The 277,953-nt window shown below is 51.0% G+C and overlaps 11 protein-coding genes, 1 long non-coding RNA gene and 1 other non-coding gene across 22 annotated transcripts in view; 7 read left to right on the forward strand and 6 right to left on the reverse strand.

The window, feature by feature from the left end:
* Nucleotides 1-30,466: 30,466 nt before the first annotated feature.
* PRR35 (proline rich 35) lies at nt 30,467-48,768 on the forward strand. 2 transcript variants are annotated; one of them, XM_062611993.1, is made up of 4 exons: nt 30,467-31,019; nt 40,587-40,656; nt 42,504-44,212; nt 45,214-48,768. In XM_062611993.1, the coding sequence occupies exons 3-4, from the start codon at nt 42,594-42,596 to the stop codon at nt 46,142-46,144; spliced, it is 2,550 nt and encodes an 849-aa protein (XP_062467977.1). In that variant the 5' UTR covers nt 30,467-31,019; nt 40,587-40,656; nt 42,504-42,593; the 3' UTR covers nt 46,145-48,768. The 2 variants fall into 2 exon arrangements, with proteins under 2 accessions (XP_062467977.1, XP_062467978.1); XM_062611994.1 differs by lacking the exon at nt 40,587-40,656.
* Nucleotides 48,769-55,460: 6,692 nt separating this feature from the next.
* Nucleotides 55,461-58,967, forward strand: NHLRC4 (NHL repeat containing 4). Its single transcript, XM_062612009.1, has 2 exons — nt 55,461-55,508; nt 57,576-58,967. Exon 2 carries the CDS (start codon nt 57,585-57,587, stop codon nt 58,677-58,679), a length of 1,095 nt encoding a protein of 364 aa, XP_062467993.1. The 5' UTR covers nt 55,461-55,508; nt 57,576-57,584; the 3' UTR covers nt 58,680-58,967.
* A 1,554-nt stretch (nt 58,968-60,521) lies between these two features.
* On the forward strand, nt 60,522-95,881 carry PIGQ (phosphatidylinositol glycan anchor biosynthesis class Q). 5 transcript variants are annotated; one of them, XM_062612006.1, is made up of 12 exons: nt 60,738-60,754; nt 66,857-66,886; nt 67,016-67,557; nt 73,226-73,357; nt 74,526-74,646; nt 80,093-80,219; nt 81,408-81,561; nt 83,580-83,691; nt 86,419-86,499; nt 87,825-87,939; nt 91,300-91,361; nt 95,372-95,881. In XM_062612006.1, exons 2-12 carry the CDS (start codon nt 66,884-66,886, stop codon nt 95,522-95,524), a joined length of 1,602 nt encoding a protein of 533 aa, XP_062467990.1. In that variant the 5' UTR covers nt 60,738-60,754; nt 66,857-66,883; the 3' UTR covers nt 95,525-95,881. The 5 variants fall into 5 exon arrangements, 4 of the variants coding, with proteins under 4 accessions (XP_062467989.1, XP_062467987.1, XP_062467988.1 ...); XM_062612003.1 differs by lacking the exon at nt 60,738-60,754 and adding an exon at nt 60,526-60,586 and having other exon boundaries at nt 66,857-67,557; XM_062612004.1 differs by having other exon boundaries at nt 60,685-60,754; nt 66,857-67,557.
* Nucleotides 95,882-100,567: 4,686 nt separating this feature from the next.
* RAB40C (RAB40C, member RAS oncogene family) lies at nt 100,568-138,424 on the forward strand. 2 transcript variants are annotated; one of them, XM_062611996.1, is made up of 7 exons: nt 100,568-100,640; nt 100,864-101,157; nt 120,911-120,971; nt 123,376-123,436; nt 132,692-132,769; nt 133,174-133,396; nt 135,384-138,424. In XM_062611996.1, exons 2-7 carry the CDS (start codon nt 101,004-101,006, stop codon nt 135,662-135,664), a joined length of 858 nt encoding a protein of 285 aa, XP_062467980.1. In that variant the 5' UTR covers nt 100,568-100,640; nt 100,864-101,003; the 3' UTR covers nt 135,665-138,424. The 2 variants fall into 2 exon arrangements, with proteins under 2 accessions (XP_062467980.1, XP_062467979.1); XM_062611995.1 differs by lacking the exon at nt 100,568-100,640 and having other exon boundaries at nt 100,720-101,157.
* A 2,800-nt stretch (nt 138,425-141,224) lies between these two features.
* On the forward strand, nt 141,225-144,824 carry WFIKKN1 (WAP, follistatin/kazal, immunoglobulin, kunitz and netrin domain containing 1). Its single transcript, XM_062611997.1, has 3 exons — nt 141,225-142,007; nt 142,092-142,302; nt 143,125-144,824. Exons 1-3 carry the CDS (start codon nt 141,955-141,957, stop codon nt 144,607-144,609), a joined length of 1,749 nt encoding a protein of 582 aa, XP_062467981.1. The 5' UTR covers nt 141,225-141,954; the 3' UTR covers nt 144,610-144,824.
* A 379-nt stretch (nt 144,825-145,203) lies between these two features.
* METTL26 (methyltransferase like 26) lies at nt 145,204-148,131 on the reverse strand. Of its 2 annotated transcripts, XM_062611999.1 has the most exons (6): nt 147,874-148,131; nt 146,353-146,515; nt 146,188-146,247; nt 145,744-145,811; nt 145,401-145,479; nt 145,210-145,324 (listed from the first exon to the last, which is right to left on the reverse strand). In XM_062611999.1, the coding sequence occupies exons 1-6, from the start codon at nt 148,068-148,070 to the stop codon at nt 145,277-145,279; spliced, it is 615 nt and encodes a 204-aa protein (XP_062467983.1). In that variant the 5' UTR covers nt 148,071-148,131; the 3' UTR covers nt 145,210-145,276. The 2 variants fall into 2 exon arrangements, with proteins under 2 accessions (XP_062467982.1, XP_062467983.1); XM_062611998.1 differs by having other exon boundaries at nt 145,204-145,324; nt 146,188-146,515.
* Nucleotides 148,132-148,200: 69 nt separating this feature from the next.
* On the reverse strand, nt 148,201-148,271 carry TRNAG-CCC (transfer RNA glycine (anticodon CCC)). Its single transcript has one exon. It is a non-coding gene; the product is annotated as a tRNA-Gly (tRNA).
* Nucleotides 148,272-150,019: 1,748 nt separating this feature from the next.
* Nucleotides 150,020-153,344, forward strand: MCRIP2 (MAPK regulated corepressor interacting protein 2). 2 transcript variants are annotated; one of them, XM_062612010.1, is made up of 5 exons: nt 150,020-150,182; nt 150,316-150,397; nt 151,894-152,021; nt 152,241-152,342; nt 152,922-153,344. In XM_062612010.1, exons 1-5 carry the CDS (start codon nt 150,131-150,133, stop codon nt 152,990-152,992), a joined length of 435 nt encoding a protein of 144 aa, XP_062467994.1. In that variant the 5' UTR covers nt 150,020-150,130; the 3' UTR covers nt 152,993-153,344. The 2 variants fall into 2 exon arrangements, with proteins under 2 accessions (XP_062467994.1, XP_062467995.1); XM_062612011.1 differs by lacking the exon at nt 152,241-152,342.
* A 1,383-nt stretch (nt 153,345-154,727) lies between these two features.
* On the reverse strand, nt 154,728-180,524 carry ABCA3 (ATP binding cassette subfamily A member 3). The gene is made up of 30 exons (XM_062612012.1): nt 180,432-180,524; nt 177,204-177,468; nt 176,148-176,275; nt 175,880-176,045; nt 174,093-174,352; nt 173,278-173,394; nt 172,619-172,739; nt 171,885-172,058; nt 170,764-170,945; nt 169,443-169,589; nt 168,919-169,048; nt 168,107-168,261; nt 167,118-167,273; nt 166,571-166,781; nt 166,125-166,275; nt 165,508-165,606; nt 165,099-165,291; nt 163,982-164,285; nt 162,793-163,066; nt 162,051-162,255; nt 161,393-161,612; nt 160,985-161,143; nt 160,316-160,488; nt 159,895-160,029; nt 159,569-159,763; nt 158,452-158,639; nt 158,183-158,353; nt 157,588-157,775; nt 157,408-157,481; nt 154,728-156,447 (listed from the first exon to the last, which is right to left on the reverse strand). Exons 1-30 carry the CDS (start codon nt 180,483-180,485, stop codon nt 156,316-156,318), a joined length of 5,127 nt encoding a protein of 1,708 aa, XP_062467996.1. The 5' UTR covers nt 180,486-180,524; the 3' UTR covers nt 154,728-156,315.
* Nucleotides 180,525-191,260: 10,736 nt separating this feature from the next.
* Nucleotides 191,261-200,135, forward strand: VRK3 (VRK serine/threonine kinase 3). Its single transcript, XM_062612002.1, has 12 exons — nt 191,261-191,391; nt 191,474-191,814; nt 193,121-193,173; nt 195,330-195,396; nt 196,128-196,212; nt 196,654-196,756; nt 197,113-197,205; nt 197,388-197,520; nt 198,224-198,344; nt 198,647-198,705; nt 199,007-199,155; nt 199,845-200,135. The coding sequence occupies exons 1-11, from the start codon at nt 191,261-191,263 to the stop codon at nt 199,153-199,155; spliced, it is 1,335 nt and encodes a 444-aa protein (XP_062467986.1). The 3' UTR covers nt 199,845-200,135.
* Nucleotides 200,136-200,362: 227 nt separating this feature from the next.
* CCNF (cyclin F) lies at nt 200,363-214,084 on the reverse strand. 2 transcript variants are annotated; one of them, XM_062612000.1, is made up of 17 exons: nt 214,023-214,084; nt 212,261-212,415; nt 211,002-211,108; nt 210,025-210,092; nt 209,095-209,288; nt 208,696-208,749; nt 208,061-208,165; nt 207,442-207,519; nt 206,903-207,054; nt 206,103-206,267; nt 205,334-205,457; nt 204,801-204,981; nt 204,295-204,382; nt 203,653-203,752; nt 203,223-203,353; nt 202,874-203,043; nt 200,363-202,032 (listed from the first exon to the last, which is right to left on the reverse strand). In XM_062612000.1, the coding sequence occupies exons 1-17, from the start codon at nt 214,033-214,035 to the stop codon at nt 201,569-201,571; spliced, it is 2,349 nt and encodes a 782-aa protein (XP_062467984.1). In that variant the 5' UTR covers nt 214,036-214,084; the 3' UTR covers nt 200,363-201,568. The 2 variants fall into 2 exon arrangements, with proteins under 2 accessions (XP_062467984.1, XP_062467985.1); XM_062612001.1 differs by lacking the exon at nt 214,023-214,084 and adding an exon at nt 213,588-213,722.
* A 45,314-nt stretch (nt 214,085-259,398) lies between these two features.
* Nucleotides 259,399-264,102, reverse strand: LOC134160211 (uncharacterized). Its single transcript, XR_009963481.1, has 2 exons — nt 260,875-264,102; nt 259,399-260,286 (listed from the first exon to the last, which is right to left on the reverse strand). It is a non-coding gene; the product is annotated as an uncharacterized LOC134160211 (long non-coding RNA).
* Nucleotides 264,103-268,627: 4,525 nt separating this feature from the next.
* The window catches only part of TEDC2 (tubulin epsilon and delta complex 2), a 9,586-nt gene continuing 260 nt past the window's right edge, over nt 268,628-277,953 (reverse strand). The window contains exons 3-10 of the mRNA XM_062612008.1: nt 277,759-277,814; nt 276,599-277,280; nt 275,127-275,180; nt 272,608-272,692; nt 272,126-272,234; nt 271,792-271,893; nt 271,161-271,372; nt 268,628-269,265 (exon numbers count right to left, since the gene is read on the reverse strand). Of these exons, the coding sequence (XP_062467992.1) occupies nt 269,119-269,265; nt 271,161-271,372; nt 271,792-271,893; nt 272,126-272,234; nt 272,608-272,692; nt 275,127-275,180; nt 276,599-277,280; nt 277,759-277,814 (1,447 nt within the window). The 3' untranslated portion in view covers nt 268,628-269,118. The remainder of the gene's footprint in view (nt 269,266-271,160; nt 271,373-271,791; nt 271,894-272,125; nt 272,235-272,607; nt 272,693-275,126; nt 275,181-276,598; nt 277,281-277,758; nt 277,815-277,953) is intronic.

The raw sequence follows: 277,953 nt of genomic DNA on the forward strand, positions 1-277,953 counted from the left end.
GGATGCTGCTCCTGGCCCTGAGCCACCAGGGCACCATGGAGAGCCCTCAGGACACCCTCTGGGTGGTGGTGTGGCCATGGGAGGAGTGGAGGTGGAATCAAGCTGTAGTTGTGCATCATTCACAAGGGTTGAGCCAGCATGAGCTCTTCTGCAAGTCCCTGTAATTGTGTGTCAGAGGATGGGATGTATTTGACACATCAGCTTTGGATCAGCGTGTGGCTTTCACAGTACATTTGTTGTCCCTTGACACTGTCATGTCTTGAGCCTGAGGTGTGAGAGGGGAAATGGGGAAGGGCAGTGAGAGAGGTGGGTCTGAAGGGAAGGATGGATGGAAGGACAGAGAGCAGGACATGGTGGGAGAGAATGGAGGAAAAGTGCTGTTGTACTGACCCATATGAACACACTGTGTGTGACAGCAAGGGCAGCAAGGGGTCTGTCCCACCCGGCCTTGGCATGGTGCATGACCCCATCAAGGGGCTGTGGCTACAAAAAGCAAAGTGATGGCACAAGTCACCCCGAGGACATCAGGTTAACTGCTGACCATCGTGTGGGTCCCTTCCACACATGGGTTTGACACTGCTCCCCCCAGGTGGCTGTGAGGATGCTTGGGTATGTGGAGGTGTTTGACATCCCATCAGCATGGTCACCCCCGCTTAACCTACAGAGCCCAGAGTGTCTCCCAGGGCTGGAGGTGGAAGTGTGGGTCCCTGCTGTGGGGTGCATGACAGGCGCTGGACCGGGCTGCATGGGGAGGAGGCATGTTGAGGAGCAAGGACTTGAGCGCTCTCCGTGATTCACTCTGACTATAATGGGAGCTGCTGGTGAATATTTTATGGTTCCCACAGGGCAGATAGAACATATTGTGCATTTTACGCCACAAATCTCCGCCTAGAGACAAAGGGAGGCTTAAAAACAGAGCAGCACCATTGCTGTGCAGGGCTGCAGAGCCGCAGCACCGGTGCAATGGCATCACTGCCCACCCGTGCCACCCTCCCAGGCGTGCTCAGGGGTGCCCTCAGCCCAGCACCGTCCCACCGGGGCTGTTCGGCAGCCGCAGGACCAGGAGCTGCGGCGGCTGCGGGGCCAGGGCCCGCCTGCTCCGCGGCTCTGCGGCACAGGCAAAGTGCTTTGCCCGGGGCTGAGCGCTGCCGGAGGGGCCCCGCCTGCTCCGCCGCTGCCTGCGCAGGGCGCTGCCGTCCCCCTCGTCAATAATGCAGCCCCTGCCCCGGCCGCCCGCCTCCACTGCCCGCGATAATGGATAAGGGACGGGAACAATCGCCCCGGCTCTGCACCCCCGCGCACCCCACACCCTCCTCACCCTCCGCTGAGGCCAATGCTCTGCGATGGAGGAGCCTTCACGTTCGCATGCAGCATCCGCTGCTCAGCTTGAGCACACCAGAATGGCGGTTTTGGGGCGCTGCCTGCAAGGAAACCCCATTCCCTGTCCAGAGCTCCTGGCTGGTCCTGCTCAGCAGGGACACGTAGCCTGGTTGGCTCCATCGCCATGTGCCAGGACAGTGGCTCAGGCTGGGGGGTCCCAGCCCTGCTGCAGTGGCATGTTTGCACAGATGAGCTCTGGGTGCTGGGGGGCTCATCCCACTCCACTCCAGCACACCCTGGTCCTGGCAGGCAGAGATCCATTAGAGACATTGCCTGCAGCTGCCTGCACGGACCGAATCTGGGCTGGAGCTGTGGAGGCAGCAGGCAGGGATGAGAGGAGGAGGAGAATGATGCGGGCACATGCACCAGTGGGTCAAGTCAAGCCCATGGGTGCTACTATGGGTGCTGAGCAGCCTTTTACTCCCCACCCCAGAGAACTGCCCCAGCTCTCCACACGTATCACCCAGTGGATGAGGACATGATGCTTGGGGGCAGTTGGGCATTCAGAAAGGGATGACACCCCCTCCCCGAGGTGTGAGTCAGCCCTGGGAATCCCCCATGGCCCTGGGTGCAGCTCCCCAATATGGTCATGCAGTGGGGGACACACACAGCCACCAGCAAGGGCCAGCCTGGCCCCCTGCTGCATCATGGCCCCCCATTAGCTGTATGGGAGAGCAAAGCCCCCTGGCATCTCTCCCCCCTCCAAATGGGCACCAAATTGGGGCAGAGCAGAGCTGCACCCTGAGGGGAAGGGGCATTCTGTGGGGTCACAGTGACACATACCCAGGTGCATTCACAGCAGGGATGCAATGGCATCCTGGGGGGCTGTGACCCCCTGGCTGGGTTTCCCCAGCTCAGGGGGTGACACCAGCACGTGCCCCATGACCATGAACACAGACAAGCCCTGGAGAAGACTTTGCTGGGATGGAATTGTTGGTGATCTTAAATGGTCTTTTCCAACCTGGTTGATTCTGTGGTTCCGTGAAAGGGAAGCCCCAGCCCAGGCAGCTCCTCTCCTTGCCCTGGCCAGCCACTGCACGGGCGTGGGGCTGAGCAGGGGGCTGGCATGGCAGGGCCGCAGTGGCCACAGCTCCTGGGCTGTCACTGGCTGGGCTATGGAATCTGAAAGCAATTAAAGCCATCACCAGCGCTAGCTCGGGGCTGGCTCCAGGCTGCAGGGAACCTGCCACAACACATCATGTGCTCGATGCTGCTGGCCCGAGGACCTGGCTCAGCCCCGCACCCCAGCACACACTGGCGCAGGGCAGGACAGGGTGCAAGGCCATGGTGAGGGGCACGCGGTGTCCCCAGCCGGCAGCCACTTGGTTTTGGTGCACCATCAGTGGTCTCCTACTTTCCGGGGACTCAGCAGAGGCACTTGGCCACCAGCTTTGGCCACCACTGGGATTGCCATACATGCTGTGACAAGTGTGCTGGGCAGGAGGACAGGCTGGCTCAGGGGTGTTCCTATGGGTCCTGCACCCTGGTGCTCTCCCATGGGACACTGGGGCTGGCTTGGGCCCATCTGGGAGCTGCCTGTGTCCATCACGGTGTCTGGAGCCCCCGGCTAACTTCTTGTCCCATGTGGTGATTATGGGCACAGCCCCAGCAGGTCAGACCCTAGGGTGGGGGGCAAGAAGGAGCACACTCAGGGAGCTACTGAGAGGGGGGTGGGCAATGGAGGGGTGCTGCAAAGGGTCCATGTCAGGGTGAGGAGGGAGCTGTCACTAAGCCCCTTCTACCCCAACTGCTGATGGGGAGTGGGACCAGGAGCTGCTGCCCCCCCATTTTAGCAGAGGGCCTGATCCAGCCACTCCAGGAGCAGCTCCTGTGGCTAAATCCACGGCTGTGCCTCGGCTGGGGCACGCAGGTCCCCCCTCCTCGGGCAGCGCACAGTTAAGCAGAAGCTGCTGGTACGGAAGTTGCACATTGTCTTGAGGCACATTTTCTGTTTTTTCACTTGTGAAATATTTCTGTCAGAAGCAGTTAATGTACAAATTAGCAGCGGTGGGCTCTCGAACGGCTCCTGACTCACTAATTTGACAGGGGGGGTTTGGTGCCCGAGCTTGCTCTTGACAGGCAAATGGGAGGTCAGAGACCCGCAGGGGGAGGAGGCACCAAGCAGGGCTTCCCAGGGGTATTCTCCTTAAAGTCCACTCCACTGCTCCCATCCAATCATCCCTGGCTGCAACACTTGTGCTTGGGTTGGGGTTTTTCCCTCCCAAATCAATGATTTTTCCCCTAAAAAGGCTCCTGTGCTGAGTAGGGAACTGGGACGGGAACCCAGGGGTGGGGGTTACACTTTTGGGGTCCTGCAGGCAAACCTGAAGTGCACGGCAGGAGACATGGGGATGGAGAAGGCTCCCTGCCCTCCTTCACCTCTCAGGCCACTCCAGCTTTGCACTTGCAAGATGATTCCCCCCTGCTGCCAACAGCTCCCGTCCTCCTCCTGCTATTAGAGAGAAACATTGATGCTCACGTTATCTGTGCACATCTTCCCTCCATCCCAAGCTATCCGTGAGCCAAAGGGCTGCACAGCAGCCTTTTGTTTCTCTACCTGCATAACTGGGATGGGAGGATAGCTGGTGGTTGGAGACAGTGGTGGGGATGTCCAGAGCTGGCCATGCCCAGGAGACACGGCCCCAGTGTTGAGCAATGCTCAGGACCATGTCAGCAATCTGTCCCTGGGCTACAGGCTCACAGAGCAGATGGACCTTGCGCTGTGCTGGGAGGCCAGCAGCTCTTTGGGCTGTGGCGGGATGTGTGCTAAAACCACCAGCTCACATCACCCTCCTCTCCTGTCCAGGGACTAGCAGTGAGCTGTCCCAGGATGGAGCTGGACAAACACAGGCACCTCCTGACCATGGAGCTTGGTGACTGCTCTCTCTGACTCTGGTCTTCTGGCCACATGGCTGCCAGGGGCTGGAAATGAACGCAGGGAGGTGACCACTACTGTGGGGAGGGCAGCTCCAGAGCACACTTGGCCAGCCCCATTTTCCTCATTTCTACTTAATTCCTCCTGCTACTGATGTTTGCCAAGGGCTTTGTTGAGGGATGAGCTCTCCAAACTCATCAAGTTTACTCCTAAAGACATAACCCACACCCAGACAGATGCTGGTGTTGCATCCTGCAGCTAGCACCCACCCGTGTGCAGCAGACCCCTGCAAAATCCCCCCTTTTTGGGTCAGACAGTGTGCCTGGGTGACCACATCTGGTATCTCACATCAGGGCAGCACCCAAAAGAGCTTTGATCTGTTGCGTCCTGCAAGGGTCTCAAAGCAGCCAGGCCGCTTGGTCCTTACCTCCTCTGGGAGTCAACTCTGTTTTCAGACATTTTATGCCAAAACTGTACACTCAAGATGATGATGCCCTGTGAGAGTGAGGCATCCAGCTCTAAAAGCAACAGTCAAGAAAACCATTTCGATATCATCCTGCACAGAAACAGTGGCTCAGCCCAGCCGCTTCCAGGAACCCCTTGGCAGCAGCATCGAGTCTGGAAAGGAACTGGGAGCTCCCAGTTTCCTTTTCTGAATGCAAAACGGAAGTTTGCTTTCCAGGGATGAGCGTGTGCCCAGTTGGCAGGAGCAGCCAGGCTCTGGTGATGCTGGCGAAGATGCTCAGGCTGCTCTCACAGCCCCACACCATGGCTCATAGCTGGTCACTGCCCTTGAAGGAACTGCTGCAGCATCAGCACCCTCCTTTCCCTGACACAGCCAATCATCTCACCACAAACCTGCCCATGCCAAATGGCACAGCACCACCCCAGCACCTCCTGGCAGCTTCACAGAGACCAAAGAATCCCAGCCCAGTCTGGGTTGGAAGGGACCTTAAAGCTCATCCAGTCCCAACCCCCTGCCACAGGCAGGGACAACTTCCACCAGACCAGGTTGCTCCAAGCCCCATCCAACCTGGCCTTGAACACTGCCAGGGATGGGGCAGCCACAGCTTCTCTGGGCACCCTGTGCCAGCACCTCAGCACCCTCACAGGGAAGAGCTTCTGCCTAAGAGCTCATCTCAGCCTCCCCTCTGTCAGGTTAAAGCCATTCCCCCTTGTCCTGTCCCTACAGGCCCTTGTCCAAAGCCCCTCTCCAGGTTTCTTCTAGCCCCTTTGGGCACTGGGAGCTGATCTAAGGTCTCCCCTTAAGGAGCCTTCTCTTCTCCACACTGAACTTCTCCCCATACCTGAGAACTCCTTCTGGTAGTGGAGCTGGCATGAGACCCACCATGCTTAAATCAAGGAAAACTGCCTGATACATCTACCATTTCCTAGCTTGCTTTTGGCAAGAGTATTTGGCCAAGTGAATGGAAGAGTGCTCTGGATTAACATGGCATCAATCCCTCTCAGCCAGATCCAGGCTTCCCTGAGGCCACCTGAGATGTCACATCAAGGCAGGTATCAGTGCAGTGGGGAGAACCTGACGAATTCCTGCCCGTGCATCAGCGCAAGGAGGGCTCTGGGGGGCTTTCAGGAGCTGCAGGGGAGCTCCAGTGAGGAGCAACCCACCTGCAGAAGGGCCTGGCATGGTTGGAAAGTAGAGATAGCTCAGAGCTGACGGATACCATCTTGTAATGTGAGGTGTCCCTGCCCACGGCAGGGGTTGGAACTGGCTGACCTTAAGGTCCTTTCCAACCCAAACCAGTCTGGTCAGACGATACTCCAGGGCTAGAGGAGATATCTCCCCAAAGCCAGCCAGCATGGGTGCAAGGGTCCATCCAGGGGTCCTCTACACCCCAGGGTGCCCCAGAGGCACCCATCATACCACTCCACACATGGTCCAGCTCCCACTGCCCAATCACCATTCTGGCTGCGTCCCACCACAAGCAGGGAGCAGGACCTTGGCAAGAGGGGCTGCGGGAGCAGCGAGAGCCGAGCCCCAGAAGGGGAGGGAGCTGTGGATGCAGCGGTGGCCAGGGTGGAACAGCTCAGGCAGCACAAATCGACTGTGACAGCCCCAGAAAGGCTGAGCCCGGGGGCGCGGAAAACTACAAGTGAGTTTCCTTTTCCCTACCATATGGTCCCCTTCAGCTGAGGGCGGCAGGGTAATTACTGCCAGCACCACGCTGCGCTGGCTTGTCACACGCTGCCGGGTGCTCCACAGCCACCGAGCCCACAGGCACAGCCTGCCCCAGCCCCACGCATGGGGGAGAGTGGGATTTGGGTTTCTGGTCCTCAGGTTGGGTCCTTCCCAGCACCAGGGGCATCAGCCTGAAGGCAGCAGAGGTGAGGAGTGAGCTGCAGCCCCTCGCTCCCTGGCAGTGCCTCCTGGGGGTGTTGTTGCTACCTCGCTGTTCACTTTGGTGTAGGTGCTACTTCACCAGCCATCCCCACCTGCATTGTAGCAGGGTGTGAACATCTCTGCCTGCCCCAGCAGGATGCTCCATGGAGGTCCAGTGCTTGCTCCCACTCCTGGCTGCCGGGAGACTCCCTGGGGCCAGCCTCTGCTTGGGCAGGTTTGGAGACAAGCTCTGCAGATTACCCTAAAGATCAGGGAAGGGGTAGGCTTTGAGCAAGGGTTGGACCAGACCATCTCCAGACACTCATCATGGGTTTAAACTTAAACAGAGGAAGTTCAGGTTAGATATAAGGAAGTAGCTCTTCCCTGTGAGGGTGCTGAGGCGCTGGCACAGGGTGCCCAGAGAAGCTGTGGCTGCCCCATCCCTGGCAGTGTTCAAGGCTAGGCTGGATGGAGGTTGGAGCAGCCTGCTCTAGCGGAAGGTGTCCCTGCCTGTGGCAGGGGATTGGAACTGATTGAGCTTTAAGGTCCCTTCCAAACTCAAACCAGTCTGTGACCCTATCCAGTGCCAGGTGTGCTGCATCTCTGTAAGGATGCAGTTGGTGTCACGCAGGGAGGAGCACCATGCCCCAGAGAATGTGCAGTTACCCCAGTGTGCACAAGGTGCAAGCCAGGGAACTGCTCTCCAAGGCAGGAGCAGCCTGGAAGCTGGCAGGGACAACCCCAGGACCACAAGGTCCTTATAAACCCTACAGCTCTCTCCAAAACACAAGGACTTTTCAGACCTTCCTGTGCTCCACCAGTGCCAACTCTATAACAAACACCATGCTGGTGTTCTCCAGGACTGTGTAGACCAGAAAGACTGAGGCATGACTGGTTCTCATTCCTTTCAGACATGTCCTGCTGGGGCAGGGACAGGTTTGTCTTGGTCAACCCACAAGTTGCCCTCCCTGTGCATGGGTCAAAGTGGGTCTTCAGTTCCCTGATTATGCCTGGCATGAACACAAGCTTCTTCAGTCCCTTCATTTAGGAAGGGAAGGATCACAGACTGGTGTGAGTTGGAAGGGACCTTAAAGCCCATCCAGTTCCAATCCCCTGCCACAGGCAGGGACACCTTCCGCTAGACCGGGTTGCTCAGTTTGGATGATCCCAATGGCCTGTTGCTTTTGTACCAGAGGTGGACCATGAGCCCAGTACAGATGGTTACTGGTGGTGAAGGAATTGGTTTGTCACCAGATCAGTCCCTCTTTCTCCAGTCTTCACCAGACATGACTCCTAGGTGTAAGGTGCAAAAAGGTCCTTGGCACACACTCCCAGGTCACTACTTGCTCCTCACTACGGACCATGGCAGTGGGATGAGGGACACAGTACCACAGACTGGTGCAGATCTCCCAGACTGTCACAGCAGCGTGTGTCCAGCCATGGGCTGTACTGCCCATTGCCACAGCAGCTCCTTCTGCAGCTCCTCTGGTGGCAACAAAGCCAACAGCTTCATGACAGTTCTAAAACCTGTCCCTCATGACTTTGCATAACACACATGCTCAAGGATCTGGCCCCTGCCTTAGTTTCCCCATCACATCAGAGCACTTTCTCTGGCCTCAGCACACTTTCTCTGGCCTCAGCAGCATCCTGCAGTCATGGGATGCAGAGGGGACAACTGCAGCTGCAACACTGCAAGCTGAAAATAAGACAAAATGATCCAGAGTCTGAATCCAGAGTCTGGATCTCTGGTAGCTTCCCTGGGATCCTCTTGGAGGCTGGAGAGAGGAATGGACCCACTCTGGCTGAGCTATCCTTCCCCAGCCCTGCCCCGAGGGCTCAGCATTGCAGTGCACACACATGGTAAAGCAAAGCTCAGGAGACTGAGATGCCACAGGCTCAGCACCACCTCGAGGGGGTATTTGGAAGATGAACTTTCCCACACATCAAGCAGGAATATTGCTTTCCTTTATCACTTCAAAGGGCAAAACACCCCCTAAACCAAATCTCTCCTCCAACCCATACCTGGGAGGCCTCAGTGCCTGGAGGTGGCCCTGTCACCCCAGGCTTTGCCACCCCAGGCTCTCACCAGCTGGTTGAGTAAATCCCTGGCTCTTTAACCGGGTCTGCAGCGAAGGACCTTAATCGAGTGATGGCACTGGGATGCTGATGTGATGTGACAGCCACCCTGCACACCTCCCGCATGCGGTTCCTGGGGCCATGGCCAGCGTGGCACCCAGCACCAGGGCACTGGTGGCACTGGGGCTGTCAGCAGCACCGGGGTAGGGAGCACCCACCCACAGAGGGCTGGGGGGCTTGGGAATCCTTCACCGTCACCCAAGTGACCCCTGACGTCACCAGGAGGGGGTTTAATACCCATGGGTGGCACGGAGGCGGCTTGTTTGGCTGCAGAGCCCTCCTCCCCCTGTCCTAGTTTGAAGGGCTCATTTTCCCAGCGCTAATGAAAGTGACAGCCGTGCAGGGCTGGTATTTGGGGTGATCACTGAGAATATTAATGGCTGGTGCTCAGATTTAACTCTTTGAGAGGACAGAGCTGGGCTGCCTCCACTGCAGCGGTGTCTGGCCTCCCCAGCACTGTGTCGGGACAGGGGTGGGATGGTGACCATGCTTCCAGGAAGTTCTAACTGCTCATTTGCAGCCCCAAGGGAAGCACTGAAGAGAAGGGAAGCAGAGGTGGAGGCTGCAGCTGTGGTGGTGGGTGCTGCTAGCTGGTGCAGCAGCAATGCGAGGGCTTAGGGCAGCAGGGAGGATGGATGTCTCCAAGGGACCTCCTCAGGGACCTGGGGGGAAGGCAGGTGCCAGAGGTGACCTGTCATAGCCAGGATGTGGGTAAGGAGAAGGGATGAACTCACCTTGTAGCCAGGAAGGCTCTGGCAGTCTGAGCACATTCATGTTTGGCTGGAGATGTTCATGGTTGATGGGGATGCAGAGCTCTCCACAAGGGCTCTGCAAGCACCTGCATACATCTGTTGAACAAACACATCTCAGAGCCCATCCTGCAGCACTCCTGGGTTTCATCTCCCTTGCTCCACCATTGGCATCTCACTTGGTTTCAAGATAACTTGGGTTGCTCCAACGTCAATGTAATTGTGCGTGTGAAGTCACCCAGTCAGGGTGCCTTCCAGTTGTTGGTGCTGTAGGGCATGGGCTTGTTGCAGTGGTGAGGGGGTGCTTGAGGTGGACACCCCCCTGCGCAAAGGACATTCACGTGTGATGGCTCCTCAGGGAGAAAGTATCTCCTTGGCTGCATCTCAGCAACAGATAATTGTCATGAAGACACCATCTGAGAAGTCACATCAGCCTGGCATCACACAGGCAAATCCTACCAAGGAAGAAGGGACAGGAGAGTTTGGAGATCTGAGACTGGTGCAAAGGGGACAGAGAAAACACAGACTGGTGTTACATCAACATCTATCCAAGCTTTGAGTACAACAGGATCAGCTTGCACTTTTCTTGGCTCTGCCATCAGTTGTGCTGGTTTAAAATGAAGCATGACACCAGGAACACCAGCAGAACAACAGCAGTGACAGGTCGCGCTGAAGGAGCATTGTGTTTATCAGGGGAAGAGCAACTCAGCATCATCACATTTCTGTTTGGACATGAGGTTTTATGGCAGGGGTCCCTGTGTGTTTAGGAGCTGAATGCTCATCTCTAAAGCTCCCTCTAATTGGATGCATTTAAAGATGCCTCCTGAGCTGTCTGTTTCCCTGCAGCCAGCAGGACACAGCCCTAAAATGAGACCGGCTAATTAAGGCCGTGGAAACCCAAGAACTCTTCTGTGCCTTTTTTGTTACCCAAGAGCCTGAGGCAACGCTGAGGCCAGTAGGACCCTGACAGGCAGCTGGGGAAGCCTGGTAATGACAGGGCCACCAAACCAGTCAGAGGGAAAGAGGCGGAAGAGTACAGAAATCAGCAAGGACAATAACAACCAGCCACTCTAATGGTGCTGAAGTGCCTACTGTGCCTTGGAGAGATGGGATCAATGAACCAGAGAGCTTCCTCCCTGCTCCTCACCTTTTTCCAGGTACCTCCAGGCTAAATGGGAAGGAGGGTGGAGATGGCAGGGGCAGGGAACTGGGGATGGAGTCTGCAGCATGAAGGTTAAGAGATGAGTCTCTTATCAGGCTGTTTTCATGCTTGCTGGGAAAACACTGCAGCATCTCCCTGGCTTGGCTAGAGAACTGTCCCACTCACCTGCTGCCTGGGATGCTCATTGGCAACCCCTTCTTATTTGCCTGCAGGAACTAGAAGCCAGGGCAGAAGGTGTGTGCTTAATATGCACATATATAAGTCTGGACCTAGGAGGAAATCACCTTCTACCCTTAATTTGAGCATGTCCTCCTGCTGTTCTCCACCCTCTCCTTTTGCCTTCCAAGAAGAAATACCCTCCTGCAGCATCCCTGAGCCCATTCCCACCTCCCTCACTCTGTGCTGTTTGCAAGTCCTCAAGAGCTGCCTCTGCAGCTCTTCAGTGTGGTGGGACACACATGAATGCTCTTCACAAAGGCCACACTGCTGGGAGCCCCCTGTCTATGGGGAAAGGAGAAGGCAACTGACATCCAGAGGCACTGAAGTACATGCAGTACCACCAGAATACTCCTCACTGAGTTCTGGGACAACAGGTCCCACCTCCCCCAGGCCCTCAGAGCCCCCACCCAGACCACCCTTCACTATCATGCTTCCTTTAACAGTGTACCAATCAGAGACCTCCATCCCAGCAGCACCCATCCACAGCCTTATCCCCAAAAGCATGGTCCTGCCCTGCTGTCAGCTCTCCAGCCTCCAGAGCAGAGATAGAGCCACCTGAACAGATGGAGCATGTCCTGTTGCTGAGTTTACACTGACTTTCCGAGGTGGAAACCCTTGAGAATTGATGAACCACACCAATTCATCAGCTGAGAGACATCAGTTCTTTCATCTCCATTGACTCACTGTAGACATGCACCTGCTGGAAATCTTCTTCCCACTATGTGCATCCAGTCTGTCATTCTGTTTTTGCCTGACAACACCATATCAGAGAGAAAACTAGATGGTTTGTGTGTCTTCTGCCATGGCTGTACCATCTGAGCAAATACTGGCAGTACAATAGCACATCACGGTTAGCGGCTGTCACGTTCTGTTTGTCACTTTGGCCATGCTCTGGTGAGACAGGAGCTGCTGGGGAGTTTCTAGATTTTGGTTTGAATTACTCTGAAACAAAGTCAAGGAGAGGTGTCTGGAGAGGTGAGGGCATTCAGGCTGTCTCAGAAGGTTTCCCCAGCAATGTCTCATGGTCAAGAGAAGCTGGTCCTGCAGAGACATAGGGCCCTATGTCAGCCCTCCACTGACCACTGTAGCTCCACATTTAGGTCTCATACAGGCTGGATGTGATGGTGGGTGATATGGTGGTCTGTTGCTGACACTGGTGGAATGAAGGCACCTAGTGAGCTCCTTGGGGGACAAAACAGCTTCGTGTCTGAAGGTGGAAGGAGGTGCAGAGATCTGTGTTTAGTCAGCATTTTCCCCCATCTATGGCCAGTGCGAGGAGCATCCCTGCACTTGGGGTTGCCCTCTAGAACTGTTTTCAGGTGGTTGTCTGTCCAAGTTTCACTGGTGTGAATTGTTATCTGTAACCCAAGCGGGGGACCCGTTAAACTTGCCAGAGCAAGGTCCTAGAAATACCCAGATTGTATCCAATTGAGTGACTTGAGAATAAAGAAGAGAGACAAGGATGGGAGAGGGGTAAACAGGGTTTTCACCAGCACATACAGGCATCTTCCCCTCATGTCCTTACTCTTTCAGCAGAGACCTCACCGCTGGCCTGTGCCACCCCATTGTACCTTGCTTGGCAAAGGTGCCAGGCTGATCCAAGTGGCCAGAGCAGACCAATGGACACCAGGGGATCAGGATCTGTCACAGCTGCTTTGCCATGAAATCCATTCATTATAATGAAAACAAAAAGCCACACAATTTTCGCTATTAATCGTGACTTTTTCTTCCCAGCAATGAGCTAGGAGAACCTGATGTGCTCAGGAGAAGCAGCTGAAGAAGGGTCGGTGCTGCAGCAGGGGGTTGTCTCAGCTCTGCATGTGAGTGCCGTGGTCCTGGAGATGTTCTGGGAGGCCTGCAGCTCTCCTAGGGACCACATTACATTTTGCCTTTCTTCTTCCACTTATATATGATTCTCTGAGCATCCAAAGCCTGGAGTTTACATTATATGACAGAACAAAAATGTTTTATGGGCAAGGGTCAGGAAATCACACGAACAGCAATTTACTAATTTCATGCTGCCCATAGAAACCCTCAAGGGTTTGGGATGGGACACAGAGCTTTTCTCTTTTGGGGCAATTAGTTTCAATCCAGCCTTTCTAATGACTGAAGGTTCTTGCTCGCCTGAAGGCACTTCAGTGGCCTGCAGGACAAGGGCCAGGGTCTCTGTGTCACACAGGTCTCTGTATCAGCCAACACACCTCTACGAGTTGGGCTGTCATGGGCAACTCAACCGGGTTTCACCCTTTAAGCCAGTGAAAAGATTCATGATAAAGGCAAAGCAGGTAGACAAAGGTATGGAGAAGCCTCAGCATTGAATATTCACATGGAAAATGTGGTCCCAGGTGAGGTTGTACAGGCTTGGCTGCAGGGTCTCTACAAATAGTTCTTATTCAGGCTTGGCCAGACACAACCAGAACCCACAGCCCATCGAGCAACCCCAGCAACAGGGATTCACTCAAATAAATGAAGATATTTCTGTTCTGAGCTGGTGTTCCCAAGATGCTGAGATTCCCTGGCAGGAGGCTCAGAGCAGAAGTCTTCAGTCTGTTTTCCCTGCATGGAGCAGGACCTTGGTGCTTCCCTGGATTACCAGGCCTGTTTTGCTGAGTAGGACAAGTAGCAGGACTCAGCGTGCCATTTATTTTGTTCTCGCAGAGGCGACATTCATGGGGCATCATTTGGAGCGATTTCCTCAGGTGGCAGCAAGGATTGAGTGAAGGCACAATAAAGGATTCCAGAATCCTCAGAGAAGATGTGGAGGCCTTTTCGGGGGTTGTTGAACATGTGTGTGACCTGGGACTTTCGACCAGCCCTGTCTGGGAAACATCACCATGTGAAGCTGAGAACAGACCCTTGACAGAGTCAATTGGGAGGGGTAAGCAGATGCTTTTACAGAGAAGAGATAGGGTGGAAAGGGTGGACTTCCTTTCCCTTTTCCCTCAACACCTTCCTGAGCAGCAGCTCTTGTTCTGTGGCAGGGGGTTGGAACTGGATGAGCTTTCAGGTCCCTTCCCTCCCAAACCAGTCTGGTGATTCGATTCAGCTCAGCGTGAGCAGAGCTGTTGGCACGGCACGCTGCAGGAAACACGAACCCAGGACACATCCCTTGCACCGAGGTCCCTCTCCCATCCCCACGCGTTAAGGGGCCACCACGGTCCCGCTCCAGCCCTGCTCCTGCACTCACAGCCGCACGTCTCCGGCCGCCCCGGCTCCCGCGCTGCCGCTTCCTGCGCTCGTCAGCACCAGGGGGGCTGATGGGCCCTGACAGCGCTGCTCTTTTTCTCGCGGCCCGCGGGAGGTCGCGTTGCATGGAGCAGATGTTCCACATCACATCGCGTTGTGCCGCTCGTGCCGATGGGGCCGCGAGCCTGGCAGGATCAGGATGTTCCTGGGGAGCATGGTGATGGATCTGGCTGCTGGAGACCCAGGGCATGAAGGTGCTGCAGGAGTGACAGGAGCACCCGCACGTGGCATGGCAGCCCTCACCCCTGCTGGGTTGGACCAACACACTGGTTCCAGCCTCCCTGCCAACCCTCCTCCGTGCCTGCAAACCTCTGCCTCTATCCTCTCCCTTTCATCCCCACCTCCAGAGCTGCACCCAGGCACAATGTACCTTTTCTTTGCTATTCTTGGCTCATCCGGCCTACAGCCAGTTGTGGCCTGCAGCATCTTGCTGCTGAAGGTGGATGGTGTCCAGTGCCCTTCCACTTTGCATCCAAATCTGCTCCTTTTTCTGCATGCCAGCTGCCTCCCCTGCAGCTTTGCGGAGCCAGCAGCAGGTTCACCCTGGATGAAGTAGCCCCTCAAGATGGGTAGGACATGAGACTTGTGTCAGGAGCTTCTCCAGCTCCTGGAGGAAGAGTTACCCTTTCCATCCAGACACTGAATGAAGGTAAAGCACTGTAATGGAGGGAGCCCAGGTCCCACAGCCCACTAGGGCTGCACAGACATAAGGACACAACGTGTGTGCTGCTTCTCCAGCACAGGCTCACTCATCCTGGCCTTCCTTGGGCAGCAAAGCTTTGCGTCCTTGGCTCTTGCGGTAGTTCTGCAGTCTCACTGCACAGCTTATCCATTTTTAAAGAGCACACCTCATAAATACTTTGTAAAGCACCTTTAGCCAATGTGCTCTTTTTGATTGTTTTTTCCCTGGCTATGTGGGAGGGATGCTCATGCTCCCATTCCTCTCTGGTCTGCAGCTCTTGCCGGTATCTTGTATATGTTTGCTGCTTTGAAGTTACCAGAGCTTTGCCTTCAACACTCAGGGAGAGCTCTGTGCAGGGCAGCACAGAATCATGGAAACCCAGACTGGTTTAGGTTGGAAGGGACCTTAAAGCTCATCCAGTTCCAACCCCCTGCCATGGGCAGGGACACCTTCCACTAGACCAGGTTGCTCCAAGCCCCGTCCAAATTGGCCTTGAACACTGCCAGGGATGGGGCAGCCACAGCTTCTCTGGGCATGTTGTCCCCCATGGTAGGTCACAGTGAAGGATGGCAGCTCTCCCTGCACCCTGCCAGCATCCTGCAGACTCTGTTGGGCCTCCATTGCTGAGCACAGCCCAGGTGAGTAGGTGCAGGTTCCTCTGGACCTTCACCCGGACCTTCGTCACCCTTCCCCTCCCAAAGGACCTCCTTCCCGTGCAGTATTAGGAGAGCAGGACCTGCTCAAGCCAGGGTTTGGCTTGTTTGATGTGCAGCAGATAATACTTTTTCCCTCTTTAGTGAATCAGCATGTTGCGTGGTACCAGACCAGGTACTTCCACAGCAGTTCGCCATGGAGCTGTCATCACTGGCCAAACTTCATCCTCTCCAAAAATGTTGCAGATGAGCTGGAGGAAGCCTGTTCTCCCCAGATCATGTCAACTGGCATGGCTTTTCTCTAATTTCTCATTGTGCAGCTCCAGCAACCCTTGACTTCACCATGTGCTGATATCCTATGAATAGCCCAGCAGCTCCTGCCAGCTCAGTCCTGTTCTGTTCCCAGCTTCTGCTTATCCACTCTTCCAGTTTAAATGTAGTGCTGTGCTTTTATCTTGCTGCCATAAAGGAGCAAGGTTCACATGGTCATGCTGGCTGCCCCAGGCTTCAGCTTCCCATTTCAACCAAATGGGATAAAACAGTCAAAATCTCTAAAGTGGTAAGAAAGAGCTTTGGTAAAGCTTCTTGGCTTAGTCAGAGAAACAGACACAAAGTGCTGCCCCATATGCCCAAAGAAATGCTGATACATGAAGTCATCCATATTTTGCAGGACCACCACTGAGCCAACCAGTATGTGCATGGCCAGTCAACCAGCATCAGTACAACAGGAGATGCTGCCTCAGGTCCCATGGACAGAGGATCCGACAGGGGATAAGGATGGAAGGTCCTGCTAAGAGCTGGGGGAGACAGAACAGATAGAGCTGGAGGACAGGAGTGTGTCCTCCACAAGGGAACAGAGGCAGAGGAGCCAAAGTGATGTGGGAGAAGAGTGGGATGTGAAACCTGGATGTGAACACCACAGCTCATTCCATCTTTTATACCACCTTTGCTGGTCTCTGAGGTTGGTTTCTTTTTCTCACCTGGGTGGTAAAACCAATCCAGGCAGGTTCCAGAGGGTTTTGCCATTTTTCTACTTCTGATAATTTATTTTTCCTAATTTTTCAGCTGGGAAAGTCTCACTCTTGTGCAGAGCCTCTGCAGGCTTTGGCACCCCCAGTCCAGAGTGGTGAGCCTTTCCCAGGCATGAAACGGACATCTCCAGAGCTTTTTGTTGCTGCTTTCTCCCTGTCTTGGTGTTAATGGCTGTTGAAGGCAGCCTGACTCCATAAGGCAGCACAGAGTAACCTGTGCATTGAATGGACACCCCCGCCCTGGGGCAGGACCCGTCTGCGTGCAGGGTCGGCCCTGCTGCTGTCACTGCAAGGCATCACAAGGGTCTGTCCTGATGAGCAAGCAGCAGGAAAGCTGGGAAGGATGGGGTCTGTGGTGGGTGCATGGGGCTTGGAGCTTTGTTCCTGCCTTGCTGTTGGCCAAGGACCCATCTGCTGTGCTCTAGGATGGGTTGTTGAGTTTTGGCTGGAGATCCTGCATCTGGCATGTGCATCCCCAGAAAATTGCGCGTGGGCAGCAGACAGGAGTGAGGGCACACACCTGAGACTGCAGCTCACAGATATTGCAGAGCTTCCTGACTAGGGTGGAGGAAAGCAGCTTTGGGAGGGGATGCAGAAGTGCAAGCCGTCATTTTGCTCCTCTCTTGGCTTTGGGACTGTCAGGGTGACCCATGGAAGAAGGGGCTGTAAATGAGCACGTGGAATACGTCCCTGCCACGCCTCTCTAAAACACAGCCAGAGATGTCACCCAGCAAGGACACTTCTTTGCAAGAAAGTGGGGTGAGAGCCCAGCTTGGTCCCTTGTTAGAAAACCGAGCTGTGTGAGATCCATGCACTCAGAGAGGGAAGGCAGGGAGAAAGAGACCATGCTTGGCCAAGCACTCAGTCTTGGAAGGAGTCTGGCTATTTTCTGGGCTAGTGCAAAGCACCTCCCCAAAAAGCAAGTGTGGTGGGATCCAGAAGGCAGAAGTGTGCCAGGGAATGCTTCACTGTAAGTGGTGGGAGCATCCCAACAGGCAGGATCAGGTCCGTCTGCAGCCAGAGTCCTGCAGAGCTGTGTCTTCATCTCTCCCAGCTGCCAAGCAATGGCCAGGCCATGCAGCACAGACCAAAGTTCAGTCCTGGCAGAGTTTTGAGGAGGAAGGAAGAGCAAGCAGTTAAAAACCTGCCAGTAGGAGCATGATTGATATGCAAGTCACATGCCTCCTTGAAACCCTGCCAGCCAAAGACCTGTGGAGAGCAGGACATCTGTGAAAGCATTTAACAGCAATGAAACAGGAGATCAGATGAGTAAAAATCCTTCAAGACCTCTCTGTCTAGCCTCATCTTTTGAAAGAGGTGGTACAAGTGGTGAGCTAAACTGGGAAGGTGCAGACTGGGTCTTGTGCAAAGCTTCTCACAGCTCCTGTACCCCTGGAGGTGTTTGAAGAGAGCAACCCCTGAACAGAAAATCACAACCAACAGTTCCTGAGCTCTGAGCTGCGGAGCATGTCTGCACCCACTGTTCACGTGCTTCCTGGGAAGTACATATTCCCTGCTGGTGTTGGTTGCGCAGATTTTATTCTAAAATCATTGGCTACATGTTTGCTATAGGCACAAGACAGAGCAACATCACATAGACAGAATGAAGGCTTCCACTGCCAATTTTATATTACTCAGATCATTTGCTACGCCACCTTTGCTCAATTTGGTGTCCCAAACATCTTTGGTCAGAGCAGCTCTTACATTGTTGAATCAATCGCATGCTTTCCTCTTAAATGTTGCTACGCTGCCCTTGTTCTTCCACTCTGTTCTTCAGGTTTCCATACCCAAATTAACGTGCTGTTTTGGGAGCCCTCAAATGTCTGCCTATCTGTTATTTGAATCATCTCTGGGAGCCGACTGAAGAGTGAGCAGCATCCCATGGATCCTAGCCAGCCTGACTCTCCTGTGTTTTGTCCCTAACAGGATCATTTGCACGTGTACAAAACGAATACAGGATGGGGATGAAGCACTCTGGCATCTGATTGTCAGCAGGGCAATCAGGGAAGCTGCAATTTTAATGATATGGAAGAAGTCACTTGTGTAGACTCTGATTTATGACGCTCTATTACCTGTGACAGCTTAAGCTGGGACTATATTTGCTTCTGCTCTCACCTTCCCATGTTTCCTTGGATAATTTTTATTCCACAGCTGTCTTTAACTCATCTGCCCTGATTTCCAGCTGTTCCCTTCTACAAATTATTTTGCTTTTTCACTGCATTTGTCCTCTCCATTCTTAAGGAGAAACTCATCTCTGCCAGACAAACATGCCTTTTAGTAGCTCAGTCACTGAACTTAATGATTTATCTCCCTCCAACCACCTGGGTGTTGGAAGACAGCTGGGAATTACCTGAGGTGTCTTTGCTGTGTTTTCCCTATAACACCTTTTCCTGGGTTTATTGGTTGACAGGTTCTTGTCTCCTAGACAAGTGGTTGTAGCTATATTTACTGATCGGTTTGGTGTCAAGCAATGTCAGAAACAAGCACTGCTAGAGTGATTATTGTTCAAATCCATACCTTGCTTATTCTGGTATTTAAGTTGAACCATACGAGCTGCAATTAGCTCCAACTGCATTGAGTTTTTAACATCTCATCTGACTTTGCACAATCCTTTGGGATCATCGATCTTCATCTCCCTTTTCCCAGCTGGTGGGATCCTCTCCCCAGGCATCCCAGCACCCTCCTCACTGCTCCTCTGCTACTGTGAGCATCCCCAGCCCTCTGCATGGGGCTGCCAACATGGAAATGTCACTGCCTGTGCTTTGGGGGCTTCCTTGCCAGTGCTGTAGTGGTGAGGAAGATGTCCAGCTTGTCCTAACTGGTACCAGGGATTTTATGCCTCCTTTGTTAGAAAGCTTTCCCTGAAACTCCAGTGAATTCAGAGGAAAAAGGAGCTTTGACTTGCTGTAATTCTCAGCTCCTGGCATTGAGCATTTGAAAGGACTGCATTTGGACTAGATGGTCGTTGTCACTCCCTTCCAATCAGTCTAGTTTAGTCTGTGCTGTACTATGCTCTGCTGTTCTGTTCCATTTTGTCCTGTCCCATCCCATCCCATCCCATCCCATCCCATCCTATACTACCCCATCCTGTTCAATCCTGTCCTATCCTATACTATCCTACCCTATCCTATTCCATCCTATCCTATCCTGTCCTGTCCTGTCCTGTCCTATCCCATCCCATCCCATCCCAACCCATTCCATCCCATCCCATCACATCCCATCCCATCCCATCCTACCCTGCCCTATCTTGGAGAATGAACAAAGTACTTTATTGCCATTGTGACAGCACTCAGAGCCAGGAATTCCCCCCAGGTTTGAGGAGATGCCTGGCCCAGGTTTGGCCCCTAGGGTAGGACACTGTTATTTTGATCATTACAGAACCATAGCCTGGTGTTGGCAGGTTCTGCAGCGTGCATGTCATGCTGGAAAACAAGGCTGGAAATGTGCCCCCATCCATGACCAGGAACAACCCAGTTACCATTGTCAACTGAAATCTGGTGTCCATAGCTGAGACCATAACATAGAGTTATCGACAAAGACCCATTGCTTGAGCTATGCCCCCTTCTTCTAATTCTGTCCTCCAACTTCCACCAGAAAGAAGTTAAGTCTTCTGCCCCCTTCTAAACAGCCCTGAAGGTGCCTACACATAGTTTTTGTCCAGAAATGAAGACTGGGCTTTCAACAGCAGAAAGGCTCAGATTGTTGCTGATTCTCAAGGCTGAGCTGGTGATGAGATGTGTGTGTCTGCTAGGGTAGCTGTGGGTGGTGACCGGGGGCTTCCAGTTCCTTGGTTTCTGGGATTACATGGGAAATACTCCAAGGAGGTTTACATTAGGAAGACTCCAGAACATGCATAATTTAGTAGTTAGCTCCCCAAAGTTGGTACAACAATCCCAAGGTTGTTTTACGCCCATGGTAAATTTGTGATCTCAATCTCAGCGATTTCAAAGTATTACTGGAAAAAAAGCATCAAAACCACATGCCAGGTGAGGCAAACTGACATGCTTAAGATCATCTAAAGAGTAAATGAGGGGTCTGTAAGTACCAAGTTTCTTCCAGCCTAAGAAATCACCTCATGGGATGAATGGAGAAAGTCAAGGGAAGCCATGACTTATCTCTGTTAACCACATGGTAGTACCTGCTTCAGAAGAACAGTAAAAGCACAGCAGTTTGATACCTGTGATTTCCCAACAGTACCAAATTCACCCGGGGTGAAGAATTCAGTGTGACGGTAAGGACAAGAGAGGAGAGGAGAAGAGAGGAAGATGATATCCATAGGAGGAGAAGAGGGAACACCTATGCTGTTTTGCTGTGTCCTCAGTGCTGGACCCATCTCTTGGCCCTTAACAGCAGCATCAAGTAGCTGGGGTGGTGCTGGGACCACTGTATCCTCCTCCCAGGTCTTCTGGAGGCCTTGGAGAAGTCCATTTGTCCTCCTCCCTCCACTGTGGGACCGTTACTGACAATATCCCCTTTTAGGACAGCTTTAATGTTTATGGACACCTTTGACGTTCTAGGATAGGGTGGGCAAAAGGGCTTTTATTTAGTGTGTATCTCCGTGGAGCAGTAGAGGTGCCCACAGCACACCAGCCCTTTGCCTCTCTCTTCCAAGACATTTAACTTAACGTGTTACTGCTCTTCACCCCTGTTGTTTCTGGTTTTTCTCCCCTCTCTCCCCCCTTTGCTCTCTGCTCCCTCTCCTCTCCCAGCTCCGTAGCAGTTTCCTCGGGAGTGTTCAGCTAGCTGACACATTTGCCACAGATGGATGGTGCACACGGAGACAGCTGTCACTCCCGATTTGTGGTCCACTGCGTGACAGCAGGACTGATGCCTTCTGAAGGGCCATCTCACGGAGCACATGCACTCTGACATTCTTCGAGATGAGCCCTACAGACACCTCTCGGTGGACCTCGGGAGAAGCTGGCAAGCTAAACCTTCCCGCTCCCCCTCCCCGCAGCAGCCCGCAGGCTGGAGAAAGCAAACACACACACACACATACACAGACATGGTCAACCTCCTTGGGTAGTTCTGTGCCACTACTGGCCTGCCAGGTCCCAGCCCGGCTGTTTGCTCCTGATGCTGGTGTCTGAAGTGAAGCGGGTTGAGATTTGCGAGATGGAAAGGTCACCAGCGAAGTTGCTCTTTTCTCCTCTTCCGCCTTTTTAATTGCAGGAGGGAGGGATACAGGCTTCAGTTTCATTCTGTCAGAGTAGCTGCCTCCATCCTCTGGAGTTCCTCTAGCACAGCAAAATCTGATAGACTGCAGCAACAGCCCCTTCAGGCCTCTCTGTCTTCTCCATCACGGATGGCAGCCTCCATCTCCAGTGATGGTTTCCATCACCTACGATGGTCCCCGTCTCTATCACCAATGACCCACAAAGCAGTATGGACGCTCTAGCCCTCCGGCAAGTGGTTCCCCCCACCTCTCCACCCCAGCAGTGCACACTGCAGTGGGGCAGGCTGCCCTAACAGCACTCTGATGCTTCCTATAGAGATTCTTCTTGCCAGCTTGGGGCCAGCTGCAAAGGGAAGGCTGACTTAGTCAAGGCTGGCTCCTATGAGAACAAAGTCCTCTGCCCTCAACCAGGCTGAGGCTCATCGTTTCAGCTCCCAGCCACCTATACTTGTCCTATACTTTGACATGTAGGTACATGAGTATTCAACTCTGAGGCCTTCAACAAAACCCTTCTGGTGAGACTTTCTGTTGGACAAACAAAGCAAAACAGAAGAAACACTCCAGCTCTGTCCAGAAGAATGAAGTCTTCCAGATGCTAGACTCCATAGGAATGGGATTTGGTCCTGCCTTTGGTGCTTAGAGAAAGAACATCCTTCCAAAAACAGATATGCACAGCTGTAATTGTCCATCTGACTTGCAGAAGGTTGTGGTCAAGGGAATAGATCTTCCCAACAGGGAAACAGAAAGTTTGAATTATTGAAAGTTTGAAATATTCCCTAGATCTAGGGAATATCAGCTGAGCCCTTCTGGAGCTGACCTGAGACTTTCCTATCTTGCTCAGTGTCTGAGCCACGTTACACAAGAACCTGATGGCTCATCAAGGTCATACCAAAAGCCCTTCTCTTAAGGTCTCTGGGTGGTGTTCAACAGCAGAAACCCAGGGGACAGGACAAAAGCAGAGACAATTTACATAAGACTTCTCTTGATACTCTCCATGCTTTTGGCCAGTCATAGCTGAGGGACTTTTTGAACCAGGCATGATTCTTCTTGGTTGAGTTCCCATCCCCGCAGTCCCTGGCTATGTCTGCTCGCCCATCCTCTTCCAAAGTCTTTATGAGCCATTCGTAAATACAGGAAGATTAAAAGCACTGCAAGGACATCAGTTACCCTGATTGCTTTGATCCCTTGTCTCCTGCCCCCAGCCCATCAGAGCAGGCTGAGTCTGTTAAGTAGGAGCATGCACAAGACATAGAAAAAGTATGAATATGCACCAGGACTCAGCTTTATAGAATCACAGAATCCCGGACTGGTTTGGGCTGGAAGGGACCTTAAAGCTCATCCAGTTCCAACCCCCTGCCACGGGCAGGGACACCTTTCACCAGACCAGGTTGCCCCAAGCCCCATCCAACCTGGCCCTGAACGCTGCAGGGATGGGGCAGCCACAGCTTCTCTGGGCACCCTGTGCCAGCTCCTCAGGACCCTCACAGGGAAGAACTTCTTCCCTGTATCCAGTCTGAATCTCCCCTGTTTTAGTTTAAACCCATCACCCCTTGTCCTGTCACTATAGTTGCTGATGAAGAGTCCCTCTCTGATATCCTTGCTGGCTCCTTTAGGCACTGGAGCCTTTACCTCCAAAACTTTACCTCGAGAACTTTACTTTATCCTCAGACAGATGAGAGCTGCTGAGGCTGGGCTGCTTAAGGAAGAGCTCTCAGAGCTTTAGCACGTGCTCTGAAGTAGGAGCTCTCAACCCAGTCCAGCTCTGATGAACCAAAGACACAACCCCTGCCAGGTGCCTTCTGCCCATACAGGCCCTTCCAAGGACCCTTGGCCCTTCAGCTCCTCAGATGATTATAAGGAAATCTTTGCTCACAGACTCACAGGTCCCTCTCCCGTGTTCAGCTGTGAGCGTATCCAAGGTTCCAGAATTGTTTCCATTAAGTAGTGTGGCACAACGCTATTTTTTTCCCCAAATAGTTTTGGAGGAGGTGGAAATGGTCACAAAAAGATACAGGTTTGTGGGCATGGTCCCCATGTGAACCCAATGTCAGCCCAGCCAATCCAGGCTGGAATGTTTTCAGAAGGGAGCAAAATATGTTTTTCATAGAATCATAGAATCATAGACTGGTTTTGGTTGAAAGGGACCTTAAACCGGGACTCATGCAGTTCCAATCTTCCAACCCCCTGCCACGGGCAGGGACACCTTCCACTAGACCAGGTTGCTCCAAGCCCCGTCCATCCTGGCCTTGAACACTGCCAGGGATGGGGCATTTACCACTTCTTTGGGCAATCTGTGCCAGTGAAAAATTCCTAGGTTTTGAAACTTAATGAAATACAAACAAAAAGAAGAAGAAAAAAACCCCACCACAAAACACTTGAAAAAGGAACCACCACATTCCTAAAAAAAACAGCATCCATAATTATGGACCAAGGGCCAAAAAGCCACCATTTGGTGGGGAAGGTGGTGAAAGAGAGATTTCAGTCCCTGCTCAGCAGAACTGGGTGTGCAGCTGGCTGCTAGTGAGGCTGGAAATGGAGAAAAGGGAGAAAGCTTCTCTGCTCCAGGTGGAAAATGTCCTCAAAGCATCGGGGACATCTTGCAGGACAGCAGCCTCCTGCCTGCCCTTACTGTCCCCACTGTGGTGGTTGGGACACCCTGACTATGTGCCTGGACACGCAAAGGGGGCTGTCCTGGACCATGCACCATGCAAGAGCTCCTCTTGGCCAGCACCCCACCCCAGGAAATGCCATCGCAGCAGCTTTGCACCAGTGTGGTGGCTCAGATGCCCCCGAACCTGGTGTCCAGGCATGTTCAGGGTTGGAAAGCCCTGGGAATGCCCCATCCCTGCACATCCTGGCAGCACCAGGGGCATTACTGGGGAAGGATAAATGTTTTGCACTGGGAGCTGGAGGTGGTTGCTGGGTTCAGGAGCAAAGCCGGAGCCCTTCACCTGCTTGCAGAGAGGCAGGAGCAGGATCAAGGTGAAGGAACCTTCACATCTCACTGGCCTTGAACTGCAGATGAAAGGGGGGCACTGGGAGCCAGGGATAACAAAAGGAGAGTGGGGAAAGTTCAGGCCAGGCAGGGATTTCTGGCTGGTGGGTTTTCCACTGAGAAATCCTCTCTGCATCTTTCATCACGATGAAGATCCTTTTTATTTCTTTATTTTTCTTTCTTCCCCCTTTCTCCTCTCCTTGTTCTTTTCCTCTTTCACCAGGCTGATAGCTGGGAGCCGTGGAGCATGTGATGCATCTTCCATATAGGGGCAGGAGCAAAGCAAGACCAACTGATGGACGCCCTAGGGCCAGACTTGCAGACAATATATAACCTACTGCATGATCTCAAACGCTTCCCACTTCCACAGAGTGAACATCAGGCAGCGCAGAGCTGCAGCGAGGGCAGCCGAGTCCCGTGTGCAGGTAAGTCCTTGGCACCTCCTGCCCCAAGAGGCTGTTCTGGGGATGGGAAAGGTGCAAGGGACCCGCTCTGTGCCTGGCTGTGGGGCAGGAGGGTGGGATGGGATGTTCCTACTGTTATTAGTGGGGATTTTTGAACCCTTTTCAGTGCCTGTGTGGGATTCAGGACAGTGATGGGGTGTGTGGGAGATGGGGTCTGGCAGAGCCCAGCCTCAGCCTCTTCCCTTACAAACACTGACCCTGTGATGCTGCAGAGCATCTCGAGCCTGCCGCACATTCCTTTGCTCCTGTTCTTGCTGTCGAGGTGTGCGCGGGCTGCAGGGAGCATGCAGCTCCCGAGTCAGTTCCCACCCGCCCCGGCCTCCAAAAGGAGCAAAAAGAATGCTCCAAAAACTTTAAAAAACACTTCTTTTGCTCAGCCCACTGCCTCCAGCGCTGCCTGACTGCCTTCACCCTCCTGTGCTGGAATTCACTTTGCAGAGGGAACTGTTCCCAGCAGGGGCTGCACGGGGAAAGTGGGATGGAAGCAAAATGTAAAGCAAAGAGAGACGAGTCCCTTTCTCTGTGACTGTGTCTGTGTGTCTGTGTCTGTGTGTGTAAGAGGGGGTCTATACAGCCCACCTGCTCCAGCTTTCCCTGTACCATACACCCATCCTGATGGAGGGGGAACAGGCTTTTGCCTGGGGTGTTTTTTGTCCTGCTGAATGGAAAATAATCCTAGCAACATCCATGAGCTCTCCACGGCCATGCAGAGTTTTGTACTATTTCGGGGTTTGAGTTGGGTTGGTTTTTTCCTGGTGTTCTTTGGGGTATCAACTGTGTCTGATGCTGCTGGGGGACTGAGGACCCCCATAGGAGCTGGGAACCTCTGTGAACTCCCAGACACTTGGCCAAGCCCCCACAGTACCAGGCTTTGATTGTAAACGGGTTAAAGAAGGACAAACTCATTGAAATGAATGTTTTGGGGCATTTCTGCTTATACACCCCCAGTGAGAGCACTGGTGATAAAACTGCTGTGAGCACACAAGGGGAGGCTGGGCTGGGGGGGGGGGGGGGGTGTCCTTTGTTCTGTGCCTCAGTTTCCCTGTCTGTGCACTTCACTCTCCCCGACTCCTGCTCTTCTCTGCAGTCCCTCTGTGCACAGACAAAGGCATCAGCCCAGGGGATCAGCTTTTCATTAGGGCACCAGAATCCAGACACAGATTGTCATTAAGCTCTAATTAGATGAGGGGACTCAGGTTAAGACAGAGGCACCTCTCTCACCGCTGCTGTGAGCTTATGCCAGGAGAGAGGGGGAAAGTGACTGCTCTCCATAGCTCAGTGTCCCTGGGACAGCAGGAGACATCAGCCAACAGCTGATGGCAAATTTGCCACCTTCATGGTGGCAAATGCTTTCAGATTTGCCTCACTGAAATGAGGGAAGAGCAAACATCCCCTCCTCTCCTCCAGCTTTTTTAAGCTACCTCCAAGCTGGCTGCACTCAGCTTCCCTACTGCAAAATCAGCACAGGGGTGGCAAAGCTGATGCCACCCAGTGCCTGGGTGCCTGCTGGTAAAGCAGTAGGTGCCCAGCACACAGCCAGAGGGAGAAGCAAAGGTGTCAGGGATCTTTTCCCCTCCTTGTGGGATCAGCTTGTCCCCATCTCCCACTGCTTTTCTCTTCTGCTAACCCTCCCAGATTTCAAATTTGGGATAATTTTCAGGGCACTTTCAGACAATCTGAATCTTAAAGTCAGCCCTGACCCTTCTCCCCACCCCAGACTGGTTTCACTGAGCAGTGTTGGCTTTGGTGATGGTGACATCAAGAGTACAAAGCATCCACTTCAGCCCCATCCTGCCCTGGATGAGCACCATCTGGAGAAGGTTTCACCCCTGCAGTGCCTTGCCCTACTGCAGGATCATGCCCTGGGTTTCCCGGTGGCACCTGCATTCTCACAAAGCAGCAAGCGCACTGCCTGCATGAGATCAGCCCTGCAGGGGCCAGGGACCAAGTGCCGCCCCAGGGCAGAGAGCAGGACCTGCGTCCTTGTCTCCAGCCAGCACCAGTGCTTGCTGGACCCGGAGATGCCCCATCTTGTTCTCCTCATGCTTGGAGGTGGGCTTGGTGGCTAACCTTGGCACTTGGGCTGCTCCCTGTCTTTGCATCAGGCTTGCACTCACTATTCGCACCCCAGTCTGCTGGAGCAGAGCAGTACTGAGGTGGGCGGCTGAGGGCAGAGCCATTGCTATTCCACAGAGACTCATCATGGTCATGCAGAGACTGGGAGAAGCATCCTTCAGATCTGATGAAAAAAGGCACCGACCCATTCCCGACGTGCCACATTGCAACGAGGGAGCTGAAAGTGGGGCTGGAGGGAGCCGCAAACAGGGCAGGGATTGCAGAGGCACTGGAGAGCTCCCCAGGATGTGGGCTCCTCTCCAGGATTGCAGGGCAGTTTCCCGGGCACACCAAACCTGGGGCAGTCACCGATCCCACTGCTGGGAGCTCCGGGAAGGGCTGGCAGAGGCAGCGGGGCTGGCACAGCTGTGTGGCTTTCAGAGATACTTGATCGATAGCTTCTTCTTCACCACCCCCATTCCCCCAATCCCCACATGCATTTTTCATGCTAGCCCCTCCTGGGCAAAGGCTGTCTATGCAGGAAGAGAAAAAGAGAAAAAATATACAAAACACAACAAACCACAGCCCAAATCTACTTCTGTTTCGCTGGTCCCTGGAGGCTGCTTTAGTTTAAGGGCCAATCTATAGATCCAAGGTAGGAAATATCTTTGCTCTTTGAACAAATAGGCATGAAAAAGCTCCCTGGGGCTTTTCTTCAGCTCTTCAGGTTGGCCCAGAGCTGGGAAAGGCCAGGTGTGATTGTACAACATAGTGTGGGCAAGCTGGGGAGGCTGAGATCAGAGCTGGGTGCTAGGGAGCAGTGGGGAGCAGTGGGGAGCAGTGGAGAGCAGTGGGAAGCAGCAGGAGCAGTGGGGAACAGGAGGGGGTCCACAGCTGCCCTCTCCCTGGTGCAAAGGGGTTTTGGGGTGCCTCGTCCAGCTCTGAGTCCATCCATATGTGCAGAGCTGGGTCTGGGGTGATCCCAGGAAGCCAGTAGATCCATGGGCTTGTCCTGCCTGGCCCCCCAGGACTGAAGAGCTCAGGTGAAGGTTTGGTATTTCCTCGAACTAGGAGCAAAACTGCAGGGTTTGAGCAAAGGGCAATTTTCAGGGTGAATCCCCTTTTCCTGTCTTTGTTGTCTGGGAGGCGTATTCCTTTTTTGCTCCCCATTTTTGGGGGACACCAGTAAGACCCAGGAGCATCCCACAGCCCATGCTTTGCCAGCACTCCCATAACTCTCCCTCCTATCACTAGAGCCAGCCCAGGCTGTGCAGGGATGCTGAGAGCCCCGGGCAGATGCCTGCCTGTGTGTGTGTGCTGAAGGACTGATCCCATGGGCAGGGCTTGGCTCTTCCCAGGGTCCCCCATTCCCATGCTCCCCACTGCACCCCTGTCACCCCACACCAGGCACGGGCTGCTTCATCCCCATCAGCTTGGGAGCATGTCTGTGCCCATGACACCCAGGGCCAGACTCCTCTCTCACAGAGGAGACTCCAGCAGCATCGTGCACACTGCCTACATCCCAAAATTCCCATTATTTCCCAGCGTTGGGGCTGAAGGTGACAGCACCAAGCTCTCATTGCCCCGCAGCAGGTGTCCTGGTCTACAGGGATCCCAGCCAGCATGGGCAGCTGGACAGCATCTCCCTGCAGCATTCCCACGCACAGCCAGGACCGAGGGTCAGGCGTGCGGCTGCAGCGAGATGCCATGTCCGGGTCCAGCTTTCCTGGCTCTGATGGTGAAAGGGCACAGGCCAGGAATAGAAGTGGAGAGGAGGACACGGTGACCTTTCCAGTGACAAACAGAACTTTCTGGCTACCTGCAGGAAGGTGCAGGGCAGGCTTCCTGACCGAGCAGGGCAGCGAGTGCTGCAGTGCCTGTGGGGAACCCTGGAATGAACCTGCCAGTGCCTGGCTCCGGTGGTTGTACAGCTCCAGCTTCAGATGCATGGTGGGCTCTGGCCATGGCTGGGAGTCCTCAGGACGCTTCTGGAGGTGAGCAGGGAGGGAAGAGGGGATGGTGCTGCCACCAGCATGACGGGTCAGAGCCACCTCCAGCCCCATCTCCTAACAGGCTTCTGGGGCTGCTGCCTTTGTGACACCTCTCCAATACAAAGATGCTCCCCAGCTACAAGCCACCTTTGCTCATCAGAGCAGCAGGGAGTGTGACAGTGCAGCCCCCCAGGGGGAATGCGGTGCATCCTGGCTCCCCACCAAAGGGGACCCCACCAAAGGGGACCCCAGGATTAATCAGTGTGGGAGCTGCATCCATCCCCTCCTTTTCCTCCTGCTAGCTGTCACCACCCTCAGTGGAGAGAGGCAGCCATGCTTCTGCCCATCATCCCCCCCCCCCCCCCCCGACTGTCCCCTGCTTGGTGGGTGGGTGGGGGACAGCAGCCACCTTCCCCTGGCAGATGGCATGGGCAGCCAGCACACGTGGCCCTGTGCCACAGCAGATTGGGGCCGGCTGCCTGCAAAGTGCCCACAAAGGGAGGGATGTGTCCCCAACACAGCTCAGGGACAAGAGCAAAGCCAGGGCACCCCCCCGTGGTGCAGAGCCACTCAAGGGGCGGGGGGGGGGGCAGTGGGGACAGATCCCTCCACTGATGTGCCCAGAACACTGTGAAATACCAAACACAGGATTCACCCAGACGACATGGAGATGTCAACAGTGAGGGGGGACACAGGGTCCCCTTGCTTGGCCCCAAAGAGATGAGCCAGGCCAGGCCAGGCCATCAGGCAGTTGGGGAGGGTCTGATTTTAGGTCTGACCATGCCATGCAGGTCAGCCCAACACGGATGTCTGGAATGGATCCAGCATCTTGCGAGGGGTTTCTCAGGCTACAGCTGCCCCTGGTCTCTCCAGATAGGGCCATCAGTTAGGTGGGTACCAGACACCAAAACTGTGTGTCCTGGAGATCACTGTTGCAGGAGAAAGGGACCTGCAACGGGAGAAGGGGGCACCCAAGGTCTGAATCACCCCCGGGGTGAGGGGCTTCTATCTCTCTCCATGATGCTCAGCCCCACACAGGGATCCCAGGGCATGAGCTCCATGATGGGCACAGGGTGGGGATGACGGTGGAGATGTCCCAGCTTGAGGGGACATATTGCATTGTGCAAAGGGGGTGCATCTTGTGCTGGAGATGTGGTGCAGGAGCTGTCAGGGCAAGGGCTGGAGCAGGTAAATTATTAATACTGGAGAAAACCAGGCTGGCGCCCTGCCCGCCACCCGTCCAGAGGAAAAGCTGAGGGTGGGAGCGGAGTTTTCACGTCCAACCTTCCCCTCTCTGCTGGGGGGCTGAGGGCTGGAGCAAGGAGCCAGCCCTGAGCCACACACGCACCCAGCCCCAAACCAGCCTCTTGCCGAGCACGCTCTCCTCCAGCCCAGCTGGTTTCGCTCCCAGCCTGCTCCGTCTGTGCGCATTAAAGCGTTTTCTAGGTCTGAACTGCTTTTGGCAAGCCGGGCTTCTCTTGGCCTGTCCCTCTCCCCACCACCCTCCCCATGGTTGGCTCCCCCCATCCGCTCCCGTCTGGCTCCCGCTCCCCCTCCCTGGTCGAAGCCCTGCCAGGGCCATGGCAAATCAGCGAGAAGCCTGCGGGGCAAATCGGTACAAATGAGACCAAGCAAGAGGGTGGGGAGGGACGGTGAGGGAGGGGGGATGGCTCCTGGGCTGGCTCTTCTGTTCCCGAGTTTGATGTTTCCTGCAAACAACCCTGTAAATGCTGAGGAGCGGCTTCAGACGTGACCGGCCCCCAGCCTCGGTGGGGCTTGGGTTCCAGCCCGGGGGAAACCCCTCACCCCGCAGCCTCCTGGCCCCAAGCAGGGATCCAGCCGGGACGGGAAAGGGGGACAAGCTGTAAGTCCTGACATTTCAATCTAGTTTGGTGCAGGAATGGGGCGGGCAGCGGGTGGAAGCTGCTGACGGCAGCTGGGGTCTCACCGCAGGTCTGGGCTGGGGAATAGAAGCCCACTAAGGACCTGGAGGTGGGAATATTCCACCTGCTCAAAACTGTCTTCTCCCATTGATTTTGCACTCTCACCATTCATCCCATGGTGCCTGGGTATGCCGTGCTGCAGCCAGGGGGGCAGGAGCTGATGCCCGAACATGGGATGTGCAGACTGTGGGAATGGGCTGAGACATCACCGTGTGCAGGGACATGATCATTTGCAAGGGATGCTCCTTGCTCCAACTCAGCAGGCTCTTTGCAAAGCTTATTAAAGGCGCTCAGCACCAGGGAGGTCATATGGGGCCCTTCTGCTTGGGTTGCTCTCCTAATGACATGTCCCATTGCCTGCACTGTGAATTTGCTCACGTGAGTCTCTGACAATAGGAAGTTTGGGGCAGATTTTGGATGCTTTTCCCACAACCGTGTGGTGGGTTAGAGAGGTCTGACTTTTCTTTCTGCTGGAAAATGAAGTGATGTGTCAGGAGCCTGGGCAGGTGCAGAGCATGGGTTAGTTTTAATGTATCATCTCTGTGTTGGTACAAGAATCACAGAATGATTAGGGTCGGAAAGGATCTTAAGATCATAGTCAAGAAAAGCAACGGAGACATGATAAGTATTTGCCATTGTGAAAAAGAAATAAATGGAGGGGAAGGGGTAAATTTAGCAGTAAGACAATATTTTCCACAATTTTTTTCCCCTCTAAACCCCTCTTAGTGGAAGTGAAAAATAAACTGAGTAGCTGAATTAATTGTTGCAGATTAGTTACTGAAACGCTTAACGGTGCCAACCAGGAATAAAACTCCTCACACCAGAGAATGCGTGTTTACAGATATTTGGGTAATTAAAGCAAGAGGTCATGTAATGAGGAGCAGCTCACAGCAGTCAGGGCCTTCTTAAAAACAAAAAGGCAAGGAAATGGGGTCAGAAAGTCACAGATATGCAACGTGGTGTTAGCAAATCCTGGGACAGACATGGGGAGAGGTTTTCAGTGTCTGTTGTGTGCTGCCTGCATCCAGCTCTCATCCTGTCCTGCTTTCCCACCTCCACTGGGAGGATTTACTTCCCCTCTGTCAAATCTGGGATGGGAGGTGGTGGGTGCGTCAACCCCCATCCCCTTGGGTCTTCTCACCCTTTCCTGGAGCCCCCCTGGTGTTCCAGAGCCTTGCTGGACCTGCAGGCAGTGGGGTAACCCCAGTTTGAAAGGGGAGCAGACAGAAAGTCACAGCCTTCCTGCACATGCATCCCGGGCACTTCCACAGTGGCTGCTCCCGATATCCCTGGCCTGGCACATTCCAGTGCTGCCAACTGCAGTGCCATGCAGCCCGGGACTCGCAGGACCTGTGGCACAGCAGAGGTTAATGAGCTGCATTCCCACTTTATCCACCAGCTAACAGCATTCCTGTCTGAAGTACCAGTGGCTTTGCCTCAGGTTGTTCTTACTCCTGCTGGTCATTCCTTGGCTAGTACAGACCTCACTGGGTGATTTTGTGTCCAAGTGCTCCCTGCTCTGCTCAGCCTCTGTGGCATCCCTCGGCTCCCATCACCATCCTGCAGAACAAACGGTGCCCATGGTGAGGGACCAGGGGCTGAGATGCTCTCCCATTTTTGGGGCAGTGAAGGAGCTGGCAAGACAGGGATCAAGACCAGTGGGCAGCATCACTCTGGGAGCCACCTTGATCTGCATTAAGAAAAAACAACCAAACACCCTCATCAAGCACCAGGCAGAAGGCAGAGAAGTGTCTGCTGCCTGCAGGGGAGCCTGCAGCATCACAAATGTTCCTGCCTGAGACTAAATACATCTTCTGGGGAGAAATCTGCCTGCAAAGGAGGGGATGCAAAGAGAAGCACTGGTCCCTGTGGGCCAGACTCCTCCCAGGGCTATGTCCCTCCTGCTTCCCTCCTCTGCTGGGAGCATGTTATCGTAGAATCCCAGACTGGTTTGGGTTGAAAAGGACCTTAATGCCCATCCAGTTCCAGCCCACTGCCACCGGCAGGGACACCTTCCACTAGACCAGGTTGCTCCAAGCCCCATCCAACCTGGCCTTAAACACTGACAAGGATGGGGCATCCCTTATCCTCCAGGAATAATCAGAGTCTCTCTCCCTGACTGCTGGCCCAGAGCCAGGGTGGTCCCATTCCTGTGAGAGGGGTTCTGGTTGGTTCAGCTCCTGCACCTTCACTGGAGTCAATACCAACCACCTCTTCTGCTCTGCAATTCCCCTGTTGTTTCCTAGCTCTCCCAATCAGCAGCAAACCATCTCCCCTTGAGGATTTTATTTAGCAAGTGGAGTTGCTTGTGCTCACCTAAGGATGGAAAGGAAGAGGTTCCTAATTGGGGTTATTTTGGAATGCATTTTACAATGGGCTGGATTTCCTGGATGTGGTCACCAAACGGCACCAGTGCTGGATTACTGCATTGACCTCACCCGCAGTTTATTGTCTTGCACCTTAAATATACCCCATCCTTTGCAGTTCCTTGGTGGCCGGTGTTTGTGATGATTTAAACATCTCCCTCACTGCTGCATCCTAAAATCTCTGGCTGCAGCCAGTGCCTGGAGCTGGCAGGAGGGAGCAGGGATGAGCCTGCATCCCCCCGGGTGTGGCCACAGCACTGCAACAGCCTCCTTTTGCAGGGGTGGTTGAAATCCTGCTCTATCTCAGCCATGTTTTGGCTAAAGAGAGACTTGTTCTTTAACAGGGGAGGGGGAACTTTTGGTGATTGCCCTGGGAGAGCCAGGATCCCAGCCAAGAAGAAGGAGGGGTGTGCTCTGTGTGTCTCCTACAACCTGCAGTCCCCTTCTCTGCCCACCCCTGCCCACCCCTGTCCTTCTGGGTGGGCAGGAGGGAGGAAGTGGTGATGAGTGCAACTGCTTGTGGGCCTGTGTCCTGAGGATGCACTAAGGCTCTTGGGCTGCAAGGAGCGATCCCAAGGGAGGGCTGGGTGGCTGCCACTCTGCTTGGGAAGTCCCCGGGGACACTGATCCATCTCAGAAAGTCCCAGTGCAGCCAAGCCATACCCCGGGCACTGCTTGCTTCACCCCACGCTCTACTGGGATGCACAGAGGTCCCTGCAGGAATAGGACGGCCGCTGTCTTGAGGTGTCCTGTGGCACAAGCAGCTCAGACACATCAGGGAGCATGCAGGGTGGGCCAGGCTCATTGCAGTCTCTGGAAGGCTGTGAAGCAAGTCCTTGCAATCCTTTCCAGCCTTGTGGATGATGAGAAGGTGCCAGGGTGAATTTACCAGGGGCAAATCGTGCCAGAGCAGCGTGACTGCCTTCTGTGAGGAGATGACTGACTTTCTGCCTGGATAAGGGAGGAGGAAAGGGATGTTGTTTACGTGACCTTAGCAGGGCTCTTGAGAAGATTTTCTGCAGTATCCTCATGGCCAAATGGGGTAAATAAGGACAAGGTGGGTCAAAAAGTGGCTGGACTTCCAGGCTTGGTGGGTTGTGCAACACCTGGTGGGAGAAATGGGCTGATGGTGACCTGCAGGAGCTCAGCAATGGGAAGTGCAAAGTCCTGCATCTGGGATGGAGTCACCCCATGCAGCAGGACATGTCTGGGGCTGACAGGATAAAAATCAGCCTTGCAGGAAAGGAGCCACATACATCACATGAGCAGAGCCATAATGTGGTCAGCCAGGAGCTGGAGCAAGAGGGGAGAGGATGGGAAAGACCCTGAAGAAACCAGGAAGGGTTGAATGGGGACATGAAGACATGGACAGGGAGGGCATTTAAGGAGTGTGAAGTGTCCAAGGATAAATGGAAAGTGAAAAGGAGAATGCTTGTAAGTATTGGTACTGAGGAACTTGACTGCAGTGGCTTGGGAAGGTCTTGGAGCCTTCTGGTGGGATGAGAGGTCACTAAATGTATGGGAGGTGACAGGGCTGGGTGGAAAGGAGAATGTGCCACCATCCCCAGAGGTCTGCCAGATGGAAGGCTGAGAGGGGATCATAGAATCCCAGACTGGTTTGGGTTGAAACGGACATTAAAGCTTACCCAGTTCCAAGCCCCTGCCACAGGCAGGGACACCTTCCACCAGACCAGGTTGCTCCAAGCCCTGTCCAACCTGGCCTTGAACACTGCCAGGGATGGGGCAGCCACAGCTTCTCTGGGATCCCAAAGTCCCAAGATCTCCCATCCCTGGATCTCCGAGGGCAAGCTGGCCACAAACAGTGGGATGCCAGCCTGATGTCAGATCAGCAAGAGCAGGAGAAACCTCTGAAGGGAAGAAACTTCAGAGGTCAAGGAAACTGGAAGAGGTTATGGAAATTTTTCATGTGCAGCGTATCATGTCCAGCATGAAGATGACTGCACCAAGCACCTTCCAGCCCCTGGAACAGGAAAGACGACAGTTTGGACCTCCAGGAACCCTGCACATCACAGGCATGACACAGACTTTATCATGTAGGAGAGCTGGGCCACGCCTTCCTATTCCACCTGCATGCACTTCTTAAGCCCCACCCCCAGCTGTGTCCAGAAGTTCCTTTGTTCCTCCTGCTCCCCATGCCAGCCTTGGACACCATCTTCTCTGCGTCCCTTTGGGTGCCATGCAGCCATGCTGCTGACCCTCCTGGCTTGCACACAGCCACTTTCCCCTCTATCCAGAAGAACATTTCATTTGGAGACTGATGTTGTCCTCATAGATTGAGAGGTCTGATTGCCTTTGAGCCACTGACTCCAAGGCTGCGAGCCTCTGGTCTCCTGGGGCTCCATTAGCAGGTAGAAAAGGAGGTGGAAGAAGACATAGGAAACTCCTCTAGTGGAGCCTAGGCACAAGCTTGTGTGGGTGGTTGATATAATGTGGAGAGACAGTCTTACATCTCACCAGGACCTGCCTCTGCCCTGAAGGGCTTGCAGCAGGAAAGGCTGTGGGAGGAAAGTCTTCTGCAGTGGAAGACCCTGGTGTCTCTGGAGAGTAGCCTGGAGGCTGTGACGGCCTGATCTCATCTCTCAAGGAGCCTGTGAGTTGTGCTGTGTGTGTCACAGGCAGAAGACAATGACTCCAACCCATTGTCATTTGGTTGAACGCTTGCTTCCATGCGTGCTTCTCATAGGGTTGCCCCAGGGAGTCTTCAGGCTGACTGCGATTCAGGGATAGAGAGCTGCTTTCCGGGGGTGGAGGCTGGAGGCAGAGGAACTCAGGAGAGGCCAGAGACATAGAAACAACTCTTGAACAAGTGCACAAAAGGGTGAATATTTTGACCCAAAATTAGGGAAGACTTGTATGTGTGAACTGGGTCCGGCACACAGCAGGAGTGAGTTCAGCTGGTCTGAAGGGCACTCCAAAGCTGGGCAGGGATCCCAGGAAGCCTGCACCTCAAAAGGCAGCAGTACTCATGAAGATGGAGCCACCTCACATCTGGGCTGGTGTTTAGAAAGAGCTACAGAGTGGCTTTGGTTCTGCAGGTGGCCCTCACCAAAAGCTCTCCATGAAGGAAATGTAAACTTTCCCAACCTGAAACTCCAGATCATTCCAAATGCTGAAAAACTTAAGGATGGGAATCCAAATGCTTTCAGATTTGTAGACATGACTCTAACTGCCTTGGCCAGAGATGTGAAGCACGTGGTTTGGTGACCCCACACACGGAGACATTCAACTGGTGATGAAGAACCTGCCAAGCAGCTGAGCCATTCTGAGCTATGAGTGCTGGGTGGGCAGAGGTGGAAGGATTGGCAGTATGGGGCAGATGGGAAGCCCCAGGCCTTTCTGGAGACATTATGTGGCTCAGAAGAGAAGAGATTTTGGTGCAACTGTTGACTGAACCAGAGGAAGGCATATCTCGAGGTGGAAACAGCTTCAAAGCCGCTGAGGCAGAGGGATCTGGGTGGCCTCACACAGTCACTTTACAAGAGCAGTTCAGTACAGAGCTGTTGTGTGGGGTGAGGCTTAGGATAGCTCCCACACCTGGGAGCCAGGCCTCCCTCCCCTTGTTCAGTGCCTGCTGCTTTGCCGTGGCCAATTGCCCTCATCCCAGACGCCAATAAAACGCTTAAAAGCTCAAATCACAGCACCCCAGGCTAAGAAATCAAAAAGGGACCCGATAGCTGCTAATAGCCAAGCGGCCCCTGCGGCAAAGCATGTAAAGTGGAAAAGTGGTTTGCATTGATCAGCGCCTCTCTGCCTATTCCAGCAGGGATAAATACCAGGGGAAGCACCAGAATGGAAAAGTCCGGGTAATGGCAGGAAAGGGATGACTTTGTGTGAGATCCCATGGAAAAGGTATCCTCCTCCTGCTTCCCACTGGACCATCCTGGCTAGTTGGGTGATGGGGGCAGCATGCTCCCTGCCATGGCAATGCCAGGACCTGGTGTAATACTGAGCTCCAAAGCAACCTTGACAGCCCAGAAGGAAGTAGCTGGATGGACATAGGTACAGAAGAGTTGCCCCTGCAGTTGGTTCTGGGTGTGCTGGGGACTGCAAATGAATTCCCACCCATGCAGGGTAGGACCAGCTCACAGGAGCCCTCTGTGGCAAGACAAGGTATGAGGCAGGAGGTTCATCCCAGCATCACTGAGTGAAGAACTTCAGCGCCTTTCTTGAGCCCCTTCCTCCATGCCATGTCCTACAGCCATCTGGGAAAGGTGAGGGCAGCCAATTTCCATGGGAGCGTTGCAGCTTCCTGGCAGCCTAAAGGCAGTACTGGAGGACTCGGAGGACAGCAGCAAAGGAAAGAAATTGGTTTGAGAGATGGGGTCTTTGCTGCAGCCAGAAAAGCTCTTGGGGGTCTGCAAAAGCAGACCAGGGCAAGTTCACAGTAGCAGAGCTGCTCTGATGGACACACACGCTGCAGGAGACCTGTCTTTGAACCAGACTGCTGCACTTCAAGAGTGTTTTTGTCTCTCCTCCCCTGAAAGGTGGGTGCTGGCATGCCTATCTATGGGTGCAGAGGGCTGCAGGGTGGGTTGGGCGTTGACAAAGGAACCCACCAGACCAAGCCCCTTCCTCCAAATGGCTGCTGCAGACCAGGAAGAGGCTCAGGGAAGGGGAAGAGGTCTGGAAGGGTTTGGCCCTATGTCCAGCTCCAGCCTGGAAAGGAGAGGGTGAAGCAGGGGTGTGATGGTGAACTGTGTGCCTGAAGGGTGGACATGGACTGTGGCTGCTGCTTCCTCCAGCCAAAGACTGGGGACCAACAAGCCCAGGAAGCTGGAGGATGAAGCTCTGTGGTATGCTGAGAGGATGCTTTGGGGGCTGAACATCTCCACAGCTTCAACTGAAACATGCTGCATATAGCGACACCCATCCTGCTGTAGGGATGTGCTGTGAAGGGTATGAGGTTAGGAAAACTGGAGCAGCACCATAGATGCTTGCCATACATCGTGGGGATCTGCTTTTGACTATTAGAGACATGAGCTAGATTGTTCAGCCTGGAGAAGAGAAGGCTCTGAGAACACCTTAGAGCAGTTGCCAGTGCCTAAAGGGGCTACAAGAAAGCTGGAGAGGGGCTTTGAGCAAGGGCCTGTAGGGACAGGACAAGAGGGAATTGCTTTAACCTGATGGAGGGGAGACTGGGATGAGGTCTTAGGCAGAAGCTCTTCCCTGTGAGGGTGCTGAGGCGCTGGCACAGGGTGCCCAGAGAAGCTGTGGCTGCCCCATCCCTGGCAGTGCTCAAGACCAGGTTGGACGGGGCTTGGCACAACCTGCTCTAGTGGAAGGTGTCCCTGCCTGTGGCAGGGGCTGGAAGTGGATGAGCTTTAAGGTCCCTTCCAGCCCAAACCAGTCTGGGATTTTATGATTCTAAAACTGAAGCAGCACCATAGATGCTTGCTGCAAATCCTGGGAATCTGTTTTTGACTATTAGAGACATGAATGGACATTTGATGCATTGAAGTTCAGTTGCCTCACTGGTTGTGTGCATTTCCCTACAACCCTGTAACTGGAGCTCAGGCTGGGGCTGGGATTTAAGTAGTGGAGCACTGGGGAGTAAGTTCTCTTTCCTGGGCACCTCTCCCTTCTTCCTTCCCTTTGTCTCTCCCTCTCTTTCTTCTCCCCTTGTCTGCTCCCTCCATATGACCATGCCTGCTCCCCACGGCATTCCCGGGTTGGAGAGCAGGGATGCTGCAATTCCCAGGCACAGGTGCTGTGTCCCGAGTGTACACTGCCCGCAGGCACGGCCTCGCCGCCGCGGCTGACAGCCCACTGGAAATAATGTGTTATGGCAGAGAGAGACTCAGCAGACCACAAAGATCTGCTGGTGCGGGAACTGCTCAGCAACCAGGAGCCGCTGCGCCTGGCTCCCAGCTCCGGGGATGCCTCCGCTCCGGCACATCTTGCCTGGCTCACGCTTCCCACTTGTTCCCTTTCCTTTTCTTTGCTTTTTCCTATTCTCTTCCCTTTCTGTTCCTTTCCACAGAGTTAGGGAGGTGGGGTCACTCTCTTCTCCCAAAGAACAAGTGACAGGACAAGAGGAAACAGCCTCAAGCTGCGCCACGGGAGGTTTTCACTGGATATTAGGAACAGTGTCTTCCCCAAAGGGTGCTCAGGCATTGGAACAGGCTGTCCGGGGCAGTGGTGGAGTCTCTGTCCCTGGAAGCGTTCACAAACCGTGTAGATGAGGCCCTCAGTGATACGGTTTAGTGATGGCCTTGGCAGCTCTGGGGAACTGTTGGACATGATGATCTTAAAGGTCTTTTCCACCCTGGTTGATTCTATGATTCCATGAAGCAAACTGCCTGTCCCCATGTCGGACGTCTCAATGGCACCACCGGGCACAGGAGGGGAACAAACACCTTTCACAGAAGCACTGGAGGAGGAGGATCGGGTGTGCAGGAATGGAACAACCAGTTCCAGTCTCCCAGCAAAGATTTAATCTGCCTCTGGCGTATAAACAGCAAATGATGTTTGTTCAACTGACCTGCAAACAGGCGCCATGCATCACAGCAGAGCCGAGGCACCCAACTCCTGGCTCAGCCCTTCTTTGTTTCTTGTCCTTTAGTGGGGGGGGGGGGGGGGGGCGGGCAGAAGGGGCAAGGGATCAGGGCACGGGGCAGGATGCTCGGGGCACCACAGGCTCGGTGGCTGGAGCCAGGGAATGATGCTTGCTTCCACCCCACTGCATCCTTTCTGCTGTCCTGAGAGCCGCAGAGTGTGTGCAGAGCACTCCCAGCTCAGAGGCCTGACGCACACAAAAGTCAAGGACAAGCGTGTCCCTCCAGGCAGGCTGTCACTCACTGGGAGAACCTGCAGGCAGGAGGCCCTGAGCCAAGGGAGAGATTAGCCCTGGCTGGTGCAGGTCAGATCTGCACCCCTGGAGCTCCTGCAGCATCCCAGGGGACACGGGTTCATTACAAGGGGACATTTTTGCCTATTTTCTGCAAGAGCAGATCTTAGCAGCAGGGTCAGATTCCAGTTCAAGTGACATGTGGGCATGCAGTGGGCTGTCTCCAAACACTGCCTGCAGCTCAGCCTCCCCTGCAGCCTCCTGCACTGCACCGGGGAAGCCACAGCACAGCTTGTTCCTTTTCCCTGTCACAGGCAGGAGAAAGTCTCTGCTGTTTGATGACAAACAAGACCTCAGAAAGAAAGTGGAAAAGGTCCTACATAGGTAATTCCCTCACCACCCTCCCAGAGAAAGGTGATGCTCTTGGTGCTGGTGGTGAGGAGGGTGGGTAGCAGAGCATGGACCATCCTTCAGCCCAGCACAGCCATCTCCTGGGCATGGGGCTGGTGGGACTGTCTCCAGGGCTACTGCTCCTTTGGGGTACATGGCATTCCAGGCTGTGGCCAGAGCAAACATGTGTACCGAGAGTGGGATACTCAGGGGAGGAAATCTGGGGCTCTGGGGCTGTGGGGTGATCAGCCAGCCCCAAGGACATGGGATCATGCAGCAGGTGTGCACCCAGCCTTGGGAGGTGGAGAGCATCATGGGGCTGCATGGCAATAGTCCCTTCCCTGCCCATCCCTCTCTGATCCCAGCTTTTCAGCCCTGCTGTGCCTGTCCCTGTTGGGAGCTGCATGTGCCTCCCAGATTACATGCAGCAGGATGCAGGCTATGGCTGGGCTGAGCACACTCCATTCTGGGGGGGAGCAATGACCATGGTCAGGTCCTTGAGCCACTGCCTGGACTGATCTCTGGGCAGCTCCTGGTCCTGGTGCCCAAAGCTGCAGCATGCCCCATTGTGTGCCTTTCCCACCCCTCACAGTGTGTCTCCTCCCCAGAAGCTGGGAAGCTGAATGGCTCCGGCTGGAGATGGAGATGCTGCTACTCCTTCCCCTTTCCTGGGCTGTGAAACCCGACCAGCTATCGGGTCTCCTGTGGCAGAGCTCTGCCCTGGGAACTGCCACATGGGGGAATTATTTTGTCTGTGAGAAACGAGCCCCACCACACAGAATGAGCCCTCAAATCCGCTGCCTTCCCCAGGAGGAATGCAGGTTTTGTTCTAATAAGGAAGAAGCTGGCAGGTTCCTTCAGGGCAGAGCAGTGTCTGGAGGGGTGACACAGGCATATGCATCCATGTTGGTGCTCTGTGACTCCAGGAGATGCTGCTTGGCCATCTGTGAAGAAGCCCAGTTCCATAAGTGTGGATCCTATGGAGATCTGGGTCCTCTGGGAGGCAAGGAGCTGGGGTGCTGTGTTTCCCTGCCTGCTCCAGCAGGGACAGGCTGCAAGACCAGCACAACCCACAAGGACCAACATTGTCAGATGCCTGGATGTGCTCCAGACATTTCATCCCTGGGGAAGACTGAAATTGGAATTGGGAACCCGGAATTGGGAGGGGTGTTTTATCCCAGGATGTATTCCCAGGCTGGATTATGCCTGTCCTGCCACAGGACAGGGCCAGCCCTCTGCTGCCAGGGAGGCAGGACTGCCCTTCTAGCTTCAATGCCAGGTTAAAGTCAGTCAGTCAGTTAGCAGCTTCTCCCCATCCAGTGTGTCCATCTGACTGTCCTTTTTGCACTACGACTGCACATTGAGGGCTTCAGGTATCCTCACTGAGCCCAGCTCTGTGCTACTTTTGGAACATTCTGAGTTTTGGAACATCTCTGTTGGCTCCGGCACTGAGGCACCCCAGGGGATGCCAAAGCTGCATAGCTCAGTGTCCAGCTCAGTGTCCAGGGCTGCTGATGGGTTTCTTCTGTTGTTCCCTGTCCTCAGCAGGGAAATGGTCTCTGGGCTGGAGCAAGTCCCTGAGTGCTTCTGTGTCACCTCGAGGAGGTTTAGCTCCAATGCCTTTAATAGTGTTTGTTTTCCTTTCCCTTGGGGTGATTTGACAGAAGAGGGTTAATAACGGGCCCAGCAATGGGGTTTGGGCAAAAGTTCCACCACTGGCCTGGGTTTAAATCCCAACCACAGGAGCTCCAGAATGAGGTGCCAGCAGCTCCACTTCTGGGGCCAGGAGGTGCCCACGGAGCTCCAGGCGCAGCTCACAGCTCATGCTGTCCTTCTTCCAGAGTACACAGTGGTTCCCAGAGAGGTGTGGGAAGATCAACGCACTGTGCCCCTCTGTTCCCACCAGGAGCCATCTCCAGGCACCCACCGCCATGTCTAAGGACGATGTGGGCTGCAAGTTGACCTCGGTCTACAAGCACAAGGAGAGGAAGCCGAAAAAGCCTCACTATATCCCGAGGCCATGGGGCAAGCCATACAACTACAAATGCTTCCAGTGCCCCTTCACCTGCATGGAGAAGTCCCACCTCTACAACCACATGAAGTACAGCCTGTGCAAGAACTCCCTCTCCCTCCTCATCGAGTCTGACTGGCCCTACAAGAAGGGCAACCTGCTGCACCCGGAGCTGCGGTTGCTGCACGCAGCGGAGACCTCCCGCCTGCGTGGGGACGAGCAGGAGACCTGCGACTCCTCGGCCACGTCGGGAGGGCCAGTGAGGACCAAGCAGAACATCAGGGACAGCCACGAGGACCAGCCAATTTCAGGGGTGGACATCCTGCCTGCTGGTGAGGGAGCTGGTGAAGAAGGTGAAGGCCAGTTCCAGGAGAAGGAGGATGATGTTGCTGGCCTCTTGAGGGAGATGGATGCAGGGGAGAAGAAGGAGAAAACGGCGGAGGCAGGTTGCCAAGGTGACCCAACTGAACCAGAAGTGAGTACTTTGGTCTTGGGTTTCAAGAACAAGAGGGACAAGCCTTGCAAGGAGGTGGAGCCCGACTTCATCATCACAGATGTCTTCTCCCTCAAGAACCACGTCATGAAAAGCAGGGAAATGGCCTCCCCAGACCTAGATACAAAGCCAAAGCATTGCAAAGTGCCAAAGAAATGCCTGACCAGCAGTGGCATCCTCATGGAGCAGTGGAAACTGGTGGCAAATGGGCAAAGGAGGAACACACCTGAGGTCTCCTCACCTTGTACCGACAGCAACATCATCCCATGCTACCCCCCTCCGGCCTACAGCGACTATCACGAACCTCAGGGCCTCAACCTCTCACTGCTGGGTATTAACTACCCATTAAACCCCAGCCTCTTCTCCTACCTGAGCCCCACCATGGCCAACAGTACTACAACACACCAACACTTGGCTCAGCTGCCCTTTCTGGCCTCCACAGCCCAGCTGATGCACCCACATGCTTCCCAGTTCCAGCCTCTGCAGAGCCCTGAGCGCTCAGCCTTCCTGCCCCGCTTCTACTACCCCTTGCTCTTCGAGCACACCTTTGGCTCCACTGAAAGCAAGATGCCCTCCAGCAAGCCAGAAGCCCAGCAGCTGATGGGCTCTGTCATGCCCACACCATCCCAAGCCAAACCTCCCAGTGAGCCAACCAAACCAGGGCTGCTGAAGGTCCCAGTTCTGAAGACGGGTTTTCCTTGGTCCAAAGGTGTCAGAGAGGAGCCGGCCTCTGAGCTCAGCCACCCTGCCATGCTGGGGCAGGAGGAAGAGGAGAAATGGTTGTGCCAGGAGAAGGAGAGCAACCCTGCACTGGGCCTCAGCAGCCTACGCAAAAAGCCATCTGCTGACATCTACCAAAACATGGCAGGAATAAAGGATGGTCCTTTTGCCCCCAGCAGCATCCGGAAGACAGAGCTACCAGTGGTGACCTGTCTGGAGAACACCAGCCCTCCGGGCAACTCCCTGAAGAGGAAGTTCTCTGCCAGTGGGCTGGATTTGATAGGACCTGAAAGGCTGATGCCTGGAAAACTCGGCTACCAGAGCAGGTAAATTGCCTGTGATCTCTCTGACTCCTCCTCACATCTTCATACCCTATCATATTACTGATTCCCCCACTTGGCTCCATGAGAGGAGTCTCCAAGGGCAGGGCACACACCAAGCTCATGGGTCCATACCACACCTGAGCAGGGCTTTCTGCCCTTCTGGATCAAAGGATCTGGATGATGCCACCACTTGCTGTCCTTCACTGTCCCCTGTTTCATATGGAGCCAGCAATGGTGTGGTGTCAGTGTGGTGTGGACCTGTGCTCTCCAGGCACCAGGGAACCTCCTCTTGGGTTTCCAGCTATCCCAGGGTTGCTGGAACAGTCATTGCCTATTTTTAAACACAGGCTTTTGCATTCCTTTGATTTGCCTTCTGGTTCCAAAGCCCAGAGGGAGGGTCACGTTTCCAAACATCTCCTTTTACCTGGGGCTAGAAATGTGCAATGCTCTTTTGAACAGTTTCAGTTCCTCTCTTGGCTGTGCACGTCCAGCTGTACCTCCAAGAAGATGTCACTGTAAAACCTTTTGGGTTGGCCCCTGGCACCTGGAAGAGCTTTCTTAGGAGAAGCTCTCAATGTTTTTTTATCTCCACCTGCCTCTTCCCTGATCTCAGGCTGGCTGGAGACATCCTCTCCAACTGGGCTTTCAGGACTCTAGGGTGGTCATTTCCATCACTGTTCTCCAGCGGCCCAAGAAGACAGAGAACCCAGGACTGGCCAGCTGAGCTGGGGTCACATCAACACCATCTCCCCAGGCTGGCCTCTCCCTTTGTTGGTGGGTGTCATGAAATAGTCTGTGTCAGGGTCTATGGGAAGTTCCTGGGAGAACAATGCCAGGAGCAGGTCCAGTCAGGGCTCTGCATGTTCAGACCAAAGCCCTTCCTGGAAGGGCCTCAGCAGGTAGTGTTGCAGCCCTGGCTGAACCCGGTGATGCTGGCCCTGCACATAGGCCCAAGGATTTTCCTATCTCTTTCCCTACTGACTGTATCCATTTCCTCTCTGCAGTGTTTCAAGGGACAACCCTGGGCACATCCCCAAAGCCTTGAGCCACTGGCACATGGAGGTCTTTGCAGGACAACCTGAGGAACTAGAGAGGGCCAACAACACTGAAGTTCTTCCCTTTGTGAGTGATGGCCTGGACCATGGCTCCTGCAAGCAGAGCAGACCACAAGAGACTTCTGCCACCATGACAGACTCTGAGGCCACAAATGTGCTTATAGGGGAGCTGTCCAAAACCTTAGAGGAGTATCAAGAGGTGGAGAAGAAACTCTCTGATCTGGCGAAGGAGGACACCCCTGGGCAAAAGGAGCTGAGGGACCAGCTGGTCAAAATCCGAAGGGAGCTCTACCACATCCACCAGGCAATGGAGAAAGCCACCAAACCCCATGAGGGACCTCTGGACCTCTCGGTGAAGAGATCTTCAGAAGGCCTGGAGAAGGTCCAGCAGGCCAAGAAGGAGCCCTGCAACATGAGCTTGGGAAGTGAGAAGCTCCACATCAAAGACCAAGGGGCCCTCAAATGTACAGCCCCTGGGGAGGCTGAAGACGGGGGGGAGCTGCCAAAGTGCCTCCTTGAGGCTGAGAACAAAACCATCGATCTGCTGATAAAGATGAGCCGCTCCGAGAGCCTGCGGGCATCCTCCTCGGAAGCACACCTGGGTGCTGTCATCAAAGCTGAGGTCCTGCCCCTCACCATGCCCCTGGAGCTCCGGAGCGTGATGGAGCCCTACTACAGTCGTACCACCAAGTGCGAGGCTGACTCCAGCGTCCTGCTGTGCTCCGATGGCAGGTCCAGCACCAGCCAGGGCCCTCAGCTCCCGGTCCCCACTGAGGACATGCCGCTGGGCTGCCGGGCCATGCAGCGCTCCCTGTCCTGCAGCCTTCCCAGTGAGACAGACGCAGGCTGTGTCCACAGCCCTCTGCATGCTGACCCCTAAGTCCACCTCGCTCAAAAGCCCCTGGATCTCACTGACCACCTCATGCTTCACCTTCCCAGTCTCCCACCTCTCCACTCTCCCTCTCCCCCATGGATAAAAGCTTAACCACTGCCTGGCTGGGGACACGTTGCTTGGGGTCCCAGCCAGCTCCCCAAGATGACCCCACAAAGTGTAAAAAGCCAGTCCCTGTCCTACTCCACTGTCAAAGACGGTGCTGCTGGCTCTGCATGCTCCACAGCCTCAGCTCCCTGGTCCTGGAGCTCCCTTGGAAAGGGAAGTCACTGGCAGGCAAAATAAGAAAGGCGCTGAAAGCACCGAGCTTCCAGAAGAAGGGTCATCCAGCCCTCTCATCAGAGACACTCAGGGAGTTCTGCAGCCCACCTGCCATGGGTAGATACCAGACAGGGTATATGGAAGGCCAAGCCTCAATCCAGCCATGGTTGCGCTGAAGCAGACTGTCCCTGTCACCTTGTACAGAGCAAAGACACAATGGCTTCAACCCATGGTGGCTTGAGGGTCACAGCAGGGAATCGGATGTGCAGCTGGACTGACCCAGAGTCCACGTACTTCTCACACTGTGAAGACAAGAACATCCTCCCAGCCACAATGACAAGATGACACAGAAACCACTTTGCCACAGCTCCACACCTGGGTCTGAGCTCTCCTGTCACGTGTCGGGGGCCGCTGGGTTGTAGGAACTTCTCCTTTCCATCAGTCCCCCAGTGTCTGGCTTCTTCTTTTGCCTTTCCACAGAAGGGACCTTCCCTGCCTCTGCACCAATGGCCTTTCCCATGCAGACGTAATGCATGTTCCTTACAAAGGCCCCAGTCCTGCAGAGCTCCCATGAGCTCTTGCCCACTAGTCCTAATCTCCAAATGATGACACATGGGACAGCAAAATGGGTGAGATGATGCTGCCATGAACCTCACAGCTCAAGGGACAAAAACCCTAAAGTCAGCTGTGAAGGGACAAAGCTAGACCAATGCTGAGTGGCCACCCCTCAGCCAGAGCACTGGAGAGCAACCACCCGGGGCAGATGCCTGCTCCTTGTAGGACCCATTGCTGTCCCAAAAGGCCACCTTCTCCCTATGCTCACTGCGGGCTCTTGCCTCCGATAGGCAAACTGGTACCCACCGCAGGGCAGTGACACCTCCTGTCCCCTGCCACCCTGCTGAGCAGCATCTGCTCTGGCTCAGGATGTCCCCATGCTTGGGCCAGCATATCTTGGGCTCCCTCCCACTGTGTCAGGTATAATCGGCTTGCCTCAGCTTGGAAAAGCTGGGCATCCTCTCTTCTCCCATCCACTCTCCTGTTCAGGAGGTGGTGGGGTCTCCTGTTAGCACCAAAGGTCTTCACTGACTTGACCTGGTGGCAATGAGAAGAGCCAGGATGGAGACAGGAGGGCAGGACAAAGAGGACAGCAAGCAAAGGCACAAATAAGGGACCTACACAGTACAGCAAGGGAGCTTTAGACATTGGCTTTTCTCTGGATATAAAGTGGAGAATCCTACTTTGGATGCCTAAGAAGGCAAACCCACATGTCAGACCTAGGATCCACAAGTACTTTGATGGACCCAGGCACAGAAGAGCCGGCTCTTCTCATGTGATTGCTCTCTGGACAAAGCTTCCACTTCATCGGAAGGGTTTATTTCTCACTCAAGGACTTTGCTTAGGGCACACAGGGAGATGGTGCTGGGCCTTTCTTTCTGGGTATGAACAGTGCTGTCATCTTTGGATGGTGTAAGACCATCAGCAGAGCAGTCCTCTCCACATCAAGCACCTTGCTCACATCACCCACTCCCAACAGCCTGCCAGTCTTTGAAACCTCTTCTGCCACTCTCTGCCCCCCGCGTCACCCTGTGCCCCCCTGTCACCCTGTGGCCCCCTGTCACTCACCCCTCTGCAGCTCACTTGCTCACACAGCTGCTGTCCCCCATGCCAGCACATCCCTGTTCCTGTATCTCAGGGCTCCCTACTGTCCCCACACCACCTTCTTTGTGCATCTTTCATGCCAGGACCATCATCCAGTACACAGAAAAGCACCCACAGGCACAGCAAAGAAGCTGGAGCCCCATTTTCCCATGACATCCTTCCTTGCCCACCCAGCCTTTACCTCCTCTGAGGAACAACCAGATGTGTAGGTCCCTCACACACCCAGGAACCCCATCTTATCCCAGCCCCAAGCATCACACTGTTTTTCTTAGCAGATCCCCATCTGAACGTGGGAACCTCAAAGGTCTAAGGCACCAGAGGGGTAGCTGAAATCTGACCAGCAGCCCTGGGCTTCAGCAGTGCCCAAACCACTAGGCAGTGCTGCCTTTCACCCCTCTTAAGCTGAGATGTTGCCTGCACATGAGCCACCTCTCCCTCCCCAGCCCTTGACTCCATCCTGCCACCCTGAGCTGGGATGCTTGGAAGCTGCCCTGCTCCGTGGTGCCCATGGCTGAGAGCTGGGCACCTCTCCCATGAACGGAGCCAGCACCAGCATCCCACATCATTCTCCACGTCACTCCTGGAAGCCGGGGGGTGAGTTGAAGGTGGGGGCTGATCACACAGTATTTATTGTTCACAGTTTTACGAATGTACAAAACAAAAACCAAACCATTAAAGAGAAAAACCTTCGAGTGGGAGTTGCTGCTGTCTGCTCTTTTCTGCCATTCAGGGAGCTCTGCCTGCTCTGGTGGGTACTGCAGCAGTCCCATAAAGCCAAGAGTGTCCTAATTCCTCCTGCAGAATCCCTGCATACACTCACAGCCTTTTGCTTTGGCAAGAAGCATCCAACTCCATGGGGCTGCAGCACCTGCGTCCTGGTGGAGGGAAGAGCAGAAAAGAGAGTGGGAGGCCAAGTTCCACATTCCCCGCGCCACCCTGCCACCTGCCTGTGCATCCTGTCCCTGGGGTGCTGGTGGCACCTCCTCTCTGCCCTGCCATGGACTGCCAAGGGCAGTCCCCAGCCCAGGTGACTCCTGCCTGTAGGCCACCAGGGTGGAACCTTCAGGAGGTGGCTGAGCTGGTGGCACAATTGCAGTTGAAAAGATGGAAGCATTTACCTTTGCATTTAAATAATGGATGGGAGTTGAACTACCGGGGTGGCTTATCCAGCCTGCAATCTGCACCCCCAGGGCCCTCAGGCCACTCCAGTGCAGGGCCCATTACACGGCTATTTGGTCACCCTAAGGCATCTGATAGCGAGCCATTACCTGCCCTTTATGGCAGACCCACCTGATAGACATCTTTCTTGGCCATGGTTGACCAAAATCACCCTATTTGCATGTCCCCTCGACTTCCCTGCCAAGCCAAGCCCCTTCCCATTGGCAGCTGGAGGATCCAGCCAAGTCCCTGCCCTGATGGAGCCAGCAGCCCCCCTTCTCCCAGGCTTGGAGGACGTGGGGTCACAGCAGGTCCCCAGCACAGCTCCTGGTCAATGGAGCTGCAAAACTTTTATGGGTTTCTAACCCCAGGTGGGTACAGCTGCTCCTGCTCAAGTATTCCTTGTCCTCCGGGTTCAGGAGCAAAGGAACGCTCAGGGATTGGGAGGAGGGCAAGTTTCCTACTAAACAAACCCTCAGGGAAGGCTTATCTTGGGTAAGGCAGTGGAAGGAACAATTTCAAGGTTCCTTGTTGCTCTCCCTGTCCCCTTGGCACAAGGACGTGGCCCCAGGGAAGCTGAGAGCAGAGGACACTGAGGGTGGGTTTGTTGTTTTCCAGCCACACTGGTGTGGCTGTGAGCTTAGCTCCCTGTGCTGCTGGGGTCAACATCAAGGGGAGACAGCACAGGGACAGCCCAGGCACCTGGGGACACAGGGATGGGGCCACAGGTTGTGGTGAAGGATGTCACGTCAGGCTGCTTCTCATGAGCAGGGCAGCCCCAAGCATGAAGTAAGAGCATCCCAGAAACCCCATAAAAATGCTGTGTCCCCCAGAATCCCTGGCTTGGTGGCTAAAGGCCAGCAGCAAGTTTCAGGGATGGATCCGGTGCTGGAACAGGACAGCTGCTGCAGAGCCACAGCCCCTGTGCTGCAGAGAGATGTTGCCTCCTCCGCTGCACCCCAGCCAGGCAGGGGAAACCATGGTCCCAAGGGATGGAACTGCAAACACTCTTGATTTGCCCACAAGTAATAGATGGGGTAGACCCAATCCCATGTTCAGGGGAAGAGGGTGCTGCCATACACTGGCAGGGTGCTCACTATGGCACCAAGAAACGGGGACACATTTGATGCCAGGGTGAGTTAACCCCTTGCACACACCAGTCTGGCTGAGGACTTGGGACCACACAAATTTGGAGACCATAGCTGACATCATAGAATCAACCAGGCTGGAAAATACCTATAAGCTCATCAAGTCCAACTGTTCCCCAGGACTTCCAAGGCCACCACTAAACCATGTCACTGAGGGCCTCATCTACACGGTTTGTGAACACTTACAGGGTTGGTGACTCCACCACTGCCCTCAGCAGCCTGTCCAAAACCTGACAAGCCTTTTGATGAAGGAATTGTCCCTGATATCCACTGTAAACCTCCCCGGTACAGCTTGAAGCAGTTTCCTCTTGTCCTAAATGACTTGGGGAATGCAAGTGCTGATGTGCCCTGACTGTGTGTCTTGCCTATCCATGTGTTGGTGCATCCTCAAGCCACCTGCGGCAGGGCCAGGGAGCCAGGCACTCACTCGTAACAAGGAGCTACCATGTGGAACCAGCTGGGGACCAGAAGTGGTTCCTGCCCAGCACAACCAGTTTTCTCTTACCCCAGCGTGGGTAGGCCAGAGCTGGCAGCAGTGGAAACTTACCAAAGTTGGACTAAAGAAGGGCCAAGGTCAGCCAGGAGATTCCTGAGCAGACGTGTGAAGCTGCAAAGAGAACCTGGAGCAGAGTTGCCCTGTCTCAGGCAGGAGGGAGGAAATGAACTGGCTTTGCAGCACGCTCTTTAACTGCAAGCCAAGGGTAGGCGGAGGTACCAGGCTGGAGCTGGGAAGACAAACTGGGAATTGCCCCCAGAGGGTCCCCATCATCCCAGGGAGTGCACAGGATGGCAGCTCCAGAGCTACTCAGGCAGTGTTGTGTCCTCCATGTATTCTTCATCCCCTCATGGTGTGCAGCCAGAGTGAGCGAGCATGGAGGAGCAGCAATCCCATCTTCTCAGCTTTGAGTGAGGAAAACAAGAGTACAAAAACCCTACACAATTTCTCTGCTGCGTTTTCCTCCTACCTGTTATTGCAATTGGAGGTTTCCTTTCCCTGCTCTTGGATGAACCAAATGGATTGTTTCCCTGAGTATTTGCCCTGGGCAGAACCATTCTGGCTTTGGAATTGGATCAAAAACCCACAGAGGGAAGCACTGAGGGTTTAAGTACTTAAAAGAGCTGGGGCTGGTGAGAACAGAGCTCTGGCTCTCATGCAGGTTGATGCTCCCCGAAGGCAGACAAGCGGAGCTGGGAGGAGGTTTCCCTCAGGCACCACAGGCTGAGGATGCTGTTTGCTGAGTCCTTCCTGGGGGGTGGGTGCAAGTGGGCTGCACTTGCTGGTGCCAGGGCAATGTGGGAGGCATCAGGCTGGGAGCTCCCCACTGCTGCACCCTTCGGTGCAGGGGTAAAGGGTTGGGAGGGAAGGAGGAGATGTTCCTGCAAGGCAGAAGCTGCCTGAAGAGCCAGGAACACTGCACACCCAGGCATGGTGGATGGGCAGCCCTGGCTCCCCCATCCTGGGCAGCGGCCGCTGCAAAGCCAAAACACCCTCATCATTGTCCCAGATCTAGAGCTGCAGAGGCTTAAACCCCCAGAGCCACTGTTATTTCCTCCCTTATTTCAGGTGAGGAGTAACCAAGGATGTCAACAGTTTGTGGTTTGGGTGGGAAGGGGGAGCAGAAAAGGCAGCTGTTTCCTTAATAGCGCCCACCAGCACAGCAGCCTGCAAAATTCCTCACCAAGAGCTGAAGCAACCCTTCCTGGAGGATCAAATGGCCCAGTACAGTTTATAAGGGAATGTTTACACACAAATATCTGCTCCAGTAATACCCATTACTGGGTAATACCCCCCTGCTGGGGTTCAGCCGTGCCCTTGGACCTCCAGAGCCTTCCCCACCACCATGAGGCTGTGTTTGCAGAAAGCTTCTGTTCATCTCCCATGTGCTATATGGCCTCGTGATGTTCTCCTGTGCCAGTACATGTGGACACTTCACTTTCCTCCCTGGAACCAGTGTGGAGAGGCTGCAGGAGCCAGGCCAGGGTGGGATGGAGGGAGCCAGCTGGTGGGATGACTGCCATGGGCCTGGGGACAGGCTGGTGCCTGGGGTGGGTGGGGAGAGGGGTGGCAATGGGGACACTGCCACCAGGGCTGGCTGAGGCTCACCCATGGGAATGCTCCAAGCAGGAAAGTGGCTCCATGCCAGTGCCCTGCTGTGCTTCACAGCTTTTAGACCTTCCAGTCCTGCTCAACAGGGAGCTTGATGTCTCAAAGAGGATTAACTTCCCAATCCTCTTGTGAGCCTTGTGGGAGTGGGAAGCTGTGGAGGAGAAACCAAGCAAGGAAGAAGTCGTGTCAGCTCAGCCCTTATCAAACCCTAGAAAACCTCTATAGAATCATAAAATCTCAGGCTGGTTTTGGTTGGAAGGAACCTTACAGCTCATCCAGCTCCAACTCCCTGACACAGGCAGGGACACCTTCCACTCCAAGTTTCTCCAAGCCTTGCCCAGCCTGGCCTTGGGGTTAGCTCCATGGGCTAGCTAACTGGCAGCAGGGGTTCTGGGGTGCCCATGACCCCCTAACAGACAGTGCCAGGGCAGTTCTGGGGATAAGAGTAGTTAAAACTTTCCTTCCTGAGGGGATTTCTGTGATGGCTGAAAAAGAGCTGAATTCCTGCTCTCACTGTCATGTAACTGGGCTTAGGAAGCCCCAGTCCCAGCCTGCACTTGGGGATCAGGCTCCAAAAGCACTGTTCCCCAGTGTCCCCCCAAGCCCCTGTGTGTCCCCAGGGGGGCAGTGCTGGCACTCTGGGGACAGTGGGGGAGTGCAGCAGGGATGAGGGATCAGCTTGGGCTGGAAACCATGTTTCTGTGGATGGCTGAGCAGTGGATCCTCTGGCTTCCCACCAACAGCTCGCACAGTCCTGGGACACTGCTTCCTGTTCCACAGACGCACAGACATACACATACATACACAGATACACACAGACACACACAAACACAGAGTTCGTTCGTTGCAATTTGGTAATTAGTGACAATCATCCCCCCGTTGTTCGGACAGACGGAGCCACCTGGTGTCTGCTCAAAGACATGACAAGCCCGTGGCCAGCCGGACGGACACGCGACAGTCGGACACCAGACAGACAGACACCCCACAGCTGGACACCCAACAGTCGGACACCCAGTGGTTGGACACCCACCTGCCACCCTGCTTCATCCCCATGGCCACCCACCTCTGCTCCCAGCAAACAATCGGAGCCCTCAGAAAAATCTCCCCATGCTGACAGCATCCCAGAGCGCTGGAGTACCGCAGAGTCCAGCCTGGATCTGAGCTGCAGGAGGGTTTCACACTATGACCGCTAACACTCCACTGACCACTGTGGCCATCTGTGTCCCCCTGACCCTCTCTCCAGCCATGAAGGTGTGCTCTAGATGGGGAAATATTCCCCATGAATGGGTCTGGGTTGTTTCCCACAAGTCTGCGACTTGGTAGCAATGGCATCACCTTGTCCCATGGGATGTCCCACGGGATGTCCCACTGGCTGCCTGCACACATGCACAGTGCCAGGCAGGTGCTGTGTCTGTCTCAGTAGAGACACAGGGCCTTGTAGACCCTCAAGCAAGAGCTGCTGTCCCTGGGCCAGGGGAGGAAAAGCCATGAGGGGAGAAGTTCACCACTACTGCCTACAAGTGAAATGCTCCAGGAAAGCCTGAACTGGACCCAAACGCTTTTCCCCTTACTTCACCTCCATTCCCTGATCCTTTAACCCTGCAGCACCAGGAGCTGGCGTGGGCATGGGCTGTGCCTGGGCCATGCCATGACACAGGCATTTCCTGAGGACTGGGGATGGCTTTCAAACAGGTTGTGACAGAGCCACGGTCCTGGAAAGGTGAACGGGAGCCCCAGGGCCAGGCTGTGTTTATTTATCCTGGTGATGGAGCACACAACAGCGAAACAAAAGGTCAGAGCCTGTTGCCCTGGGAGATGGTTTTTGAAGCTGCCTCCGTCCTGCTGGGGCTGGGGTGGAGCGGCCCCGTGCTTGTCACGTCAAGGTAATTTTGTCAGTTTGGCTGGTAATGGGTCTGGAGCAGCCTCCCAGGCACTATGAGCTTTGGGGATACACTGATCTAGGACCAGGAGCACCCTAAACACACCGAGAGAGAAGCACCCAGCCCTGGGGCTTCCGAGGCAGATCCCACCCCTGCAGACAGCCGGACCCCAACTCGCTTCCTTCATCCAAAGGGCCAAGCACACACAGCCCCTCCAAGCACCCCAATAGGTGGGCAGTGTCTGATCCAAACTTCGTTTACCTTTGGCCCATCTGAGTAATGAACAGACACAAACTTCTTCACGCCTTGGCCAGGTTTAAGGTGTTGCTTTGTGCTTGCTGTGAGCAAGGATGGATTGAGCACTGTCAGCAGGCACTGCCAGGAAGGGAGGGCAGGATCCAACCAGCCCCAGGCAGACTGGTCCTGGATGACTTTGCTTTTACTCCTCACCCTCTTCCTTTGAGCTGAACTGATAAACACCACCATCAACTCCAAACATGGCCTTTCCCAGCTTGGGAGCCAGGGTTTAGCAGTGTGGAGATGAAGAGAAGGCTGTGCCCAGGAGCCCCAGCTGATCTGTCTCTTCTAGAGCTTCTCCATTGCTGGCCCTCAAAGCTTCACATGGCAAAATGCACCAGTCTCCTTTTTGCAAGTGGGGAGACTGAGGCATGCAACCAGGCTGGCAGCACACGGGGAGGCAGCCAAGAAGCAGTGAGACAAGGCAGGAGCCCTGAATCGAGGTATGAGTATCCCTGTCCCACACCAGGAGTGTTTCACACTAAGGGTGAGGTGTAGCAAATCAGGCCCTTTGCCTCTACGTAAAACCCCCAACTTTCCCTGCAGATGGACACCTGGGGGCTTCTCCTCCCTCTGGCAGGAGCAGGAAGGTGGGAGACAGACTGATACTGGGGGAAAGGCACTTTCTTTCTAGGCATGAGACCAGCAGGGAATAAAAGCTGCACAGATCAGCCCTTGTCTCGCTGCATCTGGTTGTCAGCACAAGGTGCTTTTGTGTTTACCCAGACTCAAGGGCAATCGTCCGTCACTAACAACACAATATCCCTCAGCCCTGAGCCCAGTGGGGAGCAGGACGGAGCTGGTGGGAGGACGGACAGCACCCAGGACATCAGGACAGAGAGGTACAGACCTATTGAGCTGGGCTCATGGTCACGCATGTGGTCATTGGCCTGGGCTGTGCTGGGGAGAGCATCAAGGCCCTCTTTCTGGGCTTAGACCCATGAATTTGGGGTCAGGTTTAGCTCAGGACACACCATCACAGGGCTGAGGGCAGTTTTGTGTGCCCTGCACCCAGGAAGCAGGAGGTGGACACTCTTTCTGGCTGGCATGTTAGCTCCCTTGTGGTGACTCAGTTTCCTCATCTGTAAAATCCAGTGTCTTGCATTTTGCACTCTGTCCAGCAGTCATGGAGGTGGTGGAGGGCTCCACTGCTGGTGACACAGAGCACAACCACTTTGGGGAAGAAGGGGGAACAGCTGTTCCCTGGCCCTGAATGCAGCAGAAATTGGATTTCCTCTTCAGTCACTCTCATCCCCATCATCACATATTTGTGTTTGATAGCTCTGCAAGTATTCAGAGGATTGTTTTTAGCAATGGTGACAATTTGCACCCAGTATGCCTCAGCCTAGCTTCCTTAGGCTGAGGCTTGGGAACCATTACTTTTGCAGGCAGTGCAGAGCACATGATACTAGGCAATCATGGGACACAGGATGATAAAGGTGGAACAGTGGCAAACTAAGAACAGCCAAGTGTGTCCATTGTGATATTAATTATAATCACAAAGGTAATTTCTGCCTCTCCAGGAACTTTAAAGAGGCCACATTTCTGTTAACATTTCTCTTACCACCTCCAGCCAGCCCTGGAAAGCACACAGCAGAGCCAGGCTATCATCTCTGTATTCTGAAGGACATTCCTTATGGCTTTAAAACAGAGGGAGAGTGGGCAAAAGAGAAACTGGGATTCTCATGGTGGCTCTCGCGTCTGAAAACACTGCGTAGGTTGACTGTGTCCTTCAGAGCAGCACCTCCCTTCTTCTTCCTGACAGGTTGTTAGCTTTCTCAGGAATAAGCTTATTTGGATGGGGAGGGACTGCCCTTACAAAGGCACGTGCTGGGCAAGTGGCGTGGTTTAAAACCACTCAGGCAGCTCGTTCACTCACTCCCCCCCTTCTTTCCCTTCCCCTACTCCTGGAGGGACAGAGAGCAGAATCGAAAGGAATGCAACTCCCACGGGTTGAGACAAGAACAGTCCAGTAACTAAGGTATAACACAAATCACTACTGCTGCCACCAGTAATAACAATGATAAAGGAAATAACAAGGGAAGAGAACACAACACCTCACCACCAGCCGACTGATAACTCATGCCCCCAGCCCGATCAAGCACCGACCGATACCTCCTCCAACCCTGCAGTCCCAGCCCTTCCAGCTAACTTTCCGTTACATCCTGGGCATGACGTGCTGTGGTATGGAATACCTCTTTGGTCAGTTGGGGTCAGGTGTCCTGTCTCTGCTTCTTCCCAGCTTCCCCTCCTCCCTGGCAGAGCATGAGGCTCAGAAAGTCCTTGGTCAGACTAAAACACCATTGTTATCAGCTCTGTTCCCAGGCTGAAAGTCAAAACACAGTGCTGCACTAGCTACCAAGAAGGAGAAAAATGACTGCTGCTGCTGAACCCAGGACAGCGTCACACCTGACCCACGCAGGGTGGAGACATCCTCATTGTCTATTGTTAGCATGGACAGAACATGGTTTGGAGAGATAAGTCTTACAGGGTTAAGAAGTTAAAAGACCTGAGAGAAGCCACTAATCTCAGGAACTGGAGAGGCAGGGATCCCATTCAGTGTGCTCACACAGGGCTTTCCTTTACACATAAATTCTCTAGCCAGATCTAGCACCAGCCAAGCTGTCCTTGAAGCCAATGGACCTTTTTGGCTGGTTCTTCCAGCTGCAGATCCAGCTTGCTGGCTCTTTGTCAGTTTTGTGCCATGGTCCCTATTTGTCTTTATATCCTGAGCACGTCATTAGCTATTATGGCTAGGATCTGGTCTCTGTCGCATCAGAGCGAATCCAGCCTAGCACCAACATCTTGACCTTGGGAAGACAGCAGGGACCTGAGATCAGAGCATGTCCCCAGAGATGGCAGCAGGCAGGACAATAATGGTCCTACTGCTTCCCCCAAACAGGGACAAGGGATTTGTCATGGACAACACTCTGGAAACCAGCCAGCAAAAGGAGAAGCTTCTGAAAACCATCTATACCCTGCAGCTAAAGTCAAACACAACACTGCAGGCAGCCAGCCCACTGCTGAGCAACCAGATTGGCATGGGCATGGTGACACAGCACCACATCCACCAGCTGGTGGATAAGGCCAAAAGCCTATGTGGAGATCTGGACAACATTAAGAACCTCCTCCACTATTGCCAGGATAACCTGGTTCGGAAGATCCCCAACCCAACTGGCAGTCGCTATGGGGGAGTATGTGGAATCCACTGCTCCTTGGATGGCTCCATCTACGTGACAGCTGAGAGTGCTCCCTGGGTCCATGTCCTCAGCAGCACAGGCCAAACACTTCAGTCCCTGCCTTGCCAACAAATGGGGAAGGAAAGTGGCACTTTCTTGCCAGAAGATGTGACTGTGACTCGCACAGGAAGGGTGGCTGTGGCTGACATGATGAATGGAGCCATCTGGGTCTTCAACCCTCACACCAGCCGCTCCAAGGGGGAATGGATAAAGATCAGAAAGGTTGGCTCCCCCAGGGGTATTGCAGTAGACTCCATGAGCAGGATCTTGGTAGCAGACTATGCACAAGGCCAAGTCCACAGCTTTGCTCTGGACCATGCCTTCAAGACACTCAACGTCCACTTGGTGTCCAATCTGCAAGGACCTCGCTACATCAGTCCAGCACCCAGTGGAGGATTTGTGGTCAGTGAGGAGTGTGGAGATGTCAAGGTCTTCACCAGCAGCTGCAAGCTCCTCTTCTCCCTCAGCAGCAAATACGGACACCGGTTTGGTAACCCAGCCGGGGTTTGCATTGATGTGGCTGGCAGCATCCTAGTGGCAGATGAGCAGCTCCGGACAGTCCACTTGTTCCCAGAACACGGAGCTCCTGTCTGCCTGGTGTCCACAAGGCTGCGGAGGCCAGCTGGTGTTGCTTGCTCTTCCTCTGGTCACCTCCTCGTGGCAGACGCAGGGGAGAACTGTGTCAAAGTCTTTAAGTACTGCGTGAGGCCCCTGTACAGGCCCACCAACCCTGGGGCAGCATGTGGTGACCCCATCCTAACACTCAGGTGCTGAGCTTTAGATCTGCTGTTGGGCAGTGAGTGAGCGGGTCCACTGCTCCCACAGCTGGGCATTATCCCCGTTCTTACAGAATCATAGAATGGTTTGGGTTGGAAGGGACCTTCAAAGCTCATCTAATCCAACCCCCTGCAATAAGTAAGGACATCTCAACCAGACCTGGTTGCCCAGAGTCACATCCAGCCTGGCCTTCAATGTCTCCAGGGATAGTGCATCTACTTGACTGCCTTATCGCCCTCCAGCTTCTCCAGATGGCAGAAGCAAGGACTAGACCGGCTGAGTTTCTTGGACCCACCAGCATACCTCGAGGAGGACTTGAGCAGGACTCATAATTGGCCAAGAGTTGGTGCCTTGGCAAACTTGTTAGCACCATGCCCTTGTGTGGATTTGCAAAGCTAATATAACTGTTTCTCTTCCCTGCACACTGGTTTTATATGGCCATGATTCCACCTTCCTGATGCCAGAGTATGAGTTGAGTGGTAAGGTCAGGCTGGAGTTGGCACCTCATGGCCTATCAGGCACACCAGGTTTTCAGCAGACTTCGGGAGAAGGGTAAGATGAAGGTAACTCATTCTGTGTTGCATTCCTGACCTCTACAGGGAAGCAACCACTACTACATGGAGTAAATGGGATTTGAGCATGAAGGGTTGCTCACACCAATCCAGGTCCTCGGGCTGAGCCTGCCCTGCGGTCCTGTTCTGACCCTGGAGGAGGGCTCAGGGAGCCTTTATCAGCAGGGGCCACGGGCACTCTGGCAGGGTGTGGTGATGGAGGGAAGGGCATTTTCCTCATCCCTTCTCCAGCCCTTGACATGCACATGGTGCTGCACAACACCACGGCCTTTACCTGTGTCTGAGACCAGGGTCCAGTCACCATCATGAATCCCATGAAGGATGCCTTCTCCTGCCTGTCCCTGGAACAAAAGAACACATTGTCTGGTGCTAAGGACAATGGACACCCTGTAGTGCCCTCCCATACCTTCCCTCTGCAGAGCGAGCCCAGCAGCAGGGAGGGTGTCTCTTGTTTGCAGAAGAGGGATAAGCCTGCACCACCAGGTGCTGAGGCTCTGGCACAGAGTGCCCAGAGAAGCTGTGGCTGCCCCATCCCTGGCAGTGCTCAAGGCCAGGTTGGACGGGGCGTGGTGCATCCTGGTCTAGTGGAAGGTGTCCCTGCCCATGGCAGGGGCTTGGAACTAAATGAGCTTTAAGGTTCCTTTCAACCCAAACCAGGCTGGAGATCTAGATCCCCTCCCTTCACATGAGCTCCCAGAAAACCCATCCTCCCCTGCCTTATTTCCAGTTCTGTGGCACCCAACAAGAAAAAAACCCAAACCTTTTCTCTAGCCTGCCCCGTAGGGTCTGCACCCCCCATCTCCACACCACCTCCCCCCTTCAATGCAGGACCCCCTGAAATTGCCCAGCATCCCCCTGATCTCCTGCCACCCTCCAGACCCCCTCTCACTGAGGGTGACGGGAGGGAACCTTCTGGGCACCAGCACCCATGGGTGAGTTCCCAGCCTTCGGTGACTGGGGGATAATGGGGTCCTGTGAAGAAAGGCGAGGCCCTGGCCTTTGGAAATGAAGGACAACGAGGTTCCACAAGAGAAGGCGAGTCCCCAGCCTCTGGGGATCAGAGACAACGGGGTCCCATAAGGAAGGCGAGTCCCCAGCCTTTCGGGATGGGGGACGATGGGGTCCCATGAGGGATGGCAAGTCCCCAGGCTTGGGGAACGGGGTACAACAGGTTCTGTGAGGGAAGGCGAGCCCATGCCGCGCCCAGGCCCGGGTGACGGCGCGTCTGCCCGGGGGCCGGGCGCTCCTTATCGGCCGGCTCAGCCGCTGCCTCGCGCCGCTCTCGGCGCCGCGGGAAGCCGTGGGGAGAGCTGCGGAGATCGGCGCTGCCGGGTGAGCCGGGGCAGAGCCGCGCCGCGGTGCCTGCAAACGCGGCGGAAACGGCAGGGAGGGCCGGGACCGAGGCACGGGGCGGAACTCGACAACCCGGACCCCGCGCCGGGCGGCCCCGCCGCAGTGCACAGCCCGGCCCCGGAAGCGGCGGGCTCGGCGGAGCGGGTGGTAGGCGCGCGGCCGGTGCGGGGAGTGGGGCTCTGCCGGCCTGGGGCTCCCCTCCAGCCGAGGCCTGCGGTCCCGCCCTTACCGGCTGCTGCGGCCCGGGGCTGGGCCCGGCGGCAGGTCGCGGTCCCGCAGGCCTCGGGGGCAGCCCAGGGCCGGGGGGGGTGGTGGCTCAGCGTGCCCTAGGCTGGGAGGAGGGTGTCGGGGGGAGGCACGGCGGTGCTGTTGTCTGTCAGCTCAGCCTGCACTAAGAGCGCGTGTGAAACCCACAGAAAGGTGGATGAGCCCGAAACTGGTGAGGTTTGTGGGCATATAGTCCTGCTCCTGCACCCCTGGGGCGGCCAAGACCAGCTTGCTGCTGCCTTCGGTATCTGCTGGCCTGATGGCCTGAACCCTGTGGGAGACCTCACGATGCTTGATAATCTTCAGGGTCTTTTCCAGTCTAGTTGATTCTATGATTCTGTGCTCAGGCATGGGTCAGTCAAAGGGCCCATACCCCTTGGCATGGTGACAGTGACACAGCAGCCCTTGTGAGGAGAACAGGGCGCATCCAGCTGTTTGTCTTTGCATCTCTGCCTAAAAAACTGAAGTGAATCAGTCCTGGGTCCTTTCTTCAGTTTGTTCATAAACCAGCAAATTAAATGCCCCATCCTTGGCAGTGTTCAAGGCCAGGTTGGAAGGGACTTGGAGCAACCTGGTCTAGTGAAAGGCGTCCCTGCCTATGGCAGGGGGGTGGAACTGGAGGAGCTTTATGGTCCCTTCCAGCCCAAACCAGTCTGGCATTCTTTGATAAATGCATTCTAGGTGGTATCCATTGTTGGTTTTGCTGTGCCCATGATTGTTGCATTGATGCTCTGTGGCATCTTGGGAAGAGGTGGGGTTTTCCAGCAGAAATGGGATGATCTGGAAGATTTTAGGCACCTTATGAGGAGGGACTAAGCATATTGGTGTAGGATATTGTGTCCCAGCCCATAGCAGGGGTTGGAACTGGGTGATCATAAAGATCCAACCCAAACCAGTCTGTGATTTTATGATATTTCTTTTAAAAGCAGCAGTGTAACAGTTGACTGTGGTGACATTTAAAATGTCAACTTTGAATTTCAAACAGTCTGTTGAAATAGATAAGGTAGGCTGGACGACCAGCTGTGGATTTGGGAATACCAACCTTGCCACCTGAACTCCCCTGTTACTGCCTTATGCCACATTAACATATGAATAGTTGATCAGCTGGTTTGCAACTATCAAGGTGTTTAGTGCAGCCTGAAAATTGTATCAAGATTCTTCTCTTCTGCCCATAATGTCCACAGCAGCCAAAGATGATGTGCTTGAGTATTATTTGACCTGAGCCATAGCCAAAGTAGCATAAAACTAAGTTAATTAAAAGGTTGGGGAAGGTGGAAGAAGAAAAACTCACAAACTAGACAAGATACGGAGGAGAAGTGTTTGTCCTTAGTGAGAAGTTTTCCCAGATATCCATGTGTCGTGGTTTAAACTCAGTCAGGTAATTCGTTCGCTCACTTCCCCCCCCTTTCTTGCCCTCCCCCTGCTCCCGGAGGGACGGAGAGGAGAATCGAAAAGAATGCAACTCCCACGGGTTGAGATAAGAACAGTTTAGTAACTAAGGTACAACACAAATCACTACTGCTACCACCAGTGATAATAATGATAAAGGAAATAACAAGGGAAGAGAATACATCATCTCACCACCAGCCGACCGATAACTCGCCCCCCCCAGTCCGACCAAGCTCTGACCGATACCTCCTCCAACCCTGCAGTCTCTCAGCCCTTCCGGCTAACTCCCAGTTCATCCTGGGCATGACGTGCTGTGGTATGGAATACCTCTTTGGTCAGTTTGGGTCAGGTGTCCTGTCTCTGCTTCCTCCTGGCTCCCCCTCCTCCCTGGCAGAGCATGAGGCTCACAAAGTCCTTGGCCAAACCAAAACATCGCTTGTTATCAGCTCTGTTCCCGAGCTGAAAGTCAAAACACTGCACTGCACCAGCTACCAAGAAGGGGAAAAATGACTGCTACTGCTGAACCCAGGACATTATCCACCCCTTATTCCATACCATTCACGTCATGCTCAGATCCCACATTTTCAATATACCATCACTCTTATCTCGGTGCACTCTTAACTTAGTGCATGGACCAGTCCCTATAAAGCTGCTGTGTCCATCTGGTCCATGATGTCAGGCTCCATCTCTTGTAACAGTCTTCCAGAGCAGGAGAGACTGTGTGCAGTGTTCACACTCGTGAATAACCTGGGCAATAGTGTCCATTGCTAAGTCCACCCCTCGATCATGAGTCCATCTCTATGTTGCATCTCTGCTCTGATGGCCTGAAGTGCCATGGGCCCACCAGGCTTAAAATAATTCACTGTCCCCTTCAGCAGTTTCTGCAACTTGTTGCTGGGGACTCCATACAGCTGCCTTCCATCTCCAATGCTTCCAAAGCACTGGAGGGGCCCAGTGGACTAGATACTTGCCCATACTGTCCCACACACCCTCCCACTCATGACTGTCCAGCTTTGGGGAAAATCTCTTGGTCACCCTATATCGTTGTCTAACCCCAGACAAGGCCCAAACCTGACTCTGCTTAACTTTTGAGATCAGACAAAATGGTTGTGGGTAAAACACAGTCTGTGTGTGTGCCAACATGCTGATCCCCATCACAATCAGCAGGCAGGTCCCAAGGACACCCAAAGGCCATTCAAAACCTTCAGAACTCTCAAACGATGCTGCTGTACTTGTCACTGGGGATGGTGTAGCTGCTGTGCTTGCCGGCTCTCCCACCACCAGCTTCTCTTTTCCTGAGTCCAGCTCTTCCTCCTCCGCCTTGCTGGGAAATGCTGCGTGGTCTCCTGCATCCTCCTGGGGCTCGGCAGGCGGCTTCCGGGGAATGCTCTCGGCCGCCGCGGGGCTCGGCTCGGCCGCCGCGGGGCTCGGCTCGGCCGCCGGGGGGCTCGGCTCGGCCGCCGCGGGGCTCGGCTCGGCCGCGGGGCTCGGCTCCTCCGCCGCCTTCTCCCGCTGCTCGGCAGCCCCTTCCTTCTTCTCCTCGACCGCCCCGACCTCCTCCACCGGCAGCCGTCCCCTCGCGGCCTCCGGCCCCGCTCCCGCCGCCGCTTGGTCCCCGGGGCCGCTCTCCCGGGCCGCTTCGGCTGCCGCCGGCTCCCGGGGCCGCTCCCCCTCGGCTCCCCGCAGCCTCACGAAGATGGAGAGTAGGGTGAGGGCCAGGACGGTGAAGAGCAGCCGGACGGCCAGGTACAAGTCCACGGCCACGTCCGTCCCGCCCTGCTGCTGGAGCCCACCCGTGTTACAAGCCATTGCCATAAAGCACAGTGAGACAAGAACCTTAGCCCAGGCCCCATACTTGATAAACACTATCACAGCAAATACCGGCTCTACGTAAGTTACAACATTCTGAAGCTGTGAGATCAAGCAAAACAACTCTGAGAGCCAATAAATCAGCATTGTGACCAGTGGCTATTAATCCAGTCAGATCTGTCGTTATCTCAACCCTTCGTGCCCCACGTTGGGCGCCAAAAAGAACTGTCGTGGTTTAAACTCAGTCAGGTAATTCGTTCGCTCACTTCCCCCCCTTTCTTGCCCTCCCCCTGCTCCCGGAGGGACGGAGAGGAGAATCGAAAAGAATGCAACTCCCACGGGTTGAGATAAGAACAGTTTAGTAACTAAGGTACAACACAAATCACTACTGCTACCACCAGTGATAATAATGATAAAGGAAATAACAAGGGAAGAGAATACATCAGCCGACCGATAACTCGCCCCCCCCAGTCCGACCAAGCTCTGACCGATACCTCCTCCAACCCTGCAGTCTCTCAGCCCTTCCGGCTAACTCCCAGTTCATCCTGGGCATGACGTGCTGTGGTATGGAATACCTCTTTGGTCAGTTTGGGTCAGGTGTCCTGTCTCTGCTTCCTCCTGGCTCCCCCTCCTCCCTGGCAGAGCATGAGGCTCACAAAGTCCTTGGCCAAACCAAAACATCGCTTGTTATCAGCTCTGTTCCCGAGCTGAAAGTCAAAACACTGCACTGCACCAGCTACCAAGAAGGGGAAAAATGACTGCTACTGCTGAACCCAGGACACCATGGCTATCTATAAAACAAAAACCTCAGTGAAAAATAAATGTTTGAATTGAGTCAGTTGATAATTCTTCTCTGGTATGTCTTATGGATGGACAGGCCTTTAAGAAGGTCAGCTGTGCAGAGACACTGGAAGTTTCTTGTATAACAGTCTCAAGCTGTGACATCTCTTGAGGAAAAAGAAGCATAAAAAAATCAGCTGTCCAATATTACTGGTCATAGGTTTGGTAATTAAAATAGAAATACTGAAAAACTCATTCAAGAACTTATTTTCCTAATTTTTCCCTAGGTTCTTTAAAATACTGAGCTCAATTTCAGTTTCTGGAATATTTAGTTATTGGTAAACTCGTAAGGTTTTGGTACTGCAATATAGCTAGAATGTTATCACTCTAGCTGAACATAGTATTTTAAATAATTTCTGAGCATATGTGTGCATGAACATGTCACATTTCACCTTTCAGAGCCCCTGTATTCATATAATTTATTTTTTTTTTCCTGAGAGTGTGTCTGTGGGTCTTAGGGGAAAAGAATGAAAAAACTTCACTATGGGGATGGTGAAAGACCTGGTCTAGTGGAAGGTGTCCGTGCCTGTGGCAGGGGGTTGGAACTGAGTGAGCTGTAAGGTCACCTCCAATGCAAACCAGTCTGGGATTCTATGAAAAGGGAAAATTCAATCCCAGGAAAAAAATCCAAACTACTGCTACTTGCAGATACTGCAACTGTGCTGCTTTTTCCCTGGGAGGAGTGAGCTGTGCACCAAGGAAGCTTCACCTTGCTGCCTGGAGGGGCTGACAACCCATCCGTGAGCAGACGTTTTCTACTGCTGTGCTTCACAGGACTGTGGAGCTAGGAGCAGGTTCATCACTCTCCTTTGCTACTTCCCCATTGCCTCCTCCACATGGAGCAAATTGCCAGGTGCTGAGACTTACTGGATCAATTGTCCTGTATTAAAAAGAGAAACCCAAACCCACCAGGGACCTTCACATTATGCATCCTCTGTGTGCGGTGTAAATACCCTCTGTGCTGCTCTTTCCAATTGACTGATCCCTCGTAGAGGAGCCAGCCCGGGGGCCTGCAGAGTTTTCACAGCTCTAACAAAGCTCTGAAGGACAGGAAAGGACAATGGGCATTGGAGTCCGACTGTTCTGCGCCAGCGCCCTCCTTACAGCGATTATATTCCTGTTAGAAACCTCCACCTTATTTAAAGAGACATTGTCAACTGCCTCAAAGCTCCTTTTTCTAAATCTTATAAAGCCATTGAGATGTGTTTTAATGACACAAAGGAAAATATTGTAGATAAAGAGCACTGATAAAGCACAGATTCTTCTCCTTTTTTAGGGTCTTGTATCTAATGAATTAAAAGAGCTACATAAACTTCAATCAGTTAATCACTATAGTCCCTTGTGACAAAATTATTTCTGTTTCCAAATGGGGGAAGTGAGATGAGATGAGATGAGATGAGATGAGATGAGATGAGATGAGATGAGTGATCTGCCCAAGGTTGTTCAGTGAGTTTGTGGCAGAGCACACAGGAGGCTCTGAAATTATCTGACTTTATAGCATAACCCAGTATTTGATTGTCAGTCGTAGGAGGAAATATTCCTGAGGCATCATGGTGCACTACAATGTAGTCCCTGCTCTAGGAAGTGCTCAAGCACATGCAGTCTCAGATCCAAGATCTGAGCCTGGATGGGATTCTGATCTTGGCTGCTCCGATGGGCTGTGCTTATCAGTGTACAGTGGTGAAGGACTGCTCCAGGACTCAGGGAAGGGCTTTGCTGAGAAACTCCAGGCTCACCACCCCTCACTTCAAAGAATGCAGATTATCAAGAACTTCCTAAATGCTTCTCTGACGTGTCTATCTGTTGGCTGTCACCAGTGTCATTGTGCAGGTGGTTGGACTTAGTGTTTTAGAACTTGGTTGCTCCCCTGAGTCCTCTAGTCAGCTCCCATTTTCCTTGTATTTAATCACCATTCTCAAGCTTTATGTCTGTGTTTCTTGCCAGGTGTTCCGTTCTTCCAGCATCACTGCCATGGTACTTAAGGTCTTCTTCCCGTCATGCTGCTCCTCAGCAGAAAGTGGCATCTTGGTCGGCCGCTGGCTCTCAGAGCAGAGCTCTGCTGTCATCCTTGCCGTGGTGCATTTCCCTTTCATTCCTTTCCAGGTGAAGCAGTATCTCAGTGAAGTCCAGCAGGTGACTAAAGTCAGGGTTTCTGTGCTCGGCTCCTGGAGCAACAGCAAGCAGGAGAAAGAAGAGAATCTCAGTAAGTTCTTGGAAGACCTTGGGACAATATTCTCCCATGAGCCGTGGATTCAGATAAGCAAAGAGGGAGACAGCAAATTCTGGAGCTGTTCTACTTTTCAGAAACACTCTAACAACCCTAAGGAGGAAGAAGTCATCTTAATATACTATGACCAGCGCAAAGTCATGCTTTCCCATCTGCATCCATCTTTGGACACAGCTACCTCCACTGACCACGAGACAGATGATGCTTCAAAGCTCTCTGCCATCTTCCACACAGTTGCAAAGAGTAAGATACTCTTCATGACAGACAGGTATGACGATGGGCCCATCAAGCTGACCCACTGGCAGTCAGATGGCGCTGAAGCCAGTATCATTGTGGAGCTGATGAAGCAGGCCTCTGTGCCTGCCTGCATGCTGCTGACATTCCTGCTTTCACTTGTCTCTGGAATCTGCAGGAGCAGGTAAGTGGTACAGCATCTGCCAGCTTACGTTTTGAATGGAAATGTGGTTCATGTTTAGGCTTTTGCAGGGCTCCTACTCAACTCTAGTGAGAAACACAGTTGGTACTAAATTGTTCTGTTGGACACAGGCTGCCACAGAGCTGCTACTAAATGTTAAATAATAGACTGCTTTGGGTTGGAGGGGACCTTAAAGCTCATCAAGTTCCAACCCCCTGCCAAGGGCAGGGACACCTTCCACTAGACCAGGTTGCTCCAAGCCCCATCCAACCTGGCCTTGAACACTGCCAGGGGTAGGGCAGCCACAGCTTCTCTGGGCACCCTGTGCCAGCACCTCAGCACCCTCACAGGGAAGAACTTCTGCCTAAGAGCTCATCTCAGTCTCCTTTCTGGTAGTGAGAAGCCCTTCTCCTCAGAGCTGCTCAATCCAGTCTCCCCGAGACTGTATTTGTGTTTGGAATTGCTCCAAACCAGGGGCAGAACCTTGCACTTGGCCTTGTCTGGAGAAGCTTCCTCAAATGTGGTAGAGCTCTTCAAGGAGCTGTGAGGCTTTCTGGGGAGGCACTGATCTTTTCCCCATTTGCAGCAGGGGTAGCTCAGCCCCATTTCAGTTTCATTGCAGCTGAAACCTTGGTTTTCCAGCTATTCCATGGCTGGCAGAACGACATGGGGATCTCCTCAATGGCTTGATAGCAAACAGGGAGTAGGGAGTCACAGCTGTGAACCCTCCACTGCTGTGAAACATCAGCAGATAGTGTGTCTAAATCCATCATCTGTCTGACAGATAGTGGTGTTGCAACCTCAGCACCTTAGAACAGGTTACAGGGAGCACTGGTCTCCAAGAATCCTTGGTGAAATCCCAGTCACAGCCATGAAACTGAATAAGAAGCTTCAGATGTAACATGTGCCAAGTGCTTGCACTAAAGAGGAGTTCCGAGCAGATTTTATGTCTAGAAGCCCCTCATTATAAAGGTCAGCCTGCCTAGAGAGGTTGTGCCAGAGAGCGGTGTTGAGGTTCCAAGCTGCAAGGGGTCACTTTGGATATGATGTTTGGATAACAGCTACTACTGTGTTCATGGATAAATCTTCTCAAGTACAGCCTAAGGGTATGGAAATGGAATCTTTTAACAGGTTTCCAGTTGTATGGTACTGTCATAAAAAAATTACAGTGAAACACTTCATAAGCAAAGATTTTCTGACACATTGGGGTACGCGTTTAGGGACACAAAGGGAAACCTGCCCATTTTTGGTTTACTGCATTGGAAGAGATTTGGGGTCAAACCCAAACCTGATCAGGGACCACTGGATCCTGGGACTGTTCAGTAGGCACTGTGCTTTAATGGTTGTTAACGGTAGATATGTCAGAACTTTGTGGGGAGCTCTGAAGGTTCTTTTTCTGGCTGTCTGTGGGCTGTGTGTGACTACCAACAAACGGGATGATCCTTTAGTTCATAGGCACTTAGTCTCGAGATCAGACTTTCCCACCTCAATCAGTGCCAGGACTCAGACCAGGCTTAGAGTGAGGTTAAGCCCAAACCTCACAGGTCTCCAGAAGGCCACAGTCTGAGCATATCTTGGAAGCTCAAGCTCAGTCTGGCAGGTTGGGCACAGACAGCTGCTACCTAGGTTATTGGGAGCTATTCTGACTTCAGAATATGCTAACATTTACTTACCTTACAGGTGTTTTAAAACATAAGTCTTGGAGAACAGAGATTAGCACCTGGCTTTGTGCCTCCTGCTTGACCTTCTCAAGTAATTAAATGTAATTTGGCTCAATTTAGCATGTGATGTGGGGTACAACCTCCTTTGTGCCAACAAATACAAGGCCGATAGGGTTCGAGATGTTACATTCAAGAGTCTTTCCAATCCCCTTCTCCCTGTGCTGGAACAGGACATCCTGTAAAGTAAGTTCTACCAGTTTTTTGCTTTTGGTCACAGAACTTCTGGTCACAGATCATCTTTCTCTCCCAGGTTTTTGTGATATTAAGGGATATTAATCTTTGAAAAGCTATGAAAAGCTAAAGAAAGAGATGAGTGATGTCCTCTCACGCTACAGAGGCTTGGGACTTTTTGGATATGCCGCTGTTGAGTATTTGCGCTGGGGAAGCAGGGCAGCAGCATTAGGAATCTCCAGAAGCAAGTACTCACATCCGTCCAAGCTGACCCAGTGCTCTCAAGTCCTGTACATCTCGAAGTAAGGCATTTCTCCGGCACCACCTTGTGCTAAGGAGTGGCCACTGCAAGGCTCTCTTCAAAGGGACTCCTGTGCAGGGTTTCCATTACCAGTGCAGGTCTCTGGTGTGCTGTTGGGGACATCATGATGATTTAGTATTGAGGCAATAAACTCTGTGTGCTCATTGTAAAAAAGAAAACCATTTACCAACACCCTAATCTCCAGTTCCTCATCTGGAAAGCAGGCACTGCTCCTGCAAGGAGCAGAAAGACAGCCAGGAGTTGTGATCAATGGAGGTTTTATATGTGCATGTGATCCAGATTTGGAAAGATTGTTTTTCATCTGATAGCTGAAAAATCCACTCACTCTTGGAACACAAAGCGAATTGGAAAATCAAGATTTACTCCTGCAGGCCGTGTTAATTTATTGCTAAAATTCCGTATATCTGGAAATACTCCAAAGATCTTCTGTTGCCTAAATAATGCAGCAATACAGTGTCACTGTTTTGGAGTTGGTTGGTTGGTTGTTTGGGTTTTATGTGGTTGGTTTTCCACTGTACTTCTGAAAGTACATAGTCATACAAGCCATTCTGTATCCTGCATGGTAAACAAGTGGGAGAATTTCTGGCAGCACACTGTCAGTGTGCACAGGGGGAAGTGACCATGCAAGAAATATTTTTGGTTTTCTTTCTCAGTACCCCTAGAGGTGAGAGCTACTGTAGCACATCTTGCAACTGTTATGCTGAGCTTTTTGCGGTATGTTTGTATATTTGGGTTATTTTATATATATATATATATATTTATATATTTACATATATGTATTGGGGTTGTTCAGCGTGGAGAAGAGAAGGCTCTGGGAACACCTTAGAGCAGTTGCCAGTGCCTAAAGGGGCTACAAGAAAGCTGGAGAGGGGCTTTGGGCAAGGGTCTGTAGGGACAGGCCAAGGGGGAATGCCTTTAACCTGACAGAGGAGAGACTGAGATGAGCTCTTAGGCAGAAGTTCTTCCCTGTGAGGGTGCTGAGGCACTGGCACAGGGTGCCCAGAGAAGCTGTGGCTGCCCCATCCCTGGCAGTGTTCAAGGCCAGGTTGGACCTGGGGCAACCTGACCTAGTGGAAGGTGTCCCATGGTAGGGGGTTGTGACTGGATGAGCTTTAAGGTCCCTTCCAACCCAAACCAGCCTGGGATTCTGTGATTCTGTATTTATTTAAATAAGTACATGTGTGTGTTTACTTTCCAAAGAGTGCATAAGTGGAATAGAGGTTGTCCTGATGTTAAGTGAGAAGAGTCAATCACAGTACAGACGAGCACAGACCTCTGCTGTGTCTGTGGGCCTGTCCTGTTCCATCTAGGAGCTGTGTTCACCCTTGGCAGGCTGCAGTGTGTGTACATGTCACTGAGTGCTGCTGGGGATGAGGCTGCTTTGGAAATCATTCTTGCTTGCACAAGACATTCTTCGGGCAGAAGAGAGCATCAGCCTGCCATTTCATTCGGGCAGGGAGTCTACTCGGTGGGTTACCCACATCTGGCTGCCTCTGTCTTGGAGAGCTGTGGAGCAGCAATGGGTGGTGAGACACACGTTGATGGGAGAGGATGGGGAGGCTTTAGCACAGGGCCCCAGAGCTGTTGCTTTCTACTTGAACTGAGGTGGTCTGACAGCTGCTGGTTTGAGCAGTCATGTTTCACCTTCAGCCATCTGGAAATAACCTCCCAGGTAGAGCATTTCTCCTTTCCCCTTCTTTGCATTTCAAGTGCAATTCTTTGCTCTAGCAAAGATTTGCCACACCAGAATCTGTAACCACTGGGCTAGGACATAATAGGAAGAGAAGACTTATCTGCACTCATGTCTTGGTGGATCTGCGACCCCAGGTCTGTGAGATCAGTGGCCAGTGCCATTCTCCCTGTGCCTCCCTCCCCCACTCCGCGCTCCTTCCTCCACCACTTTAGATATCATCTCCTGACAGGCAGCTGAAGAGCAGTGCATTCATTTTTCTCTAAGGTGGGAGGCTGTAATGAAGAGCTGGGTAACTTGGAGGTCTCAAATTAAGCAGAATGATTGAGAGCACACTGCGTGTATTTCAGAACCAATGTGTCTGGAACCTGAATGGGGAGGGCAAAGGGGGCACTTCTGGTTGGTTTTATGCTGACAAACTTTGCATGAAGGACAGTTGAAAGGGCTCAGGAGAATGTGGGGAGGACGGGGGTAGCAACTCCAGTTTAGAATGAGCCAAACCCTTTTGATTTGTGTATAAATGTGTAAAGAGCAGTCTGCCCATCTTAAGTCTTACCCTGGCCAGTCCTGAAGGCACTGTGCTGCTGGCAATCAGGTTGGTCCTCCAGGTGAAATCTGGGGAAGGCATGCACCTTTTGCTAGGGCATCACTCATGACCCGAATACCTGTACAATTCCAAAGGAAAGCAGGATATGAGGAATAATTTTAGCATTTGGAATGAATGTAAGCTGCATTTGGAACATACCAAAGTAGTAAGAGAGATGAAGAAAGTGTCTAAAAGTGAGCAGAGATTCCTGGACCCTTAACAAGAAACCGTAGAACACTGTGAAAATAGTGAAACAACCACTGGGTACAGGAAAGAAGTGATCCAAATTACATCCCCATCCATATTTATTCCCCACAAACAACATGGTGCTTTGTGTTGCTCTACCACTGCTGTGCCCTCTTAACCGGCCTGATCCAGAGGTGTCATTACACAAATCACCATCATTCCTTTCTTTATAGGTTGTGTGGTAGTAGAAGTAACTCCCCAACATAATTGAGCGTTATTTAGTACTTTTCTTCTGAGTCATAATAAGAGAACCATATGAATGTTTCCTCCCCTACAAGCCTAATGTGGATGTTAACTTTGAAACCTAATTAAGTGCTAAATGTTATGTTAGATACATAATGCTGGGCACCCCTGGCAAGGCAGTGGAGAGAGGGTAGAAGTAAAGACCCTGAGAAAGGAATTTGGAAGTAATGAAGAAAAAAAAGGATCAAGTGGAAAAAAGAGAAAAGAGGAGGGGAAAGGAACAGAAACTGCAGGAGGAGCGCAGCTTTTGTTACACCAAGCTCATGCCAGATTGGGGTTTGTGCAGCAGTTACGCTGTGTTGTTGGGTGGTTGTGCTGTACAGCCAACTGCCTTGACTCCAGTCTCCTGGAGACTCAGAGCAGTGTGCGATCCCAGGAATGTATCCAAAGCACAGGGTGGAATCAGGATTGCCTTGTGGCTTCCTTGGAAGAGCAAGGTGTGTGGGTTTACAGAATGGAAATGAGAGATTGGGTTGTCTGCGTTAGATGCCTTGGTCTGGAAAGAATTAACTGCCTTAATTCTGTTAACTTTTAAGAAAGCAGTTAACATCTAATACTCTGTAATGGTAATATGTTGACACTGTCTCTGGTTGCACAACCTTAACTTCACACTGCATGTATTGCATGGAGTTTGCATGCTGGCCAGTCTGCTGTGTGGCAACAGCAAGCACATTCCCATGCTCTTTCTGCAGGGTGCTCAAGTTTTGGCCTTTTTCTTTCTTATGGAGCAAACTCTCAACTTGTGAGCAGCTGGGACATCGCCTCCAGCACCTCCAGGTCATCAGCAGTAACAAGAAGGCTCAAACCCAGACTCAACTCATGAGGTATGGAGTACACAGAAAGACATGCACATCTTTGCTCTAGCCCTGTCCCCTCTGGGGAGCCCAAACCATGGATCCTGTGCCCACAGATCACTACAGAGTCCTCACTGCACCAGGTCATGCTACCTTCCTTGCTCTAGTCCCTGATAGTTTCAGATGTTTACACTCTGTTTACATTAATTATACCAGATATGTGCCTTTTTCTCTAGCCTGGGAAAGGCAACTAGGATATTGCCCACAGAAAGCTTATTCTGCACCACGTTTGTAGTGCTTTGCTATGGGTACTCCCACAGGCTCAGTGTTTTCACATGTGCTGCTGTTAACCAAAAACTGCAATCAGTGGCACTTCCCATAAGATTAGGAAGGTTTAAATGCTGCCCACTTCCACCCACTCTTTTGGGGAATTTTTCTTGCAGTAACTGCATAGCAGAGACTCCAACCACAGTAGCAAAGTCAGTGTAACAGAAACAGCAAACACAACACAGCAAGTGAAACAGGGAGAGGCAGAGATCTGAGGCAGATACTGAATGCCCTACAGCCATTACACAGTGAGGCTTGTTCTGTGGGGTTCTCTGATCCTGCAGTAATAGACTCCCAGGGAACACTTAAAATAGATCAGCAGATTTGAAGGCCAAAAGTAACTGTGATTGTTTAGGCTGATTTCCTGAATAATTCACATTGTGGAATTCATTCAGAACCTCTTAGCAGCAAAGGGGCAGTTCAGAAACCCTCCTGGGTCCATGCATGTACCCAGAAACACTATTTATTACATGAACTAGTCATTCCACTAAAGTATACCTCTTGGAAAGCCACCACATCTCCATGCGGATACTCCCAAGTGCTGTTGGCCCTAGTATTGGTAAATCCCCCCCATGTGTATGTATATACACACTTTGTGTGACATTCTTTTTTGTAGCTTCAATCCCACTCTTTGATGCCGTTACTAAGAAAGGGTTTGTGTCAGACCCTGAGTGGCTCCATGCTTGGCCACTAAAGTAGCAGCACACCACTGAAAGTCAAAAGATCTCTATACTGTGTCCATTCAGTGAATTGTCCTGGTGTCCCTGGGAAGTCAAAGATCCTGTGTAAGTGAACCCAACGATTATCGCTGAAGCATGAAACACTCTCCTTCCTTTTTCTCTAACACCCTTTCTCTTCACCCTGCATGCAGGAAAGCCAACATCTTTGTCTCTCTGCTGATTGATGTGGCTCTGGGGATACTGCTGATTTCCTGGCTGTATAGAAAGAACCGAATTGGTCACCTTGCTGACACTCTCATCCCTGTGGCTGATGTAAGTCTGGCGAAAACCATTCCTCTTTGACCTGCTGGGGGTACTGACAATCTCTTGCTTTCTGGGGTAGTGGTCAGGAGGCAATGCCTTAACCCCAAGGGTTTCAGAGAGAGTCCTGTCTGAAGTCATGCAAATTACATCTCCTCAAGAGCAGCGAAATCTTCAAATCAAGCCTGCTGGGGCTGCTGAAAAGAAACACAGCCCTGCTTTGCATGTGCAGTGAATAGTAATTAGATGTTTAACCAGGGCTGCTTCAGCTCCTAAAGTAACAGTTAGGGCTTGGCCAGAGATCTGCAGCTGCAGGCTGGGTGCTTATCGAGCCAGAACACTTTTATTCTGGAGTCCACAGGAAGTGTCCTCAAGTTGTTCCTATAGGGGATTTTGGAGGGTGGAAGAAAGCTGTAACCTGGGTTGAGATAAACTGCTTAAAAGTCAAACTTGATAAGCTCTGCAGCAGTGCTCATGGAAAGGAATTTTATGGGGAAATCCAAAGGCATGAGCTAGTTGGGGTACAAACACATGAAACCCTGTCTCAGAGCTCTGGTGTGCAGATGATGAAGTAGGAAAACTTGCTGTGTTCTGTGATTTTCTCAGCCATAGCTCCTCTTGCCCAGTAAGATCCCTCCACATCAGCATAAATTCATGAAGAGCAAGTCTGACTCACACTAGGCTGCTTTTCTAGTGGTTCTTTTAAGGTGCAGTACTCCAATATATCTGTTTAGTGTCAGTACAGAACATATAGTGTACTTGAGAGGCTGGGCACCAGACCACTGATCTGAAGTCAGCTCCGTTTTAAGAGCTTCTGTGTCTTGGGAATACAGTGCAGCCAGTGTTGAGTGCTGCCATGTGGCTGCACAACCTAATCCTTTCTCTGCCCACTTTCTTTTCATTTCTGGGAGCAAAAGTGGATCTTTCCATCGGTTTCTTCCTAGCAGCTGGTGAACGTTCTCTCTTTGTTCTTTCTCCAGCTTCTTGGCTGGGAGGGATTTTATTCTGATTAGAGAATTCCAGCAACAGTTTATTTTTCCTACTTATGCTATTGTTTTGTTGGTTTTTTGGGGGGGGGAAGAGCTCACATTTCCCTTGATGATGAGCTGCTTGTCTTAACCTTTTAACTGTACAAGCCATAGATAGGTCTGATAATTCTCATTCATGTTGTGCTTTTGCAAATGTGTATGTGTCCAGCTCAGCTGTGGGTCACGATTATTGCTCCTTTTATTATTTTTCATGGTGAAACTTCTAAGGATTGTATGTTTCAGGGATTGCTGCTCTTCAGCAGCAGTGGGGGGGGTAGAAAGGACCACAATTCTTGCAATACACTTACTCTTGTATTTGAACTATACACTAAAATTATTTTTCTGAGTCTTATTCCAAAGTCTTTTCCCTTACAGATATTTCAGCAGGAGAAGTTTAAGTTCTCTAGAGCTCTCCCTGTGGGATTACTGTAAGTGTCCAGCTCTCAGAAATCTGATTTCTTAACAAGTATGTGAGGAAGTGGCTTTTGGCCACGTTCCTGTTTGCACAGGTGGCTCCAGGAGGGGTTCCATCTGTCCACTGTCTCTGGCAGATGGGTGCTCTTCATGCTCAAGGTGTGTCCAATCCCAGCACCTCTCCTGGACAGGCTTCCTTGTGGGAGCTGCTTTTTCAGGTATTTAGCTCATCTGTCACTCAACTCACGCATCATGATGTCAGTTATTTTCACCATGTCTCCTGCACATTCAGACTTCATTCCCTTGCTATCTCTAGGACCTGTTTACTTATTTTCCTGGAAGTGCTAACTCCTCCCTGGTTGTCAGTCGGTGCCTTTCTGCTTCTCCAAGCTTATCAGTTCAGGCCACTTAGAACTTCTCTAACTTTCCAACCTTACTTTTTTCTTTCAAGATTGTGGACATAAAATCATTTGGAGTCCTTTTACTGCCTTTAGTGGGCATTGATTTATATGCATTATGTGCAAACCTTAAAAAAATGCAGATCTGAGTAATCCCAAAATATCCCAGTGACTTCAGCATGTGATGTGCAAGCCAGCACCGCTTCTTTTCCAGGATGACAGCAAAATCTCCCCCTAGCCATGCAGCAGTAGGTTTCCTCTTTGCTGCTGAGTGTCCATCTGGTACGCATTATTCCCATCACTTGGGCTCTCTCAAGTGCTTATGTGTTGCCAAATTCAGTAAGACAGACATTCCTATGTGTGGAATGAGTTACTTTTCCATCCCTAATGCTCCTTCATATTCTGCTTTTGATACGTGCCTGAGATCTGATGGTGGCATTGACCTTACAGCTCTGTATCTGTTAGTAAATAGAACATTATGTATATTGTAAGATCATTATACATTTTAAGGTTATGATACATAACCTTATTTTAACCTTATTGGCTTGATTGATTTTAGTATTGACAAACTAAGCTTTTATAATGTATAACCTCACTGGTTTGATTGATTTTAACATGAGCAGAATAGAATGATAGCTGTGTGGGGACTGGATGCAGTTCTTGTTTTTTTTCCTAGTAGACATCTCTCTGGAAGGAAGCAAATGCAGGTAGGTTATTTTGGCTCTCAACAACTGCCAGGGTCACAAGCTGAGCCTGCTGACGTGAGGATCAGGTCATGTTCCCTACCCAGCATTTGTCATCCCCTGGTACAATGGTTCTCAAATCAGCACTTAGCAATTGTTGCTGATGCACAAGACACCGCTGAACACAGCTCCCACTTTCACAGCTTGATGAGCTGTGCTGGGCTGACTGTAATAGCAAGTTGTTTTTGTCAGTAAATGAGGCAGATGTGATTCAGAACCACCTAGGGAGTCACTGGCAAAGGGCTGTGTGCAGTAGGAAGGACTGAATTTGGGAGCAGGCTTTCAAATCCAAGAATGGAAAATGTGCACCCTCACAACTCCTGTTCTTCTCCTTCCTCTCAATCCCACCAGGCTTCCCAATGGTTGTCCTTGGGTTTGCCTTCCACAGGACAGTCTTCCTTCGAACATACCTGATTCATAGTGCTATATTTGTCTGTTTTCAAAAGAACTGCTTATTAAAAAAATACCCTTCTGGAGAGGGGCTTTGGACAAGGGCCTGTAGGGACAGGACAAGGGGGAATGGCTTTAACCTGACAGAGGGGAGATTGAGATGAGCTCTTAGGCAGGAACTCTTCCCTGTGAGGGTGCTGAGGCACTGGCACAGGGTGCCCAGAGAAGCTTGAACCTTGGCAGTGTTCAAGGCCAGGTTGGACAGGGCTTGGAGCAACCTCATCTAGTGGAAGGTGTCCCTGCTTATGGCAGGGGGTTGGAACTGGATGAATTTTGAGGTTCCTTCCTTAGAATCGCAAGCCAGTCTGGGATTCTAGGATTCTGTGATAAACCATCTTCTTTTCTTCCTCCTTCACCTCTTTTATCCTTGCTGATGTCTCTTTTTCTTAAGCTGAATCTCTTTGAAACAGTTAAATATTTATCATAGATCCTGCCTCCAAGAGTATTACTGGGGCTTAGAGGTAATTGGATGTAGTATTTTCCTATTCCCACCTGTATCCCACTTGCAGTACACTTTGTCCTTTTCCATCCATGTCCCATCAGCATTAGACCCTCTGCATACGGAGACTAGACAGAAGAGCATGACAGTAAAGAAATTATTTCAACAGTGTTCTCATCTGTTAGCTTCAGTCTCCAGTTTGGTAATGTCCTTACATGGCTTTATGAAATGCTTCCTGTTCACTGCATCTTATTTTTTGATACTGGCTTCATGTTCATGATTGCAACAGGAGAACTGGGCTCCCAGTCACCTTTCCTGGTTCCGATTGCTATTTATCAGTCCTAAGATATCTGGCAGGAAAACAGCCTGGTTTTCCTGCAAGGTTATGCCTTTGGACTCTGTTTTGAAGTGTCTTGCCCTGCTAAACAAGATCAAGCCAGGGCACCTTCCTGTGCCCTGTCAGGATTCAGTAGCACCTCTGGGACTGGCAGCTCCAGAAGTACTCAGTGCTGAAGCCCAGCCTTGCTGCTTTCAAGCATTTAAATATTTCATTAAAATCCCCAAATGCTTTTTCTAAGTTACCAGTCCAACATGTTAAATATTAAAACCAGTCTATTTATAAAGCAGCATAAGTGGGATTTTCAGAGGTTGACGCTTTTACTCACAATCCCTGTTCATGTGGGACAGTGGGAGAGGGCACTTCTCCCAGGTATGTTCCCCAGTTGTTTGCTGGAGGTTCCCACTCTCAGCTACCCCAGTCACAGCCTGGTCAATGGACTTCACCGCTGGTTTCAGCTTAGGTGAGTAGGTTAGGTGCAAACTACCAAGGAACAGAGCTACCACATCTTCTGCCCTGTCCACTGCAAGGGGGACCTCCAGCAGAGGAGTGGGATGGAAAGAGAAAATCAGTAAATACATCAGCCTGGATGAAATCACCAGAAATTGTGAGTCTAAGCCCACAGTGATTTGGGGAAGAGGTATTTTCATCCTCAAATGAGGGATGGAGGTTTATAAGGGAAATAAGGCCTTTTTCTCAGTTATTCAGAGGGTTTCTTCCTTACTGAGATGCTGTGGGTATCTCTCTATCAAGAGACAAGGCAGTAGTAGGCAAGAGCAGTGCTATATAGCATGGTTAATCTTGCCCAGGACACAACAGGGTTTTGAGAAAGTTTGTTTACATATTAAATACATTTGTATAATTGTGTTTTCTACCCTGCTGTAAACACATAGAGGTTATGATATGGCAAGGGGGAATGGCTTTAACCTGACAGAGGGGAGAACTGAGATGAGCTCTTAGGCAGAAGCTCTTCCCTGTGAGGGTGCTGAGGCGCTGGCACAGGGTGCCCAGAGAAGCTGTGGCTGCCCCATCCCTGGCAGTGCTTAAGGCCAGGTTGGACGGGGCTTGGAGCAACCTGGTCTAGTGGAAGGTGTCCTGCCCATGGCAGGGAGGTTGGAACTGGATGATCTTTAAGGTCCCTCCCAGCCCAAAGCAGTCTGGGATTCTATTTGTTTGTAAAAAAACACTTTTTTTTTGCCCAGGAGTGCACTGCTGTCTTCCCACTCTTAAAATCCTGACAGCCTGACCCATAGGTTACCTGCTCAGTTCTGACTTTTCAGCTGACTCTCTAAACAACTTGATTTGGGCACCAGCATTTGCCATCTACTTCAAGAACTCTCATTACGCCAAGAAATCCTACTGGCCACCTACCAGAGATGGCAATAAACTAACACTAGGTTCATATTCCCAGCACTGAGACCATTTAAGCAGTTCAGCTTCCTCTCTGCTGTTACATTTGGATTCAGTAAACAAGCAATAAAGGTGCATTTCTGATTTACCTAGTTGTCTGTAAAGTAGTTGTTTGGCCTTTTATTCCCATTGGCTTGAAGGGTGTAGTAAGAACACTCTGGAGGGCAGCATGTGCAGTGCACTGGACATGTTCAGTGCAGCAGCGGTCTTTCATCTCAGTGCATTCCATGTGTTTGTAGCATGTAGCTGAAGAGCTCCAGGACCTACTTCAGTGGCTAATGGGAGCTCCAGCTGGACTGAAAATGAACCGAGCTTTGGACCAGGTTTTGGGACGCTTCTTCCTTTACCACATCCATCTTTGGATAAGTAAGTGCAGTTTAACTTTTCAGCCTCCCTTTTCATCTCTTCCCTCCCGAGTGTTTAATGTTTGCCTAGAGGTGGATAATGAATCAAAATGCACTACTGCAAGTACAGACTTGTCTATGAGTCTTCCTGCTGTGGAAACTCAAGCCAAGGTTGGATTCCCACACAAGGAAGTCATGCATATTAAGTAAAGTGCTTATACTGATGCTTTGCAAGAAGTGCACCTTACAATGGAGCTTGCTTCTCTGTGCCGTTGGTGATGAGTGTCCAAGGGAAGGCTTTCAGTCTTATTTAGGCTTTTGTGGTCTCTGCCATATAAGAGGCAGCTGATAGGACTGGGATGAGAAGTGTGCTCCCAGGATGCACATACCAACCTTTGTGCTGCCTTCAGCTTAGTGCAGTTTTCTAATTTCAAGTCCCTCCTTGAAATAATACACCCCTGTTCTCCTTGATAAGCCTCTTGATGGAGTACATTATGATGGACATGTACTTCTTAGTTATTTTACTGATTTACAGTGCTCACCAATCAAGTATCGTCTTGTTTCTATGACTATGCTCCACTTCAGTGATGAAAGAGGCTGTGCCTCCGATCTGGTTTACTTGACAAAAGCCATATGGGGTGGCTTATGTGGGAACAGCAAAAGGAGAGGGATGGTTGCAGGGAAGGTTGATGTGTGCAGTTAAAAATGTAATTAGGAACCTGAACACAAATCTAGTAGAGTAAATCACATGTGGAACAAGGTGACTCTCTTTGTTTAGCTCCTTTCAAGCTAAACATGTTCTCCCCTTCCTCACAGAGCTGCTCCCCAGAGACAAACCTGGGGTGAAAGAGAGGTTTTGTTGGCCTTCCTAAACAGAAGATGGACCTACAAGAAATATGGAGATGGGCTTTGTAGAAGGGCCTGTAGTGACAGGACAAGGAGGAATGGCTTTAACCTGACAGAGGGGAGATTGAGATGAGATCTTAGGCAGAAGCTCTTCCCTGGGAGGGTGGTGAGGCTCTGGCACAGGGTGCCCAGAGAAGCTGTGGCTATGATCTAAAGGAGTTTGCCAGTTTTACTTCCACATTTTCGTAGCTATGATTTCTGGAGCAATGTTCTAGAGCCGGGGGGGGGGAGGGTAAAGAGTCTTTTGAGAATGTTAACAGGAAGTTATCTCAGTCAAATACTGATACTCTGCAATGTTCACTAGGCTACATACACCTGATGTCCCCATTCATTGAGATGATCCTCTGGTATGTGGGTCTGTCAGCTTGTCTGGGCCTGACCATGGCTCTCTGCATTCTTTCCGACATCATTGCACTTCTGACCTTCCACATCTACTGCTTCTATGTCTATGGAGCCAGGTGAGGTGATCTCTCTGATGTGTCTTGGGCTTGTTTGAAGAGAAGTGCCACTGAAGAACCTGCTTGAGTGAGTCAGAGGAGGCCATAGAAATGCTTCCAACCCAAACCAATCTGTGGTTCTGCAAACACTCAGGCCATGTCTTTAATTTGTGGAGCATTCACTCCTGGTGCAGTTCTCTTGAATTCAGAGTTTAGCCAGCAATTAATTTATTGCATTCTTTTATGCATGTAGAAATGTGGCCACAGCTGTACAAGCAGCCTTTCAGTTCTTCTGTGTTTAAATATTTATTTGTTGTGGTAGTGACCTGGAAAAATGAAACTACATGGCAGGCAGAGGACATGAAAGCAGTTCACCCATCCCTTTGAGTCAACCTTATAGCAGTTTCATCCTGCTCAGTAGTTTCCAGGGGAGCTGGAGGAGAGGAGGAGCAAAGGGGAAGCCTTGTACTTCTGGAGAAGCCCTGAAGTCCCTGCCCCTGCCTTGCTTCAGAGGCTCTTGTCTGCATCACGGAGCAGAGATGGCAGGTTTAGTGTCATTGTCTGCTCCTAATTGTATAGAGGGAAAGCATTTTCTCAGCTGATTGCTTTTCCGTTGTGAGCAGCAGGGAGCCAGTCCACCCACCTTGGCCGGTTGTTAAAGTACAGAGCAGCTGTCTGTTACCTTGCACCAACTTGTCCATGCTGTGCCTGATGCCCGCTATGGGGAAGCAGGAGTGGACAGCAGTCACCCACACCAATGCAGCCACCACAACACGTTGTGTTCCTGCAGCTGCCAGAAGAATTTGCTGGTTCAGGTGTTGATGAAGCCTGAAATCCCCTTCTGAAACAAAGCACATAGTGAAAGGAGAGCGGGCATGTGTGTGCAGGCAGCCAGGGGGAGGTGGGGCAGGAGCTAAGGCAGGAACACTGCTTGTTGTCATGTCAGGGTGAGTGGGGAGAGTGTGGCCTTAGTCAGAGCCATGGGGCAGGTGTGTACCAGCAACCTGGAGATGTCCTGTGCACCCTCCCACCTGGGGATTAGTGCACAGAGTGGTACCTGCCAGGCTGAGGGCACCCTGCCAGTTCCTTGAAGCAGTTGGTACTCCTCAGACCAGATTCTTCTCTTGGATAAGACTCCTTGCCTCTGCTTTCACAACGCTGGCTTGAAATCTGAGAAGCCTCTGTGCCTTAACTAGCCAGGTTAACCATTGTGGCTTTAATAGCTCAGGCTTTCTCAGGTTCTGTTCTGACCCACAGATTCATAGAATCAAACAGATTGGAAAAGACCTTTAAGATCATCAATCTCCCCTCTGTCACGTTAAAGCCATTCCCCCTTGTCCTGTCCCTACAGGCCCTTGTCCAAAGCCCCTCTCCAGGTTTCTTGCTGAGCCTTCTCTTCTGCAGGCTGACCAAGCCGAGTTCTCAGCCGGTCTCCAGAGCAGAGGCGCTCCAGCCCTCAGAGCATCATTTAGCTGATCTTTTCCCACCCTTAAGGATGTTTGAAGCTGTGGTTTACTAAAGAAGTTGCAGGGGCTCCAGTCCTCAGTGCTGAGGACGCAAAATTGAATTGCATTGACTCAAGTGTGGGGCAAGACCTTCACCACTCCTGCCATGGCAGGGGTGTGAAGCAAAGGGAACAGGGCAGACCTAAACTGCAGAGACAGAGGTGACCTCAGGGGAATAAGCAGCTGCTTCCTTTGCTGTGGGGAGGTGATGACATGGGGCTGGTGATTGTTGCTGCTTGTAGGGGCCACGCTGGGGAGAGCCTTCCTGCATGGCATGGGGCATGGCATGGCCATTGCCCTCCAGTGGTCCAGGACTGTCTGCAGTAGCCTGCTCTACCCGTGCCAGGGGCAGCAAAACACAGTTGACTGAGCCGTTAGTATTTGATGTGCGTCATTCTTGGCATGATTTCTTTTACTGCCCCAAGTTCTGCAGTGCTGGTAAGCAGGTGGGCACTGGGTGCAGTGATGAGAGCTGGTTTGTGTGGAAGCTCAGTAGCTCTCAGCATTGGTGCTCAGTATCTTCTCTTTGCGCAGGCTCTACTGCCTGAAGATTTACGGCCTGTCATCGCTCTGGCGCTTGTTCCGTGGGAAGAAGTGGAATGTCCTTCGGCAGCGGGTGGATTCCTGCTCCTATGACTTGGACCAGGTACTGCTGCAGCACCACTGCAGGATGCTGCCCATGGGCAGTACAATCCTATCCTACCTCAGGTAATGGTGAGACAGGAGCCACAGGAGGCTTTGTGATGCCCAGAATAAGCATATCCCCCAGCACTCTGCATCTGTGGATCTTCATAGAATCTCAGACTGGTTTGGGTTGGAAGGGACCTTAAAGCTCATCCAGTTCCAATCCCCTGCCACAGGGAGGGACACCTTCCACTAGACCAGGTTGCTCCAAGCCCAGTCCAACCTGGCCTTGAACACTGCCAAGGATGGGGGCAGCCACAGCTTCTCTGGGCAACCTGTGCCAGTGCCTCAGCACCCTCACAGGGAAGAACTTCTGCCTAAGATCTCATCTCAGTCTCCTCTCTGGCAGGTTAAAGCCATTCCCTACAGGCCCTTGTCCAAAGCCCCTCTCCAGCTCTCTTGTAGCCCATTTAGGCACTGGAAGCTGCTCTAAGGTCTCCCCTTAAGGAGCTTTCTCTTCTCCAGGCTGAACAAGCGCAGCTCTCTCAGCCTGTCTCCACAGCAGAGCTGCTCCAGCCCTTGCAGCATCTCCGTGGCCTCCTCTGGGCTCACTCCAACAGCTCCATGTTCCTCTTCTGTGGTTGTCCCAGAGCTGAACACAGAGCTTCAGCCAAATGCTTGTGCTCTGCAGCTCTGCAGCAAGCCCTGCACTGCTCTGCCTTTTCAGGGGGCCTAATTCTAGCAGGTGCTGAGCACCTTCAGGTACCCTGGTGAGCTGTGGTGCTGCAGATGCTCACAGCTTGAGCATAGGGGGTGGTTTCTTTGGAGGGAGCAGCGTACAAGTGGAGCCCAGCAGTATTGCCACAGTAACAGACGTGCCACCGTGTCTGTTCAAAGGCCCCATTCCATTCACGTTGTGCTGGAGCCGGGCCCACACGTTCTCCCTTGAGCAGCAGATTTTGCCAAATGCTGTGAGCTCTGTTTAATTTCTGAAATTCCAAGTAAGAGTTCAGCAAAGCCTCGATTGCTCCATGCCAGCAGTTGCAAACATCACTAAAATAATACTATAATATTTGGTAACTTCCAGGGCCAAAGCCTCTTGCTCCATTCAACCTTCTCACACCACAGTGGAGGAGCTGGTTTTTTGTTTCTTTGGTGATGAAAAGCCAAACTGTGCCAGGAACACCGTTTGCGTCAGTGCTTGGTCCCTGTATTCTTTGAGGAGAATTGGTTTGGCACTTCAGGCTTCATCCTGCTGCTCTGGAGGCCAGTGGGAATGATGTTGTTGTCCTGGCTGGGAAGGGACATTCAAGGCAGACCTTTAAAAGACTTTTGGAAATGTTAATAAACTGTAGTGGAGTGACAGAGGAAGGAGGAACAACTGCTGGGAAGGGAATGGATTGGGTTGTTGGTTACGTGTGTGAAGCCGGGATGTTGATCCACCTCTGTGACATGGCTCTCTGGGTTATTTTCTTTCCTAATATACCATGAGCATGATCTGTTTGCTTGCAGTGCCCTGTGTTCCTGTGGTCTCTGTTCTGGAAGAGGTGACTGAAAACTAAAGAGTCAGATCCCTATTTGTCATAAATATGCATTTCTCCTAGTTGGAATTAGCTAGACTTATGCCAACTGGGCTGTCCCAGAGTAAATAACTCTTTCTGTGGGCAGTGGATCTCATGACACCTACTTTCCTAGGGATTTTTCTCCATCTTCAAAATGCTGCTTCCCCCACCCCAGTATCTCCAGCTTTTTTCTCTCTCCCAGTATCCATCATTGAAAGAGGCAGAAATCCTGCTGCTGACAGTATTTAGCAACCAAATTTTGTCAGCTTTTCACCAGGTATTAAAACAAGGAGGAACAAAAGTACATCTTAGTTCCCCACAAAATACCCTACCAAATTTCTGCTTCTTTGTACCCTTACACACTTGTCTGGTAAAAACTGAGCAATGGCTCTAAAACTCATGGGATAGGGAGTGGGCAAATTTAAGTCTTGTTTCCTAAGGAAGCTGGCCTGAAATAGGAAACTTTGAGTATTGTGTGTAAAGGTAAAAATCAGGATCCAGCTTATTTATCTTTCCAAATATACTCCTACAATTGGGAGCCTTCTAAATAGGCCCAGTGAGAGAAGGAGTACTAAAAATATTCTCCTCCCAGAGGAGGACCACGAGGATGATCAGGGGACTGGAGCACCTTCCATATGAAGACAGGCTGAGAAAGTTGGGGCTGTTCAGCCTGGAGAAGAGAGGGCTGTGTGGAGACCTCATAGCAGCCATCCAGTATCTGAAGGGGGCCTATAGGGATGCTGGGGAGGGACTCTTCATTAGGGACTGTAGAGATAGGAGAAGGGTTAACAGGTTAAAACTTAAACAGGGGAAGTTTAGACTGGATATAAGGAGGAAATTCTTCACTCTAAGGGTGCTGAGGCACTGGAATGGGTTGGCCAAGGAAGCTGTGAATGCTCCATCCCTGATGGTGTTCAAGGCCAGGTTGGACAGAGCCTTGGGTGACATGGTTTAGTGTGAGGTGTCCCTACCCATGGCAGCGGGGTTGGAACTGAATGATCTTAAGGTCCTTTCCAACCCTAACTATTCTATGATTCTAAGGTAACAGCATTATTCACACAGGGAGGAAAAAAAACATGTGAAGGAGCCTTGCAAACTTTTCTTACCTCAGTTTCCTATTCTTCTATTTCTCTTTTATATTATTTTGCCATTGCTCTCTAATAATTGTGTTTCTTTTTTTTCCCTAGTTATTTATTGGCACTTTGCTGTTCACAATCCTGCTGTTCCTCCTGCCTACAACTGCACTCTATTATTTGGTGTTTACCCTGGTAAGATTTAACCCTTGAAGTTAATCATATGCTGTCTTCTGAGATCTTAAAATAAGGGTTTCCTTGTCATTTATTGTCATCCACAAAGAGGATATAAATTTGTCTGGGTGTCCCAGGAAGGCTTCTCACACAGCCCACGTAGGCCAAGCAAGTGGAATTCAGGATACGCATTTCTGTTTCTACGAAGGGAATTCCCAGCAAATCCTGGTCAGTGGACAAGCTGTTCTTTCACTTGGAAATCATTAATCCTTCCCATGCCTGGGGTGATGGCCTATCTAGTTTGATCCAGAACTTTCTTTTTTCAGGGAATTAACTGGCTCTGTTAAATGCTTTCAGCCAGGCTTTGCTCAGAGGGTTGGGCTTCTTTAGTTTTCTCATCTTCCCCCAGTATGACCGCCCCTCTTTGAGGCCTGCCAGAGCAAAATTTTCCACAGACAGTGGCCATCACATGGTTTCAAAGCCCTTTTTTGGGCCCTCTCTTTTCAGATGAGCTTGGCAGCAAAAGTAAATGCAGTCTGACAAAAGGAGGTGCTTTACTTAGGGGACAGAGCACACTGAGCAGGAAGCTAATTTCTGGCTGCTGTGCTCTTGCTTAGATGCTCTACATGGGATTTCTTCAGGCAGAAATAAGCTGCTTCAGTTCAGTGTTGGAGAGAGAATTTACATTCACTGGCACACAGTGATGGAGGTGACTAGTAATAGAAGCCTGAATTCTCCCTTTCAGACTATGACCATTGGAAGCTGATTAGCTCTCCGGTCCTTGCAAGTCACAGCCTCTACAGCGATACGAGCTTTGTTCCAGTTAAACCCTTCAGCTAAGATTGTCAAGGAACCTTGTGCAGGATCTGGCTGCCCACCACTTCCAGACATCTGACCCACTTTGGGAGGCTTTTGCTTACCACAGGACATTTATCTTAGCATTCAACAATGTCAGATTGCACATCAGCTTGTGAATTTCATAGAATCATAGAATGGTTTGGGTGGGAAGGGAACTTAAATCTCATCCAGTTCCAACCCCCTGCCGTGAGCAGGGACACCTTCTACTAGACCAGGTTACTCCAAACCCCATCCAACTTGGCCTTGAATGCTGACAGGGATGGAGCAGCCACAGCTTCTCTGGGCAGCCTATACCAGCGCCTCAGCACCTTCACAGGGAAGAATTTCTTCATTATGTCTAATCTAAACTTCCCCTGTTTAAGTTTAAACCCATTACCCCTTGTCCTATCGCTATAGTCCCTGATGAAGAGTCCCTCTCCAGCATCCAATTTGCAACTGCTTCATCTTCTGTTTGTCCCAGAGTTTCTTACTAAACTGATTCTCTGCAGCTCCGTTTGCTGGTGGTGATTGTGCAAGGCCTCATCTACTTGCTGGTGAACCTGATTGACTCTCTGCCTCTTTATTCAATCCTCCTTCGGCTCTGCAGATCCTACAGGCTCGCAGGTAAGTCCTTCAGCACTGCACGTGCAGAACTTCAACATCCAAACAAGCACGGTATAAATGTGTTCATCTTTTAACTCCAATTCTAGAGTAGTGGGTCAGGTTAAAGTTCTGAGGTTAAACATGCTGTTTATCTTGGGGTTTGGGCTCTGAAACAAGCCAAATTACAAAACCACTTGGAAAATCTGCTGTTTCAGAGGGCTGAATCTACGGTGGCTGTGAATCAGTGGAACAGCTTCAGCACTGTGCTGGCTTGACTAACAGAAGTCCTGAGCTGAGGGGTTTGGATTAACTTCAGAGCTCTTTACAGATTTCAGATAATTGTTCTCTCTTTGGTTCTAATCTGTCACTGTTTTGAAACCAGTAATTTTTTTTCCACTTTTGGTAAACATCAACCATGGTTGCCACCAGAGTAAAGGGTCCTTTTTGAATGGGTTTAACTGGTTAATCTCGTGAAATTCAAGCACTGTATTATTATCTCATGTCCATTTAAAGAGGATGAAGCAAGAATTTAAAATCTGAGAGTTTGACCATCACTAAATACAGACTAGTCAGAGAAGTTCCAGGCTTGATGTTCATGGAATAGCTGAGCCATGTTACTAGTTCTGTTGCTTTTCCATGTGTGCCTTCAGCAGGTTCCTATGAATTTCCTGGCAGAAACTTCTTAACCCTTCAGGGCTGTCTTGGAGAAAAGGAAATGCTGCTGATGACAACTGTCTCATTAAGCAGCAGGTTGTAGGGTAGAAGGAGGTCTTGTTGCCACTGAGAGATGTAAGGCCGTATATTCCCATCGGTCTTAGATCAGCCAGCTGCCTACTGCAGGGTAGTAAGCCTCCAGCCAGACAAAGGATTGTCTTCTCAGTTGAGTTTGTTGCCTGACTTACTTTCTTTGTTGGTTCCTCGAGCATTTGAAGGGAGAACACTGCAGGAGGAGGAGGCATCTCTGAGAATGTCTGCAGCCTGTGTTCCTGCCCCAGAAACATGCCACTGCAGTGGTAACAGATGGAACAGTTGAATCACATTCAAAGGACTTTAGAGAGTGCACATCACTTGATGTCCTCACTGCCTAGGTTTTGCCTCCCTGTTCGGACTCAGAACTTGGATCAGTCATGCTCTGGCATATGTTATGGCAGCTGATTTTACAGGCACTGTTAAGATGGTTCTGCTGACATGAATGGATAGTTTTTCCCAGCAGCAAGGGGTTACTGCAGTGTTTAAGTTCAACTCAAGTCAGCCATGGCATGTGGCCTCCAAGTTCTTTGAGTCCGTTTCTGAATTGACAAAATTACATTGCTGAAGCCTGGGCCAGGACAGGTGAATGATCAATCCACACGCCAGAAACAAAATCCACACTTTCTTTCCACACATGTGAAGTGAAATACTTTGGACTTTAAAAAGCCTTTTGTACATATATCAAAGCTGATGTCCTCTCTGCAAGAGTTCTGAGCTGCACAGCTCAAGGGATGGCACCCTGGTTAGGATGGGTACATGGTGATGTTGATTCATAGTGTGAAGTAAGGTGTAGCAGTAAGGCTCAGGGGTTTTAAGCTCTGCCCACGCACAAGTTACCAACATGCTGTTTGATCACAGAGAGGTCAGTTCATTTTCTCTGTACTTCTCTTTCCCAATAGTCACATCACAGATTTGGGGGCCAGTTTTGTCATGGTTCTGTAGGACCTGTCCTGGTGGTGTCTCCGTGATTACTGAGTCCAAACAACCAGTGAGCTTGCGTTAGTGCACTGACAGGTGAAACAAAGCAAGTTGGTTCATGTCCTGACCTCTCCTGTGTACACAAGAAGCATAACCCTGAGCTCTGGAGTTGGATGGCGATCATGGAATAGTTCAGGACTCCTCTCTTAGCGGGATCTGCAGTAGACTGAGCTTTCCTGCTTTCTCTGTGCAGACTCCTGAGCTTTGTAGTAATCCACAGGTCATTCTAAACTAAATTTGTAGCCTTTTTGTGCATGTATTTTCTTAGACATTTAAGACTCTTGAACAATTAAATAATCTAAGAGATTGTTGGCTTGCAGATCTAGAAGGGAAGTGTGTGGCCTTGACAGAAGCAAGGTTTTCTGCTCTGATGGACCTGAAACTTCAGTGCCCACTTGTTTCTGTCTCTCATTGACACACTACCTGCCTGACGAGTAGCTGCTGGAATGAGTTAGACACTTCTTTTTAGCCAAAACTCAATGAATCACCTTCAACACTTTTTATCATCCAGCACATTTGCTGATTGAGACCCAGGGCACTCAAACATCTTTCTGAAGGCACTGTGGAAGCCCATGTTTCAATATGGTGCAGCAGAATGCAGATAAATTCTTCCTCTCTTATACAGAAAACACTTTTATGATACGGGGAGAGGGTTTAAACCAGTTCTCTCTGCTAGACAAGAGCATTCTCTCCCAGGAGTAAACTGTATGGTTTTAATTAACTCAAAGCTTGAAGAAAATGATAAGAAGTTTCGGCTTTGAATATGGAAGAGTAACATAGATACTATAACAATGGGGCTCACACAGAGTTTTGTTTCTATGTGTACTCCTGAGCCACTGTTTGATCTGGTGCAGATCACTTTATTACTCTTGCCTCATCATCTTACCTGTAGAAAGGAATAATAGGGACACATTGGCTGGTTCAGGTTTGAAGAAGATGGATTGGTTTTACTTCTATGAAGGAATTTGAGACCTTGCAAAGCAAAATGCCTCTCAAGTCTTAGTTGTTACCTTTGTTTGAAACACTGTATTAAATGTTCATGTGCTCTATATCACTGCTGGAATCCAAAGCTTTCCTATTTATCTTTACAGTGTTGGGAATATAGGAAATCCAAGAGGAAATATAAATGTGATGTTGATGGGGTTGTTAGCATGTTAAAAACATCTGAATGCTAGGATTAATAGTGATTGCTTTGTGCTGTTTTTAATGCCTCTAGGCCATTCCTTTCCTCCCTCAGTCTGAAAGAGGGAGAGATTTGCACATGTGCTGTATCTACATGAGCACAAGTTCGAGGCGAGTTCTCTGCCTTCTGTTTATGTGGAGTCCCCATTCGCATAGAAGTTCAGGAAAAGAGAAAGGTTTTTCCAGTCCCTTTGTCATCATTAGGCCTGGCTGGCTGATTTCTAGGCTTTGTTCTAGCTTTACGACTGTGTTTTCAAGCTGCTTTTAATGGAGAAACACATAATTTGTCTTGCTTAAAACCACTATAAAGAGGATCTCTGCTTCCTGCTGAAAATTGTGTAAGGGTTCACAAATCAAGAGAGGCTGAAGGCTCCATTTCTAGGAAATCAGTGCTCAGCCAGCAGAGCTGAGCAGCAAATGGCATGATCTTTCCCCCCATGGATTTGGTTTCCTTGTTTTGTTTCATTTCAGCTGGTGTGAAGTTCAGAGTCCTGGAGCAGCAGGATGGAAAACCTCTTCGCCTCCTTATGCAGGTAAGCCATGTGTACCCGTGTGCCATTCCCTGCTGCAGGCTTCACTCAGACCATCCCCAAGGTTCTTCTCCCTTCTGTAGCAGTTCTGAAACTGGCCCCACTGAAAGGCCGCACTTAAATATTTCAGCTGTAAAATGTTGAAACAAGGGAAATACATTTCATATTGCAATGACTGGCTGCTGCTTTCTAACACCCTGCTTGAGACCTTAGTTTAGAGAGTCCTGCATGATGTGAAAGGAGATCTAAATGGGAGACATGGTACTCTGTTACTGCTGGAATTAAGATTTCTTGTAGTTATCACCTTCCTTCCTGGCTCTGTGCAGTTTCATCTTAATAATTGCTGAACACTGAGAGAAGCAAAAGGCAGCAGCTAAGCCATGCAGAATAAAGGACCAGTAAAAGGTCTTCCCCTCCAGATGTGCATAAAGGCCTTAGCTGCTCTGTGATGCTGGCAGGATGAGTGCCTGGGTGAGACAAGAGAGGAAAGGGCCTCCTGTTGTTTTCCTTAGCTGCTCTGGCAAGGAGCATGGGAAAAGCTTACCTGTGCTTTTGTAACCTCCCATTTCCACGCTCTATCACCAGAGATGCTAAAGGAGAGAAATGATGTGATGGCAGCAGTGAAATTCTCATTGTGAGGTTCCATTTCCTGACTTTGTACAATACAACAGGGTCACTGTTCTTGCTCTTTGCATCCCAGGAAGAGAGGCTGCAAGGGGTGTATAGAATTTATAGCTGGGGTGTGTGTGGGAAGGAATTAACTGTTCCCAGTTCTTTATCTTTCTCCATCCCCCCGTCCAGCCCTGTTTCAGCAGAGGTCAGGTTAGCATGGAAGGAGCACACCAGCTAGCAGCAATTCAAAAGGGAATTCCTTCAACAGATGTCTTCTAGGGCAAAACGAGCATTTCCCAAGCACGTTGTCTTCCCAGTTCCTGTCTTTGGGCGGGGTAGTGGTATGAGAACCAAAATCTGCCATCCTCCATGGCCAAAAGACTCCAGAAAAAGGAAAGCAGACACCAAAGACGAGGCACAGGAGCTGCTGAGCAGAGAATTTGGCTTCTGTGTTTGTGAAATGAGGTGGGTAGCTTTTCCAGAGGAAAACGATCACAGCTTAGAGAGCAGAGCCAGTGAGTCATAGGAACATGATGAATTTCCTTTGGACCACTGCAGAAAGATCCATTTGCTATGTAGAATATAGCATAAGTCATCATCTTAAGAGGTGAAGTGCTTTAGTGGATGCCTCTCTAGGCCTTCTGTTCAAATAATAATGAGCGGAGAGTCAGTAAAGGCACTTTATTCTCTCTTTGTGCTGGTAAAAATGAAAAATGGGTTTGTGTCAGAAACGCTGCTGAACTTTCTCATGGGTCTTGTGAGAGGACAAACTAAAGAGCCTATTTTTAAATGATAGGCTAAAATTCTTATTTCTGGTACATGATGATGTTCCTCTCTAGAAGTTTTGCAGTGGCTTTGTCCCCTGCCCATATGGTGGCTCTCTGGAGCCATGCTTGATGGCAGGAAGGCTGTTTGCATGGAACTGTTTACTCACACTTGCAAAGCCCTGCAGCAACAGGTGAGGGATGAAATGGCAGATCATAAGGTGCACTGGAAGCTGCGGACCCAACCCTGCGTGCAAGCGGTTCAGGACATTGGTTGCTCGACATTGACCCAGGAGATGACAGTCTTGTTCAGAAACATCCTGAATGTCCAAGCAGCCTTTTTTCCAACCAGATTTGCCTATCCCATATTGCCCTTTTAGTCATCATCGCGCTTGTAGTAAGCATGGGTAAAGCCCTTCCCAAATCTTCGTTCACGAAGTTAAGCCATCAATGTCCCAAATGATTCAAGCTGTAGGCGACTGATACATTCACAACTGTCTTTTGGGTGTTGGTAATGGATTAGAAATCATTAATGCTTGTTTTGAGGCAGAAGATGGTATTTCCTTTCCAAGTGCTCCTTCATTTTCTCCAGGAAGTCTTCCATAGCTCAGTATTCTCAGTAGTGTTTAAAATCATTTATTTTGGTGTGCAAGAAGAAGAATGCCTGGCAATGTGTCTCAAGTGAACTGATAGCCCAGTGAGAAGACATGACGAGTTTGAGTCATCTATAATACCTTTTGCTAGATTCTTCAGCAGTTGCTTTGAAAGTGAAGGAGGAAGGGCAAAGGGAACAGCTCCATTATAGAACCAAGGATATCTATTATATCAGGGTTGTATTATGGCTTTGGACTATAGAAATGGCATAAAATAAATTGATATTGCCACTTGGCTCATAAATGGTTGCTTTTTGTGGTGCCTATTTGTTTGCATTTATAATGGGGGATGCAGACACGTACATTGTGCTGGGTATAAAACCATCTCTTGTTACTTCTCTGTCGGCAACAGTATCACCACTCTGCCTTGAGATGGTTTTCAAGGTGAAATGTTGTGCCCAAACCTTCCAGGCCACGTAGCTGATAGTTAAAGAAACACATACTGTGTATCTCCCTTGTAGAGCAGCAGTTCCTATCCTTCCCCAGCATGTTTGCACTTAAAACATCCTGGTTTGCCTACAGCTGAGGAAACAGGCAGAAATAGTTACTCAGATTTTACTGTTGTTTGGTTTAGGGACAAGTTTCTTTGGTCTTCTTCTGTTTTTTCTATTCTTATTTTTTGGTGCTACCTCTCTATGACCACAATGCATGAAGTCAATTGCAGTTACGCAGAATGTCCCATAATGACATCCATAATGTTCTAATGACATCTTTACTTCATCACCCTTCCCCAGAGCTCTGCCTTTGTGGGCTCTCTGAGTTCATCCCCCTGCTCCATGAGCACCAGATGGCTGGAGCAAGCTGGTGGCACAAGCAAACTCCCAGAAAACTGGTTTCTCTTCAGTGGACAGAAGAAATATTCAGCTATTGCCAAAGTAGTGACTGTCTGCCTGGATTTTGCTGTCTCTCTTTCCTTTTTGTGGCTGGATTTTCTACTGTGAATTATAGACTTCTTTCACGCAGCTGCTTGGTTGGGTCCAGCATAGCTGGGCCCTTTCACTAGAGGAGGATGTCCTTCGATTTCTCCTCCCTGTCCAGGCTTCCTCTAGCACTGTAAGTCTCACTTTGGCATCTCTCATGGTCTGTTTTCTGCAACCCACCATTTCTGTGTAATCTGTTTACTTTTTTGGAGACAGTCTATTGCTGTGCATCCTTTTCATGCATCAGATGTTGGCCAGACTGGCTCAATCCTCTGGACTACCCTGAAGTGCTCCACTGGAGTATTTTCCCACATCTGATGTGCTTCTGTCTCCCCTTGTCTAGGTAACACGTCTGCCTGCCTCCCCAGCTTCTGAAGGGCAATACGGCAACTTTGTGATGATAATCAGAGGCCATGGGGGTTTGTAGGCAGACATTCCAGACATAGTCATTCTTGGGATGGTGGTTGCCATCAAATTTAAGATTAACTCAGTCAAGGAGTCTTAAAGTGGCATTGCATGGTATGGATCCTGTCTGCTTGGACTCCATTCCACGGGGAGGATATATGGTGATACCAGGGGTAACTTAAAGCATAGCTGTGGGCTGAGAGCACATTGAAACCGTAGGTTCGTAAGAGCTGTGGCTTAACTGGCATGTTCTAGAGGAGTTCCTAAGAGTTGTGGTGCACCCCAGTGGAGCATTGCTGCTGGTGGGGGGAAGTCTCCATCCCTCCACCTTCTGCAATCTCCTAACTCAAAAAGTGACAGTTCTGCTCCCTCCTGTAATGAGCATCACTCCCAAATCCTGCTGCTGCTCATGCCTGCTTCTCTGCTGGAAAATTATTCCAATAATACTCCTTTGCCAAACTTTATTTGTTCATGTTTCAGGATGCTGTACAAGGCTATACAGCTTTAGTTAGAGAGGGATTCTTACACTTTGATAGTAGCAGTATTGATGTTTTAAGAGGCCAGTGCTACACAAAAGTTACACTTGCCCTCATCAGCTGCCTGTGTATCATACTACAACACATTCTCACTGCTGATACCCCTCTTCCTTCTCCTTGCAGATCAACCCTCTGTCATATGGCAGTGTGGTACAGACATACAGGCTGCCAACCTACAGCTGTTACCCCAAGGATTCCTGGACATCTCTCTGCAAGAAGCTGTTCCTTGGAGAGCTCATCTACCCTTGGAAACACAAAGGAGAGAAGCAGGACTAAAGACAGCAAAAGAGCTTGAGACACATGGTCAGACAAAGAAATTGAATCCTAATGCTTTTGGACCAAAGGCATCTCAGAGCCAGCAACTGCTACATCCCCTTAATTAGACTTTGGTAACCTGGAGGGGCTAAGGTTTTAAAGTCAGGTATTTTTAGATGTTATTTTTCAATTTTGCTTTTCTGCTACAGTGTGTTCATGTCATATGGTAATGCTTATTTTTGAAGCAAAAGGTTAACCCATCACGGAACCAGCATTCGTTGTCTTCGAGGAGGTACCTCCCGAGCAGGGTGATGATGTGTGTATTCTTCCATGTAAGCTCATGGGGCCATATTAAAACAGCTGGTTGGGTGGTTCAAAGCCACAACTCCGAAGTGCATTCTGCCAGAAGGCATTTTGGATCATTTTATACTCCAGCCTTCAAGCCCGCTAATCAAACCTGAGATGGTGGATCAGCTTGTAGAGTCACACACTGAAAACTGCACAGCAGCATTACCTGGGTTCATGGATATTTATTCTTTTCCTTTTGGGTGGGCTTGGATTCATCCCCTTTGCAGCACCAGAGGAGGTGTCAAGCATAGAAACAGCAGGGCTGGAGGCTCAGAAACAGATTCCTGTGTGTTTGTGCATGTATGGTCTCATCTACTTTTATTCAAAAGCAAATAGTGGTTTGGGGTGAGACGAATCCTGAGCTGTCACCAGAACTGAAGAGCAGAGCACACAGCCTCAGCCCCCAGGCTGCCCCGGCTTTATATGGTAGTGAGCTGTGGTATCTGGGAGCTTTGGGCTCTGGCAGGTTGCAATGTAAGGCAAACACAACTTTGCTGGGCCCAGCTCTGGCTGGTGGGTCTGCTGGAGCAGCAGCACAACCAGCTCAGGGAAGTGTGTGCTGCGCATCCTTACAGGGTCAGAACATCCCCTGCTTCTCAGATGAAAGCCTTGCCCTGTGGTGCCTCATCTTCTTCACTTTGAAGTCCAGGAGCTTTTAAAGTTATCTCAGATATGAGGCATTTGAAGGTACTTCCTTCCCTGAAACTACAGACACATTTCTCTTAGGAGAGTTTTCCTGCTTTGGATACTATCTATCACCACAATGCAGCTGGGCTCAGCTTTCCCTTGTCCCGGTCTTGTTGTGTGCTCATTTTGAGGGGAATCTTCTATTCCCTGTCCTGGGAGAGTGTGAGGTCCCACTGCATACATTGTTGTGTAGACAGTTCCATATAGTCATTACCCAAAAGTAGACTTTCACAGGTCTGCAGCTCCTCTTGTCCCAACTGAAACAACAATGTGGTATCACTGTACCTGCTGCTGCTTTGCACACCAACATGGCTGCATTAACCGGCAGGTGAGATGGGTGCTGGATCCTGCCCCCTTTCCTCTGTCTGCCCAAGGAGCCAAGGATAGAGAAAGAAGAGAAGGATGTGCTGTGGCTGCAGTGCTCAGCCCCACAGGGTGACCTGTGCAGTCCTTCGTGAGTGGGTGGAGGAGGGCAAGGAGCCACAGCAAGGTGCCCTGGGCTTTAGGAGTCAGCACTTCTACTGGCAGGATAAGAGTTTCCTACCCCATCCCCATGCCTCATCTCTGTACTTGAAGCTGTCACAGAGGAGAAAGCGTTATAGCCCAGCCGATTTTAGACATCCCTGGTTCATGTGTAGCTGCTTAAAGCCTGTCATGGTATGGCTACTGCCTCTTCAGTCTGGCTTGATCAGGAGAGAATGCAGCTCTGTAGACAGGTGCTTGGTGTTAGCAGGCAAACACACGAGCTGCAAAGATCTTGGAGTTTTCTTAAGGACATCATGAAGGAAGCAGTATTACCTGGGCACTGCTAGCCAAAGAGGATCCTAGAATCCGGGACTGGTTTAGGTTGGAAGAGATGTTAAAGCTCATCCAGTCCCAACCCCCTGCCACAAGCAGGGACACTTTCCACTAAACCAGGTTGCTCCAAGTCCTGTCCAGCCTGGCCTTGAACACTGCCAGGGATGGGGCAGCCACAGCTTCTCTGGACAACCTGTGCCAGCACCTCAGCACCTTCTGCCTCAGATCTCAGTCTCCCCTCCCATTACCCTGGTTCAGGAAAGAAGGGCACACCACTGAAAACAGCCAGGGTGGCAGAAGCTCCTTCCCCCCTCCCCATCTGCCACTGCAGGCTCTGATGGGACATCCCTGGCTGCAGAAACTGGAGAGATCTTTGTCCTTAGTGATCAAGCGCTTAAAACTCCTGTACAAATACAGTATCTTCTCTTGGAATATCAATATCCAAGTTTTTCTCTCTACTCCAGGTGTGAATAACTCCAGGTTGTGATCCATTTAGTGGAGGAATAGGCTGAATAAATGATTCTCACTGGAGCTTAAGTCAGAGCCATGGAGACCCATTCTTACCTGGCCCTCAGCAGAGCAGATTTACACTTTACCTCCCTCTCATGTTTCCTCTGGAGATACTACATGACATTCCCACTGCTTCCTCCCACACCTGCATAGTTGGATTTGTGAACTGCTGTGAGAAACACAGTCTTGTGAAAATAATGTTTCTAATATTCAGGCTTTGAAACTTTCTGAGACCAGACCCCTCACAATGGTCCTAATCATGGCTGTCCTTTGGGATCAAGTGACCTGAAAGCCCTGGGGACAGCACAGAGCCATGAGAACCAGTAAATGTGACCTTCCTATTGGGAACCTGCCAAGCGTATTTAGACATTCGGGTGTTTGGTCTATTTACTAAGGGCTTACTCTGGGGATAGTGAAATATCAAGCTGAGGAAAAACTCCTGCTCAAAGCTGAGGGCCTGAACCTTCTGCCACACCTTGAGTAGCCCAGGTGAGATGTGACAGCCCCTGTGTCATGCAGAACTAGTGCCTGAGCTGTCTCACTGCTGCTTATACTCTGCTTTCTCCTTGTCTGTGATAGTATATGAGCCTATGAGTTTCTTCTGCTGGACATTTGCCATGTCTCTCCTCTTCCTTTCCAGTCTCTGCTATGGAATAGTCTTCCTCCACCCTTTTCCGATTGTGCACAGAGACATTACAACGACTTAGCAGACATCCTGCTCAGGAACATTTGAACTTATGTCATCCCTCTAATTAGAAGTTGGGATCAGCGTCATCTTCCACAGACTGGCCTTTCCTCATGGAAGAGGCTGCTAATAAGGTGATGGCTCTAATTTATCCTCAGATCCATATTATCCGTATCAGTCCTTGAATGAGAAGTAGCTAAAGCTTTCAGCTCTTCTCTGATTCCTACCACACACCCCGTGTGGCAGACAAGCAGCCTTTGCCAAACATCAGAGACTGATCTTGCAGACCCTTTTTAATACTGCATTTCCTTATTATTATTCCTTCCACTTGCTGGTTCCTAGTGCTGGCGCAGCCTGAAATGCCTCTTCACACAGGCACAGGGCTTGGGAAGGAAAATGTGATTCATTGCATACAAAACTCCATCCTAGAGAGGAATTCTGCCTTGAGAAGCACTTTCCTAAGCAGAACAGCATGTGACAATACTGGAGGGAAATCCCAGTAATTACACTGCACTGGAGACTCTGGTTGTAGTCTGGGGAGTTTTCCCTGATCCTGTAGCTGGGCTGTCCCTTGTTCTGCTGGTACATGTGTCTGCACCATCAGGCCCACTCATACCACCCACCACTTTGGATCCAGTGGTGGACAGCAATGAGAGGAATAGACTTTCTCTCCTGAGCAATCTGGGTATGCACAGGTCCCCCCTTTCCACTTCCGTTCCTCTGTGAGAGTTTCTCCACAGGCTTTATCCTCCAAGCCCCTGCCCCCCGAGAATGAGCCTGGGGATGGCAGCAGCTCAGATAGAGTCAGCAGGACATCTGCTATTTCATTCTGCCTTTATCTGCTATTTCAGTTTGCTTTTTTCTGCTATTTCCTCTTACCTGGGTCACCCGGGCTCTTTGAGATGTGGGATGGGATGACAGAGAGGGCTGTGTTCAGTCCCTGCCATGCAGACAAACCAAACTGGACAGTGCTGAGCATGGATCCCCTTACCCGTGGGGATACAAACACCTCATGAAAAACAGCCCCCCCAGAGGAATTCACACCTTGAGGCTCCGAGGCAGCAGATGAGCCCTTGGGCTACAGGAGAGGAGATGGAGCCAGGCTGGCAGCACCAAAGTGGCTCAGATCATCACCCCCAGCCTTGCTAGATGCAGCCTGCTGTAGCACAGGAGGGTCCCTTGTCCACAGAGCCAGAGGTGGCAAGGTCCTGACACCCCATGGGGTGCTCAAAGCTTGTGTCTCAGCTGGCTGAGGACTGATGCATTCATCACTGCCTGGTCCCCAGCACTGCACATTGCCAATCCATCACCTTGAGGGTGGTGGAACCCTTGGCTGCCTGGGCAATGTGGTGGAGCCATTTGAGCTTTGCTGGCTGCCATTGCCTGGGCTTGGTCCGTGCCACTTCAGCCCATTTTAGATTCCCCTTTGCCAGCCCCACTTCTGGGGGAATTTTGGCAGAGTCGGTGATGGAAGTTACCCATGAGCCCAAGGCCTGTTAACAGAGCGATCCCCAAGGGAGGACAGTGGATGAGCCATGCGGGAAAAGACAAGTTGGGCAGCAATTAATGTTTTAGAAAAGCAAGAACTCTTGCTGCTTCTGAACTTGAAGAAGAGCAGCGGTGAGGGAGCAGAGCAGGAGGAGACAGGCGGGATGTGGAGACATCAGGCAAGGCAATTGGATTCCCCCCAGTCCTGGATGCCTTCCCCACAACTGGATTTCCTCACACCCCCAAATGCCCACCCATCTGGATGACCCCCATTCCTGGACCCCCCTCCACTCCTGGATGTCCCCCACGCCTGAGCCCCCGTCCCCGGTACCTCCCATACGCCACCGTACCCCGCCACCTCCGAGCCCCCCAGACTCGCTGCGCCCTCCCGTCCCCCTCCGCCGCGGCCGCCCCGCGCGAGGCACGCCGGGACTTGTAGTCTGCAGCGCCACCACCAGTCCCGGGAGGGACCGGCTTTGACGGACGAGAGGCTGAGCCTATAGAAGTGGCGGTCGCCTGGTGGAGGGTGGGTTTTGTGTCGTGTCTGCCTCGGCTCGAGGGGGTGCTGCGCGCTGGAGGTTGTGGTGAGGTGGTGGCGGTGCGGCCCGGTTCGGCGGTGAGGTGGGTCGGTCCGTCCGTCCGTCCGTCCGTCCGCCCGCTGGTCGGTTGGTCGGTCAGGCCGGGCGGCGGCGGGGCGGGCTCGGGTCGTGGGGCCTGGCAGGGCGGCGGCTCATTGTGCGGGCGGGAGCGGGGGCTTTGTCAGCGGCGGGGGCGCTGAGGAGCTGCGGGGCTGGGCTGCTCTCTCCTCCTCTTCCTCTTCTTCCTCCTGCTCCTCCCGCCGCAGGTCCCCAGCGCGTCCCTCGGAGGAAGATGCGCGGCGAGGGGCGCCAGCTGTGAGTGGCAGGGGGGGAAGAGGCCCCGGCGGCGTCCGCCGTACCCTCAGCCCAGCGGGAGGCGGAGGATGCGGATCGGGCCTCCTTGCCGATGAGAAGGAGGATGGGCACCCAGGGCAGCCCGGTGAAGAGCTACGATTACCTCCTCAAGTTCCTGCTGGTGGGGGACAGCGACGTGGGCAAGGGGGAGATCCTGGAGAGCTTGCAGGACGGCGCCTCCGAGTCCCCCTATGCCTACAGCAACGGTAATGGGGAGCGGGGGATGGGGGTGCTGCCCGGGAGGGGCAGCGTTGTGGCCCTAGCGGTTGTTTTGCTTTTCCCTTTGTCGGTTTGTTATTATCTGGAAGCAGAGCCTGGTTTCTCAGGGCTCAGGCACCGGGGAGGCCACGGCTGTTCCTTAAAATCCTAAAGATCCACAGGAGAATTTGTCCAGAGAGGGATCAGTGTCTAATGCAGCCCCTGGATGTGTGGATCCCACAGCACAGCTGGACCCTTCCTGAGGTCTGAGCACTCTCATATGGAGCAGAGCTGAGTCCCTGGGGGTGAACACAAGGACTCAGCTATACTGGAGGAAGCAGGGTCTGTAACAAAAGAATGTGAGCCGTGTTTCCAGGCCAGAGCTGCTCTCGCTTGGAAGCTGGTTCTGTTGGTCCGCCTCCTGCAAACATCAAGGTTCCTAATGGAGCCTATGACAGACCATTAACTACACTGTCACAAGACCATAATTAAGAGCCAAGGAGCGGCGCTGTGCTATTTCCTGCATCTCCTCACCGCAGTTAAAGCATGACACAGCCTGGCAGGGTGCAGGTTCTGAAGTAGTTTTCAATCTGTCATCCTTTCCCCCTCTGCTTCCATGCAAAACAGCATCCCAAAGGGCTTGACAGCACTGATCCAGTTCAGACCCTGTGTTATCACTGCATCAGCCCCAGGGCTGGAGCAGGTGGTGCTTAGTTTTGCCTATAAGCAGGAGTCTGAGGGCACTGGGTGCTTCTCGGTGTGCTGCGTTGAAGCTGGCTGAATTTAGAGTGCAAAGGAGTATGTGGCTCGGCTCTTGGCTGTGTGCTCGCTCCTCAGAGCTACTACTAGCTTTATAGAAGCTGATGCAAGTGAGCACCTGCTCCAGAGAGGTTTACAGGGAGGTGGTGACTCAGAATTCAAGCTGCTTGTGAAATGAGAACAGCAGATTCTGGAGCTGGCAGGTTGTGGTATCATTCATCTCCTTGGGTGTCTGGCTGAGCTGGTGTGGTTTGCCTTCGAGGAGATGCTTGTTGCTTTAAAAGATTCCCTGAAGAGAGTTTGTGTCTCTGAAGAGCCTGCCTCATCTGGGAGCTGTAGAACTGCTCCCTGCGGTGAGCATTTACCATGCAGAAGGGGATGGAGAACGTAAAGGCGTTGTCGTTTGGAGTGCTAAAGTTGGAATTGTCAGTGGTAATACCCTACTGTTTTGAAGCAGGGTAATAAGTAGGATTGCAAAACGAGTGTGTGGTGGTTTTTTGCTAGATACATAAACCCAGGCAGCAGTGACTTTCACCAATACTATAACAGCTTTGTTTCTGCATGTGATACCTTATAATAGCAAAACACCACCATCTTCTTTCTGGAAGAAGAAGTCTCAGTGAACAGATATTTTCAAAGCCTTCCCTCATGTTCTGTGGGCAATTGAACTCGTCCCTAATCAGAGAACTGGGTCACATACTGTTTTTTCACAGTGATACATGCCCTGATATTCTCTGCTTCTGTTGCTTCTGTGAAACTGCATGCCTTTTGGATGATCAGGTGGAGTAGCTTTGGAATCTGAGTGAATCTGCTGGTGCTGCTATTCTTGACAGCCTTGGCAATCAAACTCCCTGTCTGTGGTGCAGTTGTGATGTGTGTACTGACATGCAGCATGCTTCCACTCTGCCCTGACAGGGACCATCCCCTGACGTGAGGACACTTGGATTTTTGTGAACAGCTAGTGCCTGGCCTCCTTTCTTACATGTGCTGTCCCAAAGCTACAATGGTGGGATGTTACATAGAGGCTGTTTCTGTTAAATTCTTTAGTTGTGTGTCATCCTCTTCCTCATCCCCTCCCAGACCCCACATCCCAATTTGAAACAGGGGTTATATCTTCTACTGCATGTTTGATCTGTCCAGAAGACAGAACTGGCCGTTATCAGGGTGAAATGGAGTATGCTTTGGGTTGATCTTGGTCTTGGGACATCTCCTGTCAAGCTCAGGTCTCTAATGGGCAGGGCTAAAGCTGTTGTACTTTCTCTGTCTTGTTAGACAGCTGCTTTTACTGTGTTGGTGACTGTTTTGACACAGGTTATTGCAGTGCAGTGTGAAATGGATTGTCCCTTCAGCTCTGGGCAGGAATCCCTTTAAAAGTGAAGCTCTGTAAATGAAGCTGTGTTTTTCCTGCTGCTCTTCTGCTGCCCACCTGGCCTCTAGAAGAGTGTTAGAGGAATTCCTCTCTTCTCCCTGGGCTTCTGAGTGTTGGAACAGGGGCAACCAAGAGGCGAGAAAGCCTCTTTTCACGCTTTCCATCAGCGTCGCTTCTGTGAGCTATAAGCAGCCGCAGCCTCTGCTTGCTTGTGTCCAGTATCTGAAAGCCTTGTATACAGTATGAACTGTGTCTGTCTTCAAGCATTGTAGTTGCTTCTGTCCATCCTCACTCGGGATCCCTGAGTATAAGCGTCACTTCTCAGCACAGCCTTCCAGCTTGGCACCTTGTTCTAAACCCGGCACATCTTAAATTAGACACCACAGTTCCTATTGTGTATAAAACCATAGCAATGTCCTTTATTTAACTGCTGTTAGAAATAAATCTGGTCCATGTAAATGTAGGTGGTTGTTACTCCCTGGATGCCAACTGGCCTCTGCAGGAAGAGGTGTGAGTGATGCTTGTAACTATTGCTGTCCCAGAGCTGCAAGGGCCTTGGATGCAGAACTTCTGCATTTTTGAGGAGGAATTTGAGGTCCAGTGTTTCCTACTAGTTCATGCTGAAGTTACCAAATATATCAGTCTCCAGGTGCATCAGACCAAGTCTGCTCCCTGTGAAGGGCAAGTAGTGTTGTTTGTGCCTCGTGCCTGGATAGTGTTACCTCCCAACCCAGGAGTTGCACTTAGATGTTGCTTTTTTGTGGCCATCCACAAAAGGTCCTGAATTAAGCCTCAGTACTTGCATACTGGTGAAAACATGGGCTTTTGGGAGAACATGAATGGTCTTCTGGTCTCCTAGTGTTGTCCTTCCCAGCTTTCCCCCCACTCCCTAAATCTACAGTTGTGGAGACAGGGTGCCATTCTTGGAGTACTGCTGCTGCCCTTGATAGTTGAAGGACCTCACCCTGGAACCAAAATTCCTGCCGTTCCCCTGAATGCAGGGGGAATCCTCTTCACTGGGCGCTTGCTCCCTCTCCCAAGGTACTGGCTCTGGCCCCCGTGCTGTGAGGCGCAGTATTACGGCTGTCTAAAGCAAACCTGTGTGCCTTGAGCCACACATACGAGTCAACTACACAGATCACTTCTCACTTTGGTGCTTAAATTGCCTGCTTGGGGTTTGTCCTTATCCTTCCCCAAGCACTGAAGCAGGACATGAATGTCTCAGGGTGGTTTTGGACACTGAGATGTGGTGGAGCTGCGTGTGAAAGTAGGGGTGGTGTATATCCTGAAAAAGGCAGACAAGGCTTTCCCTCACCTGAAGGGCCTGTAGTTTTGTCACTCCTGTGTCATACATCCACTCTGGAATATCTAGTTATTCCTGTGCTGAAATGCTCTTGCCTGGCTGGTTTGTTGGCTTGCTGGGGCCACATCAGCACAGGGTGAGTCAGGGGAGGCTCCTGGTGGTGCCATGGCTGCTGTGTGAGATGGTGCCCCACATGCGCCAGGAATAAGGCCAGGGCTGGTCTCCCCATGCAGATGTGAGTGTGATGTGTTCCATTCTCATGTGATGGAGGGCTCTTTCTGCAGCAGCCTTCCCCCTCACCTGCTGCTGTTCCCATAGGAAAGGGGAAATGTGTCTTAGGGAAAGAGTAGAGCATGTTTCTGAGCAGATGGCTTTGATTAGAAGGGGGATGGATTCTTATTTTTGTTTTTTTCCTTGCCCTCAGCTTGTACTGAGAAAGTGATGCAGATGAAGCATTCTGTCTGCACTCTGATAGCCTTTCAAAGAGGGTGTGAAAGCTAAAGCAAAAGCATTGCCCTGCAGCAGGTTTGGTGCTGTGACCAGCCCTAATGCAGTGCCCCTGGTGCCTTATCTCAACCCAATCTCTCAGCCTTTATTTGAGCACCATCCTTAGGTGCCCTCTTATCTCACTGCTATCCCAATGGAAATGTTAGGAAAAAGGCAACTGAATGCTCATTTGCAACAGCTACCAATAGGTTTTATGGTCCAGATATGAACTGGATCTTCCCCAGAAGCTCTTCTCCTGTAGCTAAAAGTGGGAGGAATTCAGCTTTCAGTGGGAGGAATTTCAGGCAGGAGGGTGAGCCGGCCATGCCTCAGTGTCTGGGTAGGGAGGAGATTCTGGGGCAGCGTGGCTCTGTGCTCCTTTCCCTGGGTAGGAGGACAGGGAGAGACAGTGTTAATGAAGATAGGCTGAAGACACTGCACAGCCCATGGAGGTGCTCAGGACCCTACCAGCCAGTGATCTTTGCCTGGGGACCTCATGACTGCTGTTTAGTTACCAAGTTTTTGAGTGACCCACATCGTTGGCTGTCTCTTCCCTCTGGTTGTTTTTGTGCAGCTGTGTAAATCTGTAGGTCCCCAAGCTGTCCCTTCCATATCTTTCTTTACAGCAGCTACTCTCTGGGTATGTCCTGTAATGCCCTCAGTCCCCAGTGTGTTTCCAGAAACATCACCTGTAAAACTCCTCTGCTTTGTCACAGTCTTCAAGTCAGTTACTGGCCACCCTGGAGATCATGTGTACCACAGCGAAGGTAGACAGCAGTGGAGTGTGTATGAGGGGTTGCTTCTCCAAGCTTCAAGTTTCCTGGACTGACCAGGGGAGCTGGTCTCTTGCTTCTCATCCTCAGCCCCTGTGCTTGCTGACTGTTTTATCTGGAAGTGCTGCTATACTGCTGCTAACTGCACTTCGCAAGCCTTAACAGAGCGTGTGGCTGAGCAGGTCAGCTTTAAAGTTCTGTAGCTTTTGTAAGGAAAGGACCTCTCTCAGTCCCTGGCAGCGTCTAACCTCCCCTTCTTGAGCATGCAAGAAACAGTTGCAGGGTGCACCTGTATACACTAAAACCTCGGGCAGGGCCAGCACTGATGTGGTGGTACCTTCTGGGATTGGATACAGGAGCTACAGATTTTGAGCACAGATTTGGGATTGTAGCTGAGTGCTCATCCTGGTGTTGCAGTGTCAGGGCTCTCTTTGGCGTTAGTGGGGAGAGAACCATTGATCCTATGCTGCTTTGCTTTGCTTTGCTGCAGCCTCTTGTCCTCGCCTGACCATGTGTCAGCCCGGGCAGCATTGCTCCTGATGGGGACAGACACCATCCAGCTGGGCTGGGATTTGGGATGCTGCATGCAGTGGAAGCTGCTGTTTGTTTTCTGGCATGACTCTATTAACTGGAATAATGTTTTGTTTTGAGGTTTTAGTGCCCTGATGCAGGGGGATGGAGGCAGTGTGTTACAAGTGCAACCTTGCCATCACATCCATGTGGTGGCTGTCGGATTCATCTGTGGGGAATGCTTTAGCTGCACTGTTCTGCTGGTGGGCTGCTAGAAATCTCTTTTGGTGGCTTGCAGGGTGGAGAGTGGTTGTTGCAGCCATTCCCCATCTGCCAGCACTGGCATCAGTGTCCTTCAGGGATATTCGCTTCCCTGTCATCAGGGATGCAAACCTGATCTCCTCAGAGCAGCCTTTGGCTCAGAACCAACACCAGCATCTCTGATTTCTCCATTGCTTACTACATATCCCTTGTGTGAAAAATACAAACATAGGATGTTGAACCTCCATCTCTGCTTGATGTGGGACTAATGAGCCATGGCTTAGACTTAAAACAACCCCCAAATCAAAGGAAAACAACCAACCAAATCCCCATCAAAACAAGCACCAGCCCCAGGCTCAGTGCCCAGCAGGTTTCAGTGTCTTCAGCACTCTCTCAAGTCAGGATTAAGGCTGCAGAGCACCACGGGTTGTGCACACAGGATTGTTGTGGGGTTTGTGTGTGTTTCTAAAGCTGGGGGACTCATCCTGCAAGGTTCTCGATGGCATGAGGCAGCTCTCACCACCTCTAACCCCCTGTATAAAAGCTTTGCTGTTACATGGCTGTTGATGAGCTTCTGTGTGCATAGAGGTGATGTGAACTGAGCAGTACCAATCTGACATGGGTAGAGTGTTCTTAGTAACTGGGATTAGAAGTTTCTCTGTGTATTTACTTTTAAAAAGCAAGTGGGTTTTGCTGTGCCCAGATCCCGTGGTGGCAGTGTGCACTCCTCTTGCTGCAGGGGGATTTGTGTTTGGTTGTGTCAGTCTATAAGCTGCACAGGAAAGCCCATGGAAGATGCCTCCTCCTCCTCCACCCCATCTCCTTCAGCTTTTATTTCCAGCTGTTCCCTGTTTTCCAGCCTCCCTCTGTTGCAGGAGCAGAGCATCTTCCTCATGCAATCAAAAATAGCTATGGTTTTGGAGCTGAGGTTTTACACCCTTCCTTTCTCAAGTCTCTTTTTTTTTTTTTTTTCCCCTTTGCCCCTCACCTTCCTCTGGCAGCCCAAGCTCAGCTTGGAAGGAGCAGTGATACAGAAGCATTGTGTCATACTGGTTTCTATTTGGTTGCAGAGAGAGAGGAGGAGAAGGAAGGAAGATCCCATGTGAAAATCTTCATCTCCGTTTTAGCAAAGCACTACTGTGAATTGGGACTCACCTGAAAGAAAACCCCTCTCGGGTGTAGAGGGCTGTGGTTCAGGGCTAGGGCTCCATTAAAGAGATCTGTTTGCTTCTGCAGTAGCTGTAGTAATAGTAAGGTTGCAACGTCAGCTCCAGGATTGTTTCTTCCTATAGGGCCTCTGTTTGCTCATAGTGTTTTTACATAGTCAGAGCTTTTTAGATTGTCTTCCTCTTTTCTACCTTCTCTTTGTCTCATTTCCATCACCTCGTTGGGAAGCCAGCCAATATTATACCATTTTAAACCTTTGACAACTGTTCTCCTCTAAATACAGCCCTGAAGTGACTGATGCCCTGTGTGTGCTGTGCAGTGCTGCAGCCATTACAATATCAGCATCAAATCTGGACAAAAATCCTCAAGTGATTCAAACAAAATAGTTGCTGTTTAAGCCATTAGTTGTTAGGGAAGAGGCAGGCAGAAGGGAACACTGGAAGGCTGCACATAACTGGCAGCTTGCTAGAACTGGAGAATCAGGGCATGGTTTCAGTTGGAAGGGACCTTAAAGCTCATCCAGTTCCAAGCCCCTGCTGTGGACAGGGACACCTTTCACTAGAGCAGGTTGCTGCAAGCCCTGTCCAGCCTAGCCTTGAACACTGCCAGGCATGGGGCAGCCACAGCTTCTCTGGGCCCCCTGTGCCAGTGCCTCACCACCCTCACAGGGAAGAACTTCTGCCTAAGATCTAATAGAGGTGCTGTGCATCTCTGGAATATTCTCATTTGGCTTTTACTTTCTTTTTAGTGATGCCATTTTAACTTATTTCCCAGCCCAGTTTCTGAGTTCCAGGGCCTTTTTTTGGGTTTTATCAGATTGCTTTTCTTTCTTTGCAGGTGATTGCTCTCTGCACACACACACAGACGCATGTACACAAAAACTGCCCTCTGTTCTGTTCCCTTCTGTACCAGTTATAACAGCATGGGCTATAGTCCCTTTGGCCCATGGTTCTGGAGGCTGAGTGGACAAGAGACCTACTAGATGAAAAAACCTCAACCAAATAAAACACTGTTTTGCCTGTCCTGTTACTTAAATCTTCCATTGTCCCAAGAGGTGTTATTTTTCTTCTCAAACTGCTGAAGTAACTGATGATAAAATCCATAAGGACACAGTATGCAGTTCTGCACTACAGCACAAGGAGGTGAAATGCAGCAGGGTTGATCTTACCTGACGCCAGAGCTGTATCTGTGCTGCTGCTATGCTGGCAAATGTGTGTTTGCTGTGAAATGTCCCCTTCCTTTGAGGCAACCTGGTGTTCTTGTAGGTGTCATCTGTATTACAAGGTTAAAATTCAGTGCTTTTGTCCTATTTTAAAGATTATTAATGCTGCCTTCCTGCTGGTAGCAGCAACAGTTGTGCTTCAGGGTAGCTGGGGTGAGATCTTTGCCCTGCAACAGCTCTAGGGCAGGAGGAGGAGAGGATTTACACTACCTTTATAACTACCTAAAAGGAGGATGGAGCCAGGAGGTGGCTGGTCTCTTCTCCCAAGGAACAAGTGAGAGGACAAGAGGCAATAGCCTCAAGCTGCATCATGGGAGGTTTAGACTGAATATTAGGAGCAATTGCTTCCCCAAAGGGTGGTCAGGCATTGGAACAGGCTGCCCAGGGCAGTGGTGGAGTCGCCATCCCTGAAAGTGTTCAACAAACCCTGTAGATGAGGCCCTCAGTGACATGGTTTAGTGGTGGCCTTGGCAGTGCTGGGGAATGGTTGGACTTGAGGATCTTAAAGGTCTCTTCCAACCTTGTTGATTCTATGATTATATGACCTGGGAGGCTCAAATTTGGTCTGTGAGTGAGTGGAGAGTTTCCAAACACGATTTTGGGCTGTTGAGAGCTGATGTGAGCCAGCACGCTTCATACAGCTGTGCTTGCTCTGCTGTATGATCCTTTAAAGGCAAGGAGGGACTGTTGAGTGGAGGCAGCACTATCTTGTCGGTCAGGCCATGGAGATGCGGTGTTTTTGCTGAAAGCAGCACACCAAAATGGAAACCAGTGTTTAGAGCCATCCTGGTACTTCCAGTTTGGAGAGGTTTGTTTCAGACATGGGGCTTGTGGTCGGTGCAGTGAGACCAAATTCAAGAGCCAGTGAGATTCATGCTGAGTGGTGTCCCCGTAGGTGCTGCAGGAGCTCTCAAAGTACCCATGCTTGGTGGTGCTTAACCCATCTACACCCAGCTGAAGTGCTGCAGCCTTCATTCAGGGTGTTTGGATGTCTAGAGTCAGTCTGGAGACAACTCCATCATTGCTGGCCACCATGTTCCAATGTCACCCTTGAAATAGCAAAACCTGGAGATGCCAAGTGGCCTTGAGCAGCGGGTGTGGATGGCAGGAGGGGCAGAGGATGGGTGTCCCACTGATGGGAGACTGTTGCCATGTGTATCGTGAGCCTCTACAGGATCCCAAGCAGGTGTGCACCGGAGAAGGCTTCAGTGATGATGCCATGAAGATCTGATGCTCACAAAGCAATGTTTCACATGTATTAACCTGCACAGTGTTCAAAAATGTAAATGTGGAGGGTTGACGGCTGCAAGGCCAGGATATTGATGGACATGTAGGGACAGGCAAAGGGGGAATGGCTATAAGCTGCCAGAGGGGAGATTGAGATGAGATCTCAGGCAGAAGTTCTTCCCTGTGAGGGTGCTGAGGCGCTGGCACAGGTTGCCCAGAGAAGCTGTGGCTGCCCCATCCCTGGCAGTGTTCAAGGTCAGGTTGGATGGGGCTTGGAGCCATCCAGGTGTCCCTGCCTGTGGCAGGGGCGTGGTACTTGAGGGGCTTTAATGTCCCTTCCAACCCAAACCACTCTTTGTCCAAAATATCATAGAATCACATAGTTGGATTCTTTTTTTTCTTTTTTTTAAGTGTTGCTGTATTTTTTTTTCTCTCCAAGCGTATCTCACTGTTTTTATGGTGATCCAGCAACAATGAAGATTGTTATGGTGCCCTCTGATTTTCCTCACAGGCTGTCTTTGTTTCTGCGTGCAGCTGTATAGTTTTTATGGAGATCTGAACTGCGAAGTATGAAGAAACTCTTTTGTTTGCTCTCACTTGTGTGCATAAAATCATTCTTTATTTTCTTCTAAAGCACAAATCCACTTAACATCCCCCATTCTGTACTTACATTTGACTGTTTCTGTGGCTTCCTGGGTGTCTGCTGAAATTGTTCGAGCTTTAGGAACAGATTTGATTCTGGTTTCAAATGCTGTTGTCATCCTTAAATGAGTGCATAACAGAGTTCCTCTGTGTGAGCACCACGTAGCTGCCGAAACACTGCTAGGCTGTGGGGAGGCAGTAGACAAGAGAATTCTGCAAATCTGGGATTCCTAAAGGTCCCTGAATAAGTGTTTTGCTTTTGGCTGATTACAAAACCAAGCAGCAATTTATTTGTCTGAGATCCTCACCTATGAGCCCTCAGTTCTGGATTAAGATGTCTTGGGAACAAGCTGATGCAAGAAGGCTTTTTGTGACAGACTTCCAGTCTAAATCAAAAGCACTTTCAATAAGGTGATTGTGAATAGCATCATACATTCTACTTAGAGAATCCCAGCCTGGTTTGAGTTGGAAGGGACATTAAAGTTCATCCAGTTCCAAGCCCCTGCCACGGGCAGGGACTCACCACCCTCACAGAGAAGAACCTTCTGCCTAAGAGCTCATCTCAGTCTCCCCTCTGTCAGGTTAAAGCCATTCTCCCTTGTCCTGTCCCTACAGGCCCTTGTCCAAAGCCACTCTCCAGGCGTCTTGTAGTCCCTTTAGGTAGTGGAAGCTGCTCTAAGGTCTCCCCTTAAGGAGCCTTCTCTTCTCCAGGCTGAACCAGCCCAGCTCTCTCAGCCTGGCTCCAGAGCAGAGCTGCTCCAGCCCTCACAGCATCTCCATGGCCTCCTCTGGACTCACTCCAACAGCTCCACGTCCCTCTTGTGTTGTTGCCCCAGAGCTGGATCAGGACTGCAGGGGGCGTCTCCCCAGAGAGCAGCAGAGAGGACGAATCTCCTCCCTTGACCTGCTGCTCACGTAGGGTACAAGTAGGTAGAGGAGAAGATGGAGGATGTTTTTTTGGAGAAAATTACACATTTGGTAAGTTCACATCATGGAAAGGCATTTGTTCTCTCTCTGTGTCTACATCTGTCTCTGGATGAGGAGCTTGGCAGCATGTTGGATGTATTGTGCAGAGCTGCCAAGTGCCGCAGCAGCTCCCTGGAGTTGGCAGGAGCTCTCGTGATGTGCTTCATGTGGGGATGTGGGCTCCTGACTGCGTGCATGGGGCTGGACTACTTGCTTCAGACCAGCTCCAACTCATCTGCTGCACAGTTAAATAGCTGGAAGCTCATCATTCTCTTTGAGCTGAGCAGCATGAGCAGGTTTTGTGTTTGCTGCTGTGGGCCGGAGGTGATGCAGGCTTCAGCAGATAGCTTCTGTCTCCCCCCTCCTCCAGCCAGCACCCTGCAAGAGCAGCTCTGGTGTCTTACATGCCTGGTAAGAACCAAGACCTCCTGATCCTGTTCCCAAGGCTCAACTACAGCACAGGACAGGAGTGCAGTGGGAAAAACATGGGATTTCTGACCCTGAGCCCCAGCTCTGCAGGCAGGAGCTGGTGCTGTTTTGCAGCAGTGCTGTTTGGGGGAACTTTCATCACTCTAAAGAAAAAAGTAAAACTGCCAAGATAAATGTGAACAGCAAAAGACACAGTGCCAGGCTGGACCCACCTTTGTTTTAAAGCGTATGTTTTGTTGACCTTGTTGTAGATGGAGATAATTTGTTGTTTGTCTATCAAAAGAGCAGGTGATTGAATGAGTGACTCAAAGTGATGAGCTCATGTTTTGTTTGGAAGGGATTTTTTTCTTGGCTTGCAGCTCTGAGCTAAATTGCTGCTGTTCATGTGCTGCGGTCCACACTTTTTAAGGTCAGATGACTTCATCAGTTATGTGAATAGCGTGTGTTCACTTTTGTCATCAGCTGGTGTTTGTGTGCACATACCACATGTTTTCTGAGCTATTTAGTATCATTTACAGATGATGGAGAAAATAACTTCTCCTCTAAGTTATATAGTAGGAGCTGCAGTGGGAGGTAGTGCTCTGGTGGTGTCTTCTATGTACAGATACCAGTGCCTGTGTCTTAAATTAATCAGGTTTTCTTTACAAGGACAATTTGACAATGGGCAGTAGGGACAGGACAAGGGGGAATGGCTTTAACCTGACAGAGGGGAGATTGGGATGAGCTCTTAGGCAGAAGTTCTTCCCTGTGAGGGTGCTGAGGCGCTGGCACAGGGTGCCCAGAGAAGCTGTGGCTGCCCCATCCCTGGCAGTGTTCAAGGCCAGGTTGGACGGGGCTTGAAGCAACCTGGTCTAGTGGAAGGTGTCCCTGCCCGTGGAAGGTGTCCCTGCCCGTGGCAGGGGCTTGGAACTGAATGAGCTTTAAGGTTCTTTCCAACCCAAACCAGTCTGGGATTCTTTGAGTCTGTGTGACTTGGCTGGTTGTTGCTTCTTCCACACTCAGCAAGGATGGCGTCATCCCCACTCACTTCTTTTTGGGGAAACTGTGGCAGTCCAGCCCATTGGGCTCTCAGCTGTCACATGTGGGGTGGTTCTGCTGCCCCATAGGAAACTACTGTCACTTTTCTTCATTAACTTGCCCCTGTGACAGCACTGGCCAGGTTCAATTTGCCTCTGGTGCCATTGCTGGCCACCCTCCCTGTGTGCATCACATGCTGCAGATACTCTGGCTTTCCAAAGCAGCTGGGCACACAGGGGCAAGACTTTCCATTTCAAACCCAGCCATGTGAGTAATAACTGAGGAAAGTCAAGTTAACATCTGTGACACCCAGGACTTGGGGGAATCAGCACTCATCTTCGCACACTGCTTGGCTATTGCTGGCATTTGGGATAAATGAATTCCTGCACTTACAGCTTTAGGCTGAATTTACCAGAGTGCAGAAGGGCTCCAGCTGGGGAGCTGGTTGTACAGGCAGAAGCAGAGTCACTGTGCTGGGTTGTGCACAGGTTAATGAGTTGGGTTTTCCTCTTTTAGTCCAGCTGGAAGGTTTGCACAAGTCCTTTGGAGGGAGAGGGATGGACTTTCAGCAGCTCACATCTTACACACAAGCCACCTTACTTGATAACACACTTGCCTGCACATCCCCAGTAATGCATTGAGGGACCGTAGCTGGCTGGGGAGCCTGAGTGATGTCCAGACAGGCTCTGCCACCCTGCAAAAGAGGGGCTCTGAGGAGGGGACACCCTGCCCAGACCCCTCCTGAGGCTGGCTGGTAAGGGACCACCAGGCAGGTGATAGGGCTCTCATCCATAGTTTACATTCTCCAAAACAGTCGCAGTTAGTTGCAGTGTTCCCGTTGGCATCCACAGCGCTGTCTGAACTGCTGAGAAAGGTTTTCTATTAAATTTACTCATCTCTGCTCAGTCACAGCTGAGAATCACAGAATCCCAGACTGGTTTGGGTTAGGAGGGACCTTGAAGCTCACACAGTTCCAACCCCCTGCCATGGGCAGGGACACCTTCCACTAGAGCAGGTTGCTCCAGGCTGCGTCCTGCCTGGCCTTGAACACTGCCAGGGATGGGGCAGCCACAGCTTCTCTGGGCAACCCATTCTGAGCTTCACTGGAGATTCATTCTTAATGTGTTCCTTTTGCAAAAGGGCAGAAACAAAATTACTTATAATCCATTGACCCACTCTAAAGTGTTTCATGGTGTTTTTCTCCTTCTGTGGCAGTGAAAACGACCATTTGAGATCAGCTGCACACTGGATGGTTCTGGCTTCTGATTCTTCCTTCTGTATTAACTAAGGATTGCCACACTTGCGTTACAACTTCATCACAGTTTGTCTGTGAAGTCCGCCACGCTAACTGGAAGATGTTGCCAGTTAATAAAACCAGTTGGTTTGATATTTGCCTGGTTTATAATCAGTCTGCCTTTAAACTGTGCAGTTAGTTATTTGCCAGCTGCTCACAGAGCACTGCATCACTTTCTCCTGAGGATCTATTGAATGCCAGGCAGCACCTCCAGCTTCTCATAGCTGCTTACTTGAGTTCACTGTGAAATCTTGGCAAGTTTAAGATTTTATGTGTATTCTCTATTGTTATATTTTATTCCAGCCCTGTGCTCTCCCTCTTCCCGCAGCTACTGGTCAATGTGGCAAACCTTTAAGAAGACCTTTTAGGAACACCTTTTAAGAAGTTCTGGTCCTTTTTCTGGACCCAGCAGAGCTGATTATCTTTAGGAAATCAGAAGACTGGGGGAAAATCCAGCATTTTCAGTTAGACAGTTGTGGTGTGGTGGCTTTGGTTATACTAATGACAGTCACAAATGAAGGTCTGTCACTGCTCATCAGCCCTCCTGTGAGGGCTCAGATGCTGTTGATGTTACAAGAGTTGCAGCCACTCTGGCTTAATTGTGTCTACAGATGAAAGAACAAACTGCCAAAAAGCACTGTTATTCAGATAGCTAACAAAAATTGACTCGAGTTATCTTATTTTCTTATTTATATAATGAGTTAGTGAAGGATTGTCCTTGGCTCATCATCATTGTGCACTTCAGGTTGTGCCTGTTGACCTTATACGTTGCTTTGCAAATGGGTTGTTTGACTTCTTTGAATTATAAATTACTGAAGCCCAGTTTAATGTATGGCTTTTATGAAAGCTGAGGTGGCTTATCCAGACCATGTCTGTGAGCTGGGGGAGCTGGTGATATTTTGAATGAAGTTCAGATAACATGCATTGGGTTTTGTTGTGGGTGGACTAACAGAAAGTGAGGTGGTGGATTCTGAGCTCCCACAAGCACAAAACTCAGTTAAGAAATGAGGTGACAAAAGCGTCTTTGGCCAGGCTGATTCACACAAACTGTAAATGATTCTAAGTGGTAAGTGGAGTGTCTCTGGGCAGGACAGTGAGCTTGTCTTAAAACTCTAGCAATGTTTCAGTCAGGAGGTGAAAGAGGTTTTTCCTTTTGGAAGAGATTTTTGAGTGTCACCTGGAATCTCTTCTGCCCCAGACTGGGAGTAAACTATGTTCTTCTAAAAGGCTCTGCAGCTGCAAACTGGAGGTGTTGCTGCTGCAGCCCAGCCTTCAAGGAAGGTTGCAGGAAAAACCTGCTTTTAATGTGGGGTGAGTCCCTTCATTCCGCTGTCATGATATGAGCCATAGTTGTACTATTGGTATCTGTGTAGGTTCGGTGAAGTGTTAGATCATTAGAGCATCTCCAGAGAAGGACACTTGATCTTGTCCAATAACCCAAAATGTAGCATCACACGGAGAGCTGGAACCTCTCCAACCCAGATCCTAGGAGGCTGAAGGAGGAAAAAGGCTCGTAGTGCCCTTACTGCTGTGAGGTTTTGCTCAAATCAGCCTTTTTGAGGGGAGGTGACCCTTCTGTCCCTGCCCAAGCATTAGGGCAGAGTATTCTGAGGGTTGGCAACTGCAAAATTGTCTCCTTTTCTCTAAAACAAAGACCTACACAAAGCCAAGAAGCTCCTGTGCTTATAGTAGTAAATACTGGTAGAGCCTTGTTTGCTTCAGCTATTTAAAGCCATTTTCTTGAGATATTAATCTGTTTAAAGGGAGAGCCCAAGAGTAGCATGAAGTATGTATCTCCCTTGGCTTTCTCCCTTTCCAAGCCACTTCCAGGTCCCTGCCTTGGCATCCTCTGTTGTGCTTTCGTGCTGCTGCTCATGCAGATGCAGTTTGGGGGCTAGACAGAGCCGCAGATTCCTAATAGGAAGGGAGACTGATAGCCTGATGCAAAGTAGTGTCAAGTGCTGGGAGGAAATGGTCCTTTTTTTGGAGCAGTTTTACTTTTCCTGGTCACATCAGGTGTAGTGTTTGGGTGAAATTTCTAACCAAGCTAAGGTTGGGTGTGGGGTTTTACACCTCACAGTGATGCAAAGTATGATGTGCTCCCCATGAGTAATTTGGAAGAGGTCAGAGTTTCCTATGACACGTTCTCTGGATTCCCATGGGAAAATGGCTTGCTTGGTTGGTTAGGTTGGCACTGGCAAAAGAAATAAAGGTTTGGAATTCCATGGGGTGTTGCCCAGGAGTGTGAGACCCGGCTCTGCAGAGGGGAATCGGGTGTCTAACATCAGGCTTGGTGACAGCAGATCCGTTTGCAGAGCACCCTGTGCCAGGTCGAGACATGGGCTTGAGATGGCATCAGCTTGAGTAGGAGTCTAAAGCAGGGCTGGAAAACAAGCAGAGTTTTGTCGGAATGTTCAACCTGAGAGAACAGCCCAGACTTGTTTTCCAAGCCTCATTCATTTTGTTGCATCATGCCAGGTATTGGTCCAGAAAGAGATGGGTTGGTATAAAGTAAGCTTTCAGCTCGCAGCCCAGAAAGCCAACCATATCCTGAGCTGCATCAAAAGGAGCATGACCAGCAGGTCGAAGGAGATGATCCTGCCCCTCTATTTTGCTCTTGTGAGACCTCACCTGGAGTACTGTGTGCAGTTCTGGTGTCCTCAACATAAAAAGAACATGGAACTGTTGGAACAAGTCCGGAGTTGGGCCATGAGGATGATCAGGGGACTGGAGCACCTCCTGTATGAAGACAGGCTGAGAAATTTGGGGCTGTTCAGCCTGGAGAAGACAAGGCTGCGTGGAGACCTCATAGCAGCCTTCCAGTATCTGAAGGGAGCCTATAGGGATGCTGGGGAGGGACTCTTCATTCGGGACTGCAGTGATAGAACAAGGGGTAATGGGTTAAAACTTAAACAGGGAAAAGTCTAGATTGGATATAAAGAAGTTCTTTACAGTGAGGGTGCTGAGGCACTGGAATGGGTTGCCCAGGGAAGTTGTGAATGATCCATCCCTGGCAGCATTCAAGGCCAGGTTGGACAGAGCCTTGGGTGACATGGTTTAGTGTAAGGTGTCCCTGCCCCTGGCAGGGGGGGTTGGAACTAGATGATCTTAAGGTCCTTTCCAACCGTAACTATTCTATGATTAAGCCTGTTTGCTTTCCCTGCAGTACTAGATGCCCCAGGGGCCAGGCAGGGCTGTGGAAGTGACTACTGTTGGCCACTGCTTTGCTGGTGCTGCCTGCGCCCCAGGAGCATCACATGGGGTTTGTAGCAGCACATCTCTTCTGAGGGATGAAAGCACTTCCTGGCAGAGGATGAATGTCAGTCTCACAGTGTCAGTCTCGCAATTAGCTGTGCTGCCAGCAAGCAGAGGTGATGCTCAGGTGGGAGAAACCACAGGGAAAACTACAGAAATGAAATGTTACAAACTTCCCTTTACTGGTATCTGGGCTGCTTGAAGTGAGGAGGCAGAGGCACAGCCCTGATGCAGCACAGCCAGGGCTTGTTCTACCAGCACTGTCACACTGTGCAGTGGTGGCTTGTAGTGGCTGCTGTGGCCCTCTGTCCCCAGCCATGCACCTCGTGCTTCCTCCAGGTCACTTACCTACTCTTCTGAACATAAACATCATTGTGAAGAACATGAAGGCCTTCTGCTATGCCTCTTTATTTTCTCTAGGTGTCTCTGGAGTGAGGAGCAGTTGAGTAGGAGGTCAGGAAGTTTTTCTGCTGGTTGCTTGTATAGGTCATGGTGTATTGTTATGCCCAGACTACAGAGTTGCTCTGTATGTGATGTAGTTTCAGATGGGCATGGAAAAAATGGGCATTTAAAGCATTGCTGTGGTGACTGAACTGTGTATTTGTGATGGGGATGCCCTGTTCCCAATGGGGATATAGGCTTCATGCTCACTGCCCAGCCTAATGAACACATCTAAGACGCAGAAGCTAGCAGCATGTGCTTGATCCCAGAACCCGCTGTGTGCTGGGCTGCATCCCCAGAGCGTGAGCAGCAGGTCAAGGGAGGGGATTCTCCCCCTCCTCTGTGCTCTGGGAGAACCCCCCCCTGCAGTCCTGATCCAGCTCTGGGGCAGCAACACAAGAGGGACCTGGAGCTGTTAGAGTGAGTCCAGAGGAGGCCACAGAGATGCTGCAAGGGCTGGAGCAGCTCTGCACTGGAGCCAGGCTGAGAGAGCTGGGCTGGTTCAGCCTGGAGAAGGGAAGGCTCCTAAAGGGGAGACCTTAGAGCAGCTCCAGTGCCTAAAGGGGCTCCAAGAAACCTGGAGAGGGGCTTTGGACAAGGGCCTGTAGGGACAGGACAAGGGAGAATGGCTTTAACCTGACAGAGGGGAGACTGAGATGAGCTCTTAGGCAGAAGTTCTTCCCTGTGAAGGACAGTTTTGCCTGGAGGATAATCTTGCATCTGAAACAGGGCAGTGGGCTCAGTTAGCTGCTTCCCTAATAGCCTGTGCTGAGAAATGATCCTGGGTCCGGAACTGGAGGGGGAGATGTGTGAATGCTCCCTCCTGCTTGCAGTGCAGGCTTGCTCCCACTGCTGTTCCCCATCCCGGGGGATGAAGTAGTTTATATCCTCCTGCAAATAAATACAAATCATTCACTTGTCTCTGGAGGAAGATAAAACATAAACTGTCTATTTTCTGTGCTAGCGCCCTAGAAATAGTTGGAATTTAAGGTAATTATCTTTATTGCTTTTTATAGCACCCTGTGAAGGCTGAAATCGAATTTGTGTTTCACTAACAGGGAGCTCCTGGTGATGACTCAGAAAAATCCATTTCCTTTACTGACAAACATGTATGTTTTGTTATCAGGGCAGTATTCTCCTTCCAGGAACAGGGAAGTGTTGGTTGTAACAGGGCTGTGGGTTTTCATTAAGGATTCAAACTTGGATATCAGTTGGCAAGAGGAAAAATTAGAGTTGATCTAATCAGAGTGGAGCAGCTCTGCTTTATTAAAGATGATACTGAGTTTATCCTTTAGTGGATGTGCAGTGATGGTGCATATTGATTTGTTTTAAGCAACTACAGTTCTCTTGAAGCTTCTTAACTGGAGCTTTCAGAGAAGATGCTTTTCCTGGACTCCTGGTGCCCTGTAGCCATTTCTGAGCCCAGGTTTTAAGGAAGGAGGTTGGAGGTTGCTCACAGTTTGTAACAAACTCTGCGTAGCCAAAGATGTTGGGAACCCCTTGTGCAAATGAGCTGCTTGTCAGCACAGCCTGTGCTGTGGTTTGGAGGGTCTGATGCTACTCTCATACTGTGGCTCTATGAGAAGCCATTGTTCCACTGCCTTCTTAGCCATGATGAAGGGGGGTGCTTTCTCTGCTGATTGACTCTGATACCCAACCAAGAGCTATTTGCAAGAAGAACCTCTGCTCTGAAGCTAGGCTGAGAGAGCTGGACTTGTCCTCTTTAGGCACTGGGAGCTGCTCTAAGATCTCCCCAGAGCCTTCTCTGGGTTCTGGGGAGACCTTAGAGCAGCTCCTCATGCCTAAAGGGGCTACAAGAAAGCTGGAGAGGGGCTTTGGACAAGGGCCTGTAGGGACAAGACAAGGGGGAATGGCTTTAACCTGACAGAGGGGAGATTGAGATGAGCTCTTAGGCAGAAGCTCTTCCCTGTGAGGGTGCTGAGGCACTGGCACAGGTTGCCCAGAGAAGCCGTGGCTGCCCCATCCCTGGCAGTGTTCAAGGCCAGGTTGGACAGGGTTTGTAGCAACCTCATCTAGTGGAAGGTGTCCCTGCCTATGGCAGGGGGTTGGAAGTGGATGAGCTTTAAGGTCCCCTTCCAGCCCAAACCAGTCTGGGATGCTATGAAGAAACAGCATGGGCTTTCAGTTCTCCCACCTCTCAGAATGTCCTTAGACTCTTTCAGGCAGTGATGCTTGTTGAGATGGTGGCTCTGCAGACTGATTTTGAAGTTGTGCTTCTAAATTGTTGGTTGGCTCACATAGCCTCCCTTCCCCTCCCCCCCCCAAAAAAAAAAGTCTGCAATTTAACACTGTCCCTTTGGATACTGCTGAGGATCTCCTACAGCTCCAGTCCTGAGAGATTTTATCCAACAGTGGAGAAGTAAGAAGTAATCTAGGGTTTAACTGTATTTTTAGGGAAGAGGGATAGAGCTCCAGAAGCAGAGCTCTGTTTCTTTCTCGAAGCAGAGCTCTATTTGTCAAGTGTCTGTAGCCCTTCCCAAACACACAATAGAGAAAGGGGGAGAAAACATCACTTTCTGTAAATATGGAATGGTAGATCTGGATGGTCAGAGCAGATCTGTTGTCCATCTCTGAAGACCTACTCAGTGTTTGCTCAGCTTTTTATTGGTTTCCTTTCAGGAATTGACTACAAGACCACTACTATCTTGTTGGACGGCAGAAGGGTCAAGCTGGAACTCTGGTGAGTGTTTCTGAACTGCTTTGGCTTCGAAGGCAGAGGCTACGGTGCTGCTATGGGATGTTGAACTGACCTGCAGAAAGCTCAGAACATCCCCAGGTGTGCAGTGAGGCTTGCTAGCTGCTCCCACCAGCAAGTTACATGAGCAAACAAGACCTCCTTCCATTGATAGAGGAGCACAAACTTCATGCTGTTCTTTGGAATAGTCCATTTTCGGTCTTTCTCCAACATGTTCCCATACAGCTCTCAATCATTAAGGGATCAGTACTGTTTCAGAAGCAGTACTGGACTCTCTTGAAATCCTAGGATAGAGAAATATAGACAAGAGAAGGACAAAAAAAACAGGTGAAACCCTTAGTTCCTCCAGACCCGGATGTTTTTCAGCAACTTCAGTATTAAACTAAAGAGCAGTGACTAGACCTCACAGTTCATGTCAGAGTATGGCAAAGCCCTGGAGAGCAGGATTTACCAGAGTGATCTGACACTGGGATGGAGGTGGGAGGATGCTGCACAGGAGGGGTAACACCCCTGCCTTATCTGTGGGCACTGGAGGGAGAGCTGGAGTCTTTCTGGCAGAGCACTGTCTCAGGTTTAACCTGCTGAGAAGCTGACACAGCAGTCCTGGAGCTGGAAGAGGAAGAATGGGCAGCCTGCCCCTGTTGTTTGCTAGGGAATGACACCTGGTCTGCTAGGGAATGACACAGGCCCTAAACTGTGAAGTTAAATAGTCCTTTTACCAATGCTTGTATCAAGTAACAGGAATACTAGGGATCTGTGTGAATTGTTCAATAGGAATGAACACCATGGTCTCAGCCTCAGCTGAGAGAGGTGAGGCTGGGTATAGTATTATGGTTTAATTATATACCTGCTCTCTGAAGCTGAATGGCCTCGTTTTTCTTACAAAAGAACAGAAGCAGGTAATTTATCTCTTCTAGCTTATATGTTTATGTGTGTCACTTACATTCTTTTTCTCTCTTTGTAAGATCACAGAAGATGTCTTTTTTTAACATTTCAGCCCCAAGTATGTGGTTACTGCTTCCCTCTTGAAACCGTCTTTTTATACTGTTAATATAATCTTTCATCATTACTTTCCTTGTGCAACCCAACGTTTGATTATCAGGGAGAAAGAGATGTAAGCACAGACTGTGAGATTGATACCTAGAACCAATAATATGATCCCTGAAAGCTTTAGATCTGAAAGAATGACTGCCCTGAACTTGGGATCAGGACCTTTTTCATATAGCTGGTGCAAATTTGGAGCTGAGGGATTCGTTAGGCTTCTCGGTGGCCATTAGTGTGGTTTTTTTTATATCTATTCCTGTCCAGTGAATAGATATGACAAACATCAGAATGTGTCTTGGATTACCCTGATGCATTTCAGTATATAGAGGTTAAGTCAGTGTGCTGGGCCCTGGCTTACTGTCAGATGGTTCTGCAGGCATTGGGAGGTGCTGGTGTTGTAGTCAGACTTATTTACCATGTCAAGACCTGCAGTCAGGATAATAAGTGAATAGCCCTTTACTGTCAAAGTGGGCTAGAAGTGCTGTTCCCTAGTCCTGTTTCTGAGCTCTCTGCAGGGTGTGAGTGACCACATCTGTTGGAGATCCTGGTATAGAGATACTACTTTTCACTTTTTGTTAATACGTGCTTTGAAAAATAAGTGGAACTAGATAGCGCAAAACAGTTTAAACTAGAAAACCCCCACTTTAACCTGACAGAGAGGAGATTGAGATGAGCTCTTAGGCAGAAGTTCTTCCCTGTGAGGGTGCTGAGGCACTGGCACAGGGTGCCCAGAGAAGCTGTGGCTGCCCCATCCCTGGCAGTGTTCAAGGCCAGGTTGAATGGGGCTTGGAGCATCCTGGTCTAGTGGAAGGTGTCCCTGCCTATGGCAGGGGGTTGGAACTGGATGAGCTTTAAGGTCCCGCCAATGCAAACCAGTCTGGGATTCTGTGAATCTCTCATGTCTAGAGCAGTTATGTTCATTTTATTCTACATTAGCTGTTCTTCACAGCTAGGAGAGGTCTACAGTCTCATTCTGACTTTAAACTCCCATGGAGTGTAGGGAAATAGAGAAAACCCTTTGCCCAGGGGATCAGAATGACTTGTATCCTCATATATTATAAGGTAGTGCTGAAGCTGAGTTGTTTTGGTTTATACCTTCTCCATGGGAAACATGGTGACATCGAGGACCTCTGGAGTGTGTCTGACTATAACCAAAGGTGGTGATGAGCCCACTGGTTCTTCCTCTAAAGCACCATGCGGAGCAGTTTGGGTACCATGTGTGTTCTACAGATTTGTCAAGATCAACACTGAGGTTTTTGTTTCTTTTTGTTCAGGTCCAACAGGAGATGTGCAGTTTGGGATTCAACTCTCCAGATTTCATAACTGTAACTTTTCTTTGTTGCAGGGACACATCAGGGCAAGGAAGATTTTGCACCATTTTCAGATCCTACTCTAGAGGAGCCCAGGTAAGTGCTGCTCTGTGCACTTGCTTTTTCTTTAGGCTGTAAAAATCTTACATGCCATAGCGAAGAGCTCTGAAGACGAACATGTCAAGCATTGAAAAAATGGGATTTCTAAATGCCAAGGGGCGCTGCATGTCATCTTGCTGCCTGGAATTCTCTCTTTATGAAATAGTGGGAGAGAGGAGAGGAAATGACTTCCCTACACTCCTACAGGAAAGGGTTGTTACAGACTGTATTCAGTGTTAGTTTCTAGAGAGGAACTGAGGAGCTGGGGTTATAGAGGACAAGGCAAATGGAGCTCTAGATCTGCCTTAGCTTTAATGTGGGAGCTCATGCTTTCTGAGGTTTGCCAAATTAGTTTAAACATGACGCTGGCTTTCCCAGTGGAGTTCTTCCAGCCTGTGTTGCCTTCAAGTCAGTTCTGAAAATAGAGTGGCTCCTACTGGCATGTTTGGTGCAGACTTTAAACTAGAGCAGCTCAATTGTGAAGTATGTGCCTTAAAACATGAGAGAGCATTACATGTTGAGTTTCTCCTTTGGGCCCTGCTCCAGAATAGCATCTAGATTCTGAACAGCAGAATCTCGTGGTCCTTTGAAAATCTGCTCTTAGGTAATAGTGCTTTCTTACAGTTTAATGTCATCCTCTTAGTAAGGATCCCTCCAGGATAAAGTCTCCATAAGTTAAATGAACTACTGTATTTTCCCTTTTGTTTCCAAATGTGAAAACTTTGGAGCAAATTCCTGCTCTCTTAGCCACTAAGAGTCAGAAGCTATATAGCAGCCTGCTGACTGCCAGTGTCCTAGTGGATTCCCAGCCTTTTGGAAACTTTGCCACACCCATTCAAGCTCTTGTCGATATTGCTCTTGGTTTTTTGCTCTTTGTAGCTGTGGGCCTTTGCTTTGCCAGCTGATAAAATGCATCCTGCTCTCTTAAGGCTTCCTGCAAATTCCCTTGTGCCATAAACAGGAGAGCACTTCACCTGGGATGGGCTGTTGGTATCTCCTCCAGTGTATCCATTGTTCTTGTTTGTGCACATCTCTGGTGGTGTGGGTGCCTTGAGGCTGCTCCTTTGAAGTAGAGGCCAATTTCCTGGTGCTTGCAGAGGTGCAGGACCAGGAGTATTGGAGTGGTCCTTCTGCAGTGGGAGCGTACGGGACCTCCCATTTGCATGCTTGGTCCCTTGTGTGAGTTTAAGCTTCCTGCCTTTACTACATTTCAGAAAAATCTAGAGCTCCAATCCTAATATAAGATGTGGGCTTGAGACTGTGTCCCTTCCCTTCTCAGTGAGAAATGAACAGAATTGGTCAGTGGGGTTTTCTGATGACCACAAAGCTTTTGTCAGTCTTCTTCTGAGACCTGTATCAGATGCCCAGATCAAACTGGCTTTCCAGCTGCTGTGTCCAGAAATATCATTTGAGAGCTCTTATCATTTGAGAGCAATGTTCAAGGCCAGGTTGAATGGGACTTGAAGCAACCTGGTCTAGAGGAATGTATCCCTGCCCATGGCAGCGGGTTGGCACTGAATGAGCTTTAAAGTCCCTTCCAACCCAAACCAGTGTTTGACTCTATGAACATTTGCAGACCTTGCCTGGTCTATCTTGCCTGCTTGCCTTTCCCAAAGGGTCTGAGAGATGTTCTCAACAACCCTCCTCAGCCAGGCAGAGGGACCTGTAACCCAAATACAGCTGAATGCTGGAGGATGGAGCTTGCTTGCACAGTTAGGTGTAGCTTATGCATTTCCCTCAAAGCCTGCATTCTGCTTGTTAAACAGATGTCTTTTCCAAAGCACTGCTGTGATGCCTTAATCATGATTTTTTCCAAAATTGTCAACCTTTGCCTTTAAAACCAACAAAATAGCCCTAAACAGCAAGCAGGAGGAGAGGGTTCCTAAGTTAAATGTCTCCACTGCCCTCTGAAAGTATTCATGAAATGAGCACAGTGAAAAGTGAGTGCTTCTTAGAATCATAGAATAGTTACGGTTGGAAAGGACCTTAAGATCATCTAGTTCCAACCCCCTGCCACAGGCAGGGACACCTTCCACTAGAGCAGGATGCTCCAAGCCCCATCCAACCTGGCCTTGAGCACTGCCAGGGATGGGGCAGCCACAGCTTCTCTGGGCAACCTGTGCCAGCACCTCAGCACCCTCACAGGGAAGAGCTGCTGCTTTATATTTAACCTGAAATTTCCCTGTTTAAGTTTGAACCCATCACCCCTTGTCCTGTTGCTACAGTCCCTGATGAAGACTCCTTCTCTGGCATCCAAAGCCTCTTGCAGGCTAACGACCAGGGTCCTTGTACTGTCTTCTTCAGGTGGGTTGCTAAAATGTTTCAGCACCAAGTGCCTGGCTTCCATGTGGTGATACAGCAATATTCCTCTGTTAGCAGGAACACAGATGCTCTCTTCAATAACTCACCGCATCTTTCAGTGGATGAGGACAGTGTCGTAATTTAAACTCTCCATGGTTAAGCAAAGCAAAAGGACTGTTTATTTTGCCTATCAAATGCCTTCGTGACTGCAGGAATGGACTCCAACACCTCCAGTTATTTCCAATATGCAGTAGCTAACTTCTGGCACAGCATTACCATAAAGACAACTTAACCCAGTGTGGTGTCAGGGGAAAGGAGATAAAATGCTCCCGAGTTCTCTTATTTCTTCAAGATGTATTTAATGCTGCTTGCTCACTTCTTTGCTTCAGCTGTCTGCCTTCCTGTCTGCTGTCTTGGTGTCATCAGGCGTCAAGACTTCTGCTGTGGGAAACTTGATGCAAATCCAGTTGGAGGCAAGAGAAGTGGCTTTTTTTTTTTTTTTTTTTTTTTTTTTAACCTAACAACCCAAAACCTCAGGAAGAATAAATATTGCAGAGAAGAGAGGTGCCAGGGTGGGAAAAGCTCTGTTTAACATGCAGATACTTGTACAAGAATGGCTTGGTATCAGCTGGCCATGAGCACCTTCACACTGAAATTAGCAGAAGGTTCTCGCTGAGTAGAGGACTGAGACTGAACATAAGGAGCACAAGGGGAGCTTGAAGAAAGTGTTTCCAAAAGGAGTTTGGCAGCTTAGCTGTGAGAGGAGGAGGCCTCAGCATCCTGCAGCCCTTACAGGGGTGGCTGAGAGCAGGGTTCTTCTCTCAGTGTAGCCAATGCTTAAGAGAATACCTGGTAGGGAAAGTGCCTTCAAGTAAGGGAAGTACACTTGACTTGCACGCATACTGTTTCTCAAGTGTAATGATAAAAATTGAACCTTCTTAAGTAAACCCTGGTGAGGTTGGGACATGGAAGAAGAGTCACCAGGCAGGGAACAGACTTTCTTGGGAGTTCTCCTTTACCCCCGGCACAGCCTCATGCATTGCTCAATCTGGACTTCAGGCTCATCCCTCCTCGATGGACAGACTCTTCTTGAGAACCTCTATGCCTTTCCCAGTGTAGACTCCACACCGCTTGCGTGGCTACATGTTGCTTTCATGTTCAGCAGAAATATCTTCCTCTTGAAAACAGCCAAAGTTAAACAGCTTTATTGCCCTGGATGAGCTGGCTTCAAATGAGGATTGGTCCCTTCTTTCAGCCATGTTTGCCTCAGGTTTTGCTGTGAGGATCACAGATGTGTCCTGCCTTCCCTCCCTGCCCTGCCTGGCTGATCTGATCACATCAGGGATACGATGAGCTCTTTGGCTCAAAGGTGGAGGCTTGTGGTGTATTGGAGTGCCTGGGACCGTCCTCCTTTTCTCTTCTTGCTTCCCTGGGGTTTGAGTTGCTGCTTTCTTATAACAACTGCTTTCATGATCCCTTTCCTCTTAGGGTCTGCTGGGCCAGCAGGTCCTCACCCCATTGCTTCAGGGTCTCACTCTGGGGTGAAAAAGGAGCAATTGTGCATGGGATAACAGAGCACTGGGCCTCTAGGCACTGGTGGGGCTGGTAGAGTGGAGTGCAAGACGTGGTGACTGCAGAGTCAGGGAGGGTGAAGATGGAAACCCAGTGGTGTTGCCACCTGCAGAGTAAACTGAAGGAGTCTGGAGCTTGCTGTGTTGCAGAAGGATTTTTATATTCATTGTCACAGTGCAGGGTATGGTGAAGGGTATTTAGTGATGCTTGAAGGTGCTTCAGGAATCTTTTTGTTTGTTCTTGGACTTCTGCTCTTTGGCTTCTTCTGATTGGCTTTGAGGTCTCTATCACACCAACAGCAGAGATGGCTGCTGATCTCAACTGTTGGTGCAGCTGTGGCTCTTCTGGTTGCTGTGAGCAAATACAAGCTATTCCAAGTCATCACAGAGGGGAGAAAGAGATGTGGTGATACTTGCTGATCCAGCAAGGAAGAAGCAGTGCTAGAATCATTCCTGATGTCCTCATGTGCCAGTGATTTAAACAGTTTCTGCATATGTGTCTTGCCAGCTCTTCCCAGATAGTGTGAAGGTCCTTTGTGAATAGATTCAAATGATCTACAGGAATCATTGAAATACACTCCTATCTTAGAGCTAAGCTTCAGGAGTAGTGAGTATTGTTGAGTTCTGCTTAAGCAGGTGATGTGAGTAGCTGCTGTTTGTCCTGCTTAGGGCATTTAGTATCCAGGAAGGTGATGGCTTTTCTGGCAGCTGATGGTTATCAAAAGCTCAGTCATAAATAACGCCCCCCTCCAATGTGTTAGCCCATTGGGATATGGTTTGGCAGCAGGATGTGATTGCCCATGAGCCAAGGCCTGAGGTGCCAGGTGGAAAGCCCTGACCAAGCATCGCTCTGAAAGAGCAGGCAGGAGCGAAAAAGTGCTCTGGTTGCTGTCAGTGCTGGATCTTGTTTATGGTTTATCTCATCCCGTGGGTCAGAGAAATCCAGTCTGAGGGGGTCTGACAGGCTTCTTCAGCAACAGCTTTTTTCCATCAGTGGAGAATACCAGTGAGTGACACTTTCCTGGCCACCCTGGCATCTGCCATCAGTGGGCTCAGGTCTCTGGCAGTCGCCTGCGTCCTTGCTTGCTCCCAGCCAGTGTTCTTGTGTGCTTGTGCAAGCTGCTGGAGATCCATCTCCTAGAGCATCTGAGAAGCCTTTTTGGAGAAGCCTGCTTTGCACTGATGGGTGAGCATGCTGCTTGTCCCTCACCTTAAAAAGTTTCGTGCTTGTAAGCCTGGTCTAAACCTGCACCAAGCAGATAGAGCTGATGCTTCCCACACACACACCTTGATAGTGTGGGCAGATCTTTGTAAGCTCCTGCTGAAAGCAAGTTTGGTTTTTGGCAGAATAAGCATCCACGTGTGCTGCTGGATACAATGACACTGTCTGCCAGTACCAAAATTAATCTTGTCGGACTCAGTCTTGCCATAATGATTGGATGTTAAGCAGAAGTTCTTCCCTGTGAGGGTGCTGAGGCACTGGCACAGGGTGCCCAGAGAAGCTGTGGCTGCCCTATCCCTGGCAGTGTTCAAGGCCAGGTTGGACAGGGCTTAGAGCAACCTGGTCTTGTGGAAGGTGCCCCTGCCCATGGCACGGGGTTGGAACTGGAGGAGCTTTAAGGTCCCTTCGAACTCTACCCATTCTATGATTCTGTGATCTCTTCATGTTTCTTGTTTGCTACACTTCATACACATGTGGGAATTCCTGTTGCTGGTGTGCTTGGGGCCATGCTGATCCCAGTAGTGTGGAAATGAAGCTTGAAAATCCAGTTGTGAAAAGACCTGAAACAGGCCTGGGGACAAGTCCAGTCAGTTTACCTCCCACAGAGGCCTATGGGCAGGTGGAGGAAGTAAAGAAGGCTGTTGGAGGGTTGGTGAGGAGTCCGCAATACCCTTGATCTGAGAACCTGAGTGTGCAGCTTCTCACTTCCTGCTGGTGAAACAGAGGTGCTTTGTGAAACTTGGAATTGAGAGGTATGGAGATGCTAAGGTGTTGACAGCCATCTAGGCACTGAAAGAATAATTTTGGCTGCAAATGGGAACCTGTTAATTTGTCTAGCTGAGGAAATTAAAATTCTGTGCACATTATTCCAAAGGAGACTTTTCAAAATCTGAAAAAAAACCAACAGATCTTACTTGGAGCTGTCTGCAGTGATGGAGCCAGCTCCCTCTCTATGTGCACATCTGTGCTGTTCTCTCTAGGGGAGAAAATGGTCATGACAGTATATCTGGGATGTGTGCTCTGGAAGCATGATGTCTGGAGCATGCCAGCACTACATGGAAGACGTATGAGGTTATCTGGGATCACCAGGAGCTGTTTTTAAGGCAACTCCCCAGAGGACATAGGAAGCTACAGTAAAGCCGGTCTAACACCCGTGCTGGGGAAGATGAGGACAGCAGCAAGGCATTAGACAACTTGGCCATGGAATCTTCTTGACCTTTGGGAAGCTTTCCTTGACAATCTTGACCCTAAATGCACATGCATGGGGCTGTGTTATGACTTGGAGGGTAAGCTGGCAAACAGTGAGTTCCTCAAGTTGTGGTCTTGACCTTGCACTCTGCTTCTGAGAACCTTGAGCTGGGTTTTTGCTGGTGTTTTATCCTTCTTCCTATTTAAAGAAGATCCAGGCAGCAGCTGCCAGCAAGCTTAAAAGCTCTCTCCTCCTAGAGCACATTTCTGTCAGAAGCAGTCTTCACAACCTAGGCCATGGGTCTGTTTCTCTTGGCTAAAGGAACTTGTCAATCCAGAGCTGAGATAAGTAGACTTTATTTCACTTACTGGCTGTTTGTCTTGGAAGGGGGTCACCACACCTTTTGCTTTGTTATTTCCTGACTCTCATTCATTCATATGTGCAGCCTTGGGACCTGGAAGTCAAAATAAATACTACAACAATTGAAAGAGAGCTCAGAGTCTCTCTTTTTTTCCTTTTTCCCCTCCTAAAATGGGCTGTGTCCTGGTAGTCGGTATTTCATGATTGGGTTCCTGGTTTGTGGAGTTTTTTAATTCTGAAAAATCACTACTTCTTTTTTTTTCCTATCTAAGCTTAGGAGAAACTGATTCTCTTCTCCAAAACAAACCCAACCTCCCATGCTTTTTGAGAAGGCAGTATTTTGACTGTACTAGAAATGACAGAACAAAAAATTCTGGACTCCAGGCACGAGCTCCAGGCTTTTCGTGGAGGAAACTGAAGATGCATCTGCTCTGCCCACACCACAGATACTACTGCAGTTATGAGAACTCACTGTCAGGGTGCTCAGAACAACCTCAAACCCAACCTTTGAAGGGCTGGCTCTTCAAAGATGAAAACCAGACCACCACGTGTGGCTTGCCTTTTGTACCCTCTCCCTTTCCCCCTTTTTTTTGTATATTATTGAGCCTTTGTGCACATGGTACAAGTGCAGATGCAGAGGTGTTGGGAGGGCCAGCAAGGACAGAAGCAAGCTCTGCCTGGAGAGCAGCTGCCCTGGATAGATAAAACCCCAGAATCAGAATTGTTCTGACGCAGACTTTTCAGAACAGTAACACTGGGCAGGCTTTGTGAGAGCTGCTTGCTCTAAAAGAGCTGTGAGAAAGGCAAACAATGTCCAGGCACACCCAGTGTGTTCAGGGAAGGCTTCTTTTCCAGTCATGGGGAGCAATTTCAAGTGCTAGCTCGAGACATGACTTTATTATGAGGGTTCAAGTGCCTTTGTGGCTCATATGTCCTGGTAATTATTATTCTTGTGTGCTCCAGATCTCATACTGATGATTATTTTTTCATTAACCTGAGGAATATCACATGCCTGGTTCTATACAGGCTTTCCCCAGGTCATCACTAGCTTTGGCAGCAGCGTTGGCAGGAGGATTGGGTAGTTTGAGATTCCCATCTGTGTAGTGGATTGTCCATTTCAATGAATAAAGGAGCAGTTCCACTGTTTGGAGGGTGCTTGACAGTCTCTGCCATGTAGCAGGACAGAAGCTGGGTGTATCTAGGCATCTCCTAGGTAGAACTAGGCTGCTGGCTGAGACTTTCCTTTGCCAGATTAGTGTCTCTTTTGCTTGCTCTGGGGACTTGCCATAGGAATGTCTGTTCCCAGAGGATACCCCTGATTCAGAGAAGGCTGATTCTGTTGAACTTGCTGCTGAAATGATCTGTTATCCTGGAGTCCAGCTTGGGCTGGTTTGGTTTGCCCTTAGCTTAGTCTCACTGCTGCTGGGTTTCATCCTGTGCTTGTTCCCAGCTGCACTGCCGCCTCTTGCAGCGCAAGATCATCTGTTCCTCTGTAGTTCCCATTTCAGGGCATCTTCCGCAGAGTAACCTTGAAGCACCTGTTGTCACTTGAAATGTCCTTGATTGCAAAGAAGGGACTGACAACAAGTCAGAAAAAATAACGGGAGAGCTGCAAGAAGGCTGCTGCTTGAGACAACTCTCTAAATGCTGTATGTGCCCAACTGGTCCTGAGAGGCACCTCCTGATGTGCTGGATTGTGTGCCTGCAGGGCTGTGCACAGCCTACTTTCCTTGAGTCTGTCCTCAGAAGTACTTTGGTTCAAGGAAAGCTTATTTGGTAGGAATTGCTGTGGACCTGCGTGGTGGCCAGCAGTGTGGTTGTGGTCCCGAGTCCTACTAGCCAGGCTTGGGGTGGAGGTGGAGATTCTCCAAAGTGCTGCTCCATGTCATCACAAGCACAAACTTCCCTGTCCTGCTTCCCCATCCTTCCAGCTCATTGTGCTGCACCTCGAGAGTGTAAGGGAAGTAAGTTGTGGATGTGGGTGGTGTTCAGGAAAAATTAATGTGGGCTTGAGGGTGCTGCAGAAGAAAGGGCACAGGGGAAGGTCCTACAGTGAGACCTTTGCTCTGACCCTCTGGGATGTCCCAACATTGCTGTCCTACTTTCATTCTCTGCCAGTGTGGCAGTGATAGCAAAGAGGTGACAGAATGAGACAGGTTCTGGAGAGGGAAAACCTGCTGAAGATGGGTGTGCTTCATTAGCTTCATCATGTTGCACTGCCATCCCACCACTGAATGCGTAAGAGGGAAAGAAAAAGGCTTGTTTCTGCCTCTGTGAGTTTGTATTGGATTTGTCACAGGAGGAGAGTGTTGTTTTGCTCCTCCAGATACATAGTCACCAAGGCAGTTCCTCCTCCTTCACAGACACTGCTGCTTTCAGAATGATTTGGGGGATGTTCAAGCCAAAACAGGAGAAAAACCTTCCCTAATATCTTGGGACAGTGTTAGTACAGACCTCTTGTCTCAATTTTTGCCCTAGCAACCACACAAATAGTGCAGCTGGAGCAATGTTCTGTCGCTCAGCTTTCTGGTTTCTGCATATGGAGGTGATGTCCCTTTCATTTTGTCTACTATGAAGCTTCCTGATTGCTCCTGGTTTTCTTCCACCAGGGCATTCTCTTGGTTTATGACATCACTAATCGCTGGTCCTTTGATGGGATAGACCGATGGATAAAGGAAATAGATGAGGTAAGTTGCATTGAAGAACATGTGCAGTGGTCTACAGCAAACATCTAGGGAGGTATCACCTGAGGTGCCACCTCTGATGTGGGGACAAGCATGGCTGCTATGGAGAGGAAACAATGGCTGCTCAATAATAAGCAAACCAAGAGGGTAACCTTCCTGTGTAATAGAGTAGTGTAATAGAGTGTAGGAAAGGGCTTGGGAATGGTCAAGTGAGATGGGAAGGTTCCCTCTAAAATGGCCGGGGGGGGGGGGGGGGGTAATAAATTAATCTTCCTCATCATGGGAGTTCCTCTCTGTTGCAGAACAGTTCCTATTTCTTTGCCCTTCACTGCTATTACAGCTCTACTGGGTGTAGGCTTCCCTTACCAAGGACAAGCCATGGTTTCTCCACTTCTTTCCTTTTAAAGCATGCCCCAGGTGTCCCTCGGATCCTGGTGGGAAACAGGCTGCACCTTGCCTTCAAGAGACAAGTGCCCACGGAGCAGGCCCGGGCCTATGCAGAGAAGAACTGCATGACATTTTTTGAGGTCAGCCCCCTGTGCAATTTCAACGTTATAGAGTCCTTCACAGAGCTGTCCCGAATCGTCCTCATGCGCCACGGCATGGAGAAGATCTGGAGACCCAACAGAGGTCAGTAGTGAGGAAGATGCTCCATGTGGGGAAGCCAGGAGAGCTGAAATGGGAGGGATAGGACTGTTTGCTTAGGTGGGAGGTGTGTTATTAGAAACTGTGGGATCTGTGAAAGCACCTGACATAGAAAAATGCCTCTGGTCGAACAAGTTGAGGCTGAGCCACAAGAAGCTGCCTGTACTGGTGCAGGAACCGAGCAGGCAGTGGTGAGGGATGGGCAGCTCCAGAGTAGTTGAGCATGTCTGGGATCTGAATTGCTCCAGGGCACCCTGCACCTCTCCACTTATTCTGGATGAGGCCTAGTGCAATTAAGCTCCCAACTTGAAAGTACTCTGCTCTGCTCCCCAGGCTGAGAGAGCTGGGCTTGTTTAGCCTGGAGAAGAGAAGGCTCCGTGGAGATGTTAGAGCAGCTCCAGTGCCTAAAGGGACTACAAGAAGCCTTCTGGAGAGGGGCTTTGGACAAGGGCCTGCAGGGACAGGACAAGGAGGGATGGCTTTAACCTGACAGAGGGGAGGCTGAGATGAGCTCTTAGGCAGAAGTTCTTCCCTGTGAGGGTGCTGAGGCGCTGGCACAGGGTGCCCAGAGAAGCTGTGGCTGCCCCATCCTTGGCAGTGTTCAAGGCCAGGCAGGACGCAGCCTGGAGCAACCTGGTCTAGTGGAAGGTGTCCCTGCCCATGGCAGGGGGCTGGAACTGTGTGAGCTTTAAGGTTTCTTCCAACACAAACCAGTCTGGGATTGAATGAGTGGGGGCTGCCTGCCCGGGAGTGGCCGTGTGGGTTTCACTGCAGGCTGCAGGTGGAAGCGTGCCCTCGTGTGGCCGCTTGCTAAGGTATCGACTCCAAGCAGACTATCCAAAGCAGGCTCACGTGATGTACGCCGAGCTACGAGGACGCTAAAATGCCTGAAAGGGCAGAACCCTCTTCTGGCCCGGTGGGATCTCTGTTGCTGCAGGCGCTCTGCAGAGAGCCGGCTCCAGGCGCTGTGGCTGGTGCTCCTCGAGCAGGTCCAAAATGAGACTGTCCTACACTGGGACTTGCTGAACCTGTTGCCTCCTTTCCTGGGCATGTCCTTTTGGTTGCCAAATGACAGCTTGAGAAGCCACGTGCCTGGTGGGATGCCATCCAGAGGGACCTGAACAGGCTTGAGAGGTGGGCCAGTGTGAACCTCATGAAGTTCTACAAGGCCAGGTGCAAGGTCCTGCCCCCGAGTTGGGGCAGTCCCCAGCACAAACACAGGCTCTGGAAGACTGGATGGAGCAACCCTGAGGAGGACTTGGGGGTGTTGGTCAATGAGCAGGGCCCCATGACATGGCTTCAGTGAGCGCTTGAGCCCAGAACTCCCAAAGTGCTGGGCTGCATCCCCAGAGTGCAAGCAGCATGAGAGGGAGAGGATTGTCCCCCTCTGCCTCACTCTGGGGAGACCCCCCGCTGCAGTCCTGATCCAGCTCTGGGGAAACAGCACAAGAGGGACATGGAGCTGTTGGAGCGAGTCCAGAGGAGGCCATGGAGATGCTGCAAGGGCTGGAGCAGCTCTGCTCTGGGGACAAGCTGAACTGACTTGTTCAAGGCCAGGTTGGATGGGGCTTGAAGCAACCTGGTCTATTGGAAGGTGTCCCTGCCTGTGGCAGGGGGTTGGAGCTGGATGATCTTCAAGGTCCCTTCCAATGCAAACCATTCCAGGATTCTGTAAGTGTGAGCAGGGCTCTGGTTACCCAGACACTGGGTTAGTTAAGAGGGGTGGCAGTGTCTAAGCCCTGTGTTGACACCAAAGCTGCTGTCTTGCAAAATGTCTCAAACAGCAGATCTTAGCTTGGGTTTCTGTTTTTGATCAAGTAATCTGTTACAGGCTTTTATTTAGCGAGTTCAACCCTTATTATTTTCTACCTCCAAAGGAGCAAGAACTGTGCAGCATAAGGAATAGTTGTGGGGAGGAGGCAGTCCTCGAAATCTCTTGTCCCTTGACTTGTTTGGTCTTTCCTCCCACCAGTGTTCAGCTTACAGGACCTGTGCTGCCGAGCCATCGTCTCCTGCACCCCAGTCCACCTCATCGACAAGCTTCCCTTGCCCGTCACCATCAAGAGTCACTTGAAGTCCTTCTCTATGGCCAATGGGATGAATGCAGTGATGATGCATGGCCGGTCCTACTCCTTGGCCAGCAGTGGTGGTGGGAGCAGCAGCAAAGGGAACAGCTTGAAGAGATCCAAATCCATCCGCCCACCCCAGAGCCCCCCACAGAACTGCTCACGCAACAACTGCAAGATCTCCTAGCAGGATGGACACCCCTTGAGCTTCTGCCATGTCCGCACCCACCCTCTGATGTACAGCTCTTTGCACACTGACCCCTTTGCCACTGGATCCCTCCGGATGGGCCACACTCACTTTCCCGATGGCACACACCAGAGTTAGGAATACGCGTACGGTTTTTGCTTTGCATAGGAAGCGTGGTGCCAGCTGGATCTCACAGAACTGGCGGGGAGAGGATCTGCCAAGTGACCCTCCAAGAATGCTTTTGGGCTTTGCCTCTCAGCCTGGTGTGGAAAATTCAGCAGCTGCCGGCTTGGGGAGGGGGGAAGGGGAAAAAAAAGCTGATCCAGGCTCAACAGAGAAATGGATTTAATGGAAGATTGAGAGGCTTAAGGGAGTAGGCAAGGAGAGTCTGTGCTGCAACTTTAACTCTTGGACACCTGAAGAGATTGCTGGTGCAATAGTGATCATTCAGTGTAGGGAAAAGAGAAGAACAGGGACAGAGGACTAATGATAGTTTTCACCGGGATGTTAACCTGCTGTTGCCAAAAACCGGAAGGAAGATAAGGCAAGAGTTGCCCAATGAGAAGGGGAGGGAGCAGTCCACTTGCCTCCTTCATTTATTTATGTAAATATTATATATATATATATATATATATCACTTGTTTTTTAAGCTTTTTTTTAAGAAGCAGTCAGGGAGAATTTTATGCAGCCATGTACATACGAGCACTGGATTAACTTTCCCAGTGTCAGAAAAAGGGGAAAAGTGGAGGATTTCCAAACAAAAACACCCAAATGCTTTAAGAGACTTTAAATCACCACCTGGGCTTGTGCTGGGGGGGGGGGCGCGGCGGAGGGGGCTTAAATACTATGTATGCAGAAGGAAAGAACAATTTGTGTATAATCTGCCCCAAGCTGCTTTATTCGCATCAGTCCCTAAAGTTTCCGAAGGCAGGGTGGGATGTGAATGGCTCAAGGGACAGAGCGAAAGGACCATGGTCTCAGCTTGTTTTCAGCAGCTCTGAGGTCAGACTGATGCTGTGCTCGCTTTGCACCTTCTGACACATGGATGATGGGGACTGAGGAGCAGAGGCTGGAAGTGTCGTGCCCAAAGCAGAGGAAAACCACTGAATTTTGTCCCTTATTGCAGCAAAACCTTGGCCACCACTTCCAAAGCCCTCTATCTGCAACACCCCTGTGCACCAGCCCCTCAATCCTGGCTGCTTCTTCCTTTGCTTTTCCAAAGACATGCTCTGCCTTTGGTAGCATTGCTGTGGCTCCTCCTAGATGAAAGTGGGGAAAGGACAGAAGCAGCTTTTCCCACTGGAGCATGAAGGAGCAGGGACTGAGAAGGTGAAAGGTTTGTGTGGTGGAGACCAGTGAACCCCCAGGTCCCATCATGGCAGAGTTACTTGGTAGCCCCAGGGAACTGGGAAAGCAAACTGCTTTGTTCTGGATTGTGCTCTGTGGCTTGTGGTGTGCACGTGCTGTGGGAGATCTTCTGTCAAGCAAGTGCAGTGTGCATCCCTGGCTTCATCCCATGGTTGACCTGGCCTGGAAACTCACCTGGAGCCTTGCAAACAACACCTAGCCTTTACTGCAAAAGCTTGGCAGTGGGACTAAGCGATCCTCAACAGATCCTTGTAGGCAGCCAAGACGTGTAGATTGTGAGTAGCGTGGTAGCAAGTGAACTGCTTTTCCTTTTGCTCCTCAGCAAGGAGCCTGGCTAGTGCAGTTTTGTCATCTGCCTCCTGGTGTTAGCAGCTCCTCAAGGCCTGGCCTGGCTCTTCTCCACCCCCAGAGCAGCTTGTTGCATTGCACGGGCAGAATGAAGCCGTGGCAGCTCCTGCACGGCCGACGGACCCGCTCTCTTCAGGCAGCAGCCAGGGGCACATCCCTCCATGGAGAACAGTCTCCTTCCCTGAGCAAGCTGGAGGTGAAGGAGCCTTCCCCCTCCCTGCTCTGTAGAACAAGATACAATAGAGGGGTCATGCCTCTTGGCTTTCTCTAGTGTGTTTTATTGCCCAGCTGAAATGAGTGAGGAGAGAATTAAACCCCAGGCAGATGGAGGGGGGAGAAGAATCCTTTGTAGTGGTGGTTTGGCTCCAGAGCAAAGCCGCAGCCGGGCCCAGCGCGGTGGCACAAAGGCTGGGGGATTTGGAGAACCTCTCTGGAGTGGCCGGCACCTGCTTCCCACCACTTGACACACAGCAGAAGACAATCGCTGGCTCAGCAGCCTGGGGATATACGGCCAACAGGTGATGGGCACCACAGGAGCAGGGTGACTTCTGGAAAACAGCACCCTGGGCTTCCCCCTGGCAAGGGGTGTGAAGTGGGATGAAGGCTTCCTCCTGCACCTGCAGAGCTGCTGCATGGCTGGAAACGAGATGCACTGCTGCTCGGTTTGGCTTTGCCACGTGTAGCACCTCCCCACACCCCTTTCCTTGTGGTTGATTTCTTGTTTTCTCACCCCATACAGTCTCAAAGGACCCTGGCTGTAGTGAGGAGGGAAGATTCACCTGGAGCAATTGCTCAGCAGAAAAACTCTTTTTTTGTTGCTGTTGTTGTTAATTTAAGAGGAAAAATTGTTGCATCTTATGTCAACACTAGTCTGTAGCTGCTCTCCAACACTTGTACCATTCCTGAGTTGGGTTTTTTTGGGGGGGGGGTTTGGACTATCCTTTTATTTTTTTTATTCCTTTGTACAGTCAATGTTGTTCAACTGATTCTACATGCATTTGTTTTGTATAAATTAAAGTCTTTTTTTGTTGTTGTTGTTTTGAACTACCAGTGGTGGAGAAGTTGGATCAGTTTTGGGGCGGGCTGGGATGAGGTTGAAAGGAAAAGGTGGGAGTTGTGCCCAAAGGTGGGGATTTGGGGCTGCTGCAATGCAACTGTGTGTTGCCACTTCCAGGTCATCCATGAAACAAGTTGGGCTGCAGTTTCTGGGGCCTCCTAAAAGTTGTGATTACTGGGCCTGGTGGGGTTTTACCCTTCTCTGATCGAGCAGAAGCTGAATCTGTTCTTACTCTATCTGCCTTTTTCAGAGCATGGCTGAGGCTTGAATTGTGGAGCTCTAAGGCAGCGCAGACAAGTTGGCAACACGTTTAGTCATGTAGGTGGCTGCAGCTTGTGTGGGGCTGTGCTCAGGCCCGGGTACACAGGGACAGGTTTTGCAAGTACAACTGAAGCCTTAGCAAGCCTCTTTGAGCCAGGGTGGTGCTGGGGAGTGGTGGGTTTCACCCACAGAGCCCAAGCTGGCAGCCAGTGTGGGATCAGCGGGGCTTTGAAATGGAGAAGGTGCCATGAGGAGCTCAGAGCGCCCGTGTCTGGGAGCCCCAGCACAGGGGCTTTGCTCCTGGGTGCAGGGAAACTTCTCCTCCCCTGATCCTTGTCTCTGTGCTCGCAGCCCACCTCCGCTTGACCTCCCTTTTCCCTGCCTGCTCACTTCCCTGGGATCAGATTTTCCACTTCGTACCAGACCGGCCACGCCTGTTTTAACAGCTTAAGCGGTAATTGCCGGGGCTGGGAGGGGGTAGGGGGCAGATGAGATAGTGTCTGCAGGCTGGAAAACCCTGGAGCTAAGGTGAAAGCCTGGTCAGGGAAGAGCCGTTTTTTTCCCCTTTTCAGGGGTGTTCTGGAAATGTCTGTTCCCTCTTGCCAGCAGACTCAAAGGTTGTGTGTGGTTTCAGGTGGGTAAGGACAGCTGGGGCCAGTTATGCCAGAGGTGCCTGCCTCTGCTTAGGAAGAGCAGGGAGAGACCACCGTCCACAGCCTGAACCTGGGTGCAGAGGCTGGGAGAGCTTATGGGGGTCCCTGATCTTAGGGAAGGAGCAGGTTGCTCTGGGCTGCTTCAGGTCTTTCCTTGTTGAGTGTGCTCCTCCCAACTCACCTTCCCCATTTGAAGGTATCAGGTTGGTCCCACTGTCCCCTGCAAGGGTTGTGCCATGCAGGGTCAACCATGGGTCCCATCACAAGGAACGGTGACCTGCATCTGATGGCACCTGGGATGCTTGACAATGTAGTTGCACTTGCCCATGGGCGCACTGGTGGGGCAGGAGCCCTTTAAGGCCCAGGGAGGGCTGTGGCAGGGTGCCCTTTCCTTCAAGACAGGATGTTGAGCCGGTTCCTGTCCTCCCCTTGCTTGGAGGGAGGAGATGAGATGTAAACCTTGCATTTGTGTCTGGGATCTTTGGAAGTGACTCCAGGAGTTCCCTGTTTGGGCTGCAGTGGGAGCTTGGGTGCAGAGATGAAGTTTGGGAGAGGCTGAAGTTTTAGCTCCTTCAGATGGTGAAAGTGTCCTGGGCTTGGCCAGAGTGGTGAGAGTCACTTTTGAGTCACAGAATCCCAGCCTGGTTTGGGTTGCAAGGGAGGTTAAATAAAGCTCATGCAGTTCCACCCCCCTGCCATGGGCAGGGACACCTTCCACTAGACCAGGTTGCTCCAAGCCCTGTCCAACCTGGCCTTGAACACTGCCAGAGATGAGGTTTTCTTTCATCTTCTGCTGGGTCCCCAGGCGTGGGTGAGGGTCTTGAGTCATTGGGAGCTGCATTTCCAACCATGCAGCATCCCTCTGGCTGCTTCTGATCTCAGTGACACAGAGACGAGGTGTCTTGGACTCTGGTGTGGGACATGGGCCACACCTCAGGAGCTGCTCCCACAGTTCCAGAGAGGGACCTCTGTGGCAGGAACTGACCCAAACCGCAGCACCAGCATCTTAGACCATGTTGTAACCACAGGGACCCCAGATAGGGGTGGGTGAAAGCTGGGCTCCAGGTTTTACTTTCCCCCTTCCCTCCTGCTCCAGCACCCTTGGGCACCCCAGTGCTCAGGTGCATCTCTGGGGAGTGAGGTGCTGTGGCAGCCTGCACCCTGGCAGAGTGAGTGGGTCTGTGGGCTGCAAGTCTCCATGTGCTGCTGGAGGCACCCGGTGTCTGCGATTGGCTGGATGGAGCAGGCAGGGTCAGGCTGACCGGATGCAATTCCCTGTTTGCAAAACATCTCAGCAGCTCCCCCATGAGCACCCTGGGGCAGTGTAACCTCCGCTCTGCACCCAGGGCCAGCCAGACCCTTGGGTGGCTGCTTGGCCTTGAAACCATGGACCATGGGACATACTCCAGCTCTCTGTGCGTGGTCATGGCAAGCTGCTGCCATGTTCCAAGATCTGAGGTCCCTGGGGAGCCCAAGCACAGAGCATCATGGTGGGTCCTGAGAGCCCCCCAGAATGCCTGCTCCGGTGCAACAGGGCTTCCCCCAGGAACTTCCCCAAGGACTGGGTTGGCACTGAACACTGCATGCACAAGGACCACTGGGGTGCAGGTGGGTTTGAGTTCGGCTTCTCCCTTTGTCCCTTACACCACCTGCCCCCAAGTTTGCAGTGCTGCGGAGCGGGGGCTGGAGACCCCAGGGCAAAACTCCCTCGGGTGGGTTTGCTGCTTCGCAGCAGCTGAGGGAAGAGTTAATGCTCCCAGAGCACTGTGAAGTGTTCCTGCTGCAAGTCAGTCCCACCAGGGATCACGGGAATCTGACTGGGGAGTCAGGGCCAGCTCAGGGCTGGCGGCAGAACGTGCTCCACGAGGCGATTGCAGCTGGGATGCAGCGTGAGGAGCCATCCCATGGCGCTGGCTTCCAGCTCTGGAGAGACAGCCTGGCCCTCAACCGGTGTGGAGGGAGCACTGGGTGCTGTTGGACACCCACCGTGCTGCCAGGAGAGCTGGATGCTGTGCCCAGCGCTTGAGGGGTGCCACATGGTGATCATGGATGAGCAGGGCAGACACGTGCCAGTGCCAGCCCCAGCTCCCACTCCCGGGCTCAAGGCTGCATCCACCCACAGTGCCAAGAGGCCAGGAGCGGGGTGAGGGGCTCCCCGGTCAGTGTGGGCTCTGCAGGTCTCCCTGCTGGCAGCCCTGGATGAGTGGACCAGAGGCTCTGGCTGCTCTCTCATCCTGCAGGAATTCAGCTCCATGGGCTGGGTGGGTTTTGTGTGTGTGTCCCCCCTCCTTCCACTCTCCCTCTTTGGAGACTTTCTGCATTCTGCCTTTGATCTCCCCCTGCCGTGTTTGCCCAGCCGATCACTGGGCTCGCCGGGGTTAGAGGCTGAGGTCAGCGCCTTTCCCATTCCAAACACCCAGAAACATCACTGGGAAGGGAGGGGATTCAGATTACAACCTTCCCGTCCTCCCCTTCCACCCCACTCGCCCCGCTGAGCCGCCGGGGAGCCAGGATGGACTGATACCCTCTCACTGAGGGAAGAAGGACCAGGAACACCGCTGCCACCGTGTCCCTGGCACCCGCAAGCTGAGCTGCAGCAATGGATGGAGGTGGCCGGCAGCATCGCTGGTGGTCCAGCAGGCCCTGAAGAGCAGAGGTTTGGTCCTCTCCTCCTCCTCTTTCTCTTTGTCCCCCCTCCTTCCCCCTCATCCCCTCCATCCTGACCGTGATTTCTCACCAGCGAGCCAGGCCGGCGGCGTGTGGTGGCCAAGATGCTTCCAAGTGGGAATCTGGTCCCAGTGGGCATCGTGCTGCTCCTGCCCGTGCTGGTGGCAGGGCTGAGTCTGCAGCCAGCCAGGATGCAGCACCCAGGGGTCTGCCCCAACCAGCTCAACCCCAACCTGTGGGTGGACGCGCAGAGCACATGCGAGCGTGAGTGCCGGGAGGACCAGGTGAGCAGGCGTGGGGGGATGTGGGGGACCCCAGGGACACACTTTGGGTGCGGGTCCTGTGCATGGGGCTTGTTCCTGTGCAACAGGCTCAGCCCAGCATCAGTTTTATCCCCCCTCCAACCCCCTGCTGTGAGTTGGCATCGGGGTGCTGCGGAGCTGCTCCCCTGCCTCCTCAGCAGGCAAAGAAGCTGCTCGTGCCCCCCCCCCCCCCCCCATGTCTCCTGTAGCCAAAGCACCCCCACCATGCACCCCCAGGATGGTCCCACCCAGCCAAAGGGCTGGGATGGGGGAACCATATTGTGCTGGGACAGGGACCCCCATCAGACAGTGGACAGCCCTGCACCCCCCACTTTCATCCCTGTGGTCAGGAGCCCACCCATGGATGGGGCTGTCCATCCTGGAGAGCTCCAGGCTCCATAAGGCTGAGCAGGGACATCAGCACCTCCACCTTACTTAGTGCTCCTACACAGTGGGAGACCCATTTTCAATTCATCTGTGTAATGAGTTCTGCCTCCCCTCAGCTAGCAAAAGAGAGGGGTGAGATGCTGTGTGCTGGGGGGGGGGGGGAGGGGAGGCAGGGAGGACCAATATCATTGCAGTGCACTCCTCAGCACCCTTGGTGAGTCTGGGGGGGGGAGGGGGAGGGTAGGCCATGGCCAGTGTAGCCATGCTGGTGAGGGCTGGCAGTACTGAGGGTGCACAGGGCTTCGTGGGGTCACTACCCACCCAAAAGCCCCACAGGGGGTGGCAGCAGCTCCCATGGCAAGGTGGTGACCTGCACATCATCCCCCCATCACCTCTTTCCCCCCTGTCCCTGGCCAGGACTGCAAAGAGTTTGAGAAGTGCTGCACCAACGTGTGCGGGCTGCGGAGCTGCGTGGCTGCCCGCTTTGCCGATGGCAGCGCACCCGCGCCGGCACCTGCAGCCTCATGTGAGAGCTTTGTGTGCGCGCAGCAGGGCTCCGACTGCGACATCTGGGACGGGCAGCCTGTGTGCAAGTGCAAGGACCGCTGCGAGAAGGAGCCCAACTTCACCTGCGCCTCCGACGGCCTCACCTACTACAACAAGTGCTACATGGATGCCGAGGCGTGCCTGCGCGGCACCCGCCTCACCACCGTGCCCTGCAAGCACATCTTCACCTGGCCCGACACCAGCCCTGTGCCGCAGGAGACGACAGCTAACCCCACGCCAGGCACCGGCCCTGAGGTGCCAGTGCCCCCTGCTCTCTACAGCAACCCCTTCCACCAGTCGGTGCGCGCCGGAGGCACTGTCAGCTTCCGCTGTGACGTGAGCGGGCGCCCGCGCCCTGACATCACCTGGGAGAAGCAGAGCGAGAGGGAGGAGAACTTCATCATGCGGCCGGACCAGATGTACGGCAACGTGGTGGTCACCAACATCGGCCAGCTCGTCATCTACAACGCCCGCCACGAGGACGCCGGCATCTACACGTGTACGGCCCGCAACACTGCTGGGCTGCTCCGCGCCGACTTCCCACTGTCGGTGCTGAGGCGGGAGCCGGGGGCCATGGCACCGGCCAGCAGCCCCCAGCCCTTCCCCAGCGCCGAGTGCCTGAAGGAGCCAGACCGGCGGCGCTGCGAGGCGCTGGAGGTGCGCTGGCACTTCGACGCCAAGCAGGGCTCCTGCCTCACCTTCCGCTACGGAGGCTGCGGGGCAAACAGGAACCATTTCGAGACGTATGAGGAGTGCCGGGCCGCCTGCCTGGGCAGTGCCCGCCCCACCTGCCTGCTGCCCGTGGTGCAGGGCCCCTGCCAGCACTGGGAGCCACGCTGGGCGTACAACCCCCTGCTGAAGCAGTGCCACTCCTTTGTGTACGGCGGCTGCGAGGGCAACACCAACAACTTCGAGAGCAAGGAGAGCTGCGAGGACACCTGCCCCTTCCCCAAGAGCCTGCAGTGCAAGGCCTGCCGCCTGAAGAGCAAGATGGTGCTGAGCCTCTGCCGCAGCGACTTCGCCATCGTGGGACGCCTGATGGAGGTCGTGGAGGACCAGGACTCCGGTATCGCGCGCTTCGCCCTCGAGGATGTCCTCAAGGATGAGAAGATGGGCCTCAAGTTCTTCAACATCAAGTACCTGGAGGTGACCTTGACCGACATGGACTGGAGCTGCCCCTGCCCCAACATGACGGCGGAGGACGGGCCGCTCATCATCATGGGTGAGGTGCACGACGGCATGGCCACGCTGGACCCCAGCAGCTACGTGCGGGCGGCCAACGACAAGCGGGTGAAGAAGATCTACGAGCTGATGGAGAAGAAAACCTGTGACCTCCTCAACCGCTTCCAGGACTAGGGCAGAGCCGGGACATGCTGATATGGGGGCTGCAGACTCACTGTGGAGGGAGAGCCCCAAACCAGTGCTTGTATCCTGGGGTTACCACCACCACATAGCTCCCCACAACCCCATGCTGAGCCCCAGCTCCCACCTCCCCTGTTATTTATCTGCCACATGCCCCCCACGTACCCTCCAGCCCAGCCAGCAGCAATAAAGGAGTGGGCTGGGCTGCAGAGGGGTGGGAGATCTGCCAGGGACCCCCCTCATAAAAACCTTCCCACTGCACCAAAGCCTCTAGGGGCAGTGCAGCACCCCAGGGTGCTCCCCATGCAGGACGTGGTCCCTTCCATCGGTTGGTGCTTGAGGGGGACTGGGGATTCCCCCAGTGCCAGTGCTGCAAGCATTGGTGGGGAGGGGGGGTGAAGCCTTGGTGTTTATTGTGGGGAGCAGCATCACAATCCTGGGGAGGGAAGAGGGATGGGTCACCCCACCACCGAGCAAGTTCTACCCCATGGCCAAGGTGCTGCTCCCCCCCCAGTGCCTCTGCCCCCCATGGCAGCCACGGTAGCTTCTCTGGGGCACCCCATTGCAAAGGGAGCCCCCTCAGCTGAGCCCATTGTCGCGATGCAACCCCTTCGAGGAGTATCAATGGGGGGTGTCTGTGCCGGGAGGTGTCACAGGCAGGTTACAGCTTGCGGAAGATGAGACTCTTGTTGTTGGCCGGCATATCCACCTGGAAGCATGGAGCCGGGGTCAGGGGGTCCCCACTGGCATAGGGACCCCCCCACCCTGCACACCCCAGCTCTTACCATCCTCTCAAGGTGTAGCCTGTTGGCCTCGGCCAAGTGCCGCAGCAGTGCTGTGTCCCGAAGACCCCAGGCGGGGTTGCTGATGGGGAGGGAGGTGTGGGTCAGACAGATGGACATATCACACCCTGGGAGCTGCCCCATCTCCCAGCAGTGCACTCAGGTGGAGAGGGCTCCTCCCAGCCACTTCTTTAGGTGTTGTCTTGAAGGACCATGCAGGGAATGAGCTCCTATGGCTGCTGGCAGCATGGGCAGGATGGGCAGGACAGACAGCATGGGCAACATGGGCAGCACAGGCAGGATGAGCCACCAGCAGCCCTGGCCCCTGCCCAGCACCCTCCCCTACCTCTGCCGCAGGCTGCGGTCAAAGTCCACGTTGCTCTGGGGGCTGATCCGGCCATCCACGGCGTAGGGCTGCCAGGACACAAAGCTGGAGCTGCAGGCACCGTGTCCCCCCTGAGCAACTCCCAGCCCCTGGGCTGCTGACGCCACCATGCCAAGGGAGGAGACAACACCCAAGAGGGACCATGCGCCCCATCACTCACACTGCGTCTCTTCACAAACCATGGGCACCCCCGCCCCTGCTTTTGTTGGGGTGAGGGAGGACAGGATCCCTCCCATCCTGGGAGCAGTATGTGCCCCAAAAAGCTGAGGCTCCCCAAACCCAACATCCCCCATTAGTCACCATACCTGCAGCTGCCCTCCTATCCACCCTCCCCAGCACACTCATTGCCACCCCACACCCAGCAGGATGCTCCTGCACTGGGATGCTCAGCTGAGCAGCACCCACCCCGTAGGTGAAGAGCACACCTCCGGTCTTCAGCAGCACCCCAGCACCTTTGAACAGGCCCTGGTGAAGAGAGAGGTGGGAACCAGGGGTCAGGTGCCTGGGGACACCCCATGGGACCCCCAGAGCCAGGGACATGTCAGGGTGCAGCCCTGCCCCACTGCTCACCTCAGTGCAGGCCAGCTCCGCGATGTGCATCATGTTGATGCTGACCAGGAGGTCGAGGCTGGCGGGTTGGGTGCCCCCCCAGGTCTCCCAGCCCTGCGAGACGTCCAGCAGGATGGGGGGCAGCACGTTGGGCACCTGCATGGCCTCGGCGTAGGCAGCGATGCTGCGGGCACCAAACCCCACATCAACTCCAGCCGAGGCACCCCCTGCGCTGAGTGGAAAACCCGCCCATGCTGGCTGCTCGCAGCATCCCCCAGGGGGAGTCTCTCACAGCAAATAATAAGGTTGTGCTTGCAATGCAGCCTGGTGGGGGGCCTCTACACAGGACAAGGGGGTCTCTGCTTCCCAACAGGCATCTGGAGAACTGGCAGTAGCCAGACAAATGGTGGAACAGGGACTGAGAGATCCCAGTGCCTAAATAACCGCAGTCCCCCTCCAGCAAGGCAGCTAGCGCACGCTGTCCTCCCTGCTGCCTGCATGCGCTGCCTGCACCCACGTGCTCAGGCTGCCCGCACTCCGCCTGCACGCGCAAGGTGCGCTGCACCTGCGCTGTGTGATTTGCAGTGATCTATACCCTTTCTGGCCCACTCACCACCCGGGTCTCCATTCCCAGCTGGAGCAGGGAACCGCAACCTCATGGAGGGTAATTTTTAACCACTGTTTGAGAGGTGGTGGTGGGAAGGATACCGGACACAGCCCCATGGACAGGCTCAGCGTCTGGCACCCCCTCACTGCGCTCATTTTCTTATGGGGGGGATTCCTCCCCAGTAGGTTTATTTCCTGAATGGAAACCGAGGCCTTCTGAGCCTGGCGCTGCAATGCCTGGAATGGGCATTTGGCTGCGGCTGGACACACACAGAGCAAATAAGCAAGGGCGCGACACAGCCAGTGTGACCCGGAGCGGGGTGGGAGCCGCTGCCAGTGTCCCAGGCATCCAGCCTGGAATCACCATGGAGCGTTACGGGTAACAAAGCACAGTGGGCACCTGGCAGGCAGGGGTGGTTCCGTAGTGGGATTGGGCTGGTGGAGAGGGAAAAACTAGGGCTGTCTTTGAAAAATAAAGTGCAAAGCTGGGCAGCCTGAGCTGCTTGGGAATTGGATATTGGGGATTTTCTGGCAATACATAGCAAGTGTTGACTTGGGGAGCCAGGGCTGACCATGAGTTGAGTGTGGTGGTTTTCCTGCGTCAAGCAGGGGAGCTGGGGCTGTCCAAGAGTTGAATATTGTGGTTTTCCTGTGAAAAAAATTAAGCAGGGGAACCGGGGCTGGCTGAGGGTTCTGTATTGAGTCTTTTCTGGAATAAAATAAGCATTTAGCTGTGGAGCCCGGGTCATCCGAGGCTTGGATATCGGCGCTTTCCGGGAATAAAAAGCGCGGGGAGGGGGAGAGCCCGGCAGTGGGGCCACGGGCGGGAGGGTCGGGTAAAGGGACGCAGGATGTGCCCCCCATGACCCCCCACAGCCCCTACCGTCTCCCCAGAGCCACCCATGGCCCTCCCCAGCCCGCCATACCCCCGCCCACCTGCGCAGCGCCCGCGGGTCGATGTCCGAGGGCTGCCAGCGGGTGTGGGGCAGCGCCTGGGCGAAGTGCGCTGCGTGGAGCCCCGCGCCCGCCCCGACCTCCAGCACCCGCACCTCGCAGGGGCCGCACCCCGCGTACTGCCGCAGCACCGCCAGGATCGGGCCCTTGTTGCGCTCCGCAGCCGCCGGCGCTTGCATGGCCACGGGCGCTGGATAAGGCGCTGGGACTACAGCTCCCAGGAGCCCCCGCGGGACCGCCCCTACCGGCGGGTGAGAAATACATCATAATTAGTGAAAAAAAAAAAATTAAAAGGGCCGGAAAAAATTCTGCGCCGCCCGGGAATCGAACCCGGGTCGCAAGAATGGGAATCTTGCATGATACCACTACACCAGCGGCGCTGCTGCCGGCAGCTCTACCCCAATGGTACTTAACCTTCTCTCAAGGGAGTGGTGTGGGGTGACGGTGGGCTGAGGCTGTTGCTGTGGCTCCGTCATGGGCTTCCACTCTATTCCCACCCCGCTTAACGAGGACCGGCTTTGCGTGGGCACCCCAGAGAAGTGGGGGTGCGTGGGAACAGAGGAGCCCCCCCTGCCAGGACCTGCACAACTGGTGGACGCTGGGCAGGAAGCAGCCGCAGCCCGAGGAGCTGTGTTCAGGGCTCGCGGGTGCACACCATGGGTGCCTCAAAACCCTCCCGATCAGGGTGCAGGTGGGGAAATTGAAGCACAGCTCCCTCCCCCCCGGGTGATAGTGCGTTTGAGGAAGTCAAGCGGGGGGGCGATAGCTGTGGGTACACCCATGGGTGCCCAGCACCCCGCTGAATGCTCTTTTGGGGGGCCGAGCACCCTCCCACCCTGGCAGGGCCAAAAGGCCAAGCTCAACCTTGTGGGATGGCTTCACTGACACTGGAGCAAAGCCAGAGCATGCCAGTGAGTTTGTCACCCATCCTGACCCCAAAACCTGGGATGCCACCCATGTCCCCCCACAACTCTGAGGGGTGATGCTCGGGGTGGCCAGGGGGTCACATCCTGGGGCTGCACCTCCTGTCATGTGGGGACACCTTGAGGTGCCTTCCCCGCTCCAAAGGTCACCACAGTGGCCAGGACATGGCTGCCCAGCCCAGTGTCCCCTGCGGGCTCCGCAGATGGTCACAGTGCTGTCCCCAGCGTGGGGGCACCTCAGCCCCTGCCTCTACACCCCCTCACTGTCCCCAGCCTGGCTCCTGTGTGTCCCAGAAGTGACTCCTATGTGTGTCCCTTTGTGTCCCATGGCTCTGTCTCCCAGGTGTCCCCATGCACGTGCTCCCTGTGTTCCCTGTCACTCCTGTGCCCCCTGCGTGTGCCATCTTGTGTCCCACGCGTTGCCTGTGTCCCCTCTCCTACTTGAACCCTGTGTGTCCTGTGCATGTCCCCCACGTGTCCCCTCTGTGTGTCCCATGCATGTCTCCTGTGTGTCCCCATGTCCCATGTGTGCCTGTCCTGTCACACGTGTCCCCACCTCCTGCGTGTTCCCTCTGTGTGTCCTGCACACGTCCTCTGTGTGACCCCACATCACATCTATGTCCCTTATGTGCCCCCCATGTGCCCCCCATGTACCCCCCCACCTCCCATGTGCCCCCGGTGTCCCCTGTGTTTCTACATTCCACGTGTGGCCCCCATGTGTCTCCCATAACGCATCCCACATATGACCCCCATATGTCCCCCATGTCCCCCCCCAACTCCACGTGTGCCCCCCATGTGTGTCCCCACACCTCTCACATATGCCCCCATGAGTTCCTCATGTGTCCCTGTGTCCCCCCACACCTCCTATGTGTGCCACCCACGTATGCCCCCCGTGTATCTCCCATGTATCCCCAATGTCCCCCACACCTCCCACCTGTGCCCCCATGTGTCTGTCCCCCCACCCATGCGTCCCCCGTGCCCCCACACACCTCCCACGTGTGTCCCCTATGTCCCTACACAATTCTCGCTTGTGCACGCTGTGTGACCCCCCCGTGTCGTCGTCGTCCCCCCCCCCCCCGTACGCTCCCTCTGTGTCCCTGCTCTGCCCCCCCATGTGCCTGCTCCCGTGTCCTCGCTCCAGCTCCTCCCCCCGGGTCCCTCCCACTTCCCGCCCCCTTCCCCTCCCCTTCCCGTCCCGCGCGGGCCCTTTAAGGGCGGGGGCGTGTCGCGGCCGCCCGGGCCCGGCCCGTTAAAGGCCCGGCGGGGGGCACGCGGCGCTCAGGCGGGGCCGGTGCGGGGCCGTGCGGGCCCGCAGGATGTACACGCTGACGCGCGGCCCCAGCAAGCTGGCCACGCAGCGCCGCACAGGTACCGCGGGCAGCGGACGGCACCGGGGCGGGCAGCGGACGGCACCGGGGCGGGCAGCGGCGTGTACGCGGGATCCGTCCCGGTCCGCGCCCCGCCGCCCCGGCGCCGCTCTGAGTCCCGCCGCCGCCCGCAGGTCCGACGCAGCAGGCGGTGGAGAGCAGCAAAGGGGCCGAGCTGCGGGGCCGGCTGCAGCCCGGGGCCTGGCCCCCCGCCAGGTGAGCCCCGCCGCAGCCGCCGTGACCTTGGGGAAAGGTTACCGGGCCTCCCGCACCGTGGGGGTGGGGGGGGGGGCGCCGGCCGGTGCCCGCACGACGGAACGGGGCGTCGGGGGCAGCGCTGCCGAGATCGCGGGCACGGCGCGCTCGTGGTGTGCGATGGGTCGGGGGGGACACCGGAGCCGGTGCGCGCAGGGATGGGGCTGGGACGGAGGGTCCCAATGCCCGGTTGCTGGGGACGGCACCGCCGGGCCCGGTGTGGGACTGCCGCGTACCCGGGGCTGAAGTGGTGGCCACGGGGACCATGGGGGCAGTGGTGGCCCTGGGCAGCGTTCGTGAGTTGTCACATGTCGCCGTGGTGGCCCTGGGCAGCGTTTGTGGGTTGTCCCATGTCCCCTTGGTGGCCCAGGGTAAGGTGTTTCCTGGCCCTGAGGGAGGGGAATAGCTTTTTGGTTGAGGCTCGCAGCCTTTAGCAGGAATACCTGGTGGGAGGGTCTGAAACGGACGGAGGGGCGAAGGCTCCTTTCCTTAAGGAGCTTTTTTCCAGAGTGCTGTTCCATCGGGCAGGGCTCTGGGGCCTGCATGGCTCTGCCTGGTTCCCCTAGCCTCAAGGAATGGAAAAAGAAAAGCCCCCCTGTCCAGGCTGTCCCCTCCCTGTCCAGGCTGCCTCCCTCCACCCTGGACCTTCTCCTAACCAGCATGGCTCCAGCCTTACACCCTTATGTTAGTTGGGTGTGCAGGCTCCTGCTGCTGCCCGGTGGCCCCCAGCCAGGGTCTGGGGGGTGTCCTGTCCCCGGCCCTCCTGCAGACCTGGCAGGGTCTGCCTGTTCTGGGTCTCACCTGCCCTGCAAATCATAACGTGCCTGCACTCTCTGGGCCCCTTAGACTTTGTCCCATGAGAAACACAGCTGTTGCAGACGTGTCCTGCCCTGAAGCTGGGCAGAAAAGCCAAAACACTCGAGTTCTGCATCCAGCGTGCCCATAGTCTCATCCTGAGCTTTTCCTTTCCTTCTGCCTGGGTTTGCTGTTTCCAGGCTGGGGCTGTTTCAGGTGCCCAGCTCCAGGGAAGCCTGACCTGCTCCCAGCTGGCAAAGGGCTTCATCCCAGTCCCGGGGCACCTTGGGAACATGCTGGGTTCTGGGGCTGCTACAGCCAGCCTGGGTGCATGGTCTGTGAGGATGACACCAATGTGCATCCCCTGCCTGGTGCCTGGATTTCACTTCCATTTTCCTGGTATTTCAGCATTTTTGGTGCCATATTCCTTATTTTGGGGACCACATTTTTTGCTAAGGCTGGAGGGTGGGTGGGAGATGGGCAGCCTGTGCTCTTGATGGGGATCCCCCTCACACCCCTTCCCATGTAGGAACCTCCTCTCCCTTGGGCCTGGCTCCTTCTCGGTCCCTTCCCTTGGGGACAAGACTGAGTGGGGCAGCCCCTGTCCTTCCTCCAGGCCGTGGTGGGTGCCCCCCTCATCTCCACCTTGTTCCCTTCCACAGCCCAGCCCAGAAACTCGTCTTCAACAGAGTGAATGGCAAGAGGCCGCAGGTGCTGCCGCAGCACGTCTTGGCCCCTGAAGAGTGCTACACTCTGGCCCATGAGGAGAATGTCCGCTTTGTCTATGAAGGTGAGGGCAGAGGGTCCCCGGGGGCTGGACCTGCTCACTGTCACATCCCAAGGGGGCCGAAGCATGTGGGGTCCCTCCTGAGCAGCCTCATGCTGCTGGGGACCTCTGAGGCAGGGAGGGGGTCCCCAGCCTGGGTACCTGCACCCCTCTGACCACTTCCCACTCCTCCTCCTGGGCAATGCCCATCCCCAACCCTCTGCTGGCTGTTCCTGCATCCAGCCTGGCAGCAGGTAGAGCAGCAGCTGGACAGCAGCCGGAGTGGGGAGAGCACCTGTGGCCCCGTGCAGTACGTAGAGAAAAACCCCAACCCTGGACTCAAAAGTAAGTGGGAAGCAGCTACAGCACTCAGAGGGGAGGTGCATCAGGGGTGCAATGAGCTGGGGTGGGCTCAGCTGGGTACCTGAGCAGGGCTGTGGTGGGAGGAGGATCCCCAGAAGGGCTGGGTTGGGTCTGTGCTGCTGAGCCTGGTTTTGGGAGTGGTGGTGGGCAGAGCTGCCCCCAGCGCTATGGTGAGGGTGTTCAAGCAAGCAGGATGCCTGGTTGATGACTTCTGGAAATCATGCCTTCTCCAGCCACAGAGGTGGGTTCAACATCATGCTGGAGAGAAGCCCCCAGGTCCCACCATGGGGATCTGCCTCCCCCAATGCTGAGCAGGACAGTTGTGGGGATAGGAACATGATCCAGGAGCAAGGACTGTGAATGCAGCCCGAGGGCTCCTGCAGTGGCTGAGATGTCCCCATGAACCCAGCTTGGCCTTTGGGGACAGGGCACAGGGGTGGGGGAGATACTGGGGTGCCATTTCTTTTGTTCAGTGGCAAATGGGATGGCTTGGGGGGAGCCTGTGAAGCCCTGTTCCCTGCTCCAGCTGCTCTGCTCCCCCTTCTCCCTCTTCTCTTTCAGACTTTGTTCCCATTGACCTGGAGGAGTGGTGGGCACAGCAATTTCTGGCCAAGATAGAAAGCTGCTCCTAAAAGGGAAGGAAGGTTTGGTGGTGTCCTGAGGGAGCATCAGCTTGGAGCCCAGAACTGGTGCCATTTTAGAACCACGTTTTTAAAGGATGACCGAAATCAAATGACCGGCAGGACCAGACCAGAGCCATGCCCCATCCCTGCGCCCGCTGCGGTGCAGCAGCATGCGGCCCCGGCCAGGATGCCTCAAGTGCCAGTTCTCAGACTGTTGCAGCTCCTGCAGCCTCCAGCTCCCAGGGACACTATGGTGCCACGCTGGGGATGAGGGAGCAGATCCCCCCCTGTGGCTGGAGCCATGGGGAGGACAGTGGGGTGCTGTAGCAGGACTGCCAGACAATAAAGCACTGAAACTGCCCATGGAGAAGTGCTTGTGGGATGGGGAGGAGATGGTGAAGCACATACAATATAAGAAAGAAGTTCTTAACATATAAGTACAGATGTTCTTTACATATAAGGATGAGCTCTTAGGCAGAAGTTCTTCCCTGTGAGGGTGCTGATGCACTGGCACAGGGTGCCCAGAGAAGCTGTGGCTGCCCCATCCCTGGCAGCGTTCAAGGCCAGGTTGGACAAGGCTTGGAGCAACCTGGTCTAGTGGAAGGTGCCCCTGCCCATGGCAGGGGGTTGGAACTGGAGGAGCTTTAAGGTCCCTTCCAACCCAAATCTCTCTGGAATTCTGTAACAAAAGCCATCTTGTGCTCTGAGCTCAAGCTCTTCTCCATTCCCACAGTGAGAGGGCTGTGTCTGCCTGTGCTGGAAGTGATGGGGAGCCCTACTTCTGCTCCCAGCAGTGCCTGGCACACAAAACTCCCTCAGCCCATGGGCTTTTCAAGGCTGGATGAGCTGTGCCCAGTGAGGTTTTGGAGGACATCCCCCTGTCCCCCTGCAGAAGGCAGCAAGCAGGAGGCCAGCACAGATAGAGCCCACCAGGACTGGAGCTGCTTGTGGACTCCAAAGGAGGCCAGGAAACACCCACTGGAAGAAATAAAACCTTTTATTATCCCTGTGATGGGAATAATGACCACGCTGCAGCCAAGAGGGGAGCAGCAGCTGCCTGGGCCCTGTGCTGCAGCTGGAACTGAAGTGGGGTAAGCAGTACCATGCACAGCAGCAGCTCTTAGGGTTGTTACAGCACTGTGTGACAGAGGAACACTTCTTTGTTAAGACTCTCTTCGTTTAGGTCAGGACTGGTAGCCTGGAACCAGTGGATGCTACCCTTGTCACTGTCTCCTCTCCCCTGGCTCTGCCATGGCATTCATGGGCACTGTGGGGCTGTCACCTGTCACAGGACTAAACCTTGCAGGGGGGCACCAGTATCCCAACGGAATGTCGTTGGGGGAGGTCTTGGCTGTGGTGCCTGTTGCCACCCTGTGGTCAGGGTGCTGCCAGCCTGTGACAATTTGGCATCTCACCCTCATGCAGTCCCTCTTTTCCCTCTGCTCCCCACCCCAGGTGAAGTCCTCGAGGCATTGAGGCAGCCTGCCACATCTCCTCTCCCAAAAAATAAGCTACTGGGAGTCCTAGCATCTCCCTGGTGACACCAGGCACCCTCCCCCAGGAAGCATCCCTCCTCCCTTTCCTTGTATACCAGTCATGGGGGTTTTCCCCGCATCCCTGGCTCCACTGCCTGCAGGGATGCTCCCAGGGAGCAAACCCTCCAGGCCAGCAACTCCAATGGGCTCTGAAGTATTCCAGGGATGCCATTCACCTCCTGGCTGCTTACTAATAAAACCACACACAGTTAAGATCCAGGGAAATTCTTAGTAACATGATGCACCATCATTTTGAATGACATTAGGCAAAGGGGAAAAAAACAGGAAGGAATGAGTCAGTCACAGGAACAAAACAAAAACCCAACCCAAAAATATCACCCAACCCCTGACAATGCAATTAATCACTGGAAGGGAATCAGCACCCCTCTCCATAAATATTAATTCCTTTAGTTATGTGCAAGTGTGTGTATTACTATAGTGCAAATAGCTCTGCATTGACTGCGGAGCAGCTGGCCATGAAGGGACTGCCCCTGGGTGACTCAGGGACTAGTTAAAGACAGACAAGAACCAATACAGATTTAAAACAAACCAAACAAAAAGCACCCAAACCACTGGGAAATGCCAAAAAGAAATCCCAGTTCACAGTTGCTGCCTCCAATCTGGTGCAGGCAGGGCTGGGCAGTGCTGGTGCCTTATGCACTGTGTCCAGCAGCATCCCCACAGCCAGGCTAGGGCAGGACGGTGCCTTCACTCCCTGTCTGCTGCTGGAGCAGCCTGCTGTGGTGCACAGGGAATGCAGATGGGGAGGGGTGACATAGGATGGGGACATGGGAGCTGTGTGAGGTGCAATGGGAGAGCACAGCAGGACGGACATGGGCACAGGGAGAGCATCGCTGGCCTTCAATGCCAGTCCTGCAGCTGCACAGAACAGTGCTGCTGGTTGAACCCTTCCACGGATACAATAATGAGAGCCCAACAGCATTCCTAGGAGCCCTGCAACACCTCTCACCCAGAACTGCCTTCAGCCTGAGCACTGGCAGCCAGACCCATCACGTGCTGTACCAAGGAGCCGAGCTCTGGGCAACGCTCCATGGACGTGTCCCATGGCTCCCTGAACACAGCCAGTTCACCCTGCACCATTTGGGACGGTGCCAGCTCCTCAGGACACGCTTGCTTCCACCCCTGGGCAAGCAGGCAGGAGGGGATGGCATTTCCTAAGAGGTTAAAGAAAACGGAGCCTCCTCTGTGGGGACAGATGGACAGATAGGAGGCTTGCCTTCTTCACGCCAGCCAGACACAAAGTGCTTCTAAGGGCAACCACAGTGCATCCTAATGAACCCAGCAACCTGGATCTAAGCTATTTGACAGCCTCTGTTAAACCACAAGCAAACCACCTAACGATACACGTCAACATGCGGGCCAAGACCACGAAGCAGCGCCCTGATGGGTGTGAGCATTGGGCAGGGCAAAGGCGCCCTGGGGAACACATCCCGCTCCTCCTCTGCCAACCCAATCCCCAACACCCATCTCCACCCATCCAGACTTCCCCCTGCTTGTTGGGCTCTTTGTTTTTGCTGTATAGAAGGGAAGGAACACTGGAGAGTGGAAGTGTCACATGCACACGCACACACAGACCTGCAGTGGCATGCGTGGCACACACACCACACATGTTCCCCACGGCAGAAGGGACGGCCCCATCCTCCCGCCCCAGGTGAAAGGTTTCATACATTTATACAGTATTTAAGACACGCTGATATATAAATTACTGTCTCTATATATACTATGTATAGGCAGCAGGGCCAGTCCATGATGAAGGGCAACAGTGGGGGCTTCTGCTCATTTCCCTCTGTCCTCTGTGTAGTGCTGGAAGCGAGTGAAGCTCATAAAGACTTGCTCCAGGGATATCTGGCTCACAGAATAGTCTTCCAAGTGATACTTTTCTTTGGCTTTCTCCAAGGCCCCGAATACCTGCAAGGGACAGCACAGCTGTTACTGCAGGTACCTTGGCTGCAGGACAACCCTGCTGGCTGCAACTAGGAAAGCAGAGGAAGCTTTTTTCTCCAAGGAAACCTGGGCAAAGTGACACCTTTCCTGGCAGGAGGGCAGTGGGAAGCCAGGAGATGAGTTGTTTAGCAGAGTACCTGACCCCATTAAAAAATATATGGTGTATATATACATACATATATACGTATATATGAGAGTTGGGGTTGAGACAGCTGGGGGTGTTCAGCGTGGAGAAGAGAAGTCTCCTTAAGGAGCACCTCCCAGTGCCTAAAGGGGCTACAAGAAACCTGGAGAGGGGCTTTGGACAGGGGCCTGTAGGGACAGGACAAGGGGGAATGGCTTTAACCTGACAGAGGGGAGACTGAGACGAGCTCTTAGGCAGAAGTTCTTCCCTGTGAGGGTGCTGAGGCGCTGGCACAGGGTGCCCAGAGAAGCTGTGGCTGCCCCATCCCTGGCAGTGTTCAAGGCCAGGTTGGACGGGGCTTGGAGCAACCTGCTCTAGTGGAAGGTGTCTGTGCCTGTGGCAGGGGGTTGGGACTGGATGAGTGTGAAGGTCCCTTCCCACCCAAACCAGCCTGGGATTCTATGTACAAACAAAGGCAAAATCAGCTTTTGCTTCAGGGAGACCCTGCTTTCCTTCTGGAGGGCTACAGTCAAGGGCAGTCAGTTTGGGAGGGGTGGGACGGAGTGGTCCCAGCTCAGCAGCCATTGTGCATCCTGTGAGCTCACACACCAATAAAAAACAGAGGGATAAAATACACTTTTTAACTTGTCTGCGTAAATCACCTGGATTTTAGACAGGGAGAGGCTCTGGAAGAAAAGGGAGTGTGAAAGCAAAGCATGAAGAGCATGCAAAGGGGCAGAAACTTGGGCTGCTCCTCCAGCCTCCTGCAAAGGGTGGGATGGACTGTAGCATCCCCTTACCTGTGCCCAGCTGAGGTTCTTGTTGGTCAAGTGGTAATGTACCATGCCCTGGTGCTCATGTTTCAGGACACTGCCTGGGAGAGATGAGCCAGGAGAGGCTCTGAGTTAGGAAAATGCTGAAGCTCATGATGAGCATCCTGCCCTTCCTTGGAGTGCAACTGCTCCAGCAGCTCATTGTACCTGAGAAAGTCTTCTCCACAAAGGCCTTGAAGGCCAGCAGCTCGCCCTCCTCCTCACTCCGTGTTTTAGCCAGCAAAGTGTAGCCACTGCCAAACTTGCTTTTCAGGTGCTGGGGGCTGCCCAGGCACTTGAACTGCCCGTTCACCATGATGGCCAGCCGTGTGCAGAGAGCCTCACACTCTTCCATGCTGCAGGACAGAAGAGGACTTGTTCAGTGAGACAGAAGCACTGAGACAGAGCAGAGGAAGATGGCTGCACCATCCCTGTCAGCGTTCAAGGCCAGGCTGTACAGGGCTAGGAGCAACCTGGTTTAGTGGAAGGTGTCCCTTCCTGTGGCACGGGGCTGGAACTGCATGAGCTTTATGGTGCCTTCCAACCCAAACCAGCCTGTGACTCTGTTAAGATACTTGAAAGAGGCTGGAGGTGGATTCCCTTCTCTCTGGGCTTTTCGAAGACGGAGATCTGTGTAAAGCCAGCTATCCTACTGCAGCCACTGCTCACCTACCATGCTCTGGATGGGTACTATCCCTGGGACCACACCACACTCCTGACCACCTTTTAATCTCTCATGCTAAACCCCGCCAGGACAAGTCACCTGTGGGAGGTGAAGATGATCGATTTGCCACACTCCCGCGTCCGTGTCACCGCATCCCAGAGCAAACGCCGCGCCACAGGGTCCATGCCTGTGGAGGGCTCATCCAGGAAGATCACAGGGGGACCACCGATGAGTGCAATGCCAGCACTCAGCTTCCGCTTGTTACCACCACTGTTGAAGGAGAGGGGAACAGGGACAGAGACCATCGGTATGAGCATGGGGAGAGCCACAAAAGGAGGGGCGGGGGGGGCCTCCATGACTCCTCTCACCTGTAGGTCCTCACGAGCTTGTCAGCATGTGGCTCCAGCAGCAGCCCCCTCAGCATGTTCTCCACGCAGCTGCCGATGTAGCGCTCGGGGATGCCCCGCAGCCGCGCGTACATGCTCAGTGTCTCGCGGCCCGTCATGTGCTCCAGGAGCGCATCGAACTGTGGGCAGTAGCCGATCCGCTGCTGCACCTTGGGGCAAGAGGAAGACAGTGGGGATCAGCTCACAGACAGGTCCCTGCAAGGAAGTCTCCAAGCCAGGAGGCGCCTTGGCACCCACGTGGCTTTGCTGCCCCTCTGCTCACTGAGCTGCAGCTTCAAGTGAAAAAAAAGAGAGAAATTTCCCCTTCACTGCAGCAGTTGGTCTGGTAGGGATGGACACACGCAGCATGCCTCTGGACATGCCTGAGGGTTGGACCAGATGATCTCCAAAGGTCCCTTCCAATCCTAATGATTCTGTGACAGCAACTGGGTGGTTTCACACTGCATTTCCCAAGCTGGTTACTCGGTCTGAGGGGCCATTTCAGGTTAATCTCAGGAGAAGGAAAGCACTGGAGGGTCTGTACCTTCCCCATACTCTGGTGTCCTCTGGGGACAAGGGCCCAAGGGAACGCAGAGTCCCTGGGGAGGAGGCAAGCAGGGCCACGCTTTCAGGGCAGACCACCCATGTTATACTTGCCTGACATCATCTGGGGCTGACAGCGCTAAAGGCACCCAGGGATTGAACCGAAAGCCTGATCCCTGCTCATCTTTTCCTTTTTCACAAAGGGGTGGGCAATTCCAAGCACGGAGACCACCAGTAGGGTTCTGGAAAGGTCTGACCCTCTTGTTTTAGAGAGACCATCATACAACTGAGACTAACTCATTTTTGACATTTCCAGCTACAGAGCTAAACCCTTTGATGAAGGATTCACCACCCTTGAAAGGTTTGGCTTCCATCTGCTTAACATCTATCACCCTGGGGGAGAGGAGATTGCTTCCACATGGCCAGATAAGGACTCCACATTCCTGGGATATTACTTCGACCCCTAGCAACTGCAACCATGTCCTCCTCAGACGCAAGGTGGCGCAGCCCAGCCCCCGGACTGTAATCCACCCTCCAGCCCTGCAGCTCTCAGTACCTTCTTGATGTTGGCTAGGATGCTGTGGCCATCCACAAAAGCGTCACCCGACGTGATGCTCTCATCCCCAGTCAGCATCTTGAAAGTGGTGGTTTTGCCTGCTCCATTGAAGCCCAGAAGGCCAAAGCATTCCCCTTTGCTGACCGCCAAGGAGATCCTGTCCACCGCTAGCAGGGACTCCCGACTGTCGTAGACCTGGGGGGGGCCAATACACAGGCCAAGCCTGTCATTACCCGACAGCAAGGCTAGAGGTGGCTTTACCAGCTGCACGAGGACCATGGTTCAGTGAGCAGCAGGATGCTCACGAAGGGCCATGCTCTATTCACCTTGGTAAGCTCTTTGATGACCAGAGGGCTGCTGAGAGATGACAGAAGTTCTGGTGGCGACTCCAAAACCTTCTTCCTCTCATCTGCCACGTCCCGGTCCTCTGGCAGCACAGACACCCTGTTCAGGAGTGCCACCTAAACACCAGGGATCAAAAACACTCTTGGCTGCTGTGGGACAAACAGGTTCCTCCAGTGCCCCCAACCCAGAAAGGATCCATCCTATAGGATAGGATCAGCCCGCTCTCAGGATGCCTCAATCCCTTTGCCAGCCCATACCCTCAACAGGATTACTCCCCCCAGGCATCCTGTTCCAAGGATGCTCCCTATGAAGATGATTTGGAGGGCCTGTCACCAGCTCACAGGGACTCCTGGGCTTGGTTTGGTGGGCACCTTACTTCTCCCTCCCACCACTTCAGCTCACCCATTTCCGCCGCCTGCAGATACCACAGACCAAAGTTCTCAGTCTCCAGAGAAGGTTTGTCTCAATGAGGAAAAGGAGAAAGAGGAAGGAGAAACCCTGGATGGTCAAGGAGGTCAGGTATCGTCCAATCCCAGGCGTCTCCCAGGAAAAGTAGTTCATCTGATAACTGATATCTGAGCAGGGGTGGAACAGAATCAACACTCTGAGCAAGCCACACTCCGGAAAGGGACAAATAAGCTCCAGAGAATGCTGTGAGCCCAAAGCTTTGCTGGGTTCGTGTCCATCCCAGCCCACACTGGGCTCCCTGCCCACAGCTCTTTCCAACGCTTCCCAACAGAGGATTCAGGTCTGGAGGGGGTCTAGCAGAAGATGCCCAGTGGGGGCACACAGAGATCAAGTCATTCCTGTGACAGGGATTTCTTTACTTGTCTATGAGACTTTTCCTAGCCTCCATCTCCTTCAAATCACTACTAAGGAAAAGATTCCGTAACTGGATCACCTGCAAGTGTCAAACGCCACCCAGCTTTTGCATTAAAATGGTACCTGGAGCTACTGCTCACGTTGGGGTAGAGGCCCCATGACACTGCCCAGTTCCACCATCCACCCCACAGAGACCCCCTGGTGTGGCTATGGTGGAATGGGCAGGTGAGGACCAACACAGAGACTCACTGAATGCCTTGCAGATGAAGATAGCTTCAACAGAGGAGGTACAAAACTGAATGAACTCGTAGTTCTGGTAGAAGTCACTGATGCATTGGCCCAAGCAGTAATTGGGTAAGACAAGAAAGACTTTATCCAGAGTTTTGGAAAGGTCCACCAGGCCCAGCTCTGAAAAGAGAACACAGAAGGATTAACAGATTAGAGTTAGCTGGTTTTAGAGAAAAGACCCTGATACTTCCAAATTCAGAAGGAAAATCAACCCATTTTGTCATGTTTAATGGGTGATAATGGACTGTCATAGGGCTTTTTTTTTTGCTAGTGTGGGGACAGTCCTTGGGTGAAAATCCCCTTGAGGGCTGGATCTTCTTGGTGATGGCACAGTGCACTGCTGAGCAGGCATGGAGGACAGTGACCCACCTGGGATGCTCATGATGGTGACTGCAAGGAAGGTGGCCGTGCCCGAGAGGATGTTGAAGATGGTGAGGCGGGTGTAGGCCGTGGCTGCCACTGAGAAGAAGAAGCTGAGGAGGTACATGAGGGGGATGATGGCCCAGCCATAAAGGAGGAAGATCAACATCACATCAACGAGGTGGCTGTCTTGGGTGAAGGCTTGCACATCAAAGGCTTGGAATATCACCTGGGGCACAGCGATGTGAGGAGATGCACATTTGTCTTCACCACAACTGATGTCTTCTTGTCTCGACAGCCCAGGCAGCAAGGTTAACAGCAGCACTGCACTGACCCAGATAATCCTCCCTAGATGCTCCCAAAAGCAGCCCATGCTTGCCCCAGACAGAAATCTCCTTTCTCAGACTGGGATGCAGAAGAGCAGATCTGGGGAATTCTTTTCCATGCTCCCATGTACCTGAGGTTTTCTAGTGCCCACACCCAAGTGTCCAGGTGCCAGAGGCTGCAGTCAACTGGCCAAACAGCTTTCTTGCTGGTCTATTAACTGAGGCAACGCCAATGGCCTCAGCCTTTTCCCTGCACCGCTACACATCCCAGCCCTCCCAGAAGAGCAGCACCCAGAGCTCCCACCCAAGGAGAGGACAGGAGGGTGTCAGGGCTGACTCACCAGCATCAGAGCACAAGGGATGAGGAAGTTGATGATGTCCCAGAGCAGGGCAGAAAGCCAGAAGTTGACCACGTAGACGCCACTGACGAACTGGACGTGCTTGGCCTTGATGGCGCGCTCGCTGACCAGCAGCAGGGCGAAGGTGCTGGCGAGCGAGGCCATGCCGTACAGCAGGTTGATGGCGATGGCAAACCCAGTCTGGCCTCTGGGACAGCAGTGGGGCAGGTAAGGACAGGGACAACTTGACAAACTGAGGCTACACAGGGACAGCACACCCAAGCCATGCTCCTTATGGAAGCTATGCTAACCCAGCATGCAGAACATCCCACAATAGAAGTGCTCCTCAGTAAGATAAGCATCTCCTGCACACAGCCCACCCAGTACACCACAAACCTTCACCCTGCATCTGCGGGGTCCCACATGTGTCCCCTCAGGTACAGGTGAGGTTCAGAGACCCTGGATGCAGAGGGCCATACAGTCCCCTCTGCTTTGAGCACTCAGGGAAAACCAATCCCAACCAGTATCTGGAGGTGAATACCCAAACCCTGAGCTATGTGCATGGGGCCAGGCAGGTAAGTCATCTACAATTTTGCCCTCCTGACCTCCAGAGTATAAATCACAGCTATGTTTGGGTATGACAAGATCCAGCCTGGCTTCTCCACTGACACATAACCAAGCCAAGCTTCCCCCATGGAAGATAAGATCCCGAGCAGGAAAGCAAGCACTGTGCCATCAGACATACTCCATGAGCTGGTCTTTGGCCTTCTCGGTGATGTTGCGGGGCTGTGGGTAGTTAGTGACTGTGATGGAGGCATTGGGGCCCGCCAGCACCCTGAAGACAGCGTTGTCAGCCAGCATCAGGGCTGTGGCAGGGGAGTGATATGCCTGGTTGTTGAAGAGCGCAGTGACCACCGTGCGGTTCCCAGCTCCTTCAAAGGAGGCGGCTGCAATGTAGTGCTCATTGAAGGCTCCCCCTTCCTCAGAGGCTCTTGAGATGAGGTACTCCTCCAGGCCACCTGCCAGACACCACAGCTCTTGTGAGCAGGATCCACCACTGTGGACAACTGGAAAAGACCCCACGCAGCCCCAGCCCTGGTGCCCCACCCTAGCCGCAGTGATGGCCATGAACACAGGGTTACGGAAAACACAGCTCTGCTCACGTGAGGAGGGGTCCTGCCAACTGTGGGACTAAAGTTTCTCAGAGTTCCTGAAACTTTATCCTCAATTTTGGCATAACAGAAATATTCAAACTTGTCCACAGTCTGATGTCTGCTGCAGGGGGCCGAGATACTGAGGATGACTTTGAATTCTGTTCAAACTGAGTATTTCTGCAGTTCTTTCACCTGGTAACATCTGTTTGGAGCACTTCTTGAGCTCTAATTTCAGGGGCTACCAGTTATTTGTTTCAGTTAATTTAATGAGTCTATTCTAAATTGAACATTTTCAGTGATTGGAAATGTGACAGGAGACCTTGCAAGCTCTTTGAAACATGAATTTTTCTGCAAGAACTAGTTCTAGTCATGTCAGGTAACTTCATACTTCTTATCTATATGCCCACTTAGATGAGCTCTTAGGCAGAAGCTCTTCCCTGTGAGGGTGCTGAGGCACTGGCACAGGCTGATGGAGAAGCTGTGGCTGCCCCATCCCTGGCAGCGTTCAAGGCCAGGCTGGATGGGGCTTGGAGCAACCTGGTCTGGTGGAAGGTGTCCCTGCCTGTGGCAGGGGGTTGGTACTGGATAAGCATTAAGGTCCCTTACAACCCAAACCACTCAATGGTTCTGTGGATTCTCCCATGCAGGGAGACAGGTCAGATATATGCTGCACTTTGACTAAGCCACCCACAGCAAGGGCCCTCCAAGAGAAGTGCATGGTTCTTCCACATCGCCCCTAGGCATCGCTCATTCCACGGGTGCACCCTGATCCCTCCTCACCCAGCACCTCCAGCGGTGACTGGCGCTGGGCATCCAGCAGGTCCACATACTGCTCAGCCAACTTCTGTGGCAGAGCTGCGGTGGCCGGGATGCTGAAAGGCACGATGGTCTGGCCATAGGGCTCCAGCGTCAGCCGGAGCAGCGATGAGTCCCTGGGCCCTGGGAAGGTCTTGGCCACCACGAGGGCAAAGGCAGTGAAGATCAGAGGCACGAGGAACTGCGCTGCCACCATCTTCCAGTTGCGCCAGCTGTACATGGCTCGTTTCATGAACATGGCGTAGAACTGCTGGCAGCACAGGTAGAACTGGGGGAGGAGAAGTCAGGTTAAGTGAGCCCCACCAGACGCATCACCCCACGCACCTGATGGAGGAAATGACCCCACAACCACCTGCACGTAGCCCATGAGCCCACAGCAGAGCCTGCTCTCCATCCGAGCCTGCGAAGACAGGAGCAAGGCAGCTGCTTGACCATCAAACTCCATGGCTTCCCAATGGGATGCAGTCACTTTGAGATCTCAGGTGTTAAAAGCAGCCTCAGCCATGACATTTACCTTCCTCCACCTCTCAGTGCTTGAGGTTCACGACAGGATTAGTGCAACACAGCTGCTTGCCCACACAACCAGCTGAGGTGCTTGGGAGGAACCAGCCACTGCAAGCACCTTCTTTGCTCTTTAAACCCATAAACATCTTTCTCTCCTTCTACCTCTGGGACATGCCCTGAAGAAGTGTGAGGAAATTCATCACAAGCACACAGGCAGTGGGCAGTGAAGAGCTGCCAGGGATCTGAAACACAGCCTAGCAAGGGAAGGGAGATGGTTATTCTCATCTCCCTGCTGGAAATCGCAAGTGATGGAGTAAAAACCACTTTAGGTCACCTGGGACACCATCAACAGCATCTCTGTAGACCTTAAGATGAAGAGGATGGTAGTGAGCAATGCCAACAACCCTAAAAATAATTTGCCCTAAAGATGCAGATTCTAATTTGACCTTCCAATTCAATCTTTCAAACCACGCACAAGACCAACCATGGGGGAGGCTCCACTGGGTAACCCTACTCCAAAGCCCCCCTTCCCATGCCCTATCCCTGTTCCTGTTGCACCTGTATTCACAGCACTCACCCCGGTGTTGAGCTTGATGCTGGAGCAGTCCTCAGTAATGAGAGCCCCACTGTCATCCGTCATGTCTGTCATGCCACTCAGGCTGCTGGAGTCATCTATGGCCCAGTCATTGGAGCGTCTCTCGTGCTGGTACTGGAGAGCAGGCAGCTGGATGGCCTGGATATCCATGCTAGAGTCCACAAGCTTCCCCACCCTGTGCCAGGAGGGAAAGTGGGTGATGAAATACAGACCCAGACAGGTTCAAGTTGTTCTTGATCCTTGCTCTTGATCAAGCTGGAGAAGACAAACCCAAGACACAAAACCCAACGTGTGCCCCAGGGAGCTGTGTAGGACACTGAGGTCACTGAAGCACATGGGGACTGGTCACCACCACATGACACCCCACCAGGGCCAGCCTCCCCCCGCCTACCTCAGGAAGACTTCCTCCATGGTGGTGACAGAGGCGCCATAGCTGGCGATGCCCAGCTCCTCCCGCCTCTGCTCCAGCTCTGTGAACAGGGCCTCAAACCTGGACAGAGAAGCAAGGTGTTAGATGCTGATGCTTATGACAGGAGGCACTCCGAGGCTAAGACCCTCTGGGCATCAGTCCTGCAGCTGGTTTGAGTCCTGCAGCCAGCGCTGGGGATACCTGCAGCACTAAACACCCCACTCTCCCTGAGAGCAGCTTCTGGGCTCTATCTTCTGCTCTTTCTTGCCACAGGCAGCCTCAGCTATCCATAGATCTGATTCTGGAGCTAAACCAGTCTGATCCACACCACAGCCATCATCAGCTATCAAAACCCAGTGCATGGGCAGTGACATGGTGGCCACGGGGGCACAAGAGCAACACACCAGCAGACACAAGGGAGGAACCAAACCCCATTTCCCAAGACCAGCACTGATGCGAAGAGCAGCTCCCCTTTTCAGCAACCCCACGAGGACAGTGTGTGCACCAGTGTGCGCAGATCACAGAACCATTAGGGACCTCTGGAGATCATCTAGAAGAGGGGACCCAAGATGAAGACAAGCAGGGGATGATGCTGTTACCTGTGTGTGCTCTCCTTGGGCAGGATGAAGGAAAGCTCTGCCCCGGCATTGCTCTCCATGGTGGCATTGGGCACGTACTGACAGATGAGACGAGAGATCTCCCCCAGGTTACAGTAGGGCTCCTTCACCATTACCATGTGATATCCTGCCCCTGGACAGAGGCACAAGAGAAGGGACAGGAAGGTAAATCACAGCCCAGCCTGGCCCTGCGGTGCTGGAGCAGAGGGAAGCTGAGACACCGCAGTGCACTGATGGTTTTGCCTGGGCTATGGACATGATGCAAGAGCAAACATGGGGATGGGCCTCAGGAGAGACAGAACACCACGATGGGTAGCAAGCAGCCATAGACAAGGAGCAGTGGGTCCCCCTCCCTGCCCTGTATCCACCTCCTGCTCATTCTTGGCACAGAGAAGACCTCAAGCACATCCTGCCGGCTCCTCCCTTACCATATTTACGCTTAAGGAAGAGTGAGGAACCACAGCACTGGAGCTCGCCCTTGGCCATGATAGCGATGCGGTCCCCCAGCAGGTCAGCCTCATCCATGAAGTGGGTGGTCAGCAGGATGGTGCGGTTGCTCCTCTGCTGCTGCAGAAGGTCCCATGTGGCCCTACGAGAGGCTGGGTCCATCCCTGATGTCGGCTCATCCAGCATTACCACCTGCGCACAGGAGGTGGGTGCTGGTCAGAAAGGGGTGGAAGAGGCACAGCAGTGCAGGAAGGGGCAATGCCAGGGCCCATAAGGAGCCTTGACCTCACAGCATGCATGTGATGCTTCTGCTTGGAGGAGCAGCTTCCAGGCAGCAGAGCTGCAACACAGCCTCAGGGTGTTGTCCTCAGAGCTGTCCCCTCTATGAAGGTGCTCCTGCCCCTTCCTCACTGTCCCAGCATCTCCCACTGGCTCACCAAGGGTGAGAAACAACCTCAGAGACACTAGAAGGACGTACACTGGCCCCAGGGAGGAAGGTTTGAGGTCAGCCCCATGGAAGATGCTTGCCTTGGAGTCCCCGATGAGGGCGATGCCAATGGAGAGCTTGCGCTTCATCCCACCAGAGAGTGCCTTGGTCAGGGAGTGGCGCTTGTCCTCCAGGCTGAGGATCCTCAGGATGTGGTTGATCTCCTCAGGGCACTTGGAGGGTGGGTACCCCTTCAGCTGCCAGACAGGGGAAGGGAGGGTTAAGGCTGCCTGCAGGGGACAGTGAAGCTGGCAAAGACCCTTCCCACCACATCAGCCAGCAGCAGCTAAACCCCACCATGCTGCCAGGCAGGAAAGTGGGGAAGCAGAGAGATGGATTCCTGCCCAACCCTGAAGGAGTTGGCACAGTTCACGTGGTGGTTTCCACAGAGCCATGCTGCCTGTGACCCTCCACTCCTCAATCAGCCAAGCAAGGAGCTCCTACCCGCAGATGAGGTGGAAAGAGGAGGCAAGGGCTGTTCTGCTTTTGATAGAATCAGAGAATGGTTTGGGTTGGAAGGGACCTTCAAGCTCATCCAGTTCCAACCCCCTGCCATGGGCACGGACACCTTCCACTAAACCAGGCTGCTCCAAACCCCATCCAACCTGGCCTTGAACACTGCCAGGGATGGGGCAGCCACAGCTTCTCTGGGCACCCTGTGCCAGCGCCTCAGCACCCTCACAGGGAAGAACTTCTGCTTAAGAGCTCATCTCAGTCTCCCTTCTGTCAGGTTAAAGCCATTCCCCCTTGTCCTGTCCCTACAGGCACTTGTCCAAAGCCCCTCTCCTTGTTTCTTGTAGCCCCTTTAGGCACTGGAGCTGCTCTACAGTCTCCCCTTAACGAGCTTTCTCTTCTCCAGGCTGAAAAAGCCCAGCTCTCCCAGCCTCTCTCCAGAGCAGAGGTGTTACACCCTCTGATCATTTTTGTGGCCTCTTTTGGATGCACTTGATGAATCTCATCACGCTTTCCCAGCCTCATGAAGTCATAGGTGACTGCAGAGTGTTCCAAGGGCTGTCTCCCCCGTGCTCACCCCTGCGTAGAAGTGGAGGTGCTCTTCCACTGTCATGTTGTCAAAGAGGACATCGTGCTGGGGACACAGGCCCAGGCTGCGGCGGATTAGTATCATGTCCTGGGAGATCTCATAGCCATTGATGTATGCCTGCCCACCCGTTGGAGAGTGCAGCCCTGGGAGGAGCAGACACAAGGAAACGTGAGGGTCCTGCTGAGCATCCCCTGCCAAGCTTTTTGCCAGAAGCTGGAGCAAGCCAGTCTCTTGCTTAAGCTCAGGCACAGCAGCCTTCTCTTGCCACACAGGGTGGGCTGCATCTCATCCATACGCGGGTGAGAAACATCCTCATAGAGGGGAGGTGGAGCTGGCAGTGCTGCCAGAACGGACACAGGCCAAGAACTGGACTTTGTCATTCTTAACCTGCTGAGCTCTGAGCAGCCTATCTGGTGGGTATGGTGACTTCGATGGTTCTCCCTTTTCTGTTCTCATAGGACATTCCCAGGAGGAAGCCTACAGAGACCCATCCTACAGTGGGTCCTTCCTCTTCTCAGGGCTCTCCAACACAGAGACTGGCTGTCACTGTCCTCACTGGCTGACCCCACTCTCATGGAGGGCTGAGCAAGGACCCCCACCCTCCCTCCATTGCCCCAGGCAGTGACCTGCCTCTCACTACCCCAGCAGCCCTGGCCAACAGCTCAGTGAACCAAAGGCACTCCAGGGAACGGAAAACCCCCTCTCCAACTTCAGAGATGGGGTTCATCTCCCCTTTGCAAATCAAGCCATCAGCATGTTCCCTGCCATGTTCCAGCCCCACAGCAGGAAGTGGCTCCTACCTGTGAGCATGGACAGAGTGGTGGTTTTCCCAGCACCATTGTGTCCCAACAGGACGGTGATCTGCCCTTCATACATATTCACTGTTAAGTCCTTGACTGCCTCTTTCATCTTGTTTCCCACTCTGAAGACCTGAGGAGATCACAGTAATGAGTTAACGCTGTTCTCAGACCTGTCCCCTCTGCTCCACCCCGCAGGCAAAGCCCATGATGCTCACATGCTGCTGGCATTAGACAACAGGTCTCACTCAGGTTAAATTTAGATGTCAACAGGTTAAATACAGATGTCGAATATGTCAAACATGTCAGGCTAAATACAGATGTTCAATACACCTGTAAACATCCAGTACTTCAGCCCACCCCGAAATGCAGCCAGCTCTGGCGAAGAGCCTTACCTGCCTCAGAGCAGCCAAGGAGCAGAGCCCTAGGCAAAGAGGGCAGGGAAATGATGAAGAAGCTGCCTGCAGGCAGTGGGTTTTACAAAACCAATGTCACGATGTGTTAGTGCTGTGCTGGGCAGTCAGTACCTTGGAAAGGTGCTTTATTTTGATTCCTGACACGAGGTCGGCAGGCTCCTCCTCAATGTACTGGCTCTTCAGAGCTTTTTCGGGGTCCTCCTCCTCCTCCTTCTCTTTTCCAACCACAGTCCTGGGGCGCCCACACCAGTACGAGGGCTGGTGGAAGAAGGTAGAGAGAAAGAAACTCAGGCACAGGCTCAGACCATCTCTTCTCCCCAGCCTTGGCCATCCTTTTCCTCCCATGCAGATGCCTCCCAGGGACCTCCCAGACCATCTCCTTGGCCTGGGAATTGCCAACCAGCACATCTTCAGCAGGCAGGTTAGACAGAGTATGATACTGCTCCCTCTGCCCTGCTGCCTTCCCTTGCTTCTCCCTTACAGCAGGATTGCCTGTGATTACACAGGCAGCTTTTCCCCATGTACATTTCCCACGGAAAAGGTCAACCTTCTATGAGAAGCAAAACTGAGGAAGCAGCCTGCCCAGAAGAGCCCATGCAAGGGGCAATCATCACCTCCAAATACATACAAAAAGCCTGGGGTCCAGCTGCTGCAATTACTGCCTTTTTTTGCCCTGGCTCTCTAGGAATGAAGATAAGCGTTCGGGAGCTCAAATCCCTGTGGAAATAACGATTCAACAGCTCCTGGATGCAAACCCAACATCCTGCTGTGGCTTTTGGCAGACAGTGGAGCTCCATAACCTGGTCTAGCTGCAACAGGGAGTGGGATGGTAGCGTGAAACCATGCTGGCATAAGGAATTGAGAGGAGGGGAGGAAAAACGTTCCGATCCAATGACAAGGGATCTATACACAGGACCAAAATCAATGGCATCACTGTGGCTTAAGGAATTCTGTGCCACCAGCTGAGCTGCAGTAACCACCACAGCCGCTGAACATGATGCCAAGCATTTGACTTGGCAGAGCGAGGGCAGCTCAGCTGATGGGGTGACAGCTGTCACCCATCCTTCCCAGTACAGCATGGAGGGGCTGGCAGCAGGACACAGATCATTCAGGTCCATCTGGACAGTAGCGCTCCAGGAATTTCAAATGACTGGATCCGGTTGCTCACTCCTGGGGCTCCTCTCTCCAATGCCTTCACTTGGGCATGGAGATGTTTAACAACATCCTGCACACCAAGAAGTGCTGGGACAAGAATTTAAAGCCAATAAAAACTTTGTATTCAGTAAAAAAATCCAGCTGCTTCAGCCTTTACTGCGGCTACATTGCAGACCCCTTGACTTTGGAGGTCATGCTTGCACTTTAGCAAGAAGCAGGGTCCATCCCAGAGCAATGCCCATGAAGCCCACTGGAAGGGGTCTTAAGCAATGCTCACCGTCAAGAAGAAGTACCATGGCTGGGGCACACCATACTGCCCTGGGAAGACAGCCTCCACGTACCAGGCCACCAGGCCATAAAGCACTGAATCCAGGAGCAGCATCCCCAGCACTTGGGCCAAGGTGAAGTTGTCATCCACACTGACGGGTTTCATGAGGTCCCTCCACTGAATGCCAGTTCCTGCAAGGTACATGGGACACTGCCTACCTCTGCATTCCCAAAAGGACAAAGTGCTCTGCAAGACTGTCAAACATCCCCTGTCCTAATTCCCTGGTCAAGAGCAAGAAGGATGTGCACAGTTCTACAATCCCTTGTATAGATGGAAAAGATGCAGCAGAAAGCACACTGACATCTTTATGAGATATCTTATGATGATCTCCATCTTCCATGATTCTATGATCACAAGACTCTCCACCCCATCATGCTTCTTTCATCACGTTTTCTGCAATCACCCAGGGAAGATGCAATCTCCAGCCCCTCCATCACCACAGCTGCCTTTTTACTGCCACCATTTTGCAAAATCATGGACTCTGCTGGAGCCAACATCAAATTCTAGTAACACAGAAAATAAAGATATGTATTGGGAAGTAGGAAATGCAACAGATCCCCATTCCCTAGACCAGAACAGAATTTGTTTGGTAATTAAAGTGATGATGGCATTTTGCAAAGCCCAGACTGCCATGGGCATGGGTCTTGAGGGACATGGCTCTTGTGAGGGGCAGGAAAATGCTTCTCCTCTAACTCTGTGACCCTGACTACTGAGAGGCCAAGGGGGAATGGTTTTAAACTGAGACAGAGAAGACTGAAATGAGCTCTTAAGCAGAAGTTATTCCCTGTGAGGGTGCTGAGGCACTGGCACAGGTTGCCCAGAGAAGCTGTGGCTGCCCCATCCCTGGCAGTGTTCAAAGCCAGGTTGGATGGGGCTTGGAGCAACCTGGTCTCATTGAAGGTGTCCCTGCCTGTGGCAGAGAATTCGAACTGGATGAGCTTTAAGGCACCTTCCAACTCAAACCAGCCTGGGATCCTATGATGACTTCTTTACACCCTTCATACCACATACAAGACAATCCAACCCAAAGGGCTGGCTCCTCTCCCAAGGGAGGGGAAGCCTTTGCTCACCTTTTCCTTCAAACATGCCTATGAGCTGTGCCCCCATGGCCATGGCCACGTTGGAGATGAGGCAGGATGCCAGCTTCTGGCTGTGGGACATCAAGTCGTAGCGGGGTGAGATGAAGAAGTAAGGGATGTAGGAGAAGAAGTAGAGGAAGCCACCAGCGGCAGCCGCAACATTTGCTGCCAGCACAGGGAAAAGCAGGAAGGAAAACATCAGTAACTTGGTGATGCCACCAAATACTTCTCATCAGCTTTCCCTTCAGGGAGATCCAAGCCTTTTGTTTGAAACGTGGTTACATGGGGACAGGACAAGGACATGCCCATGTCCCAGGTCAAGGCATGAGAGGCAAGAGAACCCACCCATGGTAGGCCACTGCAGAAGCACCCTGTCCCCACCAGACCAGAGTGACCTGGGACCAAGACAACCAGATGAAGCCCTAATGCATGAGCCTGTCTGGATTGGGAAGCAACAGGACACACATCCCTTTCCATGCACTGTGGGGAAAATACATCCAAAAAAGGGAAGAAAGGTCCCCCCTGCCACATGTCATAGCAAGTTCTCCTACACAGAGCCCTGTGCAATGTCATGTAACTCTGGACCCAGTGGTCTCAGGATGGACTGATCACCTCGAAAGCTGCCTCCCAACCAAAATTAACCAAAGATTTTACACCCCGAGGCCCATACTGCTCCCCCAGCCCCACAGGTCAGCAACACAGGAGGCAGCCGCAGAGGGACTCACCTCTAGAGAAGAACGTGCTCACCATGAAGTTGAAGGAGATAGAGGAAATGGAGAAGATGGCGAGGAAGGTGAACACCAGCATGGGGTCGCTGTTGGTGAGCACTGCTCCCTGTTCACTCACCTACCAAGAAAACCTAGTTACACTCCAGGCTAAAGCTTCCCATGGCTGCATGTGTGAGCACCTGAGACCTGATGTCCCCCATGGGTTAAAGACAAACAGAGACAGGTGAGAATGCCCAGGCCCTCCTAGAGCACTCCAGGAGGAGGAAATGCAGGTTGCCTCCATGTGACATGGAGTCTCAGAGGCAGGGGACATCTTGCTCAGCATCCAGGCAGCCACCTCCTGCCTCTCATGGTGTGGGTAGGAAAGACGAGAGCTCAAGTCCCTGCAAGGGCACGCAGGATGGGAGCAGGGTGGTTGGCTGTGTATGAAATGCTTGGCCTCTCTAGTGGGGGTCCCACCCCCCAGCTCCTGCCAGGAGAGGTTCCCTTTGCTGTGAAAGGGAGCTGTGGGGTCATGGTGCTGCCCACCCAGCTCTGGAAAAGGCCAACTCCAGCCTCCACAAAGACACAAAACCAGTTCAACCCATTGGAGAGGAGCCTTCCCAACCCTGTGCCTGTGCCAGCACAGAGCTTCTGGCCTGGGGAAGGACACTCACCTTGACACAGAAGAGCACGGTGACGAAAAACACGGACACCAGGAGAAAGAGGAAGAACATGAGGAACCAGGCGCTCCAGTGCAACCAGTTGCTGAGGCCCATCATGTGCATGTACTCCTGTGGGGAGGTCATGCTGTCACCCAGGGCTGCACCCAGGTTTCCTAGCCATTGCCAGGTGAGGTGGAGACCTCAGTCAGGGTGGTGCGGCTTTGCCCTGCAGCACTAGCGAGGGAGGTGGCAACCCCAGGTGCCACCAAAGTGGTCCTGTGCAGCCTTAGCATCACATGGTGTCCCTCAGCTCCTTGGACCCCCTGTGGCCACCAGTGAAGGAGAACATCTCCCCAGATAGATGAGCTGAATTCAAACCTATAGCAGCCTGTGCCAGCAGGGCAGAGGACAGGACAACCCAACACCCAGAGCAAGCCAAGCCCTGCACACTCAGCCCTGCTGTTGCAACCACACTCAGCAGAGCTCCAGCCACCCCCACAAAACAGCTCAGACACATGGGTTTCTACATCCAAGAGGCAAACAATTTGCTTCCCACACACTGAACTCTTGAATCCACAAGTGTTGCCCTTTCTCCAAGCCACCTTCCAGCCCGAGAAACACCAATGAGAGAAACAGCAAGGAGAGCTGAGCCGTGTCCTGACAGCAGGATTAACGACATTCCTCCTTGGGACTTGCTAATCTGCTGCCACCCCCACCTTCTGTTCACTGGCTCCACATCCCACAGGGATTTTGTTCCTCATTTAAAAGCAGCATCCATTGGAAAACAAAGGCAGGGGAGCACCCATGTGTCTCACCACTCATGTTACCTTCAACTTCTTCTCCTTCTCATGCACGACAGCACGGACGATGTTGAGCGAGGTGTAGGTGAAGCTGAGCATGAGCAGCAGGGGGAGCTGGTTCTGGATGGCCAGGAGGAAGAGGTCGTTGACGTATGCCGGGTAGGGAAAGCGCTGCACCACCACTGTGATGGTCTCCAGCAGGCTGGTGGAGCTGGCATTGGCGTGGTGCTGCATGATGGCTCTGTCCACTGCATGCTGCACCGCCAGGAAACCTTCCCGGATGTAACCTGCATGGAAAAACAACACAGTGGAATATAGATGGGTCCAGGGTTTGGAAGGAGGCGTTGGCAGAAAGAGAGAAACAGCCATTGGAGAGGGATTGCTTGGGAAGAGGATGGAGCTTGTAGGAAAAGCAAACTAAATGTGACTATCAACACCCTCCTGTGGACACAGAAGGGCTCAGAAAGGATGTACATTAGCCATTTAGATCTCCCATAATCATCAATTCAAAGCAGCTGGCAGGAAAACTCAATTCAAACTGCAGTGGCCTTCCTGCAGACATGGCTTTATCTTTGGAATGGGGAAGATTCTCCACCATTCACTACCACCAATGTCACTGAGCTTATGGTTGGTCCCTTTTTTTTTATGTAATCCAAGAGAACGCAGGATACTACAGAGGTTTTGGTGAGGAAGAATATATCCTGTTACTCACACGTTTGCCTTGAAAGTTTTGTGCATAAAAAGAGGCCAGGTTGGACAGAGCTTGGAGCAATTTGGTCTAGTGGAAGGTGAAGGTGTCCCTGCCTGTGGCAGGGGGTTGAAACTGGGTGTGCTTTAAGGTCCCTTCCAACCCAAACCATCCTGGGATTCTCTGATACCTAGTTTTCAACTGGTTTGTTTTATGTGGGATTTCTACTACATGGAAACTCAAATTCTGCTCACAAAGTCCCAGAGGAGCATTTTGAAAGTTAATTGCTTCAAATGACCAAGACAGAGAAGAAAAAACTAAGAACCTGAGATCACGAAGACTGTTTTATATTAACTAATTTACTAAGCAAACACTGTAGGGAGGGAACTGGTCTGAGCTCCTGGTCACTGTGTCCTGTAAAACACTGCAACCAGAAGAACCAACAACTCTGGGGCTCAGGTTTATTTACACTGTGGGAGTAAAACCCGTTCTCCTGGTTTCTTAGCCTCTCAATCTTCTTGACATCGCTATCGAACGATGGAAGAAGAAACCCAACCAAGGGAAATCTCCCCTTTGCAGCTGAGAGGAAGCTTCTAAAGAACCAAGTCCTAAGCCAGTGCCAATGTCTTGCTACCTCCTGCTTGGTCAGTGGTTTGGCTTCCTGAAAAACCTATGATCAAACCACAGAATTGCTCTATTTATTTCTAAAGGACTTAAGCAGCACGACAAACACTGAGCAGTTTGGACCCTGAAAGAAGTTTTCCATTCAAAATATAAACAGAAAAGAACCTCAAATCATTTAAATTTAACAAAATTTATGTAAGTAAAAATTATTCTTATCCAATCCTGCTCAGCAGAAGTACCCACAGTGTCACAGAAGTCACAGGATAAAATTTAAATACATACTATAAAGAATGAATATAGTAAATAAATGTTTAAAATATGTAAATAAAATGAATTAATTTTAAAAATTAACTTAATTAAACTGATTTTTTCATATGAAACTGTCTATTTAAAAGCTCAGAGCCTCAGTGAATCTCTGCAACGAGCCAAGTCACTGCACAGAAAATTGCACCCATCCCTTTGGTCATGAGGTAGACCCCACCAGAGGGGATGTGGCCCTCACCCGGTGTCCCACCATCAGCAAACTTGGCCTCCCGGGGCCCGGGCAGCTGAAAGAGTGGGAAGAGGTAGCTGGTGTGCCAGTCCCGGTCCAGGTTGGGGTTCAGACCCGTCTGCTCACTCCGCGGCGCATTCCTCGGGCTGTACTTGAAGCGCAGCTCATAGTCGACCTGGAAGGAGCACACAAGGGGTGTCACAGGTGGCAGCAGGGTGCTGTGTCCCACATACTGTGTCCCCCAGTCAGGTCCTCCTCCCCTCTGGGCTCCACTCACCTGGAGGGGCAGTGGGGATGTGCTCTGCTGGAAGTGATGCTTGAACACAATGGCAGCCAACACGCTGCCAGAGCGGTTGTCCAACTTGACATACTCCTCAAAGTCCCTCTCCGAGGCAAAGCCTTGAGCTGCACAGGAGGAAAAGACAGAGATCATAGAATGATCTGGGTTGGAATGAACCTTGAAGTTCATGTAGTTCCAACCCCCTGCCATGGGCAGGGACACCTTCCACTAGACCAGGTTGCTCCAAGCCCCATCCAACCTGGCCTTGAACACTGCCAGGGATGGGGCAGCCACAGCTTCTCTGGACAGCCTGTGCCAGCGCCTCAGCACCCTCACAGGGAAGAACTTCTGCCTAAGAGCTCATCCCAGTCTCCCCTCTGGCACGTTAAAGCCATTAAATGCGGGCATTTAGTGAAGGCACTGAACACGGCAACTCAACACAGGCTGATGACCATGCAACCACTGTGGTCCAGGACACAAGGGATGTGGTCCAGCCAGAGCTGGGAAACACCACAGCTGTCAGACACAGATCTATATAGGATGCTACTGTATGAATCACTGGGTGTTCAGATGATTCCTCCTCCACAAGAGCTCTTCTCTCAGAGAAAATCCCAACATTATCTTCAGTTTGGAACATGAAGCACTAAAATTTTCTGTGCAACAAGATTCCCAAAATACTTTTTCTCAGAGAAGTGACAGCCACTTTCTGGAACTATTTTAGGGTGACATTTTTCTAGATGGGAACTGCAACAAAATGTGACCAAAAATCAAAACAAAATCCTGTAGTTTTAGTGATCAAGGCCAGGCTGGATGGGGCTTGGAGCAACCTGGTCTAGTGGAAGGTGTCCCTGCCTGTGGCAGGGGGTTGGAACTGGATGAGCTTTAAGGTCCCTTCCAAACCAAACCAGTCTGGGATTCTATGAAAGAAAAATAAAGCCATTTTCTTGAAGTTCTGAAATAACTTTGCATCCCAAGAACAGAGGATCAGGATTGATCGGAATAAAACTTCACAGCAGTTTCTGGGGTGGATGCTGCAGCCCTGGTCCTGCTCACCTCTGATGCTGATGGGCAAAGCTCTCTCCACCGCCTCTGCAATGCTCCTGACAGCACTGCTGTTGGAGGGAACATAGGCCAACTCCCAGGGGTTGCTGGGGTGCTGGGAGTAGAAGAAGCTGGGCAGGTCATCCACAGACTCGGTGGGGTAGATGGTGGCATTGGGGTGGCTGATGGAGTGTACCCGGTGCCGCAGAGCTATCAGGATGGCGGCAAACAGCAGCGGCAGGCAGATTTCAATGAGTGTCACCAAGATCTGCCTCTTCTGCAGGGAAGAAAAACAGAGAAAATAATATGATGTAACCACTGAAGGTAACGAGGGTCAGGGCCTGCAAATGGCACGCAGCAGAAACATCCTAGGATTTCACAACCTGGAGTTTCTGGAGCCCAGGAACGATGCTGTGCCAGTTTCCAATTTCTTCAGGACTTTCCAGCCAAGGTGTACCTTACCCTAAGCACTGCTGCATCTTAAACCACCCTCCTTCAGAGCTTTCCCCACCATGCTGCTGCGTCTGAATGAGCTGAGCTGGTGGTTTGCCCTTTCCCCATTGTGCCCAGTGCTTGCCTAAATCTCTCCTGCAGGCAACTGCAGTGATGCACCTCCTGAGAAGAGGGACCAGCCACCGCTGGGGAACAAAGCAGTGTTTGCTTTCACCAAAGCAGAGCAACCTTGCCCAGCGCTTACAGGGCTGGGAGCTAAAAATACTGTAAGTAAATGAAAGGCTGGGATGAGCAAGCAGGGGGAGGTAAAGCAGAGTGCAGCAAAGCTGCTGCAGGCAGTGAAGTTGTTTCTGCTGGAGCTTTAAGGCTGCAGGCAGCAGGACATGGGCTCTGGGTGCCAGCACAGGATGGGACCTGGCAGAGCCTCTACGTACAGGCATTGCTGCCCTTGTGCAGCACAGAGAACATCCCCACAGCTCAACCTTCACCCCAAGGCCCGCCAGCACAAAACATGGTGCCTCATTTATGTATTTTAATTGAGGTTCAAGCAACTGGACAATGAACTCAAGTCTGGTGAATGAAGTTAGGCAGCCAGGCAGGAGCATGATCCCCAGGACTCCTTCTCCTGCAAACTTCCCACTAGCTACCATCACCCACCACTAACCCAGGCTAATTAGCACTGAAAACTGCTGGTCCCTAGGGAGCTCGGGTCATCTCTGACCAGAGGGGCAGTGACAGCTCAGGAGATGCCTCAGCAGCAGGACACAGGGGTTCACAGTTCCTCACATGCCCAGAGCAGAAGCAGCAACATTAACCTCTTCTGAAGACTTCAGCTAAGAGAGGCTTTATAAGACATTGTAAGGGAGAAGCTCTACCCTGTGAGAGTGGTGAGGGGCTGGCACAGGCTGCCCAGAGAAGCTGTGGCTGCCCCATCCCTGGCAGTGCTCAAGACCAGGCTGGACTGGGCTTCGAGCAACCTGGGCTAGTGGAAGGTGTCCCTGCCTGTGGCAGGGGGTTGGAATTGGGGCTTTAAGATCCCATCCAACTCAAACCAGTCTGGGATTCTATGATTCTAAACCAAAGAGCAGGAAGCAGTCACGATGAGGTGGGCAACATCTGCAGTGAGCAAGAAGGGAGCCCCGAGCACAAACCAGCACAGGCCAACCAGGGCAGTCGCCCTGCAGCAGTGGGGTGAATGGGCAGAGGGGGCACATGGATGCACAGCCATGAAGCTGCTCCATTGCCCTGGCTCTCAGCACTCACTGCCAAAGTAAAAAACCCCTCTTTGGGCTTCCCCTGGGAGGAGCTGCCCACTCTGGACACAGCCAGAGATGATCCAGTGCTGAAGGCAGCCCCAGCAGCATGGCTGGGAGGCAGCGGCTCTCAACAGCAGCCTTTGCAAAGGCCACGCTCCTAAAAGCGAACCTTGCAGATGTCTGATGGTTTTATGATGCAGGTCTGGCAGACCAGCTACTTCCCACTGATTTACTGTTGTATTAAACTTCTCTCAGTGTCCTGGGCTGTCCCCAGAACGGTTGCCTGGCTCCTTGAACTTCCAGACTAATATACATGCACCAGTGCAGGCTGAAGTCATTCAAGCCACTGTATTCCAGAGGTGACGGGGACACTCATCCATAATCACCACCTCCGCTTGCCCAGGGCTACCCCAGCTTTGATCAAGCCACATGTCCTAGAATCCATCTTCACACCAAGGTGATGACGGCTTGGGGGCTCCCTGGATTCATCAGGAGAATGATTTTTGGTGGAGTTTTAGAGGAGCGGAGCAACACTCCAAGCTGTATCCCAGCACAGTAAATCCGAGTCAGACTGTGGCTTTGGAAAACAGAAGAAGTGCCCCCACCCCAGAGCACATCCAGAAAATGATGCTATTCACCAGCAGAGGGGATGGGGGGGTTCCCCTGGATGTGTATGGGCTGCATAAGGGGGATTCCAGGCCTGGTCATCACACACACCCCAGAGCATGCTGCTGGCTGCAGATCAGACATGCTGCCGGTGCCTTTGGTCACATCCCAGCCCTGTGGAAGCCCGGGCACAGGCAGCCCAGCCAGCCCTTCCCTCTTCCTTTTGTTTATTTTTAAAGCAACATCGTGCTGATGTGCAAAATGGGTAATTGAAAAAGTGGAGCCAGGCTGCAGCCAGCTCCATCCCACCTCTTCAGCCACTCCAGCCCTGGCCCCAGTGGAGCTGCAGCATCCGCACACTGCTTAAACGTGCTAGGACCTCATCCAGCAGCAGGTGAGACGCTGCCAGTCAGGAGGTCCTGAGATCCCTCATCATCAGCTAGCTGCCATGAAGAGAGCTGGGCTGGGACTGGATCCCGGGATGATGGTGGTTTAATGTTTCTAAACCCCCAGACGCTGCTTCTGAGGGTGTATACAGTAATGGAAGGGAAAAAAACTGGGCCCCAGTTTAGAGGTGCTGTGCTGCAATAAATGCCTCCAGTAGAGGCTGTGTAATGGCATAGCTTAATAAACCCACTATCACACAGGAGGGTGTGTGGGTTATCCTGTCCCATAGGAAGGGATGCTGAACTCACAGCTGGAATGCAGCATGGGACAGGGACAACTGAGCACACAGCCCTATCCATAACACCCCAGCACAAAAGCAGGACAACACCACATGCACAAATCAGTTTTTGTCACAACACATGCACAAATAAACCAGTTTTCCCCTAAGAGATGCCCTGAGACTGTGGTAAAGGTTTGCTGAACAATCAAGACCCACACTTCATGACAGGGGTAGCCAGAGAGTGTGGCACCAGCCTACCTGCAGGATGTAGTTCTTCCAGAGCAGCAGCCCAAACTGCCTGAGAACAACCATCCTCTCATCAGATGAGGGCCACCGCTGCTACCGCCGCTCTGCAGGACCCTGCAAGAGAGGTTAGAGCTGTGAAGCAGGGCAGCATCCCACATCCCACACCCCACCTGAGGGCAGCTCTCTGTTCTCAGCCTGACATTGCAACAGCTGGCTCAGTCCCAAATGGAAATAACTGCTGTGCTCCACTCCAAGGGTCATTACTGACCCATAAGAGCCACAGCTCTTGGTTTACTGACGCAACCCGTTTCCGGTCGTTGACACGACCCGAGCTGCAAGACAGGGAGGCCACAGCTCAGAAACCCAACCTGAGACCAGCAGGGTCCTTCCCCAGCAGCAGGCAGGGAATGGCTTTCCTTAAGCAGTGGAGAACAGGGTTACAGATTCACAAACACCAGCATGAGGAGGCCACCCAGCCCCTTGCAGCCTATTATCATGGGAGGGTGGAGATTTCAAGCTGTGCCTCCTCGTCCCACAACGTGAAGGGTTGGTTTTGCAATGTTAAACACTGCTTTCCCAGAACTCTCCTTGCGGAAGTGAGGATGAGAAAGGGAAGGGAAGCACAAGGCACTTGGGAAGGTCGGCACGCAAGGATGGTACACCTGCCTCCCCCTGCTCTTGGGAAGCATCCACCACCCCTCCAAGTCGTTTGCGTCTCCATGGCAGTGGTGTTTCCTGAGGAACCACTGCTGCCCCTAAAGGAGCAGGCTGTGATTTCGCACTCTCAGTGAGCTCCCCCACAGTGGGGCAGCCCTGGCACGAGCAGCGCCCCCTACCCATGCTGCAGGACATGGGGCAGCCCCAACTGAACAGCCCTCCCGCCCTCTTCCCACAGCAATCCCCCCTCTTCCCACAGCGATGGGGCCAGCCTGGGTCACAACAGCACCATCAGCCCCACTGCATCCTCCACTGGTGGGTTCATTCCCGAGAGCCCGTGCTCCAAAGCCTGGCAGCACTGAAAGCTGCTGCAGAGACAAGGAAAGACACATTCAAGGCCAGGTTGGACAGGGCTTGGAGCAACTCGGTCTAGTGGAAGGTGTCCCTGCCCGTGGCAGGGGGTTGGAACTGAATGAGCTTTAAGGTCCCTTTCAACACAAACCAGCCTGGGATTATGCCCTGGGAGATGCTCAATGGCACATTTTCCAGCCCCAGTCTGGATGGTATCAGCTCCTTGGATCCAGCCAGTACCCAGCAACCTCAGGAGGGAGTTGAGGGTGCCACAGCAAGAGGAGAGGGGAAGTTTTGCCCGACCTCCACTCCTGGACTGTGACTGGTAAATGCACATCAGAAGCAGCGTGTGTATTGCTGGGAGCAATTTAGCTGTAGCCAGAGCAAACTAAAATCCATGTAGGTCTGCGGACTAAGTAACAAGCATCCATCCACCCATCCTGCCCCACACCACCCCCTGAGCCCTGCATAAGTGCTCTCCTGGCTTGCCACACACCTTCCCATCCCCAACCCAAAACACAGATGAGTTCTCAGAAGGAAAAAAAACACCTTTTTGCCACTGAATGCGTAGAAGTCATATTCCTGCCACAGCAAGGGAGATCAGGTCCTGAGGATCCTTCTCTGGGCAGAAGAAAAGCCCAAGAGATAATCTTCTGCAGCCCAGAAAAGCACATCAGACACCCCCCAGGCAGCAAGTGGGGCAGAAAGAGCAAAGGGGACTTTGTGAGGGTGGCTGTGCTGGACTTCACCTTAATTACCTTCAAGCTCAGCACAAAGCGCCATGTCTCCAGCACTGGGTCTGCCCCAAGGCCCCATGACAGGTCCCCCAACCTCACACACTCACACACCACACAGGGCAGGATCCCACATCCCTCCAAAGAAGCCCCCCTGGAGCAGAAACCTTACCTATGCACTCACTTCAAGGAATCCAGAGCAAATCAAGGGAATCACACTTTTCCCTCCTTTCAGATGATGGGAGAGAGCTCCTGCTCCCACGTCTGCCCTGGCCGTCCACCCTACCGCTCCCTCAAATACAAACTGCCACCCCCCAGTCTCACAGCTGCCACCTGGGCTGGGACAGAAAATGTCAAGCAGCTCTTGGGCAGCACAAACACTGCACAAAGTCAGAAAGCTTCATTACTGCCAACAATTTTTTTTCCAAGCTTTTTAAGTGTTCTGAGAAATACCATCCTGGACCTTTCACTCACTGGAGGGTCAGAGAAGGAAGAAATTCAGTTACAACAGGGCTACTCTTACAAGGTGTGAGAGCAAAAGTGGTCTTCCAGGCTCTGGGAATCCACACAAATGATTGTGGTTTTCAACTCCAAAGGGAAAACTGGTTTTGGAAAGTACTGCCTGGATCAACTGCAAGATACCTGTGACTATGGGCAGCTCAGGTAGGGTTCCCATCCAACCCCTGCCTGTGTCCAAGACCACCTTTGGCTGCAGAGGACTGTGCAGAGCCATTCAAGACAACCTCAGAGATACCTTGCAGGAGGACACCCCACGATGCACTTGCCTATTTCCACAGTGGCAGGTTGGGTTGTCCCCTCCAAGACACTCTCCTGCCTGACCTCAGCACAAAATGCTGTAAGACTTGACTTTCCCAGCAAGAGACACAAAGATCTGGGGCAAGGGAGAGATGACCAGCACCAGTTTCTGGAAGAACAACCCAGTTCCTCTCCCCCCACTGGAAATACCTGGCTCCTGACTGCAGCAGGAGGTAGAGTCTCCTACACACATGGGACTGGATTCACCCCAGGTATCCCCAGGGAGGCCAGCGAGGAAGGAGACCCTCCTGCCTGCCCACAGGCAGGACGGGTGGAAGCCACACAAGTCCTTACTGCCATGCCAGCATCACCAGACCCCGCCAAGCACAGCACCAGGATGGATAACAGCAGGGCCAGGCTGGACCGGAGCTCTGCCAGTGGATTTAGATGAGGACAGGCTGAGGATGGCAGGGATCAAAGCCACAGCATCCCACCTCCCAGCCAACTTCCACACTGCCCAGAGCCGGTTCTCCCAAGTTGCTGCCTCAGCAGAAAGGGCTGGGTGGGATGCACAAAGGCCACACACTCCTGGGAGCTGTGTGGTTATTTTAGAGCTGTCGCTGCATTTCTGCTCTTCTGATGTCCCGTTCCCATGGAAACAGGGCATGGAAATGGCAGGCGTTGCCTTTCCTTTTATTTTTTTCTTAATATAAAATCAGTGTTCCTCCCCACCAACTTGCTGAGGCACTGTGTTATCCCTAGGAGCTGAGCTGCTGACCCTGCCAGACTCCTCCACCACCATGGCCAGGCAGAGGACAACGCACGGTAGCCAGGGTGGTGGCATTCTGCACACAATGAGGGCTGCTGGTTGCTGGTTTCTTTGCACACTGGAGCTGGAAACACCTCTCTGCTCCTGCAGCGCCTGTGCTGGGAATTAAAAGCATAAGAAGGAGAAGGGCTTTTATTTTGGTTTCTGGGAAGAATGAATGATTTCTGACACTCACACATCCAGAAAGCCCATTTCCTAGAGCCAGGTCCTGCAGACAGTAACAGGAGCTGGTGGCCACCATACTACCCATGGATGCCCAGCAGCCTGCAGCTCACTGCTGGGTTTCCTCCATCTCACTGTTCACAGACACAACCAGGCCATAAACCACCACCCACCACGGTGTGAGTGAGAGGTTGTGCAAACAGCAATAAACTTTGTGAGAGCTGCCAATCCAGCAGAGTGCGAGGGGCTGTGACCCCACAGGACCCTGCAGTGCTCCACCGAGGACCCAGAGCTTCCCCAGACAGGAAGGAACTTCAGGGCCCAGAATACAGAAGTAAACACAGACACCACTGGGGCAAGGTCCTCCTGTCTGCAGAACCTGCAGGTTGTTTTGTGCCCGGCCACTGTCCCAGGGTTTGGCAAGACTGATGGCCTGGGGTGACCAAATCATATCCATAAGTCCCTGTGCTTGAGCAGGCAAGAAGCTGCTGCATCAGAGTTGGTTGTATCCTTTGTTTCACAAACTGCTTTAACCTGCCAGAAGCGAGATTGAGATGAGCTCTTAGGCAGAAGCTCTTCCCTGTGAGGGTGCTGAGGCGCTGGCACAGGGTGCCCAGAGAAGCTGTGGCTGCCCCATCCCTGGCAGTGTTCAAGGCCAGGTTGGATGGGGCTTGGAGCAGACTGCTCTAAGTGGAAGGTGTCCGGGCCCGCGGCAAGGGCTTGGAACTGGTGAGCTTTAAGGTCCCTTCCAACACAAACCATTGTCAAAGGAACAAGATCTGGAGCCCGATGGGGACTTCTCATGACACCTCACACACAGCACCGCAGCAAAACAGGCACCCGGGCATGCTGCGAGTCCCGGCACACAACACCCAGGGGAGCTCCACTTCCCGGAGCTCCGTGCGCTCGGACCGCGCTTGCAATGGCTCAGAGCGGACACAGGAGCAGCCGGGAAGCGGCAGTGTAGGGCGGGGCTCACGGGCTCGCTCCCGGTCAGGAGCCGGCTGCGCCGGTGCCGCTCTGCTCGGCCGGCAGCCCCCGAGGCAGGTGTCCCGGTGGCGGTGGGACCCCCACCCATGTGCCGGGGCGAGGCAGGCCCCTGGGAGCACCCCCGGCGGAGCGCGGCCGGGCGCGGCGCTGCCAGGAAGGGAAAGGGCACACGGCGGCCGCCTCCTGCTCCTACTGCTCCTCCTCCATCCCGCTGGGCTCTGCCGGCCCCCCGGAGACGCGAGCCGGACCCGGGACGCCAGGGGGCACCCCCGTGGCCGGAGCAGGGTCGGGGCCGGACCCGGAGCGGAGGCACTGCCCCGGCTCTGCAGCGGGCGGCGTCGAGCAAAGGGCCCCGGAGCTGCCGCAGCCCCAGGCGAGGCCTCTCCCGCCAACCGTCTGCTGCCGCCGTGCCGCGCCGCGCCCCGCCGTGCCGGACCGGGTCGGGTCGGGTCGGGTCGGGTTCCCCCGCTAGCGCTCCCCGCCCCTTCTGTCTGTCTGTGTCTGTCTACCGGTCACTCACCAGACCGGGCCCAACGGCCCCGAATGCAGCTCCGTCTCGCGACCCCGCCCGCCCCGCGCACGCGCCGCCCGGGACCAGGGGCGGGGCCAGAAAGGAGAGGAGAGGGGAGGGGAGGGGAGGGGCGTGGGGAGTCGAGTGCGAGCGGCGGTGAGCGTGAGTTTCTGTCTGTGTGCACGTGTGTTTCACCGCGTGTGCGTGTGTCCCTTTGCACATATTATCCAGTGTGTGTCCACACGTGTCCGTCACGCTCTGGTGTTGTGGTGTCACCCTGGGTGTGTATCACACTGTTTATGCACACGTGTGTGTGTCACCATGTGTATGTGTATTACTGCCTGCATGCCCATCGCCCTCTCCACGTGTGCACACGTGTGTATATATCACTGTGTGCATTACTGTGCATGTGTATTGCTCTGCATGTGTGTGTGTGCACTGGTGCATGCGAGTGTGCAGGGCTTTACACACCTTATATGTGCACCCTGCCTGAGCCTGCATGCAGCTGGCTGACAACTTGGCAAGCGAAGGGGCTGGAAGAGCAAAGCTGCTGGAACACCGAAGTGGGGTATATTTGCCTAGGACAGGTTACAACCAACTGCCATGGACAGGGACACCTTCCACTAGACCAGGTTGCTCTAACCTGGCCTTGAACACTGCCAGGGATGGGGCAGCCACAGCTTCTTTGGGCACCCTGTGCCAGCGCCTCAGCACCCTCACAGGGAAGAACTTCTGCCTAAGAGCTCATCTCAATCTCCCCTCTCTCAGGTTAAAGCCATTCCCCCTTGTCCAAAGCCCCTCTCCAGGTTTCCTGTAGCCCCTTTAGGCACTGGAGCTGCTCTAAGGTCTCCCCTTAAGGAGCCTTCTCCAGGCTGACCCAGCCCAGCTCTCTCAGCCTGACTCCAGAGCAGAGCTACTCCGGCCCTCGCAGCATCTCAGTGGCCTCCTCTGGGCTCACTCCAACAGCTCCACGTCCCTCTTGTTTTGTTGCTCCAGAGCTGGATGCAGGACTGCAAGGGGAGTCTCCCCAGAGTGCAGTAGACAGGGAGAATCCACCCATCAACCTGCTGCTCATGCCCTGGGGATGCAGCCCAGCACATGGGGGAGTGTGTTTCTGAGCTCAACTGCACATTGCTGGGTCATGGGGAGCTTCTCCTCACCCCCAAGTCCTTCTCCTCAGGGCTGCTGTCAATGGGAGAGAGGGAAGGGGAGACCCTGTTCACCACCATGGTTGACTTTGCTCCTGTCACTGGCAAAAGCTGAGGTTTGGCTTCAGAGGCTGACTTACGGGGTCCTGTAACAGTCACACACTGGGTCTGTCCCAATTGGCTGCGCTCTGCTCGGAGGGAGCTGCTGTCATGCTGGATGGGGTGGATGCAGCAGTGTCTCCACTTGCTGGGCTGCATGTGGGTCCCATCTCTCACAGGCTGTATTGTGAGATGCACAGACCCAGCACCCATCTGCAGAGCTGCAGCCAGGAGCTGCGTCCCTGTGCTCCCCTGGCTCGTTCAACATTGAAGTCCATCTGCCAGGGACAAGGAGCAGCCACCAGCCCACAACAGAGCTGTCATGCTCACACTCATCTATTTAGCAGCACCCCAGCAGAGCTCATTACAGAGCTCAGAGGCAGGAAGGAGTCAGCCCAGCTCAGCAGAGCTGTACATGCCCCTGAGAATGTGAGTAATGGGGTGTGGTGATGGCATGTGCCTTTCCACCAAGTGTTGTCTGGCTCTGGACTTGTCACTTTTTCGTCTTTGCCTGTCACCAGCATGCTGCTGCAGCTGCGAGGTGATGAAGGTCTCATTCTGCATCTGTGTACCAGCACTCATCATGGGGCCCTGTCTTGGATAATGCCTGCAGCCAGTGGCACAGTCACAGGTGACTGGGCCTTGGGAAGATCTGGAACAGTTGGTGCCCATGGTGTCACACCAGAGCCTCATCTCAGCCCAAGCTGAGCCACCATCCACACCCCTGCTCACACCCAGGTTTGATCCTCCCCAGTTGCAGCCGCCTCAGTTCTCCTTGTGACCTTCCCTGTTGCCTCATGCAGTTCCTCTCTGTGCCTGCCTCCGAAGGAAGCTCAGCAATTAGATCACAAGAAAAGTCTAAAGTATTTACAGTCTCCTCATGGCTGGGAACAGAGGATGGGAGATGTTGCAACGAGGTGCAGTTGCATGGCAGTGGCTCAGCTGGCACTTGGAAGGGGAGTGTGCAGAGGACGTGGTGGAGGATGGAGCAGGGACACTAGGGATGATGCCAGAAAAGGGCAGCAGGGTATGAGGCTGCAAGGCAGGGGGCTCACTGGGGCTATCCCTCTGTGAGATCTTCCTGCCACTCTCTCATCAGGGTCTGAAAGGAGGAATCACCCCTGTGCTGCCAGGGCAAACCTGCCACCTCCACTCCTGTGACCTGTGTGTGGCTTTTGTCCCTGAGATCACTGCCTGTACTCCAGCACCTTCCCTGGTGTCACCCCTACATCTCTCTGGGGTTGTTCTCAGAGAGCAGCCACTGGAGCCACCCTAGCAACAGCAGCAGAGGGACAGACAGAACCTGCAGTTGGAGGCCTCTCCTGGGACTGTAGTACCCCTGTAAGCAGCATCACTTCAGGATCAAAGAGGTGTGTAAATGCAAAGGAAGAGCCTCAATTCATTAAGATATTTACGGTCTGGCAGCTTTGGGCACTCTGTCAAGCTCATAGATCTCTGCCAGCATGTAAATCTGCTAAGTTTTGCTGCTGGCAACTGGGAAGCGTGGGATGAGATAAGGGAGGCATAACTGACACCAAGGAAATCCCTGAAGGGAGGAGATAAGGATCTATTGCCGGCTGCCTGCATATTCCCCACTGCCAGAACAGCATGGAACATCCTCAGAACACGAAGTCCACAGGGAGACAGATCTTGTCCTAAAAGTTTAGCCATTTCCCTCTTCCCAGACCAAGGGAGAGTTAAAAGCTCACCTAAGCCACTGCATTAGAGGGAGCTGGATCCAGGACAGGCAGTGCTGCTGGCTCAGTGAGGGTGGGCAGATTACTGGCTATGTGGGCTGGATTTCAGCTTAGAAAAGAACTAGAGAAAATTCTCTGGTAGAAGGAACATCTCCAGAAAAGGTGAGCCCTGGCAAAAGGAAACAGAGCCTTTACATGAAAACCATCATAGGAGGGGGTTTAAATTGAGGACAGTGGGCGAGATGAGTGAGCAGTGGGGCAGGGAATCATCCAGAGGTAAACTTGTAACTGTTCCTTCAATGAAGGAAGGAGAACAGTCAGAAAAAAAGGACATTAAAAAAGTGGGCTGCCAGGACAAGAAAAAAATGCTGTGTGATGGCTGTGGGAGAGGAAAACAGCCTGCTTTAGATGGGGATAAGGCATTGGGAAGCCCCGGGGTCCAGAGATGGGGACAGCCCAGGGATGAGAGTCAATAAGAAGCGGGTGGAGGGCTGGTGTGTGAGCAGGGGGAGGGAAGGCATCAGCTCGACTGAGTAAAGGGGATATGTGCATCAGGAAACTGCATGAATCTGCAGGGAGTGGGCCATGCAACAAAGAGGATGAACAAAGAGGATGAACAGAGGACAGCATTAGGGTTTGCTGTAAACCACCCAGAGAGGATGGGGACAACCCCCCTAAAGTGCTGTCTCCTCCCTTAGCATTTTGGCTGTGAGAGCACAAAACCACTGCTGGGGCAGAGGGAAAGCATCACAGCAAAACCATCCCAAACAGCTGCACCTGGAGCTCCCAGTTAGAGATCCACAAGCAGAGGCATCCCCTGAGCCATAAACTGGTGTAGACAGGGGTGAAAAACCTCTGCAGGCCAGAAGGAACTATATAAAACAAACTGGTTGGAAGAAGTGAAAATCGAATACAGAGGAAGATACTTGCAAAGAACAAGGGGGTACGGTGAAGCCAGTGTGGATGCGAGGCTCTAAGCAGAGAGATCTTGATGCAGTAACCCGGGGAACCTGTAGGAGAGTGTTTTAACAGCAGAGCGAGGTACCCAAAACACAGATAAACAGTAAAATTCAGATGATTGACTCCCAAATTCTTAAAAAACTGGCACTTGCTGTTTCAAACCAGGAAAACATCACGATACACAAACACCCTCACACGGATGAAAATGCATTTTGAGTGTAATTTACTTACCCCAAAAATAAACAGCATATTTTGAAACCCCAACAGAAGCAGGAAGTGTGCTGGAGACCTCCGCGGCTGGTGGGGCCTTGCCTGACACAGGTTAGGACAGGACGGATGAAACAGATTCCTGACTTCCCTGCTCCCAGAGGGAGCTGGCAAATACCAGGCTCATTTTAAGAGGTCTAGGAAACACTGGGAACTTAAACCTGGCTTTGGTACCAGGCAAATGTGTTGAAAGATGGAAGAAAAAATGGCATGAGAACATGGAAACATACAATCCTGGACTTTTTTGGGTTAGAAGGGACCTTAAAGCTCATCCACTTCCAACCCCCTGCCACTGGAGGGACACCTTCCACTAGACCAGGTTGCTCCAAGCCCCGTCCAACCTGGCCTTGAGCACTGCCAGGGATGGGGCAGCCACAGCTTTGATATAAGGAAAGCAAGAGCCTGGAAAACATAGGGTTAAAATACTTTTAACTTAACTTAGGTCTAAGATAGAGAACAATGTTTGTGTTGTAAGCGTGTGGTGTGATAACAGAATTTAGTAGTCTAACGAGTGAATTATTTCTTTCCATCCTTCTAATGAGTGAATTATTTCTTACCATCCTTCTAATTATCAGTTAGTTTGGAGACAGTGACTCCCAAACATCTGCTATCTTAGGATACTCCTTGTCTGCCCATCCTGTTCTGCTTGCAATAAATTTTGTACAAAGGTCACATTGTTCTAAATCTTTGCCAGCTATCAAAAACTTGCAGATACACTTGGTTTCAGCTAATTTGTGATTACTAGGGCATCCAACTGTGCCAAAGGTGAAAAGTGCACCCTGAGGAAGACTGCTTCATCTTGAAGACCCCTGCCCATGACCATCGGAGGGCAATGTGCAAGCACCAAAAGGGAGGAGACTTATGATAATGAGTATCTAAACTAATTGTAATATCCCTGTTGGACTCTCCAGAACCTAATGAATATTCATGTTTGTGTGTAATAAATATCTGCTTGTTTAACCCTCAGGGTACAAGTTAGGAGGAGCGATCCCCCTTGCACCCGGCACCATAATAAACATACCTGCTTTATAACTCTGAGTTGTAGAGTCTGATTCTGTGCTTCAGCTTCTCTGGGCACCCTCTGCCAGTGCCCCAGCACCCTCACATGGAAGAACTTCTGCCTAAGAGCTCATCTAAATCTCCCTTCTGTCAGGATAGAGCCATTCCCCCTTATCCTGTCCCTTGTACAAAGTCATGGGCCCCACTGTGCACACCTCAGCTGCCCTTCTGTCCCTCTCCATGGGATCCGGGAGCCTTCCCCAAGCAACCCTGGGTCTCACCCAGCAGAAGGCCAAAGTCAAATCCACCGACACTTGCTGTATGGCAATACCTTAGCATCCGCTTGAGGTTTATAGGTGCACAATGCACAGAAGGGATGGTTTACACACACAAACGCTGAATACCGAGTGACTCCTCCTAGCCCTACACCACTGACCAGCACCCATCAGCTTCTGAGAACCAGTCTGGTGCTCCCAAGGTTGTTTTTCAGGGCGTAGCTGAAGCGATGAGCAATCTGTCAGACCCCAGGTGGAAGCCCCTACCTGACGAGGCCCCGCTGCCAAGCCCCCTGGCCCGGCTCCCTCAGCTCACTGAACCCCACCGCCCCCAGCCGCCCACACGCTCGGGCAGCCCCCTTGGGCGCGCTCGGGCGCAGGCGCGGCAGCTGCTACGTCACGGCGCATGCGCGGCAGCGCTGGCTGGGCGGCAGTCGGCGGGGTTATGTCGGGCCGCGGGCGTCGGGGCCGTGGCCGTGGCGGGCCGAGGCCGCAGTCGGAGCAGCCGCAGTGCGAGGCGGCTGGCGGCTCTGTGAGGTGGCGGCGGCGGGAGTCGGGGACAGGGTGGTCCTCCGGGGCGGGCGCGCGCGCGCTGACGGCTGTCTCCGGTGTCCCGCAGGGTGAGCCGGTTCTGCCCGCAGTGCGGGTTCGGCGTGGAGCCCGCCTTCCGCTTCTGCCCGGCCTGTGGTGGGAGGCTGCACGCGCCGCTGCAGCAGCAGCAGGAGGAGAAGGAGCCGGCATCGCCCCCGCCGCCGCAGCAGCCGTCCACGAGTCCCGCGGGCTCCCCGGGGACGGCACCAGCACGGTCCCCGGCCTGGCCCGGCTCCCGCTCGCCCCACAAGCTGCGGCGCGGCCCGGCGGAGCCCCTGCCGGTGAATGTAGTCCTGACGGACCAGGGCGGCCGGCGGTGGAAGCTAGTCCGGCTCCTGGAGCAGGGCGGCTGCGGGCTGGTGTACGAAGGTGCTGTGGAGCCGGGGTGGGCGGGGGGCTGGTTCCTGGCTGTCCGCAGCAACTCGCGGCTGCTGCCTTGTTTCACCTTTCTGGTTTTTAGGCTCAAACCTGAACTGCTGCCAGCACTGGTGTATGATGTAGGTAGAGGCCAAAGGGAGGTGGGGGGGTGGCTTTAACCTGCAAGATGGGAGACTGAGATGAGCTCTTAGGCAGAAGTTCTTCCCTGTGAGGGTGCTGAGGCGCTGGCACAGGGTGCCCAGAGAAGCTGTGGCTGCCCCATCCCTGTCAGTGTTCAAGGCCAGGCTGGACGGGGCTTGGAGCAACCTGGTCTAGTGGAAGGTGTCCCTGCCTGTGGCAGGGGGTTGGAACTGGATGGACTTTAGGGTCCCTTCCAGCCCAAAGCAGCCTGGGGTTCTATGAATATTGACCAAATGCCAGTTCTGGATTCTTGGCCTGTTTTGGCTGCCAAAAGCCAGCTAAATCATATGGACTGCTTCTCAGCTGCTTAGTGACCGCTGATCTTTTTTTTTTTCCAGTCTGCTTGTAAACTTCTAAAGGAAAGGTTTCAATCTTATTCTGTGTTGCAAACTGCTCTTGGAGGGATTTTCTCCATTAGTAAGTTTTGCCTGACACTTGGCTTTAGTTTTTTTTTCATTACTTATGCTTGTTGCATAACAAAGTCTGGGCATCCACTTACGGCTTTATAAAGATGTGAGGCTGGAAAAAGAGAAAATATTGTTGCTGTTACAGTGGTTTTATAGAAACAGCTTTTAGGTGATGCAGTAGGTAATCCCTGTATAGAACCTGGTCTAAGAGCAGGAGCAGAGGAGGTATCCCAAGGGCATGTAGTGAGTGTAAGTCCTTTTGGTGGAGGAAGGCCACATATTAGTCTTAACATCCATGCAGAGCAGAAGGGACTTTGGCGTCTCTTGCAGATCTTTGACAAACTGTGAACTGAGCTGGGGGGAATACTCAACAAACGAATCTGGGGGTGCCTTTGAGGTTCTACTAATGATTTGTTCTTTACATGCCATCTTCAAAGCACCCCTCTACTGTAGCCATGCTGAGATGCTTCTGTGGCTTAAGCAGAACTGCACTTGCAGCATGTCAGGGTGCTGTGCTTCTGGAGCAAGGTAAGGATTATCTTGTAGTGATCTGGGAAGACCTTGTCACAGAGGATGCTCCTGCAAAGACCAAGTGAAAGAAGCAGAGGATAAGTAGAAGCAGCTGCACAGGCTGTGTTTAATGGTGCAGCTGATGCTGCACTGCCTCTTTCCTGTGCTCTTGTAACCACATCTGTTCCATCCTTCCACAGCGCAGTCAGCATCTGGAGCCTGTCCTCAAAAGCAAAGATACTCCCTCAAACTTGTGAGTTTTGATCCATCTGGGTAAGGAATAGTGAAGTGCATAGTGTGTTGTGTCCAGGGCCTGGCCTATCTGCCCTGCAGGGCTGAGAGGAATGTCCCAGGAACTCAGAGAAGGTGAACACAGAGGCCCCACCTTGCTTAGGAGATGGATGTAACTTCCTGAGAGTGTCATGCTTGGATTTCAGTAGAATTTGGCTCTTCCACTAAAGGTGTGAAGAAAATAGATATGAGGATTAAACCCCCCACAAGCCCTAATTAGAGAAGGTTTGCCTCTTTGATCTGCCAGGCTCAGTAACCTCCAAAACTGGATCTGGTGGTGTAAGGTGGAGCTCTCAATTCACTAATGTCAGACCTACTTTTTTCCTGTGTGGCAAGTGTGTATGTGCCCTGCTGAAGTCTGGGGAAATGGGGAGGTTAGAATTGGTTGGCTGTGCTGAAGTAGTGTGATGCACCAGCACTGAGAGGCTCTGTAAGGCCAGAGCATGTTTTCAAATGAAACAGTAATTCTAATTGTAGTTCTGAGCCAGCTTTCCAGGCACTTGCCAATAACCTGGGCTCTCCAGAAATGTGCTGTTTCCAGTAATGGCTGCTCTGCAGTGGAATCCAATTGATTGATATTCAGTAACTCACAAACCAGAGCAGAGAGGCTATTTTCTTGTCTGCCGTGGCACCTGGGGTTGCTTGTCTGTGGGAGGACGAGTGCTGACAGCTCTGGGGGGACCTGGTGAAAAGTCACCGTCCCGTTTGAGACATTTAACAGCTGAAGAAAGAATAGTGCTAATGAGAAAAGACAGCCAAGTGCCACAAAACAAGAAACAGTGGGTGTGAAGCTTTACAGAAGGAAACTTGCGTACACAAAACTCCCAACGACCCTGTTTTGCACCTTTGGCATCTTTCGGTGTTTTGCTTGGTAGCCTTCTGCTGGCCCAGCCCAGCTCTTGCCTGGTGAGGAATGTACAGTCTGATAATGCACACAAGAGCAGTTGACCTCCTGGCTTTGGTGGCTCAGATCTGCTCAGCAGGCAAGGTGCTGAATAAAATACCCTCTAGAACATGGGTGTTTGTGTTGTCTGGGGCCTGCTGATCCTCCAGCTACCTCAGCCAGCTGTGGGTAGGGCATTTGGGGTCAAACCAGCTAGAATATGAAACTGCTGCTTCCTCCCCTGTGTGATGGCATCTGTCTTAAGTTAGTTTGCAGTGTGCTGAATATACATACATGTGGGCATAGACAAACACATACACATCCTTCCAGTGCCTAAAGGGGCTGCAAGAAACCTGGAGAGGGGCTTTGGACAAGGGCCTGTAGGGACAGGACAAGGGGGAATGGCTTTAACCTGACAGAGGGGAGACTGAGATGAGCTCTTAGGCAGAAGTTCTTCCCTGTGAGGGTGCTGAGGTGCTGGCACAGGGTGCCCAGAGAAGCTGTGGCTGCCCCATCCCTGGCAGTGTTCAAGGCCAGGCTGGACAGGGCTTGGAGCGACCTGGTCTAGTGGAAGGTGTCCCTGCAGTGGCAGGGGTTTGGAACTGGATGAGCTTTAAGGTTCCTTCCAACACAAACCAGTCTGGGATTCTTTGATACTGACTGTAAACTATACGCATTTCAGTTCACTCAGTAACAGCAGTAGTGAAAGTGCAGTACTTCTTGCTGATTTAAAAAGCTGGATGTAAGATGTCAGCACGCAGCCCAGCTTTAGAGCTACGGACTTTCTCCCTTTCTGGCAACTAGAATAAAATGTTACAGCTCTTTGAGACTTGCTTGTTTACAGAATAACCTCATCTGTGCTGTGGGTAACAAGGTCACCTCTGCTCCTTTTTTTGAGCTTTGGGGCTGGAGCTCTCTCTATGTTGTTGACATGGTTCTAACCCACAGGCAATTGTAAATGGTAATGCCTGAAATGTCCAATGTCAGATGGCTGCTCCCTTGTTCTGTGCTGATCTCGGAGCGTTTCTGGTGGTTGGGTGCAGCATTAGTGACCCCAAAGACCTGAGCTTTGTTGTTGCTCTGGTATTTCTTTGTGGGGGTTTGTTGCTCTCTTTAAAATGAGTAGTGAAGGTCCTGTAGCGATCTTGCCCAAGATCTTGTGATGTGTAGTGATCTTGCCCCCTCATATAGCAGGGGGGTGTGGCTGTAGTAACGCTCCTTCCTCTTCCCTGTAGGATGTAAAAGGTGGAAGGATCTACAATGAACAGAATTTCTTCCAGCGAGCTGCGAAGGCAGCCACAGGTTGGTGCTTCTTGGAGGGGTGGGGAGGAGGCTGCTTGTAGGAAACTTCCACCCCTTTCTCATCAGTCATGCAGGTCTCGCCAATGGCCAGGCTGGAAGGAACTAATTCACTGTTTGGGTAGTGCCAGAGAGCTGAGAAGTTGAGTCCTGGGAGCCTGCTCTCCCAGGAGCCCCTGTGTACCTTGATACTGCAGTATTCGCATTTTGAAGCTCTCTTCCTCTGTCTTGATCTCGCTGTAGCTGTTCAGCCCTGCAGCCTGACCTGCTTGGTTCCTTCTTTCTTCTGTGCCCCTTCCATGGGCATTTCTGTCACCTCCTGTCTGGTATTTACTGCATTGACCCAGAAACCTGAGCCACAAAACATGGGCTGGGGTGATGGAGGAGTTCACATCAAACCCACACTTCTGGGAGGACTATAAAAATCTTCTCTAGCCGTCTCTCCTGTCTTTCTTATTTTTCCTTGCTCTATAGCAACCACACACCTTAGCCTGCTCTGGTATTCCTGCATCCTGTCTGTCCCACTCTTGCTCTGCAGCACTGTGCAGTGACACACAGATACCCCAACACATAAGGCTGACATTTCTGGGACAGAATCACTGTGAGATTGGATCCAGCTGTAGCTGCCCAGGGCAGAGCACCCATTGGAGAAAGGGCATCCCAGACTGAGCTCCTTCCTGCTGGATCTGCTGGGCAGCATCTGCTGCACTCTATCCTCCTTTCTCCCATTCTAGTGGAGAAGTGGAGGAAGGGGCACTCTGTGCCATTGCTGGGAATTCCCAATTGCGTTGGCTTTGGACTGCATGCAGAGAGCTACAGGTGAGTTGACTCTGTGAAGGGCACAGCTGATTCACAACTGCCACCACCTTGCACTTTCCCTCTTCTTGCTGTCTGCTGTTCCTCTTCTCATTGTCTCCTGGGCTCCCAACCCTATGCACTGCTCCTATCTCATTGATTAACAAATGGTTTGCCCCATTATCCCATTCCCTTCAGTCCTTGTGTTGCTGGTGAAGTCATTGCTTTTGCTGCTTCCTACTTCTTTCCCCTTATTCCTGCCTTTTAAGTTTAACCCGAAGGGGAAACTCAGGCTTTATATCTGCAACACTTGATCAGCTTCTCTCCTCTTTTCAAGAAGTTTTGGAAATGTTTGCCCAGACCCATTGAAGCTGAAGGGGGCTCTACTCAGGGGGATGGCTTGGCAAGTGGCTATGGCAGGGTTTCCAGATTGGGTGCTGTGTGCTAAACCCTTGTCTTTTGTAGGTTTTTGGTGTTCTCTGACTTAGGGCGAACTCTTCAGTCTGTCCTGAATGATGGCTTGCACCTACTGAGGGAGAAGGCAGCTTTTCAGATTGTAGTCCGGCTGGTATGTAGAGAACCACTACTTCCTAAGAGACTTTTCCAGAAAGTACCTATAACTTTCTTCTGGATCTCTCAAAGGTGCTGTAAAGCTGACTTGGGGGGTTGGTTGAGGTCTCTCAGTAGTATCTCTTGAGCTAGTAGTAAACTTGAGTAGCATCTTTTGGACGATATGTCACCTTGAAGGAATTTGGGATAAGGAAAGAGACCTGACAGTTGAACATTAGAGGCTGAGAGACATGGACTTTTGTTTTCCTCTCTACACAGCTGCAAGAAGCTGGGGAGGCTCCAGCTCAGTGACAGGCAAGGTGCTGAGGGAGTCTGTGTAGCTCTGATATGCTCATCTCTTCTGTTTGCTCCTAGCTGGACTGCCTGGAGTACATCCATGAGAATGAGTATGTGCATGGGGACATCACAGCTGAGAACATCTATTTGAACCCAGCAGACCACATGCAGGTAGGGAGCGATGCTGTGCAGGTGGGCTTGAGAAATAGGATAGAGCAACACCCAGGTTTTCCTGGGGCTGGGCAGTGCAGCGCAGCCTGTGCAGTGCTCAGGCAGGTGCTGTGGTGCAGGGTTGTGGGACTGTGAGCAGAATTCACACCATGCACACACTCAGACTTCTTGATGTCTTCTAGGTGACCCTCGCAGGCTATTGCTTTGCCTTCCGTTATTGCCCAGGAGGTAAGCATGTGGCTTGGCGCGAGGGCAGCAGGACCCCTCACGAGGGCACGATAGAGTTCATCAGTGTGGACAGCCACAAGGGTGCAGGTGAGTTGGTTTCTCTCCCGAGCTCAGCTCTAGAGCTGTTGCTGTGGCAGTGATGGCTGGAGCTGGGGCTCCCTGCTGGCATTTCTGTTACTCCTGCTTTCCAGGCATTCACATGCACCTGGAACCAAGCTCCTGTTTAGGCTGTTTACTGTTGCCTCTCTCTGGGCTGCTGCATTGGGACTTGGCAGGTCACTCAGTGACTGCAGCAAGAGGTGCTCCATCTGGAGCCTTGGCTACTGCAGGCGTGCGAGGAATAGAAAACAGGGCAGCTTTGTGCTGGCTTAGCAGGGATCTGATTCAATCCAGGTTGGATCCCTGCCCAAAAGAGATTAGCAACAGGCTCTGCTCTGACCTTGAAGCAGTGAGAGCTGGGAAGATATTTAAATTAGCCAGTTCCTCTCCTGGCTGGGATGTGACTGTTCTCTCCCAGTGTGCAGACTGGGAAAATCTTCCACTGGAGGCTGAGAGGTGACTGTGAGTTAGCAGCATTCCAGAAGTATTGATAGCCCAGAGCACATCTTAACAAAGCTCTTGCATTTCTTCTGCTCTTTAGTCTTGTGCCACTTCAGGAGACTGCCTGTCCTACAGAGGGGGCATGTCAAATATGGACTTCCAGGGTTGTGCAGAAAATGCTGGTGTCCTTTGGGGGAGAGGCACTAGCCTGGGTCTCCCAAACTCTGTTGTGAATCTTTCTTCCCATCAGGACCATCTCGCCGAAGTGACTTGGAATCTCTGGGCTACTGTCTTCTGAAATGGATATGTGGCTTCTTGCCTTGGTCTGATGAGCTGGACAAAGTAGAAACTGTGATGGAAAAGAAGGAAAAGTAGGAGAAATCATCTCACCTACCCTTGCTACTTTCTTGCTCAGCAGAAAGCAGGGAGGGAAGTTTTGTGTTTGAAGAGAAATCACTTGGGCACAGGACGCTTATAGGGCTGTGGGTAACTCCCACTGTAGAAGCTGAGCCTGGCCAAAGGGTGTTTGATGGATCCTGTTTTCTGCTCCATTCAGAATGTGGCCATCTAAATTCAGCCTTGTTTCTTTTCTGTCCCTGTTGCCCAAGACAGGCTGCTTAGGCACCTGCTCCATTGCTCCTAATCTGACAGCTCTCTGCACTGATCATTCCAGGTACAGAGAGGATGTGAAATGCCTTCTCCAGCTGTGCTACAGGCAGAGATCCATTCCAGGTACAGGGTTGCTCTCTGTGGCAGTGGGACTTGGGGAAGGAGGATTTAGGGTACCTGAAGTTAGAGCCTTCTCTGTGCTGGGGTGCTCATCCACAGTGGCTGCCACTGGCAGTGGTGACCAATGACTGCACGGACTGATGAGCTCCTGTGGACAAATCCCTTGTTTTTACAGCAAAACAAGGAGGACTGCTACCTATTGTCTCTATCCATGAGCCTTGCTGGAGAGGCACATATGGGCAGCTCTGTAGAGACAGCTGGGGCTACTGTGCTGCTCCATGAAGTGATGCTGTTGGCCTTGCAGATGCCCTACAGAGCTACCTGCAGCAAGTAATGTCGCTGGAGTATGAGGCAAAGCCTGACTATGAGGCCCTGCGGCAGCTCTTTAAGAAGCCACTGGAAAAGATGAAAGCTTCAGCTTATGACTCGGTGGATATCAAAATGGTGCCCTGAGTAAGTGCCATGGTTTGGATGGCAGCAGCATGGAGCACTTGTCCCCCTGCACTGCTGTGAGCACAGCAGCAGCTTGGTGCTGCTGCCCTGCTCCATGTGCCCCAGGGTGCCTGGGGAGGTGAGCATGGAGCGGGCTGCAAGATCTCTTTCCTGATGTGTGGAGGGAGTGCTGGCCCTTCACCATTTCCAGTAAAGAGCCTATCCCAGTGCTAAAAGTCAGGCTTAGCCTGTGTCACAGCATGTTTCCTCCATTTCTGTCTAGAAATACTTGTCCTTGGAGGAATCCAGGCAGGGTTAACAAAGCAGGCTGAACAATCTGCAGGGGTGCAGAGGTGGTAACAAAATGCAGATTGATGCACTCTGGTCCTTTTAAAATTCCTGTCTTTAAAGAACCAAGGCTCTGAGCTGTAGCTTTTGCTTTTTCTTTTCAGAAAGCAGCTTTAGCTCTGGTTTTACTGCCTCAGGCCTGTGGCATTAAGTGGTGGCTCTAGACACAGGTGCTCTGTTCTGTCCAGGAGGCACCTCCAAGACTGACGCTTTGACAGAGATGGGCCTTGTTTTAGCCTCAGCAAGGCCACTAGATTAAGCACCAAGCCCCAACACACAGAGCTAGCTCCTCATCACCTCTATTACTCTTCTGGGAAGGAATTGAACTGCTGAATGTTCATATTTTATTCCTTTTTTTTCAGATCAAGAGAAATTGCACAGGAAAAGTGTTGAAAGCTTTCTGCAGCGTGAGGCCTTTCTTACAGCTATTTAACTTTTACCCACCTATTTTAGAACAGTTTTAATGTGAGCCAATGCTAAATTTTGAGCTGCTGTTGTAAGAAGTTAATGTGAAGATGCCCCTGTGTGGTAGGTTGTTGTAAGAACTGTGATGTAGCCACGAGAAGGGCAAAGCGTGGCACAGAAAACTAAATCAGGGACCTCTTTTTTAACTAGTGACAGTACATAGTTTTGTAATAAACTTTGTGGCCAAGCACCCAGAGCTGCTCTGTGTTGGTTATGTGGTATAGTCAAGGCCTTTCTGGAGCTGCTGTAGCTGTGAGGGTGGTTGCAGCAGGGTGTTCTCCCAGCTGCTCATGGTATTTAATGCAAGATATTAATTCCAAGAACTAGACTCTGACCTCAACTCCCCCCATCCCATGTTCTCACAGGCCCAGGGCAGTGTGACACAACTCACCGAAGTAAGACATGGAGCCACCTGTATTAAAAAAGTTTTTTATAAAAAAAAAAATTGCTACACTGTGTGTATCTGAACTGCTGCCGACTGCCACAGTAACTTCTAACCAGAGGAAAAGGCAGAGTCCAGTTCCAGTGTTCAATTCAGTGATGTCTCCTGCACGTCTTGTACCTTGGTATTTCAGTGGTGTTTGTCAAGGGAAGATGTTCTCATGTTCACAGGCTGAAGGAGATGTAGCCCAGGCTTGCTGAGCTGAGGTCAGTGGAGGTGGCCAGCACAGATTTTATCATTGGCAAGAGAAGCAGATGCTGCCCTTGCAGCTAAGGTGCCAATAGGAAGGCCTAAATTAAGGCTTTCAGTAAGAGACTGACTGCCCTTCCTGTGTTGCTGCCTGGGTCTAGTGTTCAAGCGAGTTGTGCTTTCCTTGAGGACATGTTAATGGAAACAGCAAGGAAGACTGTGCAAGACACAAAGTGAAGTGGAGGCAGCAGCTGGAGGAAGCAGTTCAACCACAGTTGCAGCAGAGACTAACAGTTCACAGAGATCACGTTACTGGAGCACTCGGCAGTAAAGCGTTAAGGCACAAAAGGAGGACTTTTTAGGGGAGGAAAACATGGCAGCTAGAGCCAGAGGCAATGGAGTTAAAAATTATCTGAGAGGTAGGTAAAACAGAAGCTCAGACCTGCAGTGAGCCTTCATTTACCTTGACTGTATCCATAAAAACCTTGTATCAGTGCAGCAAATGGTATATACATAGAAGAGGGAAGCACCAGCTAAGTGAGACAGTACCTGGCCAGAAGGAAAAGGCAGCACATCCTCAAAAAGGTCTTTCAAGTGGAAGAATTCAAACATAGTGTTCCAGCAAATAACTTGAGAACCAAAGTCCATTCCTTTCATTTATGGTACCAGGCCTCACAGCGAAGCAAGGACACGACAAGTTCATTCCTATCACCAAGGAATAACTGTTGAGGTATGACAGAAGTGAGCTATAACATTTCCTATGTGGAGAAGGATCTTAGTTTGCAGAGGATCAGACAACAGGGAATACTTTAAAAGGTAGTTATCAAGGAAGGAAGTGGCCCAGAAGTGAGCTACAGGTTACAAAAGGGACATAAGCAAAGTTGAGGGGAAGGGCTCTTTTTGGAGGTACTGACAATTATTCACTATCATCCCTGTATGGCTACAACAGAAACACTGATTCCAGAAATCTCAGAAAAGAGCATGAGGAAATCAGAGGCTGAAGAAGCCCAAGTTGACCCTTTCTTCACTGTGTTCTGCCACATTTTTCCTCTTGACTTGCCTTCTGTCACGCTTGCCTGTGCTAGGCCTAGCACAGGCTGACTGTAAACATGGTTCCAGGTAGTGAGGCGGGTATGGCTCCTTGCTCCTGGCACTGCCAGCAGACAGTGCTGAGGTAGGTTTCAGAGGTACTCCAAGGCTGCCTTCTAAAGAAGACATAGGACTGGCACTGTTGACAGAAGAGTAGCCTGAGCTCCCTTCCAGGTTAGAATTTCTTGGTGTTAGATATGCTGAAAGGCTCTGAGTGTCATCCAGCAGGTTTGCCTCGCCCAGGGGCACTGTGTGCCCACTCCACTCCACAGTTAGGTTGTCCTCATCGCTGGAGTCCTGACAGCAGTGCTCTGCAGGATCCATGTAAACCACTGTCATGTCCAGGATCCCACTGGGACTTGTCACTGCAGGATGGTGAAAGAAAAAAATTAGTTTTGATTTGGGCAACACCAAGCAGGCATTCAAGCAGAAAACAATCAACCGAGAGTGGAAATTTAATGTCTACCTACACATGGGAGGGTAGAGCACTAAAGTCACCCTCATTTCATGGAATGGTTTTGGTTGGAAGAGACCTTAAAGCTCATCCAGTGCCAATGCTCTGCCATGGGGAGGGACACCTTCCAATAGACCAGGTTGCTTCAAGCCCTGTCCAGCCTGGCCCTAAACACTGCCAGGGATGGGGCAGCCACAGCTTCTCCAGGCAACCTGTGCCAGTGCCTCACCACCCTCAGAGGGAAGAACTTCCTAGTGCCATATCTCACTCTCTCGTTTCATGTTAAAGCCATTCCTCCTTGTCTTATCACTACCTGCCCTTGTGAAAAGTCCCTTTCCAGTTAAAACAGAATCTTTTCTCCCCCCCCCCCCCGACTGTTTGGATAGCTACCAAGAGCTGTTTAGAAAATGAACAGCCAATCCTAAAGTCAGCAAGATTGATAATACAGCATGTCTAACTCAGTGGGACATCACATTTTGTCCACTATCAGCAGGACCTGCAAACAGGCTCCCTTTGAAATACTGAGCAGCTACAGACGCTTCATCACACTCTGAAGCAGTCTAGAGAAAGAGAACAGATATATACCTCTAAAATAGTTCAACAGTTATAACCACGGGGGAAGGGGGAGAGTTTTTCCAACTGGTCTTCAGCTGAAAGTTCAGGCTTCTGTTGCCTGAGAAACAGTTTTAAGCAAAGATAAAAAGACTGTTTTAATTCTCATCTGCTTTTATAAAGGAGAACAAACCCCTCACCATCTCCATCTCTCTCGCCTTCACTTTCCTGATCACCTTCATAACCAGAGCAGGAATCTAAACTCCAGTCTAGGAAGTTATCTAGAAGACTTTCCTCCTGGGTGGATAGCTCTGCTGTGGGTGTAGTCACAAAGCTGCCTCTGTCATCCTGAATGCTGTCTTCCCTCCTCCTGTAGCAAGGAAATCCACAAGTCACACATTAAAATCCAAGTCTTCTGTCTCTTTTCACAAGTATGATAAGGTAATTACAGAAAGATTTATCATATTTAAGAATGAAACCTCAGGATACCAGAGGAGGAAAAGCTCATGCTGATCTTCAGCAACATTTACAGTGAGGAGTTATACTGGCCTTTTAGTTCTCTTGCCAGAGGGAGAGCTTAGGAAAGTCTGAATTTCCACCACATTTGTATGCAAGGGATTGGGCTCTGGGTCCTCCTGTTTCACACCCAGCACTGAACAGAGCTGGCTGTAACTCATCATCTGAAAAATTGAAGAGCCAGTAAGAATTAGACCATGAGATTCCCATGAAGAATAAATAGCCAGGAGGAGGCTATTTATTTTCCAAGAGAAATCTATCCCAGTGAGTTCTTCCCACATGTACTCAAACAGAGCAGTTAACGTCCCACAGATCAAGGTTAAAGCTACCACTTTAGATATCTTCTCCAAAAGTCTGAAGTTAGAACCCACTTCCCATTATTTACAGCTTATCACATCCTGCTGTATGGTAGCTTTGCTCTGGGTATCAGACATCAGGAAAGACAGACCAAGAGCTCACTCACCTTCTCCTTGCCTATCTCTTCATAACGCTCATCCTCAAATCGTTGTTTCACTGCAGTTAAGGACACCTGCCTATAATCCTTTGGGACATCATCGTGGAAGCTGGAAAGAAATATTAAAGCCCTAATCTTAGAATGGATTATATGAAACAATATTAAGTGCTCCCAGCTCCCTCTGTCCATCTCAGCTCTGTGCTAAGGAAGTTGGTGTTTCAGCAGAGCTACTAGGCAGCTAGATAGGACACTTGGTTTCTAAGCATATAAGAATCTAATTCATTTTCTGTTCCTGAGAATAATCAAAATATTTGCCTTGTACTCTTGTAAAACGAGGTACTTGCGCTCCTGGAACTCCTTCTGAAGCTCCCCAATAAGCCAGTTTCAGTCTTCTGAAAATGAGCTGTTTGGCAAGCTGAAACCTGTGAAGCCTTGAGGAGCATAAAACCCAGAGCCACTACCAGATGGGAGAAATAGAAGAGCTGTCCCTGAACTGGCCCGTTTCCCCTTTGTGCCTTGTGTCAGGGGAAACATGGCAGTTTGCCAAAGCCACCTCTGCCACTGGGAAGGGCTGACCCTATTGGCGCAGCATGTCTGCGAGAGCTGGAATCCAAGTACAAATGTGCCCTCCCAGAGTTCCAAAATTATTACCACTTTTGGTAGAGGCTTAGGACACAGGGCAGGAGGTCTTCAAGGGAGAAACCAGTGCACTCAGACAGCTGGCTGGTCCAGGGGTGTGCTGGGAAGAGAACACACATTACAATTGCACAGAGCTTAGCAGTTTTGTAACCAGAGACATGTTTTTAAGTGGTAAAGATCATGATCTTTACAAGCTTATCCCTGTACGTAGTTCATAATTAGCTTCAAGGGTAGGTTTACCTGCCAAACTGAAGTTATACCTAAGTATAGAAATCTTAAGTCTCATTTAAACACAAAGTTTGCATAGTCTGACTCTTGTTCATTATAGCTATTAAGAGGTAACCAGGACTAAACTCAGCTCTTCATTCTGAAATCTTATACCCAGCCTCCTCCCCCAGCCAAGTGATTGGGACATATTGTCTAAAGACTAAGCAACCCCCAAAACCCTAAAGGCTTCCTAAAGAGACAAAGCAGGCTGACATTCCATGCTGAGCTCCACTTAAGGCTAGGTTTGTTACCTTGCCTGTGTAGTATCTTAGCCAGCAGCAGCGCTGCAGCTGCCACCTGAGCTGGAGAATACACACAAAGGCTTGTGTTTAAGAGTGACAGTTCGCAAATGAAGCTGTAAAGGTGAAGAGTTCTTCTCTCGAGTGAGACAATGTTTGACAATACATCTTTGTAGTCCACAATGGTAGGTATCTAGTGCAGAGAGGAGAACAGAGGTTGGGAATATAAGACAAGCACTGAGTATTTAGAACAGTTGTTTATAGGAGATGCTGTTCTCATTACATCATGACTTTGTTTGTTTTTCTAACTACTACACTGACATTGAAACATTCTCCAGTGAAAGAATAAATGGCTTAAGTTTTAATCTCTACAGAAAGGCAGAGGGTTTTGTATCTGCATGCTCTGAAATACAGATGGTCTCCACAGTTGTTAGAGAACACTCACATAAAACCAACCTCTTAGATAAGGAGAAGGGCTAATTGCAATAGCCTGACTTCACCAGCAGCCCAGGGGGTGAAATACTCTGTCCACTTTCCAAACTCACCCTTATCTTTCCTTCTAGGGCAGAAATGATCTCGCCCATCATTCGGACCAAGTCTTCATATTTGTAGGTGTTGTCTGTGAGCCACACAGCTTCCCGGATTGTCAGGATCTCTTTGCTGATGAAACTGCAGTAGGAACAGTCAGCCCCAGAAGAAAGTGAATGTGTAAACCTGTGCACTGATTTTTTTTTGTGGCAGATAAATGCACCCAAGATGACCAAAGGGTTAAACAACTTTGTAAGCTACTTTCCCAGGAAAGAAAGAACAGCAGCTCTTAATTTATTTCACCTTTAAGCTGGAACCACCTACTACAATGTTCAGAATTCCTCATTTATGAAACATTCCCTAGGTTAAGATGCAAGATATTAAGGAAACAATCACAGAAGAATAATTTTACACTACAACATGTGGTTCATCTCAACACAACAAACTATGCAACATCGCTGCTGCAGTTGTTCCTTATGAGTAACCCACTCATGCTAACGTGGCATGAAAGACTTCAGTTGCTGACTGAATGCATTTAGACCATATTTTTAAATATGAAAAATTCCACCACTATGGAGTTTTTCATATTTAAAAACATGTTCAAGGAGTTACATTGTGCCTCATTTGCAGTGATTGTGTTTGTATGTGAACACAGCTCAAGTCAATGTAGAAGAAAGACAAAGATTCTTTCTAGCACTTTTATTAGTAGGGGAGAGGAAGTTTGAGCTGCAGAAATGAATTTGAATGATCACAATAAGAGCCTCCGTTCACCAGTCAGAACCCTACCGTGTGCAAATGACCATGCAGGCTATTCCCAAAAGCTGGAGTCGAGCCCGAGGTACAGGTCTCATCTTCAAGTAACGATCCACACATCCCACTGTCATGTGAAGGCATAGGCTAGAGAAGTCTTTCATGGTAGCCACTTCCACCAGCCAGTCAATCAGGATGTACCTAGACAGGAAAGAGACATAATCTGCACAGTTAGAAGCCATTCAAAGCATGCTGAACAACCTCCCCATTCCTCATTACCAAGTCCCTTCTTCACTCCAAAGTTCCAAGCCAGAAAATTGCACCAAAAGAATTATCAGAAAAATGACATGCTGCACTGAGATAAGGATTTAAAACCAGAGGCCTGTTAGACTCTGAAGGTCAACAGGCTTAATGTGTCTGTGAAATGGAATTAGAAACTGTCCTATAATAGGTGCTTGCACAAGGAAAATGTAGGGCACATCAGTTGGGAGGCTAAATGCCACTTACAATAACTAGAGAGTAATTGTAAATCCAACAAGCCAAACAGTGCCTCCAGTTCTTGGTTAGTACTGACAAATGCAAGAACTTAGAGTCCAGAAAAAACTCTCACACCCTCATTTCAGGTCTTCATCAGGGCTTGAAATAAGGGCTTTGGTACTTCCTCTGTGAAATGCCGTGTGTTTCTCTGATTGTACATGATGCATCACAGAAGAGAAAAGCAAAAAACTTCTATCTTCCAACAGACCTTCTTGTAGATTTGTTTCCCTCTGCAGACATAGAGGGAAATAAGCAACAGATTCTGCTGTGTGGCTTGACTCCTGGATCTGAGTTTTTACCTCATTGTTTCATTCATTCCTTTCTGCACAATGAAGATACTTTGCTTGTTGATGGGAAGAGAAGCTTGAAAGATTTGAGACACTATTTCACTGGAAGATTTTGCTTCTAATCCTAGTTGGTTTCCATTACCACAAGCTTTGGCTAAAGCTATCTGTAGGAGAGAGAACACAAAAGAAAGTTTGTTGTTTCTTTTTTATCAAATGCAGACTAAAGCAGGACAGGATCCTGTAATTTTCCTGCTGAAATTAGAAAGCAAACATGACAAACTACTTGGATCAGTAGATCTTAAGTTTGGCTTCAACTTGAACACACATTATTTGGGGCAGGCTTTTAAGTGCATCAAAAGATGTGTCTTTACTCAGATTGTACTAGAGGCCAGCTGTCTTTTCCAAAAGACTGGGACCGACAGAGTAAATATACACACACAGAGATACTACTCAGCAATTTTGACCCTGCTTCTAAAGGGAGGAGTCTAAACCTACAGTGGCCACATAGAAAGACCAAATAAAGTCTGTTTTCCTGGAAAAGTCAGTCTTACCTGTGCTTCCCAGCAGCCCTTCGCTGCAAAGTCTCTTAGTTTCCTGAGACTTTGGAGGTATCTGCCAGGATCTGACATCTACAGAGAGGAATGCAAACAGATTTTAAACCCCATCACCTTTACACAATGAACAGGACTGTAGTACTAATATCCAGAGAAAAATCACGTCCTGTGGATTCTTGGATTAGTTCACAAACAGCCTGTTTCTCAACACGATGACAAGGCTGTTTCTAAGGACCTGGCTGCAATTCTTGTCCAAGGTCTCACAGGAATGAGACAGATCACTCGGGATTCCAACAGGAGAGCTTTGGCAGATTTGCTGATCATGCAAGCAGCTTCCCCTCTCCTGTTCCGCAGTGAGTCATATCATCACTAGCCAGCAGAGTCAGTAATAAAGGAACTCTGCTTGCATCTTGGCTACAACTGCTCGTAGACGCACTTTAAACACTGAGGCAGACACAAAGCTCATTTAAGATAGTTCTTGGTGCTCTCTTTGTTTATGAAGGAGGTAAGTTCTGAGGAACAGCAATTTCCTTCTGTGTACACTCATACATAACAGATCTAGAAGCTACAGGAAAGAAGCTGTTATGGGAAAAAAAAAAAAAAACACACTACTTACAGAAGCCTTTTTGTTGCTTTCCCAAAGGAGGTAGGAGCTGTTTAAACAACCCTCCTTGGAAGATTCTTCAAACATTTCGAGGGATTCTTTTCTTTTTTCTTCATCCTGAGAACAAAAGGCACAATGATATTTTTGCTGTCCAACCAACCAGATGCCAGGTCTCAATACTCCAGAACCCACTGAAAGCTACAGAGCAGAACCAACCAGTTACAAGTCCCCTTCACACTATGAGGGATGAGCTCCCACATCCACTCGGCGCTGCCACTGGAAGTTCCAGGAAGCCTGCAGTGGTTTCCCTCAGCAAGACAAAAACTTTTTGGCTTGTTTGCCACTGAAGAACTGGGTTGTTTTTTTGGATATGCATTATGACTGGAAGACTTCCTTTCAGACCTGAACACACTGCAAGCCCATGATCAAGCCAAAATTAATTTCACTGTTTGTAGAATCCAATAAACTAAGTTGATGATGTTCCTTTAAAAAAAAACAACAAATTAAACTCATGAGAGCAGAATTTCCTAACCTACTTGAGAAATATAAGAGCATTTGACTGATTATTTGTTTTTAAATCAAGGCAAGCAGCATTAGCACCACCGAAAAAAGGTACCTGAGCACATCAAACCAGAAACACTGCTCACCTCAAAGAGACTCAAGATCTTGGCCAAGCAGTGGAGAATAGATCCTTTTTCAGCCTGAAGAAAGCAATTGAGATAAAGTATTGTTAAAGATAAAGAACAGTGGCAATTTTTGCTAGTAATTCCAGAGTACAGTATTATTTGCCCTTCAATCATTCCTCCCCTTTCCTTTCCCCAATGTTTTGTTACCTATGAGACCTTACTGTCTCTCTCAGGAGACACAGTACAAGCCTCTGGCACTCATGATATACCACCAAGTGTGGTTTGGCAATAAATTCATTAAAATGATTGATCCACAGTCATTTAAGCAACAAGAGCATAGGAGCAACTTGGGGAAATAAAATACATTTTCTGAAATAACCAGATGCCTATGTTAAAGTCAAAGGCAGAAGGAAATCTTACTTTCTCCAACTGACACACTGCTTTGAGACTCTCATAGACCACAGCTTTACAACAGCTTCCACTCAGGGACCAGGGAGGACGGATGAAAAGCCAGATAAATGGAGCTGCAGACACATTCAGACGCTCTGCCAGGCTGAAGAAATGGGATGCCTTTAATCCGTTCACTTCCGCACGGCCCTCATCAGATATGGACACTGAACAAAACCAGCCGGAAATCATTTAGAGTTTATTCACAATGCCTGCTTAGGATTTAGTCAGGCCAAGTCAGACAAAAGGATAGAATTAGGTAAAGATTGATCAGCATCTTCCTTTTAGAGCCTTAAAAATCATGCAGATGGCAAGAAAAATCTCTCTGCAATCAGTCTTTAGGAATATAAAACCCTAAGTTGGGGAGGGAGGTGGTTCTGCAAATAGCAGCAGCCAAAGCAATGATAATTCCTGTTAGTAAACAAACTGGTACAAAAGCCACTTGCCTTGCAGGTACCCTCTGCAAGGAGTAAGCCTCTTCTCTTACATTTATCACATGAGGTAAATAACCAAGTCTGATCAGTTTATAAAGGAGAACTTCTAAAGATGAAATCACAAGCTATGCATTGACTTCTCTAGAAGAGCTGTGCACTATACTATCACTTAACACCTAGCAGTTTAGTGGCTAGTGCTAAAGCTGCACTGAAGAGGTGTCACAGTAAATGAGACCCAACCACCCACTGAACACAGAAGACTGGCCCTCCACTTCACTGCTGTAGAATTACGCACAAAACCACCAGTGTCTGAGATACAGGAGAAATAGCTTTGTAAGCAACCAGTAAAAGTGCCAGCTTTATGATGAGACAGTCTCATCTGTACCTACAAATAAGTCTGTAGCTCATCTACATTTCCTTCTGTTGTGCCATCTTCCCCAAAAACCTAAGTACAAGCTTCCACACTTACAGCCTTCATTGTACAGGTACGCTATGCCCAGCTTCACAGCAGCTTCGAAGTTACCCCTTTCAGCAGCCCTGAATGGGAAATAAAAAAGATACTTGAGGTTGACATCAGGAGGTGCCTCCAAGCCCACATTCTCAAGCAAGTTACTTCAGTGGAGGACAGGATGTCACCTGGTGATCAGCAACTGTAGAGTACTGTCACTACAGAAGTTAGACCCAAGTTACTCCGAGGCTTTTCTTGCTGCAATCCTTTTGTATGCCCCCATCCAGGATAATTTAACAATTCACAGGAATGGTTTCTCATTCCCATGCAACACCCGAAACAACAGAATGCAGTAACATCTTTTGGTTCCTGTACCCTCAAGGACATGCATCAAGCCCTTGAACTCCTCCCTTGCAAACTGATGTGCACATAAGCAGTCTTCTTCAGAAGGAACATAATACACACATAGTCTGAAGCAAAACAACTATCATGACATTTAAACTGAGAGATGCCCTTCAAATCAGGTGGATAGAGACATTCTCCATACTTTTTAAGCACATTCATCATCCTTTCAAGCCTTACTCATTTTAATACTGTAATGTGCCCATTTTTCAATACTTTTGTGAGCAAGAAGTGCACAAACCAATTTAGACTCAGAAATATGGTTATGCTCTTCAGCCTCTGATGTCACTTGCACATTCATATGAACACACCAGTAGCAGGTTTTAGTTAATGTGCTATCTTTCCTTAAATATTAGTGCCCTTAAAGAGAAATAACTTTGGTACATGTAATGGGCTCTGCTGCAGTTAGAGACAGCAGTTACAAGCTTCAATTTCAACATGAAATCAACAATCCTTTATCACCCTGAGCAAAGACTTCTACAGAAAGGGAAGGTCAGATCCTCCCACTGATAGTGAGGACTCACTGGAATTATGTATCTACCTTTAAAAAACAGCCTCTTCTATGAGGTCAGACAAATTCGATTCTTAAAGCTTACCTTTCAAACATCTTCAGATTGCTTGGAGACGGCCATATTTCTTGGAAACTTGCACATGCCCAAACACTAGCATGATTATCCACAAGGTATTTAAGATGTGAATGCACCTGCAAAGGGGCAGTGTAAATAAGAATTACTAAAATAAAAGGACCAACAGAAAAACAGTTCTTTGCAATTTGATTTCAGACAGGTATCAAATTAGTTACAAGTTACAACCCCATGCAATGCTACAGGCTTGAGGAAGAGCAGCTGGAAAGCTGCCCATGGAAAAGGACCTGGTGTGCTGATTGACGGAGCTGAACATGAGCAAGCTTGTGCCCCAGGCAGTCAAGAAGCCAACAGCACCCTGGCCTGTATCAGTACCATTGTGGCAGCAGAACCAGGGCAGTGATTGTTACCGTGTACTGGGCACTGGGTGAGCTTGCATCTTTAATCCTGTGTTCAGCCCGAGGCCCCTCACTACAAGAGAGACATTCTGGTGCTGGAGCAGGTTCGGAGAAGGGCAATGGAGCTGGTAAAGGGTCTGGAGCACAAGTGTGATGAGGAACTGCTGAGGGAAGTGGGGGGCTTTAGTCTGGAGATGAGAAGGCTTCAGGGAGGACCTTACTAGCCTCTACAAGTACCCGAAAGGAGGATGGAGCCAGGAGGTGGCTGGTCTCTGCTCCCAAGTAAAAAGGGTAGAACAAGAGGAAACAGCCTCATGTTGTGTCATGGGAGGGTTAGACTGGATATTACAAACAATTCCTTCCCCAAAGGGTGGTCAGGCATTAAAACAGGCTGTCCAGGGTATTGGTGGAATCACCATCCCCTGGAAGTGTTTACAAACTGTGTAGATGAGGCCCTTAATGATGTGATTTAGTGATGGCCTTGGCAGTGCTGGGGAATGGTTGGACTTGATGACCTTAAAGGTCTTTTCCAACCCAGCCGATTCCATGATTCTAATCATAACTTGTTACCTGTCTAATCCCCATTAAGGCCAGGCCAGGCCAAACCAGTTTGTTCAGCCACAGTCATCTAGTAGGACAATTCCCATAAAAAATTTACATAGAACACTCAAATGCTAATCTTCTTCAGACTGAGTCCTGAGAAATAAAACTGCTACTGGGGTAGCAAAAACCTAATTACTGCATGTATGATGCTTTGGTTCTCCTCAGGTTTACTCTGATATGAGAAGCCACCCTTCCCCCTGTGCAGTCCTGGCTCCTAAAGGCAGAGACCAGCCATGGTGCGGGACAGAGGGGAAGCAGTAGTGGACTCACAGCTCTGACTGAGAGGATGTCCTCAGCAGGAAGGCCTTTCAGAACGTGGAACAGAACATCCTCAGGCAGGCTTAACAACGTCAGGACTCGAGGCCGCTTTCTTACCCTTCGTTTTGAAGGGAAAGAAAAACATCTGGAACACCTACAGTGAATCACTAGAAAATAAAACCAGGAGACGCCTCTGTTAGTGATGGAACAGTACAAGCAGAAAATACAATACAGAGCACACATGTACCTAAATACATGTTTACTTCAGTACCTATTTACTGCAGCACAGGACACTTCTTCAAACATATTAATCACAGAAGTTTAAAATGGGTCATATAATGCTGTAAGACTGAGCCACAGAGCAGCAAGTGCCCCCTTCAATTTAGTTAATTAAGCTGAGAGGCTCAGAAGGGATGGCTCATGCTTGAGTTCTCTTCACCAAAAAACCCTTCATGCTCGTTTGACTGTGTTTAGTTAACCTGTCACTACTGCAACTTCACTTACCTACCACAAGCTCAACTTTTCTTTCCCAGTTGATAGCAGTCACAAACTGCAGAGCCCACAGACAGTTTATTCAAAGCAGAATTGATGCATCAGACTCAATTACTTAATACTGGGATTTCAGTTTGCAAAGTGGAGGTCAGCTGGGTTGTCAGCAGGTTCCTTAACAGGAGCCTGCAAATTCCTAAAGGGTCCATGAACCATGGCTACCACTGAGCTAATACATGTTTTCCTGTTCCTACATGCTATTAACGTCCTTGGCACATCAGGTTTAATGAAATGAACCACCAGCCTGACACAAAATAGCACCCAGTATCTCACAAGCAGCACGTTACCGTTTACCTGTCTTTGATTAAAAAAGCTATTCCCATGAAAATACAAGGTTTTAGATGTGTGCAAGGCAGAACACTGCTGCCTTTGCATCCACTTCCACTTTCTGGAACAAACTTCAGCACCACTATTGCCATGGAAAAGGAAGGGACTTCCACACTGGTATGCCAGCTATACCAAAATGAACATCCAAATAACTGGGGGGCATGGGGTACTTGGGTAACTCAGGGATGAGAAAATTTAGTTTCAAAGGCCAGGAAGTCGCAAAAGAAAATTCTCAAGTGGCTGCCTCCCCAAACCAGAGTGGTTGGGGCTGGAAGAGCCCTGCGGAGCTCACCCAGCTGGGTCCAGGTTTGGAAACCTGCAGATTCCACAACTTGCACCGTCTTGAGCCTAAAGCTTGCTTTTTCCTGTGCTTAAATGGGCTTCCCACCTATCCATTTGAGCCCAGCAGCCGAGATCCATCTTACCGGCAGCTCCATCGTAACCCACATTCCTCAATATCCACTTGCGGAGCTGGAAGCGCTAAAGCGCTTCTCGCTAGGTACTGCCGCGGCTCCTCCAGCGAGGCTGAGGGAAAAGCGCGGCCCCACTCACCGACACCCCGGCGAGGCGGCAGAACCCTGAGCAGCGCGGCCCGGGTTGACCGGAGCCCCCCGGCCCCTTCTCCCCCGCCAATATCCCCTTTCCCGCCGCCGCTGTTTGAATTTCGGCGCGCAGCCGCCACCGCTGCCGCCGGCCTCTCAGCTCGCCCGAGAGCCGCAGCGGAGCCCGCGCAATGCCCGCTCCCCCGGGGCGCAGCTCTCCCACTCCCACCGCCTTCAGAGAGAGCCCAGAGAGGGGTGAGGGACCCGCGGAGCGGCCGGCGCTCCTCAGAGCTGCAGAGGATGGAGGGAAAGGGAGGAAGCAGCACCCCGGAGCAAGCGGGCCGGCACGCACTCACCGCCCGCCTTCATCGCAGTGCGTCCCCAGACACCGAGCAGACACCAGCACCCGCCGCTCCCGGAACGGCTCCGGCTGAGGGACGCCGGGGAAGGGGGGGGCGGGGCAGAACCGGCCGCCGCAGGGCGGGGCTTCCAGCGAGAGGCCACGCCCCCGCCCTCCGGCCGCGCCCTCCACTTGCCTCTCAGCGAGGGACAAAGAAGGCTCTGGCGGCGCGCCCCGCCCAGGCGACGCCCCCTGAGGCCGCCTCCCGCCCGCGATTGGCTCTGCTCTGCTGAGCGACGCCTACCGGCAGCGCGCACTTTTTTTTTAAACACAGCAGACGTCGTGATTGGCTGGAAGGCCGACGGGGGGCGGGGCCCGCTCTGGACCGCGGGCTTTGATTGGACTGCGAGGATGCGAATTCGAATCGGGACAGTTGGCGGTTCGAGCTGCCCGGCGCATGCGTGCGGGCGGCGGGGCACCCCGCTTCCCCCGCCTTGTGAGTGTGTTGCCATGGCAGGGCCGCCGCCATGCTCCCGCCGGCTCAGTTCCCCGGCTCCCTTGTGGGACCTGGTTCCCTCCCCCGTGCCAGGCCCCATCCGGCAGCAGCTTTCCCTGCCCCACCTGCTGTGGCACCAAGGCTTGCCCAGCCAAGGGAGCTACACCAGACAACTACTATGGGAATCGTAGAATCATAGAATAGTTAGGGTTGGAAAGGACCTTAAGATCATCAAGTTCCAACCCCCCTGCCGTGGGCAGGGACACCTCACACTAAACCATATCACCCAAGGCCTCGTCCAACCTGGTACTGAACACTGCCAGGGATGGAGCATTCACAACCTCCCTGGGCAACCCATTCCAGTGCCTCACCACCCTTACAGTGAAGAATTTCCTCCTTATATCCAATCTAAACTTCCTCTGTTTAAGTTTTAACCTGTTACCTCTTGTCCTATCATTACAGTCTCTAATGAAGAGTCCCTCCCCAGCATCCCTATAGGCTCCCTTCAGACACTGGAAGGCTGCTATGAGGTCTCCACGCAGCCTTCTCTTCTCCAGGCTGAACAGCCCCAACTTTCTCAGCCTATCTTCATACAGGAGGTGCTCCAGTCCCCTGATCATCCTCGTGGTCCTTCTCTGGACTTGTTCCAACAGTTCCATGTCCTTTTAATGTTGAGGACACCAGAACTGCACACAATACTCCAGGTGAGGTCTCACGAGAGCAGAGTAGAGGGGCAGGATCACCTCCTTCGACCTGCTGGTCACGCTCCTTTTGATGCAACCCAGGATACGGTTGGCTTTCTGGGCTGCAAGCGCACACTGAAGCCAGCCCATGTTCATTTTCTCATCGACCAACACCCCCAAGTCCTTCTCCGCAGGGCTGCTCTGAATCTTTTCTCTGCCCAACCTGTAGCTGTGCCTGGGATTGCTCCGACCCAGGTGTAGGACCTTGCACTTGGCATGGTTAAACTTCATGAGGTTGGCATCAGCCCACCTCACAAGCGTGTCAAGGTCCCTCTGGATGGCATTCCTTCCCTCCAGGGTATCAACCGAACCACACAGCTTGGTGTCATTGGCAAACTTGCTTGTGCTTTATTTCCATCTACTTGCAACCTGAGTTTCTGCGGCATAAGAGTGTCAGTGCTGGAGCAAGAGCAGCAGGGCGAATGTGCTTGCTAGAGAAAGACATGGGGCTGCCCAAGCAGCACCTTGAATCCTGTGTTCAGTTCTGGATCCCTCACTACTAGAGAGATATTGATGATCTTAAAGGTCTTTTCCAATCCAGCTGATTCCATGGTTCTGTGACAGAGTCCATTTCTGATGTCCAGAAGTGCAGTCTCACCCCACAGCCCAGAGCCCTGCTCTGCCCCCCTTGTGGCCTTGCATGAGGCTGAGGGGGAATTAGGAAGACAATTGGGAGTCAGAGTTCAAACCCGAGTCAAGGACGAAGAGGAAAGCCCTGATTCTCAGGAGGCAAAGTACAGAGGGTGATAAAGAGGGGTACTGAAAAGGCTGGCAGGCAAACAGAGCAACATAGAGAAAATCAGCTCCTACTTTAGTTCACCTGAGGATTTTCCTCAGCCTTTTAGAAAGAGCAGCAGCAAGAGGGGCTGTCATTTTGTGGGACATGAAATGACTGTGTCACAATTTGCAATGTGAAACTTTTCCACTTTGTGTACCTTGAATAAACGCTGTTGACCCCAGAAAGTTCTCTTCCTCATAGTGTGTGTGTGTTTTATTTAAGGACACCCCTAGATTTCACAAGTGCTTTTCATCGCTTGAACACAAACTTCTGGATGCTTCTCAGCTCATACACCTTTGCAAGGGGTCAGGAGAGCTTTGAACCATCACCAGTGATCCCATTCTATGGTTGAGGAGCCTGAGCTCTGCTGCTTGAGCTTTTCTGAGCTCACACCACAGTGCTGGCTATGCTGGGGTGGGCAGCCCCTCAGGCACTCCCCATGGGCTATGAGCTGCTGTGGACAAGCTTTCTCCCATTCAGATCCACCTCCACCTCCATCCATAGAGCTGTGTAATGTTCCTGGGGAGCACAGCAGCTGCTGACATGGAAAAGCGGAACCAGCAGCCCAGAGAATATTTATCTTCTTTTAATTGAGAAGTGTTTTGAGATAAAAAGTTAATCATGTTGTTGGCTATTTTTCCTTATTTCTTCTCCCCCTCACAGCTGTTTCTGTCAACTAAAAATAAGTTGAACCAGCAAACAAAGTGTGAATAATCAGCTCCCCATGGAGAGCTAAAATAGCAGGAGATGCTCTTTGAGTCATAGGTGATCTGCTTCCCTCAGGTAGGTTCCATTCTTTACAGACATTGGAGCAGCAGAAGGCGGCAGGGCAGGGGGGAGGATATATGTGAGGGATAGATTATAACCAAATCCTGGGTGGTGCAGGGAGGTGGGAGTGGAGATTTTTCAGAAGCAGTTTTGTCCTGTTTTGTCCTCTCTAGAATGGGATGGCAGAACATCCAGATAGTTTTACTGCCAACAACAAACCAGATCAGTGGCTGACTGGTGTGTGATGGGATTCACGTTCATAGAATCCCAGCCTGGTTTGGGTTGGAAGGGACCTGAAAGCTCATCCAGTTCCAACCCCCTGCCATGGGCAGGGACACCTTCTACCAGACCAGATTGCTCCAAGCCTCATCCAACCTGGCCTTGAACACTGCCAGGGATGGGGCAGCCACAGCTTCTCTGGGCACCCTGTGCCAGAGCCTCAGAACCCTCACAGGGAAGAACTTCTGCCTTGTATCTAAACTAAATCCCTCCTTTTTGAGTCTGAACCCATTACCCCTTGTTTTATCACTACAATCCCTGACAAAGAGTCCCTCTCCAGCATCCTTGTAGGCTGCTTCAGATATTGGAGGCTTCTGTGAGTTCTTCATGCAGCTTCTCTCCTCCAGGCTAAACAGCCCTGATTTTCTCAGCCTGTCTTCATATGGGAGATGCTCCAGGCCCTTATCTTCTTCATGGCCTCCTCTGGACTTGCTTCAGCATTTCCATGTCCTTCTTATGTCACCTAAACACAGCCATCCAGCAGGATCTGCCAAAGCTTGTGTTGTCTGCAGCCCTGCCCAGAGCCAGCAGGTGGGGCAGGAGTGGGACCTGCACCCTCCCCAGTGGACAGGTAAGTGCCAGGTTGGATACAGCGTCTTAACCACTTCTGCACCTCCTCAGAAAGGTGTTACACTGTTAAAGGTTGATTCCTACAGCGGATAATGTTGATCACTGCGTGGTTTAATCACTGTTACCAGCTCCTGTGCTGGATTTCCCTTATTTATCATGCCTCTTTCTCCACTGAAGAGCAGGCAGAGGGCTGTGTTTCTTCTAAATCTGAATTTCTCTGCTCTCGTTTCATCTGCTGGCCGTGGAAGTGAGGGCATATAGAAGGAAGGTCTTCTGTTCACCTTGATTGCTGAGATTTAAACAAAACTCAACCAAGGTGTAATACTTACTTGCTGTACTGCCAAACCTGTGGTTCCTCTGGGGTCAAGAGAAGTTGTTACGCTAGCTCAAGTTTCAGTCGAGGGGTTGATCTCTCTTATGAAGAGCTTCAAGGGCCTGAGACCGTAGCACCTAAGCAACATGTCCACAGTTAACAGCAGCATTCCCCTGGCAAAACCGGAAATGTGCTGAGAATTCCCTTTAATCAGGCAAATAGCAGCTTGCACTTTTTCAAGTCCATTTGTGAGAGAAAGAGGATTAATTGCTACATAGCTTATGGGTCCCTCACTGTCTCAGCATCTTCAGCCTTTTAAGCCTGTTCAGATGGGTGCTTGTAGAAGTCTTTTCAGAGCTAGCTTATTTTCCATCCTCATTTGTACATGGATTGTGATCAGATTCAAATGTGCAGATTTCAAGGAAAGAGCAAAGATGAAGAATTTCAGTCAAATAGGATTTAACAGGAAGTGATAGAAACAAATAGGAATGTATCTGATGTCTAGCTACCAAACGGGTTTACAGGAGCTTAATGTAGACATTGAGAATGTGTTCAGACTGGTGAATGTGCTACAGGCAAGCACCTAAACACTACAGGTTGTGTTACAAGTCATTGCAAAGCAATTTCCTTTAGATGTACAGTAAAATGACATCTGTCTGCATTGCATTGTGGAGCTGCATGGTTTGCAGAGATTCTTTCCCCCCAGACTGTCCAAGGTAGTTCCAGAGATGAAAACAAAAGGACTGGGATATTGTAGGGCTCCAATGGAACTGAATTAGCCAAGCTGAGTACTCAAGAGTGATTAGCACAGCTGCAGCAACATCCCAGCTCCACTGACTTCAGGATCTAGCATTTCCACAGGGGCTGAGGCAATGCTATTTCAGATATGAGGATGCCCAAGGCTGGGAAAAAAGCCTTCAAGAAGGAGTCGTTTTGTGACAGGTTTTACATAGTCTGTGATTATTCAATCGATAAACATGAGTTTTATATTCTAACATCTGCAGAATGCGTTCAGTCAGCTGTAAAATAGTATCTCTTCCACAGTTCAAAGGGCACACAAAAGCATTTACTGCATGAAATGCTGCAGTGCTCTCTAAATTAGAGCAAATCATTCTGTGCTGCCACAAAGCCAATTTGCTGAGAGGGTTGGAGAACCAATTTTCTCTTGAAAGAGCTGATCCTCAACTGTAATAGTGGTACCAGTGTTTGTAACTTCTCCTGTCCCACTTTGAAAAGGGCGATGTAACTCAGCTCTTTAGTACACTCTTAGCACAATATAATAACTACTGGGCTAGAGAACGAAGTTGCTCTCCAAGGGAGCAAAGAACTTCTCCAAGCCTGCAAATAGAGCTGCAAATTAGATGGAAGCATCTGTCTTAGGTCCTTTGATGACAAGGCAAATGTGGCTAGTTTTGTGCCAGAACATCTCAACACGTTCTCTAATAGTCACATCCTGTATCCTGTAGGTATTTCTACATAACGTCATTGGGTATAATTTGCAATCTCGGCATTTTTAGTTCATGCAATTTGTAACAGTACTGTTTGGAGACAGTGCTGCAAATCAGCAGTGAAGAGCAAGGGCAGAGCAGGACATCTGTAATACCTTTGTTCTTTCTCCAAACCTTATTTCTCATTCATAAAGAACACGCCTGGGAAACACAGAAGCGTAGAATAGTTTAGGCTGGAAAAGACCTTTACGGTCGAGTCCAACCGTTAACGCAGCACTTCCGTTGTAAATCAGGACATGGAACTACCACGAGGTGGCATCAAACCCATATCATGGAGCATCAATCCTTCAACCGGTTTTTTTTTCTTTTAATTCTGAGGACATCTCGGTGGTGAAGTGCAAACCCAGCAAGGGGTGCACTGGTATTTTATAAGCAGGAGCTCTTAATTTTAGAAATTTTCTCCATGCTTAGTACTGCTGCATGAAATTTCGCCGCCTTCCATGATTAGTACTACTCCAGAGTAGTAAATGAACATGACTCAGACTATATGCATGAAGCAGGTTAATGCATTGCTTTCCAAAATCCAGGGCTGTTCCTACCAAAGCAGAGGACAAGTGACCTCAGCTTTTAGGCACAAATGCCTTGGAAGAAAAGGCCTGCACAGTTTCCTGAAAAGGGGCCATGGTTTCTGCTGGTCTGTCTGCCACCCACCCCTGAAGTTTCAGTGCTTGAAGTGAACAAGCATCCAGCAGCTAAATCAGCCAGCAGATATGTGCCCCTGTGCTGGCTCAAGGAGGTCCTCACTCTGAGAGAATGGGTTGTGTGACAGGGTGAATCCCATAGAACTGTGTTGGAAGCACTGGTGACCTTGGTGAGCCTCCCAGGGGCTATGCTCTGCCCTGCATAGAGACTCTGGACAGCAATGAGCAGCATGGGGAGGCTTCGGATGGGAAAGGCACAGTGAAGCTGCAGGAAATGTATGGAAAAGGGAGCACAAGGAGTGGTGCTTGTGTCTCATGGGGCCTGACAGCTTTGTATGCCATGGTGGGGTGTGTGAAATGGGTGCACTGGCTCAGCCAAGGTCCAGTAACAACCTGGACCTTGTAATCCTGTGATTACAAGTAATCCTGGGATGGCCAGACCCAGTGCAGCAGCCTCAGGAAATGCTGTGAAGCAGTGACTGATCTCCAGAGGGCCTGGGGATAGGCTCACTGTCAGCCTGTGCTTTCCCCACTGCTCAGATGGTTTCAGGGCTATGCTTTGAGGGCTCTCAGCAGGGCAGAAAACAGTGAACTTGCCCAACCTCTTCCCAACAGTAGCCGATTCCCTTTAAGCCCTGGTTTTAAAACACTTGAAGAGTATCACTTCTTACAAACCACACTTGCGTGGGAAGGAGGTACCTGGAGTGGAGCCAGCGAGCAGTAACTGGGAGATACGATTGCACAATGCAAGCAGAGCAGTGCTTTACCTGCCAGACAAGCACCGTCCGCTGGAGCACAGAGCCAATGGCTCTTACCGGGACCAGACTTTCTCCTCCAGAGGCTCTTGCTGATAGGAGACATTCAATTTATATAATTTAATTTTAAAACTCCCCATGTTTTCAACATTGCACAGACCCTCAGCACCCTGGAGGCTGGGGTGCCAGGAAGGGACTGTTGCACTGGGCCAGTGCTGTGAGTCCTGAAATGCCATGGAAGAGTTCTGGGCCTTATGACTCCAAGGTCAAATCTTCCAGAGTTTAAAGCTCCTAGATACCTCTATAGTTTCTTTGACACCTTAGCCTCCTCTCAAAACAAAGTGATTGCTAGCTGGCTCATCCTTACCTTGCAAGGCTAAAACCATTGATTCCATTGTGTGCATGACTCCATCCTTGGAAGATTTCTCTCTCCCTCCTTCCTTTCCTTGAGAGGCCCTTGTTGTTGTCCCTCCACCACAGGAGGGACAACATCTTTCCATTCCCCCCTCATTTTCCAGAGGACTTGGGAAAGCTGCCTTCTTTCCCTGGTGTGCACAAGCCCAATTCCTGCTGGGATGGCATGGGAATATGGGATGAGGAGGGATGCCTGGATCACTGAGCTCAGCTCCCTCATGTACACAGCACCCATGCATATGGGTTTGATTCAGGAGAGACCCTAGAGCTTCTTCCCTGCACATCCTGTGGCACTATGGGCAGTGAAAAAGTCTTCAGTACTTTACCATATGTTTTATAAGAAAAAAGAAAAAGAAGAAAGGAAAAACATGTACCTAACCCATGCCAGCCTGGGGCCTGCAGGCCAGGTTGCAGCTCTGTATCCCTGGGAAGACCCTGCCCCCCTTCCACATTAAGTCTTGGATTAAAATCATGAATACCTTCATTGTAGCTGAAGCACAATTTGCCATGACTAGCTATGTATATTATATCTACCATGTATGTTGCTGCTTCAAGTGACACGGGTGCAGCTGGGCTCCAGCTTGCTGTGTACACAGCTGCTCAAGCCTGGCTGTATATGTTGCTGATCTACATATAGCCAAGCACTAACCCACCACAGAAGGTGGCCATCACACTGCGTTTCTGAACACGAGGGAATACTGCCCCAGTTCTGTGTGGTTCCTCACTGATTACGCATCTCAGCCACTTAATACTGGGTGTAGGGTTGTTTTTATTTCCTGTGAAGAACAGTGTTTGGCAAAAGAGGACAGTGAGAATGACAACTGTGTACACATTTCACATGTTTCTAGTATTACTTCTCCTCCGGAGAAGAACAGAGCTGTTATTAATAATCACCTCCCAAGTTTCTGAATTGATATTTTGAAATGAGCTGGGTGTATAGTTTAGAAACCACAGGCAAGGGAGAAAATGTGCTTTCAATTGAATCTGAAATGGGTGGAGAGTTGATGATGCAGAGAGATAAATGACAGTGATTCTGGAGAGCTAGAGCTGGAGGAAGAATTCTGTAAACCAGACTTTTCACAGCATTTGTGAAGCCAGAGGCATCACAAAGGAGGCACAAGAGGGGGAGACACAGGCAGAAGTCCTTAGTCTGGGACTGGAAAGGCATTCAGCAGGACCTGAGCACTGTGAGATTGTGGCTCTCTGCACAAGTTGGACAATGGGTGCTGGAGCCTGGACAGGCTCTGATGACCATGGGGACAGGAGGAGGCAGTAGCTGGGCGAGGGGAGAAGTGGTCCCTAGCAAGACAGAGGCTGGAGTAGGGATTGCACAGCAGCACAGGTATCCACATTATTTGAAATTTGCTCTCCTCTCTAACCTGTGCCCAGGCAGTGTTATCCTTTACCCTTCCAGATACATAGGGAAGATACAGATACAGGCCCTTGGCAAATGCATTGTCACTTGGGCGACATTGGCACTTGCAAGGTATCTGTGGAAGGAAGAAGCTTTGAGAAATGGGCACTCACCATGTGAAGGATACAAGGTGAACTGTAGGATAGTAGAAATACTTGTCAACTTTGTCAGTGTTCCCCTCCTGTAATCTATGATTTCCTACCAAAATTGAGCTGCTATTTAAAATCAGAGGAGAAGAATGAGCTGTTTAGCAATTACAGCTGCAGACTCTCCAGATTGTGACTCAGTGCCATGATGTCTGCATGATCCTCCCTCCAGTGAACCTGAAGCAAGGACTCTGAAAGACGAATCCTGCAGGATTACTGGATGCTCTCTAAAACTCCAGCGGAATTAAATCTTCCTGCAACAAACAAAATCCTTGTAAAACCTTGTGCGTGGCTAACATTACAGTGGAGGTTTCTGTACTTGCCTGCATTCCAGTGCAGCCCTACTCAGTCACCAGGGCTAGCACTTGTCTTATCACAGCCCCCCAAGCCTGAGCTGACCCATGCCTGTATGAGACACCCTGGAACCGCCCCGCGGTGACTCCTCACACTGCACCCAGGGTTTTGCATAACACACGGATCATTTCCCAGCATGTGGTTCTCTCCTCGCAGGGTTTGGGAGGCTGCTGGCAGGGCCCTCAAACAGCCATCCCTCCTCCAAACAGCTTCCTGTCCTTCTTGGAGTTGGCTGCTGTGTTCAAGGCCAGCTCTGGAATGTGTACACATGTATCAGACCTGGGATCAGTGTGCTGTGCAGGACAGAGCAGTAAGGAGCCTTGTGGGGGTCTCCAGAACTGCCCTTAAGCTCAAGCTCCACCACACAAGCTCCATGCAGCTATGAGCATACTGGAACTTGTCCCTCTCTGTTTTGGACCCTGACCTGCTGACCTGACTTCTTGGCTTAACCTCGGACCAAGTCCTACTACATTGAAAGATGCTGTGCCCTTCCTTCCCAAATAGGCAATGTATTCTATGCAGTAGCATAGGTCAAAATATAGCTTGGATGGTGATTAGAAGGCTGGAACACAATCTACTGGGACTTGTCTTGGATTAAACACAGCCCAGCCAGTCTGAGCCTTATAAACACAGCAGCTTCCAAGGAGCTGAGAGTGGTGCATCTGCACCTCTTGTGAAATACAAGCCCCAAAGCTCCACAAACACAAGGCATAAAAATGCCAGTCACTTTTCAGGCTCAGCTTCGGCAAAGAACAAGTCCATGCACAGTGCAATGGGAGTTAATTTCCCTGAACTTTGTGGTGCCAGGATTTCAACAAGTCTCCCATTACACTTCAGAGGCAGTCTTAAAAGGTGGACCTTTAGAGACCTGGATTTTTAATACAGAAAAGAAGCGGGATATGAAATGTGGAAGAACATCTTTTGAGCACTCTGCAGACATAAAGAAGCTTCTGTCTGTCATGTCATTTGTCTCCTGCAAATAGATAATGACATTCATTAAATACAAGTCCAAATTCCCCAGATGTATTTTGCCAAGGAACTGCCATTGATTTTCTTTATGGCTCCATGACTTCTTTCCCCGTGCTGGGCTTGTGCTGCCCCTCTCCACAGCAAACTCTGCAGAAGTGTAGGAGAGAGTCTGCTACTGCATCTGATTACAGGGAGAATGAATCACTAGCACACTTCTAAACAGTTCAACCAGAACAAGAAGCAGAATCAAGCTCTAAGGCCACAAGGGTAAGAGTTAGGCTGTCAGAAATCTCCTCTCTGAATTGTTTTGCAATGGAAAGTTAGCGACTGTGAAGCAAAATCAAACTGGGCAATTTATGGCAAAATTATTTTGGATTGCTTGCTGGTTGCTTTGTTTGATTTTTCAATTTGGGACAAATAATTAGTTTGTTCTTTTTTAATATAATAATCTGCAGTCACACCTGGGGACAGGGAGGAATTGCAGCTCCTCCTGGAGAGCACAAGGCAGGAGGGAGCCTGTGTCACTGCGGGACACAGGCACTTTCTTTGCTTGTAGTTAATTGCGACATAAAAGCAATTCAATTTCTTCTGCTGCCTTTGTTTCATTCTGCTGCCCTGGAATTGCCTCTTGGAGTCAGTGGGAGTGAAATGCCTCCTGCAGCGTGGCTCTGGCATTGCTCAGCTCCGGGCAGGGACAACTGAGCCTCAAACCTCCTGTAGGAAAAGGGAATTGGTTCCTTAGTCAGTTGATATTCCTCAGCCTTTGTCAATGCATCAATGTGGGGGTTTACCACACAGTATATCCAAACCTCAAGCAATTATGTCTACCTGGACAGGCTGGTTTGGTTTGGAAGGGACCTTAAAGCTCATCCAGTTCCAGCCCCCTGCCACAGACAGGCACACCTTCCACTAGATCAGATTTCTCTAAGCCCTGTCCAACCTATCCTTGAACACTGCCAGGGATGGGGCAGCCACGGCTTCTCTGGGTAACCTGTTATCTCCAGCCTTTGGTAATGATGATGACCTCCATGAGGTGAGGAGGTGGGTGCAGGGTGATGATTTGTCTATTTACCACCATCATCCTCTGGCCTCTGAACCTCCCCAGTGCCAAGAGGTGCAAGGGTAGCCCTATATGCGTCTGGCTTTTAGGCTTTTTAGCATTTATACAGCTGACCTGTGCGCTGTAATGACATCTCTTACATTCTATCTGCTGGGTGTCTGCATGCTCACAAGCAGCTCTGGATTCATCCTACCTGAATCAACACAGCAGAGCAAGTGATGACCAGAAGCAGGGAGCATGTGGAAGTTCCTTGTTGCAGGGACGAGGTTGTTGCAGGTTGGGCGGCTATTTGTGTCTTGGCGCGGCTCATCCTCGCGCTGGCTGGGGAGTTTCCCTGGTTTGGTCGTCTGCGGCATGCATTGGTATTATGAGTGGGCGATTGACACGGGTCGCACCAAACACCAGGGGCCCGACAGTCACGACGAATGTGGCCTAATTTTCCACATCGGAAACATTTCAGTCGGGTGGCTGGGGCTGGAGGACGGGTCTGCGCAAGTGCCGCCTGGAGGGGTGCAAGGGCTGCCAAAACTTGGCTTTGAACTTTAGATTGGTCGCTGAGACCTTCGCCAATTTTTTCGCCAATTTTGTTAAGGGCTTCTACTACAAAAATCTGACTGCCCGAGGGGAGAGTATTTGCTTTATCTAAAAGGTCTTGAACCACCCAATTACCAGGAGCAGTAGCTATAAGGGAGCGCGTGACCTGATTGCCATTCTGTATAATGCACTGTTTGAGGAGAGCATCCTGCATATGATCTACTACCCCTGCCTTAGAAAGGGCTTGCATCAATTTGTCAACGAATGACCCAAGGGATTCCTCTCGTCCTTGCTTAATATTCATGTACATAGGGGGCCCTCCTGGTTCCCGAATTTTGTCCATTGCGCGCTTTGCTACCCTCATTACTTCCCTCAATTTTTCTACCCCTATACCAGCCTGAACATCTGTTCGAGTATAATCACCATTTCCTAGTAATTCATTCATTGTAATTCCAAAAAGGGGGTCTCCTTGGCCACGGGGTAGTGCTACTGAAGCAGCAGCTTCTTCCCGCCATCGTGCTTCAAACGTAAGTTTTTGGTGAGGGGTATAAATCAAACGAGCGATACCCGTGATGTCTACAGGCAAGAGAATCTGCGAATTGAATAAATAGTCAAGTATCTGCTTGGCCGGTTCACTAGTAACCCCGAATTGAGAAACTGTGGCACGAAGTTGTGCCAATAATTTCCAATCAATTTGAGTGATATCTGCCCTATAGCCGCCGCCAGGTCGTGGGTGAAAAACGACAGGAAAGGCCATGGAAGTAGCGACGTGATCTTGTGCCTCCTCGGCAAGGACCCGATCTCCATTTTCAACTCCGTGGCGTGCCAAAGCAGCCCAAACTTCCCGCCTCTGACTTGCCATAGCCTCCGCGAGGTCCGAAAGGGCTCCGGGGAACGGCTCCGTGGCATTAGAAGGCGAAGGAAGGGAGTTTTGAGGAGACTCAGATGGTCCGTTTTCAAGAACAGGAGCAGACGGGGGAGAGGGAAGAGAGGGAGGGGAGGGGGGGGGTATTTCTATTGACGAAACGGTCGGCGGATTAGGGGCAGAAGGATCATAGTTACGATTCTGATCTTGTGCCAAACGGGCACTTTCAGCCGCACGTTTCTCTGCCTGTACCATCAGGAGTTCGTTATGTATCAAACGCCACAATTTGGATAACTTTTTAGCAGTTTTATCATCATCTAATGTAAGATCCCATAATTTATCGCCGTAGCGACGCCATTCCGATAACTGGTGAACAGAGTGGGGGTCACTAAAAATACCGAGAGACCGGGCATGAGAAAGAAGGGCAGGGAGGTCCTTATCAAAGTCTAAGCCTTTTACCCCCCGACAACGGAGGAAGGCAGTAAAAAGATCATACGCCGCTTGCCTGTCCATATTTACCGGATCCGTTGCACCCTCCAGGCGTCGGCAGCGCGTAGCAGCAGAGCCAGCCGATGCAGCGCTCTGGGCCAAAGCAGAGATCAAGCAGTCCACCGATGTGTCACTGCAGTCCTGCAGAAGCCGTCTTTATGTCGAGACCTGCACCCAACGCAACTCTTCTAAGTAAAAGGGACGGTCCTTTTCTTGGTCCCTGTTCGGGCGCCAAATGTCGGAGTCGCGGAAGACAAGCCTCATGCTCTCATGGTCAGCAAGTCTCGTTTATTTAGCAAGATACAGTCATTTTTATAGTCTCAGTGTTAGATACAATTTCTGCTAGGATACAGCAAAATCATTGGTTAGTTTGTGCTAACACAGGGGTTTCTAAATAACCGCAACCGCTTCTTGTTTCAACATGTTTCGACATGTTCCAGCTTGCTCAAGCATTACCGTTGCGCTATCTCAGCAAGATGTACATCCTGTCCTTGAGCAACCATTGACCACACAGTTGCTGCTGTGTCCTTCGGCCTAGATCTTGACTAGTTGCACAGTCTCGTGGCCTTTGTCCTGCAGCCATTCTGCTGTCAGGCTCTCTACAGTTCCTGCCTTGCACAGTCACAGCCTCTCTGTCTGAAACATGAGTAATGCCTGTTCAGATGCTGGTACATTAATGACATGTAGACTTTGCATGAGCTCCAGCTTCCAGCGATGTGCTCTCTGGCTCCTCACCCAGCAGCGCAGTGGGATGGAAATGACTGGAAGAGCTCTGAGGGGGAAAGACTTGCTATCAATTCTTCCCAGAACTATGGTTTTAAGGAGCAAATGAATGCTCATCTGTAAAGAAGAAGGCAGCTAGTGGATCTGGACTATATTGTTCAGTCATCTAGGCCAGCTTTGGGTTTTCCAGACTGTTCTCAGTCACAAGAGTAGACCATGGTTCTGTTGGTGCAGTATCTGAGCAACTCAGCTACATATACAGCTGATGGCTGACATTATTCACAGACCTGACCAAATCCAATAAGGGGACTAAAGATGCTTGAATTAAATGGAAAGAGCAATTACAACTCCTTTCTGCAAACAACTGAAGCAGTGGAGGCCACCACAGAAGGCACTGACAACCCAGAACTCCCTGGTCATGACTAGGCAAGATACCGGTTTTCACCTCACAAATACCACTGAGCAGGAAAGTAAAATTTTCACTTTGTTTTGTGATGACCATGATGAAGACAAAGAACTAAAACTCACTCAGCCTAAATTCAGACCTCAACTGAATCGCCTAACTGAGGTTTTGGTGGTCGCCAGTCCTGGTGGAGCTGCCAGAGAAGGGCAGGCATGTGGATCAGACCTTATGTGGGTGCTGTCACCCTGCAGAGCTCTCCAAGAGAGGGACCCCAGTTGTTAGGCTCTGAATGCATACAGTTGGGTGAATTTAGGCACAAGTGACATCCTTGATATTGGAAATCAAATCTGCAGCATAAAGCCACAGCTGCTGAACTGGCTTTCCTCTCACTCCTGTGTAAGTGAAATTAAGAGTCGTCATGTAAAATTACACCACTTTTAATTACTGTTGTTGGCATTACAGTATCACACATAGGCCTACCTGCAGGTGAGGACCATGCAGTATCAGGCTGGTTCCTGCCACAGTTGTGTGCTCACTTGACACTGTATGGCAGTGAGATACAGTTTTGGTCAGAATCACGATCATGTCCTTCCCAGGAAAGCCAGGCAGCCATTCCTCACATACACCAGGTTTAGAGATCTCATTTTCCAGTTTCTGCTGTAAATCAAGATTGTATTATTTTTTTTAACATCCTGTGAAATAAAACATTTTCAAGGGAGTCCTAGTTTGAGGAAAGGAAGTCGTTGATATGCTTGCAATTACATTTCTGGCTCTCTGAACTACAGAATTAGAAGTGATTTCTGTAAGTGAGCTGGGGGTGTAACAGAAGAAGCTTGGAGAAGCAGAGCCAAGGAGACAGGTATGGGAACGCATTCAAAGAGCTGCCTTAGCCTCGGCCTGTGTAACATGTTACGGATAGCTGGCCAGGAACACAGCAAGCATGTTGCAAGGTCCAGGCTCTGTCCAAGGAATCTGCAACCCAACACCAGCAAACTCCAAGCCAGGACATCACCAGGGAGGAAGGGGAGTGCATCTGCAACAGGAAGGAAGAGAAGAGCAATAAACACAGCTGCGGAAGTGAAAAGGTTGAGGGAGGACTTTGGAAGGTAGAGAGTGACTGGCCAACGAGGGACAAGGTGGAGCAGGGGCAGCCTGAAGGACAGTGAAAGAAAGAGGAGACACAGATGGACAGTGGGACAGAGAGGGAAAACATACTCAAACACAATTTTTAGTATTACTGTGGATAAAAAATGGGTTTAAAGAAGTGCTTGCTGTAGAAGTCCTGTTGTCCTGCTGCTACAGTGGAGCATGTGCCCACTAGGAGGGTGAAGTCAGGCCAAAACCTTTGACTTGGCATTGCCCCAGTGCTACCAGCAGAACAACGGTTAAACAGCGCTACCCTGTCCTGATAGCTGCCTTCAATAACTGTGAAATCTAATTTTACTTGTGGTGAGGCTCTAACTTAGTGAGCTGGAAACATTTCCAGAGAGGAAAGAAGACATTGATTTTAATTGTTTTATGATTTTTTTCCCATGGAAAATGACACTAAGTTGTCTCTAAAGAGGCAATGTTAAAGTATGAGAGCTTCTCCTCCCAAAGAGGCACCTCATACTGCCTCTCTGACAGGTCCACTTTGCCTCTAATATGCTGCTTCATGCTGCTGAATGCTCTTTGCAGCTGATTGATAAGTTTATTTTCAGCCCTTCATCTATGATCTCTGTTAGTCAGCTTGGCTTGGACCTCCTCAAACTGAGATAAGAGCAAAGTTGCCAGGAATCCAAATGATCTCAGAGAAGGGTGCTAAGAAGTCTGGCTCTCTGGTCCCTTGGGGATACAAGGCTACATTGGAAGGCTACATTCCAAAGCTTTGCTGTCCTGACCACAGTCTGACAAGAAGCCACTGCTAAAAGAGACCCCAAAGCCTGACAAACAATACAACACCTGTCTCCACGTGGAGTCAGCTGCCAGCCTGTGACTGGAAACTGGGATTCAACTGCTGAGTTCTTGAGCTGGACCAAAGGTCTCCAAGGGAAAAAGCTTTTCTTATTGGGATTCCAGGCATCAACCTGAAGCCCTCTCCAAGTAGGAAACTGAAGCAGAAAAGAAGAGCCAGTGGAAGCTCTTCTTTCCTATAGCAGCCTTCCAGTGCCTAAAGAGGGCTGACAAGAAACCTGGAGAAGGCCTTTAGACAAGGGCCTGTAGGGACAGGACAAGGGGGAATGGCTTTAACCTGACAGAGGGGAGACTGAGATGAGCTCTTAAGCAGAAGCTCTTCCCTGTGAGGGTGCTGAGGCGCTGGCACAGGGTACCCAGAGAAGCTGTGGCTGCCCCATCCCTGGCGGTGCTCAAGGCCAGGTTGGATGGGGCTTGGAGCAACCTGGTCTAGTGGAAGGTGTCCCTGCCTGTGGCAGGGAGTTGGAACTGGGTGAGCTTTAAGGTCTCTTCCAACCCAAACCATTCTGTGATTCTGTGAAGAATAAAAAGTTAAGGTTAAGATAGAAAGGCTTCAAATGTTCTTGAGAGAGTACTTCACATACTGGACCACCATGAGGCTGTGGTAGTAGACCAATAAAGCTGTAATTGCAAATGAAATATGACTTTCTGGGGCAGTCTTAGGCCCACGCTAAGTGGAAAAAACAAAGAACTAATTCTTGGGATTCTGGGTTTGTCAGTGGGCAAGTCAGGTGGCCTCCTTCAGTGCTCTGAGTTGTGCTGCGAGGCACAAGCAACTCCATCCCAGGCTGTGAGAGGACCAAGCAGTCAGCAACACTCTGCATAACTTTGTACCCAAGTAACTTTGCTTCAGTGAAGCTGGACCTCATGTGAAATGCTTCAAAGTCTGTTACGACACATGCAGGGAGCAGTAACTATCAACCAACTTTACCTCACTGAACAGACTCTCCATAATCACAATTGGTACCACCTGAGTTCAAAAAAGCATGTTAAAGTCATTAGCTGAAGATTGTTTAAGGTAGTTATCCATTCCCTAGTGATTAACCAGAAATTTCCTATCCATTGAGGCCTAACATTACACTTAACTAGACTTTATGAAACATGCAGGGTGTGTGTATGCAGAGAACAGGATAATTGCTTTAATTACAATTCTTTTGATTAGCAATTTTTATTCCCTGTCAAGAAGGTTGCCTACTCCTGCGTTTGTGGAGAATTCATCCCTTCCTTCTCAGGAACAACATTCTGCAGGAGCAGCAGCTCCTTCCGATCCCTGCTGCTCCTCCCTGCAGAAAAGCATGGGGTATTTGTTTGTGTGTTTGTGTTTGCATGACAAGATGTTTTGGTCCCTTCTAAGCTCCCTGCAATACTTGACATCATCATAGCCACAACACAGCTTAATTTTCAGGAGGCAGCAGGCTGTTCTCCTTCCTCATCTTTCTCAGACAGGCTCATTAACGTTGCTAGTCTCTTGCACTTTGGTGCTTTCTTTAATCAGATCATACCAGCTCCAGAGTGTGGTGGGCTGACCCTCGGTGGACACTGGGTGCCCACCAAAGCCACTCTGTCAACCCAGTCCTCAGCTGGACAGGGAGAGAAAACATACCAAAAGGCTCGTGGATTGAGAGGACAGGGAGTGATCCCTCAGCAATTACCATCACAGGCAAACAGACTCAACTTGGGGAAAATAATTTAATTTATTACCAATCAAATCAGAGGAGGATAACGAGAAATTAAAACTAAATGTTAAAGCACCTTCCCCCAACCCTCCCTTCTTCCTGTGTGCCATGGTTTAACCCCAGCCACCAGCTCAGCCCCACGCAGCCGCTTGCTCTCTCCCTGCAGTGGAATTTGGAGAGGATCAGAAACTCATGGGGTGGATAAAGGCAGCTTAATGGGTAAAGCAAAAGCCACATGCACAAGCAAAGCAAAGCAAAGAATTCCTTCGCCACTTCTTGTAGCAGGCAGGCAATCAGCCATCTGCAAGAGAGCAGGGCTTCATCACATGTAACGATGACTTGGGAAGAAAAACTTCACTCCCAGTGTCCCCTCTTCCACCTTCTTCTCCCAGCTCTATAAGCTGAGCTTGATGTCCTGTGGCATGGGATATCCCTTGGGTCAGTTGGGATCAGCTGTCCTGGCTGTGTCCCCCTCCAACCTCCTTGTGCATCCTCAGCCTCCTCGCTGGTAGGGTGAGGAGCAGAACAAGCCTTGGCTCTGTGTAAGCACTGCTCAGCAGTAACTAAAGCATCCCTTTGTGATCAGCACTGTTAGCAGCACAAATCGAAACCATCACCCCATATCAGCTACTATGAAGAAAATTAATCCTACCTCAGCCAAACGTTTTCCACCCCTTCTTCCATAATACTTACATCATGCTCAGGTCTCACATTACCCAATACATCTTCATTAACCAGCATCCCCTTTCCTATCCTTTGGTACAATACATGGATATCATTCCCTTAGTCTATAGACCACTCCTGTGAAATGTCTGTAAAATGTCCTTAAATGACCACAAATGTCCCAAAATACATCCATTGAGTTCATTTAGTTCATGACCTTGGGCTCCCTCTGTTGCAGTGGTTACTCAGGACAGGACAGGAGAGGTGGTGTGTTGGTGGAATTACTGGATACCAAAGCCAGTTCTCTCAGTTTGTCTCCAGAGCAGAGCTGCTTCAGCCCTTGCAGCATCTCCATGGCCTCCTCTGGACTCACTCCAACAGCTCCACATCTCTCTTGTGTTGTTGCCCCAGAGCTGGAAGCAGGACTGCAGGGGGTCTCCTCAGAGAGCAGTAGTCCTTGCTGGAAGTGGCGTGTTTCTCATGTAAAGATGGAAGGGACTGTATCTTAATCAAGTGATCCAGGGGTACAGAAAAAGCATGAGAGTCAAAACCTGTGAGTGCTGCAAAACAGTGGTCTGAAAACCCAAGCATCATGCTGGGCCACTGTTGGTTGTGCACAGATACTGATGGAAGGGGGCTTATAAGGATGCTGGGGAGGGACTCTTCATTAGGGACTGTAGTGATAGGACAAGGGGTAATGGGTTAAAACTTAAACAGGAGAAGTTTAGATTGGATATAAGGAAGAAGTTCTTTACTAGAAGGGTGGTGAGGCACTGGAATGGGTTGCCAGAAGAAGTTGTGAATGCTCCATTCCTGGCGGTGTTGGACAGAACCTGTGATATGGTTTAGTGTGAGGTGTCCTTGCCCATGGCAGGGGAGTTGGAACTAGATGATCTTAAGGTCCTTTCCAACCCTAACTATTCTATGATTCTGTGATTCATATCATCTGCAAACACTTGGAATAACTCAAAACCTTGCCTGTACATCTATTTAGCTGCATCATGGGGCTAGCATGACTTAGGACTAGCTTCCATGACTTAGGGAAGACTTCATCTCCAAATAGAGGCAGAATCTTACTATGCATCTTACCTCCCAAGAAGGTCTTAGGGACAGAGAGACACTACATGTGACTAAATGATTAGTAGCCATGTAACAAAGTACATATTGGATTCATATCTAAAAAGCTTTGTACTGTAAGATGTAAGGAAAGCTGTACAAAAAGGGCATCAACCTCCCAAGCAGGGAGGATACCACACCGTGCAGCCACACTATGGGCTGGTGCAAGAGGACAAGAAGCTGAACATGCTTCTGGTCCCTGGACTGTTAGAGGTAGCTTTACCAGCGAGGGCTGGTCTCACGCACAGCTCAAGCTGAAGAACATAAGTCAAGGAAAACTTGTTCATGAAAAAAAAAAAGAAAAAGCATTTAAAAGAGATATTAAAGAGACAGAAAATTATGTTATTGGAGAAGCAAGCCAGGATATTGCCAGGGATGGACACTGCAGACTGCTGGGGACAGAGCATGTGTGATTGCCAAGGCAGAAGGTGTGCAACACACTCTATTTGCAGAACACCTCTAATATATGAAAGAAAAAACGATGGTAACCCCTGCTGCAGCCAGATAACACTATCAAAACAACCTGCATAGGCAGAGTATTCCCACATTCATTGAAATCAAGCCAGGTCAATGGGATTAGCAGCCTCCTCTTAGGAGTGTAGCAAGGGAACTCTGCATGACTGCGGGCAGGCTGAGCCTTTTCTGGTTGAAGTTTCAGCAGCAGGAATATGCTCTTGCTGGCAGCACAGCATCTTCCAGTGGATCCCATCCCGAGTGGGTCTCGGAGCAAAGAACATTGCTGATGGAGCTTGCTGACTGCCTTGGTCCTCTCAGTGGGTCTCTCGTCTAATTCTAGGCCAAAATCTGTTTCTGTTTGAGATCTGGCAGAGGCAGTCCTCAGTTCAGGCAAGTGTGGGATCTCTGGTACAAGCATTCAACTGAGCCATCCAGCTGGAAACCCCATATCCAGCACCAACAACGGGTGACCTGGGCATGAGAAGGACCTTGGGCTCTCCCAGGAGAGCTCAATACACTCTGTGTTTCAGGTGGGATTGCTGAATGTGTGCCATGCTGCCTGAGAAGTCTGCGAGTACAAAACACAAAGCAGATTTGGTTAAGAAATATCTGGCACTAGACCGCAGCTTGTGCCGCTGCTGTGGGGTTGAGCTGTAACCCCTGGTAGGCGGTCAGTGGCAGCACTACCCAGCCCAGCTTTTCAGGGATAGCGAAAGAAACATTCTCAAGGCTGCATTAAATATCAACTTGACATCGTTTTCTCATGGAAAAAAAACAAAATAAGAATAGCAGTGCTGAGACTGTCAATATGGACATAAACACAATAATGCAGCTCCTGTGATGGCTGGTGGGGTTAGCTTTTCCTCAGCAAGGTTCAAGTGCCATTTGAGAAGGTAACAATGTTGTTCACAGCTCAGCCACCTCTCCTTCCTTCTGTGCATGGATCAGCAGAGGCTCAGGTAAACAGGTGGGCACTTCAGGTGGTCCTTCACCTCAGCATCAACACCTGCTTCACATAGCTGGGTACTGTTTGGCACATCAGACATGCAGACCAGAGACAGACACTGACAGATCTATTTACACTCCATTCAGGATTTAAAGCTTTTTGTCTCCTTAACCTGAGGAATTGGAGATTAAGTGTTTTAATTTGGATATAAGCTTAGAGTTTAACAGAGGAAGGCAGCCTCCAGAACAAGAAGTACAGGGCTGAGCTGCTGCAAGCTGACCCTGAAATGAAGCATGTGTGCAGCCCCGTCCCCCTTCTCTCAGAGGAAGCTGTCTCTGACACCATCAGACAAACTCCAGATAAAGGAATGACCCATGGATTAAGTGTCTCCTGACACTAGACTTTCCTGCAATCTGGGACACACAGTGAGACATGCTCAGGGAAGAAACACTCATGGGTGATCAGTCCTTATTCCATCTTATTCTATTCACAATAGGGAAGAGTGATAAAGAAGCAATGGAAAGCTTTTAGAGAACTATTTTTAACCTTTCCCAGGCAACTGAAAAGCTTTACAAATGGCAAGGGAGGGCTGTGCCATGAACACTTTTCTGTGTCACTGACGTCTCACAGGAGAGCAGAGCACGACAGAGGCAGAAGACAATGTGTTTCAAAGGCCAGCACAAATGTGCCAGCTGCCAAGCAGGGATGGCTTCCGTTTGTGATGAATCACCCCTATACCTTATCACAGCACCCAAAGGCTGTATTTTAAATCACCATCTTCTGACACAAGGTACTACAGTCCCTGCCCTAGAACATGGAGTTTCAGCAGATCTCATGATGAAAAGCAAAAGATTTGGATAAGTCACACATAGAGGAAAAATGGGAACCAGTTCCAGATGTCTAGTTCTGAGGACAAATCATCTGTCTAGTTCTGAGGACAAATCATCTGTCTTAAAGCTGTGTTTTGCCTCCAACAGTAAAGTTTCTTAGATTTACTTCCTTATGATCATGGAAAAATTGTACCCTTCACAAGCTGCTAGGGAACAGCAGCCTTTTTTCTTAGCAAAACTTCCTGTCAGGTCCTCACATCTGTCTCTTTTAGCCAAAGGCTTGTTTTCATCTGGTTTTTGCTTGAATACTGCACAATGCTGAAGCAAGTGGATGGGAAGATTCCTGTTCTCAGACAGAAACCAAATGAAAAGTCAAGAGAAACATCACTGCAAGTCTAACACTGAATGTAACTGTGCATGAAACCCCAGGGCTGAGTTCTTTTGTCTGAGAAGAACTTAATAAAAATTTACCCTCCATCTCCTGCAGACCAACGAATAAAAGCCACATCCTTGTAAAAGCCAAGGCATTTCATATTAGAGGCAGAGGAACCTTCTGGGCACTGCATACTTCCATTAAAACATGAAGAAAAAAAATAGTGGCTTTTACAAAGACTAGGAATGTCTCCTCCTCCTGAGGTATGTCTGTACTGCTCATGGTCTGTGCTCTGTAGAACAGCAGTCTGGGAGAGGCACTTCCTCTTGAACCAAGGCCAGCTAGGCTCAGCTGCAAAGAGAAGGATCTTCAGTTCTTCTACAGCACAAAAGTCTGAGGGCACTGGCTGCCTCCCAGAGTTACCCTGTGTGAGGAAACCTGTGCCTACAGGTAGTTCGGGTCTGGTCATGGGTTGGATTTATGCCTGGCAGAAGACAGGAGCCTTCCTCTACTTGCAGAAGAACTGAAGGAAACTGCAGAGCAACATAATAGGGGCTCAGCTGTGCACTGTGACCCCCTCTTCATCAGCATGTTTCTGGTTACAGCTTTGCCAGCTTTGTAAACACTGATCTTACTCCTAGAAATGTATGTGCTCCATCTGAGACATGTAACTGGAGGAGACAGTAAACAAACTCAGCATCAGAGCCAAGGGATGCTCCTTCATTAGCAATCTGAAGTGTACGGTGCCAGGCAGCCTCCTGGGCTCCTAGAGTTCCCATAAATCACGAAGGTTTACAGTAGGTCTCAAGGTCCTTGCCTAGGCTTCAAGTGCAGTGGTGGCTTTGGAACTGTCTTCCCTCGCTGGAGCAAATTTTCAGCAGTCACCTGGTGGTGTCCTTATTGGAAGTATCTCCGTAGTCAGGGATGTGAGGATCGACCCTTGGGAGGCTTGTGTGACTGACCCCAGGCAATCTTCTTCATATTCATGTTAGCTCCTGCAGGACCCCAGAGTTATATTTCACATCCGGTGGGACTAACAACCCTGTCCTCTTTTCTTCCAGTGTCATGGAAGGTACCTGCTGTCTGCTCCCTGAAAATACGCCAGTACTCAAGCACCCTGGTGATGGTCTGCATGGATGAAACGAGGCTGCAAGTTTTAATCAAACATTGTCAGGAGAGATTAGCAAGATCCAATGGCCCTTCAGTGGGCTGCAAGGTCCTGTAGTGGGCCTGGCAAGCCTTTTACTTTCCACGCACAAGCAAGCCTGAGCCATCTGGTTTTGACAGACACTAGTTGGTGTTTTTATTTAACGTGCCCACCTCTGGTGGCACATATAACACAAACGCCCCAGGAGAGGACTAAAGCATAGAATCATCACAGAATCCCAGACTGGTTTGAGTCGGAAGGGACCTTAAAACTCATCCAGTTCCAACCCCCTGCCATGAACAGGGACACCTTCCACTAGATCAGGTTGCTCCAAGCCCCATCCAACCTGGCCTTGAACACTGCCAGGGATGGGGCAGCCATAGCTTCTCTGGACAACCTGTGCTAGTGTCTTCTGCCCTCCTGGTTTTATGGCTTTCCCAGCCTCTAACCCACAGCAGATCCTTTTTCTCTCCTGAGCATGTGTCCCCAGAAGCAGGTTTGGGCTGTGCTTGGAGCCCTGTTGCCAGCAGAGACTCACTGCAGGTGGGTGTTTAGTTCTAACACACCAACTTTTAAATAACACCTCCCTATTTTGCTCAATCTTTTAATATGAAGTGAACAGTTTAATGAGTCTTTTGCCTTTTGTTGATGCTCACAGGAGCCTCTTAACTCATGAAGGTTTGGCATAGACCCTGGCTGGCTCAAGACTCACTCCTATAAGTGGTCCCACCGACTGCTGCATGAATTCCTCCCATGCTAAAGGCATAAAGGAAGCTAACTGAAGAGCAGCCACTGCGAAGGTATTTAGGTACTTTTACCAACTCCTCACAGCTTTTTAGATATTATTTACAGGGCAGGGATGATTCTGCCCCCAGCCCATCACCACAGCAGGTTGGACCTGGTTTCAGGGAGGCTTGTGGAGCCAATGACTCCATGGGTGTGAGCACAGCTGAGGGAGATGTGGTGAAGATGTGGAGTGAGACTTGCAGGATTCATCTTCTAATCCCCACATCTTGGTGTGTTGAGGGACCGTGGGCAAATCACATCTTCTCCAGGCCTGCTTGTAGCATGGGCTTGATGGCTCCATCAGGATGCTGGGAAGACAGTGAGCTGCTGGGGCTGCATGTGTGTGCAACTGGGACTAAAGAGTGTTGGTGCTTTCCTACTCCTGGGAAACCATGTGGATTCATCTGCTGTGAGCCAAATCTTACTTCACTTGTGCTTGTTTTCATCTACTGCATCACATCTTTGAAGGTCCTTTCCCACCCAAACTATCCTATGATTCTATGATTCTGTGATCTAGAAGACCCTAAGCTCTTCAGCACAGGGACAACATCTGTCTCATCTGAAATGAAATTACAGGTGCTATTTTAATACAGAATAAGATCAATTACTTCTGTGCATTTGCAGCCTATACCTGAAACCTCTGGAATGCTTGAAGCTGCAGGTCCCCACACTTACTGAGTTCAAGTTTTTCATGGCAGAATTCACACCAGCCTTTTGCTTTTACTAAATTATCCTGGGTTCCTCTGTGGGGTTTGGTTGTTATCACATTCTCCCTCCTGCAGAAATTAAACATTAGCATTTCTCCATCCCAGAGAACTTCAGAGAAACAAAGACATAAAATAGAGACGCCTCCAGGTATATTAAACAAGCGTTGAAGAAAAATGAGACTCGAGTGCTAGGAGAGGATAGGAGTTTGTGACTAGTCCCTGGAGTTAGAAATCCTGTTAAATCCTGTTTTCCAGCAAATACACTTAAGCATCACTTCTGACCTGGTTCTTGACTGTGCTGAGAACAAGGCTTGCTCTTGAGTTTGCAGAGGAAAGCAGCCTGATGAGGGCTGAAGAACTGCTTATAAACCTAAATAGTGCATGCATAAGAGGGAAGCTCAAGCAGCTTGATGTGAACCTGGAGTTAAAAAACTCTTTCCCATCATGTCTATTGTTTCAGTTGTGGCAGTGTTCAAGGCCAGGCTGAACGGGGCTTGGAGCAACCTGGTCTAGTGGAAGGTGTCCCTGCCTGTGACATGGGGTTGGAACTGGTTTCTTCCAACCCAGCCCAGTCTGTGATTCTATGAGTAAAGGTACTTCTCTGAAACTATCCAGGCCCTGGAAGGGGGAAAGGCGAACAAATATCCCCAAAACTCATTCCACTTTCTTCTGCTGCACTCTCCAGAGGCAGCAGCTCCCTCCGCGGTCAGTTCTGGTGTGGTTTGGGTGAGGTGCTGGTGGGTGCATGGTCACGACACAGTGCAGCCAGACAGCATGAGGCAGCCCTGGCCAGTCTGCGTCAGGAGATAGTGGAAAACTACAGAAAAATTTTAAAAGCTTTCTATAGCCCCGAGGAGGCCGGCTAGGCAATCTTTAAAGCCGTGTTACTATAGCAGCCCTGATGGTAAATTAACAGTACATCTCCTTTTCTCTTCTTCACACCCCTTTCACAACAAAAAAAATGAGATTAGTCTCATCTTCGGCAATTACATCACTGTGTTCTCTCAGCCTTTGCTAACAGCTTGCCAGAATAGCCCCACAACATCGCTGCGTGCCCGAGAGGCCTGTATTGTTCTCCCTTGAAACAGGGAAGAAAACAGCCTGTGCCAGAAGCATCCTTTGGGCATGGGGATGGTATCACAGGAGAAGATACATGGTGTTTGCACGACAGGGTCCCATGGCGCAGTGTCTGTGCTGCACTAGCCACGGTTTTGGCAGGAGTTTTTTCATAAGTGGGGGAGAATTTTTGCTGGACATGTGGGCAGGAAACACACATCTGCCTCAAACTTGGGGCTTGGGGAAAGCAGAGGATGGGGTTTGGGGGCTGGTCCCACCTGGGTAGGCTCAAAACGCGTTTAGTGCCTGTTAGAAAGCAGATGCTTAGCTCTCTCTTCCCTGTTGCTGCAGGACACCCCCTGCCAGCATCCCTTCTGCCTGGTGCCCCATGGGGCAGGGCACTAAGATCTGGTGCAGGCCAGCCCCAGCCTTGTCCCACCACTGTGCCATCCATGCCACATTCCCAGTGTGGACCTGGAGATCATGCAGAGCCAGCCCTTTGCTTTGTGCTTCTCTCGAGTCCCTTCCTATGTCACAGAGGGCTCTGGAACCTGCCAGAGATCTTCCCAGCAGAGCTGGTATTCAACAAGCTATTTCTTCCCAGATACTTTTCTTTAATCCTTCACCAGAGAAGAGTTGGGAGGCCTCCCTTCTCTGTTGGTGGTGCCTGAAGAAGAAAGACTGTTCCCACTGTGCTTCCTCACAAATCAACCTAATCACCCATTCCTGTGGCAGCTAATGAGCTTTCATGGTCATCGCCTCCTTCCTTCCCTGTGGGAGAGGCAGCTTCAGATGGGGCTGTCCTTAGCTAAAGAGCTTTAACAACAGTGGAGGAGCAGGAGTAAAAATCTCTAGGGAACAGAAGTACGGCTGGTGTGGCTGAGGCTGCTGAACAACAAGCTGTTAGTCACAGGCAGTGTGCTTGAAACCCCTGCATGAGCGAGGCTGGGTGCTGATGGAACAGGATTAGGGGCATCACTGCTGCAGGTACATATTTGCTCCCAGCCCTGTGTCCTGCAGCACATGCAGACACCTTCCCAGCCTCCGTATCACAAACACTTCCCCACACTGTGTGGCAGCATGCTGGCATTGCTGTACAGGGCTGCTGATGAGTGAAATCCCTGTGGTGGGGGAAGGCACCAGCAAATGCTGCTCATGATGACATCTTGAGGTGCATGGGGGTCTGGCTGCTTCCCTATGGCGGCTGTCCTGAGACTAGCTCTTCTGGGGAAGGACGGCCCATTCCCATCAGCGAGCTGGTGCTTGTCCTTCCCATGCTGCCTGTGCTCTGTGTCTACCCTGAGTTCCATCAGTATGAGCCAGGAGCTGAGCTGAGGTCCCCAGTGTCTGCAGTGTTGTTGCTGATCAGCAGTGCAGTCTATTACAAGGCTCCTAGGTCTGACTTCTGCCTTGGTCCCCTTTCAGTACAGCATCCCACCTACTGAGCAAGAGTAAATTAACTTACTAGCCCTTGAGGTCTTTGGATCAGGGGAGACGTTATGACAGTCTTCCAATACCTAAAGCAGCCTGTAAGAAATCTGCAGAGAGGTTTTTGACAAGGGCCTGTAGGGACAGGTCAACGGGGAATGGCTTTAACCTGACAAAGGCAAGATTGAGCTGAGATCTTAGACACATGTTTTCTTCCCTGTGAGGGTGCTGAGGCGCTGGCACAGGGTGCCCAGAGAAGCTGTGGCTGCCCCATCCCTGGCAGTGTTCAAGGCCAGGTTGGACGGGGCTTGGAGCAACCTGGTCTGGTGGAAGGTGTCCCTGCCTGTGGGAGGGGGTTGGGACTGGATGAGATTTAAGGTCCCTTCCAATACAAACTAGTCTGGGATTCTAGGAACCAAAAATATCGACCTCTCAGGGCTTCAGTGAGCACCATACTTCAGCTGCCAGCTGGGACTGCTCAGACCATGATGTTCTTGCAGCAGATTTTGACATCTTTTCTGTATTGCAGCAGCCATGAGGCCACTTCAGTGCTGCAGTACTAATACATCAGTGTGACGCTCACACCGGTGTGAGCAGTGACTCACGCGTGTGCATGGACCGTGTCCGAAGAGAGGCACTAACGGGATTTTCTGAAACTCTGATTGGTTTCCCAGTTTCTAAAGAGCTGCCTGGTATGCTGGGCTCTCTTCCAAGGTTTCCTCGAAATATGAAGATGTTAAGAAGGTGCTGCTGTCAGATGCGCTGGGTCAAGTTGAGCCCATCACTCAGTCCAGCTCTGGCTGGCACTGCCACTTCCTAAAACGAAGTCAGAACCACCATGCCATAGTGCTTGCACACCTGGGGCTGAAGAGCTGGTGGCTCAGTTCCAGGCTGGCTGCTTCATCCTACACAGCTCAGCTTATTTTCAACTCAACACCAAGTTTATCCTTTGCTTCTGGTACTGAGCTGTTGTGTAATGTTAATTATCGTACGCTCCATCCTCCTCCCATGGTCACAGATGTATTTGGGGCTGAGTGAGGTGATTTCTGCACATAGAGGAATGGGAAGCGTGGCACCTTTGATATAACAGGTGCCATGCCACTGAAGGACAAGGGCAGGAGAAGGGGTGATGCTCACAGAAGGTGAATTAGGAAAGAAGAAGGATGCAAAGACTTTAAGTGAAAGCTTCACGTCATATCTGTCCCCTGGCTTCTTGGCAGGTTATTCATTGCCTTTATTTACTCTGTATTAAATTACCCTTCTTTGCCTCTAATTTTTCCAAGATGTTTATTGTTTCATTTTGTCTGGTTTATCTTTAAAGGGGCTTTTTGTAAAAGGAAAGCTGTCAGGAGATGCTGGCACAGCACCCCTCAGAAAGATACATCCATTTATTTACCTGGTCTAGTGGAAGATGTCCCTGCCCATGGCAGGGGGTTGGAACTGCATGAGCTTTAGGGTCCCTTCCAACCCAAACCTATCTGGGATTCCATGATTTATTCCTAGTGCAGGCACTGGACAGAGCTAGAGGAAGAGGTCCCCATTACACTGTTACACTTAAACCCAGTATCTACCTTCACTGGTACTCCCTGGCAGGGCACAGTTCAGGTGTGCACATTTGCCATGAGGAAATGGCCCAAAATTGCCAAATCGACTCCAGGCCAGCAGAGATCCTGAAGCTCTTCTCTGGCTGACCCAATGTCCCCGTGGGAGAGTTCCCATGATGGCTCTGGCCATCTTTATTTTAGTACTGGAAGCTGCTCTAAGTTCTCCCCTTAGGGAGCCTTCTCTTCTCCAGGCTGAACCAGCCCAGCTCTCTCAGCCTGGCTCCAGAGCAGAGCTGCTCCAGCCCTCACAGCATCTCCATGGCCTCCTCTGGACTCACTCCAACAGCTCCACGTCCCTCTTGTGTTGTTGCCCCAGAGCTGGATCAGGACTGCAGGGGGGGGGCTCTGCAGAGCAGAGTAGAGGGGGAGAACCCACTCCCTTGACCTGGCCACATTTGCCAGGGACTCAGCCTTGAGTCCCTGACCCTTCAGCAGACCCCCAATTTCTCTTCTTGTCACACCATGGATATACAGCAATGTGCTGGTTTTCTGTAACCCCAAAACCTTGAAGACATCTGGATCCACAATCACCCCTTCGTGCCTGAATAGGATGCACCCTTTGCAGTATCCTTCCTGGGCACCCCAGCATGAAGAGGGTTTCCCCAGCACTGAGCTCTATATGCCGTCCACACCCTGACTGTGGATATAGTTAATCCTCCACAGCTTCTCCAAGCGACAGCTGGATCAAGAGGAACCAGCACCCAACTGTGTCCTTGAAGCAAGGCTGTGGTCCTGCCCACCTGGTGCATGTCCTCCCTCACTGCAGGGGAGCGCTGGGCAGTGCAGGACTAGGTTTATTGATGAGATGGGTTATGCTGGTGACTCACAGTCACGGTCTGTACCTGGCAGTGACTCAGCTCTTGCTTCTCTGGTGTGACACAAACTGTAATACAATGCTGGCTTGTTTGTCGAGAGGGTTTTTACCCTGCTCCCCAACCCCTCGGCAGGGGGGGTCATCAGTCACAAGCAGGGCAGCAGCCATCACAACAACAAGGCTACACACACAATTAAAAGCTTATTGGAAGCTTCCTGTCTGCTGGCCAAGGATCTGGAGGCTAAAAAGCCAAAGATTAGAGTGAGGCGTGGTTAAAATGCCATTAAATAAGAACAAATCTAGGCCCTGCTGAGCCTGGCATCATGGCTCTGTTTGTTCAGAGGAGGGAAAACCCTGTTTCTCCCTCTGCAGCTCAGATCTGCAGCTCCAGCTGAAGAATAAGCAGCTCATGCCTGGCCAGAGACAAACTGCTGGGTTATCCTGGAGGTTTAGCATTCCACCACTTTTGCTAAGCACCACCAGCCTACCAAAAGGGCTTATGTGGTCTCTTCCAACTGTTATCCGGGAGTTCCTGACAATAGAAGTTGAACTTCCTTCCTTGGGCTTGCTTATTCCCTCTTCCTGGAGCTCTGTGTCTCCGCCTGAGCCTCTCTTCAGCCTTTAAAGGGTGTGCTCTTCTGGGATGGTGGGCACATTGGGCTTCCCTTCTCTCCTTCCTGGACAGTGCTCTGAGCTCTCTGGGGAGGACATCCCTTTTCTCCCACCACTTTCTTCTTCACAGCTCTCCTCTTCCTCACATCACAGTAAGTTTCCACCTTTCCTACTCTTACCTCAGTTTCTCTGACCATGGATGCTGCATTCTCTGAATGGATGTTCTCTGGCATCTCAGCTGAAAGCAGAAGATATGGCCTTGGAGATAACCCCTCTGTATGCAAAACAAAGCAGTGATTTTTACTGTGAACCCACAAAATGCTGTTGTGCTGCTCTTCTGCAGTGCCAGGGGCTGGAAGTGACTCTTACCTAAAAGGGTGCAGAGTTAATATCTCAGAGAAACTCTTCCGGGGAGTTTCTATCCCAACAGAGCAACTCTTCCAGGGAGTTTCTATCCCAACAGAGCAACTCTGAGAAAATCTCATTAGGGAGTACTGATGGAGAACAGTATTTTTGGCACTGCCTCTTCCTGCTATTATCCCCATAGGAGATGGTGTAGATCATTCTACATAAAAAGTAAATGCTGCTGATGTATCTCCTAGGAGCTGCAAGAGTGGTCCCAAAGCAAGCTGCACATGCAGCCACAGACCAGGATGATGATAGTCCCATCCCAAGGGCTTCCCCTCAAAACTGGCCACCAGGTACAGCCTGTGGACAGAGGCAGTAAGAAACAGCAAGGATTTCTTCTTGAATGCCCCATCTCTGGGAGTGTTCAAGGCTGGTTTGGGCTGGAAAGGACCTTAAAGCTCCTCCAGTTCCAACCCACTGCCACGGGCAGGGACACCTTCCACTAGACCAGGATGCTCCGAGCCCCATCCAACCTGGCCTTGCTCTGAAGTCCCCAAAAGAGGGGACATGGTGCAGCAGCCCCAGATCCTCCACCTGGCCCAGCTGTTCTGCCCGCTGCCTGCTCAGGCCGTGGACAGCACCTCCTGCAGGGTCCCTCTGTTCCACACTTGCCACCTCTCCTCAAAAAGGTCAGGCCAAAGCTTTTTTGCACATGATATTTTGAATATAGCCCTCAGGTTAATGACATCCCTTTGCCCTATTTTTGTCCCCCGTTTCTAGGGCCAAGGCTGTTCATTGCTTCATCTGCCTTTATTTGTCTTCTACATTCTTCAACTTTCGATGTCTTATAATTTATAATTAATGCAGTCTATATTTTTGCTCCAGAGGCAATTGAGTCTAGTCCCTTCTTAACCTTTTCAGTGCTGCTTCATCTGTAGTTAATGCCCTGTCCCTTAGTATTAAGGTTAATGCATCCTTAGAGGATGAGCAGACAACTGTGTGTAACCACGTTAGCACATCTTAAAGTCCTCCTTCTCTTCTCCAGGCTGAACCAGCCCAGCTCTCTCAGCCTGTCTTCAGAGCAGAGCTGCTCCAGCCCTTGCAGAATCTCTGTGACCTCCCCTGGACTTGCTCCAACAGCTCCACCTCCTTCTTGTGTTGTTGCCCCAGAGCTGGATCAGGACTGCAGGTGGGGTCTTCCCAGAGCGCAGCAAAGGGGGAGAATCCCCTCTATTGACCTGCTGCTCATGCTCTGGGAATGCAGCCCATCTACCTACCTACCACCATATCTACCATGAGTTTTCCAGGTATCTACCAGCTCCACTGAAGCTATTCTTCCAGAATACTCTGGATGTCCAGAAACCCCAGACAAGTGCCCCAACACACCCGATTCCAACCAGGGCAGCTTTGGCTATGTGCAGGGATGGATCTGACATGTAGGTACACTTTTCAGTGGTAGTAGACTACATCTCACAGCAAAATGGAAGTGTTCTTACTCTAGATCCAATTTGGAAGAAAAGCAAGCATTCCAGGCTGGCCTTCAAATAAGATGGCCTCCTCTGGACAAAGCATATGGACTTCATGTTTGTGTATATCCTTTCCTTACACTTCCCTAGTGAGTCATCTGTCCATATTTGTTGTTGGTATTTCTCACTGTGGATGCCAGCCGCTTCAGATGGCAAATGCAAGTTGCTGCACATGGGCTCAGTCTTCAATTTAAATCCTTTCTGTGGATGAGATTGACAGTTTTTTCCTGTTATTCTTGCAATAAATATGAAATTCCCTTTCTCTGTAGTGGCACTATGATGTTTGGACTAGGCTCATTGGATTTAAGTCTGTGCAATGACCCAACACTAAGAGGTTTTCACTGGTCAGTTTTATAAAGCCTTTAGCAAAAGGCATTGAGCTTCTGTATGTTCTGCCACTGAAGGCATGTTCCGCTGCTGTAAAGGTCTTCAAAAAAGAAGCCAGAAGAAAGCTATGACCAGAAGTGTTGTGAGGAAGATTGTTGTGCTCTTGTTGTCTCCTAATGAATGAGCAGGATGAGATCAGTGGAGCTAGAAGGCATGAAATGAAAAACTGATGAAAACAGTCTCATGACATACAGCCAAGCTCAATCTATTCCCTTCCATGGCTTTCTGCAGGAGGTAAGAGGTTTAGATTGGGTATTTAGATTGGGGAACAATTTCTCCCCCAAAGGGTGATCAGGCTGACCAGAGCAGTGGTAGAGTCACCGTCCTTGGAAGTGTTCACAAACTGTGTAGACGAAGACATCAGTGACATGGTTTAGTGGTGGCCTTGGCAGTGCTGGGGAAGAGTTGGGCTTGGTGATCTTAAAGGTCTGTTCCAGCCTGGCTGATTCTATTATTTACCAGAAGCCCCCCCCAAAAATAAGACTGGTATACACATGGAAGAGGTGGAGTGGTGCTGCAGGACTTCCACAGACAGCAGCAAGTTTTAAAACGTTTGCATTTCTTCCTGTGTGCAAAATGCCCCAGAAGCCCTTGGGTGAAGGGGGAGGCTGCTGGTGGGGGACACAGAGGAGTATTGAAACTAGATGAGCTTTAAGGTCCTTTCCAACCCAAACCAGTCTTTGACTCTGAAATCTTAGATCACAAGAAAGATAGCAAAGAGTGTATTCAAACAGGTCCTTCCTGAAAAAAGGTGCCAACAATCATCACGTCTCCTGCCTTGTGCAGGAATTGTCTTCATATCATACAAGGCTGGCCATCCATTTTAAGAAGTGTTAGTGTACCATTGCTTTCAGCTCCTGCATTAAGGACTCCATCAGGTCAGCAAACTTTGAATGCCAATCTCAAACAAATTTTCATGCTTAATTTCCAACTCCAGAAGTGCCTGTGTTCAGAAAAGCCAGAGCACGTTTTGTGGACAATATAGTAACAGGTCATACTGCCCTGCAGACCTTGGTTATTCGGATTACACATTGATCAAATGACTTGAGAAGGAGAAGCCACACATCAGAGAGGCTCTGTGGGTTAGCTTCCCCTGAGTTCTGCTCCCACCTCGAGATCCTTGTGATCCCGTATCACTATGACCAACTATCAAAACCCCAAAGACATAAAAGTGTGGTGATGTTGATTTAGAAATGCCAGTTGGGTCCTCCTAGTTTTATGCCATGGGTGCTTCATTCCTCTGGTTTCCTTTATAGTCACTACATCCCCGTGAGACCACGTGTGCCATGATGCACAGTAGCTTACGTAAAACATCAGGGCAGACACAGTTGCGCAGACAGCCCAGCTCTCTGGGAGCAGATGGACACATGGTGCTACTCATGTGGAATTTCCAATTACCGGTGTTTGTTCCCACCCCCCTCTCCCCCCGCTTTAGTCAAACTGAAAAATCTCACTGTAAAGATTTTACAATCTTTGGCATTTTTTAAATGCTGAAAAGTCAACACTTAGAGTATAGAAGAGCAGATTTTTCAAGCTCTCTTGTCCCCTTTATCCCAGCAGGATCTGAGCCTTTCTCTTAGATGGAACAGTCTGTGAACTGGGTTACCAGTTTTGGCTTGATGGAGTGTAAAATTCAACAGCTTCAGATCCATTCTTAGCTCTGGCAAAACATTTCAGCATATGGTCTTGAACACGTGCTTAAAATAAATCCAATGGAAGTGCTTTACCAAGCTGGGCACTAATATGAGTACCCACAGCCTGCAAGTTACTCATATTCAGCCTTTATTGGGCACTTCTTGAAGTCCAGAAGTAAATATTCCAAACAAAAACTAATCAGGAGTAAAATGAGGCAGCAAAAATTGACCCACATGGCATGAGCTGGAGCTGCCATACCATTAACTGAGAGGAGTTTTGCTGGGCTCTGGTGTGTCTTATGCTTTTCTTCCTCAAAAATGCCTGCCAGGCGCCCTGTGGAGAGCAATCACACCAACTCTGCATAATGAAAACCCAGCACAAACCACCAGTGAGTGCCCCATGCAAAAAATAATCACTGAGCCCATCCCAAAGGATTTCTGCAAGGCAGCTCTTCAAAACACCCTCACTTCAGAGGACTCCAAGTGAAGCAATGGCCTTGCTGTGAATAGAACAAGGATAAAGTCCTGAACATGTTCCTGTGCATAAAGCTGCAGTGGTTTTGCTTTAGACGGTGCTGGCTGCAGGGGGTGATGAGGATTGAATGGGTCTCCAGGGCTGCTGGAGGGACCACAGAGCATTCCTTTAACACCCCATGCTCACTGCAATGGGAAAGAACAAACTCACTTGCAAGTGTCACTATGTTTTGAGTTTCAAAGCAGAATGCTGCAAAAGGAGACTTCACAAAAATTAATCTCAGAAGTACCTTGAAGAAGTACTTCTGAAGAAGTCTCTTTAAACAATTGTTGCTGCCATAATTTTATTCACTTAGAGGAAATACACTCAGAGAGAAATGCAGGTGAGAGCTCTACAGCCCTGGCAGCTTTAGCAATCGCCACTTGAGTTTAAACCAAACCTCAGTGCTCACCTCTGTTCCCAGATATCATTATTTTTCCTGCCTCCCCTGTTATTATCTCCTCTCAGAAGCCTGAAAACAACCTGTGTTCTCCCCCAGTAGTTCTGCCTTCTCTTAGACCAGCTTTTGCCATCCTTCCTCCTGCCTCCTGTCCTGGAGAACCACGCCTGTTCCTTTGCAGGCCTACCAAATAGCATTTTTCCCAGAGGGATGCCTGCAGCAGCAAGACCTAGAACAAACTATTACTTGCAAACAGATGCTACAAAGTGCCCATAATGACCCTATGTAACCCACCAGTTTAGGGTTTTCCAAGTTTGCTGCCAGTAAATAGCCTTGGGTTTGTTCTGATTTTTAACCCACTTCAGAGCATTTGATCCTGTGCCATGACTTAGTGGAGACAAGTCAGATTATGACCTGCTGTACTAATTCTTTTTAATACAAAGGTGAGATATTACTATGTACCTGGAGCTGGGAGTGCAGCTCCATCTGCGCCTCTAATGGACACTAATTTGAGTCCAGCATAATACTGTCATGGCCTCTGGCATTTTACCTTGATAATGTCATGGTATTTGTAGTCTTTTTAATACATTTCATGACACAATGCTGTTTTGTACCTGGTTTTCATGAGATCAATGAGAGGGAATGATAACCTTTTATCATTTTCTTCCACCTCCACAAACTGCATATGTTTGGATTCAGGAAAACAGATCTTTTGCATCCCTCCAGGTGGGAAGACATTGTGGTCAGAGGGAGGAGAGGACAGCGAGGAACATGGAGGTTCCTTGTTCTGCTGCCTCTCAGTCATTTCATATTGGATCAGCTTCTTCCTCCCACCAAGTACAAGCCTGCTTGCAGAGGCTTCCTCCTCAGCTCTGCCTGCTGAGCACCAGCAACTCTTTGTTTTCAGTAGAAAGACAGCAGAATTGTGTCTTAAAAGTTGGCATCCCAAGGATGGCTTAGCTGCATTCTCAGGTTGCCCAGAGAAGCTGTGGCTGCTCCATCCCTGGCAGTGGTCAAGGCCAGGTTGGACGGGGCTTGGAGCAACATGGTCTAGTGGAAGGTGTCCTCACAGCCATGTCCCTGCCTGTGCTCAGGGGGAAGGGTCCTCAGCTGTGCCTCATCCTCCAAAAGAGCAGGATTTCAGACCTCTGGAAGGAGCCACTTGCACCTGCTGTGGAGCCAATGCTCCTGCCCATCTGCTCCTGCTGTGCTGCACCGAGCTGCCAGGGATTGAGGGTGGGCTCATGTCACCTCCATCAACGCAGGAGGAAGGAGAAGTTTGTCCCTGCTGCCTACAACCCGGTGGGATCTGACTGGGCAGTGCTGTAGGATGTTGCTGAACATGGCACAATGCCTGCCCATTGTCTCTGCCTAGTACTATCCCTGGTTCAGGCACAGGCTGGATTCCAGCACACCCCATGTCCAAATACATCCATCACCTGCATGGACAAGCATGTTGTGTCTGGGCTGAACTTGGCCTCTCTGGTCCTGTACAGGCACTGGCAGCTTAGCTCACAGGAGAGCTGAACGCAAGCCTCAGCTCTGGCAAATGCCATGTGGAAAATGTGACTGAAACACTGGGATTCTGCACCTCAGTTCCCTGTGTCAGGGGAAAAAAACACCCACCTCAGTGCCTTCTCAGCATGAGCATCTTCAAGCAGGGCTTGTGCAAAGGGTGCCTGGCTGAGGGCGAGTCTCTGGGCACTGCTCCAATAACCTTTCTGCCAGCAAAGACATTTATAATGGATTTCTTTCAGCCCTGTGCTAAAACCTGCGCTGGTTTTAACTGCTGTTTGGGGCAGCTGCCATCCAGTGTCAAGAGATTTGCTCCTGGGAGCTGTCAGAACATTGTCATGATGCTTTGCAAGAAGGATCCTTAAGATGTGGTTTGATGTCATGGTGACAAACAAGGTTAATAAACTCCAGGCTAATACAGGAGGCACCTTTGAGCTGGTTGCACACCGGCTTTTTCCACGTCTCCGGGGTGGTCTCTGAACTCAGCTTGCATGTGGTGATAGAGGAAGAAAGCACAGCATTGCTCCAGGGAGGGATCAGCACTGGTTGAGAAACTTCAGTGGTAATATGCCCCCATCCCTGCAGTGTTCAAGACCAGGCTGGATAGGGCTTAGAGCAACCTGGTCTACTGGAAGGTGTCCCTGCCCATGGCACGGCGTTGGAACTGGAAGAGCTTTACGGTCTCTTCCAACACAAACCATTCCATGATTCTATGGTTCTATGAAGGTGATGTTTCCTCAGATTGGTCTTTGCATTTGGTGGGAATCCTATCTCCCTGCTAGCCTCCAGCCAGGAGCCCCTGGCACAATAGTAGGCCTCATAGGAGGAGGGCATAGGCCAAGATTTGGACAGAGATTTGGACAATCTCTGGGCAGCAAAAGGGTAGGAAGGTCTCATGTCTTCAGGTTTGGGCAAACTTTGCAGCAGCTTTAGCCTTTGAACACCACCAGAGCCTTTGTTACAATGAGCCCCCCATTTCTTTGCAAGATACCCAGCATCCTTCCCAACCTTGCTGTCCTTAATCCATGTAGAAACCCCAGAAGAAGATGGTATAAACCCAAACCAGGGCTCAACAAACAGTGATGAGAGGAGCTGAATCAGCCCCTCAGGGTGAGTGGTGGTCTCAGGCCCCACTTGAACTCCCAGACCTCCACCTCCCCTCCTGCACCGGTGACAGGGACCTCACCAGGGCCACAGGGATCTGCCTTGGTGCACCACTGAGTGCTACAGCTCTGTTTGGGGTGGGGGACACCCCAAATTAAAGATACAGCTGTATCTGAGTCATGTCCCTAAGATTTGCTCAGGGCTCCCAGGAGAAGGTGGGACATCCCTGCAGCACATAAACAGGGCTAGTGTGCAATGATAGCTCTGTGACAGTGAGTCCTCCAAGCACACAGACTCTGTGGATCTGGAAAAAACTTTTCTGTAAGAGCAAAATATTCATAGACTGATAGGATCATAGAAACACAGACTGGTGTGGGTTGGAAGAGACCTTAAAGCTCATTCAGTTCCAACCCCCTGCCACGGGCAGGGACGCCTTCCACTAGACCAGGTTGCTCCAAGCCCCGTCCAACCTGGCCTTGAACACTGCCAGGGATGGGGCAGCCACAGCTTCTCTGGGCACTCTGCGCCAGTGCATTTGGGGCATCTTAAGTCACCATTCAAGCACCCCCCCCTTGGGAGGGGGATGCTGGTTTAGGTGGTCTAAGGGTAATTTTCACATTCCCCAAAACCTGCTCCCATTGTTGAGTCGGTGACTGGCATCCAGCCCCTTGTCCTTGCCCTGGACAAGGCTTTCCATGCACAGCTGGGGAAAAAAGCTGTTCAGATTCCCATCCACCTCCCTGCAAAACAAAATCACTGAAAGGAGAGTAAATAAATCAATTTCTTAGCCATGAATCCAGCCCAGCTGTCTTGGAGTTACTCATTATTTTGCCAAATAGCCACGCTTGGATGTTCCTGCGCTTCCCTGTGCACATGGATTTGTTTTTACCATGCTGAGAATGGAGCCGGAAGCTGTTCTGCTGCAGCAGGGGTGAATGTCTCAGGGTCTGCAGGTTTCCATGTTCCTTATGGGATCAGGAGTCCCTCAGCTATCAGGCAGGACCATGGCTCGTCTGAGCCTCTGCTTCTGGATGGGAGATCAGCTTCACTTCTTGTGTTGGGAATTTCCAGGCCCAGCTGACACCTGGAGAAGCAGCAGAAATAAATACATTTTCATCCGTGTGGCTTGTTTAGGAATCTGGGACGTGTGTCTTTTTCTAGGGCACCCAGTGCAGCACAGACACACAGTCATGCACAGCGGTTGCAGCCTCCTCTGGCTGCAGCTTTTTCATGGCACCACTGGGAGCAGGGGACACAACCCCTACCAATGGCATCTGTGCCGACCTCTGGCTCCCACTCCAGCACAAAATGTTGTCCCCTTGTCCAGGACCTGCTGGCCAGGTCCTTCCCTTCCTGGTGGGACAGGGAGCAGGTAGAGCTGCAGATCCCATTCCCCATGGGGAAGGCGAATGGGGTCTCGTTGCATCCATCCCAATATCTGAATGTCAGGTGAAGGCAGGGATGTTCCCATTACAGGAAGCACCCAGCCTCTGTGTTAGACTGAGCTCTGCCACCAGCCACCTTGATGGCCAGGTGATTTTGCTGAGGCTTCATTCCTCCACCAGATGTACTGGGGTCCTGCAGCAGCCAGGAAAAATAGTCCCTTCCAACTGTCCCTCTGTCACTGCATGTCTGAATGGCTCCAGGTTTCAGTCTCTGCAAAAGGGAGTGGGAAACAGGAGCCCCCACCATCCTGATGATTGGAGGCTGGGTACCCTGCAGAGACTTGAGCTTGAAGCCCAGTCTGGCCTGGAGAGATCTACCTCATGCAGCTAAACCCAGGCAGCAGGAGCGGACCCATGTGTCAGCCAAGATAAGAAACTTATGTCAGATTTATTTTAAGGATGCATATTTTTGTTTTACAGTTTCCCCTTTGTAGCTGTTCCCAATCTGGTAGCAATGAGTTTTAACCCTTCACTTTGATGCAACAAAACCTCAGCTTCTCCTTTTAAGCCTGTTTAGTGTGGAAAGGGGGTTTAGGCAAGATTGGCAGAAATGGGGCACATCACTGTTGTGGAAGTGGTATACATTAACAGGGATGGGGTGTTGTTATGAAGAGAGCCATGGGGAGGCTGTCACTGGAAGCAGGTTTGGGGTCCTTAGGGTGAGAGAATATTCCCATTACACTGGAGGAGCAGCCTCTGATGGAGGATATTGGTGCAGCTCAAGGGGCAGGGATGTATGGGTGGGATGCTAGGGTGGGATGCTCTCCAGAGCCACTCCAGCTTGCACAGGGATGGAAACAGTTGGATCCAGGAAGCTCCCACACATCTGCATGCTACCAGCAGGGACTCAAGGATGAGGGTGAGATGGTGGGGTTGTCTGCCAGCAAATGGAGCGCCATCAGCTCTATCCTGCACATTGCTTGAGGAAGTGCAACATGGAGTGGTGTCAGCAGGGTGGCATGGTTTGGATCCCTGGTTGCTCTGAGTGAGGACTGACCATGCAGATTATTTTATCTTCTTCCGTTCAGTTTCTTTGCTGAACAGGGTGTCACTTCCCCATCCGTCTATTCCTGCAGCCGAAAAAACGGCTTGACCCTCTTTTAAGGAGATGAATTTCTCCAGTGTTTGCCCTTCATCCAGTGCCTGCAGCAGCCACAGTCCCTGCTGGGATCCATCCATGTAAATAAACCCCTTGCAGACAGCAGGAGGGATTTTGTGTGTGTGCATTTTAATACAGAAATTAAATCCAGCAAAGCCTTTAACAGGCACAAAAGGAGTATCAGCCTGTGTGGGACTTCTCAGCCCAGGACCAGGCAGGGCTGGTGCCGGCTCATCCAAGCTCTCCCTGGGATGGGTGAGCACTGCCCTTCCCACAGTTGCTCTGTGGGAGATGGAGAAGAGGGGAATCCAGGTTTTCAGATCAATAAAGGGTGGGATGCAATGGGGCCTAATGCCAGAAATCTGGGGCTGGTTAACGAGGCTTCCCTGGGATGCATCCGAACAACCCGCCCCTGCATCCTGTTCCAATGCGGTTTGCTTTTCAGAGTGCAGGAGAAGAGCTGAGCACTGTAAAAGCAACCTAGGTTTGGGCAGGTTGACAGGATTAGGAGCAGGGCTGATGGCCCTTTCAGTGGCTTTGAACAGTGGGATGAGCAAAGTGGAAGCAGAGGCATTTACAGGCAGCCACAAGCCTGTTTGCTGAAAACTAGAACAAGAAGGAGGATCTAAAAACTAAGATGTAATAACAGTGACAATAAAACTCAGCCAGGACCTCAAGCTCTCAATAAACCAGCACTTTGCTGAGCCCCCAAGCTTGCACACCACTGGTTTGCTTACCCCAGGACAAGCTGAAACAGTGAAGTTCAGATGCACAAACACCCTGAAGCAGGGACCAGGCTTCAGAGACAGCCCACGTTCAACCCTGGCTCAACTCATCACCCGCTGAGCCCTGGGCCCCCTCGGCAGCACTGCCGCATCTCCTGACCACTCAGGCGTACAGTCTGGGTCAGACTTGTGTCCCCAGACCTCCCAGACTTGCAGTATCTGGACATGCCTTTGCACGACTGGCACTCCAAGTCCTAATATCCCAGAACATCCCAGTATCACAGGCATGGCTCTGGACCATGCACACAGTGGCTTTCTTCTCTCAGCCATGGAGCACAATTTACTCATGGGGGTAGAACCGGTGAGGGCAAAGGGTGGCATGTAGCATGTAGCATAACACGCTCATGAGTGTCCCAAACCCACAGCTCCCCTGCACACCCGGCACAAGCTCGGCTTTGCTCTCGCGTGCCCCTGCTTGTGGCTTTTGGCATTATTCCCTCTCTCCCGCCGCGCATGGAAAGTCTCCAGCGCTGGCAGCCTAGAGGGTGGCTGCACTCTGTAGTTGTTGGCACAGCCCCTTAGTAGCGGAGTCTGAAGAAGGGATGGTCTGGGGAGGCCTCTTTGGGTGCAGGGCACAGAGCAGAGGTGCTGCTGCTCCTCCCGGAGCCTCCAGACAGCCCCCCCCCCCCCCCGCCCACGCTTCATGCTTGGGTTTTAGGGTAAAGAGCTCAAAGAAAAGAACAGGAGCAGGCATTCGGTTTCCAAAAAAAAAAAAAAAAAAAGAAAAAGAAAAAAAGTGGAAAAAATGTATTTGATCCTTTTTAATGCAACTCCAGCTGCTTCTCTGGGAAGAGAATTGTCTTCAGGCTCCCACAGCTGCGGGATGCTGCTGTGAATTCACAGCACGAGCCCCCTGTCCCTGGGCATCCCAGGCAGATGGACCCCGCGCAGTGAGGACCGGTCCCCCAGGATTCCACGGCTGGATCACACGCACGGTGACAGAAGGAGCCCGGTTCCTCCTCGCTTGCCACGCTGCAAACTGCAAACATCCAACAGCCGCTGCCCGTGGGGCTGCGCAGCCTGAGCCGCTCGGTTCCCTGCATGGGGAGGTCCATGTTCTCCCCGTCCCACTCAGCTCCCGACCTCCCCTTGTCCCCCCTGCTGTCCCCGTGGCTTTCCTGAGCCGGCCGCTCTCACGCACTGGTGTTCGGTGTCTGCTGCAAGCCCTCCCCCGCCCCGCACCTCTCCGGGCGCTCCCTGCACCCCGCGGGTTTCTCTGGAAACTCCTTTCGTCCGGGGCCACGAGGGTCCTCGCAGCAGGAGGAAAACACGAGCGGACAGAAGCAGCATCGATTCTTTCTGACGCCGGGCAGGGCTGGCCGGGCTGTCTCGGCATGCCCAGCACGGGCAGTGCTGTGGGCTCGCTGCGATGCGTGGTGGGGACGGGCAGCGGGTCCGCGCGTGGTGACACGCTCCTCGGGACACTCTCCAGGCTCTTTCCTTGCAGTCCTGGGCAGCGCGCGGGAGCCCCCCTCATGGCCAGGGCCTGCTCCTGCGTGGACAATGACGGCAAGCTGACCTCGGGCAGGGTCCGGACCCTGCAGGTGCGGCAAAGCCGGTGCTGTCACCCCTGAGCAGCGGGGCGCTGGACAGAGCAGGGCGTCTAAACAGGGAGCTCCGGGTGGAGCTGCGCCTCTGCCCCCAGCCCGGGTCATAGGGCTCCCTGCTCTAAGGAGATAGGCTCCTGGCGTTGCCTCTTACGCTGCCTGTCCCGCTTGGCACGCCAGCACACATAGGCTGCCACCAGCAGACCCATCCCGAAGATCAAGGTGGCCACCGAGACCACCTTAGCAATGTCCATCTGCGGGCCATTGATGGTGAAGGTGATGCACGTCGCCGCCACGCCGATGACCACGGAGACGATGCCGAAGGGGAAGATGCAGCGGTACCAGGATTTCTCCGTCCCACCCGTGGCCAGGGCCAGCTTGTTGAGCGTGGCGGTGGAGTCAGTGGCAGCTGGCAGCGGCAGTCCTGGCTTTCCTCCCTGCAGGCAAGTGAGTGAGTTGGACTTGCAGCCCATCATGTTGGTGAGAAACCCCAGGAAAGACCAGTGCAAACTGCAGGTGGGTTGGATGCCGGTCGCTGTACCACCACGAGCTGCAGCTGCGCTGGTGACGGAGAGAAGAGGCTGGATCCTACATGGTCAGCATTGTTTAGCTTGGGCTGCCTCGATGCAGCCGGGCTGCGATCTCACTGCTGCTGCTGCTCTCACTCCCAGCTTTGGTTCCCGGCTCCTTTGCAGCCAGACAGAGCAAGGAGTGGAGCGAGGATTGGTGGTGGCAGCAGTGATCTCATGCGGTGGGTGGGTGAACAGGCTCTGCTCCAATGCCTGTTAACTGTTTCGGGCCTGCAGCCCAACAGGGATTGCTCTCCGAATGTGGTTTTGCAGTCTGCATGTTTCCACCAGCTTGGCCCCCGACCAGGCAGCACTGGAACAGAGAAACAGGCCTGGCTGCCCATCACCTCCAGCCCACACTGCTCCAAGCACTCCTTCAGGCTGTCCGACGGGCAGTGAAACCCCAAAGCAACAAGCTGCAGGACCTCCAGCCACTCCACAGAGCCCCTTTGCCTCCTTCCAAGATGCTCTTTCTGTGTTACCCTCTGCCAGCTCTGTCCCCTGGCACAGGGCTTGGGGGACCCTCACTGGTATTGCTGGTTGGACTGGAGAAGACTCGAGTTCTGCACAGGGGTGGTGGGACACCACTGGGGTGGCACTGGAGGGGATGTAGGGTGACCAGGAAGGGGACCTGCAAGGAAAGAGGCTGGAGCTGAGGTGAAGGAAGATTTGGGATTATCACTGTCCAAGCAAGGGCAGGAGGTGGAAAGGCAGCTCCCACCTCCATCACTTCTCCCACACTGAGTTTTAATTGGTTTTCCGGAAGGAGAGAGGAAAGGAATGAGTTATTGCAGCAAACATAAGACACCTGGAGCCCTTCCCAGGTCAGAGCTTCCCCCAGGCTGATGGGGCCCAGCTGCATTTCTGCATCAACCAAGAGGAAGCCAAAAATCAGGGAGAAAAATCCACTCTGCAGCAGAAGCTGTGTGGGGAGGTGAGGAGATGGGGAAGCAGAGGAGCTGACAGGACTGAGCTAGGAAAAGGGAGGTTTGGGCATCAGTCCGGACATGGGACATGTTATCCTCCCTTTTTTTTTATGAGTACTGATCTTGCCTACACCATCCTCAAGAAAATCATCCCACTCTGGGAAGCAGGGAATAAAGCTGGTTTGAATCAGTCTCTGCCCTAATCCAGGCTTGGTCTGGAAAGCTGCATGAGACCTGTTAGCATGGTAAGGGAGGTGGCGGGGTCTGCAACAGCTCTGGGGTTTCTCCTTGGCTCTAGTTTCTTAAATAACATCCAAAATAACACAAGAGGAGGTCAATGAGGCATCAGATGAATTCCCAACCTGTGCCACCCCAGGGACCTCAGCACAGGGGTTGTGGCCACACAAATACAGAGCACCAGGAAAATAACTCCAAGTAAGTCATTGCGGCACATGGTGTCCTGCAAAGTGGGTTTTGTTTATTCTCCTGGTGGCTCATTAGAGGGGAAGAAGGGCAGCACAACTTCTCCAGTCAATGCGCTTCATAAGGCTGATAGCTCCCAAGCTAAGCTCTTCCTTAAGTTACATGAACCTTTGTCAAACTTGAAGCTGTTCAGGTTTAAATCTGTGCTAAGTGTTTACCCTAACCTTGAAGAAAACTTCAGTTAAAATAAGTTTAGCTGCTGCTGAGAGCAGGGTTTGAAAGAAAATACTCCAGTGACAAGCCTGGCAATGGATTGGTCACCTTTCAAACTGCTTCTCAAGGAACCTGTGATGTGATGATGCCCCCAGATAGAGCTGTAGCCCTTCAGGAGATGCTCTAGCTGGTCCTACCCCGAGCCCCCACATCCCCACACTTCCAGACTCTACTCATCACTTTGAAAGGACTCAAGGCTGGACTTGATGATCTTAAAGGTCCTTTCAACCTAGCTGATTCTGATCCTATGACTCAGGGCTTTGCCAGGTTGGACGGGGCTTGGAGCAACCTGGTCTAGTGGAAGGTGTCCCTGCCTGTGGCACGGGGTTGGAACTGGATGAGCTTTAAGGTCCCTTCCAACCCAAATCATTCCATAGTTCATTCTATGATTCCATCAAAACGTGACAGCATTAGTGGATTGAGCTGTACAATGGTTTTTAAGTGGTGCTGAAAAGCAGTAAGTGGCCTTGAAATAGCAGGAGGTGACAAAAGCAAGCTCCAACTGGTCAGAAAAACATGATGGTTTATTATGTCTCAAGTTGGGATCCTTGATGAGTTTGAATATTTGACTTGACAACACGGATGCGATCCAACTGTAGAAATGCTGTATTTCCTGCACTGGTACAAACCACGGCACCCACTAGCAGCTGCTTAAAATGATACAGGAGTAAGACATATATGTATACACATACATGTGCACGTATACATGCATCTATCAAACTCCTCCATATATACACTGAAACATAGTTCATCAGAGTGTTTCCAAAGCAGCAGCAGGCAGCACTGCCGCCATGTCTGAATAAGGACCCTCTAAAACTCCAGAGATGGTTTAAAAGACATTTATTAAGCACAGACAGAGGAGACAGGGGAAGTGCAATCCTGAGGCATGCTGGCTCTGCCCCTGGTTTGAAAGGAACAGCCAAGAGCCTCAGCAGGATCAGGACAGCCCCACACAGGGCTCAGACCAGGACAGGGTCACCTCCAGGACATTTCTCGCCCTCAAGTGTAGAAAGCAGCTGGATGAACATGCCCTTCTCCAGGGAAAGAGGCCAAATCCGGGCCAATCCTTCTCTGACTTTGCAGTGATTTCTGTAAAACTCAGACTCCAAGAGAGAGGGGACAAGGGCTCAGGCTGGGCTGTGCGGTGCGAGCACAGAGACTTCCTCCCTTGGTGGGGCTGCGGAGCTCCCCATGCTGGGTGCTCAGCTCCTTCCCTCCACACTCCAACTCCTGGGCTAACATAAGGGTGTAACTTTCACAGCAGAAATAGAGACTGGCCTGTGTTCTCCCTCTTCCCGCAGGAGAAGTGAAAAGTGCGGCTGGGGATGGATGAGTCACGTTGAAGAGCAGAGATGGATGACACCCCTCCACACACACCCACAGGGACAGGGCCCACCTGTGATGGATGGGGCAGCGGGAGCAATCCCTGCTGCAGGAATGCTGCCCCAGACCAGGTGATGAGGAGAAACTCTCAGGGCTGCAGCAAAGGGCTCAGGAAGGAAAGGAAAACCTCACAACAGAAACTTCTCTTTAAGAGGAACAGAAAAATGTCAGAGAGGGTGAATAGCTTTGGTGAGCAATGGAAAACTTGTGCTTTGAGCAAGAAATCCAGATGATCTTTAAAGTCCCTCCCAACCCAATCCATTTTATGACTCTACAAAACAGAGTTAAAGTGAGGAAGAATGAAGCTGGGATCCCTCAAAAACAGATTGATTACACAAATTTTCAAGTAAGAAAGCCCAGAATCAAATATGATGCTGACCACCACCATTGCAGACCAGGAGGAGAAATGTGCAGGAGGCAGTCCCCATCCCCCAGCACCCAGTGGTGGGGCAGGGGGAAGGAGCTTTGGGGTCTGTAATTACGTGGGTAACCAGAGACACGGATATCAACTTGTCAAAAGTAGATGGTACAGAGCCAAAATAATTTGCAGGCCACACAGAAATGCTGAAATAGACACCCACACCACACTTGCTCTGCTTACAGCTTCACCATGCAAAGCCCATCATCTCCGCACAGGGCAGCTGCTCTGAATGATCCTGTGGCACTCAGAATGGCCTACACCTCCATCCCAGAGCTAACATGATGGTGTAGGAAGTTTTTGTAGAAAGGAGAACAGGTTTATAGATGATGGATTTACACCTTTTCACCAGAAACTTGAAGGTAAAGGGGTTGGAAACAAGGACAGAAATAAATGTATTTTAGGGTAAACACTGCTGGGAAAAGATGATCAGAGAGAATCTCTGTTCATCTCTGTTCACATCTATCCCCGCACTAGGCAAAGAAGTAGCACTCACACGTGCCCACCTTGTTGCTAATTTTCAGGACACACAGCTCATATCCTGGGGTCTGGGTTGTAGGAATCCACGAAGTGGCAGCCCTGATGTCCATGAGAAGTGTGCTCTGAACAAGCAACCTTCATTTGTCTAAAAACTCCAGCAGAGCACACGCAGAAACTTATCACACACAGCTGTCAAATCCACTAGTTTGTAAGAACTAAGACATCTCCCTGAACATTTTTTCCTCTCTGGCTTATGAGGAAATCAATAATTCCGCCTTTATTTGGATGGTAGGGTGCAGCTTCTGCAAAAGCCACACATACAAGATTTCTGGGGAGACCTTAGAGCAGCTGCCAGGGCCTAAAGGGGCTACAAGAAAGCTGGAGAGGGGCTTTGGACAAAGGCCTGTAGGGACAGGACAAAGGGGAATAGCTTCAACCTGACAGAGGGGAGATTGAGATGAGCTCTTAGGCAGAAGCTGTTCCCTATGAGGGTGCTGAGGCACTGGCACAGGTTGCCAAGAGAAGCTGTGGCTGCTCCATCCCTGGCAGTGTTCAAGGCCAGGTTGGACGGGGCTTGGAGCAACCTGGTCTAGTGGAAGGTGTCCCTGCCCATGGCAGGGGGTTGGAACTGGATGAGCTTTAAGGTTCCTTCCTTCCATTCTGTGATTCTATGATTAATCATAGAATAGATTAAGATGAGGACAAGAAACACTGAAGAACTATTTATTGCACAGTGATCCTGCCCTGAGGAGTTGCAGGGAAACAGGAGCAGGTGAGTATGGCATCAACCACCATGTGGCCTATGGGCACTGATGGTCCAAGCCACAGCTGGACCCTGGGACCACGGCTTTTCCTGAGCCTGAGCCTGACTTTAACTGTTTTAATGCAATCATTACATCCAGCCACTGAATGTACCCATTCTGCACATTTCAAATGCTACCTGGAGATGGAGGGGTGGCTCTTAAGTGCTAAAGGGCTGCAGACTCAGGGGGAGGGAAAATGCCATGGAGAGGAGATGGTGATGTCTGGATTTACCAGAGGCAGTGGCTGTGAGGGGGAAGCTGCACAGGGTGCACTCTTGGAGCCATCCCACATGGTGGCTCAGTGCTTTCCATCCCACTGTGGCTGTGGAAGCAGCCCTGGCAAAGGCAGCATTAAGTTTTGAGCAGCTCCATTAATTTTAAGACAAAAGAACAGGGAAGAAACACCTTGTGCAGCAAGAAAGCTACATCCATGAAGCGCAGGCAGCTTCTCATAGTCCATTTTGAGTTGCTGTGTGCCATGTAAAACTGGAAAATAGCAGCAAAATCAATCAGGAAGCAGAGCTGTGGATTGCAGTGACCTCAGAAGTATTTTCCAGGTCTATGATTCAGCAAAAGGCAAGCAAATAAATAAATAAAGCAGGGAAATAAATTTGCAACAGCCAGCAGGAAGTGCAGGTCTGAAAATAGCAGCTAAGTGTCACCTTGATCCACTCCAACAAAGCCTTCTACAGTTGTGAGGAGTTGCTAGGTGACATGGCCCTACTATTCTGGGTGCCTGGTGAGCCCCACTGGAGCATTTCCCAGCACCAGGCTCCCAAAGGAACTTCCGAAACAGGGACAGTGTTTGAAACCAGAGATTGCTGTGTCTCACAAGAAGGAAGCTTTCCTGTGAGTGCAAATATAGACGAGAACAGATGGAAAAGAATTATTGCATCATCTGCCTGATGGTACCGACGTTCTTCCCAGCACTCTGCAATGCTGGTACAGATGGAGCACGCATGGACGTTCCTTTGCGCCTTTTGCTGCTCCTCTCCCATCACCATCAGCTGCCTAGCCCATGTTAGATACTCAACACAAACAACACCGAGAACCAGGTAGGATGCAGAAACAGGAAAAAGCTAACTAGTAGAAAAGTGGATCCACAGCAACTTTGTTAACGTCCTTCCTCTGCCCCTCAAAAGGATGCTGGGAATCCTCATGCATGGCCAGCCTTGGCAGGCACTCTGCAGGGAGCAGGGCAAGGACAAGCAGAGCTCAGTTCGACTCACAGGGCATACACACTCATTTTAAGGCTTACAGATAATAGACCTAGTACATTAGAATAAGCTATTTTACTGTAATTAGTGCTTAAAAAAACCCCACCCAAATAACCCACAAAACAATGCCACTTGCATTGTCCTAAGCGAAACTGCTTGACTCTCTGTAAATGGGGACCATGCACTTATGCTGCACAGGAAGGAGACATCAAACCATGTATGATTCAAAGACTAACAGTTTGTTCTTTCAAACAACTCCATTTCTTAGGGTTTGCTTTTGCAAGAATAACATAATCACTGCTGATACCTTCGTCACTCTCAACAAGAAGACTCCAGAAGAACACAGTAGCGGGTCCAGACAAACACCATTTAATACCAGACAAAACCAGGTAGTTCTGCAACTGGTAACAGTTGCAAAGATTTTGCCAAACACCCCCTACATCCTAATGGCATGAAAAGGGAGTCTTCCAGGCTCACAAGAGCACATGGTTACATTTAAATGTATATACCTAAACTTGTTAAAAACATCAAGAATACTATGTGTGCTTCCTCTCTGCACGCAGCAATTTGAATTCTGTGCCATTAAGCAGCTGGCACACAACCCTAATGAAAGCACTGGAGACTATTCATGGTTTCATTAATTTTTAAAGGTAGGGTTTTTTGTGTTTGGGGTTGGGTTTGGTTTAATTATTACACTTGTGCTCTCTCCTGTGCATTCACGTGCCTGGCTGGTAGCAAACAATTCTTCCTGAGGGCAGTGAGATGTACAGATGCCCATCACCATGAATAACAGCACTGAGCTGCCCAACAATTGCAAAACCAAGATTTACTGCTACTATATCCTGTAAGAGATTTCATCCCAAAAGGGAAAAGTGCTCTATATTCTGAAATTTAGAAATTGAAGCAGCAAAAAAAAAAACCCACCCCAAAACAAAACCAAAAAAACAAACCTAAAACCCCAAATGGGTGAGATCCTCAGATCTCTCATTTCTCCAAAGTCCAGAGCTAAGAGGCTGTGCCAGCTGCATCAGAAGATGAGGTATACTAGAGGGAAAAGTGCAGCATGATTTACACCACAACTTCATTTGCAGCACATAAAGCAACCCTCCAGTTGCTTTATGACCAGACCCTTCAGGTCTGCTGAACAACCTGAATGTGTACATTGTCTCTTGGTTTCTTCTTAAACTGGAGATAAATGAGACTAATAAATTGTCTCCCCCTATAAAATACAAGGGCTGAGAAAAGGCTAACCAGCATTAGCACCACTGGGAGTTTGTGTTCTCAGCAACCAGGAGGTGAGGTTTTAGACCAGCTTTTCTTTAGGGTCAGTCTCCTCCACTGACTCAGAGCTTCCTTCTGTTTGCTTTTTCCTTTCTGAACTCCAGATCCACTGATTATCTTTCTTGTTCTGTCTAAAAATAAGTCAAACATTTCTGCGTGCCTAAATAACCCACTGCTGTTACTTCTTGCCTTCTGAAATTACAGTTCAAAACCGGCTTTTCAGTTTTCCCCTCCCATTACCAGCTCTTTCTACCCTGGCACATGTGGCACACAGGTTCCTGCCCTCTTCTTTGTAGCTGGGCTCAGATTAATTACCAGGCAATAGATTGTTTCTTCTGGATGGTGGTTTTGATGTTACAAAGGTAGTATTTGATCTGCACAGTGGATAACAGACATTTTAATACCCATTTACTGAATTGTTTTCATGCTGGGCTGAGTCACGATTAGGGTTTTTGGTTGCAAGAGGTTTTTTTAATGGAACTGAAGGAGGACTAAGAAGCTTCCATTGAATTCAGATGTTTGCTGTGCCAGTCCTAGTGTAAATGCTTAAGAAAAATAAGAAAGCCTTGCTGCAGAGTATAGCTGTGGCAAAGCATGTGAAATAATAGCAAACTCCATTTTACAGACCAGAAGTGAAGAGCCCCTGTTGTCAGATCCATCCCCTGCTACAGACTCTCAGTGATCCCCGCCTGGTGATGGGACTCAAGACTGGAAATGCTCAGCTGTGAACTGGCTCTTTGCCTGCAAACAATCCACATTGTCCCTTCTCCTGGCCTTCACAACGTTATTAAAGCATCTCCAACTCACTGCTTACTGAGAATTGGACACCCTGAGACAGTCTGGAGGTGCAGGATCCATCCTGCATTATCCACATTCAGCGTCCTCAGTGTGGTTTGCACTCACATGTAACCCAACATCATCACTTCTAGATTTAGCAGCAAAGTCTCTCAGTAGAGCTTCAGCTGGAAATCCCAAGCTCAAATTCAATCCTGTAACTTGGGGACAAACTGAGTTAAGTAAAAAAACCCCACAACCAATTAAAGGATTTGTGGAGGACATAATTCCCCCCAATTCTTTTCTGTCTCAGCACTTTAAAGCACCATTGATCTTTCTCAAAGCCCTGGCCTGGCACAGCAGCACACACTGCCCAGCAAGTTGCTGATTCAGGTGCTAATGCCTCAGACTTGAACTCCATACAGTGTTTTAATGAAGTAACCTCTCTGGAGCTCACAGAAAGCTCATTTGGAGAATAAAACCAACAGCAAATTTGTCATCCACAGAGAGAGCTGGGAGTTCTCCTCCAGTTCAACACTTACCATCTTACACTGCTTGTTGATGAAGTTCCCCCTTATACTTCATTCAGTCCATCTGGCTTTTCCTCTCCAAACTATAACCTGTGCTCCAGGCCCAGGTGACTCAGGAGTTCTTCCTGCCCTTGCCCCAGGGTAGGACCCTCTGCTCATGCTGTAGATCCAATCATTTCAGCAGGCTGTCATGCTCCATCACTGCTCACATGCTGCTAGAGACCCTTGAAAAAGGCTGGAAGAGGCAGGACATTCCTCCATTTCATGAGCTTTGCCTTCTCTCTTGACTCAGATTATTTCTCATTTAGATGGAGAGTATCCCTAGCCACATTGTTCTGTCTCTACATGCTGTGTTTTCCAAGGAGGGACCTGTAGCAAGCACTTGGTGGTATATCTGACAACATGTGCAGGATAAATCCCTCAAAGGTTCCAACACAATGAATCACAGAATCCCAGACTGGCTAGGGTTGAAGAGACCTTACAGTTCACTCGGTTCCAACCCCCTGCCACAGGCAGGGTCCACCTTCCACTAGACCAGGCTGCTCCAAGCCCCATCCAATCTGACCTTGAATACTGCCAGGGATGGAACATCCAGAACTAACCAAAGATGAGCAGTGCACAAGAAGGTTTGTTATTTCAGTGTGCACTAACAGCAGCACTGCCTCTGACTTCCCACTGGTCAAACATACTTGCTGAAACAAAAACAGTGAGTGGAAAAGTTGCAGGAAGGGGAAGAAGAAGGAAGCTGGTGGAAAAGACAAACCATACAAGTTGGAAATGCTTAAAGTCACAGACTCTGGAAAGAAAAGAGGAAACTTGTCCCCTTGAAGGGATCCCACTTCAGATCCTACAGTAGTGGAAAAAAAACAACAAACCAAACCACCACAAAAGCCTTTTAAGACTCTATTGCAGGAATAAGAGCTGCTAATTCGACCCTCACCCTGCTTCATCTCAGCTCATGCCTACCCAACACTGGTCTCATCTATCACTTTCCAAAAATACTGCTCATTTCCTGTAGTTCTGTAATACTATCCCCTGGCATCACAAATACTACCTTTTGTCCGTCTTCTTCCCTCATCTCAATTTGATGTACCAGTATAATTTCTCTCTATAACAATGGCACATTTCATAATGAAAAGACCCCCCCCAACCTCTGAGGCTGCTACTAAATCTTCATCTCTGCTGTAGCACAAGACTCATTTGAAGAGGTGAGTCATTCACATGATTTAAAGTCTTACACATGCATGAAAGTTACAAAATGCCTCTTACACAGTGTGGGAAGAGCAATAAAAGCCCACTGCACCAAGAGGCACACAACAACCCAGCTACCTGCCGGTCCCCATGCTCTCTGCACCCCTCCTGTGGTGCCAGTTTGCCTCTTAAGCTTGTAACAACCCCTGCAAGGCCATTTTTGCAGGCTTGGGCTCTTCTTCACAGTCCTTTCCCACCTATGCAGTCCTTGCTGTGGCACTGGAGTTCCTGCCAAATGACACTGGCCTGCTCTGCACACAGAAGCAGATGCTCCGTGACTCATGCAGGGCTTACAGGCACAAGTTATGGATTACAGCATGGCAATTAACAATACCAAACATCATCTCTAACATTCAATCCTGCAGATATTAATACCCATGGCATACGAACATAGTAATTCAGGAGGCAGCACCTCCTCCTTCCTATGAGCAGCCTTTAATCAGTACCTTGCAATCCTCCAGTCCTGAGGCCCCTGTAGACCATACAGATATAAATCACACAAGACTCCTCTGCAGGGAAGGAAAAAGGTAACAAACCCCTGCCTTGACTGCAGACTCCATGGGAAAGTAAATACTATTTACAAAGAACTGAACGCAATATGATCAAAAAACTAAAGTGAGAGATGCTGATTCTCATCTGTCATATGAAGGGTTTTTTGTGAAATCCAAATGTCAGAAAGGGCCAGACAACTCACTCTGGCCTTGAACAAAGCCAAAGGAAAAATAATGATCCCTATCAGCACTGCAAAGAGCTAAATACCCCCAGGCAAACAGCCCATGTCCAGCAAAGAGATATCTTGCAAGTCACTGCAATAAGCAGCAGTACACAGAGGCCCACCCCCAAAATCACTTCGAAGTGATCACAGGCAGAGATAGTCCACTTGACTCTAAAGCTCTGCTTCAATTGTCACATCGAAATGCCAAGGGATTTGGGGATTACCTTCAAAACCTAGGGTGCAGGAAGAACCAAAGCTGGAATTTTCCCATACTGACAACGTCAGAAGTGCCACTGGATCTGAGTTTTCCACGGGCAGAACACTGTGTAGTCCCCTCAGGAGGCAGCTCCTGGCTCTGTTCAGCTGGAACAGAAAGGGCTGGGTGCCATCTACTGGACTGCTTCACCAGCCTGATTTAGAACAGATCATAGAATCACACAATGGGTTGTGTTGCAAGGGACCTTAAAGCTCATCCAGTTCCAAACCCCTGCCATGGGCAGGGACACCTTCCACCAGACCAGGCTGCTCCAAGCCCCATCCAACCTGGCTTTGAACACTGCCAGGGATGGGGCAGCCACAGCTTCTCTGGGCACCCTGTGCCAGCACCTCAGCACCCTCACAGGGAAGAACTTCTGCCTAAGAGCTCATCTCAGTCTCCCCTCTGGCAGGTTAAAGCCCTTCCCCTTGTCCTGTCCCTACAGGCCCTTGTCCAAAGGCCCTCTCCAGGTTTCTTAGAGGAGCTTCCAGTGCCTAAAGGGGCTACAAGGTCTCCCCTTAAGGAGCCTTCTTGTCTCCAGGCTGAATAAGCCCAGCTCTCTCAGCCTGACTTCAGAGCAGAGCTGCTCCAGCTCTTGCAGCATCTCTGTGGCCTCTGGACTCTGAAATATTAGACAACGACTGCTATAATGCTGGTTATATGCCAGCTGGTGATCAGAGTAATAGGGAAGCAGCAGCACAGGTTCTCTGGATGTTTAGATGCAGGAAGGCTGCTCCCCACCAGACTGGCTATCTGATCCATACAAAGCATGTTTTATTGCCTGCTACGCTGTCTGCGTATAGAGGCCTGGTGTCCTGACTGAGGCAGCCAGGAATCTACAGCTAGAAACAGAGACAGACCTTGGAAGAAAAGTAACAATGAATGTCTCAATCTCTGAAGGGGCATTACAAAACCTCAGAGTTAGCAGGTCATAAAAGTGATATAAAAGGAAAAAACAACCAACCAAACAAAAACCAAACCCAACAAACCCACAAAAGAAAAACAAGCCCCTGAAAATGAGCTGGACAAACAGGCAGAATAAAAAAGTTAACAGAAAAGAAAACATTTATTGCTTAAAAATTGTGGTTACGTCAATGGCCAGGAGGAGTTTCCCATGGGCTCAGTCTGCCAGTTCATCCCTCACCAGCACAGGAAATCTCTTGCCCCCTTCACAGAGCTGCGTGTACATGGCCCGATAGAGCTGCGCTGCAGAGGCCTCTGGCCAGGGCTTGGCCTCCAGGACAGGCAGGAGTTCTGCCATCATGACCTGGAGCAAAGGAGATACATCACCAGAGCCAGCATGTACTTTTGGGATGCCATGAAGTGACGTGGCTGCATTACAAGTGGTACCTAACCAGAGCAGTGTGACTAATAGCATGCTGATTGATAGGCAGGTATTCTCTTTTGTCATATTCAACAAAGGCAGAGTTGTTCATCCTCTACTCATGAAGTGCACCAGCAGCCACCCAGTGTTCCCAGAGCAGAGATAAATGCTGCAGAGCCAGCCTGGCACTGGAATAAAATCAGCATCCTGCTAGAAGCTGAAGCTGATGTTGATTCAGGAGCTTTCCAACCAAACAGTGAAGCACTTATGCTATGACTAGTTCAACCATTTGCTCCTGTCACCTCTCAGTTGAGCCACATAAGTCCACGCATCACAGGCAAGTGGCCAGCTCCAGCCCAAACAGAACAAAGCTGCACTTCTCCCCAGGAGGGAGCCCCACTCTTGTATGACTGCTCAGAAAGACATTATGCCTGGGATATGGTTTTCAAATGACAGCAGCTAATGAAGTCTGAGCAGTCTGCACATTAAAATCTACACAGCCTGCTGTACACACTGCCCTCCAGAAGTATGGTGCAGGTGTCAGTCACCTCCCTGAAAACATTTTCCAGGGGTGGAAACAAAGGAATACCCAAATAGAACAGAGTACAGGGGAACTGCACAGGGACGGGAAACAGGACACAGTTGCTCATCTCTGGTAAGAGTTAAGAGCTGCAGACATGAAACCTACCTAAGGGGAAAACTAGCATGTGAGGGAGCACTATAGTGTTGTTCTATCAAAGAGAGAGACCCTTCTGTTTTCCATCTGCCTGGCCTGCTCCTGATGCATAAGAAAAGAGGCCTTTACCAAAAACAGGCTAAGAGCTACCAGGTATTTCTATGATTCTTGGTATTTCTCCACAGAAAGGCTATCAACAGGCTTGACCCAGAAATATGTATGCACATCCTTTCCCAGGGTCTTTATCTTGTACTCAGTCTATTCACTTCACCTGTCCAAAGAATTTCACTTATCCTGCACACAGCTGCTCCAGATACCCAGCTAAAAGCACAGATTTAGAGGCATGTGCAGAGGAAATTGAATCAGTCAACAAAGCAGCAGGCAGTGGGTCAATACTTCATTCTTGGCAGACAAAAATCAAACCCTCATTACCCATAATTCAGGATTATGGTGCTAATGTCCCATCTGAAGACAGGCAGCAATTTATCTTCAGCCAGAAGGAGGAGCATGGCCAGTTATGAGTAACTCATCCCTCATCCCTTACAGGAAATAACTTTTCCAAAGTCTATCATTCAGGTCAACAGCAAAGGTTAGGTCAAAGGAGCAGATGTGATTTCACTGCTCTTCTCTGCCCTTTGCTGCTGCTCTGCTCAGGCTGGTCAAGAGACTGATCTCCCACCATGTTCCTATAGGCAGCCTCAGAATAGTAAAATCCCAATTAGCAGCACAGTGGTCTGAGGTTTAAAAGGAAAGAAACAGACAGCAGAGGAGTTCACTAGCTGGAGGTCACTCAGGACAGAATGACAGTGGGTGCCTTAACGGGACTGTAATGGCTGCCAAAGGGGGTCATGAGGTATTACAGAAACCATCCTCCACTGCCAAACTTTTTCAGAGTAGCTAAATAAAAAAAAAATAAAAAAAAAAAAAAAAGAGTATCTTATCAGGAGAGGGTCAGACATTTAATCACCTTTGCTCTGGCCTTAACAGAAGAATACCATTCACAAAGCAAGCAAAGCACTGATGGGACTTGGACATGAAGCATGAACACAGAAACATCACTGGGAGTGCTCGCTGCCCTGTTGCTCCCCCATATGTCAGCTGTTGCCCTATAACGGCCCTTTTCTTTCCCTACACTGGAGCACAAACCCTTTTATGGACTCACCTTTTGTAAGGCAATTTCTTGGTGCAGTACTGACACCTGCAGCTTCAAGGCAAACAGGTCCCTCAGCTCCTGGAAACTGGAGTAACAAAGGAGAGGCACAGCCAGCATGCCTGCACTGTCACACATCTGTCCCCTGGAAGGAATACAGGCTGGAGAGCAGCTTCCCATGTTCCCAGTGCAGTCTGGGTGCATCTTCCTCTGCGACTCCACAGCTGCCAGGGTGGAAGAGTTGGCAGGAGGCAGAAAGGTACAAGTTAAACCTGTACTTGCAGAATTTGTCATTACTCTTCCTAGAAATGAGTGACTGATGCTGTTTTAGTCAGGACGAGCTCCTCGGAATGGCACAACCACGACATCTGAAGCTATGGCATGAAGCCTCTCCCACCTCCCAACAGCTCCCGCACCAGCCCTCCAGAATTACAAAGTCCCAAACCTCACCTGAACACAGATGGGGCAAAAAAATACCACAGCTTTGTTTGCCACCAGAGAATTTTAAATGCTACATTACCATTTACGATAACCAGGAGAAAACTTATGTTGGATCACAGTGTTGTGTGCACAGATAGCAAAGACCTGTTCAACCACAGGTGGCCACATTCATATCCCACTACAAGAACAGGCTCTGGCTCACCTGCTCGCAGGAGCTGCAGCTTATACAGGCACTGGGAAACTATGGTTTGCAAACCCTCCAAGGTCAAAAGGCTTTCATACTCTCTTTGCAGGGTGGGTTGGTCTGGAAGAGAAGCAGAGGAAAAACAGCAGGCATGAGAATACTGAAACCTTCCTCCCCAGATACCAGTTTCTAGAGTGGCCTTGGGTTCACTAGCCCTCATTTTAAGCAGAGAATGGTCCTGACCCTCACATCCAGCACATGCCAAGAACACAAGACACATGTGACTGTAACCCACTTAAGCCATCCTTATTCCACATTCTACCCTTTCCCTCCCCTTTTTTTTAATCCTTACCTGCAAGCTCAGCTTCCACATACTGGCTCAGAAAGCAGGGGACATCCTGGAGGACCTTTAACTCTTCCTCCATCTCTGCAGGACTGAAGGCTGGCCTTGGTGAACAGAACTCAAACAGCAGCAGCTTAAGGAAGGTTACACAGCACCAGCTCTGTGCACCACCCTGAACCCAGGGCCTGGCTAGTTGGAGTCGGGGTAGAAGGCAAGCAGCCTGTGTAGTGGCATTGCAGGGGGAAGGCCAGATGCTGCAGATCTGCCTGGCATGTTGGCCTTGTGGCCTTGTTTCTCTGGAGCTAAAGATTTGTGATTATTCAAGAGCAGCACAATTGAAAAAAATAAACCAACAAAACACTTCATAGCGACCCAGCTTGAACTCCTGTTATTGAAAACATAACTCTCCAGATGGGAGCACACCGTAGCAATTGCAATGGTGCTGCTGTACTGCACCCCGTGCTTGTGGGTCGAGAGCCAAGAAAGGATACTGTTGTCTGGATCCTCTCTAAAAAACGGGTCCTGGCAGCTGCTGCATCTGCACTTGTTTGGCAGAGACGACATCTCTCCCATGCCCTGAAAATTCAGAAGGGGCAGGAGGTGGAGGAGTTATGATCCACTGTGCCAGTGTGCTCACACTGAGCTATGACTCATCATATGACATTCTGTAACACACCAGTATCACTTCAGATACAAGCATCTTCCTCACCCCTTTCTTTTACAGGTTATTAAATAGCCATTAACTCCTCATTTTTGAGTGCTGGTATTAAATCCACAAGGAAACCCTGCAGAAAGCATTAGATACTGCAAAACACCTGTTTTGTCTCTTTGAGCTTGTTTTGAGGGGAAGAATTTACAACCATCAGAAGAGAGACAACGTAGTTCTGTAAAGCATGTCAATTCTTTGCTACTGTCCTATGTTTTTAGCCCATAACTAACCCTCCCTTTCTTGAGAGGCAAGTCATCTGCATTTCTGTACACTTACTCTGTTAGTAAATGTGGTGAAAAGAGTGGACAGGACAAATTCTCACCCTAGCTTTTCCCACAGGGATTCCAAACTTCCTGAAGACTTTCCTCTAATCCTTTTTTGACAAAGTGGTACATGTGGCAAGAAGCATGACAACAGTGCATCAGTAACAGCTGTGCAAAACATACAGGTTTGAGGACAGTATCATGAGTAAGCTGGCCAGGACCTCATCAGAGTCCAGGATTAAAATAAAAAGTCTTGCACAAATGATAGTGTTAAATGAAAGAGAGGTGCTTTTCAGTTACAGCCTTCAACATAGAATCTCAGACTGGTCTGGGTTGGAAGGGAGCTTAAAGCAAGAACACCCTCCATCAGACCAGGTTGACTCCAAGCCCCATCCAACCTGGCCTTGAACACTGCCAAGAATGGGGCAGCCACAGCTTCTCTGGGCAACCTGTGCCAGCGCCTCAAGCACCGTCACAAGGAAGAGCTTCTTCTGAAGACCTCATCTCAATCTCCCCTCCATCATAAGTAAAGGACAACTTTAAAGAACCAGCTTCCCAAAACCTGCTGCAAAAAGTGACAACCATCACAAGGAAGCTTCAAATAGTTATGCAGTGCATAACCCAAGTGTGTGTGTGTGTGTCTCTTCTCCAGCCAAATATTTTTTTTCAATCATGGTAGAAACTGCAGTTTTCAGAAACACATTATGCAAAGAAATAGCAAGGTTAAGGGAAGAGAAAAGAAGTTATCAGGCAAGATGTGTTCCCTTTATAAAGGGATCTTCAGAGCAAAGGTTATTTTCAATCTGTCACTGAGTTGAAAGTAATAGTGAAAAGTGTAAAATTATACCAGAGTGATTAGGATGCCAAAAAGCTCAATTTACAAGTGAAAATTAAGAGAATCAAGTCTCTACAACTCACAGAGGGCAACTAACAAATTGGCGTTTGATAAATGACAACTCCCAAGAGGAAGAGGAATTCCTGAAGCTAGCACAAGGAGCTACAGCCAGATTTAAGAGAGGTTTTAAACTTATCATCTGGACAAATTACATGATGAGATGTCTGCTGATTTATGGCAAAACTTCTCAAAGGCAATAGTGGGAAACCCTTCCAGAGGGTTGGAGAATGGACTAGAGCACTGGATTTGCCAGAAACCTAACCACCTGCACCACTGGTACAGGAAGTTACCAGGCGTTATGGGTACTGAAGCAAGTTTCAGGGGTGCAAATCCTCTATGTTTTGCACCCTTGTTACTGATGCACTGCTGTCATGTTTCTTGCCAAATGTATCACTTTGTCCAAAACCCAAAAAGGAATTAGAGTCTTGATGAATATGAAGGAATCCCTGTGGGAAAAGCTAGGGTGAGAATGTGTCCTGTCCGCTCTTTTTGTACACATTTACTAACAGAGTAGATGTACAGAAATGCAGATGACTTACCCCTCAAGAAAGGAAGGGAAGATTTGTTGCTGCCTATGGGCTAAAAACATAGGTAGGGCGAGACAACAGAACTGATGATATGCTTCGAGTTCACATGCCACCAGTGTGGCAACATTGTAATTGGCTCCATTTAAGAGAGTTCACCAGCAGGGATCACCTCAAACAAACACAGCCCTGGTGCTTCCAGGCAGAGAGCTGCCCCAGCAGAGCAGCTCAGGCCAGCAACCAGCACGGAAACACAGGGTATAGTGACACCCACCTCACAGGGTCTCCTGCTTTCAACAAGTACAGAGTGCCAGCAGAGACTTCTGCAGCCCTGTTAAACCCAGGATTAAAGCATTCCAGTACTCTTACAACAGGGGGATTAACAGGAATTGGCACTCTGAAAACAAAACTAACTCTAGTGGCTAGAATAGCATGATCACACACATCCTCAGAAACAGCCTTGCAGAGACATGCTGTATGGGACCATTCTCCTGCCCCAGGTTCAGGCTCCACACACTGTGGGGTCAGTACCTCCCTGTCACCTGCAAACCAGCCAGGTCTCCCCCATCTCACTGCCCTGAAGCAGGGAGTAGTTCTGGACTGCTCAGGCTAGGCTTACCTAAAGTTCCTGAAATAGGCTTTCCTGTAGGGAAGGGGCAGCTTCAGCTGGCACCTGCAAAACACAAATAGCATCAATCCTGACTGCTGAAGAGCAGTTGAACCTTGCCTTCAAAACAGAGAGAATGACATTTTGTCTAAATTTGACATGAATTTAAGCTGTAACTGAAGATGTCAGTAACCGTGGAGATGGAATCCACCACAGCCCTCAGCCGACCTCAAGGAAGGAGGAAGGAGGATTATATGCTTCCATAAGCATTACTGAGCCAATTTGGGAGAGCTCCTGCAGCCTAGCACCAGCCCTCAGAGGTTCCTCCAAGGTGAGGAGCTGGGAGCAAAGCCCTGGCAAGGCAGAGTACAGATGTGGAACCAACCTGTTCAGGGAAGCTGATCCCTACAGGCTGACTCTGCGGCTGTACCTGAGCCACAAGGCAGCTTTGCTTAGCACCATATCACAAAGAAATGGGAAACGGATATTTCAGCTTCCACAGGGAATATGCATCTTAATCCCAAAGTAGGCCAATCCCTAACTCGTTATTGCAAAAACATATGGGTTGGCAGTTATAGCTACAGTCACGTGCAGACTCTGAACACAAGACAACAGTTGGGACTAAGTTAACAAACATTTGAATCCAGATTCCTGCTCTCCCAGCAACTGTCACTCAGTGTCCTATGTCTGTTCCAACATCATGTGAACAATAATTCCCTCCTTGCACAAACACAGGGTTTGTGGCAGCTGAGGGCTATTCCTCAAAATTTTCCAGGGACAGACATGTATCAGATCTGAACTTCACTTTTCTTTAAAGCACAGAATAGACAGAACACAGAAATTATTTCAACAGAGACTGGTCTGAATGCGAAGCAAAACTTCCAAGTAGTCTTTTGCCACTTTTCCACAGTTACTGAGTATCTCAATAACATACATCATTCTTCCTACACCAAATACTTGAAACAACTGCATTCTAGTCAATACTGATCTGTGTAGTTACACAGGCAGTATCTTACAGGTTAAAGGGGACAGTATTAAATCCCAGATGCCATCTCTTCAAACAGCACTGGGCACACGACAGAGAGAGAGAATATTTGCATTATGTACTATCATTGTGCAAAAAAACCCAAACAAACCACTAAAAAAAAAAAATCACTAAGCTGTAATAGAAAGTGCACTCAGAGGACAACTAAGGCTTGAGAAAGCTCTAGAGGCAGCTTTCCAAAACAATCACAAGGGGCTATGAAATATCAAAGAGTTTTAATTAAAGACTTTCAGAGTCCCAGCCATCCAAAACTAAGCCCTTAAAACAAGAACAATCACAATAAAGGCTTTTAAATTGTAGAGGATCCTTCCTCTTGAGGAAGATCTGAAGGGGGTAGTGAAACCAAGAGGCCTCCAGAACAGCAGGAGACCAGGCTTCGCAGATGTGCTAGTCAGTGTTGAGCAGAACAAGACAGAGGCACCCATCTCTCAGCACTTACCCCTTTTCCTGCAGGGTGACTCCGCAAGGTGAGGTGCTCCTTCCCAATGCTCCTTCAGCTGCAGGGTTCTCCTTTTTGCTGGACTCTCCCAGGAAACCACAACTTTTCTTCCCTGGATCAAGTGACTGTCTGCCAACAGCTACAGAGTTCTTTTCCCCAGCTGAATCCCCTATAGAAAACCTTTGCTGCTCATTCAGGGCAGATCTGCATGAGTGAGGTGCCTTTTGGGGTTCAGATGGAGCATAGACCTCTCTGGCACCGGCACTCACTGGTCTCCTAGGACTCCTTCCTTGTTTGTAAACTACCCCTTTTGAGGAGCTCTTCCCAGCTGTCCTGGGACTTCGAGAAACACATCTGGACGAGGCTTTGTTTTGCAGTTTTTTCACCTCTGGGTCAGTCCTATAAGGGGCTTTTAGCTGGTATGGAGAGGGCTTTTTCAAAGAGGCAGGCTTTTTGCTTACAGATCTCACCTTTGTGCTTACAGGAACATCCTCAACAGGTACAGGCACTTGCTGCTCTTCAGCATTCTTGAGAGCAGGTTCCTCACCTGCAGATTTCTCTCCTGTAGCTCCCTGGGCCCCTAATGGAGTTTTCAAGATGCTTTTCCTGACTTTCAGCACCTTCTCTAAGGCTCTGTTCAGCAGTTCCAGCTCCTCCAGCTCCTTGGGTGAAGGTTTGTTGTCTGCAAGAGGAGAAGATTTATCAGGTCCAAACCTGGATCTTCCCCATTTGTCTCTAAACTAGCTTTGTTCTTTTAGGTGCCACAAAAGGAAACTGAACCCTCTAAACGGTGTGGTGGGTATTCTGGCCAGCAACTATACAGAGAACGCAGCCAGGCTTGCCAAAAGCCTCGAAGACCCAAGATAGCTGTGAGTCATAAGAGGAGACAGCTCTCCAGAGTCAACCTCCCCTTTATCAACCAGTGACAAATACCACACCTTGGTCAGGCCCACAGGCACTTCATCACTGACCTGGATTACTGCAGCACAGGTCCAAGCTAACACCAAGGGCGAAAGTGGGAGGAAAAAGATTGAGAGATAGGGGATTCCAGTCGATGCAGAGCACTGGAAGGACGTCCAACACTGAAACTGGCTCAACCCCGATCAGGCCCAGGGCCAATGTGACATGAAGAGACACCAGGCCGAGTGGGAAGCACTCACCTCGTCCATTGCTGGAGCCGGCCTCTGGCTGCGCCTGCTCCTCTTCCTCACTGCCCCTGGGCGGGGAGAAACACAGCGCCAAGGGAAAGCATTGGGGGCACGGACGGGCTCAGCTTCCCCGGCGGGAGAACATAAACACCGGCCCTGCCAGCACCACGGACCCCGGCCCCGACGTAGGGCCACCGCGGGGTGGAA

Source organism: Pezoporus occidentalis, unplaced genomic scaffold, assembly GCF_034315485.1.
Source record: "Pezoporus occidentalis ecotype Australia unplaced genomic scaffold, CSIRO_AGI_Poc_V1 ctg158, whole genome shotgun sequence".
NCBI classification, from domain to species: Eukaryota; Metazoa; Chordata; class Aves; order Psittaciformes; family Psittacidae; genus Pezoporus; species Pezoporus occidentalis.

Excerpts from the sequence above, each read along its gene's own strand:
- MCRIP2 (XM_062612010.1), top strand. The coding sequence starts at position 150,131 with ATGTACACGCTGACGCGCGGCCCCAGCAAGCTGGCCACGCAGCGCCGC. Across the intron at positions 150,183-150,315 it reads GGCCACGCAGCGCCGCACAG|GTCCGACGCAGCAGGCGGTG; the intron begins GTACCGCGGGCA and ends CGCCGCCCGCAG. Across the intron at positions 152,022-152,240 it reads TGTCCGCTTTGTCTATGAAG|CCTGGCAGCAGGTAGAGCAG; the intron begins GTGAGGGCAGAG and ends TCCTGCATCCAG.
- CCNF (XM_062612000.1), bottom strand. Across the intron at positions 208,750-209,094 it reads CAGTGTGTCAGTTGGAGAAA|GCTGAAAAAGGATCTATTCT; the intron begins GTAAGATTTCCT and ends TGCTTTCTTCAG. Across the intron at positions 208,166-208,695 it reads AGATCTTGAGTCTCTTTGAG|GATGAAGAAAAAAGAAAAGA; the intron begins GTGAGCAGTGTT and ends TTTTGTTCTCAG.
- WFIKKN1 (XM_062611997.1), top strand. The coding sequence starts at position 141,955 with ATGGAGGTGGCCGGCAGCATCGCTGGTGGTCCAGCAGGCCCTGAAGAG. Across the intron at positions 142,008-142,091 it reads GCAGGCCCTGAAGAGCAGAG|CGAGCCAGGCCGGCGGCGTG; the intron begins GTTTGGTCCTCT and ends ATTTCTCACCAG. Across the intron at positions 142,303-143,124 it reads GTGAGTGCCGGGAGGACCAG|GACTGCAAAGAGTTTGAGAA; the intron begins GTGAGCAGGCGT and ends GTCCCTGGCCAG.
- PIGQ (XM_062612003.1), top strand. The coding sequence starts at position 66,884 with ATGGTACTTAAGGTCTTCTTCCCGTCATGCTGCTCCTCAGCAGAAAGT. Across the intron at positions 67,558-73,225 it reads TCTGGAATCTGCAGGAGCAG|GGTGCTCAAGTTTTGGCCTT; the intron begins GTAAGTGGTACA and ends CTCTTTCTGCAG. Across the intron at positions 74,647-80,092 it reads CTCTCATCCCTGTGGCTGAT|CATGTAGCTGAAGAGCTCCA; the intron begins GTAAGTCTGGCG and ends ATGTGTTTGTAG.
- RAB40C (XM_062611996.1), top strand. The coding sequence starts at position 101,004 with ATGAGAAGGAGGATGGGCACCCAGGGCAGCCCGGTGAAGAGCTACGAT. Across the intron at positions 120,972-123,375 it reads AGGGTCAAGCTGGAACTCTG|GGACACATCAGGGCAAGGAA; the intron begins GTGAGTGTTTCT and ends TCTTTGTTGCAG. Across the intron at positions 123,437-132,691 it reads CCTACTCTAGAGGAGCCCAG|GGCATTCTCTTGGTTTATGA; the intron begins GTAAGTGCTGCT and ends TTCTTCCACCAG.
- VRK3 (XM_062612002.1), top strand. The coding sequence starts at position 191,261 with ATGCGCGGCAGCGCTGGCTGGGCGGCAGTCGGCGGGGTTATGTCGGGC. Across the intron at positions 195,397-196,127 it reads AGCTGCGAAGGCAGCCACAG|TGGAGAAGTGGAGGAAGGGG; the intron begins GTTGGTGCTTCT and ends CTCCCATTCTAG. Across the intron at positions 196,757-197,112 it reads TTCAGATTGTAGTCCGGCTG|CTGGACTGCCTGGAGTACAT; the intron begins GTATGTAGAGAA and ends GTTTGCTCCTAG.
- NHLRC4 (XM_062612009.1), top strand. The coding sequence starts at position 57,585 with ATGGACAACACTCTGGAAACCAGCCAGCAAAAGGAGAAGCTTCTGAAA.
- METTL26 (XM_062611998.1), bottom strand. The coding sequence starts at position 148,070 with ATGCAAGCGCCGGCGGCTGCGGAGCGCAACAAGGGCCCGATCCTGGCG. Across the intron at positions 145,812-146,187 it reads GTGTGCTCTTCACCTACGGG|CCCTACGCCGTGGATGGCCG; the intron begins GTGGGTGCTGCT and ends GTGTCCTGGCAG. Across the intron at positions 145,325-145,400 it reads GGCTACACCTTGAGAGGATG|GTGGATATGCCGGCCAACAA; the intron begins GTAAGAGCTGGG and ends CCATGCTTCCAG.
- PRR35 (XM_062611993.1), top strand. The coding sequence starts at position 42,594 with ATGTCTAAGGACGATGTGGGCTGCAAGTTGACCTCGGTCTACAAGCAC. Across the intron at positions 44,213-45,213 it reads AAACTCGGCTACCAGAGCAG|TGTTTCAAGGGACAACCCTG; the intron begins GTAAATTGCCTG and ends TCCTCTCTGCAG.
- ABCA3 (XM_062612012.1), bottom strand. The coding sequence starts at position 180,485 with ATGGTTGTTCTCAGGCAGTTTGGGCTGCTGCTCTGGAAGAACTACATC. Across the intron at positions 164,286-165,098 it reads GCATCAAGCTCAACACCGGG|TTCTACCTGTGCTGCCAGCA; the intron begins GTGAGTGCTGTG and ends CTCCTCCCCCAG. Across the intron at positions 158,640-159,568 it reads TCCTAGCCAACATCAAGAAG|GTGCAGCAGCGGATCGGCTA; the intron begins GTACTGAGAGCT and ends TCTTGCCCCAAG.